The 288,358-nt window shown below is 38.2% G+C and overlaps 2 protein-coding genes and 1 pseudogene across 3 annotated transcripts; 2 read left to right on the top strand and 1 right to left on the bottom strand.

The window, feature by feature from the left end:
- Positions 1–49,696: 49,696 nt before the first annotated feature.
- ITGA4 (integrin subunit alpha 4) lies at positions 49,697–146,323 on the top strand. Of its 2 annotated transcripts, XM_003405967.4 has the most exons (28): positions 49,698–50,673; positions 51,217–51,338; positions 69,080–69,186; positions 69,282–69,411; positions 71,170–71,237; positions 72,558–72,687; positions 74,555–74,640; positions 75,933–75,995; positions 76,086–76,223; positions 80,114–80,225; positions 86,704–86,798; positions 88,048–88,138; positions 88,750–88,795; positions 89,186–89,340; positions 95,270–95,424; positions 106,584–106,733; positions 108,834–108,910; positions 122,774–122,924; positions 124,463–124,558; positions 125,234–125,313; positions 125,722–125,811; positions 128,121–128,211; positions 133,107–133,214; positions 134,094–134,216; positions 134,915–135,034; positions 144,359–144,457; positions 144,926–145,045; positions 145,637–146,323. In XM_003405967.4, the coding sequence occupies exons 1-28, from the start codon at positions 50,477–50,479 to the stop codon at positions 145,733–145,735; spliced, it is 3,099 nt and encodes a 1,032-aa protein (XP_003406015.2). In that variant the 5' UTR covers positions 49,698–50,476; the 3' UTR covers positions 145,736–146,323. The 2 variants fall into 2 exon arrangements, with proteins under 2 accessions (XP_064143004.1, XP_003406015.2); XM_064286934.1 differs by lacking the exons at positions 133,107–133,214; positions 134,094–134,216; positions 134,915–135,034 and having other exon boundaries at positions 49,697–50,673.
- Positions 146,324–146,388: 65 nt separating this feature from the next.
- LOC100675164 (heterogeneous nuclear ribonucleoprotein H-like) lies at positions 146,389–150,491 on the top strand (annotated as a pseudogene).
- Positions 150,492–151,433: 942 nt separating this feature from the next.
- On the bottom strand, positions 151,434–274,947 carry CERKL (ceramide kinase like). The gene is made up of 12 exons (XM_064287442.1): positions 274,710–274,947; positions 218,223–218,462; positions 181,524–181,587; positions 176,142–176,320; positions 163,057–163,131; positions 161,605–161,782; positions 161,465–161,524; positions 160,497–160,522; positions 160,294–160,402; positions 156,823–156,919; positions 152,774–152,952; positions 151,434–151,842 (listed from the first exon to the last, which is right to left on the bottom strand). The coding sequence occupies exons 1-12, from the start codon at positions 274,945–274,947 to the stop codon at positions 151,761–151,763; spliced, it is 1,527 nt and encodes a 508-aa protein (XP_064143512.1). The 3' UTR covers positions 151,434–151,760.
- Positions 274,948–288,358: the final 13,411 nt, after the last annotated feature.

The raw sequence follows: 288,358 nt of genomic DNA, 5'->3' as shown, positions 1-288,358 counted from the left end.
ACTTCATTTTACTGTGCTTTGCAGATATTGCATTTTTTACAAATTAAAGGTCTGTGACAACTCTGCATCAAGCAAGTCTATCAAATGCTATTTTTCAAACAGCATGTGCTCACTTCATGTCTCTGTGCCACGTTTTGGTAATTCTCACAATATTTCAAAGTTTTTCATTATTATTATATCTGTTACGGTGATCAAGAGCTACAGATGCTAACGAAAAGGTCAGCAGTTCTAAGCCACCAGGCGCTTCTGGGAAACTCTGTGGGGCAGTTCTACTCTGTCCTGTAGGGTCGCTATGAGTCGGAATCAACTCGACGGCAACAGGGTTTTTTTTTGTTATGGTGATCTGTGATCAGTGATCGTTGATGTTACTATTGTAATTGTTTTGGGTTGCCATGAACTGTGCCCATATAAGATAGCAAACTTAACTGATAAATGTTGTGTGTGATCTGATGGTTCTGCCTATGGGCCATTCCCCCTTCTCTCTCCCTCTCCTTGGGCCTCCCTATTCCCTAAGACATGACAATATTGAAATGAGGCCAGTTAATGACCCTACAATGGCCTCTAAGTGTTCAAGCAAAAGGAAGAGATGCACATCTCTCATTTTAAATCAAAAGCTAGAAATGATTAAGCTTAGTGAGGAAGGTATGTTGAAAGCCGAGACAGGCTTGTTTTCATGCCTTCTAATACAACATGGAAACCCTGGTTTTTTAATACAACATTAATTACTGCACCACCAGGGCTCCTTAATAAGCTACCTAAAAAAAAATCCAAACCCGTTGCCATCCAGTAGGTTCCACCTCAAAGCAACCCTATTGGACAGAGCAGAACTGCCCCATAGGGTTTCTGAGGAGTGACTGGTGTATTCGAACCGCTGATATTTTGGTTAGCAGCTGAACTATTAACTACTGCACCACCAGGGCTCCTAAAGCTACCTGTTGTTTTTAGGCGCTGGCCAGTTAGTTCTTATTCATGGAGACCCTATAGGACAGAGTAGAACTGCAACATAAGGTTTCCAAGGAGCAGCTGGCAGATTTGAAGAGCTGACCTTTTGGTTAGCAGCTGAGCTCTTAACCACTATGCCACCAGGGCTCCAATAAGCTACCCAGACAAGTGTTATTATCTGGCCAGCCTAGAAATGCAGCTGTATCAGAATGCTCTGGTTATTATCTTCATAGAGGTTGTCACTGTCAGAAAAGAGCCTTGTTTGAGGGCAGGAACTTTGGGTTGTTCAGTGCTCTGTTCTTGACATTTTAACATGGTCTGGTCCATTGTAGAAATTACTGACACACAGGTGTAGGGGAAATTTCTAGTTAACAATTACCTGTCGATAAGATAAACCTAGGCCTGGTGGCGGTGCGAATGTAATTTTTAGGGTTTAGCTATTGTTAAAGATGGAATTTGATTTTGAAAGGTTGATGTGAAGTAACTTTCACCTTCTTCTAGCAACAAAAGGAAGTAGTTGGAATTTGAAAAAAAAAAAAAAAAAAACTCATGTTTTCATTATTGTCTGCTAACAGAAAAATTGGAGGTTCCAGCCTCCCAAAGGTGCCTTGGAAAAAAGACTTGGAGATCTACTTCGGAAATATCAGCTATTGACAGCCCTGTGAAGCACAATTCTACTCCGAAACACATGGGGTCACCATGAGTCAGAGTCAATTTAACAGCAGCTGATCATATATGTGTGTGTGTGTCCATAAGTTCAAAAGACATGAATCAATATTATTTCTATAATACATGATTATGATTTCAAGGGGGAAAAGTTAGGACATACTATCGTAACCTGATACACGTTATCAGATTTTGACCGTGTATTCCAAACAGATCCTGCTGAGGAGCTAAGTATATTTTTAAAAAAAATAAAAAATAAGAGGTTTAAAAAAAATTATGTTAAAGCTCTTTACACAACCAGTTTTATTCCACTTTCTGTCACAGCTTCTGTGTTTCCAAGGGAGTACAGTAATATGTGCATTTTCTATTTTTAAATTATCCATTGTTCTAGCTAAATATTATGAGTGTATGCCAATTCTTAAAAGAATCATGCAGAGATAGTAGGTGCAATTGTGTTGTACTCAAAATAAATTCATGGTTAAAGCAAATATTTAACAACTGTCAAATACTGGATTGCATGTAGAAGAACTAATCCTGTGTAGCTCTGGTAAATTAAACCTTCAAACCAAACCTTCCTTCTGTGCTTTATAATTAGAAAACCAAATGAGGAACTTTTCTGGGCAGCCTGGCTAGTTTAAGAAACCCACCTGTTTTCTCTCTTTCAACTATATTTTGTTAAGTTAATACATTTAAGTAAGAAATTAAAATGACTCAAAGAACTGCAATTGAATTGTAGCTAAAGCATAACCCTCTCACATTTAGATATTACTACGTGTACTTGTTGAATCACTGCAATTTGATAGCCGGCTTATGAGGCATTAATTATAGATAATATGGACTGAAAAAGAATTGGACTCAGGCTATGAAAAAAAGACATCAGGTCTAATAAGCTTTGCAATTTTTCCACATCTGTCACCCACCGTCATGGCTTCCTCCTAGACCTTGTCAGTGTTCAGAATTGCTATACTGAGATATTAAGTTCGGGCATTCCACTCTCTAATCACCAGTTCCCACTCTACTGTTCCTGCTGCACCTGTCTTCTGCCTTTCTTCTCTCCCCATAGCTACCTTCCCTATCCAAAAACAATGCCATGCGCCATCACTTCAAATACTCTTTTCCTAATTCTGCATCCCTCTTACCCTATTGTCCTTCAGTCTGTCTACTTGGAAAAATCTAGCTTTGGCTAGCTTTTTTCTTCACCGTTTCACAAATAATACCCAAGGTTCTCAGTGCCTCTCATCACCAAGCTTTCAGATTGATATTAGCTTAAATGCATGATTTTCGAAACTCAACTAAATTCTTAAAGAGTTCTGGCAATCTTACTTTTTTCAAAATATTTTGAAATGTCTCTATTCTTCTTAAGTCTGCAACCCCATCTCTCACTCTCACTTTCGTTAGGTGACCTTGCTTTCAGCTTCACAAGGAAAAGAGAAGCCATCGAGATGGAATACCCTCAATTTTCCATTACAGATTTTCCTGCATGCCAATCAGATTTTCTTCTTCCCTCTTGTGACTACAGAACAGGGGTCTCTTCTGTCTAAGACTACCATTGACCCATTGCTGTCAATAAGACTAGCTCCTCTATTATATGGATCCCATTTCCCCTCACCTTCTTTAGGGAACAGACTTCAGTTTCTCAGCCCCTTTTCAACTGTATCCTCCATCTACTGACTTTAAATAGTGAAATAATCAAGTCTTCTTAAATTAAAAATAATATATATATATATAAAATCTCTCTGAACATTTCTCTGGGGACCCTACCCCTGCCTTCTGCACCACTTGATAATTAACATTTTTGAAGGAATGCTCTGCTTGCCATCTCCTTTTCCTCAACTCCCATTTACCTTTTAACCCATTTGTCATCTGGCTGCTGCCCCTATCACACGATTAAAAGATAACCACTCTGCTTGTAGAAATTCTAGTAGGAAAGAGATGGGACACTCAATTTGAAATAACCTGAAAAGAATTTAGTAGACTATTTATAAAGACCATTGTTATAGTATAGGGAACCCTCAAGGTTTTGTGTGGTACTCCAGGCCTAGTAACAGCAGGAAGTTATCTCTAACACTAGCTCAAAAGTGGTAAGCAGAGAGAGCTGCCTAGCAGAAACTGTGACTAAGTCAAGGAATGCAGTCTGGCTGTAAATCTACAGAGAAGGAGCTGGAAGAATAAATATCCCCATTCATTCTCCCCCAACCCTCCCTCTCATCTCCTGCCCCTGCTAGCCATTGGATTACTCAAACAGAAGATATAATGCAATAGAGTTCATTAAGGTCTTACATTCTGTTAGACCTCCTGGGTCATGAAACAAGATGAAGATGGATGGAGAGCAAATCTGGAGGGGCAAAGAGAAGACAGCACAATTTTTTTTTTTTAACTAACTTTTATTAAGCTTCAAGTGAACGTTTACAAATCCAATCAGTCTGTCACATATAAGTTTACATACATCTTACTCCCTACTCCCACTTGCTCTCCCCCTATTGAGTCAGCCCTTTCAGTCTCTCCTTTCGTGACAATTTTGCCAGCTTCCCTCTCTCTCTATCCTCCCACCCCCCCTCCAGACAAGAGTTGTCAACACACTCTCAAGTGTCCACCTGATTTAATTAGCTCACTCTTCATCAGCATCTCTCTCCCACCCGCTGACCAGTCCCTTTCATGTCTGATGAGTTGTCTTCGGGGATGGTTCCTGTCCTGTGCAAACAGAAGGTCTGGGGAGCATTGCCGCCGGGATTCCTCTAGTCTCAGTCAGACCATCAAGGATGGTCTTTTTATGACAATTTGGGGTCTGCATCCCACTGATCTCCTGCTCCCTCAGGAGTTCTCTGTTGCGCTCCCTGTCAGGGCAGTCATCAATTGTGGCCAGGCACCAACTAGTTCTTCTGGTCTCAGGATAATGTAGGTCTCTGGTTCATGTGGCTCTTTCTGTCTCTTGGGCTCTTAGTTGTCATGTGACCTTGGTGTTCTTCATTTTCCTTTGCTCCAGGTGGGTTGAGACCAATTGATGCATCTTAGATGGCTGCATGTTAGCATTTAAGACCCCAGATGCCACATTTCAAAGTGGGATGCAGAATGTTTTCATAATAGAATTATTTTGCCAATTGACTTAGAAGTCCCCTCAAACCATGTTCCCCAGACCCCCGCCCCTGCTCCGCTGACCTTTGAAGCATTCATTTTATCCCGGAAACTTCTTTGCTTTTGGTCCAGTCCAATTGAGCTGACCTTCCATGTGTTGAGTGTTGTCTTTCCCTTCACCCAAAGCAGTTCTTATCTACTGATTAATCAATAAAAAACCCTCTCCCTCCCTCCCTCCCTCCCCCCTTCGTAACCACAAAAGTATGTGTTCTTCTCAGTTTTTACTATTTCTCAAGATCTTATAATAGTGGTCTTATACAATATTTGTCCTTTTGCCTCTGACTAATTTTGCTCAGCATAATGCCTTCCAGGTTCCTCCATGTTATGAAATGTTTCACAGATTCGTCACTGTTCTTTATCGATGCGTAGTATTCCATTGTGTGAATATACCACAATTTATTTACCCATTCATCCGTTGATGGACACCTTGGTTGCTTCCAGCTTTTTGCTATTGTAAACAGAGCTGCAATAAACATGGGCGTGCATATATCTGTTTGTGTGAAGGCTCTTGTATCTCTAGGGTATATTCCGAGGAGTGGGATTTCTGGGTTGTATGGTAGTTCTGTTTCTAACTGTTTAAGATAATGCCAGATAGATTTCCAAAGTGGTTGTACCATTTTACATTCCCACCAGCAGTGTATAAGAGTTCCAATCTCTCTGCAGCCTCTCTAACATTTATTATTTTGTGTTTTTTGGATTAATGCCAGCCTTGTTGGTGTGAGATGGAATCTCATCGTAGTTTTAATTTGCATTTCTCTAATGGCTAATGATCGAGAGCATTTTCTCATGTATCTGTTGGCTGCCTGAATATCTTCTTTAGTGAAATGTGTGTTCATATCCTTTGCCCACTTCTTGACTGGGTTGTTTGTCTTTTTGTGGTTGAGTTTTGACAAAATCATGTAGATTTTAGAGATCAGGCGCTGGTCTGAGATGTCATAGCTGAAAATTCTTTCCCAGTCTGTAGGTGGTCTTTTTACTTTTTTGGTGAACTCTTTAGATGAGAATAGGTGTTTGATTTTTAGGAGCTCCCAGTGATCGGGTTTCTCTTCATCATTTTTGGTAATGTTTTGTATTCTGTTTATGCCTTGTATTAGGGCTCCTAGGGTTGTCCCTATTTTTTCTTCCATGATCTTTATCGTTTTAGTCTTTATGTTTAGGTCTTTGATCCACTTGGAGTTAGTTTTTGTGCATGGTGTGAGGTATGGGTCCTGTTTCATTCCTTTGCAAATGGATATCCAGTTATGCCAGCACCATTTGTTAAAAAGACTATCTTTTCCCCAATTAACTGACACTGGTCCTTTGTCAAATATCAGCTGCTCATACGTGGATGGATTTATATCTGGGTTCTCAATTCTGTTCCATTGGTCTGTGTGTCTGTTGTTGTACCAGTACCAGGCTGTTTTGACTACTGTGGCTGTATAATAGGTTCTGAAATCAGGTAGAGTGAGGCCTCCCACTTTCTTCTTCTTTTTCAGTAATGCTTTGCTTATCCGGGGCTTCTTTCCCTTCCATATGAAATTGGTGATTTGTTTCTCTATCCCCTTAAAATATGTCATTGGAATTTGGATCGGAAGTGCGTTATATGTATAGATGGCTTTTGGTAGAATAGACATTTTTACTATGTTAAGTCTTCCTATCCATGAGCAGGGTATGTTTTTCCACTTAAGTATGTCCTTTTGAATTTCTTGTAGTAGAGCTTTGTAGTTTTCTTTGTATAGGTCTTTTACATCCTTGGTAAGATTTATTCCTAAGTATTTTATCTTCTTGGGGCTACTGTGAATGGTATTGATTTGGTGATTTCCTCTTCGGTGTTCTTTTTGTTGATGTAGAGGAATCCAAGTGATTTTTGTATGTTTATTTTATAACCTGAGACTCTGCCAAACTCTTCTATTAGTTTCAGTAGTTTTCTGGAGGATTCCTTAGGGTTTTCTGTGTATAAGATCATAGCACAATTTTATTGCTAACTCTATTGCACACATTTGGGTCTTCATATTACTTGAGCTCTTGGTAGCAACCGGCAATTGGTCGCTTCATGAAACTCTCCTTGTTGTGACCCTTCTATGACGTTGCAATCTACTTAATTTCTACCTTAGCCTCCTTTGCAGTATCTACATCCTATTTCTTTATCTTAGGTGTGGGTGTTCTTCAGGGATGTAGCTTTTCTAGGGCTGCTTTTCTTCTCATTACGACTCAGTGGTCTCACATAATCCTGTAGCTTAATAATTCAGAAGACTCTATTTTGAGCCCAGATCTTTGAGATTGAGGCCCACTTCTTCAACTGTCTACGGTACACCTTCACTTAGATGTCATGTCAACAAAAATCAAACCCATTGCTGTTGAGTCAATTCCAATTCACAGCAACCCCACAGGGTAGAGTAGAACTGCTCCCTAGGGTACCCAAGGTGGTAAATCTTTACAGAAGCAGGCTGCTGCACCTTTCTCCCATGAAGTAGCCGGTGAGTTTGAACCACTGAACTTTTTATTAGCCAAGTGGTTAACCACCATGCAACCAGAGCTTCTTAGAATTCTCATAGACACCTCAAAATGAACATGTTGAAAATGGAAACCATCATGTGTAACTTCAAATTTATTCTGTTTGTGTTTCCTGTTTTAGTAAGTGAAGCCACCATTCTTGGCAATTGCCCAAATCAGAAATTTAGGATTCATCTATGACTTAGCACATATACAATTAATTAGAATACTCATCATTTTAATCTCACGTATCTCTCAATTTCACTGATTTACATACATCTTCACCGCCACTACTCTAGTCTAGGACACCATAGCCTCACATCTGGGTTCCAGAGTCAACCTCCAACCTGCTTCCTTCTCTCTCCTTGGTCCATTCTGCACTTGGCAGCCTGAGCACACTTTCTAAGACATATCTGCTCATATTATTTTTCTTCTTTAAAAACTTTCAGTAGCTCCACATTTTCCTTAGAATGAAGTCCAAATGTCTTATGGCAGCTTGCAGGATATATCCTTTCCTTTCACAGGCATTACTAGTGTACATTCCAACACAGCAACACTTTGGTTACTTAAATGAGCAACGCTCGGTCTCACCTCCAGAGTTTCACATGTTCCTTTCCTTCCACTTGGTCCAATTCTTGTCCATTCTTCACCTGGATAATTCCTGCTTTGCCTTCAGGCCTCAGGGTAAATATAATTTCCTTTCAGGAGTCTTCTCTGAGTATTACGTGCTTGAATCTAACCCTGAATATTAGGTGCCTTCCTGCCCCACAGTGTTCTATATACCTCACAACATGAAATTTTTTTGACTTATCCGTGTCCCCCTCTAGACTCTAAGTGATGTGTGATTGAGGAATGTGTCTTCCATTTTCGCTGTGGTATCTCCAGCATATAAAAAAAATATATCATAACCTTATAGATAGCACCCATTTTTTAAAATGAATGAATGAAATTATCTTTGAGGATATGAAGACATTTTATAGAGTTGGAGTAAAAGGTATAACCAGAAAAATTCAGAGTGGCTGGATTTTGTGTGGTATTATAATTCCACCTGAAATTTTATGTTTATTCTGAGGGCAGAGGTAAGCCACAGCATGCTCTTAAACAACATAGTGATAGGGCAGAAGCTGTGTTTTAGGCAAAGTAATTCAGGGGATGTGTGGAATAAAGCAAAAGAGGGAAGAAACTGGAGGTAGGAAAAGTAATTTTGAAGACTGAACAAAATGACGCAACAAGTGATAGTTTATTAGACTTTAAAAGGAAGATACAGCAACAAGAGCTGTTTGGAAAATATGAAGAGCAGGGCTTGGGCATTAAGAACGAAGTAGAAGGAGAAGTAAAAAATGACTATGGTTTTGATCCTTAGTAACTGTGGAAAATAGTGTTGTCATTTACCAGAATAGAGAAGTTGGAAAGGGGAATTTGTTTGAGGCAGAAATATAAAAAGAATTAGAGACAGAGATGAGGTGGTAACACCTAAGTGGAAATGGTCTACTAAGAAATGGAGATCTAGGACTGCACCGAAATGTCATCATAGGTACCAGCAGAAGCAGCCCAGGATCAGAGTTCTCCATGAGCTACTGCCTAAATTTTGAGTTCTAGAAAAGACTATCAATGATGGTGGATGGAAGTCAGAGAGTTATACACTGGGTCATGCTCGTGCGGGCCCTCTCTGATGACAGGCATAGCTGAAGAATAGCCAAGAAAAATTCTAAATCCTTGTTTTTTCTCTGGAAAATCACCACCTAACAGTTTCCAATTACAGCAGTTCTCCACACACTGCTTTTACCTTATGCATATTAGCTTAGGAAATGATTAAAATATTCAGAGAAATGCACTTTAAATGTTGGGAGTATGTGTGCATGTGTATAACACACATGACAAAGCACTTTGGTAGATGACCTCCACGGCCTCTTCGTATAATAAGAATTCAATGATCACCTGACAAAAGAACGGCCCACTACAGATATGGGTATTTAGGGCATTTTTTAAATTGAGGTATAATTCACTTGAAAAAATAGAAAACAACTTTATTCTTTACCCGCATAGTCATTCACCGCTGCTCTGTGGGGTTAGTTCTTTACCTCTCCTTGGATGAAGTCTAAGCAAGTCCATGACCTCTCACTTTGGGAGTTTATTAGGTATTTAAAGTGACTGTTTCTCTTGTATTTTCTTGGCCTCTTCAGAGATCCCTCATTGCTAGGGATGTCTCAGCTGCAGTTCTCAACTTCTCCAGCTGGTCACCTGTAACTTTGCCCTCAGTCCCTGATTATCTGGCAGGTTATTTCCAGACTTTTTTTGCTGCGGCCTCCTTGACCCTCCAGCAGGCTTCTCAGGCAGAACCCTTGAAAGCCCTGGACGACTTTCTTATGCCAATCCCATCTGGGCTTCTGTTTGTAGGACATGCAGTTACTTCCCAAGCATAGCTCTCTCCTCTGTTGCCATGGGTCACTTCAGGCAGCTGCCTGTTCTCATGAGACCCTCAGGCATGACTGTACAGTCCATCATGCCTCTAAAGGTCCCAGGAGATGCATAGGAAGCTCTCTACATGGCCTCCTGGAGCCCCTCACACTTGTCTTGAGGTAACAAGGAAACAATCTCAACCTCTCCCCACCAGAAATAATCACAATTATGCTTTGACACTTCTCTTTAAAGAAACATCCCTGTAAATGCTTTTACCTCTCTCGAGCTTTCCAAACTTCTCTATAAGCTGGAGTTGGTAGTTAGCTAAGGGTAACAAAAGCCCCTTCCTTTACAAGTCCACCTCACTTTGGAGATACTGTTTAGCACTTCACTTTGGAGATGGGAGGATACTTGTCACTTCTAGTTTGGGCCTCAGCTATAACCCAAACAGGAGGAGCCCTATTTAACATACTGTTACCATAGAGATATAGACACATCTTGTAAAAAATCACAAAATCAATATTGGAATGTAAGACAAATTTAAGTATATAAAGCCTAGAAAAGAAAAACTATAGGAAAACTGTGACTAGTAAGACAAAAGACAAAAGCGCATGGGACATTTAAAATTTATTTAATCTGATCTATGTTTTTTTTTTTTTTTATGGGGGTTGTTTCTATAAAAACTATACTTTCAGATACATATTGAATTTCAAAGGGGGGAATAACTTCTCTCTATACCTGTGGAAAAAAAATTTTTTTTTTTTTAATACCTGTGAAGCATAATTACAAGGAGAAAGAAATAGGAGTCATATGATTTCATTTCAGAACATTTGCATTATGTTTTACCTGAAAAACTAGAGAAATGAAGGATGTTTATTCCCAATAAACACTATGTTCCATGAAGATATTAAAAGAGTGGAAAAAGATTGCAGATTACTCTTTTAGCTCTTCTTTTAGTTTCTTTATGTGAAGAAGTGTCTGCATGATCTGAGAAGAGACCAGGCCTCTTGAACTTCAACTCAGTCTGGATTGCTGACCTTGGAGAGACTCAGTGCACTTCAAAAAGATCGCAAGCTTTACAACAGAGGCATGTGCGTGGAATTAATTATTCCGGCAAAGCCACATGAAAGAAATCTTCAGTTACAAATGCAGAAACTGTTAGGTAATTTTCCACTAAGTAATTGCCTGGTCCAAGAAGGTTGTTTGGATTAATGGCCTCTTTCTCGAGGAAGGATGTTTCCAACTTTGGTGATGGTGCATAGACTCTGTTGCTAACAGTTGCTTCAGGTCAGCAACTGGTCTTGCCCTTTCTGACTCAAGTATTGATCTAAATAGATTCCGAGCCCCATAACTCTTTAGTAGTCATAAAAGGAAATAAGGAAATAATATTGTTGCTCTAAGTGATTAAAGACAGCCTTGTGAAATTATTTGTATAAATGTGAATTTTAAAATATTTACTTTTTCCAACTGCAGGCATAATATTCCTCAGCTTGAGTAAATTCTAATGAAACATTTAAAGGTACTTGAATTAAAATTTCTAATGTCTCCATGATTTAGCAATGCACTTATAGTTATCACATTTTATTCAACAAATTTGTTAACACAGTGATAACCAAGAATTCTGGGTATTATTCTGACTCCAAAAATCTATAAGCTAAATAAATGGTAGTTCACATTAGAACATATTTTTACATTGGATTCTTAAATAGTCATCACTTGTTCATGGTGGTTGTTGTTTCACAAATTCCAAAGTCAAGAATTCTTTCATTTTGGGTTATAAAAGTGTTTTAAAATTAGATTGTAGTGATGGTACAGCTCTGTAAGTTTGATAAGAATCATTGAATTGCATACTTAAAATAGGCAAATCTTATGGTATGCAGATTATATCTCAATAAAGCTGCTTATAAGATGGTATTCTACGCTCCTGAGAGGAAATATCCGGTCTGTGGAATTTCTTGCATATGGCTGGGGTTTGGTAAGTCATAATTGTTGACGGTGTTTCCATCGCTCTGGTAATAGTCCAAGCCAAACAAATATGCCTTGGATATGTTGCAATTTTGTCTCGCCCAGAGATATATGTGGATAAATCAGGGCCCTGCTGGATCAAAGAAATTCCAGAGACAATGACCCTTCAGAGTATAAACAAGTATTTCTCCCACTGCAGATCTAGGGCTTGGGATTAATCTTTTGAAGACCTTTCAAGGTATTATCTTTACAAGAATTTGTAAAGCGAAAATATCCCTAAGAAGGTTGTTTATGTCAAATATATCAACCTGTATGACAGTCAATTGCATTTCAGTTACAAATGTCACTAAGAGAATACAAGCAGAACTTCACGTAAATGACAGTATAATTTTCTACTACGCAATGGAAATATGAAAGTGAATATAGCCCGAATGCAAGCACAAGTTTTTACTATTCGACATGGAAATAGTATGTTTATCCTTTTTTAATTATTTCACCAAAATCTATTAATTAGTAAGCAGAAGCAGAAATCATCTGTAAGGAGTCAGCACAAAAGAGCAGTTTCTTTGTTACTAAATCGACTTTTGAATGTCTCTTCCTACTTTCACAAGGCACATCAGCTTCTGCTTTTAAAACTGGGGCTGGAATGTTGACTTACCTCAATGAGGTTTCTGAAGCTCTGATTTTTAAAAAATTCAGAAGTTCAGCACTATGGGAAGTACTGTGTACGTGACAGACATAATTCAGATTTTATTTCATACCATTTAGTTTCAATTTACTAGTTAAGCACAGAGATTTCATTTTGTTAATCTTTATTGATTTTCCTAGCACTTGGTATTTTCAGAAACTATTTTTTACAATAATATTCTAATTTACTTTTTTTTGTGTAAAACTAAAGCCATCCTTTAGCAACTTATCTATGTTAACCCAATGTTGTCTTTTATAAAACAAATTATCTGAATTATATATAACAAACCTTTTCAGACAGGCATATTCTTTTTTTTTTTTTTGCTTCTAGCAACTAATAACACTTGCAACTTGAAATACTATTGCATCATGTTTTGTCTTCTATTTTTGTAAGTGAATATTTAAAAAATTAATTTCCTGCAGAAAAAAATATCACTAGTGATTGGATTGTGATTATTCTTTAACCATTGATGGGCAATAACTATGGCCTTAATAAACAAGGAAAAATAATTTTCAGCCACTTTCTTAGAAAGTAATTTTAAATACTGTTAAATTAATTATCATTAAATATGCTTGACTCATTAGAAATACATAGGAACTTCCATAAGCCAAAAATCAGAGACCTGCATGTCAAAAAGATAATATCACAATAGAAAGCAACTAACATATATTGTCTGTCCATCTCGTGGCAATAGAACTAACACTGTCTCTATAATTGGAAAGACTGAGTCAAATCTGATTCCATGGCTAGCTAGTTATGTGAGTTTTGGGGTACCACTAAACTCTACAAGACTTAGCATCCTCATCTGTGAAACTAGAGTAATTAAAGCCTAGCCGATTCACCCGACAAGGTTGTTATGTGTATCAAAAATTTGTATGCAAATAACAGAGTACTGCAAGAGCCATTATCAAGGGTGATGTTACTCTACTAATACGTGAATTCATTTCTTCAGTAATTAAGAATGATGGTGAACTGGCAAATCCAGGGTATCAATCCCCTTGCATTTCTCCCAACTCCACACACACACACACACACACTGGTCGCATGACAAGTGTTTAGTCAAGCAAATGATACAGTCTATGGCTTTGGAACCAGTGAAGCATTATAAGTCGACAAAGAGTTCACACCTATGACTCTGACAGCTAATCAATTGGCTTAGTCCATGACAAATCCATTCAGCAATGTTATGGTACACTGACCTAGCGAGTAGGGAGAAGGGTGGAGTGTAGAGGCTGGTTTTCCAGAAATTTTAGACATCACATATATTTAGGGTCTCTGTGAGTTGGAATCGACTTGACAGCAATGGGTTTTTACATATTCAGAGTGGAGGTGCCCTGCGTTCTTCCTTGAAACAAAGTTGGACTGGTCAGCAAACCACAAAGAAATTCACAAATGTTCTCTCAGGAATATTGACACTGCTTTCCAAACACTGAAACTTGGTGATTTATTTTTTACAAACAGCTTTCAAGCTCAAACTTTAGAAACTCTGAGTGTATTGCATAGACTTGCTCCTCTGGACCCATTCTATGTATCTCCATACTGCTCTGTGACCTGGGAGGCTGCATTAACTACTTCCCTTGTCCTGTGGATTCTGGTTGGTTTTAGAAAATGACAGATCCTGACAGGAAATTGCAGCGTAGCAGGGGAAAGAAGTTGGGAAATTTTATTCCATGGCAGACCATGGGCTATCAGTAGCCGGGTCCCTCAACTGTCATAGCTCTTGTTGTGTAGCTGTCCCTTGTCTATATATAGAGTTCTTTATGGATTCCAGTAACTGCTTCCTCAGCCTGAGCCTTCAAGACTAGTGGTGACACTGGCGCCTACTCTTGCATAGTTGTTAGCCCTAGGTGTTTCACTAATTCTTTTTAGCTTCCCTTAACCCTGACCTCACATTTTTAAACGGTCCTTTCACTAAATTCTCTTCAATTACCCTTTTTGAATGTATTATCCCTCTCCTGACAGAACCTTTGCTAACACACTGAGGAGACTCTTTTTCTATAAAATGTGTTTGCCAAGTTGCTCCTTAGGCTGGTCATTGGTTTTTCTTAATTCCTTTTTATACTTAGGACCCAGTCCAGTGTCAAATCAGTGAAGATAATATTTTCAAGGGAGTAAAATGACTTTATGTGTATCTATTTAAGAGACCACAAGATATTTTCCACACTGTATTACATACAACTAAGCTTACAGTCCATGGATATAGCGCTTCCGTAATTCATATCTTGCAAATAACAAGGAAATGCTAATCTAAAAATTATCTTTCAAAGTTCAAAGGCAGACTTAAGGGATTTTTTTTTTTTTAAAGGCAAAAAAATTTCTAAATTTTTGGACATCCTTCCAACCACTCACAGGGTTTGATGAGCTGCCAGGCTGGGAGGACAATATACTGAGCCACTTTGGTGCATTGCAGGGGTGGCCCAAGACAAAGCACTAAAAGCACCTGTGATTTAAGTGTATCGGAGGGAAAGTGTTGTCTGAAAAAGTAAGTGTATTTACTCATCAACCAGCAGGACCCAAGCTTTGCTCTCCAGAGGTCCAGCTTTTTCAAAAGAAGTGATTTGTAGTTTCCATATCAAAACGTGAGCTGAACTGAGCAAGATGGCCTTTGTTTGTGTGGCATTTACAGTGTTCTCTCTTTTTTTTTTTTTCTTACTTCTCAGGTGCTTGAAAACAGGTCCTCCTCCTGCTCTAAGAAGGGCACTATTCATTTGCTGGAGCCCTGGTGATGCAGTGGTTAAGAGCTACAGCTGCTAACCAGAAGGTCGACAATTTGAATCCATCAGCCACTCCTTGGAAACTCTATGGGACAGTTCTACTCTGTCCTATAGGGTCACTATGAGTTGGAATTGATCCAAAGGCAATGGGTTATTTGTTTGCTTAACAAGCTGCTCTGCCTTTCTCTTCTTTTACCTCCCCTCAAAAGTTAATGCAACCCTGCATCCTAGGCTCAATTTGAATATCAAAAATTTTATATTAAAGAAGCCTGAAAAATACAATTTATTTTCTTGACCTTTTTTATATTTTCAAATACTTTTCTGCTCACAGATACCAAGTATCTGAGCACAAAACACTTTTATGGTGAAGTTCTAGTGACTCCGTAAAGCCGATAGCTTATTTGAAAGTCCTTTTTTTTTTAATACTGCATAGGGAAAGGGTAAAGCAGTTTCATAAAGCTTTCAAAAACACAACAATGGGCTCTTGATTCAAGTATTAAGCACATAGTCTTAGAAAAACTAAAACTATTATAACAAACTGTTCCTAAGACATGAGTTTTTATTACTTGTTTTTTTATTTTTAAAGTTGGCGCTTTTAAGCAAATTAATGAGATTACAGATTATTCTCAGAGGACGAGTCTCTGAAAAATAGAATATTTTAGGGTAAAAAAAATTAACCATTGTCAGAATCTAAATTTCATCTTCTCATTGTTTACCCTTGATTTACTCAGATTTCCTTTTGTCTTCATTGTAGAATAGACAATGGTGTAGTTTATTAGTTAAGCTACAGGATACGATCATTCATAAGACGAACTAGTGTGTCACTATTGCCAACTCAGGCTATCAGTCAGCACTTCCTCCTTTCCTTTGATTTATGTTTCTGAGTGTGTTGATGAATGTTTTCCACATTTTAATATGTACAGGAATTAAATAAATACATCTAGCTATAGGATATCATCTGAAATAGAAACAATGCTACATATAAAAATCAAAAATCTAAATATAGTAAGCAAATTACACTAAAATATTTGAGTTCTACCAAGTACAATCTATTTTTTACATTTGGAATATTAGAATAAAAATTCTTCCCTAACCTCCTCCCCCTAAAAGATCATCTATAGCAGAATCTACAAATGGATTTGCTCATGAAGCAGAACAAATTTCTTCTGTTGCAATAAATAATCCATCATTTAAGCTCTGAAATTGTACATTAACGCTTTCTTGGAAAGGAAACATATAGTACTTTGGGAATCTTAAATTTAGGGGGCCATATGTTTAATTCAGCTAGTGACCATTTTAATTCAGCTAGTGACCATGTTGTTGTTGTTAGGTGTCATCGAGTCAGTCCCAATTCATAACAACCCCATGTACAACAGAACGAAACACTGCCTGATCCTGAGCCATCCTTAAAATCATTGTCATGCTTGAGCTCATTGCTGCAGCCACTGTGTCAATCCATCTAATTGAGGGTCTTCCTCTTTTCCACCGACCCTGTACTCTACCAAGCATGATGTCCTTCTCCAGGAACTGATCCCTCCTGACAACATGTCCAGAGGATGTAAAACGCAGTCTCACCATCCTTGCTTCTAAGGAGCATTCCGGCTGTACTTCTTCCAAGGCAGATTTGTTCATTCTTTTGGCAGCCCATGGTATATTCAATATTCTTCGCCAACACCACAATTCAAAAGGGTCAGTTATTCTTCAGTCTTCCTTTTTCGTTGTCCATGTTTTGTATGCATATGATGCTATTGAAAATACCATGGCTTGGGTCGGGCACACCTTAGTCTTCAAGATGACATCTTTGCTTTTCACACTTTAAAGAGGTCTTTTGCAGCAGATTTGCCCAATGCAATGCACCTTTTAATTTCTTGACTGCTGTTTCCATGGGTTTGATTGTAAATCCAAGTATAATTAAATTCTTGACAACTTCAATCTTTTCTATGTTTGTCATGTTTGGCTTAATGGTCCAGTTGTGAGGATTTTTATTTTCTTCATGTTAAGGTGTAATCCGTACTGAAGGCTATGGTCTTTTATCTTTATCAGCAAGTGCTTCAAGTCCTCTTCAAGTTCAACAAGCAAGGCTGTGTCATCTGCATAACACAGGTTGTTAATAAGTCTTCCTCCAACCCTGATGCCCTGTTCTTCTTCATATAGTCCAGCTTCTCAGATCATTTGTTCAGCATACAGATTGAATAGGTATGGTGAAAGGACACAACCCTGACTAACACCTTTCCTGACTTTAAACCACTCCGTATCCCATCGTTCCATTCAAACAACTGACTCTTAATGTATATATAGGTTCCTCATGAGCACAATTAAGAGTTCTGAAATTTCCATTCTTTGCAATGTTATTCATAATTTCTTATGATCCACACAGTCGAATGCCTTTGCATAGTATAAATACTTTGCATAGTATAAATAAAACACAGGTAAACATCATTCTGGTAGTCTCTGCTTTCAGCCAGGATCGTCTGACATCAGAAATGATAACCCTGGTTCCACCACCGCTTCTGAATCCAGCCTGAATTTCTGGCAGTTCCCTGTTGATATACTGCTTCAGCGCTTTTGAATGATCTTCAGCAAAATTTTGCTTGCTTGTGATATTAATGATATTGTTTGATAATTTCTGCATTTGGTTGGATCAACTTTCTTGAGAATAGGCACAAATACGGATCTCTTCCAGTTGGTTGGCCGGATGACGGTCTTCCAAATTTCTTGGCATAGACAAGTGAGCACTTCCAGCGCTGCATCATTTGTTGAAACATCTCAGTTGATATTCTGTCCATTTCTGGGAACTTGTTTTTCACCAATGCCTTCAGTGCATCTTGGAGTTTTTCAATATCATCTGTTCCTGATCCTATGCTGCCTCTTGAGATGGTTGAACATCGACTAATTCTTTTTGGTATAACGACTATGTGTATTCCTTCCACCTTCTTTTGATGCTTCCTACATCATTTAATATTGTCCCCATAGAATCCTTCACTATTGCAACTTGAGGCTTGAATTTTTTCTTCAGTTCTTTCAGCTTGAGAAATACCAAGAGTGTTCTTCTCTTTTGGTTTTCTACCTCCAGCACTTTGCACATGTTGTTATAGTATTTTACTTTGTTTTCTCAAGCTGCCCTTTGAAATCTTCTGTTCAGCTCTTTTACTTCATCATTTTTTCATTTTCTTTAGCTGCTTGTTTGAGAACAAGTTTCAGAGTTTCCTCTGACATCTATCTTGGTCTTTTCTTTCTTTCCTGTCTTTTCAATGACCTCTTGCTTTCTTCATGTATGATGTCCTTGATATCATTCCACAACTCGTTTGGTCTTTGGTCATTAGTGTTCAATATGTCAAATCTATTCTTCAGATGGTCTCTAAATTCAGGTGGGATATACTCAAGGCCATATTTTGGCTCTTGTAGACTTGCTCTGATTTTCTTCAGTTTCAGCTTGAACTTGCAGATGAGCAATTGATGGTCTGTTCCACAGTCAGCCCCTGGACTTGTTCTGACTGATGATATTGAGTTTTTCCATCGTCTCTTTCCACAGATGCAGTCAATTTGATTTCTGTGTGTTCCATCTGGCGAGGTCCATGTGTATAAAAGTGTATAGTCGCCGTTTATGTTGGTGAAAGATGGTATTTGCAATGAAGAAGTCGTTGGTCTTGCAAAATTCTATCATTCGATCTCCAGCATTGTTTCTATCACCAAGGCCGTATTTTACAACTACTGATCCTTCTTCTTTGTTTCCAACTTTTGCATTCCAATCGCCAGTAATTATCAATGCATCTTGATTTCATGTTCAATTTCAGACTGCAGCAGCTGGTAAAAATCTTCACTTTCTTTATCTTTGGCCCTAGTGGTTGGTGTGTAAATTTGAATAATAGTCATATGAACTGGTTTTCCTTGTAGGCATATGGGTATTATTCTATCACTGACAGCTTTGTACTTCAGGATAGATCTTGAAACGTTCTTTTTGATAATGAATACAATACCTTTCCTCTTCAAGTTGTCATTCCTGGCATAATACACTCTATGATTGTCTGATTCAAAATGCCAAATACCAGTCCATATGAGCTCACTAATGCCTAAGATATCGATGTTTATGCATTCCATTTCATTTTTGACTATTTCCGATTTTCCTAGATCTATACTTCTTACATTTCAGGTTCCAATTATTTAATGGATGCTTGGAGCTGTTTCTTCTCTTTGTGAGTTGTGCCACATCACCAAATGAAGGTCCCGAACACTTTGCTCCATCCACATCATTAAGGTATGCTCTACTTTGAGGAGGAAGCTCTTCCTCAGTCGTCTTTTGAGCACCTTCCAACCTGAGGGGCTCATATACGGCACTATGTCAGACAATGTTCTGCTGCTATTCATAAGGTTTTCATTGCCTAATTCTTTTCAGAAGTAGACTGCCAGGTCCATCTTCCTAGGCTGTCTTAGTCTGGAAGTTCAGCTGAAACCTGTCTTCCATGGGTGACTGTCTTAGGCTGGGTTCTCTAGAGAAGCAAAACCAGTAATGTGTATAAATATATAGAAAGAGATTTACGTCAAGGAAACAGCTCAAGCAATTGTAGGGGCTGGAACGTCCCAAGTCCTTGGATCAGGATGGAGTCCTTTTCCATTTCACAGAGCAGCAGAAGCTGGTGAACCCAAGATGAACAGGTCAGAGAGCAGGCCTCCTGCTCACAGGCTGTGATGGTTGAGGAATCCCCAAAGTTGGCAGGCAAGACTGCAAGGATTCTCCTGAGTCACTTAGGTGCATAGGCTGGCAAACCCATGACAGGCAGATCGGGGAGCAGTACTCTTCTTTGCAGGCTGTGAAGATCAGCAAATCCCAAGATGGACCAGTAAGCTGCTAGCTCAAGTCCCAAGAACCAGAGGTCACACAAGAGACAGCTGCTGAACCCAGAGTAAGCCAACAACATTTGCAAGGTGAGCAGAAAGGAAGTAGGCTGTGGAAGGCGGAGAGATGAAGGCTAAGGGAGTGGTAAGCCGTCACAGGTCCCACCTCCACCAGTACCACTCAGCAGATTCCATCATGGAGGTGAACACATATCAGATTTTGACAGGGAAGTGATCACAACATTATACAACTACCAAAACACTGGGAATCATGGCCCAGCTAAGTTGACACACAATCTTAACCATTACAGTGACACTGCTGGTTTCTGAATACTGGTGGCATAGTTTCCAGCAACACACAAGCTCCACAGTATGACAAACTGACAGATACATGGGGGTAGTGACCATACGTAAATGTATATTGTAGAAGCACTTTTTTTTTCTTTTCAAGGTCCTATTCTTATGTTAGCTGGAACAGTGCTGGGATTTGGGGAATGATTTTACAGAATCAGAGTGAGTTCAATAATTTTGCTAGAGGATGGCCCTGGACGCAACTCCCTGGTACATAAAAATATCATTTGTGATTTCATGGCAATGAAGTACTTTAAAGGTTAAGCGACTGCTCAGTCACACTAGAGCAATGACCAGGCACCAATGAAGAGGAGCAAAATGGTTCCCAAAATGACGGGATAAACCAAGGCTTTTAAAGCTTTGTTTTCAGTAATAAGAAATAGATTTTACACCAAAACTCAGTACATACTCACAGACACACACACACACCCTCAAATTTATATACAATGGAAACTAAAATTCTACAAAGCCTTACCAGAATTATGGTCAAAGCACTGTTATATTATTCCATTCTATTCTGTTCATTTATTTTTTTATATGGGGCCATGACACACTAAATTATTTCATGACCCAGTAAAATGTAGCAACCAGAAAAGCACTGTAACATCTGTTATAAAAAATAACATGTACAACGAGCATCTGCTGTCCTCTGACTTCTAAGTGGAGGTGGCCAGGTGAACACAAACTTTCTTGGATCAGTGCCATCTACTTTTTTTTTTTTTACTTTTAGCCTCAATAAGACTGATCAAGTTAGAAAATCTAAGTCAGTACTCAGAAACTTTGGATTTCTAATACAATGAAACAAGTAAATGGAAACCTCTGAAACCTAAATTAAGTCACTGTATTATTAGTTAAATTTACTTACAGATAGTGTACAGTAATTAATATTTATTTAGTTTATGACTGCTTGGCATTAAACCTACATTTTTTAGACTAAAAACTAGTCTAATCTCTTACTTCTAGTGCCCTAGAGAAACAGCTATAAAGAGATGAGGTGAAGTATCCAGCTTCCTTTTTTTCTCTGTTTCCTTCTTGGAAGGGAAAACTAAGTTCTGCTACAGCCAATGAAGCTGAAAGGAAAAAGATTCTTTCCTTTTCATAACACAAGGGAAACTCTAACATATAATACAATTGGTCAGACTCTGCAATCATCTGTGGGCTTCCACATGCCTGAACCTCTGCCAATAAAAATTCATTCATTTGGATTAAGTCACAACCCCCAGGGAAAATGAATATCTTTAGGAGAGGCAACAGTCCATGAGCTTCTAAAAAATTGACTGAGTTTATCAGAGTCCTTTGAAAGTGCCAGATAGCTAAAAATAAATACACAAGACTCGGGACTTACAGACCAAACAAGCCAAGAGCCTGAAGAAAGTCCAGAAGGGAGAGCTCATACTCAGGTAGCTTCTTGAGACTCCTGGTGAATGAGGAGGCGCCAAGAAGATAGAGCAGAACGTGAAAGGAGAGTGGGAGGGCATCAAAGGTCTCTTTAACCCCCGAATTATTCAGAGAAAAGGCTAAGCTGCTGTACTGCTTTTACAGTGAATCTCAATAACAAAAAAAAGAAAACAATAACAACAACAAAAATCCACTGTCATCGGAGTTGATTCTGTAGGACAGAATAGAACCGCCCCACATGGTTCCCAACAGAAGCAGACTGCCACATCTTTCTCTCTCTTTTGAATTGCCAACCTTTTGGTTAGCAGCTGAGCACTTTAACCACTGTGCCACCAGAGCTCAATAATAAAGGGGCTTTAAAAACAACTTTTATTTCTTCTTTGCATATCAATCCAGACCAAAAAGTCACTCCACGAAGCCACTCAGGAATTCAGGCTCCTTTCATCTTCTTTTTCCACTGTCATCTGGGGTTTCATCCTCTTCTTCACTAAGGATGTTTTCTAAGGAAAGTTTCCTTAAATAGAATTTTTTCCAGTTGGGGGAGGGAGAAAGGGCATGAAGAAACATATGCCCAATGTTTTAAAGGCCAGGACTGGAAGAGGCACTCACCACTGCCATTTATTTTCCCCTGGTAAGAATGAAGTCACATAGCCATGCTTGGCTGCAAGGATTGTGGGAAAATGGCAGTGCTAGGAAATGCAGTCCCTCACAGGGTGATCAAATCCCCAGTCCAACAGTATTACTAGAGAATAAGGGGAGAATGGACTTTGGTGAAAAACCAACAGTTGCTGTGATAGCTGCTTCTTAATCAGTCCCTGCTTATAGAACACATTTGTGTCTATTGTCCAAAGGGAGACTGTAATGTCTCCAGGACACAGTGACTATGTATAAAGCACTCTTAATGGTTCAAATTATCCTTGAAACTTTATCATCAAGTTGTTGACATGACCACAAAGGCTTTTGAAAAATAATCTCTCCTATTAATTTTAATCCAATTTTTCTATTAGATTGGAATGCTTTACATGCTAGTATAAAACTTCTAGGACTAAAGCCATAAGCTAAAAGCGAATGCCTTTAATCAGTTCCAGATTTTCAATCTGACTTCTAATATGAATCCTGCCACTTGAACTTAATATATAAAATAAGAGACAGGTACAATAGACAAGCAATAAGCTGTAAAAATACTGATTTGAACAGAAGTCAGGCTTATTGTTAAGGTCCTACAATATCATCTGTGTTCTTTAAAATGTTCTTCTATATTGAAAAAAAATTGATTTGGGATATGTAAATCCATGTATAACCTGGACAAAATTGTCTGGTATATTTATGAATAATTTAAACTTAAATTTTAATGTCTTAGAAGATATTTTCTAAGAAAGGTTCCTTTAAATAAAATTCGAATGTAAGGCAAAGATTGGTTTTTGGATAAGTGGAAGCTGGAATTCAAAATCCAATAGTTGAAAGGTACCTTAGATTCTAAGTCGTGGTGTTTATTGATCTATTTCAATCTGTGGCACTCTCTAAAAATCAGTCTACAGTTTCTCAATCTTCTTACGTAGGTGTCTCTTATGCTGATGAAAAAAAAAGTCTCCAGTTCCAACATCTAACGTGGCAGTGTTCAAAACACAAGAGAAGGGTCAAATGGGACTCACATGGAATTGAAGGTATAGGACCTCTAATCAAGCTTCACAAATGCATTTTTAGTCTTGCTAAAAAAAAAAAAAAAAAATAGCATCCAATAATTTCTGTTTCATCCCTGGATTTTAATGAGATCAAAGATGTCAACAAGGTCTCTGCTATTCAGACTTTTCATTATGAAGGTCTCCAAATGATTTCTACTCTGTAATTTTCTTTGCAAACAACCCATCACTTTTAACTGCCTGTGATAGTTTTCTGTTTTAAATTATAGATCTCGTTCAGCCATTCATTTCACAAGCCTAGCATGTGAAGACTCATTTCTAAATGCTGGGCATACGGAGATGAGCAAGATGGACTCATGTTTTAATATTCTAGTGAAGGCGGCAAAAAATAGAAAAGTATGCCTGGTGAAATAGTCAGCAAAAAAGAGGAAGACGCTCAGTGAGATGGATTGAAACAGTTGCTGCAACAATGCGCTCAAACATAACTACTATTGTGAGGATGGTGCGGGATCCAGCAACATCCTGTTCTGTTTAGAACACACTTGATGGCACCTAACAACAACAACAACATAAAATTACGTAACAAAAAAGTATAGAAGAAAAATAAAGCAAACGTTTTAGAAAGCCTGATCAGGGAAATTTTCCCCGAAGAGGTGAAATATGAGATTAGAATAAGGGAGCAGTTTATTTGAAAATCTGAAGAAAGAAACTTTTAGGCAGAAGACAGAAAATGCCAAGAGAAAAGACGTAAAAAAAAAAAAAGCCTGGCATTTTGAAGGAACAGCAAAAAGGCCAGGACGAGAATGAACTGAACAAAATAGGAGTGACAGGAGATGAAGTTGCATTTTTAGCCACGGCCTGCAGGCTGCAGTTTATGCTAAATAAAATAAATGGAAAGGCACTGGAAGGTTCTGAGCAGGGAAGTTAAGTAGCATGGCCTGATTTATGCTTTTAAATTATTGTCCTGGCAGCTGTGTGGAGCATTGGTATGAAGGGGACAAGATTCAAAGCACCAGGAAAAAGGCTTTTACAGAAATAAAAGAATTAGTATAAAACGGGTGGAGGTGGTAAGAACCTTTTCTTGAAATCTCCTAAAGGCCCTGTTAGTACCTTCGTAGAAGCTATTCCCAATTTCTTTCCTTACCGACAGAGTTCTGGTATTATCTGGCTCACCAGTCGCAAGTGAAGAATTCGGAAACCTTGGTGGCATAGTTGTTAAGAGCTACATCTGCTAACCAAAAGGTAGGCAATTTGAATCCACCAGGTGCTCCTTGGAAACCCTATGGAACAGTTCTACTCTGTCCTATACTGAAGAATTACGTTGCTCTAATCGTATCTTGGCAATCTCATCCCTCTTAGTCAGACATTCACTTGCCCAGTGTCCCACACAGCTAAGAACGTCCACGTTACTCAAGAAAACTTAAGAAAAGTCACCTGTGTGTGCTTCCTGAAGGCTTTATCCTTGATGTTGTTATTGTTAGGTGCTGTTAAGTCAATTTCAACTCGTAACGACCCCATGTGACAGAGTAGAGCTTCCTTATAGGGTTTTCTAGACTGCAATATTTATGGGAACAGATCACCCCTCTGATCCTTACTGATGATATAAGTCTTTCTGTACCATTCATCCCTATACCAAAAATTTGATCAGTATGAAAAAAGAAAACTGGAAAATGGAAACATTTCCCAGTGTGCTTTGTTGCAAATAAATTTAAGAAGGACTGTGATAACAATGTGTAACAGATTTGTTCTCAGAAATGTTTAAACAATAGCATGATTTATGGATCTCCAGAAAGGAACTATGATATATAGGCTTTTCTAAATTTATGTTACCATAAAATTCACATTTGGGGAATAGTAATCTTATTCACAGAACTAGTCTTCTTCAGAACACCATTATGATGATAGTGGACAAATAATATTCTTCAAAACCGTGGGACATCAGAGAGTCTGAAGCCAACAGCAGGTTCTTACCCAGCAGGCTAGCAAATAGAAGTCAGCCAGACATGGGGTTGGAAGAACACAAAGGTTTGTTGACAGTTTGCAAACTGGGAGGCAGATAGGGTCTCATGACCTAAGGCTGCCAGCTCCCTGAACTAAGACAGACTTGCCCCTTATGTAGGGAGTAACATACATATTCATGAACAGTGAGGGGAGGATCTTTAATCCTGCAATGTGAACGTAGTCCACATAATTTTTGTGAATGAGTTTTGGTAAAGGCTCTAAAAATACTGCACACAGCCCTAAAAAAATGGCTATGGCTCCCTACTGCCACCCCAGGGAGGTCGTATAGTAGGTAAATTTGGAGTTGGTGCACCTGGCGCCTAGGCCTCATGCCAGGAGAAGAGATGAAACTGGGGAATCAACCAATCATGGTGAGGTGTTGTAAAAGTTGTAACAAAAATGCAACCAGAGTAGACTTTTTCTGAAAAACAACTATTATGGGATGGTCAATTACTTTCTCCCCACTTCAAGCCCATGATAGGTTGCAAACAGCTAAGATTTAAGCGTTAACGTCTTTTGAGATAAAAATAGATCACCTACTTCAGAGAATCTACCAAAATAGACCTTTGATACTAAGATTTGGATTCTCAGAAATCTTATTCATTCTCAAGAACGAGAAATCAGCAAGCCAGTTGTCATCAAGTTGACTCTGACTCATGGCGACCCCATGCATGTCAGAGTGGAACTGTGCTCCATAGGGTTTTTGATGGCTGATTTTTCAGAAGTAGATTGCCAGGCCTTTCTCCCAAGGTGCCTCTGGGTGTATTTGTACCACCAAATTTCACCTCAGCAGCCAAGCACATTAACCATTTGTATCACCCAGGAAATCCCAAGAATGAGAAAACTCATTCAAATCAAAGTTTCAGTAAAGATACAGCTAGAAAATTTATTCTTGATTTTTTTTCTACTTTTCTTATAAATTAAGCTCATTATGAACTTGAGTTATTATAAAAGCTGCTACTCCCCTCCCAAAAAGAAAGAGGAGGGGAGGGAAAGAGGAAAAGAGGGAAGGAAGGAAGGAAGGAAGAAGGGAGGGAGGAAGGAAGGAAGGAATGGCAATCAGGTAAAAGTTTTCTTTACAAATAGTTCAGTTTTGTGGTATTAAAACACACTTAATTAAGTAAAGAATCTGAAACGACACTAGGGATTTTACCACTGACAATATACAGTTACAGGGAATGGCAGGATTTCTAACTACAATTCATTGAATCTGGTAGTAAAATATAGCATGCTGCAAATTTTTTTCATCAAAAAAAGGATTAATAAGGCTTATAACTAAATGTCAAAATAGATTTTCATTATGAAGTCTAATTTAATTTCTCACCTGCAAGACATTGGCAGAAAAGAGTGATTTACACTTAACTGCTCAGTTCAGGTTTTCTTCACTGGCATCTCTGACACTAGATTTTACTTTACTGGTATAGCTGTGTAATGAAACTCAACCAAGACAATTCTCTTAAAATCTCACTACTCTAACTGTGGTCCATAGACTAGCAGCTTTGACATCATCTGGGAGCTTGTTAGAAATGCGGAATCTCAGACTTCGGCTCAGACCTACTGAATCAAAACTTGCATTTTAACAAGATCTCCAAATGGTGCGGGCAAAACTGGAAGTCCATCTGCAAAAAAATGAAACGGGACCCATATCTCACACCATATACAAAAACTAACTCAAAATGGATCAAAGACCTAAATATAAAGTCAAAAACTATGATGTTCACAGAAGAAAAAATAGGATCAGTGCTAGAGGTCCTAACACACAGCATTAACAGGACAAAAACCACAACCAACAACACGCACGCTCCAGAGGATAAGCTAGATAAATAGGATCTTCAAAATATTTAACTCTTATGCTCATCAAAAGACTTCACCAAAAGAGTAAAAAGAGAACCTCCAGACTGGGAAAAAAAATTTTTTAGCTATGGTAAATCAGACAAAGCTCTAATCTCTAAAATCTACAAGAAAATCCAACACCTCTACAACAAAAAGCAGATAATCCAATTAAAAAATGGGCAAAGGAAATGAAGAGACACTTCACGAAAGAAGACATTCAAGCATTCAACAAACACATGAGAAAATGTTCATGATTACTAGCCATTAGAGAAATGCAAATTAAAACCGCAAAGAGATACCATCTCACCCTGACATTACTGGCATGAAACAAAAAAAAAAGAGGAAATAACAAATATTGGTGAGGCTGCAGGGAGATCAGAACTCTCATGCACAGCTATTGGGAATGTAAAATGATACAACCATTTTGGAAAACAATATGGTTCTTCCTTAGAAAGCTAGAAATAGAAATACCATATGATCCAGCAATCCCACTCCTAGGAATATATCCTAGAGAAATAGGAGTTGTCACACGAATAGACATGCACACCCATGTTCATTGCAGCATTGTTCATAATAGCAAAAAGATGGAAACAACCTAGATGCCCATCGACAGATGAATAGATAATCAAACTGTGGTACATACACACGATGGGATATTATGCAATGATAAAGAACTACAATGAATCTGTGAAGCATCCCATAACATGGATAAATCTTTAGGGCATTATGCTGAATGAAATAAGTCAATCACAAGAGGACAAATATTGTATGAGATCACTATTGTAAAAACTCATTAAAAAGGTTTAAATACAAAAAGAAAACAATCTTTGATGGTTACAAGGGAGGGGAGCGGTGGGGATGGAAAAATAGTAGATAAGTGGTAACTCTGGTGAAGGGTAAGACAGTACACAACACTGGGGAAGCCAGCACAACCTGTACAAGGCAAGGTCCTGGTATCTCCATAGACACATCCAAACTCCCTGAGGGACCGAATTGCTGGGCTGAGGGCTGAGGGGACCATGGTCTCCGAACATCTGGCTCAATTGGCATATGTAGTTTATAAAGAAAATGTTCTACATTCTACTTTGGTGAGTAGCTCCTGAGGTCTTAAAAGCCTGTGAGTGGCCATCTAGGATACTCCACTTGTCTCACCCCTTTGGGAGCAAGGAAGAATGAAGAAAATTAAACATACAAGGGAAAGATTTGTCCAAAGAACTAATGGATCATAACTACCATGGCCTCCACCAGACTGAGTCCAGTACAACTAAATGGTGCCTGGCTACCACCACTGACTGCTCTGACAGGGATCACAATAGACAGTCCCGGACAGAGCTGGAGAAAAATGTAAAACAAAATTCTAACTCAAAAAGAAAGACCAGACTTACTGGCCTGAAAGTGACTGGAGAAAACCTGGGAGTATGGCCCCCGGACACGCTTTCAGCTCAGTAAGAGGTCACTCCTGAGGTTTACTCATCAGCCAGAGATTGAACAGACCCATGGAACAAAACAAGACTAAAGGAGTGCATCAGCCCTGGGGCAGGGACTGAAAGGCAGGAGGGAACAGGAAAGCTGGTAATAGAGAACCCAGGGTTTAGAAGGCAAAGTGTAGACATGTCATGGGGTTGTTAACCAATGTCATAGAACAATGTGTGTACTAACTGTCCGATGAGAAACTAGTTTGTTCTGTAAACCTTCATCTAAAGTACAATAAAAAAAAAAAAATATGATCTACGATAGACTGAAAAGACTGCTTGGAGTGAAAACTATAGTTTACCATACTTTGTGTAGGTATGGTACAAACGTAGCATTATGATAATTAATTCCACATGATGTCTAGTCTAATCTAGTCTCACTTTAGGAGGGCACAAGTTTACAAAGCATATCGTGTGTGTGTGTGTGTGTGTGTGTGTATGCAAGTGTGTGCGTGTGTTTAACTCTTTACATGTCGAGTCCGTATCAGAGCTGCCTGGTCTTCAAGTTCACTGATTAGCAAAAATACAAACAGCCAAGGCTTTGGCTACTGAGTTCCCTGGAACAAGACCCCCAATTTACCAGAAATATTTGGCCCATTTGAGGGGCTTCCGCCTTAGGCTCTGCACCAAATTTCTGAACCAAGTTTCTCCAAAATCCCCAAGTTTATTCAAAACCCAGCCTACTCTCAAAAGCATCACCTGAACATCTGGGTGGCATGGAGCTTACTTAAAATTTCAAGATCTTCTGATTTTCTCATAGCCTTACAACCTTTATCTGCTTGCCTAAAATGCAACAACACTCTTATATGCTGATTGCTCAGTCCAATCCCATGTCATAGCGCAATGCTACTGGGAAGATCTGGCATCCAAGAATAAGATCTGGTGTCATGCTGAAGTACACCCATGTCCTCGGATGCCCCCATTCTTCTTTGGCTGAGCCCACAACTTGGGCCTCCCTGCATGTACCATCTTGCTTCTGTTGCCAGCACCTCTATGCCTTTAATCAAATAAGGCTCTTGCCTCTCACTGGTCAACAATGAACAGGTAAGGCATGGAGAATTTTCCACACAAGTAAAACTTTATTAAAAGAGGTTTGCAAGCAGAAACAAGGAGGGTGTGGGCAACATTTACCCCCGTCTCACAGAACAAAGGATTTGCATGGGTTCTTAAAGGTTTTTGGGTGGGAAAAGATTTGTTTATTCATAGGTATAGGCAGGATTTTCCAGGAAGTGGTCTGTCTGGGTGGAGATACGTTAACTACAGTGCACGCTCAGGAGCTTTCTAAGATGGCTTTAAGATGGGTCCTGTCCCGGAGGCCTCTGGGATTCATAGCAAGACCTATTATGGCGTGTCGCACCTGCAAAGTCTCTGGCTCCCCAAGTTCGATTCCCCAACTGTGGCTGCAGCCCCTCACTGCGCCTGGTGGAAGGTCACACAGCAGTCACAGGTGGATGTTCTATGCATGTCCTTGGGCTGGTTTTATCCAGCTGCTTCTGAAAGACAACTTTAAGGAAGTTTCTGGGCTGTTTTCTGACACCCTGCCCCATTGTTCTGGGGAATGGCTTTGTTTCTGTGCCCTGGCCCATTTCCTGTTACTTTGTTACTTTAATTTGTTTATGTAAATTGCAGATTTGGGGGCCCCTCTGTTCCCTGCCTTACTTGCACTCATTTCCTAATACTACTTATTTTAGCTACGTCCTCCAAGTGAGGTTTGTAAGCACGAAGATTCTCATGACTATCACCTCCTTTGAAGACTTCCTAAATACAAAGAGTCTGATGTAGCTGAAATTTGGGGCAATGAAGCTGTGACTGGGCAGGGTTAGAAGACTGGTAAAAACATAGTTGCCTTCCACAGACAAGAGAGGGAAGGAACTAAAAGTTAGAACCAAGGGTAGTAGTGTTTGAGAGACAGCTTGGTCTCTGGCAGCATAGGGACCTGGGGAGGCAGGGGTTGGAACAGAAGATGAGGCAGTCACTGGCAGGAAAGGGAGGATAAGGAAATGAGGAAACCAGCTATACGAAAAGAAACAAAATTTAGGGGAAGCAGACATCTTTTCCCAGGACTGATTTTTGTCCTTAAATTGGTCCCTAGAATAATCATATTAGAGAGCTCTCACTCAGGTCTCCGTGAGGGGAAGCAGACAAGTAGCCCAGGGCCAGGCCCAAGACCCATCTTTCTCACCCATCTCCCCACCTCCCTCCGTACTTTAAGTGTACTAAGGCAGTCTTACAAATCCTATGTGCCCAAAGAGCCTCTAATTGCTAAATCACCGTCGTTCTTGGCCTCTCATGAAAACCCTGGTGGTGAAGTGGTTAAGTGCTACGGCTGCTAACCAAGAGGTCAGCAGTTCGAATCTGCCAGGCGCTCCTTGGAAACTCTATGGGGCAGTTCTACTCTGTCCGATAGGGTTGCTATGAGTCGTAATCCACTCGACGGCAGTGGGTTTTTTTTTTTTTTGGTTCTTGGCCTCTCGGTCACATTTTATGTTGTCGGTCACTTTCTTCTTGATGCTTTCTACTCTTGATCTTCTGAGATATAACATTCCCTGGTTCCCTCACCTTTCTGACTCTTTCTTATTAGAATTAATTGTGGGTTGCTTTTTCTCCACCTGACTCAAAACATTAGTATCCTCCAGGATTCTCCCCACAGCTCTCTTCTATTATACTTCCACATACTCTCCATCATCTACCTATATGTTGATGATGCTATCAAAATAATATCTTTGGTATAGTTGTCTCTCCTGAGTTCCAAAATCGTATATCTAATTGTCTTCATAACACATCCACCTGGATGTCTCTTAGAAAATTTAAACTCAGCACAACCAACCCTGCCCTAATTATCTTCCCACTCAGATCTGCTTCCTTCCTTTCCACCTTATCACACTGTATGACTGTACCCAATCACCCAAGAACTGTGGATGCCATACTCAATCCTTCCCTTGCCTTCACCCCATCCCTTTATCTTTAGCCTCTCCACAAAAAAAAAAAAAAGAAATCATTGCTGTTCACCTGATTCCTACTCACAGTAAAACTATAGGACAGAGTAGAACTGCCCCATTGTGTTTCCAAGACTGTAAATCTTTACAGAAATAGATTGTTACATCTTTCTTCCACGGAACAGCTGATGGATTGGGTTGGTTCAGACCACTGACCTTTTGGTTAGCAGCCAAGTGCTTTAACCACTGTGCACCAGGGCTCCTCTATGATCCGTTAATTCAGGCTCTTGGCATCTCTCTCCTGAATTCATACATCAGTAATTTAACTAGTCTATTTGCCTCTAATTCCCTATCACTCCAATCTGTCTAAGTATGTTATTCTACTGCATAAAGTATTTTTCCTGAGAGCGATAAATCTGCCTACATCTTCTGCATCTATCCCTGCCTCTCCCTGCTCTGTGCCAAGTGTCCAAAGTTTCCTGTTGCTGTTGTGTGCCATTGAGTCAATTCCAACTCATAGCAACCTTATATGACAGAGTAAAACTGCCCTATAGAGTTTCCTAGGCTGTAATCTTTATGGGAGCAGATGGTCTTTTCTCCCATGGAGCCACTGGTGGGTTTGAACTGATGACCTTTAGGCTAGCAGCCAAGCACTTAACCATTGCAGCATCAGGGCTACTAATATTTCCTAAATGCCCTGTTTCAAGGTAGCATAGCCTTCCCCTGAGTCTACCTGGGAAGCACCTACTCATATTGCAAGATTCAACTTAGATGTCTTCACTTGGGTAAGCTTTTTCTGGCTCCTAGACAGAAATGACCACTTTATTTTTCTACAAGAAATACTCTACTTAAAAAAAAAAATCTAATACTTTGTTTCATGTGAGTCTTGTGTGTGTATATGTGGTAATTCCCTTAAGTGTTGAATCCTGTCTTATTAATGTTTGTATCTGTGGCATCAAACACAGTGCCTGGTAAAGAACCAATATATGAACACAAAATAAACCCAAGGAACTTGTCTGTAGTTTACTTGCTTATGCTTGATTTTTTTTTTTTTCTTAATCAGGACAAAGTCAGGTTTAAAATGAAATGCCCCTGGTAGGCGGGACAGCATTTACAGGACAGGCTAAAGGAATGAAATCAGAGTGATTCTTGCTGTGATAGAGGAACCTGCAAGGAAGCAAGTCATAGAGCCCCAGGGATATGGCCACTGACAAGCGATTAGGGATGCCACAGGCAAAGGGGAGGCAGATTTTATCTGTTAACAGGCATCTGAGTTGCAAGCCAGAGGGGCATAAAAGAACAAGCAGGCTTATGCGCAGGCCAACATTCCCCTCTTCAAGTCAATTCCCGTACAGGAGACCTTTTGATGTTGTTTACTATCAGACTACCATCTCTCTTCAAACAGTATTCTTAGCACTGTGTATACCTCCCGTCTCTTATACCAGACAGAGTCCTCTCTCATGAAAAATAAGGAATTCCCAACGATGGAGTCAAAAAGCCATTTGGAAGTCCTGTCTGTCAAAGATTGTCAAATGAGGTTATGGAATCTTGGAGAATTCTCTTTAGACAGTTCTTCTGGATTAAAAGACAGTCTTGTGCTACTCAGAGCCTGGTTGAAAAAGAGAGTTGGTTATGGGGGCAGTGGAAAATGTTTAATCCTGTCATTACCACCCATTAAGCTCTATGATTTTTATTTTATAAGCCATCCAAAGGACTCAACATTGCTGAAATGCTGTCTGGTAGTAACTACTATCCATACAGACATTGACCCCATAAGATGGATTCATCTTAGTCAAGCCACTAAGCTTCTATTTGATTCAATGAAAATTTCTGAGATATTTTCAATGGAACTATGAAAGCCTCTTTGCCCATTCCCTGAACTATTACTAGTTGGAAACTGAATTGGATTTCATAAAGATTTATGAACCCAAAATTACTTAACAGCCAAAAGCCATATAGTAGCTTTTTCCCTGTCTGAATAAAATGTGAGCTTGTGGAAGTGACAGTTCTAAAAGAGCAGTGAGATTAGAATTGGATCATTTCCATCCAGACTTTGCTCTGTGTCCCTCAGGGACCATGGCACTGTCCTAGTCCATGTCAGCTGTTCCTAAAGAACTAACATTGCTGAGGCCCTGGCCATGCAGCCTTTATAGAATTAACTTTTTGGAGTTCAATTAAATTTTAGTATAATCTCCCATAATTATTGGCAGAAATGTAGAAGGGATAATTATGTCTCAAAAGTGAATAACCTGAAAATTATGCTGAATAAAGCTTGAAATAAGATTTATTTTTATACACATACCTGCATATAGATTGGTCAGCTGGTACAGAAATCATTTTTGATAAAAATCCTATTAATAAGACCCGACATAGGTTAGATCTAGAAAGTTATTCTGTTTAATTTCATTCTTTCAGCTTCCTTTTCGAAGACTTAACTCTTACACACATGAAAAGGATTAAGCTAGGTAGAATGGCTTCTCAAAATGACCTTCAGAGAGAACGTAGTAAAGAGTTTGAAATCTCAAATCTCCCTTAATTTGCAAGTAAAATAAGAAAAATATATATATAAATCAGAAATCAACTAAGCTAGAAATTAAACAAGTAGGTGTTATCAGCTAGCTCACAATACGTCTGAAGGCAAGATTTCTTGGCATAAGCGTAGGGTGATTTTTTTGATGACTGTCTCTTCAAGGCACAAAATCCACTCAAGACAAACCAGAGATGGTTCTGCTCCGTTCACAGAAATTGCCCAGGAACACTTGGATCTGCTCCTGTTTTGTCAGTTACCATCTGTTTCCTGAACCTTTTTTTCTCCCACTTCTGCCCATTAAATGAATGGATTGATCTTGGCTTCTCCTACTCAAACTTATTTTTTGCCTTATTTCTATCCACAGGATCCCAAGACCTAGCACCATTCCTCAGATGGCTGTCCCTCCAGATAGTCCAATCTCGACCCCTTATAAGGCAACATGAGAGAGTCAGGAATTAGTCAGTGGCCTTGGGCAAGCCACTTGACATTTTGGAAGCCATTGTTTCATCTCTAAAAAAAAAATAAGAAGAACTCATTCTATATAACTCAACATTTTTTTCTAAGGATCAATGAAGTCAGTATACATTAACCTGTAGTCCAAAGTTTACCTAGCTAAGACTAAAACAGTATTACCTGCTACTTACCTGGTAAGTGCTCTGGGTAGCAGACTACCAACCACGATTTTTAGCTGAGATTGTCCTAGGCCAGAACTCAACATATAATTAAAGCTAGTATATTAGTAGTTCATTTTAGTAACAAAAGCATAAACTAGGGTTGGCTAAACTCACAGAAGTACATGAACTACATATAATTTATAATAGTATTAACTTTAAAAAATTATTAGGTAGGCTGAAGACTTCTGATATTGAATTTAAACCTCTCCTCCCTGAACAATCAGTGATAACCTTTACTCAGTTGTGGCCAAGAAAAAACATTGCTAGTCTGGTCAACGCTGTATCTTATCCATTTTCTTGATCTGGTTCCTGGATATCCTCTACCTCCATGCCCCATTTTGTATCTGTCTTACACTAATGGGACCTGGGGTGGCAATTCTTTTTACTAAGTTAGTAATAAATACAGAGGCCTCTCAATCTATTCACTAACAATTACTCAAAGCTCACTTTCATTAACAGAAGTTTCACTTTTATCCAACTGCACTACAGTATAATCTCTATTCGGGTCCAAGTCACTCCACGAATGTTCTCTTTCTAAAGAGCTCTTCCCCTCCCTGAGATCCATCTGTGACCTGTGTGGGTGTCTCTAACATCTCTGCCTGAGCTGAGCTTTGCAGTACTTATCTTACTTGCTCACTTATTGATCAAAAGAATGACTTCCAGATTAAGCATAAGCAGAATATCATGTGTTCGTGGTGAAAATGAAAATGTAGTCTTGGTTTCCATGGTGCATTTGTGCCATTTTCTTTTTGCACCAGACAATGTCCCTTGGATCTCAAAGCTTTACTGTTAATTTTATCACATCCACTTTGGTGCAGTTGGAAAATGTACTTTGTAAATTGTAAAGATCTGCACAAAAACAATTTATTGTCTGATCACGTACCAGGAAGTCACATGTGTAAGGGTACCAAGGGAAATGTGACTTGGGGAACGCAATTTTTTTTTTTTTTTGAGCTTTTCATTTTGAAGGTCAAAAGTTTAATTTTCAAGATATTTAATTAATTTTATGAAAAGCAAAGTCATCGCTTTGATGACTAAGGTGCATCTGGCCCAAGCCATTGTCTTTTTTTTTTTTATTAACTTTTATTAAGCTTCAAGTGAACGTTTACAAATCCAATCAGTCTGTCACATATAAGTTTACATACATCTTTCTCCGTACTCCCACTTGCTCTTCCCCTATTGAGTCAGCCCTTTCAGTCTCTCCTTTCGTGACAATTTTGCCAGCTTCCCTCTCTCTCTATCCTCCCATCCCCCCTCCAGACAAGAGTTGCCAACACACTCTCAAGTGTCCACCTGATATAATTAGCTCACTCTTCATCAGCATCTCTCTCCCACCCGCTGACCAGTCCCTTTCATGTCTGATGAGTTGTCTTCGGGGATGGTTCCTGTCCTGTGCCGACAGAAGGTCTGGGGAACATGGCCGCCGGGATTCCTCTAGTCTCAGTCAGACCATCAAGTATGGTCTTTTTATGACAATTTGGGGTCTGCATTCCACTGATCTCCTGCTCCCTCAGGAGTTCTCTGTTGCGCTCCCTGTCAGGGCAGTCATCAATTGTGGCCAGGCACCAACTAGTTCTTCTGGTCTCAGGATGATGTAGGTCTCTGGTTCATGTGGCCCTTTCTGTCTCTTGGGCTCTTGGTTGTCGTGTGATCTTGGTGTTCTTCATTTTCCTTTGCTCCAGGTGGGTTGAGACCAATTGATGCATCTTTGATGGCCGCTTGTTAGCATTTAAGACCCCAGATGCCACATTTCAAAGTGGGATGCAGAATGTTTTCATAATAGAATTATTTTGCCAATTGACTTAGAAGTCCCCTCAAACCATGTTCCCCAGACCCCCGCCCCTGCTCCGCTGACCTTTGAAGCATTCATTTTATCCTGGAAACTTCTTTGCTTTTGGTCCAGTCCAATTGAGCTGACCTTCCATGTGTTGAGTGTTGTCTTTCCCTTCACCCAAAGCAGTTCTTATCTACTGATTAATCAATAAAAAACCCTCTCCCTCCCTCCCTCCCTCCCCCCTTTGTAACCACAAAAGTATGTGTTCTTCTCAGTTTTTACTATTTCTCAAGATCTTATAATAGTGGTCTTATACAATATTTGTCCTTTTGCCTCTGACTAATTTTGCTCAGCATAATGCCTTCCAGGTTCCTCCATGTTATGAAATGTTTCACAGATTCGTCACTGTTCTTTATCGATGCGTAGTATTCCATTGTGTGAATATACCACAATTTATTTACCCATTCATCCGTTGACGGACACCTTGGTTGCTTCCAGCTTTTTGCTATTGTAAACAGAGCTGCAATAAACATGGGTGTGCATATATCTGTTTGTGTGAAGGCTCTTGTATCTCTAGGGTATATTCCGAGGAGTGGTATTTCTGGGTTGTATGGTAGTTCTATTTCTAACTGTTTAAGATAATGCCAGATAGATTTCCAAAGTGGTTGTACCATTTTACATTCCCACCAGCAGTGTATAACAGTTCCAATCTCTCCGCAGCCTCTCCAACATTTATTATTTTGTGTTTTTTGGATTAATGCCAGCCTTGTTGGTGTGAGATGGAATCTCATCGTAGTTTTAATTTGCATTTCTCTAATGGCTAATGATCGAGAGCATTTTCTCATGTATCTGTTGGCTGCCTGAATATCTTCTTTAGTGAAATGTGTGTTCATATCCTTTGCCCACTTCTTGACTGGGTTGTTTGTCTTTTTGTGGTTGAGTTTTGACAAAATTATGTAGATTTTAGAGATCAGGCGCTGGTCGGAGATGTCATAGCTGAAAATTCTTTCCCAGTCTGTAGGTGGTCTTTTTACTCTTTTGGTGAAGTCTTTAGATGAGCATAGGTGTTTGATGTTTAGGAGCTCCCAGTTATCGGGTTTCTCTTCATCATTTTTGGTAATGTTTTGTATTCTGTTTATGCCTTGTATTAGGGCTCCTAGGGTTGTCCCTATTTTTTCTTCCATGATCTTTATCGTTTTAGTCTTTATGTTTAGGTCTTTGATCCACTTGGAGTTAGTTTTTGTGCATGGTGTGAGGTATGGGTCCTGTTTCATTCTTTTGCAAATGGATATCCAGTTATGCCAGCACCATTTGTTAAAAAGACTATCTTTTCCCCAATTAACTGACACTGGTCCTTTGTCAAATATCAGCTGCTCATACGTGGATGGATCTATGTCTGGGTTCTCAATTCTGTTCCGTTGGTCTATGTGTCTGTTGTTGTACCAGTACCAGGCTGTTTTGACTACTGTGGCTGTATAATAGCTTTCAAAATCAGGTAGAGTGAGGCCTCCCACTTTCTTCTTCTTTTTCAGTAATGCTTTGCTTATCCGGGGCTTCTTTCCCTTCCATATGAAATTGGTGATTTGTTTCTCTATCCCCTTAACATATGTCATTGGAATTTGGATCGGAAGTGCATTATATGTATAGATGGCTTTTGGTAGAATAGACATTTTTACTATGTTAAGTCTTCCTATCCATGAGCAAGGTATGTTTTTCCACTTAAGTATGTCCTTTTGAATTTCTTGTAGTAGAGCTTTGTAGTTTTCTTTATATAAGTCTTCTACATCCTTGGTAAGATTTATTCCTAAGTATTCTATCTTCTTGGGGGCTACTGTGAATGGTATTGATTTGGTGATTTCCTCTTCGGTGTTCTTTTTGTTGATGTAGAGGAATCCAAGTGATTTCTGTATGTTTATTTTATAACCTGAGACTCTGCCAAACTCTTCTATTAGTTTCAGTAGTTTTCTGGAGGATTCCTTAGGGTTTTCTGTGTATAAGATCATGTCATCTGCAAATAGTGATAACTTTACTTCCTCCTTGCCAATCCGGACACCCTTTATTTCTTTGTCTAGCCTAATTGCCCTGGCTAGGACTTCAAGTACGATGTTGAATAAGAGCGGTGATAAAGGGCATCCTTGTCTGGTTCCCGTTCTCAAGGGAAATGCTTTCAGGTTCTCTCCATTTAGAGTGATATTGGCTGTTGGCTTTGCATAGATGCCCTTTATTATGTTGAGGAATTTTCCTTCAATTCCTATTTTGGTAAGAGTTTTTATCATGAATGGGTGTTGGACTTTGTCAAATGCCTTTTCTGCATCAATTGATAAGATCATGTGGTTTTTATCTTTTGTTTTATTTATCTGATGGATTACATTAATGGTTTTTCTGACATTAAACCAGCCTTGCATACCTGGTATAAATCCCACTTGATCATGGTGAATTATTTTTTTGATGTGTTGTTGGATTCTATTGGCTAGAATTTTGTTGAGGATTTTTGCATCTATGTTCGTGAGGGATATAGGTCTATAATTTTCTTTTTTTGTAATGTCTTTACCTGGTTTTGGTATCAGGGAGATGGTGGCTTCATAGAATGAGTTGGGTAGTATTCCGTCATTTTCTATGCTTTGAAATACCTTCAGTAGTAGTGGTGTTAAGTCTTCTCTGAAAGTTTGGTAGAACTCTGCAGTGAAGCCGTCCGGGCCAGGGCTTTTTTTTGTTGGGAATTTTTTGATTACCGTTTCAATCTCTTTTTTTGTTATGGGTCTATTTAGTTGTTCTACTTCTGAATGTGTTAGTTTAGGTAGGTAGTGTTTTTCCAGGAATTCATCCATTTCTTCTAGGTTTTCAAATTTGTTAGAGTACAATTTTTCGTAATAATCTGAAATGATTCTTTTAATTTCATTTGGTTCTGTTGTGATGTGGTCCTTCTCGTTTCTTATTCGGGTTATTTGTTTCCTTTCCTGTTTTTCTTTAGTCAGTCTAGCCAATGGTTTATCAATTTTGTTAATTTTTTCAAAGAACCGACTTTTGGCTTTGTTAATTCTTTCAATTGTTTTTCTGTTCTCTAATTCATTTAGTTCAGCTCTAATTTTTATTATTTGTTTTCTTCTGGTGCCTGATGGGTTCTTTAGTTGCTCACTTTCTATTTGTTCAAGTTGTAGGGACAGTTCTCTGTTTTTGGCTCTTTCTTCTTTTTGTATGTGTGCATTTATCGATATAAATTGGCCTCTGAGCACTGCTTTTGCTGTGCCCCAGAGGTTTTGATAGGAAGTATTTTCATTCTCGTTGCATTCTATGAATTTCCTTATTCCCTCCTTGATGTCTTCTATAACCCAGTCTTTTTTCAGGAGGGTATTGTTCATTTTCCAAGTATTTGATTTCTTTTCCCTAGTTTTTCTATTATTGATTTCTAGTTTTATTGCCTTGTGGTCTGAGAAGATGCTTTGTAATATTTCGATGTTTTGGACTCTGCAAAGATTTGTTTTATGACCTAATATGTGGTCTATTCTAGAGAATGTTTCATGTGCGCTAGAAAAAAAAGTATATTTTACAGCAGTTGGGTGGAGAGTTCTGTATAAGTCAATGAGGTCCAGTTGGTTGATTGTCGTAATTAGATCTTCCGTGTCTCTATTGAGCTTCTTACTGGATGTCCTGTCCTTCTCCAAAAGTGGTGTGTTGAAGTCTCCTACTATAATTGTGGAGGTGTCTATCTCACTTTTCAATTCTGTTAAAATTTGATTTATGTATCTTGCAGCCCTGTCATTGGGTGCATAAATATTTAATATGGTTATGTCTTCCTGATCAATTGTCCCTTTTATCATTATATAGTGTCCTTCTTTATCTTTTGTGGTGGATTTAAGTCTAAAGTCTATTTTGTCAGAAATTAATATTGCTACTCCTCTTCTTTTTTGCTTATTGTTTGCTTGATATATTTTTTCCATCCTTTGAGTTTTAGTTTGTTTGTGTCTCTAAGTCTAAGGTGTGTCTCTTGTAGGCAGCATATAGATGGATTGTGTTTCTTTATCCAGTCCGTGACTCTCTGTCTCTTTATTGGTGCATTTAGTCCATTTACATTCAGCGTAATTATAGATAAATAAGTTTTTAGTGCTGTCATTTTGATGCCTTTTCATGTGTGTTGTTGGCAATTTCATTTTTCCACATACTTTTTTGTGCTGAGACGTTTTTCTTGGTAAATTGTGAGATCCTCATTTTCATAGGTTTGACTTTATGTTAGTTGAGTCGTTACGTTTTTCTTGGCTTTTATCTTGAGTTATGGAGTTGTTATACCTTTTTGTGGTTACCTTATTATTTACCCCTATTTTTCTAAGTAAAAACCTAACTTGTATCGTTCTATATCGCCTTGTATCACTCTCCATATGGCAGTTCAATGCCTCCTGTATTTAGTCCCTCTTTTTGATTATTGTGATCTTTTACCTATTGACTTCCATGATTCCGTGTTATGTGTATTATTTTATTTATTTATTTATTTAAATTAATCTTAATTTGTTTGTTTTTGTGATTTCCCTGAGTTGATATCAGGATGTTCTGTTTTGTGACCTTGTATTGTGCTGGTATCTGATATTATCGGTTTTCTGAGCAAACAATATCCTTTAGTATTTCTTGTAGCTTTGGTTTGGTTTTTGCAAATTCTCTAAACTTGTGTTTATCTGTAAGTATCTTAATTTCTCCTTCATATTTCAGAGAGAGTTTTGCTGGATATATGATCCTTGGCTGGCAGTTTTTCTCCTTCAGTGCTCTGTATATTTCGTCCCATTCCCTTCTTGCCTGCATGGTTTCTGCTGAGTAGTCTGAACTTATTCTTACTGATTCTCCCTTGAAGGAAATCTTTCTTTTCTCCCTGGCTGCTTTTAAAATTTTCTGTTTATCTTTGGTTTTGGCAAGTTTGATGATAATATGTCTTGGTGTTTTTCTTTTTGGATCAATCTTAAATGGGGTTCGATGAGCATCTTGGATAGATATCCTTTCGTCTTTCATGATGTCAGGGAAGTTTTTTGTCAGGAGTTCTTCAACTATTTTCTCTGTGTTTTCTGTCCCCCCTCCCTGTTCTGGGACTCCAATCACCCGCAAGTTATCCTTCTTGATAGAGTTCCACATGATTGTTAGGGTTTCTTCATTTTTTTTAATTCTTTTATCTGATTTTTTTTCAGCTATGTTGGTGTTGATTCCCTGGTCCTCCAGATGTCCCAGTCTGCATTCTAATTGCTCAAGTCTGCTCCTCTGACTTCCTATTGCGTTGTCTAATTCTGTAATTTTATTGTTAATCTTTTGGATTTCTACATGCTGTCTCTCTATGGATTCTTGCAACTTATTAATTTTTCCACTATGTTCTTGAATAATCTTTTTGAGTTCTTCAACAGTTTTATCGGTGTGTTCCTTGGCTTTTTCTGCAGTTTGCCTTATTTCGTTTGTGATGTCTTGAAGCATTCTGTAAATGAGTTTTTTATATTCTGTATCTGATAATTCCAGGATTATATCTTCATTTGGGAAAGATTTTGATTCTTTTGTTTGGGGGGTTGGAGAAGCTGTCATGGTCTGCTTCTTTATGTGGTTTGATATGGACTGCTGGCTCTGAGCCATCACTGGGAAACTAGTTTTTCCAGAAAATCCGCTGACTGGTATGCTGGCTCCAGTCCAGGCTCTGAAAACAATCTCTGCCTCCCAGTATTTGTTAGTTCTCCATCTCTAAATCTGTGTTTGTTGTTCAGGGTTCGTAGATTGTTATGTGTGTGATCGAGTCACTTGTTTTTCCGAGTCTTTGTTGCAAGAGGGATCCGCGGTAGCATCCACCTAGTCCGCCATCTTGCCGCTGCCTCTGCCATTCAGGAACGCAGTTTTGAAACACCAAAATGGAGTGTTTTCCAACAGCTATGGAAAGAAACGTTAAACTTTTCCATTCTGGGTATATTTAACTAAGTCATATATGATAGATAAATAGATAGAGAAAGAAAGAGATAGACAGCTATTACAGATGCAGATTTATAGATACTGACATTTGTTCAATGTTGAAACTTTTCTCCTTGCAGTTGCATCATCTCACCTTCTTGAGTGCCCTCCATCTGCCTGTATGCCCATCCGAAGTTTCCTGATTCCTATTACAGGCTCTGAAAGAAGATTCTCCCGCTGTGTATGTTAACTTAAAACAATAACATAAAAAAAAAAAAAATTTTTTTTTTTAAATGTTATTGTTTTAAGTTAACATACACAGCAGGAGAACCTTCTTCTTTCAGAGCCTGCAATAACATTTAGGAGATGGAAATAACCTTAGCGACCATCTAATTGAGCTCTTTTACTGACAAGGAAACTGTAAATACAAGTGCAGTTCCATGGTCGGACTTCAGGTGTCCCAAATCCTTGTTTAATTTCTAAAACAGGTTTTAAACAAGTCTGCAGATTTTTTATTTCAAGCAAGAAGGGAGTGAGAAATATCTACACTCTACAAAGAGAATTTTACATGATTATTTTGTTGAATTAATATTACCATCCTTTTGGACAGTAGAAAAAAGATGGGTTCAAAATTGATTTTTGTTTCATTTTTCTCCACAATTCTAATGAATTTCTGTGAACAATAAAAAACAAAACAAAACAAAAAAGCCAAAACCATTGCCATTAAGTCAATTCTGACTCATAGAAACCCTATAGGACAGAGTAGAACTGCCCCACAGACTTTCCAAGGTGTAGGTGGTGGATTCAAACTGTCGACATTTTGGTTAGCAGCTGAGCTCTTGACCACCACACCACCAGGGCTACTTGTGAACAACACCCAGTTTTAAAATCAAAATAGCTTTTCTAGTTTCTGTAAACAGAGGAAATTTGTGGAAGACCAACAGACAGTTTCAATATACTATTTTGGGTGCATGTTGAAAATTAGCTTTGTTTATATAGCAGTTGGATAGTTTATTAACTCAGTAAAGTAAATTTCTTCTGTTTACAGAAGCTAGAAAAGCTATTAAAATTGTGTATTGTTCACAAGCAGCCCTGGTGGTACAATGGTTAAGAACTGGGCTGCTAAACAAAAGGTCAGCAGTTCGAACTTGGAAGCCCTATGAGGGCAGCTCTACTCTGTCCTGTAGGGTCACTGTGATTTGGAATTGACTTGATGGCCATGGATTTTGTTTTCAGCTGGTCTTCCAATGTACTGGTGTGAAATAGAGCTGATACTATTTTTGTATTTGCTGTACTATCCACTATGTTTTCCTAATCCAAATTATAATTATTTTCCCAAAGTTTCTGCCGGATTTTAAACATACAGAAAGCTCCAGTGCGTTAAATTATTTCTCTTATTTCTCAGTATTGCCCTGACAAAGTGGTGTTGCTTCATTCTACTGTTTACATTCTTTCTATTTACTGATGATATTTTAGTCTCTGATCTCTTATCTCTTTTATCTGGTCTTCATATACTAGTCTCTGTTCCTTCAGTTTGGTCTTTTTTTTTTTTTTTAGGAAAGAGAAAACTTAGGTAGATGTAAGATAAAATTAATTTAATTAAAAAAAACATTTTGTTAGTCTGAAACCACCATTATTACATTATATAATTTGCACTATATTCACAACATATCTTATAAGTTGCTTTGAAGTTGTTTTCTAGTTTCAAGTTTATATGTGTTGTCTCTCTAATTAGATTGCCAGCTATTCAAGAATAAGAATGTAACTTCTTTCATGTCTTCAAAGTGCTTGGAACATCTGTACATAAATGCTTGTAGTGTGATATCACTTTATCCACAAATAATTAATCAAATTGTACACTGTTTTTTCATCATATGCCTTTCCAAGATGGCCAGGAACTCTGTTTTTTCAAGATGAGGTCATGCATATGATAGGTTGAGATAAGACATAGTTTTTTGGCACTTTTACATGGGCTTTAACTGGTAGTATTAGAAGAAAGTGATGTTGTAAACTATCTGTGTGTCTTGTCAAACTTTAAGATCATCCACGGGCCAGTTGTTAAATCATTACAGTGCAAAAATCAGGTCTTCCAGGTCAGATTACTTATGAGATAGAATACTGTCACATAAAAACTATGTGCTCTGAGGGGTGAATGGTTTTATACTAGGTCTTTTATATACTGTAACGAGAGGAGAAATTGTTTCTTCTTCTGAACTGAGGCATGAAGTAGGCTTGGTTTATGAAATTATAAACAATCAGCAGGTTCAGGAGTTTTGAAAAGTCTAGTAAGAGTGAAATTTATAAAAATTGTCCTCCTACTCCAGAAAAATTCCCCAGAACCCCCCAGCCAGAAGAAATCTCTCCTTCTGTTGAACTTCTCTATTATGCACATTCTCATATGCAATTTGTACCTACTAGCTTAGATAGAAGGTCCATGGGTGGTGCAAACAGCGTGTTCTTGTCTACTAACCTAAAGTTTAGCAATTCAAACCAGCAGTGTCATGGAAGAAAGGCCTGGAGATCAAGAATAACCTCTCATTATTTCTCTCCGCTCATGACATTAATGATGTGAAAAGTCCAAATCATGTAAGTGCCATTCAAAAACCTACTCATTCAGGAAACACAACAGAGAATTCCCGAAGGAGTAGGAGAGCAGTGGAATGCAGACCTCAAATTCTCATAAAGAGACCAGACTTAATAGTCTGACTGAGACTAGAAGGATCCTGGAGATCATGGTCCCCAGACCTTCCGTTAGCCCAAGACAGGAGCCATTCCCAAAGCCAACTCTTCAGACAGGGATTGGACTAGACTATAAAATAGAAAATGATACTGGTGAGGAGGGAGCTTCTTGGGTTAAGTAGACACATGAGACTATGTGGGCAGCTCCTGTCTGGAAGGGACATGAGAAGGCCAAGGGGGACAGAAGCTGGCTAAGTGGCTGCGGAAATACAGGCTGGAGAGAAGGAGTGTGCTGTCTCATTAGATGGAGGGCAACTAGGAGTATATAGCAAGGTGTATATAAGGTTTTGTATGAAAAACTGACTTGATTCGTAAACTTCCACTTAAAGCACAATAAAAATTTTGAAAAAAAAGCTACTCATTGAGCACCTACTGTTCCCAAGGCATCGTACCAGGTGCTGGAGATACAGTGATGAACAACAACAACACCAGCAAAAATCATGTTTCCTGCTCTCCTAGTCTCGTGAGAAAGACAAAGCAAATACATATACCATTATACATTATGTAAGGCGCTGTGGAGGGAATGAAGAGGATTTTCTGTGAGAGAATACTACGGTGGTCTACTTTCAATTGGATGGTCAGGAAAATCCTCTGTCAGCGGGAAAACTTCAAGTTGAGGCTAAAGGAAGAGAAAGAGGAAACACGTGGACAGTCAGAGGTTGTGTGTCTGGTCAGTGGGGAAAGTATGGGCAAAGATCCTGAGGGTGAAAAGCCTTGGCGCCTTTAAGGAAATTAGAAAAGCAGATGCGGCTAAAGCAAAGTGATCTAGAGGGGAAATGGCCAATGGGGAGTGAGGCTGGTGAAGTGGCCAAAGGCCAGATCACACAAGGTCTTCTAGGCCATGTCAAGTGTGGTTTGCACTAAAAAAAAGCAACAGGAACCTGTTTAAAGGATTTAAGTAAGGGAGTGGCATGCATGATTTGGTTTAGAATTTTAAAAATTCACTTTAGCTTTCTATGCAAAAAATGGATGGAGGTGGGAGAGGGTCAAATAGGGAGACCAGGTTGCAGATGATTGAATAGTCAGATGGGATTACTATGGGCTTGGAGTAGGTAGTAGCAATGCAGAAGAAAAATAGACGAGTTTGATATATCTTGTCAAGGTTGAATTGGCAGGACTTAGTAATGGATCTGGTAGCCCTCGTGGCGTAGTGGTTAAGAGCTATGGCTGCTAACCAAAAGGTCAGCAGTTTGGATCTACCAGGCACTCCTTGGAAACCCTATGGGGCAGTTCTACTCTGTCCTATAGGGTCACTGTGAGTCGGAATCACTTGACAGCAACGGATTTAGTAATGAATTTGATGTAGAGGACAGGGAGAGGGTGAAATAAAGGATCACTTTTCAAATTTCTGGTCTGAACAATTGGGCAGATTGAATGCTATTTTCTAAAAAGGAAGAAATTGGGCCCCTAGTCCTCCTTGAGGTCAAGGAGCAAGGGGATCAGAACTGAGTTTTAGACATGTTACATGCACATGCCCACTACACTCCCAAGTAGAGAATCAGGTAGGCAGTAAACCTATGAGCCAGGAGCTCAGAAGAGAGGTCCAGGCTTGGGACTCACAGTACAGTACAGTACATAGATGGGGTATATAGCCCTGGTGGTGCAGTGGTTAAGAGCTCGCCTGCTAACCAAAAGGTTGGCATTAGAATCTGCCAGCAGCTTCTTGGCAATCCTATGGGCAGTTCTACTCAGTCCTACAAAGTAGCTGTGAGTCAGAATCCACTCACAACAGGTTTGGTTTTTGTTTTTTATGTTGATGGTATTTAAAGTCATAGGAAAGGAATGAGATCTCCTAAAAAGATAGGGTGGAAAGAGAGGAAAAGAGGACCTACGATGAAGCTCTGGGGTTTTCTAACACTTATGGTGAAGGAAAAGCCAGCAAAGGAGACTCAGAATGGCCAGATACCTAAATAAATAAATAAATAAACCCACATCTATCAACTTGATTCCAACTCATAGTGACCCTATAGGACAGAGCAGATCTGCCCCAAAGGGTTTCTAAGGCTATAAATCTTTACAGAAGCAGATTGCCATATCTTTTTCTCCCACTGAGTGGCTGGTGGGTTTGAACCCTTGAATCCTCTCGGAGGACTTCTTCAACAAGGAGAAAGACCACCTATGTTACTCTTATTTGAGTCCTTAATGCAACTCCCGGCACACAGTGCATACTTGATATATAATAACTGAATATTTAAGTCCAGTTGCTGGTGGCGGATAAATAAGATGTTTTAAAAAGTTCTCCCCAAGACTTTGTCAGATGTTGCCTTGTCAAGGCAGCACTAAACACCCTTTATTTCTGCTGACATTAGGAAACGCCAGCAGATCTCTAAGCCTTGGGGTAGGCAGACTCAGAGTTAACACAGTGTGTGTGGTTTCACAGGGCAGCTGTTTCTGGAGAAGCGGTGAAATCATAATCACAATAATAGAACTAACATCCGACCCATCAAACTCTCTCTACTGGCCATTGCTCATCTTAACTATGCTATGAGAAGAATTGCGCAAAATGGATTTTACTGTGAAAGGAGGGGAGGGGTTCAGATCAGTAGCTCTGACACTGTGGAGTACGGAGGGATTGCTTATTTCATCATGATGACCATGTGAGCTAGTTGTAGACCTGGACTGACATCAGCATGAAGATCTACTCAGGAAGGAAACCCATTCTGAGTAAAGAAACAGAGCAGGAGCATTCATCATGGGTTATGATAGCTACCTCCTGAAAGCTTTTTTACAGCACATTTATCGTACATCATTACTAGCTTTTACTTTGTTGGGAATAATATGAGAAGGTTAATACTCTTTTTGTTTTGTCTGTTAACAAGAGAGTAAAAATAATTGGCTTGCGTTTTGCTGGGATGTTCTAATATTCCATAAATATCACAAACTCCACACATCTGAAACTTAACTCATCAGTGCCCCCATCTGCACACATGTGCACACAAATCAAAATAAACAAACCAACCAATTGCCACCAAGTAGATTCTGACTCACGGTGACTTCAGCTGTTACGGAGTAGAATTGCTCCATAGGGTTTTCTTGGCTATAATCTTTATGGGAGCAGATCACCAGGACTCTCTTTCATAGAGCCGCTGGGCGGGTTCAAACTGCCAATCTTTAGGCTAGTGGTCGAGACCAAACCACTTGTGCTATCCAGGGATCTAAACTCATTCCTTCATCCTGACTCCTTCATCTCAGCCCCATATTCATATCTACAACCAAGTTCTGTTGGGTCTTATTGTCCAGATATAGCTTTAACCTTTTTTTTTTTTTTCCCCTCTCTTTATCCCTCTTACTACTTCCTAGTTCAGGCTGTTGTCATCTCCCTATTCATTACCGCAGGAGTCTTCAAAAGAAGTTTTCTATATTCAGTCTTGTCTCTAAACTGAAGACAAAGTGTGCCTTCTAATATTCACAGCTGCCCAAGACAAATCCTTCAACAGCTTCCTATCAGCCCCAGCACAGAGTTAAAACCTCCTAACCTGGCTTACAACCTCTTCATGATGAGTCCCTGTTTCCCTATTCAGCCTCAGATCTTACCAACTTGTCGGCAGCTAAATGCTTCAGTCCAAGGGAAACTCATCCAGTTCTACCACCTGGCTCTGCTGAAGCCCTCCCCTCTTTCCTCCTATCAAATTGCTCAGTCCAACTTGATCCTCCTTGTCTTTCAAATAATGGCTTCGATTCCCTCTCTAAGTTCTCTGGAGGAGTTCCTAGGTAGCACAAAGGTTTAAGCACTAGGCTACTGGTGGAAAGGTTGGCTGTGGGAACACACCAATGAGATGCCTATTAAGAAAGGCCCAGTGATCTACTTCCTAAAAGTCACAGCCATGAAAACTCTATGGAGAACAGGTCTATTTTGAAACACACGAGGGCTCCATAAGTTGGAATCCACACCAGAACTTCCTCTAGTTGGTAAAAATTTATCCTCCTACCTGTCAATTGGCTGGAAATTTTCTCGAGGGCGTGTATCATTTCTGCCTTATTCACTGTAGTATCTTGCGGGCCTAGCAGAGCACCTGCTCAATGAGTATGCTGAATTAATGAACACCTATTTTAATTATGTGTCTGCCATTATCCCTTAAGATGTGCTATTTTAGTGTGGCTTTAATGCGCACAGACACACCCTTTGATGAAGCCTTTTTCTTTCTCATGTAGCAGCAATACATAGCTGGAAATGCATATCCTGGAAAATATCAGCTTCATCATCTATGGCTATTTCTCTGGTTGCTCAAAAAAGAAACCCGAGGCACGTCTGGATTGCTTTAGGATCAGAATCATCACTCAGTTCCGATGTATTTTCCTGTGGGTCTCCATCACAGGCTCAATAATGGTGTCTCTTGTCCTAAAACTGGGTCTACTACACCCCCGAGGGTAGGTATGTCCGTGTGGCAACTGGGTGGGTGCGTGGAAAGAGGGAGCATCAAGAATCCAATGGAGGTGTCCGTTGAGGTGAGGTAAGTCACAACGTAAGGAAAGCCAGTTTAGCTGTTGGGGTCAGCAACAGCCTAAACCGTGTGCCTTTCAGCCTGAGCCCTTGCTCCTCTGTCTCCTCAGGCATAGCAGCCTGGTCTTAAGAGGAAGTGTGGGGAGGAAGGAAGTGGGCATAAAAGGGTGCACGGCTGTGAGTTTTGTAGTGAAGAGCCATAACGCCTTTGTCACAAAGATGTTCCCCCGGCGCCTTTAAGGAGTTCGTTTATGTTTTTTCCTCCTCAAATTTTTAGCCTTGTGGTGAATTTCTCTAGTGGTTGCTTACACCCGAAAAATCAGATATAGCGCTTAACTCGAAGGTCGCCGCCAGTTCCCTGCCGCAGTCCCCACTCCTAGCTTTGGGCTGGGCTGTGGGCCACGCAGAGCAAGCCGCGGAGGCTCTACGCGCACTGCGAGACGAGTTTGGGCCACGCGGCTCCGCACCCAGGTCCGAATGACGGTTAAAAGGGAAGTCCTGACCCCTTTCCAGGTCCACTCTGGCAAAGCCCCGGGAGCCGTCACCGGTCCCGCGCTCTGCCGCCTGGGAGGCCCGGGCCAGGACAAGGCGCCCTGAGAAGCGGAGATCCCCCAGCGCCCCCTACAGCCGCACTTTGGGGGAGACAGAGCCCGGCTCTGTGCCTCCGCACCACGCCTGGGACCCCACCCAGCGACAAGCGCCCTGGGATCGCGCGAGCACCGCACCTCTGGGTCGCAGAAACCGGGCGTGGGGCTTGCGGGCGCACTGCTTCCCAGGCCACCCTCGACTGCTCCGCCCGTGGCGGGCCGACTTCCCCTCCCTCCATCTGTCCCTCCCTTCTCTCCTCCCTCCCGCCGGCGCCGGACACGCAGCGCCTCTTCTCTTGGGGCGCTCTTCCCTTCGGCCGAGCGTCGCATCCCGCGCAACTTTGGGGCAGTGGCCACTTGGTGTTGAATGTTCCCCTCCAAGAACGCATGGCTGACGAAGCAAGGCGCGGTGTCGGCCCCCGAGCGGCCGCCATCCGGGAGGTGGTGATGCTGCTGCTGTTTCTGGGGATCCCAATGGGACGCCCCTACAACGTGGACACGGAGAGTGCGCTGCTCTACAGGGGCTCCCCTGGCACCCTGTTCGGCTACTCGGTGGTGCTGCACAGGCACGGGACCAACCGATGGTGAGTGGAGTAAGACTCTGGCGCACGTGGCAACTGCGCGCAGCGTGTCAGCCGCGCCTCTAGGGATTCCCGGCCCTGCTTAAAACTTTCTTCCCTCCTAAGCAGGCGGGTGGAAACTCTGGTCGCGTAGTGGTTAAGAGTTACAGCTGCTAACCAAGAGGTCGGCAGTTTGAATCCACCGGGCGCTTCTTGGAAACTCTATGCGGGGCAGTTCTACTCTGTCCGTACTATAGAGTCAATATGAGTCGGAATCGACTCGACGGCGCTGGGTTTGGTTTTTGGCTTAAGGAGGTTGGTAGGGAACGCAGCGCGCCGTTGACGGCATCAGCCACGGGGAGCTCGCTGGAGATTTGCCCAGGAACCTAACTTATCTTGGTGTGGCAGTGCCCCGGGTGCGTTCTGGCGCAAGGTGGTGGCCCGTTGGGTGGTGGACGGGGGAGGAGGAGGAGGAAAAGGAGGTGGGGAGTGCTCCTCTGTCGAGACCGGGAGATCAGCGGGCAGCACAGCTCACGTCTGTGCACACGTGCACATCTCTTGCTTTAGGCTCGTAGTGGGGGCGCCCACTGACAACTGGCTCTCGAACGCCTCAGTGATCAATCCCGGGGCGATTTACAGATGCAGAATCGGAAAGAACCCAAACCGGACGTGTGAACAGCTCCAGCTGGGTGAGTTGGGTCAGGGACCAGGAGTGAACGACACACCCTTTCCCCTTGTGGACCCCACGATAACGCAAGTTCTGGAAAAACTCATGCCCTCCGTTACTTCTCCTTTAAAGCGCTTGATTTTCACTCTGAACTCCACACCATCTTCCCTTTTAATGTGAAAGCGATCTCCTTTCTATCAATATTTTTCACTTTTGTTTATGGCCATGATTTCAGTACTTTGACGAAACAAAACTATGTAGTTTCCTATGATACCTTCTCTTCAACCCTCCCTCCCTTTCCACATGTGTAAAACACGTTTTAAAGTTTCTCAGGATGTTCAGGACAGGTTCCAGCTAAGCCAAGACTTAAGAATTTTATTTTCATCTTTGACCTATCAACCTCGTTCAAGAATGGGCTAAAGGGTAGATCAGAAATAGCAGTTGGCATTGATCCCATATTCTGTCGTTTAGCCCAGGGGTTTCTAAAACAGAAAATGATATAGTTTTACTTAGAATGTGAAAGATAAAAGATCTCAAGAAAAAACTGGCATCTCCATTGTTAGTATAATTAAAATGAGGCTTAATATATAGTTATTTTCTTCTCCAAAAACTGTCATGTTAAACAGATCCCTCCATTTGCAGTCATTTCTTTCATGTCTCTTCTCAGATTGAGGACAACTCAGAAAATATGTTCTGATGGGGGAGAGGAGAAAGTTCATGTTTCAAAGCCAAAAGCACATTCATTTCACACACGCACATTGGGGATGAAGGGGGAACTGATATTAATTCATACCTATTTTTTTCCAAACCCTGCTATAAATATTGCTTTATTATTTTCTCTCCTAGTAACCCTTGGTCATAGTTGGCATTGTTCCTACTTTACTCATCAGGACTCTATAGCTCCGAGGGTTGCAAGTACCTTTTCTAAGGTTACTCAGCTAGCAGAAGTAGGTAGTAGGTGGGACCTAAGTTAAAGTCAGGACTGTTTGAGTCCAAAGTGCCAACTATTTCCTTTCAAATATGTGTTTTCATGCAATGAAATTAAATGAAGTGTCCAGTATGTTGTCTATTGAGCTGAATGGATCATCTGTAAATGGTGAATAAAAGGTCAGAATTGATTTTTTTTCGTAATTATTTTTGCTATAGACTTTTGAGATTAACTAGTTATTGCATCTTTAACCCTTTGTCTGCCCTTTGCTTTTTCACAAACAAGGAAACTGGTTCCTTTCACCAGAATGAATTCAAATTAGCAGGCATATAATGGAGTTTTTATCTTTAACTCAAAGACCACCTATAAAGGTTTAGAGATACCTGTAGCATGTAGATTAAGCCCCAGTCTCTCATTAAAAATCTTCCACCCCAAAAGTGAGACTAGGGATACATAGCATATTTACAGACCTGTGCATTTGAAATAATTTTTTAAAGCATAATTTAAAGCATTGTGGGATAAAGAATTAGTGAGTAGACTCCCTTGATCTGCCAGAGGACCTTGACAAGATCTCAGGAGGGAAAATTTTTCATTTCTGTTGTCCTGTCATTGTTTCTTGACCCATGACATTGTAACTACTGGTATCTAGCATCTACTTCCTTTCTGGAAGGGCACTAAATCTATTTCTAGATGCCTGTGTTTAACTGGAGAAGATCATGCCAAAATATTATACAAACTCTTAGATAACCATGACTGTTCCTTGTACGAAAACCTCAGTTCTTCCAACAAGTGGAATACAGGGGTTGACTGCAGAGATATTTTCAAAGAAATGTGCACCTGGTAGATGTGCAACGCGCATGGATTAAGTGAAGATTTTTTTGGATGGATGGATGGATGAATAAAAAAAAAGTAAAATGAGAGTTTGTCATCAACCTGATTGGTACAATGACTATTTTAAATGAGAAAACTAATTAGAAATTATAAGCCAAAGTGATATTATTAACTTTGAAGTTTTTAGTAATAAAAACATAATAACTGAAATGAAAGGCAAAAAGGAAGACAAAATTTCTAGCCAACCAACTGGTGAACTGTTGGAACAGTAAACTGTTGGAATATTTGCAAGAGAGTTGACTGATGTTATTTCTCATGCAATATTTTAAGCAATATAACTTCTCTTCCTTATGTAAAAATATGCCTGTATTCAGGACAAATTCAGAAGTAGTAACTTAAAACTGTAAAATAAGAGATTGTGGCTAAAATCTAGAAAGGGAACACTGAAAACAGTAAAATCTTAAACCAAAGACATTTAATGATTCTCCGCAGGATGTTCCGAGAGAAAAAATATGAACACACACACGCACACACACACACCCCACATACAATCTTCTATATAAGATGGCTTTAGTAGTCCCATCTAAAATGTGATTGACTATAGTGTAAGGAAAATGCTTAGCCCGGTACCTGACACATAATAGATATTCAAAAATACTAGTTTTATTTCTCCTTATCTCTATTTTCTACTTGTCTATATCTGTATGTTATCTGTAACGTGCAGCTTGAGATTAATAAATAGGGACAATTGGTAAACCAAAAGTTAAATGTATGAATTAAAATGTATCAGCTGAAATTGAAGCACAGTTTTCTTATTGGCCCAGCAGATTATGTGTGATAACTAAAGACTGAGGTATGATTGCCATGTCAGTAAGGGGTTTCCTTGCATTTGGAATAGGTTAACTTGCTATAAAGGAACTGAAGATGCAGGGCCTCTCAAAACATTGCCCCCATCTCCTATGCAATTCAAAATACCATGCACTTGGACTAGCCTTTAAGTCTCAGTGTAGAATTTCAGATCAAAAGCTTGATTCAGACAGACTCCTCCCCTCTAAAGAGGAGGTCAATACCCTTCCTCCCTCTGTGGATAAAGGTTGCTGCGTACCGTAGTATATTTACAGTATACCGTGCGCACATCAGAAGTAAACAGCAAAAGTCAGTTTATCTGGAACGCTCAGGACGTGGACGTTGGGAGTAAGACACCCCTTTTAGTGCAGTGAATTGGCTGCAGAGGTGGCATCGAGAGGTGCCTGGATGATACCACAAGGTGCTTTTCTTCCTGCTTGCAAACAGGCTTCCTCCACCTCCCCGCTTGCTGGGAGGTGTCCCTTCTCTCACTTCCTTGTCTAGCTTTACTTTCACATGGTATTTCCCTCTGTGCACCAAAGGAAGGCAGTCTTCCCAACAGGAGAGTCTGGAAGCAGACTTGCTCATGGACCTCAGACTGTGTCTTAGGAGGCTATGGTCATTTCCATATGTCCAGTTACTTTTCCCCTCAGGCGCTCTGCACCCTGACTGAGGCTTATTCAAAGGAAGCTTTGTTCGCAGATGGCTCCTACATCCAGGCATCACAAATACTGTCTCTATTAATCTAGCTGCTCAGAGTCCATCCATGGAATACCCATAGTTAAGGAATCAAAAAAAAAAAAAAAAGAACATGATAAAATGCATACATGATTGTAACACTGTACTAAAAAGATTATTTTTTATGTGACAATTCAAAAGACACTCCAGATCTCTCAGTAATTGGAGTTACCATTAATAACATCATGGATACACACACACTTACACTTACCTGGTTAATAGAGTCTGGAGTTTGATAGTCCAGTGCAGTAGTTTCTTGCCACAAGTGGCTCTAAGCATTGAAATGTAATTAATTTGCAGTGAGCTGTAATGTAAATATATACTCAATTTCAAAGACTTTGTACAAACCAAACCATGTAAAATATCACATTAATTTTATGAATATTGATTACATGTTGAAATTATAACATTTAGAATATGTTTGGGTTAAATAAACTGTATGATTAAAGTTAATTTCACCTGTTCCTTTTTGCTTTTTTAATATGGCTACAAGAAAATGTAAAAATTCATATGCGGCTGGCATCACATAACTATTGAACAGCAGCCCTAGAGAAACAGAAGTTTCCTGTGTAAAAGAACACAAACTTTTTAGCAGGTGCTTTCCTATTATCTATGCAGAAATGAGTAGGACTTTCATTTTTCTTTTCCAGACCAACTATCCTGTAGTTCCTGGACTTTTCTAGCCCCTGCTCATGGCTCCCTTTTTCTTAGTGGAAAGTAGAGTGGCCCATCACAAGTTAGTCATCATTCTCCCTCTTCAAATTTCTTTCTGAAAATTATATTACCTTAGCCAGCCTCCTGGTTTATATTACATAACCTATTTGGGAGAGGTTAAGTTAATTAGCCCTGCATCATTAAACTAATGACTTCATTACCCTCACTTCATCCTGATTTGCAGGAATTATTAGCTTACTATTAAAAGGCACACGTCTCACCGTTGAAACTTCAGATATGTTCTACTTGTTTGCTTTCCTTTTCTTTTTCATTTGCAATGAACTCTAACTTATAGCTCGTAAAGTTGAGATTGATGCAGATTGTTCATTTTGACAAAAATTATCCTTGAACACAGGCTGTTGTGCTAGTTAAGCAGAAAACCAAGACAGAGCTTCATTAACAAAGCGTCATGTTAACAGAATAAAGTCCCCTGGTTTCTACCTAATCTGAGAGAGAAGGTTTACTAAATGCATTTTATTTTTTTTTTAAGTTTACTTGATCACTGAGTGATATTCCTAATGACTAAGAAACACCTCCCTTTGGCAACCCTTCTGGGCCAGATATATAATCCGTTGTACACGTGGGTCATATATTCATTCGATGTTTTGAGGGATGCCTAAGGCCTGGAACCTGGACCTACAAAAGAGATAAGACCCTTGGCTCCAAGAGGCTTGCAGTCTATAGATAAGGTTGTTATGGAAAAGTATGGTGAGAAGAATTAATCTAATCAGGAAAAAAAAGTTCTATCTTCCTAAGGCATTGATGTACAAGTGGGGAGCTAAATAATAATTAGGAGTTAGCCAGAGGAAGAGGGCATGGGGAAGTGTATCACCAGAGAAAACAGTGTGCATGAAAATGCTGAAGTCTTTGAGAATATGACACCTTTAAAGAACTGAAAGAAAAGTCTATACCGTTGGACTGTGGAGTGTGAAGAGAAAAGTGATCGGAGAGGTAGGCAGGGATAATTTTTGGTACAGGTATGTAAATTCTCTTTAGGAGTGTGAATTTATTCTGCGGTGTTTAAAGCTGGGGCACAATGTGATCAGTTTCGTGTTTTAGACAGATTCTTCTGGGTGCAGGATAGTGAATGCATTGGAGTGTGTGGGACAAGACTGAATGCAGTGAGACAGTTGTAGGAAGATTTTGCTGTAATTTGGGCTAGAGATGGCGTATGCCTGTGTTAAAATAGCAATAGGAGTGGCCAAAAACAGATGTTTAGAAGACGGAGTCTACAGGACTTAGTAATTATTGAATAAGACAGATAAGTGAGAAGAAGGCTTTTGTGACGTTACCCAAGGTTCTGACATGGGCTGCTGGGTGACATGCACTGAGAAAAAGAGGAGAAGCAGGTTTTCTGTAAAAAGAATGAGTTTTTTTGGCTTGCAGTTTCTGTGAGACAAAGGAGTAAAAATCTAGTTATCAGTTGGATGTATTGGGTCTAGTGGACAAGAGAGAGGTCTGTACCGGCAATTCAGAGTTAAGAGTAATATAGATATGGTAATAGAAGCCATGAAGGAGCCCTGGTGGTGCAGAGGTTAAAGTGCTTGACTGCTAACCAAAAGGTCAGCAGTTCAAACCCACCAGATGTTTCACAGGAGAAAGACGTACCAGCCTGCTTCCATAAAGATTTACAGCCTTGGAAACCCTATGGGGCAGTTCTACTCTATCAGAATCAACTCAACAGCAGTGTGTAGCAGAAGCCATAAGAACCCTGGTTGCATAATGGTTGAGTACTCAGCTGCTAACTGAAGGGTTGGCAGTTCAAACTCACCCAGAGGTTCTGTGGGAAAAAGATCTGGTGAGCTGCTTCCATAAAGATTATAGCCAAGAAAACCCTATGTGGCAGTTCTACTTTGTCACATGGTGTTGCTTTGAGTTGGAATTGACTCGCTGGCACCCCAAAATTGAAGCTATTGAGGTGAATGAGTTTATTTGGGGACTTTCTTAAGTGAGTAGATCGGAACGTGAAGGATAGATCCCTCGTGAGTCCTACAATTTGAGAAATGGCTATAACTGTGCCGTTCAACCCTGGATGCAAGTCAGATTTCCGTGCAGAGCTTTAAGAACACCAGTGTTGGTGGTGCCGTTAAAAACTAATGAAATCTCTAGGGATGGGTCTAGATAGGGCATCAGGATTTTCCAAAGATCCCTAGATCATTCCAGTATTCATAATGGTTGAGAACCATCAGTGAAGATAAAGAGGAGCTTGAAAGAAAGACTGAGAAGGAGAAGCCAGAGAGGTAGGAAGAAAATCCAGCCAAAGTGGCATATGGAAGTCAAAGGATGAGAGTGTTTTGAGGAAAGGTGAAAGGATAGTAGTATGAGGAGTTGCCAAGACATCAAGCAAGTTAAGAAGGAAGGGTTCATTAGATTTACAGAGAAGCAGTTCATGCAAATCGACCTTGGTAAAACCAGTTTTTATGGTGAAATCAGATTGCAGAGATTGGGAAGAAATGAGGGTTGAAGAAATGTTGAAGTGTTAACAACTCTCTTAATTGGTTTCTTCTTTTATTTATTCAATTAATTTTATCAATTACTTAAACTAGGCAATGGGAATAAAAAGTTGAATAAGACATGGTTGAAGCCCTCAGAGAACTCAGTCTAGAAGACAGGAAAGACAAACAGATAATTAATTATGAGACAGTGCAATACGTGTGACAATAGGGGCACACACATTGTAGAGAAGAAATTCTGTCTAGATGATGAGAGAAGGCTTCCTGAAGGAGCTGACTACCTGAGTAGTTGAGCCAGTGTTTACTGGTTTTGATGAGCACATAGTAAAAAGCTCAGTAAATATGGGATGAATCGGTACATTTCTCAGATTTGAGTGAGCGTCCTTTGGGATTTGCTGTGCATTTCAGCATCTTTCCAAAGGGGTCCAGACCAGCCTGGGTTTCCAAAGACTCCACCTATTCATACCAGGCAATCCAAACAATAACACCCACTTCTGAGATGGGGAGCTTGAAACTAACCATCTGTCATGGATTGAATTGCATCCCCAAAAATATGTGTCAACTTGGTTAGGCCATGTTTCCCAGTATTGTGTGATTTTCCTCCATTTTGTGATTGATATAATTTTCCTATGTGTTGTAAATCCTAATCTCTGCCTATGGCTAATGAGGCAAGATTAGATTATGTTAAAGAGGATTAGAGTGGGATGTAATACCCTTGCTGACGCCATATCTCTGATCCAATGTAAAGGGGGTTTGTATGGAGTGTGGTCTGCACCACCTTTTATCTTATAAAAGATAAAAAGAAAGAGAAGCAAGCAGAGAGTGAAGGACCTCATACCACCAAGAAAGCAATACTAGGAGCAGAGCGCATCCTTTGGACCTGAGGTTCCTGCTCCAAGAAGTCCCTAGACCAAGAGGAAGAGTGATGACAAGGACTTTCCTCCAGAGCCAACAGAGAGAGAAAGCCTTTCCCTGAAGGTGATGCCCTGAATTTGGACTTGTAGCGTACTAGACTGTGAGGGAATAAATTTCTCTTTATTAAAGCCATCCACTTGTGGTATTTCTGTTATAGCAACACTAGATAACTAAGACTCCATCTCTAAACACGGGTATTTTTTCTTATAAGAGTAGCTGGAAGTGGACATATAAGTGACAGGGCTGGCCTCAGGAATCCAGCATTTTCTTCTGACACCCTCAGTTTACTCTCAAGAATTAAAAAAATATGGAGAATCTTTATCAAATAAATTATATGAAACACTATCATTCACAATGAATTGGTTCAGAAATAGGAGATTGTAGCTTTGGGATTGTATTCATTTTATAAGAATCCTTGTGAGAGATGAATTAGACATGTCGTTTTAAAACTCTACCCTCTGTAGAAAACCTGTAACCTGTTGCCTTCAAATTCATTCCAACTCATAGTGACCCTGGTGGCATAGCAGTTAAGAGCTACGGCTGCTAACAAAAGGTTGGCAGTTCACATCCACCAGGCGATCCTTGGAGACTCCATGGGGCAGTTCTACTCTGTCCTATAGGGTCATTATGAGTCCCTCTGTAGAAGACCCTTGTAAATGTGACCTTGTGTTTGTGAAGACCTTTCTAGGTCGACCTTACGCCTAGGAACATTCTTTGTCTTCTTGTGAAAGATTTCGAGTGTTCATTAGAATGTCACCATTTTGTCTGCACAACATGCTCTCTGCAACACCTTCTCCTCCCCTTTAAACTTTGGGCAGAGAAATATCCACTGATATCATAGGTTCTCATTTCATCTGACTCTGTTGTACAGGATAATGCCATGAACTCCCAGGCTGATGTTGAGGACTGATTTTTATTTATTTCACATATTTTTAAACCTTGTTATCTTTCTGACCACCTCAAGTTTTTTTTTTTTTTTGCATCTACCTTGTTAATTCCATAACTAAGCACAGAACTTCAATAGCTACTACCTAGCGTTAAGTGTGAGCAGCTTTCCCTGAATTTTTTTTTCTGTTTACATTTTTGCATTGTTCTTGTTTCAAAGATACTCAAAACGGTATCATATATTAGTGATGGTTTTTTAAATGCATCTTTAAATCAAGGAAACTAATTGAAAACTCTGGAAGTAGAGAATTTGCTTTCTTTATTTTCTAATATTGGAAGTTAATTTTAAAATATTAAGTTGTTGTTGCTGTGTTTTGTTGAGTCAATTCTGGCTCGTAGTGACCCTATAGGACAGAGTAGAACTTCCCTTAAAGGGTTTCCAGGGTTGTAATTCATTACGGAAGCAGATTGCCACGTTTTCTTCTCTTGGAGTGGCTGGTGGGTTCGAACTGCCCACCTTTCAGTTAGCAGCCGAGTGCTTAACTACTTCACCACCAGGGCCCTTTACAATATTATAGTAGTCAGGCTATAACAGAAATGGAGTTAGTATAGTATAGGACTATTAATAATATTAAGGTTTGGATTTTTCCCCTTCCTAATAGGGAAAAATATTAACAGCAAATCATCGTAAGGTAGCATGGGGGTAACAGTGTGGGTTTGAGACCTTCTTTATCCCACTTATTAGCTGTGTGACCTTGAACAAGACACTTACTCTCCCTTTGTTTCTGTTTCCGCATCTGTAAAATGGGGATGATAATGATAATAATGATAATGCCTATCTCATAGGGATTTTATGAAAATTAAGTGAGTTAGTAGATGTATTTACATGCATTAAAACTGTGCCTGGTACATAGTAAAAAATACAGTAAATATTAGTTATTATTATTATAAGACCAAAGTCCCTGAGTGGCACAAATAATTTGCCCTTGGCTGGCAAACAAAAGGTTTGTAGTTCAAACTCACCTAGTGGCACTGGGCAAGAAAGGCTTGGCAATCTGTTTCTGTAAAGATTACAGCCAAGAAAACTCTATGGAGCAGTTCTACTCTGTAATACATGGAGTTGCCATGAGTGGGAATTGACTCAATGGCACAAAACAACATTATAAGATAACTTTCACTTTTTGAATTATGCACACTGTGTATGCTTTTCTGCTTGTAGTTATTAAAAAGATATGTGTAGCTTTTGTACAGGAATTTAAAGAAATTGGACCTAAGGTTTCTGGAGGAGATCCTGAACCTAGAATCAAGCGATTGGGGGCATAGGGTTTTCACTATTTTTCTGAAACTTGAAATCATTTAAAGAGTTTTCAAAGATCAGAGGCCAGGCTGAGCCACCCCGGTCAAATGTCTATTCTGATGTGGAAGCCACAGCACAGCGAGGCAGGCAGGGGAACCAAATGTGTAGTAACATCCAAAGTCCCAGTTTCCCCACCCACAGAAGTGTTTCATATGAGCTGTCAACAGACTATAGGATGAACTTTGAGCTTGACCTTTTCCCTTGGTTCTTGGAAATGCTGAAATAATGAAATACTGAGAAATGATCTAAATGGCAGAAAAGGGCAAGACAAGATGGGGATCAAGCACATAAACGGTATTTTTTCTTGAATAATAGAAAGTTGACTATGTGGTCTTTGGGAAGATGTGTGATATTTTACACACTTTCAGATAAAAAAAAAGATTTAGAAAGTGAAATTGATTTCAGTTAGTTCATACATCTGAAATATGTGTACAGTTCTATTTTATATGCTCTAGCACGGTGGAAAGTAGAGATTGAAGCCATTGTTTTTTATTGTCACCTGTTCCATTTACGAGCCCCATGGATTTGTGCACATTACGTGACTTCTTTAAGACTCAACTTTCTCATCTGTAAAACAGAATTGATGTTGCCGTTCTTCGCTACCACTGTGAGAATTCAATAAGTTAATGTATGAGATAAAGCTGCACTGACAGTGATGTGCCACGTATATTTTGGGGAGGAGGATATATGCCATGAAACATATGCAGTTTAATAATATGTTCAGCTTGGTAGCAATAATAATAATTATGCCAGCATTAATTAAATTTTGCAAGCTTTTTTTGCCAGTCTCTGGTCCAAGCACTTCATGCATATCTTGTTTGCTCCCCCAAATCTTTGCAGAAACCTCTGAGATACGTGCCTTCTGTGGGCCCCAGCTGATTCTTAACCTTAAACCTGTTCAGCTACTAACTGAAAGGTTGATGGTTTGAACCCACTCAGAGGCACCTCCAGAGAAAGGCCTGGCGATCTGCTTCTGAAAGGTCACCAGCTATGAAAGCCCTATGGAGCAGTTCTACTCCACACACATGGGGTCACCATGAGTTGGAATCAATTTGATGGCAACTGGTTTGAGTTTTTGTTACTCACACATCACACTTTGTAACCTTCAAACCTGCAAATGTTGTTTCCCTTCATCTGGTAAAGGATTTTTATGGTGGTATAATGTAGTTCAAAATTCCTTCCCTCAGCAAATATGTCTTGAGTCCCTGCCTACCGCGTGTAAGGCGCTCCCCTGTGCTGAGGGAACGCCACTGTCAATGCGACTGCCTCTCTGCCCTCATGGAGGCCATGTTCAAAATCAAATATCTACTCTTCCTTAGTCTCCGTTACATTTTTGGCACTTGGATCAATGACACTATAACTGGTGAGGTGAATAGTAAAACAAAAAGAGTAAAAATGTTCCTATCTAATGGCTTTGCAATAGTATGCTTTATATTCATCTATCAAAATCACTGTTTACTTGCATTTTACATACACAATTATATGTACTGATACAAATTAGTAAATGGAAATAAAAACTAATGTGGTAAGCAAATTAAAAAAAGAGAGAGAGAAGGAAAATGGGCTTAATTCTTAGAAGGGGATGGTTTTGATGTGGCTTTTTTTTTTTTTTTTAATGTCTACTGAGGAAGTGCACTCAACTCTGCTAAGAATTAGCCATTCTAGTTGTATGAAAGCATGGAAAATTATTACATGTTAATTTCTGCTGACCTCTTTTACATTAAACCATGTAAAGTACTCTTTCAATTATGAAGCTAATCTGATTTACTAAGAGTTTAGAATAGTAATGTATGAGCTTAATTGAAAACCAGATTATAAATCATTTCAGCATGACATTTGGATAAAACATGAAGATAACCTGAGTTTACTTATGATCTGTCAGGGAAACCCATAAGAAGTAGCTTTTCCCTGGTTGTTCTAATAACCATCACTTCTGACCAAGTTAGAAGTTCTGTATGAAGACAATTTGCTTAATATTTGATTTTCCATTTCATTATCTAGTTGAAACCAAGGGGGACAAAAATTACAACTGTTACTTTGAAAACGGTCTAATTTCTTTTCAAATTTGACATAATCAAGGAAGAGGCATCACCACTGTGTCATTATGTTGAAAAGCAGTTTCTCACAAGCCCAGCTGCACAGTACAATTATGTGAGGAGCTTTAAAAACAAAATGCTGATGCCTGGGTCCAAATCCAAATGAATCCAATCTACACCTCTGAGAGTGGTGCCCAGGGAGGGGTATTTTTTAAAGCTCTCCCAGGCGATCCTAATGTCCGGTCAAGGCTGAGAACCACGTGGTAAAGGAGTGCTGTCAGGAGCAGGAAAGGGTAAGAGAACACGCAGAGAAGGCCCTGAGCATAAGCAGATGACTGGAAGATATAGCCTCTCTTGCCAAGATTCTGCAAGCAATACAAAAAAAACAAAACCCCACTGCCGTCGAGTCGATTCTGACTCATAGCGACCCTATAGAATAGAGTAGAACTGCCCCATAGAGTTTCCAAGGAACACCTGGCAGATTTGAACTGCTGACCTCTTGGTTAGCAGCTATAGCACTTAACCACTATGCCACCAGGGTTTCCAGCAATACAAAAGGAAGGGTAAAAAGTTTCCAGAAATTCAGAAAAGGCCCAGGACAGCAGTGGTGGCTTAAAGATTGTTCTTTGAACGAATTCTGTCTGGTAACCAGTGCTGAAGGGGCCTCCCTATTTTCGCTGCTCCTGTGAGCTGCCTCGATGGTACAAGCAGTGTTAGGAAGTGGAAACGAGAAACCTCTCTAAATGCATGTATGTGTGTTTGTTCACTTATTTAAATTAGTTTTTATTTCTTATGTGAAGAATGTTCCATGACTTTCTTGTTTTAGTGAATTTTCCTTTTGTCTCTGGACTCATCTTTTGTAAACATATTTCAAATTAAGATGCACAACACAAATAGGAGCGGCTGCTCACCGAAAGGTCAGCAGTTTGAATCCACCAGCCACTCCTTGGAAACCCTATGGGGCAGTACTACCCTGTCCTATAGGGCTGCTATGAGTTGGAGCTGACTCTATGGCAATGGGTTTGGTTTTTCAGTTTTAGTCGAATCATAAGGAGCCCTGGTGGTGCTGTCGTTAAGCTTTTGGCTGCTAACTGAAATGTCATAGATTCAAACTCTCCAGCCATTCCTCAGGAGAAAGATGTGGCAATCTCCTTCCGTAATGATTTCAGCCTTGGAAAGCCTATAGGGAAGTTCTACCCAATCCTATAGGGTTGCAATGTTTTTTTTGTTTTTAGTCAAATTATATTTGAAGCTTTGAATTGTTTTTCATTTGTTGACCCCCCACATTTTCAGCACACGTTTCTGGACTCTGTGTTGGAATTTCAGTAACGGTAAAAAGATGCAGTCCCAGCCGAGGTGTTCTTTTTTTTTTTTTTGTCTTTTTTTCCATTCTTCTTTATTCTGTAGGGTGGTATAGTGGTTAAGTGCTAAGCTGCCAACTGAAAGGTCAGCAGCTAGAACCCACTAGCCTCTCTGTGGGAGAAAGATGTGACAGCCTGCTTCCATAAAGATTACATCCTTGGAAACTAAATGGGGCAGTTCTACTTTGTGCTGTAGGGTCTCTATGAGTTGACTAAAAGGTAACAGGTTTTTGGTTTTCTTATTCCGTAAGCACCTAGCTATAAGTTGCATGAATCAAAAATAAAGGCAGGAAATGATATAGGGAAGATTTTTGTGATATGGGTGGGTGGGGGGAAGGGGAAGAAAGATTGGGAAGGAGACCATTCCTCTCCCTCCATCATCCTGGATGAGAGCTGTGGCCCTGCTGTGAAGGCTCTGAGGAAGTGGTGCGCAAAGGCCCAGAATAGCTGAAGGATGAAGGAGGCCCCTAGACTCAAAGCTCACCCCAGAAGCCCCTTCCTTCACTGCACGGCGTGAGCAGAATTGGGGAAGTAAGCGTGTAATGGAGCAGCAAAATGAAAAATCAGATTAGCAGATACAAAAGAAGGAGAGTCGTCATGGTAAGGGAATTAAAGACGGAAAGTGTAGGTAAAGGGGGCAGTGAAAAACTCTCCCTTGGAAGTAGACAGGGTATTTATGAATGAATAAATGTAGTTAACCCTAGCAAAAATGAAAATCCTTCTTCCTATATTACATTGGAGCCCTGGTGGTACATTGGTTAAGAGATAGGCTACTAACCAAAAGGTCAGCAGTTCGAATCCACCAGCTGCTTCTTGGGAATCCTATGGGGCAGTTCTACTCTGTCTAATAGGGTCGCTATGAGTCGGAATCAACTTGATGGCAATGGGTTTGGTTTGGGGGGCTTTATATTGTAGTAATTAATTTCACCACTATTTTCTCTGGGTGCTGACATCCATCTTGTGTGTCTAGGAGCCCTTGACCGCCTCTGCTTAGAGTCACCTCTCAATTATCCATAGTGAATTCATTAGCAATATATAGTATTATTGATATAAAAACAATATATGTAGTACTATTGAAAATTAATTACCATGAATCAGAAATCTTATCTATATATTAGAAGGCTTCTATTGTTTGGAACCATGTAGCCCAGTAACCCAGAGGTGCCGCATTATGTCTAGTGACATTTAACCTTACTACTTACCCATCCACATATACACCTGCCATGTGCTTTTTCTATTTGAAATATCTTCAGCTCGAGGATAAATCAGCCACACCGTTGGATTCCTGGGAAAGCTTTCACTACCTTTACTCTTAGGTAAAAATCTCTTTCTTCTGGCTTCTGGACACTTTGTCCTCCTGTTCCTAAAACTCATTATTTTTAATCTAGAATAAGGAGAAAAGGAAGCAGGGGGAGTAAGCCACTCTGGGGTGAGGTCCCAGAACTTCAGTGGGACTCCACAGTACTTAGACCAGTGGCTCTCATCCTAAAGTAACTGAATTATACAGAAGCTCTTGTCCCAGAGATCTGAGAGCTGCTCAGGCATGAGGAGAAAAATATTGGAGGGAGCTGACATTAATAATGTGGGAAGTTTGAATTGCAAACCGAGTAGCTTGGCTGTGATGTGTGTGCACCTCAGTGTAAGACTCCAATCAGTGATGAGATTGTGATGTCACCTGATAGAGCTAAAGCTAAAACGGGGAGACTGCTATCAGCTGTGCCCCAGAATATGGTTTGTCTAATACAACAAGAATTTCTCTAGTCTTCATTTTATGGAAAGAGAGCTCAGCTAAGAAACAAAACAATAACAGTACACTATTTTGGCACATAAGAACTTTTTGGCCATTTTCATCAAGCAGAGTGTATAGTATTTTGTGGTTCTAAACTCTTGTATGTTTGTTATTTTTCAGCTTTTGGGTGGCATCTGCAGAAGAGTAGATTTGTTTCTAAATATTGAGTGTGATCTTAACAAAACCAAAAAACCAAACCCCATGAGCCTCAGAGTAGAACTGCACTCCATAGGGTTTCCAATGGTTGTAATCTTACTGAAGTAGACCACCAGGCCGTTCTTCTGCAGCATCGCTGGGTTGATTCAAACTGCCAACCTTACAGGTGGTAGTGGAGTGCAAACCATTTGCAACACACAGGGGCCTAATGTTAACAAAGTGTCCATTAAATGAACCACTTTTTACAGAGATAATGTGTTATTTTGCAACCTCTGTCAGCTCCTTAATTTTTCTCCTGCTCAATTCCCTTAGTTAACTGACTGTAATTTAAGAAAGACTGATATTTTCAGAGAAAGTATTTCATTAAAGTGTCTATTGTGGTAAATAACATGAACTTTGGCATAGACTAAATCTATTCATCATCTATTTTTGACATTAGTAAAAAATAACTGAAATTTTCGTTAAATGTTAAACTGAAAATTACATCGTATTGAAAATTAAAATTTCTTGTTTTCCATTCTCTTTCATTTTCCTTGAATTATGTTGCCATCATGGAGACCCAATAATAATTCCCTATGATCCACCATAACCCCCCAACACATACAGTCCCATTCTTCATGTCTCTCTTTCTCTTGCTTTCCTCTCTCTCTGCCTGTCCCTTCCTTTCTTTATTCATTTTCAACACAGAGACTTTATATTTCCACCACGTAGACTTTTGTTTATCAGGGTTTGGGCAAGACTCCCTTTCCATTCCAATAGCAGACATTACTAATCGACACCAGCACTCTTTTTCCAGACCTATTCTTAGTCTTCCTCCTTTCAGCCCTGCCTTCTAGGCAGCCAGTACCAATTGGTGGAAGTTACCATTCTACATTAAACGTGGACAGATAAACATTTTCCACATTCCATTCTAATAGGCTCCCTGATCTTAAGAATCACCTGGGCAGCTAGGGCCTCACCTGGCCACACTGAAGCAGACTCTCAAGAGGAAGGGCAATACAGATGTATTTTTGGCATGTGCCCAGGCGATTCTCACCATTAGTAGAGTATGGGCAACACTGGCCATGTTATTTTAAGTGAATTGTTTAAGACTCATAAAATAGGAATTCAAATAAAGTGAGCTGAAAAACAAGTGAAGCAACAAGTTGTTAATAAAGATTTTCATTTGTAAATAAAGTTCCAGGGCTATTCACCTATGTTAGATATGCAGCTAAAGCTTTGCGATGCATGCTGTTGTTTCTTGTGGTTGGATCATTAGTCCTCTGCCTTTTTCTTTGCTGTTTTTCCTGAATAACATTTTGGAAACAAATGTATCCACAGACATCTTCCCACATTCCTTAAACAAAATCTTTACTCCTCAAGAGAGTCAGTTCAAGTAATTTCACTTTCAACATATAAGCCTTGTTTATGTAGGCATTCTGAGTGTATTCAGGAAGCTTAATCTAGGGGTCAAGCTCATAGGTGGAGACACAGTGACTAAAGATTCAGAGAACAGTTGCTTTAAATGTATCAGGACTTGGTACCCAGTGACCAGTGTTCAAAACTAAGTAGACAAACTCAAATTTCACATCCTTGCCTAACAAAATTGATCCTAAACTAATCCTCCTACCTGCCTTTGGGAAACCAAAAAAAACAAACCTGTTGCCGTTGAGTCAATTCCAACTAATAATGACCCTACAGCACAGAGTAGAACTGCCCCACAGGGTTTCCAAGGAGCATCTGGTGGATTTGAACTGCTGACCTTTTTGGTTAACATCCATAGCTCTTAACCACTATGCCATCAGGGTTTCCCTTGGAAGTAAGGCAGAGGTGAAGCAGAATTGTTCAGTGGCAATTGAAGATGGGGGCGAGGGGGAGACAGCAAAAGGAATGTCATCATAGTTGTATCTGTTCTCTCTAAAAATCATTTATTTCAAATCACTTTAATATAGGATGCCTGCTATAAAACAGTCACTCTAACAAAAGAAAAAAAAGTTCAAACGATTAAGGTCACTTCTTATTGTACAGCTTAGAAGTACTATTCTGTGCATGGGTAATACTTTGCTTAATGATTGGCTTTCTGGATATTCATGTATTTGCCCAATGCCTGGTGAAGTTTGTTTTTAATTTATTACTGTAATAATCTGGTGTTGCAAGTCTTTTTTTGTTTGTTGAAAACATAAGTCACAATCCATTAAATGTAAAATACAGGGCCGTTTGTACACTTTCTGCATGTTCAGTTGTCACCTTCCAGCTCCAGTAAACTGCGCCTTCATTGCTGAAGACCATAGAGTAGCCTTTCTGTTCTTAATGTTCCAATGCAAGAATCTTTTGAAAAGATACTCTGGCAATATTGCTTACTTTGCTAGATAAACGGTCAAAACAAAGGTGCACATTTTTTTCCAAGCATTAGACACCGCAGTTGCATTTGGACCACTTATCTGGTTTTAACTTGTCTTCCCTCTTCCTAGTCATACTGGTTATCTCTCTGTGTCACTGAGGCCATTTCTTCATGTAGTTACCAATCAGAAATCATTTCTACAACCAAAAATCACCTTAAAGGAGAGAACAGTTATGTTGGCACGCAATAACTCACAATTGCCCCAACTTTTTTGTGCACTGAATTTAAGATGATGGAGAAGCGGGGGCAAGGGCATTACGCACATGTCTAAAGCAAAAACCTTGGGGGCGAGCACTAGGTTTATTTCCTCTGCTCTTATAAAAGAGCATTGTTTTGAAGATAACTGATGGTAAAATTATTTTCAAATGCTGTAGGCAGCCCTCATGGAGAGCCTTGTGGAAAGACTTGCTTGGAAGAGAGAGACAATCAGTGGTTGGGGGTCACACTTTCCAGACAGCCCGGAGAAAATGGATCGATTGTGGTAGGTATTGGCATCGGTCCCCTGTTAACATCGTGAAATCAGGCATTCTGGGTGTGGCTTTCACATCATTTAGTCTACTTTTGTGTTTTATTCAGGCTTGTGGTCATAGATGGAAAAATATATTCTACATGAAACATGAAAATAAGCTCCCCACTGGTGTTTGCTATGGAATGCCGTCTGATTTACGAACAGAACTGAGTAAAAGGATAGCTCCGTGTTATCAAGGTAAGACGTGATTTTGATGTTAACTGGATCAACAGATACAAGTTAATCCCTTTAATTTTTTGTTTGTTTTTTTTTTCAGTTCTGGATGTTCAGAGAGAGAAAAGGAGATCTTTGAAATAGCTGTGTTCTTTTTAACTACTCAAAGCTTTCCCCCCACCCCCCCTTTTTTAATCCAATTGTAGTAGCATTCATTTTCATAAGTGAAATGTGTGCTATTAGGAGGAGAAATTCTGTGGTTCAGTTTGAATAATTCTGGGATCTAGTTGATAATTACCCACTTTTGTATTAAATTTACTTTCAGTTCAGTGTAAGTGAAACTGATGCCCAACGAACACAAAATACTTAAAATCATGAAATTACATTCAAAAGTGTGATTAGAAAGAAGAAAACTTTGGGTTTCTTGCTTTACCTTAACCTTCCAGAAATATGCAGAAAATTCAAAGTATAAGTGCAAGCAAATCTTTCCTACTTGCTATCATTTTTTTCAAATTCATGTTTTCCTTGAAACAGCAAGGGATTGGTGTCTCAAGTCTGCAAGGTCTCTTCCATAAAAATTGTAGGCTTTAGATAGCATCAGAGAGAACAGAACTGGGACATAAATAAATGAATGATTTGAGCAAAGTTGGGGGTCAATGTCAACAGAACAGTAAAAATTGTATCTGTCACTGAACTAAAATTCTAAAAATGTGTCCTTGGAAAACTAAGAATTAAATGTATGTAGACTCCTGTTTTCAATTTTTCTAAGATTATTACCCTGGAGGCCAAAGAAAATTTCTACTAGCTGGAAGAACTTGGCCAAATGTGTCAATTCAATTACTGATATTAATATTAAGATCTTTTACCCTGGAATTTGGGGTGATAAAGAAGTTTATATCATATATATATATTTGTTTTGCCTTTGAATGCCAAGAAGGTAAAATATGAATTTTTAATCCTCAGTTGCAATAAAACTCAGTCTAGATTTCTGTATTTTTATCATACCCTTTTTCCTAGTGGTTTACAATTTAGAATTTAAAACAGTTTCACAGCAGATTTTTTATTTTTGCTCAGATATACCTAGCCACATTCTGCTAAAAAAAAAAAATCAAGATGGTATAAACCAAAGATGCCTACAATATGGTAAAATTTATGAAAATGAAAAAAACAGCATCAGGGAAGAGATGAAAAGGAGTGAAAAACATAACGGAATAATTCATGTAAATGACTTAACAATTTATTTAAGTTTTGAATTTAAGTATTCTGATTGGCAAAATCAAAAATGTGGTCAATGATATTTTCTTAGAGGCTTATATAGGTCAGTTCGTCAGGGGAAGCAAAGCTGTGTCCTTTTATTAAGTTCTAAAAGCTTTCATTCATTAGGACTCTGTAATTGGAGAGCCTACATCTCCATGTAGACCCTTGATTCAGTCTGAGAAAAGTCCAGAAAGCCTATTTTAAATGGATACCTGGACTGGAAGTTAGAAATCCTGTCTCTGTCTTGGGTACTTGCTTGACAAAATTTTTTGAGTGTATACTGAATGTTTTTCCTGTGAAAAATAGGCAAGGATAGGTATTTTTGTTGCTATTTCATAGGGATATTTTGAAGATTAATATGGAAGAGATTCATAAGCTTAAAATTTTTTATCAAAGTTATTATTAAAAATCGAGGTAGTACAAAACAGATCTTAAAATGTGTATTTTCAAGAATTTGCAAGAAAAAAACAAAGTTATGGAGATTATTTTTAAATGAAGTCCTGAATTTTTTATATTTCATTTTAGATTATGTGAAAAAATTTGGGGAAAACTTTGCATCGTGTCAAGCTGGAATATCTAGTTTTTATACAAAGGTAATAGTCTTAAAAATAGCTGTTATGAATGTTGATATATAGAAGTTTATATCTTCAGAAGGTTTGGAAGACTGATGCTTTAAGCTAAAAATTGTGTAATATCTAGCATAATATGCCCTCAAATTTGAGAGTATTACAACTTAATTTTCACCAGTCAATATTCTGCATATATTTTGAGAAAATATTAATATTTGAGTGATTGCACCATATAAGACCAACTGAAAGTCTATTATTGAAGAATATTTATTTTCATCAAGAATTTAATGGAAATCAAAAGTAACTACAATTAGGCTTTGAAAATTCCTATCTAAATACGTTATTTGTAATTACAAGTTGAAAAGGAAAGGAAACGTGTCTATATTTTTCATTAAAGTTCTGAAAATTTAAGAATCTTGAGATTTAAGAAATTAATAGCTGTATCTTAGATCATATAAAGCTCCAAACTCTATTATTCTCTCTCTAATGCTCTGGGATGTACTGTGAAAGGTTAGGGTTGTACTCAAATCCCAAGTGTCTCAGTTTCTCTTAAGAATCCATTATGAATTCATTAATCTTTTCTGAATCCATGAAGTCAGGCTGTATCAAGTCTTGGGTTAACAATTTCCATAAATATTACCTACTATGTAAAAAAATATTTAAAATAATGCTTTCTTTAGTTTATATTTAAACTGACTTTTTAAAAAGAAAGTTCAGAAATACTATTTGATCCTATTTAGCATATTTAGAAATGTGCTAAGTAGGATTGATTGCCGAAAGTTTTCATGCTGCACCAGACTAGTACCTGCCCATTCCAACCTTGCCTTTGTTTTCTTTTCCTAAATTCCTGTTTATGATCAAATATGCCCCAAATTCCATTTTTTTTTAAGCTAACATTGTTAAGGAAGCTAGTCAGTGGCTTTTTGCCAATTGAAATAAATTAAGTTCACTTTCTATGCTTTGGCAGCGCAAGATTATCCCCTTAATGAGCACTAATGAATTACCCAGATTTGATTTACTTTAATAGAAACCACAGTGGTTTTCTCCCAAAAACTTACTCTAGTGTTCAATGATTCTATCTTCTATTTTATAAATCCCCTAGTAAGTTTGAAAATGAGCATTTCAGAGTTTCTTCTCTGAAATTCTACTTTTAGGTGGAAGTCTATTAGCCATCTTGTCTTATGTTTTAAATTTATAATATGCTCAGTTTTCAGAAATTTAATATAAGAAGTGTATTTCCTTCACTATTCACTTAAAATGTTGTGTTTCTGGAAGAGGATTTGAGTGGTGAGATTAACTTTTAAAAGATGATTAATTTTCATTAATTTTTTTTTTTTCTTACAGGACTTAATTGTTATGGGAGCCCCAGGATCATCTTACTGGACTGGCTCTGTCTTTGTCTACAATATAACTACAAATATATACAAGGCTTTTTTAGACAAACATAATCAAGTAAAATTTGGAAGTTATTTAGGTACTATAAAAATTGACAAACTCAAATTATCTCTACCTTAAAAAAAATTTTTTTTATTGATACTAAAAAAAAAAAAAAAAAGATATTAGTAATTATAAATAAGGGAAATTGTATTTGCAAAAGAGCAAAATGGCCAGAAGTGATTTTGAGAGTTCAACAACTATCTCTTTAAGGATAGAAGCTATGAAACTTGAGTTAATTTAATATTTTACACACACATATACAAACTCGAGGCCAAGATCTTGATATTTGGGTGGCCTTATTACCAGAAGGATGTAGCCAAAATGGTCATGAACTTGTCCAATTATCACCACCAGCGCTGGGCACAAAGTTCAGAGAAGGGCCCTGCCCTGGAGGCTGGCACCCAGCAGACTCCAGACACTGTCCTGGAAGCTGACACCCAGCAGGCTCCAGAGGCAGCCCTAGAGGCCAACATTCAACAGGCCTTGGATGCTGCACAGGTCTGGGTCACTAAGCTTTGATGATAGTTTGTGTCCCAGAGCTGGAGCCATGCAGAGGTTATAGTAGAAGTTCTTTCTTGAACCCTGTTCTTATAGGTATAGGTTGCTTCTACCCCCTGGGTTAAGAATGATGGGTTTTTTTTTTTTTCTTTGTTAAATGTTTGCAAACATGAATCTAAAAGACTTCTAATAAAGAATCAAATTTCAAAGAATAAATATGGCCACATATATGCAGTCAGATGTTGCCCAAACGAACATTGTGTGGTACGTGACTGTATAGATTTGTTTAAATCATATGTGCTTCAAATATGCTTTGAAATAACTATAATAAGAAAAGTCAGTATTGTTTTTTTTTTGTTTTCTCCATTCAGACAGAAGGTATTAATTTTCAAAGAGAACAAATTAATTTACACTTTAACATTTTCTTGATTATGGTTGAAAGATATCTTGAAGTATTGTTGTTAGGTGCCATCGAGCGGATTCTGATACCCATAGCAAGTTTCCATGACTCTGTGACAGAGTAGAAATGCCTCACAGGGTTTGCTTGGCTATAATCTTTTTACAGAGGCAGACTGCCAGGTCTTTCTCCCATGGACCTACTGAGTTTGAACTGCCAGCATTTCCATTAGCAGCCAAGTGCTTAACCGTTTGCAACCCCGGGGCTCCTTCTGAAGTATTATAAGAAATATAATTTGGTATTGTGCCTTTGGAAGGAGCATGTGTGGTGCCTGCATTTTTCGATTAGTTGCTAACCTAAAAGTTGGTGGTTCAAATCCACCCAGCAGCTCCGTGGAAGAAAGGCTTGATGAACTGCTTCTGTAAAGATTACAGCCAAGAAAACCCTATGGAGCAGTTCTACTCTGTATCCCATGGGATGAACATGAGTCGGAACTGACTGGGCAACAACGGATGGTTGTGCCCTTTATCACATAATAAAATAATTTTACCATTTGGGTCATCATAAGGTTATCATAATAGAAAGATTTTCATGACAAAAATTTTGCTGTTTAAAAATATTTATTTTAGGTTTAAAATATTTTATATACTGTAAAATATTTCCATTGTAATTCTAGAAGCTAGCATGTCCTAATCCTACATAAAAAAAACCCAGTGCCATCGAGTCGATTCTGACTCATAGTGACCACCCTATAGGACCAACATACCAAATGTAAAGGAGCTATATTCAATTTCTAGGCTTTGGAAATATGAACACTTGGCTTCAGTTTTATAATAGCCATATCAATAATTGCTTAAAACATATAATAAGTGCTCAGTTTGAGTATTGCTATGCTAAATGTTCTTAGAACTCTGTTTGAATTCAGCCTCAATTCTAAGATTGGACTTATGATCGTGTATTTCACCTCTTGTAAATGATGATTCCTATACTTTTTTTCTCTTTCCTGAAGGATACTCAGTTGGAGCTGGTCATTTTCAGAGTCAGCACACTACAGAAGTAGTTGGAGGAGCTCCACAACATGAACAGATTGGTAAAGTAAGACTTAACATTTTTACGTTTATTTCTTCACGAAGGCTTGAGTAAATGGCTGAGAGAATAAGAAAATATTAAAAAGAAGAACTGCAAATATTCTAAGGAATATTATTATGTTGTTAGGTACCATCCAGTTGGTTCCAACTCACTCTTCTTTGTACAACAGAACAAAACACTGCCCAGTCCTGCTCCGTCCTCACAATCATCACTGTGTTTGAGTCCCTTGTTGCAGCCACTGTGCCTGTCAATCCATCTCATCGAGGGTCTTGCTTTTTTTCGCTGACCCTCTACTTCACCAAGCGTAATGCCCTTCTCCAGGGACTGATCCCACCTGATAACATGCCTAGAAGTATGTGAGACGAAGTCTCAACATCCTCGCTTGTAAGAAGCATTCTGGATGCACTTCTTCCAAGACAAATTTATTTGTTCTTCTGGCACCCCATGGCATATCTAATATTCTTCGCCAACACCGTAATTCAAAGGCATCAATTCTTCTTTGGTCTTCCTTACTCATTGTCCAACTTTTGCATGCATATAAGGCAAATGAAAATACCATGGCTTGGGTCAAGCACACCTTAGTCCTCAAGGTGACATCTTTGCTTTTTAACACTTCAAAGAGGTCTGTTGGAGCAGATTTGCCCAATGCAACATATCGTTTTGATCTCTTGACTGCTGCTTCAGTGGGTGTTGATTGTGGAGCCAAGTAAAAGAAATGATGAACAATATACTCCATTTAGTGGAACTGATGAAAGATGTATGCCTATTCGGAGACATGTAGCTCAAGAGCTTTAACTAAGGGAAATTATATGGGTCAAATGAGGCTTCTATTTCTTACATGTAAAATGTTTTTAGGATAGAATATCAAAAAACATTCCAGGAATATATTTATTGTTTAACTGCTTTATGTCTGAGAGGAAATTGAGACAGCTATGTGTTTTGTGGCAAGGCTAGAAGAGAGAGAGAATGTTCTTTCTAGTTCTTTTTGCTAATATGCTGTGTGACTGTTAGTTACTCAGTCTTTCTCAGGTTTACTTTGAAAGGAGGGGCAAACAACATTTTCTGAGCCCTTTCTATGGGATCAATAAGGTAGTTTCTAAGAAGGTAATTTTATAAGTGAGGCATTTTAATGTGAAAGTGGACCCCTAAACCTTTTATAACACACTTAAAATGGTTTTTTTATGTGAGCAGTTTATAAGTTATGAAAACAGATGTTTTGATCGAATGAAAATAAGCTTTTTTTTTTTTTTTTTAATGTGAAAGTAGCCTAACCTTTCTAATTCTTTTCCCTATTGCAGGCATACATATTCAGCATTGGTGCAAAAGGTCTAAATATTTTATATGAGATGAAAGGTAAAAAGGTAATATGTCTCTACCTTTGATATCCCTGGGGCTTTTGCAAGTAGCCCTACTTTTTTCTCAATGATTGGATCTGGTTTGCTTTGAGGCAGCTCGGATCATACTTTGGAGCTTCCGTTTGTGCCGTGGACCTCAACGCAGACGGCCTCTCGGACCTACTTGTGGGAGCTCCCATGCAGAGCACCATCAGGGAGGAGGGAAGAGTTTTTGCATACATCAACTCTGGCACGGTACGCCCGATCTGTCCACAAACTCGAAGCCATTTATTGAATGATGATCAAAATTGAAATCGTTTTTATTCCAACGTTATGATAGACTGTGGATTCTTCTGTTTATTTTACTGCTAAAAGAACAAATTCCAGTTTTGTAGTGATGCTCTAAAAATAGAATGGAACATGATGATGAATAGGCAGCTGTCCCATTCTGATATTCCAAAGTATGGGGTGAATTGTTCTGGAGTTTCTCTCCTCACAGTTAGAGTTTCTTCCAGTTTTATTATAACACCAGTCTGATTTTTTAAAAAAAGATTTCATACATTCTTCAAAATGTGGATTTCTTATTGGCTCTATAGTTAATGCCCTTGCATAATTTCATAAATTATATTTTAATAGATGTAGAAAATTAAAATTAAATGTTCAACTTGAAAACATGGAAACAAGATGTATTCTGATAAAATGTTAATTTGCACAGTTCATAGAGATTGTATTCCTGATTAGAATATAAAATTGTCATAGTTTATTCCAAAGTGGATATATTGGTTGAGGAAATAGATAATCACTGTTTAGGGTGGGGTTTTAAGTTATGAAGAGTATTTTGGAATAGAAACTGACTACTTAACAATTCAATTAAAAATGCTGCTAGCCTTATCTTGCCAGCCTAGCTCCTTGATATTAAATCAAAACAAAGGATTGGTAGAGCCTTAATGGGGTCTTCTTGGCCTGTTTCTTCGTTTTAAAGAACATGAGCTGAATTATGGGAAAATTGGTTCATGTTTTATGGCACAACATTTTTCAGTCAGTCAGGAGTAAACAAATTAAAATCTGTTCCGTAAGGTATTGGCAACCTTAGTCATTAGTTTCAGAGCATTTATTAAGTTCTTACACGAAGCATTAGTCTAAGCACTTTACAATTTAAAAGAGAAAACACTCAAGTTTGATAAAGCTGGGAGATTCTCAAAGTTCTAACCATAGAGCAGGAAGGTTGTTTCTGCACTGGCATTTCCCACACTATGTTTACGCCTAGATATAGTGGAAAGGCATACAATCTACAAAGTGACCGTTAGACTCTTATTAATTGTGCTGTCAGGCAATAATATTTCTTCCGTAGACATATCACATCTTCCCTGTCCATAAATGGTTTTCATTATCCTTACTACCTCTTCATTCTGCAAATTTCTTGTTTCCTTTCCCTTTAAAACTAAACTTTGTGAAAACAGTTTAAACAGCAGCTTGTATATCTAAAAAAAAGGTGATATAGAACCTTTTTTTCCGTCGAAATTGTAAGCAAGCCCAATATGTAAAACAGATATAAGTGGAGCTCCTTTGGTTAAAGGGCAAAGGAGGAACCCCATGAGTAGGCCGCTCTATTGTTCTCTCACTCCTACTGTGCGGCACCACTGTTGAATACTAGGGTTAATTTCATAATTCATTTCAGCTTTTAAAATCTATGGTATAGATTATTCTTCCATTATTCTTTTTCAACCTTCTTCTTAACTCCCTGAAATGGTGCTAACTGCTAGCTGGCATTGTAGTATATATTTGTCTGTTTGCTTTGCTATTGTCCATTCTCCTACTAGAGTATAAACTCCATATGGAGGAGAATTAGTTTGTCTTGTTTACTGCTGTTTCCTTGGGTCTTGGAAGAGTCTTGGACAGGTAGGTGCTCGGTAATTGTTTTTGGATGAATTCAAGAAAGAATGATAGTTGAAAACGGTCTATCTTCCACATACTTCTACTAAATAGCTCTCAGGGGTCCCAAGCAAACTCTTGGTCATCTTTTTCCCCGACTGAAGAATACTTGAAGAGTGATGATCACTCCTTCTTGAAACTCCCCTTCTGGAACTGCAGTGCCTTTGCATTGTGTTAGTTTGGCACATTGTCTGTGCTCCCTGCTGCCTTTTTTCCCTTCTCCTCTTTAAATTAGGCGTTTCCTAGAAGGGTCAGGCTCTTATTCTCTAGTCCCTTATTTCTTTGATAAAAATCACTCACTCTTTTGGTGTCGGTGATGACATCTATAGTGATGATTCCCAAACTAAAAACAAACATTTATAGAGTATCTGAAATGTAACAGGGACTGAGAAAAGATCTCAGGATAAATGTAATCCTCTCCTGCAGGAGCTCAGGATCTAGTAAGGGGCAAACATGTAAGTAAACAATTGAATACAACATGATAAATGGCACATTTTAAGTATATGCAAAGTGGAAGAAGCAACTCACTGTAGGTCAAGAAGATTTAACAGGAGGATACATTTGAGCAAGACATGAATAGAAATTTTTCAGCGGGAAAATAAAAAGGGAAGGGTACTTCACAAAGGGAAAAGCACGTGTGTGCTTAGGGAATGATGGATAGATTTGTGTGCAAGAGGACAGGATCTATGACGTGTAGTGCATCGGAATATTTTTTAATATGTAAAATAGACGTAAGTGGTTAAAGGGCAAAGGAGGAACCCTTTGAGTAGGCCCCCCTCTTGTCCTTCTCTCACTCCTACTGTGAGGCACCACCACTGAATACCAGAAAAACACATTGCCATCGAACTGATTCTGACTCATAGCGACCCTATAAGACAGAGTAGAACTGCCCCGTAGAGTTTTCAAGGAGTGCCTGGTGGATTAGAACTACCAACCTTTTGGTTAGCAGCCGTAGCTCTTAACCACTATGCCACCAGGGTTTCCCACCTTTGGATACAACAGTTAACTTCATAATTCCTTTCAGCTTTTTAAAATTTATGATATAGATTATTCTTTCTCAACCTTCTACTTCTTAACCCCAAGAAATGACACTAACTACTACCTGGCGCTGTATTACATACTTGTCTCTTTGGTTTGTTATTGTATCTTCTCCTACTAGAGCATAAACTCCATATGGAAGAGAATCAGTCCGTCTTGTTTACTGCTTTTTTTTGGGGGGGGGAGAGTGCTGGGCAGGTAGGTGCTCAGTAATTGTTTTTGCATTAATTCAAGAAAGAATGATATAAGGAAGTGACACAGTCTGAGTTTGGAAGTACACCTAGTAGCCGTTATTGCAGTATCATTATAGGTCTTACTGCGTTAACTCATCTTCCAGCTTCTGAGGTATCAGCTGACCAACCCATGCTCCATTGCCATTGAATTGAGGTTGTAAAGGCCAGCTCCATTTCTTTTCACTTTTCAACTCAGAAAGCTTCAGTGGGTCCCTATAGTCCCCTATACTGAGCGTAAATTTCCCTTGGCATTCAAAACCGCACACCGTAAGACCAATCTGACTTTTTTGGTCTCATCCATTATACGTACCCTTCATTGTAGCCACATTCTTTGGGATTTGTGTTTTGCTGATATAGTTTTCCCTGCATATCAAAATAATGCCATCTTTTGACAACCACTTTGAATGCCATCTCTGTTATGAAATCTCTTTTGGTTCTTGCAGTAAGATGTGCTTTCTTTGCTTCTTGATATTCCAAAGACATTTCTACTTCTCCTAAGTTATTCACATGTTTGTGCTAAGCCTCCCTGTACCTGTGGACTTGTTGAGGAAAGGGAATGTGTCTTCTACATGCATTGCCGTGTCTGCTTTCACCCATTCACTCTTTGCCCAGTGTGCTGCCTTTAGTAGGAACTTCTGGAGGAGCTCAATAAATATTTGCTAAATTTAATTATCAAAATGATTTATTGAATTTTCAAAGCTAGGGATCATGAGTTTGACATTTTTTTATGTCCTGTGAGCTCTCATCATACTATCACATGTGTTGACATACTCAATAAATATTTATTGAATTGAACTAAGATGTGTGTACTAAAGCTCGGTCTGTAGTTTGTCCAATTTGTTTGACGCATTAGGGAAAAATCCGTATCCAATTACAACAGTAAAGCAGGTATAAAGTTGTCAGGGAGTTACTGTAACACCTTTTCTCCCTTTTTCAATCTAGGGAGCAGTAATGAATGAAATGGAAACAGAGCTCATTGGAAGTGACAAATATGCTGCAAGATTTGGGGAATCTATAGTTAATCTTGGCGACATTGACAATGATGGCTTTGAAGGTAATTCAAAGTATCTAATTTGCTACTTGATTGCAGCATTTAAAATAGTGCATGGAAGAGAATATGATTGGAGTTTTGTGTTTCTAGTCCATATATAGAAAATGGAGCCAGGATGGAATGCTAAGTTTGTTTTTTCTTTATACTGTTACATCTGACTTCTAGATTGTCAATGATAGATTATTAAAGTTGTTAATAAAGGATGATATTCAAAATATCTTATTTCATTGCTTCTAAGACACCACTGATTATAACCAAAAAAAAAAACAAACAAACCCCTTGCTATTGAGTCGATTCTGACTAGCAATCCTGTAGGACAAAGTAAAACTGCCCTATAGGGTTTCCAAGCCTCTAATCTTTACAGGAGCGTACTGTCACATCTCTCTCCCAGGAAGCAGCTGGTAAGTTTGAACCACCAACCTTTCAGTTAGTAGCCGATCACTTAACCACTGTGCCACCAGGGCTCCTTCCATTGACTATAAGTTGCATTATTTTATGTGCCCCTAAAAAAAAAAAAAAAAAGGCATCACTTATTAAAACGTGGCACACCACCTATTTTAAGAAGGATCCTGATTTCAGAAGTGTTATTAAATATGAAAAAAGGTGTAGTTTAAACTCGTTGGAATATGATTTTTAATTAGCAACACAGTAAAAACGCTGACCAAACCCAACAGATGGAAGCTCCCTGCTGTGCCAGGCATTCCCTGTTCAGCTGCTATATTGTGGGGGGAGGACTTATAGACAGTGGTTAGTTACCAATTGATAGAAGGTGCTGTCATAACTGTGCATATTATCTGGATATCAGCCCTGCTCTTAATTTCCTGTCTCTACCAGCATCCCCTCCTAAAATGTGCTTTTTAAAATCTAGTTCTGAGTGGTAACCAAATCTGTGAAAGTTGTGCATAAAATGGTGGATGAGTTTTACCAGAGAGTGTATGGGTTGCTGTAAGTTGGAATCGACTTGACGGTAGTGGGTTTGGTTTTTGGTATGAAATCCTAGAGTTCAATAAATAAGTATTTGATATTTGTTTTCATGGCTCAGAATGTGTCTTTCTTCTTGATATGATCATTGACAATTGGTATATGCTAATCGATAATAATGTAAAACACATATCAGGCTAAAACTACTTGGATACTGGAAATAAGTGAGGGGTGCTATAAACGCTCATCTTCCTAAATTCTGCTTGTGCCTAAATGCCTCAATCTAAATATATAAAATCCATTATTCCAGAAGACAGTCAGTTACCGAATAATTGTTTGAATACCTGCTTCCAATAAACCCTATTAAATGTAAAATAGTATAATTTGATATAGAAGTATGATCATGTCTAGATTTTTTTAAACTATTTTAAAACTGAAAGGAGGGACCATGTATATGTATGTACATTTATGGTTATTCTGATTGCACATAACAGTTTATATTAAAACATTTAACACCTATATAATTTTATTATGATGACTATTTCCTAAATAGTCAGCAATTCTGTGATATTTATTGAGCATTTATAGTGTGTCATATGTACTACACCAGGTATAGATTATGTGTTATTAAAAATGTAAATGAAGAAATAGCGACACTCTTTTACAATCAAATGAAATTATATGATTAAAACTTGGGGAAAAAAAAACCTAATTTAGTGGTGGGTTTAAGCACATAGAGACACCCTACTTAGTAAATATCTATAATATAAAACCATGTTTATGCAACTTGATATTTCATCTATGTTATATAAAATAATATAATTCCTTATTTTAAAAACACTTAATTCTCATTTACTAAAACACTTACTTTGCTTACTTATGTTTCTTTCAACATCTTGTTTTAATTGACATTTCAACAAAGAGCATTCATTACTTCGAATGTGCTAACATATATAAGGGTGTGTGTGTGCACGTGAGAAGTGACTTTTATGGCATCAAAATGTCAGTGACAAACCTGAATCATTTCTATAATCAGAGACAGTTGTAAGAATGTCATGACAAATAGGCAGGTCTCCTCAACAAAGGCACTCTAGTACCTGGCAAAGTTCCAGGCAGTTTTCCAGGGGTGTGAAGGACACACAGAAAGTTTTTTGTCCCTGACACTTAGGAAGAGGGACTTAAAGTGGACCTTCAGGGTAGACTGCAGTTTTTTGAAGTCCATATGGAAATCTGCAACTACAGCACTCAACTCCTGAAAGTGGTATGTATATTTGGAAGATTACTATTCAAATTATTACTTTTAACATATATTTCAACATTTTTTGTTATAATTTATTGTATTTTTGGTGGAAGCATACATGCCAAAATTGGTTCCCATTCAACAATTTCTACACATAATGTTCAATGACATTGGTTTACATTCTTCAGTTTGTGTCAGCACTCTCATTATTTTTGCTTAGTTATTCCACTTCCATTAATTTAGTCTCACTGCCCCCAAACTTCTCAACTACACTTTAGAGGAACGGTTGTCCAGTTGGTCTCGTATGGATAATTTTTTAAAGAGCGTGGTTCTCAAGGGTGAAATTCTTTACATTTAGAGCTAATCTGCTATTGATATATGGTAATTGATAATCATGTAAAACACATATCTGGCTAAAACTTACTTGGATACTGGAAATAAGTGACGGGTGCTATAAGATCTCATCTTAAATTCTGCTTGTGCTTAAATGCCTCAGCCTACTTTACATGTACACTAAGGGAATAATTTCTGTTCAAAGTTTAAAGATTATCTCAGGGCATTAGACCCGGGAAGTCCTTCAGCCTCAATAAGTCCAGTAAGTCTGGATTCTTTGAGAATTCAAGATTCTATTTCACATTTTCTTTCCCTTTCTATCAGACTCCATCTATTTTGACCCTGATCAGAATGTTGGGTAGTGGTAGTCAGGCACCACCTACTTCTTCTGGTCTCAAGGTAGAGGAGGCCAGATTTCAACATATTTTTGTGCCACTTATAATTCTATATGTGATTCCATTTATAAATCACAACGTGTTTACATTTAGTAGCTACATTAATGTTGGTTCATCACAGTGAATGTTTTATAATAACGTGTATCTCCTACTTGGTCTGTTTTTTATTTTATTTTATGTTTTACATTTTGGATATTAGCAACCAATTTGGAAGTAGCATCAGCGTGTTCTAGTTCTTCACCAAGATCTTTAATTCCATTCCACCATGTCTGCTGAGATGAGACTCCAGGGTATCTACATCTTACGTTTCTTGATCTGGTTTTCCATTCCGTTTCCCCATCTTCTACCTTACTTTATTTTTCTGGAGCAAATGGATATAGATATTTTGTGTTCATGGAAGGCAGAGTGGGATTGTATAGACAAGGAATGAAAACCATAACTGTTTTTGGATAGGTAAGTAAAACAAAACAAAACCCAGTGCCGTCGAGTCGATTCTGACTCATAGCGGAATACTCATAGTATTTTGGATTTCAGATGTAAAATAGATTTGGCCAACCGGCTTTTTTTTTTTCACATTGAACTATATTTTATCTGACTTTAGACTATATTTTCTATATTATTAGAACAGAATATAATGCAGTTTAACAGTTGCAAATTCTAAGCTGTATTATTTTTATGTGCTCCTGAAATAGATATACATGTATTATCAATACATTAATTGAGCACTTCTTTGGCACAGAACAGCAATGAATGTTAGGAGAGGAAACGATTGGGTCTAACCTCTGTTCTTGACTTAATAGAGCACAGAGAGAAAAGCACAGGGTCTGGAGCCTGACTGCCAGGTTTAAACCCCAGTTCCACCACCTTCCCAATTTGTGCCCTTGAGCAAGTTACACTCTTGTCTCAGTTTCTCCGTCTGTAAAGTGAGGGCCAAGAAGTTTTTATTTCATATGGTTGTTGTGAGTTACATCAGTTAATTTATGTAAAGCCCCTAGCATGGTGTCTGTATCTTAAGCATTATGTGTTAGCTGATGTCAATTTGTGTCCCAAATTCATATATTTGGGTTGTGTAGGCACAGAAACCCTGGTTGTGTAGTGGTTAAGTGCTATGGCTGCTAACCAAGGGGTCGGCAGTTCGAATCCACCAGGTCCTCCTTGGAAACTCTATGGGGCAGTTCTACTCTGTCCTATAGGATCGCTATGGGTCAGAATCAACTTGATGGCTCTGGGTTTTTTTTTTTTAGGCACAGAAAAGCATTTTATTGTTCATTATATGTACTTCAAAAGTATTTTTCCTATTTTCTGTAATGATAGCTAGAACTTTTTAGTATAGATCCAAGTGTTATTCTGGGAATTAAGAGTTGGATCTATATATAAAATAGCCAAAGACTGAAAATACCCAAATGTCTTCTTCATGGATGAAAAATTGACCAAGTTCTTTCTTATATTTCAGTTGAAAAGGTTCATCTATATTGTCTCAAGATATTTGCCTTAATTTAAATCACTGTGCTAATAACATACTGTAAAGAATTTCTGTGTATCAACAATTTTATAACCCAGACTTGTTATTTGTCATGTATTATCAAGAATGAAGGTATAGAATTCTAATTAGCAGGGATTTAGCCAGAGTGGTAGAAGTAATTAACCCATCCCTGATTAATGAAATAACTAACTGGTTTTGTCTTCAATGGTATAAAATACTTACTTCTCCCCACTTCCTTTCACCTCCTCTTCTTCTCTTCCTCCTCCATTCTTCTTCCTTTCCTCTCCTCTTCCTTATGTTCTTAGATGTATTTATTCTGCACATTTCTGGCTTCAGGTATACTAACCAGTTGCTATTCTTCAAGGGTACCTCCCTGTCCCTTGGTCCTCTGGCCTTGCACAGGCTGCTTCCTCAGTCTCTACTGCTTTTTCCCTCTTCTTCACCTCACTGTGACCTATCAATACTTTAATCTCAGCTTGGGCATCATCTTATGCTAGGTTTCCTTAATTTCTGCCATATCTCCCATGCTGTTATTATTCTGTTTTTACTTGCTTATCTTTCCTACTAAAATATGAGTTCTTTTTTGTGGTACTATCCTGTATCACCAGCTCCTGGCAAATGCCTGGAAAAGGTTAGGTGGTTAGTAGTTGTCCACAAGTGGGTGTATTTGTTTGTGAAAATTTAAAATAATCTGTACAAGTCAAAAAAATACTATGTCTAAACATAAGATACATGAAGGTGTCTGCCTTTTATTTTTAAATGAAACTAGAAAAGCTTTTGCATTTTTTAAATTATACAGCATTTGACATAGATTTTATATATCAAAGGTGTTTTTAGTCCCATAGAAATAACAGTAAAAAATTACCACCATAGATGTTAAAAAGTTTTTAGACTTGATAGACAGTGATAAGTAATAAATATTATGAGAGCAAATTTCCTGTACTTTAGGTTTCTACTGAGATAATAAAAATATTGCATATAAACAAGTATATGAATATGCCCATATATATATGTGACTACATATATATAAAAATACACATGTATATATACACACACAAATAGAAATACTTTATAAAAAATAATAAAATGCTCTTGCAACTGTAATTATTTTTCTTCTATGTGCTATGTATTTATAGCACTGAAGCAACCACGTGATTTATAGTTCATTTTTTTCTTGGTTTCTTGTATCAGTTGATCAAATCCTTTTTTTTTTTTTTAATTTCCCTTGGTGTCATACCCATTGCCCTTGAGTAGATTCCTACTCATAGAGTAGAACTGCCCCATCGGGCTTCCAGGGAGTGGCTGGTGAATTCGAACTGCCGACCTTTTGGTTAGCAGCCGAGTTCCTAACCACTTTACCATCAGGGCTCCTCTGGTGTCATAATTTGATGTAAATCTCCGTAAGGTTATAAAGGTGATGCAGTCATTACTTTCGCAAAGCAAATCCATTTTCTAAAATCCAGTGTGGGTGTCAGTGTGTGTGTTTGTGTATGTGTAGACAGATATCCTTAACAAATACTACCTTAATTACTGTCATTGGAATAAGGAATTAATTTAGATGTCGTTTTGCAAGTAAATTACAGCCCCGATCTCCTACTAAGTGGCAAACACCGCTCTAAGCCATTTACACCCATTATATTCATTTATGCTGAGGGTGGATTCTATTATGATCCTATGCTGTAGGTGAGGGCACGGAGACACAGAGATTAAGAAATGGACCCTGTGTCGCACAGTTGGACATGAGGGCAGAGCTGGGGTCAAGCCCGCAGTCTGACTGCAGAGCCCGTACCCTTAACCATTCTGCTACACTGCCTGTCATATCCCATCCACTCTGCTTTCTTCAGGGCATACATTCAGTCTTGCATGCACTGCCAATTCTGCACAGCCCTGTATGTTGTCATGATGTTAATATTCTGATACTTTTTTTTCTGTCAAGTGAGAAAAACGCTAGCTATTTTTATAAGAGGGAATTTTATATTATGCAATACGAATCAAACGTCATGAATGTTAGATTTCAAAGAATGTTAGATATCAAAGTTGCATTCGCCCTGACCAGAGAGTTTGTGTCAAAAACTTGTTTGTTTTTCCACCGTTTAAATCCATGAATAGATGTCGCTATCGGGGCTCCACAAGAAGATGACTTGCGAGGCGCTATTTATATTTACAATGGCCGAGTAGATGGAATCTCGCCAACCTTCTCGCAGGTATGATACTGTTCTGTTTTTAGAGAAAAGCACTGGTATAAAAGCTTCCTTAAAATGCCCAGCAATAATGTGGACTTATTTTTCTTCATTTGCTCTTTCAAATATTTAATATTTTATTTACCATTTTTTATAATAATGGTAAATGATCTCCTTTTTAAGGTCATCAACCACTCTTTGAAACCATTTTTTTTTCCATAAGCAAGAGTTCAAGTTCACTGCCATCCTAGTTTGTCTGAAGCCTGTTTGTTAAAGATTTCTTTCTGTATTTCATGAAATTGATGTTCCAAAGCAATATCCACACTATTCCAAATAAGCCCATTTGGATTTGATTAACTGTGTTGTGTCTTGTGGCTAAAGCCTCACATTTATTGGAGATTGCATGGGGATAGCAAACACTCATGACACTGTGTGTTTCTTTCAATGTAGAGTAGTAAGATGATAGCGCTTTAATAAAATTCTATAATCTAACTCTGACTTCATTTTTACATTTTGAAAAATCAGGCATTTCAGTGCGTACTCAAAAAAAAAAAGTCTACATTCATACTCAAAGAAGAAAAGTTGATCAAAAGATACTTTCATGGAAACATTAGCTAATACTGTTATTTTTGATTAAGTAAAAATAGGCAAATGGATCTCTAAATTTAACATGAAAGATATATACTTGTCCAATTAAAAACAAAACAAAAAAAAAAACTCATTCTCTTAGTGTAGCTAGCAGCCTGACATTTATAAATCAGTCTCTGGACATCAAATTAGACATATGGAATGAGAAGCACATATCTGACTTGGAATGTCCTTGTTAACTGCTAGGAAGCAATCTGGCTAAATAGGGTGACTTTCATCTTAAGCCTGAGTAGCAGGCTGCACTAAATTATTATAGATGTCTTCTTTTCCAGTTTACTTGTTAAGTTATTCATCTGGGTCAGGTGAATAAAAACAGCCTGAAGGAAGACTGGGGGAAGTGGAGGGGGAGAGGAAGTCAGGACCGTTTTAAAGGATCTGTACATCATTTTCCCTTAGCTCATAAAGTAAAGAAGGTAATTTATTTTAGTCATGAAATAGATGTCAGCTGCTTACTCCCAGCTGGAAACTTGTTTTCTCGTAGGCAGAAATATTTGACTTAACTAAAATGCATTTTGTTAATAAATGTGCCAGGACATGGGAAGGCCCATTATTTAACTAAACGATTGCTTCTCTGGGACACTAGGTGTTTAAAAACTGCTTCTCATTCGCCTTACCTATTTTTCAGAGAATTGAAGGACTTCAGATTAGTGAATCATTAAGTATGTTTGGACAGTCTATATCTGGGCAAATTGATGCAGATGATAATGGGTACTTAGGTGAGTATAAAATTAGCACATTTTATTAGTCGGGACAAGCTCTATTGTAGATTCTGCTTTATTGTGAAATACATAAAGCTGGTATGGAAGACTTCTAATTTACTGACTTTTTTTTCCTTCATTTCTAAAACTTCATTGAACTCCAGGATTTAGAAATGATCAAGTAATTTCTAAGCTTTGCACTGCTTGTTACTTAATGCTATTATTTCTTCTTGAAAAAATAAAGAAAACACCCATGAAAATAAATCATATGATGATGAAAAGAAAGAAAAGAATACTTGTTCGTTTTTTAAATTGGAAAGTAGATTCCTGGTTAAATGGTTCTAGTCTGAATAGTAATACAGATTTTATTTTAGTAAGCCTATCTTTACATTGTAAAGTTTATATTTATATCATATCATATATAAAGGAATGAAGGTTGTTGAAAATGAATGGATTCAAACAAATGTGACATGAATCTTAAGATGTTAGCGTATCTTTCCTAATTAATTTTCTGTAAATACTATTTTGATACAGTTGAAAGGTGAGATGTAGTTAAGTATTTATGGCTGAAAAGTCATTCTCTTTGACTAATGATGATCATTAATCTGTGTTGTTGTTTCTTATCCCAGATGTGGCAGTTGGTGCTTTTCAGTCTGATTCTGCTGTGTTGCTAAGGTAAGGTTGATACATTTCACTGCTTAATGACAATTGTGCTTAATTGTAAATGATGGGAGGCAGGTTTTTTAAATCAGCAGTGGTAGTGATCTCATAATGCTCTGTTTGGTACTCTGAAGTTTAATTGTTGTACTTTAGGATACTTTTCCTAACTTACATAAATACAATTACGTAAATCATCAGGCAAAGTCAATAATTTTAGACATTTAAATGAAAAGTCCTCTTTATTGGTGCACGGAAATGCAATTGTGTATGCAGGCACATACTATTAATAAAGCAGACTCAGGAAATTACTTGGATAATGTAAACTGACAAAATAAACACAACTGTTAGTCTTCATAAGCAAAAATAATTCTACAATTAATATTACTGATTCTATTTCCTTCTTAGGACAAGACCTGTAGTGATTGTCGAAGCTTCTTTAAACCACCCTGAGTCGGTGAATAGAACAAAATTTGACTGTATGGAAAATGGATTGCCTTCTGTGTGCATGAATCTAAAACTCTGCTTTTCATATAAGGGCAAAAAGGTTCCAGGTCATATCGGTAAGTGTGCTTTTGTATAATTAATGCCCAATGGAGCATGCATGTCTGCCGTTATTCTCATGATCATCTTTTGAGCCCTCATTGTTTTTCACCATGAAGATCTTTTTAGAACAGGAAAGAGCAGCCACCTGACTCATAGTTTTCTTCTTCATCTTCCAGATTCTCACATTGTTATAGTCAGTGAGTGAGGTATATAGGAGGTTGTAGTCATTTAGAGGTTGTGGCAAGAGGCGAAGCAGGAGTATCACTTGCTATATTAGTTTAAGGTCAACCCACTGAGGTTAATCTGTAAAATCCCTTTAAAGTTGAAAGAGCGCTTCCTCTACCTTACTGGGCTCTGTAAAGCCTAGAACTGGCTTAAGCTGGGAGATCTGGGAGGAAGAAGATTTTTTTTCTTCATATTCTATCCTGCTTGAATAATTGAAGAAGCTTTTATGGAGTCTAGGATGTAATTCTAATTTCTATTGATAATACACATCTCTTAATGAGTTACAGTGACTTTCAGCTCCTGAGAGAGTCACCTCCATTTCCCTATAAATAAGTCACTCTCAGTTGTCATCTCTGGGCAAAGTAGCACTGATACGGATCTTTCAGAATTGTGGTTAGTCCCAAATCACATATATGTGACTTTGTAAATATTACATTTTTGCTAGTAGGTTAATGTTTCTACTTAGGCTACATTTAAGCTAATATTAGAATAGCTAGTGAAACTAGCCCGAGGTAGGAGAGATGTATACCTGGGTTTATCATTAAGACATTAATAATTCACAAAGTCTAGGAGCTATCAGGAATCAGGCCCTCTCAAGACCTATCAAGAGTTGATTGTGCTCATGACCCTTCCGGCTGCTGTCATCTAAACATCATGAAAGGCATCAAATACTTACTGAACCCAGATCTCAGCCTGAATTAACTTGTGATGACATGGAAGGAATGAACGTGGTAGCTCTACTATGAATCAGACTCATTTTTCAATTGTGGGAACTGCACTGATAGGAGGCTGGGCCAGGCATCATCTGGTTATTGATGGGAGAAGTGGCAGTTTGAGAGTGTGATCCCAAAGTGAATTACACAGTAACACAGATGAGCTAATGGATTATCTGAAAGAGACAGATTGAATAAATATGATTATTTCCCTTTGGGTAAGATCCATGCTTCCTATTTCCTACATTCCGAACGCCATTATGACCAGATATTTATAAAAATGGTTGAAAACAGAAGTATTAAGCTCATAAATAATCACAACATTGTTATGAAATCGTGCTTCGTAATTGTCATAAAATGACTCCTTGTGAGAAACAGTTCACACAGTAAGCATGTTTAATAAGACGAGGACATTTTGCCTCTTACTGTGAATGGATTTGTACTCACCCTTTTTTCATATACTTTTTGTCTCAGCTCAGTTATGGTGATGAATTTGTAGACGGATATTTCAGTTGAAGCTTGCTCTCTGAGGTATTGAATCTCAGCTATTGTAATTTGGAAGTCAGTTGATATGGACTTCATTTTTTAGTTCCTAAATAAAGAGAAGGCTGAGATATTTATTTGATGTTTGTGGCAGTAATATAGATTTTGCACACATGTTTCCTTGAAATAAGTAGGAGAAATCCTCTAGAAGAGTAAGTTACTCCTAAAATACAAATTAACCCTTCAGGAATTACATGAACTCTTTAAAATATCACTTAGGAATTATTGCTCTTGTGTAATAAGTTACATCATAGGAGCCTGGTAGATTTAGCATACTTTGCAAAGAACCCATTTAGATTCAGGAAGTGTCTCTTATTTTCTTGGCAAGATCTGAATTGGTATTTTTCAGTTACTTTTTTTTTTCCTTATTTTATTTTTTGCTTATTAAAGATCTTTAACAAGCAGGTATTTACTATGTCAGATTTGAAACAAGTTCTTATCAAACTTCCGGAGTATTTACTGAGGAATGTATATATTTGTTTGTTTGTTTTGCAAAAACAAATAAAACGCTGCAGGTAAGACTGGAAACCAGTTAAAACAGAGGAAGCAGAAATAATCGGGAGAGAGGGCTAGAAAGGAGACACCTTTGAATAAACCTTTTAGATATGTTTGACTTTTGAATTATGTATTCATTTTACATAAAATGAAATTAAGGCAAAAAGTAAAATAGCAAATCCTCAAATTGGAAACAAACTGAAATAAATGAACCTAACCATATTTTCCCCAGTGGCTTTGAGCACAGTGCTTTGCCTGTATTTCCTTAGTTAGGTATTCTAAGGACAAGTAACAGTTTTGCTCTTGGTGTTTTGAAACTTCTGTATACAGGAGGACTAAGCAAATAACTAAAGGTGTTAATATTGTTAATAGTTGGAACCCAGAGAAAAGTTTATAAATCCTTTTTTAAAATTATTTCTAAAAATAATTTTTGAAGTTTGTGTTTTAAAATTCTTCCCTCTTTCATATTTCAGGTTATTGTATTATTTAAATTTTATTTATTTTGTCAGTGAGAATATACACAGCAAAACATACACCAGTTCAGTAGCTTCTATGTGTACATTCACTGTGATAATTGATGATGTTCTTCGAGTTGGGCAACTGTGCTCACCCTCCTTTTCTGAGTTATTCCTCCCGCGTTAACATAAACTCACTGCCCTCTAAGGTTCCTATGTGTTCTTCTGAGATGCTGTTAATCAATTTCATCCCATAGAGGTAGTTCTTAAGAGCTCATAATGCTCAAGGCACACATTTTTTACTAGTTAAGTCAAATTATTGTTCAGTTCTAAGATTTCAGGGAGTATTTTTTGTTTAAGATTTAAATATTGTCTCAGGAAAATAGTATCAAGGGTTCATGCAGCCTTCATGGCTCTAGAAAGTCTGGAGTCCATGAGAATTTGAAATTCTGTTCTGCATATTCCCCCTTTTGATCAGGATGCCTCTGCAGAATTTTTTCTTTGATCAAAATATTCAGTAATGGTAGCTGGGCACCATGCAGTTCTTCTAGTCCATGGAAAAGGTGGCAGTTATTCCTGGAGGCAATTAGCCGCACATTCTGTATCCTCCTTCTATCCCTGACTCTCCTTCCTCTGATGGTCCAGGTGAATAAAACCCATTGTTGTGTCTTGGATGGCCACTTTCAAGCTTTTAAGACTCCAAGCACTACGTAACAAACTAGGAAGTAGAACAGAAGCACTAAACACGTTATTAGGCCGGTTCACTGAGATGTCCCATGAAACCATGACTCTAAACCTCCAAACCAAGGAACGAAATTCCATGAGGTATTTGGTTGTACATAATCAGTCTCATCAAATATTTTTTTGTTTTGTTTTGGCATTGTTTGCCAGTTCAGTTTTTTACAGGTGTACAACCTCTTGACAGCAATTATAATAATCGGTTGTGCAACCCTACCCTTGTTGTTTGGTGCTGTCACATTGGTTCCCACTCATAGTGACCCTGTGTACAACAGAACAAAACACTGCCTGGTCCTGTGCCAGCCTCACAGTCGTTGCTATATTTGAGTCCATTGTTGCAGCCACGTTGTCAGTCCATCTCGTACAGGGTCTTCCTCTTTTTCACTGACCCTGTACCTTACCAAGCATGATGTCATTCTCCTGGGACTGGTCCCTTCTAATAACATATCCAAAGTACATGAGACAAAGTCTCGCCATCCTAGCTTCTAAGGAACATTCTGGATGTACTTCTTCATTCTGCAGACAGTCCATGGTATACGTAATACTCTTCACCAACACCATAATTCAAAGGCATCAGTTCTTCTTTGGTCATCCTTATTCATCCCTACCTTTAATCAGTGCAATTTTCCATCGTTGTTACTCCCTTTTCCCCCGCCCTCCCAATCCTGGTAACCACTAATAAACTTTGGTCTCTATACATTTGCCTGTTCTTGTGTTTTTATGTAAGTGAGGTCATACAATATATGTCCTTTTGCAGCTAGAAATAGAAATACCATATGATGCAGTGATCCCACGCCTAGGAATATATCCTAGAGAAAGAAGTCATCACACGAATAGACATATGCACACCCATGTTCATTGCAGCATTGTTCACTATAGCAAAAATATGGAAACAATCTAGATGCCCATCAACAGATGAATGGATAAACAAACTGTGGTACATACACACAAAGGAGTATTACGCAACACTAAAGAACAACGATGAATCTGTGAAGCATCTCATAACATGGATGAAGCTGGAAGGCATTATGCTGAGTGAAATAAGTCAATCACAAAAGGACAAATGTTGTATGAGATCACTACTGTAAATACTCATGAAAAGGTTTACATACAAAAAGAAACAATCCTTGATGGTTACGAGGGAGGAGAGGGGTGGAGATGGAAAAACAGTAGATAAGTGGCAACTTTGGTGAAAGGTAAGACAGTGCACGATACTGGGGAAGCCAGCACAACCTGTACAAGGCAAGGTCCTGGTAGCTCCATAGACACATCCAAACTCCCCGAGGGACCAAATTGCTGGGCTGGGCTGATCTCAGGAAATATCTAGCTCAATTGGCGTAACATAGTTTATAAAGAATATATTCTACATTCCACTTTGGTGAGTAGCGTCTGGGGTCTTAACAGCCTGTGAGTGGCCATCTAGGATACTCCACTGGTTTTACCCCTTTGGGAGCAAGGAAAAATTAAGAACACTAAAGATACAAGGGAAAGATTAGTCGAAAGGACTAATAATGGACCACATCTACCATGACTTCCACCAGACTGAGTCCAGTACAACTAGATGGTGCCCAGCTACCACCACTGACTACTCTGACAGAGATCACAATAGAAGGTCCCGGACAGAGCTGGAGAAAAATGTAGAACAAAATTCTAACTCAAAAAGAAAAACCAGACTTGCTGGCCTGACAGAGACTGGAGAAACCCTAAGAGTACGGCTCCTGGACACTCTTTTAGCTCAGTAATGAGGTCACTCCTGAGGTTCACCCTTCAGCCAAAGATTGAACAGGCCCATGGAACAAAACAAGACTAAAGGGGTGCACCAGCCCTGGGGCAGGGACTGGAAGGCAGGAGGGAACAGGAAAGCTGGTAATAGGGCACACAGGCTTGAGAAGGGAGAATGTTGACGTGTCATGGGGTTGTTAACCAGTGTCAGAGAACAATGTGTGTACTGTTTGATGAGAAACTAGTTTGTTCTGTAAACCTTCATCTAAAATACAATTTAAAAAAAAAATTTTCCTTTTGTGGTTGACTTATTTCACTCAGCTTAATGTCTTCAAGCTCCATCCATATTGTAGCATGTATCAGGACTTCATTTCTGCTACTGGCTGAATAGTATTCCATTGTATGTATGTACTACATTTTGTTTATCTGTTCGTCAGTTGATGGGCATTTAGATTCTTTCCACCTTTTGGCCATTGTGAATAGTACTGAAGTGAACATTGGTGTAGAAGTTTCTGTTTGAGTCTCTAGCTTCAAGTCTTTTTGGTATATACCTAGAAGTGGAATTGTATTTTTAGTTTTTCGAGGAACCACAGCACTGTTTTCCACAACGGCTGTACCATTTTACATTCCCACCAGCAATGAATAAGGGTTCCAATTTCCCCGTATCCTCACCAGCATTTGTGATTTTGTGTGTGGGTATGTGTGTGTTTGTTTATCTTAGGCATCCTAGTGGATATGAAGTAGTATCTCACTGCGGTTTTGATTTGTATCTTTCTGATGGCTAATGATGCTGACTGTGTTTTCATGTGTTTTATGGCCATTTGAATGTCCTTTTTGGTAAAATGTCTATTTAATTTCTTTGCCCACTTTATGACAAAGTTATTTGTCCTTTTTGTTGTTATGTTGCCAACGTTTTAGGTGATTTTTTAAAAGCTATTTAATGAATAAATTTTAAGATATTTACAGTATTCTGTGTAACAGCTATCATTTCAAAAATAATAAAATACATGTTTTAAGGTAATTATATTCATTAAATTCTGTTTCTATTTTTGTAGTTTTGGTTTATAACATGAGTCTGGATGTGAACAGAAAGGCCGAATCTCCATCGAGATTTTACTTTTCTTCTAATGGAACTTCTGATGTGATTACGGGAAGCATACAAGTATCAAGCAGAGCAGCTAACTGTAGAACACATCAGGCCTTCATGCGGGTAATGTGAACTGTTATTAATGAATATGTAAACTTAAAATATTCACAAAACAGTAAGAACCCTATTGTGTAGATCTCTTTCTGTAAAATACAATTAATAGCAAGTGTTATTCCCTCCTGAACTTGACGGCCTATTGTTCCAGACGCAGAATGTTAGTACCAACCTGGATAATTTAAAGTTCACATTTCAACATCTTCTTTATTTTGTGTTCGTCATAATCTACAATGTCACTGTTTTTGAAGATTTGCCTTTTTTTTCCCTACAATTGCTGTTTTTTTGTTTTTTTTTAATTTCTGTCTATATGTGAGGTGCCGTTGAGTCAGTCCCAACTCATAGTGCAACAGAACAAAACACTGCCCGGTCCTGCACCATCCTCACAATCATTGCTATGTTTGAACCCATTGTTGCAGCCACTGTATCAGTCTATGTCCTTGAGGGTCTTCCTCTTTTTCGCTGACCTTTCACTTTACCAAGCATGTTGTCATTCATCAGGACCTGATCACTCCTGATAATATGTCACTGTCCTCACTTCTAAGCCATTCTGGCTGTACTTCCTCCAGGACAGATTTGTTCATTCTTCTGGCAGTCCACAGTATATTCAGTATTCTTCGCCAGCACCATACCTCAAGTGCATCAATCCTTCTTCAGTCTTACTTATTCATTGTCCAGCTTTAAAAACACAATTGAAGACACCATGGCTTGAGTCAGGAGCACCTTAGTGCTCAAGGTGACTTCTTTGTTTTTTAACACTTTAAAGAGGTCTTTTGCAGCAGATTTGCCCAATGCAGTACACTGTTTGATTTCTTAACACCTGCTTCCTTGACATTGACTATGGATCTGAGTAAAATGAAATCCTTGACAACTTCAATATTTTCCCCATTTATCATGATATTGCTTATTAGTCCAGTTGTGAGAATTTTTGTTTTATGTTGAAGTGCAATACATACTGAAGGCTGTAGAGTCTTTGATCTTCATCAGTAAGTGCTTCAAGTCCTCTTTGCTTTTAGCAAGCGAGGTTATGTCATCTGCCTATGGCAGGTTGTTAGTAATTCTTCTTGCAATCCTGATGCCATGTTCTTCATATAGTCCAGCTTCTTGGATTATTTGCTCAGCATAGAGATCAAATAAAAAAGGTGAAAGGATACAACCCTGACACACATCTTTCCTGATTTTAAACTATGCGATATCCTCTTGTCCTGTCTATGTATCTGTCTAGGAATGTCCATGTTGAGTAGCTCTGATGGAGCCTCAGATCTATTCCATAGTAGTTTTTTGGGGGCTGGAGAGTAGTTTTTTTTTTTTTTTATGTGACTCTAGAGAAGCAGAGTCCAACATAACCGTTTTGGATTATGTCTTTGTCTCTGTGCCAGCATTGTCAGTGATGTCGGTGAGAACTTGAACAGTTGTAGCCTTGTGGGTATCATCTGTGGGGCTCACGTGATGGTTATGGGTATTTCTTGCCAAGGCACAGCCGATCCCATGTTTCTTTTATTAGACCACTCATTTCCAAACTGATAATCACACTGCTCACATTGATCAAATTTTATCATATGAAGCGGTGCCAGGTCTTTTTCATCAGGGAATGGTGTACTTCATCAGAAAACCTATTGCCACAGAAAAGCCAAACTATTCCCAGGAGCCTTTTTCTGGGATCTCAAATAGTAGCATCGCTTAGAACTTAATTTTCCCTTAGATACTTATTCCAAGCAAATGCACGCAGGCATCAAGACTCTAATACACCACTAAATGCTAAGAGCAATAATCCCCATGCTATTTCCTCATTCCCCTTAACAGGTTTTATTGTCGTACTAGAATAAAGCTATTAGATGGTTGAGAGCCAAAAGCAGAGAATGATATTAATGTAGCCATCATTTATGTAGTAGAGTTTAAAGAGATTCCTTTTTTGCGTCCTCCTTAGATATGGTTTTACTTAGGTCAGTCAGTTTTATAGACACACGTTGTGACCATATTAAAGGCAATAAAAGAGTCAATATTAGATGTTCACAAAGAAACACACTGTGTTGAATTTGTAAAAAGGGCAGCAAATCTATCTGGTTTATTTAGTCCTATGTTTCTTGGCGTTGTTCTTACGAATAAGGGTTCATGAAAATTGTACATTTACTTCAGAATGAATTTGTAGTGGAAATTACGATATAGCCAAGGTTTCTGTGTTTCATTGCATATATACTTGTAGTGTTACCGTGGTGTTGACAGCAGCAGGATAGCCGCGGGCTTTAGGTCATTTAACCAGCAAGTGTATTGTGGAGTTTAAATGAAAGAATTTAGTGCTCGGGTTGGTACATAATGGGGGTTTTAAAAAAAGTAATAATTTCCTCCCTTCCTAATTTCCCTTCCTTTTGTTTGGGACATGTTTCACTCTCATATATAGAAAGGCAAAAGGCTACTCTAACCCTCTCACTTGCAAACAAACCCAGGAAAGATATAAGGACCATAGAAACAGCTGCCTCAACAGTTATGTCAAGGAACCCTAACTGCTACTCGGAAGCATGTGGAGATGTAATGAGCGCACTATCCACCCTCAACAGGGTGGTGTCCTAAGGCTTTTGGAAACATTAACACTAACTGTGAGGCTATATGGAAACCTCGGTGGCGTAGTGGTTAGGTGCTATGGCTGCTAACCAAAAGGTAGGCAGTTCAAATCCACCAGATGCTCCTTGGAAACTTTATAAGATAGTCCTACTCTGTCCTATAGGGTCGCTATGAGTCGGAATCGACTCAATGGCAATGGTGTGTATGTATGAGGCTATATAGCATTGCCATGAGTTGGAATTAACAGAAATGGGTTTACTTTTGTTTTTTATGAGGCTTCTACCAAACCAAAACCAAACCCAGCATCGTCTAGTTGATTCTGACTCATATCGACCCTATAGGAGAGGGTAGAACTATCCCATAGAGTTTCCGAGGAGCGCCTGGCGGATTCAAACTGCCGATCCTTTGGTTAGCAGCCGTAGCACTTAACCACTATGCCACCAAGGTTTCCAAGGCTTCTACAGTCTGAAAGAATAAGACAGCAACCTGAATTCTCCTATCTTTCAAGTAATAGCAGAAAAGAAGGTAGACAGTAGTCAAGATGCCTAGAATGTTTCTGTGTTCTGTAAAACATGTTCAGTGACAGGAGTGTTAATATTCATATGCATTCGACCTCAACACCCCTAACAATGAAATGTAGTGACACTTGTTAATCATGTAGTTAGGCTCCCAACCCCCAACTGTCAGAGAATTCCCTGCCTGCTAATTGGGAATGTTTTACTTGTATAGTTGTTCTCATTAACCATATCAATTAAGCTCCATTTTTCCATTCACTTAGTTAATTCAATAGATATTTACTAAGTGCCTATATTGTGTTGGACATCCCTGGTGGTACAAATGGTTTACATGCTAACTGGTACTGATGTATTGTTCCCGGTTTTGTTTGAGGTGCTTGTGTATATCAGTGAATGAAACAGAAAAAGATTTCTACCTTCATAGAGCCTGTACTCTTGAGGGGGAGATAAACAATAAAGTGAAAATTTTATAGTATTTTAGAAGAAGATGGAGATGATGGAAAAAAGATAAAAGAGGGTAGAGTAACGGAAATCATGGAGTGCTGGTGGAAGAGTGAAGGGGCAATTTAAATAGTGGTCAGAGTAGGCCTCTTCAGAAGCTGGTATTTAAACAAAAACTTGAAGGAGAGAAAGTTACCTACGTAGCTATTTAGAGGAGTAGTTCTCAGTCTGAGTGTGCATCAGAATCCCCTGGAGGCTTGTTAACACACAGACTGTTGGGCCCCACCCAAAGTTTTAAATTTAGTATGTTTAGGATGAGGCATGATAATTTTCATTTCTATGAAGTTTCCGGAGCCCTGGTGGCATAGTGGTTAAAAGTTCATCTGCTAACCAAAAGGTCAACAGTTCAAATCCACCAGCTGCTCCTTGGAAAGCCTATGGGGCAGTTCTAGTCTGTCCTATAGTGTCATTGTCAGTCGGAACTGACTCAATGGCACCTGACAACACCAATGACATGAAGTTTCCAGGTGATGCTGATGCTGCTGGCCTGTGAGCCATACTTTGAGAACCACTGATCTAGGAGAAGAACATTACAGAAGAAAGAGCTAGGAAAAAAGGCCTAAGGAACACTGGAGAGGGAAGAAAGTTTAGAAAGTGAGCAAGAGGGGACGTGTAGCAAAAAGAATCAGATCATTTTGGTTCTTTGAATTTTTTTCTGAGTGAAATGGAGACCTATTGTAGAGTTTTGAGAAGAGGAATGACCTGATCTGATTTAGGAATAAAAAGGATCATTCAAGCTGCTATGTTGAGAATGGACTGTAGAGTATCAAGGGTTAACACAGGGCAAAGATGATACCTCAGTAGCTCAGGTAAGCAATAATGGTTGCTCCAACCAAGGTTTAGCAGTCAGTACGGTGAGAGGTAGTTGAAAGCATATCCTACACCATTTATTGAAAATTAGATGTTAGTGTTTGAGAGGCTCCAAGATGACTCCAAGATCTTTAGCCCAAGAAACTAGAATTAGTTTTCATCCATTGAGATAGGGACTATTGCAAGAGATGCAGTTTGGGGGCAGGAGTTCAAATGTGGACCTGTTAAGCTGGAGAGACTTGTTTTATCTTCAAGAGTATGTATCAATTACTCGTATACTCACCTGGAGTTCAAGTGAGATATAGGCCTGGAAATATAACTTAATGAAATCTTTGGTTTTTAAAGTGCATGGTTTTTAAAGCCATTGTAAAGCATATGAGATGGTTGAGGTCACCACAGAAGGAGAAGAGGAATCCAGTCTGCACCTTGGGGCACTATACCTTGAGGAGGTACAGAGGAGAGGGGGTACAGATGACAGGAACAGTCAGTGAGGAAGGAAGACAAGCCAGAAAGTGTGGCATCCTGGAAGTGAAGCAAATAAAGTGGAGCAAGGAGCAGGGTGTGACAGTGTTTTCAGTGCTACCCCTGGTCAGATAAGATGAGGACTGAGACTGACCAGTGGATTTCCTAGTGTGCAAGTACTTGGTGATCTTGACCAAAGCAATTTCAGAGGAGTGTTTTGAGCGGAGGAGAGAAGGAGAGGGATTGGAAACAGACAATACAGGCTTTTCATTCGTGGAGTTTTACTCCAAAAGGGATCAAAGACATGGTGGGAGTGTGGGGGTTGGGGGAGGATGTCAGTTGTGGACAAGGGAAATGGATAGTATTTTGTATCTTTCTTTTAAGGTAGAAGAAATATCAGCATGCTTTTATGCTGACGGGTGTGTTTCAATAGAGTGAAAAAATGATGATATAGGTGAAGGGAGAATAGCTGGAGCAATGTTCTTGAGAAGGCAAGCAGGGTGGGATCAATAGCACAAGTGAAGAGCTTGGTTCTCCATAGAAAAAAAAGAAGCATGGATAAATTCATCTGTGTATGTTCATGCAGATGCCAGGCAAATGTGGCGGTGGGGACTGTGTAAGCTCTCTTATGATTGCTTTAATATTCTCACTGAAGTAAGAAGCAAAGCCATCAGCTGAAGTGAGGGTAGCAGAAGCAATATTTGAGGTTTGAGAAGAAGATGTGAAACAGTTTTCTGTGAGAGTGAAAGAGTAAAGAAGTATAATGTGGTTGCCAGGTGGCATTATCTGCCCATGTGCATTCAAGATCATAAAACGAGATTAGTCAGCATGGTGTAATTTTTTTCCAGTCATATTCAACCTTACAAGTGGCAGTAAATGAAGAGTTAACAATTAAGCAGGGTTTTGGGTTTGCCAAGAAAGAAAGTAAAGCAAGACAAGGTCAAGAGAGTCAAGGAAGTATGCAGAGGAGTGGCTATATTGTCGGCCATGAACTTTAAGCAGGGTAAGGAGGGGGGTGTCAAGAATTGAATTATGTCCCCCAAAAATGTATATATCAGTTTGGCTGGGCCATGATTCCTGGTATTGTGTGATTTTCCTATTGTAAATCCTGCCTGTATGATGTTAATGAGGGAGGATTGGCTGCAGTTGTGTTAGTGAGGCAGGACTCAATCTAAGAGATTAGACCGTGTCTTGAGGCAATCTCTTGAGATACGAAAGAGAGAAGTGGGCAGAGAGACAGGACGACCTCATACCATGAAGAAAGGAGCACCAGAGCAGAGCGAGTCCTTTGGGCCCAGGGCTCCTGTGCAGAGAAGCTCCTAGGCCAGGGGAAGATTGATGAGAAGGGCCTTCCTCCAGGGCCGGCAGAGAGAGAAAGGCATCCCCCTGAAGCTGACACCCTGAATTTGGACTTCTACCCTACAAGACTGTGAAAAAATAAATTTCTCTTTGTTAAAGCCATCCACTTGTGATATTTCTGTTATAGCAGCACTAGATGACTAAGACAGGGGAGAGCCATCAAGAGGGTGACTAACAGGGAGAAAGCTTAACTGGAGGTCCCAATGGGATCAACAAATTATTGGAATTGGGTATTAAAGGGGAGAAACTGGAAAGATCTCATCAATATGACAACATGTAAAAGCCACTGGGGACCTGAGGTGAGGAAAAGATTGAATTTTGTTTTTATTGTTTATAATTCTGTGATTATTTCATGCAAAAAAAAGTCTGTAAATCGACTTATATCTCCAAAACCCACCAAATCCCTTCACTGTAGAGAATTTGTCTATAGAAGAAACCCAGATCTCATTATAAATTTGAGCTTTTATTAAATCCTGTTTTAATCACACATTCTCCATCTTCATACATTGGATCTTATTGGGATACAGGTGATGTTTTTAGGAATCAGTATATTCATCTCAGTGACATCACTGGGAAATAGTTTTTGTAGAAACAGAAAATGAAGTTTAAGTAATGTTAAAGTTATGAGCCCTAGCCATAAAGAAAAAAAAAATAAGATGTTTTTAACTCCTGAAATTTTCAGATGTGTATCCTCAGGCGTGTTATTTTTCTGAGACTATGTGGTTCTTTATCTGCCTTGTAAGAGCATCATTTTTCTCAAGAATTCTATAAAGAAAAATCTGAGAGTGTTCCATTTGTATAATGGTTAGGACATCTGTCCTGGGGGTGTTCTCTCTTCTCAGGAATTTGAAGTTTCAAATGTTTGAATGTTTACCACCTGAATCGAGCTTACTAGATAACATGACTATATTACATGTGGTCCTAGTTCAGTTTTCAATCTCTGCCTCCAGTCTTACCTTCTCCCCTCCAAACCATTACCGCCATTGGCCCCAGAGGAAAATTTTAAAAACGCCCATCTCTTCACATCACTCCTTGCCAAATATCCTTCTATGTAAGAACCTTTCTGATTCCCTTTCAAATCTACATTAGGTGGCCCTCCTTCCTCTGTTTTTATGCATGCATGTAACAGAACACTTACCTCATACTATATGTGTAGATTTATGGGTTATAGACAGAGACAAAGGTACTGCTTATCAAGTTTGTATCTCCAGAGTCTTACTTCTACACAGTCAGCCCATGAGTAGATATCTTCAATGTGTTTATACCTCAACCTTATTTTTTATAAATATTCTTTGGCCTCACTCTTAAATTCCTTCAATATATAAAAACAATAGGAGGATGTCAACCTACAGTTAAGCTCTAAAGCCAGACATAGGTAAACCCGTTGCTGTCGATTCCAACTCATAGTGACTGTATAGGACAGAGTAGAACTGCCGCATAGAGTTTTCTAGGTCATAATATTCACAGGAGCAGAATGCCACATCTTTCTCTTGCAGAGCAGCTGGTGGGTTGGAACCACTGACCTTTCGGTTAACTGCCGAGCACTTAACCACTGTGCCACCAGGGTTCCTTTGGCCATAAATAGTTGACCATGAATACAAATTTCCATGAAAGTCAAACAAGAAGGCAGACTTTGTGTAATTTCAGGCACATGCTAATTTACAAGCTTGTGAGTGTCTTATTTTATATAATTGTCCTTAGAAACATGGCATGGAATCTTCATTATTTTTAATATAAACAGCACGTGCCCATTCAAATTAAATTTTAAGCAAATCTACTTTCTCCTCCTAAACACTTAGTCACTTTAAGGCACTTTTGATATTATCGTTTTTGTCCTTAGGAGGAGCTGTAAAAGTTAGGTAAGTGCAGATGTCTGTCAAATACAGTTTTTGCAAGAGTATACATACATTTTACATATTTCGAGAAAAGCATAATTAGTAGCTAACTAGGGTAATGAAAGTAATATACACCAGATGTAGGGAAGACCTTGTGGAAAATTAGTATGAATTAGGTAACGTGATTTGGTCAAAGCAAGCTTGTTGAGAATTAAAACAGTGGACATGTGGAGGGACAATCAGTGGCTGTCTAGCTCCTACACCTAGGGAATAATTTAATCAATTTTGCTATTGTAATACTCAAGGCTTCAAGCTGTTCCATTTTCACAAGTTGATAACTTGGGATTTGGGTCTTGATTTGCAGCATTCCTATATGGTCAAGGTTTCATGTTGAGATGATCACTTATTAAGTAATTTAATAAAGGCATCTCTAATGAGTAGGAGTGGCAGAGTAATCAGAGATCTTGAGTGCTCTGATTCATGCCCTAAATCTTCTCAATGCCATTTAATTAATAGAAGTCTAATATTACATAACTCATTTTCTGTTTAACGTTCATTGGTTGGAAATAGTCTAATTCACCTTTCTTTCTTCTTCCTTCCAAATGTTCGCCAGAATTTTGTATCTTGAGAAACTGCAGTTCAGTAATTCTTTGATTGGCTTATATAGCTACATTTGGAAGCAACGTGCACGTAATTATAATGTTTAACATCTTTTGAAACCTTAGTATGTGCCAGGCATCACGTTAAGTGTTTTGCCTACAGTACGTCACTTAATCGTCACAGCAATGAGGTGCAGTTGTCATCAACATTATAGTCACCATTATTGCTATTTTTAGATGACGTAACTGAGCACAGACAGATTCAGTAACTTCTCCAAAGTTACATAGATAGTCAGTGAGGGACCTGAGAGTTGAACCCAGGGATTCCACCTCCAGACCACCTGCTCTTAACCACTATCTACACCTGTTGATAATGTTGTAAAAGATGAGAAGTAAAAAATTACATTTTTTAGTATAATTACATGAAGACATAGAAATAGATGTAGTCTTTTATGTGGTGTGTGTCATCTTTACTAATTTACTTCATTGATTTTTATCACAAGTTACTATCGATGTATATTGTGCCGCAATAATCTGTTCGATAGGTATTTTTCCCTACCTGTCAGGAATTATTAATTGATGAGTTTTAAAAATGACCTCTTCTTTATTTGCTTTTAGGCAGTCATGTTTAAGCCATACTCCAATCTTGAAATGTGTATAGATAAATAGAACCCTGGCCCACTGACATTACCCACTAGAAGGTCTGTCAATTACAATGTCTTGGATCTACTCTGAGGAACTCACCAAACATAAATGGAAACCTCAGTTGTGGTTTAAGGTAGTATGTCTAGCATAGGTGAAAACACTTGAGTCTCTTTTTAAAAATTAGAATAACCTCTAGAGTGAAATGGGCATATGAAAACTGGAGTCAAACTGAGCAAAGCCTGTGACCATTTTCAGATATCTTCCCAGAATAGTAATAATTCAAACCAAGAAGAATAAAAATGTCATGGATTTTTAAACTAGTTTCTGTGTGGGGAGACTGTATCTGCTAGTTATGAACTGCTCTTCCGAATCATGTGATCATTTATTTTCTTTTTTGTTATGCTTGAGATACTTGGTTTATAGACTTGCCATCAACATGTCTTGTTTAATGTAACTTAATTATCAACTGAATTCTGTTATAAATCTTCATGAATTACTCTATTAGAAAACCTTATCAGCCCACCCTTTTAGATAAGGAGAAAAAGAAAGGATTCTGTTTTAGTTAACACACTTGGAAAATCTCATTGCTCTCTAGGGATGGCTCAGGCAAGTGCTTTTTAAGACTCAACAGCAGTGGGTTTGGTTTGGTTTTTTGGTATCTTAGCTGACTTCCATGTACTTTTTTCATAAACGTGAGTTCCTGAATACCTTCACTATCCAGTGAAGTCTTCTTTAATTGAATGTCAAATACTTTCAAAGTTACTTTCTTCTTGGTCATTTTATTGTTTGTTCCAGTGTATGCTAGCAAATAATATTGATAGTAATGTGGTAGGTACTCTTTTAAGGAGAAGGCTAGTGAATAATTAAGTGAAAAGTAATAAAATTTTTGCCGGAAAATATCAAAAAAGAAAAAAGAAAACAAAAATAATGCCTGCGTGTAGAAATGTATGAACTGACAATCAGTGTAATAAACTCAAGAACTATTTCTCTGGAGGCAGAGGACTAAACTAAAAAAATTCCAATTATTTAAAAAGACTTCTTTTTGACCATAGAAAAATAAGATTAAGAATGAGAAATGCTGTGCAGAAATTACTAATAAATTAAAAAGAATGCAATACAGAGTAGAATGGATTCCTAATGGGTTACAATTCCTGTGTTATTGATAAATAAATGCAAGAACTCTTTCTTTGTGAAATATAAAAGCAAAATAAGCCTAGAAAACTAAGACAATAAGAAAATTCAGTAAAACAACTAGGATATAACATTAAATAAATAAGACAAATAACTTCCATATGTAACATTCATAACCTGTTAGAAAATATGATGGAAAAGGTCCATTAAGAATAGCAAAAAATAAATAAATAAAAAAGAATAATTTTATAATAAATATATTGAATCCAAAAGTTACTTAGAGATATGGAAGCATAAATACATTGAGAGATATATTTCTACAAGTCTAATGCAGGTTTTATTCTGTTTTACTAAATAGAATAAAATGTTGATTAACACTTTGAAATAATTTACAAAGAGTTAATAATATAATGGAAAATGCTTATGTTATAATGTCAAGTAATAAAATATATGTATAGAAAATAGCAAGGAAGGAAATATGCTCAAATGTGGATCTTTGTAGCTATTATTGGATGGCTATAATTTTTCACTTTTTATGCTTTTGTGTGTGTGTGTTTTCCTAAGAAATATAAATGCTTTTGTAATGAGGAAAATATGCAAATTTAATTTTTCAACAATTTAGCTAAAAAACATAAGGACTTGTATTGGCTTCTATGTATTGTGTTTGGCCTTATGGACAGAAGGAGGAGTTTTATATTTTTGTTTACATGCTAATTTTTATTAGTAATCCATATTGTTTTTAATTTCCTTAGAAAGATGTGCGGGACATCCTTACTCCAATTCAAATAGAAGCTGCCTACCACCTCGGGCGTCACATCATCAGTAAACGAAGTACAGAGGAATTCCCCCCCCTTCAGCCAATTCTTCAGCAGAAGAAAGAAAAAGACATGATTAAAAAAACGGTTGGAATATTTTCCTTTATTCAAAACATTGTTTTACATACACCTAAAGAGTGTTTTTTTTTGAAATAGGGCATAAATCTGGGGAATTTCTCTGAATTCTTTAATTTTTCAATGAATGGTTTTCTTATAAAAATAGATTTATGGTATGTCTTATTTTCTATTTTTCTTTACTTTTTTATTTCCTTTATGATAGTGAAGTGAATGTTTTTAAATATATATCTAATCATAGAAGTAGTTCCCTGTATATATAAATGTTAATTTTCTTTCCTCGATGCCTTCCCAGTGAAGATAATTTCTTACTAGAGAGAAATCATAATGGAAGTAAGTTGCACTGATGAGTTAGTTATACAGTATCTTCATGTGTGGTCTATTTATCTTTGTCTCTCATTTTATCATGCGTGGTCTCTTTGACTTCCTCATTTTCTGTCTCCTCTCATTTTCTCTCTCCCTCTCACTCAACTTATCCACAGATTTGCTCATGTCTTGTTAGTCAGATTCCCTTACTGGGTTTCACTCATTTATAAACATATGTATTTATGTTACCCAATGATTTCTGTTTGTTTGTTTTTAATTTCATTATATGCTTTGCCGCTACACCTCACCTCAGCATCAATTGTGTTTTAAAATGGATCCTGCTTTCTAAACAGTGAGCTGCTTTTTCTGAATTATCCCAAAATATTTCCGTTTCACTGACAGTTGTATTTATTCCCAGGAGTCTTGTTGTTCAAATGTTTACTGTCCAGCAACACAAAGTCAGTCAACAGGATGTGTTGGGGCATGGTAAAGAGCACTCATTATAACATTTGCTAATGGCATAATGTAAAAGATGAAAGGAACATTTAAAGGTCTAGTTCATGTCCTGCCCAGAGAAAATTGCACCAAAGTCACTTCAAGATATTTGAGCGTACAATCACTACTGTCTAATCTAGAATACTAAATCGAAAGAGGATAATAACTTAAGAGCAAATTTTCTTTATACCCTTTTAAAAAAGTTTTTGTGAGTAAGTTTTTTCACTTTTCTGTTGAGTTTTAGCTTTCAATATCAACAGTTTTTTTTTAATGTCTTTAATAATGAAAATCTCAATGTTACAAGTACAGATACCTTAGTAATTTTAGTTAAATTAGAGTCGACTACATTTTGATTCTTCGAACAACGTGCTTCACAAATTAAAAAGTGCCAGAAAAAAATAATATTGACTTTGTCCTTTAGAGGAAGATTAATGCTTTCCTTCTGTTCCCCCAGGGATAACCAGTTTGTGGGCTGACATACTATTGACAGTACTGTAGCCTCTTTCCACTTTGTGTGACTGGTTCCTTCTCTGACTTTCTAGATCTCTCTGCCCTGCTTCTCTCCATCTTTCATCTATTCCTCTTATCTTCCTTTCCTTTTATCTCTCCCCATTTTTCTTTCTGTCAGAGTTACATCTCAGACCTTTCCACATACCTTGTGATATCTCTGGGCTCTATAAAATGTTCAGAGCTAAATTAATTCCAGAACCTTTGCAATAGATTATCATTTAATTTCGTCCAGCATTTTCTCAAAGCAACATTTCTATATTTCAATATTTTATCATTTTCAATGAATATTAAATCACTCCCTTGCCATTTGCCAGAATTAAGGAAGTCCATGTTTGGGTGTAATAAGTGAGCTCAAACTGCAGCAACAGAAAATTGAGATGAGCTAGACAAAGAGCATCTTGGCAGCACTGGTTTTTAAACACTTACATAGGTTACTTACCTAAGTGTGATTACACTGTTATAAAAGATAAAAATCATTTTCAGTTGGAATGAAAAATTGAGACCACGCTAGTATTCAATTATCTGTATGGTGCCTTTAATTTAATCTTATTTTTCTAACCTTAGTTTATTTAACAATTTTAGACTCTAAATTTATCTATTGGAGGAACTTTAAGTTCCATTTGCCCTGAAATTGTTTCTTATTTGAACCTACTGAGTAATTCATAAAATGAGCTACTCAAAATGGTGTTATTGATGTCATGCCTTAATTTCATTTCCTTGTGTATTGCAGATATTTTTAAAAAGTAGACATAAACCGACTTAGTGAACTAAAATAAAATTACTGTCATATTTTATTTTCAGATAAACTTTGCGAGGTTTTGTGCCCATGAAAATTGCTCTGCTGATTTACAGGTGTCTGCAAAAATTGGATTTTCAAAGTAAGTGTAATATCTCTGTTATTCGTACTGTTCGAAGAAATTGGTGCTTCTGGGTGGGTTCCAAAGAGAGAGAAGAACTAAGGACAAAACCTTAGGGGTTAACAGCATTTAAAGAACTGGAAAAAAAATCCTTCTACTGAGAGAGATTAAATGATCTATACATCATTCATAATATGTATTTATTAAAGGATTACCACTTTTTCAAAGAATGAAAATACGTGAGCACAAGGCAACATGGAGTATGTTTTAATCTTTTACTGATAGCTCAGAAGATACTTCAGGATTTATTTGTGCCTTGAGTTATCATTCGCATAATTGCAGTTATGTTTTAGACATTGGTAATTGTCTATTAATATGAAAATGAAGTAACTTTCACTACACGATGCTTAGTTTTTTATCACCCAGAAAACTGGTTACATAATTCAGACTGCTGTACAAAACAACAGAATCCCTAAAAATGTATAACAAATTTGAAAAGGGAGTAAACCATGTTGCTCTTCTAAATTCATAGAAAGGAAAATGGAGCAAAAAGACAATAAAAGTAATGTACTTAGAATAGTGCCTAGCACATAGATACATGTTGGTTGCTGTTATTATTTTACACTGAGAAATAAACCCATTGTGATTTTTGTATCATGCCTAAATACTCCGTAATCAAATTGTTTTGCATAATCAAGAAGGCAAATGAAAAAAAAAAAAATTAAGACCAGAAAGATAGAATCTGCATCTCAGGTCGAGGGCTGATTGTATATGGAAAGTGAAAGAAGAGAAGGAGGCATCAATAATAGGCAGGAAAATAGCTTTGGAACGTAGGGATATAAAGGAAATACATTCAATTTGGGGAATGTTGAATTTGGTGGGACTTTCCTAAAAAAAAAAAAAAAAATTTTTTAGTTTTTTTTTTTTTCTGTATGTAGCTCTCTGCTTGAAAATCTAGTTCCAGATTAGATTTGCAGGTCTTCCTACACATGATTAGTAGTCCCCTGGGTACCACAAATAGTTAAGCACTTGGCTGGTAACTAAAAGTTTGGCAGTTAGAACTCACCCAGAGTGCCTCAGAAGAAAGGCCTGGCAATCTGCTTCTAAAATGTCACAACCATGAAAACTTTATGGAGCACAGTTCTGCTCTGCATATATGAGGTTGCCATGAGTCGGAATCAACTCTATAACAACCAGTTTCTACACATTAATGACTGAAGAGAATGCCTTGGGGAGAGGGATTGGAAATGTGAGTTCCAGAGACAAAAACTAAGGACCAAATCTTGTGGGATAACTGTATTTAAAGAGCTTAAAAAGAATAAGAAGTCACTGTGGGAGACTGAAAAGAGATGCTTAGAGAACTAAGAGGAGAACCAAGTCTACAGTGAAATAGCCAGTGAGAACATAAAAAGACAGACTTTTGTAAAATTTTGCAGAGATCAAAAAGCGTAATGACTGAGGATAGGTCATGGGAGTTGGCATTGAAAATGTGACTGACAGGAAAAAAGGGTAACACTGCCAAATGTTAAGACAGAAATTTCAGTGCAGTAGTAGCCAAATGGAAACCCTGGTGGCATAGTGGTTAAGTGCCATGGCTACTAACCAAAATGTCGACAGTTAGAATCCACCAGGTGCTCCTTCGACACTCTATGGGGCAGTCCTACCCTGCCCTGTGGGGTCGCTATGAGTCGGAATTAACTCAACGGCAACGAGTTTGGTTTTTTGATAGTAGCCAATTGACAAGGGTTTGAAGAGTGGGGATGAAGAAGCAACAGTAAATGATTATGGTTTTGATTAAGGCAAGGTGAGTGTATTGGGGACAAGTAGATTCAATGAAGAATTTTTATGTATTTATCAAATGTTATTTGATGAATCATGGGGAGACATAAGCAAGTGGGAATACACCCTTGTATTTCCAATGCAGAACACTGTATGGAATGCTGTAGGTGGGTAATAGACGTTTTCTGAGAATGGGAGAAGATCCTGAAGGAGACAGCATATGAGGGGGTAAGACTCACGGGTGGAGGAGTTAGACTTATAAAGAATTTAAGAGTCGAAATTGACTCGACGGCAATGGGTTTTATCTTGAGATAGCCCCTGGGTGGTGCAAAAGGCTAAGAACTTGGCTGCTAAAGAAAGGTCTGGAAAGCTACTTCCAAACATCAGCCATTGAAAGCCTGATGAAGCGTAGTTCTGCTCTGACACACATGGGATCACCGTGAATCAGAATCAACTTGATGGTAACTTTTCGTTGTTGTTGTTTACCTTGAGATGAGAAGCTATGAACGATGCTTGGCATTATTAAGACATTTCTGTGTAGAAGAAGGAAAATGTAAAGAGTTCATGGATGGCCATATGTAGTTCATATGTAGAAAGTGAGGCCTTTGAGGATGGGTTGGAAGGAATAGGAAGAGATTCAAAATGGTTGTTATCATAAATGTGACAGGGAGTAAGTAGGAATGAGTAAAAATGTTGGCAAACAATATTAAGTGCCTCGCTGAGATGGGATCAGAATGGCAGAGAATTACTTCATTCTCTTCACTTAGTCAAGGCCAGTATACCCTTGAACATCCACAGCAGGGACCAACAAGCCCTAGTGTGTTTGACTGACAATTGGACGTTATACTGTCATTATCCAGATTCACTGCTTAAACCCACTGCCATCGATCGACTGCTTAGATAGTCCAAAAACAGTGACCACAAACTACTTTGTATCCCAGCAGTGTGGTGGTGCCTTTGTTGATATATTACTTGAATAATTTCCCATTTATGTATTTATTTTCTTCATAGGATATTTAATTTTCTTGGTGTTTTGGCCTTCATGGGCCTTTGATAAGAAGAATTATGTGTAGGAAAGCCCTTCTAAGCTACAAATAAGCAGTACTTTCAGCTTTCTTAATTAAACACTCCTGCTGTCACCTTTATTGTCTTTAGTTGAGACCTCTTGGCCTATGAGAAAATGGGAAATTGAAATTCATGAGAAAATGTTACTAAGAATGCTGCTTTCCTCAAGAGTGAAAATATAGCTAATAGAATTAATATATTGACTTATTAAACTGCGACTTATAAGTTTTTCTTAGTTGCATATTTTTTCACAAAAAATTATATTATCCACTTTGTGGTTTTAATTCGAAGTGGTAGTGTTTCTTATAGTCTAAATGTCAAGCCCATTATGTCTTGAAATGGCAGTCAACTGAGTGTAAGGCAGTGTTTTTCAGAGTGTGGTATTTGAGTCACCGGGATGTTTGATAGAAGTTCAGGACCCTTGACCCAGCCCATCCAAATCAGAATCTGTGCAGGCCAGGCCAAAAGTCTTCACTAGGGCTCCAGGTGGTTCTTATCACACTAAAACCTGAGAACCAGTGTTGTGGTGGCTTGGAGCTTCAGATTTGAAGTCAGACTGACCTGGGTTCAAATCCTGCATCTACCGTTTACTAGCCAAATGACATTTTTAAAGAAGCCTTTTAATTTCTCTAAACCTTTCTACTCATTGATAAGTAACCAAAACTATAGCACCTTCTGTGTAAGGTTGTTTTAAAAATAAAATGGCATGATGCAGGTCATGTTCGTAGCGCAGAACCTGTTACATGTCAAGATTCAATAAAAGTTACCATTTTTGATACATAATGGTTGGACTAGAAGGAGCCCTGTTAAGTGCTCAGCTACTAGCTGAAAGTTGGTGGTACGAATTCACTAGCCGCTCCGGGGGAAAAAGATGTGGCAGTCTGCTTCTGTAAAGATTACAGCCTGGGAACCTATGGGTAGTTCTACTCTGTCCTGTAGGGTCACTATGAATTGACTCAATGCCAATGGTTTTTTTTTTTTGAATGGTTGGAATATTTTTAGATCATGATAATATTATTTTTAGTTTGACCATGAAATGAAATATTGCCAATGCATTTTGTAAATTGCTTTACAGAAGTACTGATCGTTTGTCCAGAGCCTATTGTTTCATTGTGTCCTGAGAGTGCTGATGACAGGGTCAATAGTTTTCCATTTTATAAGGTTTGAAGTGGCGTAAATGTCAGCTTGAAGTAGTAAGCACCACACCTTTTGCACCAATTAGGAAGGTTACAGACCATTACTATTAAGTAAATAATAACTTATTTGAGGAGATTTCAACTGAAAGCTCTTCTAATTGGTTTTTAGACTCGCAGTGAATGGTTCTGACAAACTGCTTGGAGTTTTTAGTAAATTATGCTCTTATCACATAAAAATATGCCTCTCCCACCTAGGTGTCCTTTCTCCCTTCTCGGTAATAGTAGGCAAATTGTGACCATATGTTCTACACTTTCTCCCGGCTAAGGCTCCACTGGCACTAATGGAATTTATGTGTCCCAGAGCTATAAACCTGTTTTAGGTAAATGTATTTACTCAGTAAAGAACATGCGTTTCTGAAGACCGAAATAATAGACTGCCAACAGCCCGCTAAACAGTGCTTGTGTACTCTGCCTCATGTTTTCATTAAGTTGAGGCTTTCTCCTTTATGTTTAAATTGCCACTACAGTAAACCACATTCAAATGGATTTCCACTGCAAAATAAAGATGAACAAACATGATTATTGTCTTAGTCATCTAGTGCAGCTATAACAGAAATACCGCAAGTGGATGGCTTTAACGAAGAGAAGTTTATTTCCTCATAGTAAAGTAGGCTAAAAGTCCAAACTCAGAGTGTCAGCTCCAGGGGAAGGCTTTCTCTCCCTGTTGGACTTCTCATCAATCTTCCCCAGGACTAGGAGCTTCTCTGTGCAGGGACCCCAGGTCTAAAGGATGCGCTCTGCTCCCGGCACTGCTTTCTTGGTGGTATGAGATCCCCAACTCTCTGCCTGCTTCCCTTTTATCTAATGTAAGATCAAAGGTGGTGCGGGCCACACCCCAGGGAAACTCCCTTTACATTGGATCAGGGATGTGGCCTTAGTAAGGGTGTTATAATTCCATCGTAATCCTCTTTTCCATAAAATTACAATCACAAAATGGAGGACAACCACACAATACTGGGAATCATAGCCTAGCCAAATTGATACACACATTTTGGGGATGACATAATTCAACCCATTATAATTATCAAGATTATAAATATAATAGCAGATATTACCCATCACATAGGCAATTCAAAATAAAATCTTTCATATAGGCTACTGATGTAAATGACACTACTCTTCTGTACCTCAGTTATCCTTCCAGGGTAAGTGATTTAGACTTTCCCCAAGCAATTGCTTTCATATCATCTTGGGATGCTTTTAGCTGCAAGTAATAGAATACCTGACTATATACTTGAGTATATCCCACCTGAATTTGGAGACCATCTCAAGAATAGATTTGATGTATCAAACACTAATGGACAAAGACCAGATGAGTTGTGGGAAGACATCAAGGACATTACACATGAAGAATGCAAAAGGTCATTAAAAAGATAAAAAAGAAAGAAAAGGCCAAAATTGATGTCAGAAGATACGCAAACTTGCTCTTGAATGTCAAGTAGTTGAAGCAAATGGAAGAAATGATGAAGTGGAAGAACAGAAGATTTCAAAGGGTAGTTTGAGAAGACAAAGTAAAATATTATAATGATATGTGCAAAGACCTGGAGTTAGAAAACCAGAAGAGAAGAACACACTTAGCATTTCTCAAGCTGAAAGAACTGAAGAAAAAATTCAAGCCTTGAGTTGTAATTTTGAAGAATTCTATGGGCAAAATATTGAATGACACAGGAAGTATCAAAAGCAGATGGAAGGAAAACATAGACTCACTGTACCAAAAAGAATTGGTTGACATTCATCCACTTCAGGAGGCAGCATATGATCAAGAACTGATACTACTAAAGGAAGAAGTCCAAGCTGCACTGAAGGTACTGGTGAAAAACAAGGCTCCAGCAATTGAGAGGATACCAACTGAGATGTTCCAGCAAATGGATGCAGTGCTGGAAATGCTCACTTGTCTATGCCAAGAAATTTGGAAGACAGCAGGAAGGAAGAGATCAATAAAGTGGAAGAGATCCATATTTGTGCCCATTCCAAAGAAAGATGATCCAACAGAATGCAGAAATTATTGAATAATATCATTAATATCACACACAAGTAAAATTTTGCTGAAGATCATTCAAAAGCGGCTGCAGTAGTGCATCCACAGGGACCTGCCAGAAATTCAAGCCAGATTCAGAAGAGGATGTGGAATGAAGGGTATCATTGCTGATGTCAGATGGATCTTGGCTGAAAGCAGAGCATACCAGAAAGATGTTTACCTGTGTTTTATTGACTACGCGGTCATTTGACTGTGTGAATCATAACAAATTATGGATAACATTGTGAAGAATGGGAATTCCAGAACACTTAATTGCACTCATGTGGAACCTGTGCATAGACCAAAAGGCAGCCGTTCAAACAGAGCAAGGAGATACTGCATGGTTTAAAATCAAACAAGGTATGCATCAGATTGCATCCTTTCATACTTACTCAATCTGTATGCTGAGCAAATAATCCAAAAAGCTGGACTCTATGAAGAAGAACGTGGGATCAAGATTGATGGAAGTTTCATTAACAACCTGCAATATACAGATGACACAACCTTGCTTGCTGTCTAAGTGAAGAGGACTTAAAGCACTTACTGATGAAGATCAAAGACTACAGCCTTCAGTATGGATTACACTTCAACATAAAGAAACCAAAAATCCTCACAATTCGACCAATAAGCAACATCATGATAAATGGAAAAAACATCGAAGTTGTCAAGAATTTCATTTTACTTGGATCCACAATCAACACACTGGGAAGCAGCAGCCGGGAAATCAAATGACATATTACATTGGGCAAATCTGCTGCAAAAGAACTCTTTAAAGTGTTAAAAAGCAAAGATACCACTTTGAGGACTAAAGTGCGCCTGACCTAAGCCGTGATATTTGCAGTCGCTTCGTATGCATACAAGAGCTGGACAATGAATAAGGAAGACTGAAAAAGAATTGATGCCTTTGAACTATGGTGTTGGCAAAGCCTATTGTATATACCATGGACTGCAAGAAGAACGAACAAGCCTGTCTTGGATGAAATACAGCCAGAGTGATCCTTGGAAGTGAGAATGGTGAGACTTCCTCTCACATACTTTGGACAGATTATCAGGAGGGACCAGTCTCTGAAGAAGGATACCATGCGCAGTGAAGTAGAAGGTTATCAGAAAAGAGAGGGACCCTCAACAAGATGGATTGACACAGTGGCTGCAACGTGGACTGAAACATAGCAATGATTGTGAGGATGGCACAGGACCAGGCAGTGTTTTGTTCTGTTGTACATAGGGTAGCTATGAGTTAGAACCAACTCAATACCACCTAACAACAACAACAACATACTACCTGAGATGAGTGGCTTAAACAATAAAGGCATTTTATTATTTTTGCATAATAAGCCGTTTCTGCAGGTTTAGTGCAGTAGCTCACCAATGTCTAGGCATTAATGGTTGTCTCTACAGTTGTCTCAGCCTTTCCCTCATGATGACAAGACGGCTGCAGCAGCACCAAGTTTCCAACAAGAAAAAAAGAGGCAAATGCAAAATATTTTGACCATTCAAGGCTGTCTTTTCCGGAAGGCAGGTGCCTTATCAGGCCTCTTTTTATCTCATTAACCAGAGTTGTGTTACATGCTCACCCCTAAATCTATCATGGTTGAAGGGAAATGGGGCCGTTATGATCATGTTAGATTGATCATAATTCATTCTCTGAAGCAAAACTAGGGGACTGTCTTCTGCAATGTGAAGGGACTACTGCCTACTAACTGAATAATCCAGGGTTTGGTTAGAGGCTAAGAAGGGAAATCACAGCTGGGTAGACAATGAGCAATAAGCAACATCTGCCATTATGTCTGTAACCACCCCTCATCCTCCAAAGAACTAGCCTAATGGAATTATCCATTTTAAAAATGGCAATGGTACATTTTAAAAATGGTGATGGTAGGAATGTTTGCCTCCCTGACCTCATAAAGTTTGGGGAGGATGAAATATATGCTTTGTATACTAAAGCATGCTAATTACTAGTTAAATCTTCGAATCCATGCTCTTCTACCATTCTTCTTTTAACCTCAGTGAGATTGTCTTTATTCAATAAAATGTTCTTAGTAATGTCCGGTGTCTGCTTTATTCCAGTAGGCAAGAATTTTTCATTATTTCCTTTTCTTTTTAAGTCAGTAGTAAAGATAAACAGGGGATAAAATTTTACTTGGAGCTGTAGGTCACTTACTACAGGCTATATTTTTGTCAAATAAATGAGTCATGTACCTTGACATAGTGAAGTATGATATCAACTTACATTATATTTTGTTCTAGCATCTTGATTAAAAAAATGAGTTAGCTATGTTGCACCAATTCATTTTATAGAGGCAAGGTGCATTCACTATGCAAAGATTTGGGGAACGTTTCTTGTAAAATAACGCTATATCACTTAGGAAAGACGTAGAGCCTGGTGCTGAGATATATCATTCTTTTATTTTCCCTCTTTTGCTTATTAAGTTATGATTCTGTATGTACACAGTACCTTGATTTGTTGAAATTACGTGGATTCCAGGCTGCTTTGTAAATTCCAAGTCTGTGTTATGCATGTTTTAATGAAGAATGAACTATGATTTCTGGGGAAAGCTTTGGTTCAGCCTTGTCGCGTTTCCAGATGTGCACCTGGTCCTTTATTATGTCTCACGTAGAAAGCTGCTGGGCTTCTTTCCTACGGCACCTAGTAAATGAATCAAGATGCAGTAAGATCTATCATCTATCTATCTATCTATCATCTATCTATCTATATATGAAGAGTAGACTCATACCTATGATAACGTGGCAAAATATCTTAAAAATGGAAACTAAACCAGGAGTCTAGCTGTTAAAATGTGAACATTGTGTTTCTCTTTAATTTGCTCTTGTCTTGGAACCTAGCTGTTTACGCAGTGCTCTCACCTTCTGTTGCTTGTCTAAGTGCCAACTTCTTTCCCGAAGGTGTTCAGTGACTAATGCTTTGGTTACAAGCCAGGATATTTTATGAATGTCTATTTCTAGGCAGCTCTGCCACAAGTCTTAATTAAACTTTAATGCCAAGCAGAAGTTTACTTTTAGAACCTCTTAGGTTCCTTTAGTTGTAACATGATTACAAAACAGTAGAGGGGACGTCGGTCAGTCGTGTTCCTGAGCATTTCTTCTCTCCCACATAAGACATGGCCACCAGCAGATGCATACTTATGTAACACAAGGTTCACAGTACAGGAAAGACTAATCACAGCCATCTCCTCAAATATTAGAAAAATAGCGTATTATCGCATAGTCAAGTTTCTCCACCCTGAGATGAGAGCCGTGCTTTACAATCACTGCTTTTTTAGTTATTACAAATTCTCAAACCCAAGAATCAGAAGCTAGAGATGCTATATATGAAAGTGTTCCCCTTTCCTTTTTTCTTTGCTTCTCTAGTACCACTAAGGAGTCAGGAGAACTGACGGTTTCTGAGGGTGAATGACTGCATTCTATCCTGCCTGAAATAATGAAACTTCTGTTAGAATCAAGGAGTCCCTGGGTAGCGCAGACAGTTAAGCATTCAGCTACTGACTGAAAGACTGGTGGTTCTAATCCACCCAGAGGCACTTTGGAAGAAAGTCCTGGCCATCTACTTCCAAAAGGTCAGAGCCATTGAAAACTCTATGGAACACGGTTATATGCTGACACACATGGGGTCACCATGAGGTGGAACAGAGTCGACAGCAACTGGAAAAAGAAGTTATAGTCAGAATAATGCACAATTGATTTCAATTAAACAGAGTGTTCTATGAAGAAACAGACAGTAAATATTTTAGGCTTTGCAAACCAGAGAGTCTCTGTCTTAACTACTCAACTCTGCCACTGTAGTGCGGAAAGCAGCCATAATAGATAATGCATAAATGAATGCGGGTGGCTTGTTTCAGTAAAACTTTATTTACAAAAACAGGAAGCAGTTGAATTTGGCCTGCAGGCAGTAGTTCCACAACACCTGCATTATAGTATGCTTGCCTTTTTTTGCATTCTGTGATGCATTTTTTTTTTGTTATATATAGTTCATTGTGGTATATTATGTTATTGAAATATAATTTGTTAGTATAAGTTAAGCCAATTTCCAAAATAAGCCAAGATTCAGAGGTTTTATAAAATTAATCCTAGGTTAAAAGATCATGAACACCTGTGTGAGTATTGAGTGTATAACAGAAATACATATGTATGTTCACCAAAGGATTTTTTATACAGTGAAACCTGTGAGAGCCGGAACTCGATTGGACTACTTTGTTTATACAGGTATCTCAGGTCTTCCACCTTTGATAGGGTGCAATCTTACCAATTTCCTATCACTCCCTGTTAGTGGAAAAATATTTTAGTTTTTCTTCTTTGACAGGTTCTTGCCTACACAGGTCTGGCTTTCACAGGTTTTACTGTAATAGCTACAAACTGGAAACTGCGAATTCCCATTGGTAGTTGAATAAATAAATAAAATGTGGCATATTTACAAAATGGAATATATTCATCAATGGCTTGGAGGAAACGACTCTAGACAGAGAAATCGATTAGGGGTATAACTCAAGTTAACTCGAAGTCAATCATGAAGTTTTCAGACCTTCTTTATTAAAAATAAGTCTTTGTTGGAGCAACTCAACCAAAAAAAGAATAGTAGAAAAGCAAAGAGCAACATGCCTTACCAACTCATAGACAAAATTTTTCCTATCCCTAGACTCCCAGAGCCTTTCCTTCATAACTCTTTCTCATGTATTTATATTTGTTTCCAATCCTATCCTTTGCTATGTAAGTGCTACAAAGATGGAAAGCATGTTTTAACGAATTTGTATCAGAAGCAATAAACATAGTACCTGCTTTATGGTTCAGGAGATTTCAATGCTGGTCAATCAATCAATCATGCATTTTCAAGTAATGCTTACAAGCAGAAACTTAAAACTTACTCTTAACACACTCTGCCCTTATGTATCCTTTGTTTTTAATCAATTCATGAATAACTATTAAATGCCTACTGTTTGTGAAGTCCAAGCTGCACTGAAGCCATTGGCAAAAGACAAGGCTCCAGGAATTGATAGAATACCTATTGAGATGTGTTCAACAAACAGATGCTGCACTGGAGGTGCTCACTCGTCTATGCCAAGAAATTTGGAAGATAGCTACTTGGCCAACTGACTGGAAGAGGTCCATATTGTACCCATTCCAAAAAAAGGTGACCCAACAAATGCAGAGATTATCAAACTGTATCGTTAATATTACACACAAGTAAAATTTTGCTGAAGATAATTAAAAAATGGTTGCAGCAGTACATCGACATGGAACTGCCAGAAATTCAAGCCAGGCTCAGGAGAGGACGTGGAACAAGGGATATCATTGCTGATGTCAGATGGATCTTGGCTGAAAGCAGAGAATACCAGAAAGATGTTTACCTGTGTTTTATTGACTAAGCAAAGTCATTTGACTATGTGGATCATAAAAATTATAGATAACGTTGGGAAGAATGAGAATTCCAGAACAGGTAATTGTGCTCATGAGGAACCTGTACTTAGACCAAGAGACAGTCATTCAAAGAGAACAAGGGGATACTGCATGGTTTAAAATCAGGAAAGATTTGCATCAGGGTTGTATATTTTCACCATACTAATTCAATCTGTATGTTGAGCAAATAATCTGAGAAGCTAGACTGTATGAAGAAGAACATGGCATCAGAGTTGGCCGAAGACTCATTAACAATCCAGATGACACAACCTTGCTTGCTAATAGTGAAGAGGACTTGAAGCACTTACTGATGAAGATCAAAGACTACAGGCTTCTGTAGGGATTACATTTCAACATAAAACAAAAATCCTCACAATTGGACCAATAAGCAACATCATGATAAATAGAGAAAATATTGAAGTTTCAAGAATTTCGTTTTACTTGGCTCTACAATCAACACCCATGGAAGTAGCAGTCAAAAAATCATACTACATATTGCATTGGGAAAATCTGCTGCAAAAGACTTTTTCATCGTGTTGGAAAGCAAAGATGTCACTTTGAGGACTAAGGGTATACCTGACCCAAGCCATGGTATTTTCAATCACCCCATATACATGAGAAAGCTGGACAATAAATAAGGAAGGCTGAGAAAGGATTGATGTCTTTGAATTATGGTGTTGGTGAAGAATATTGAATATACCATGGACCGTCAGAAGAAAGAACTAGTCTGTCTTGGAAGGAGTACAGCCAGAGTGCCTTTTGGCAGCCAGGATGGTGAGACTTCTTATGTACTTTGGACATGTTATCAGGAGGGACCAGTCCCCGGAGAAGGACATCATGCTTGGTAAAATACAAGGTTGTCAAAAAAGGGGAAAACCCTCGACAAGATGGATTGACATAGTGGCTACAACAATGAGCTCAAATATAGCAATGATTGTGAAGATGGCACAGGACTGGGTGGTGTTTTTTTAGGATCACTATGAATTGGAACTGACTCCAAGGCACCTAACAACAACGTGTTTAACATTTCCATGAATATTTTATTCTAACGCTAATTTTCAACACAGACATTTATTAGAATGACACAAATATTACAGAAGAAGCTTTCTAAACTATGAAGCGTTAGGTGAATGTTTACCTTTATTATTGCAATTATGAAAAAATTATGACTATCCTTACCTAAATATTTTCCTTTGGCTCACGTCTTTCTCTGGCTTTAACTAATTTTCCTAAGTTTTAAATTTTGAATATCTAAGAGCTCTGTCTTTGGGGAAAGTTTATAAAATCATAACATGATGTAACTGAAGAATGTTCTTTAGTGTTCAGCTATTCTAACCCTCTCGTTGGTAAAAGGCGTGGGCTAAGTAGGCAAAGAAGGAGCCCTGGTTGCACAATCGTTAAGCGCACAGCTTCTAACGGAAAGGTTCGTGGTTCGAACCTATCTAGCTGCTCCACAGAAGAAAAGACCTGGCAGATCTGCTCCAATAAAGGTTACAGCCTAGAAAACCCCATGTAGCCATTCTACTACGTCGTATTGGGTCAGAATAGGCTTGACAGCACACACGAACAATGTAAGTGAAGGGATCTGCATTTGCTTTATGCCTTCAGTGGATTCTGACTTGAATTTTGCATTAAGTGTCTTAAACTTCTGGTTCCTCATGTTTAACATGTACTGTTTCGAGAATTTCATGGAATGTGCTTGACATAGTCTTCACTGAAGAGTAGCTATTATTATTACAAATGGGTGACTGAGGCTTAAAAAAATGCTAAATTACCCCACCTCTCATCCAGGAGAACTAAGGGCAGATCCAGGACTTGAACTCACTCATATGTCTGGGTTTGCGGCAATCTGCTCTTTCTAATTCCCAAGATGGTGAAGCATTTCTGCAATTCTGGTTTTAAATTGGCCTACGTATTGGTAGAGGTGACCAGCCTGCTTCAGAAATTAATTCTAGTCCAACAGATTTCAGGCATAGCAGTCTTTCCCCATGCCTTGCTCACTTCCACCCAAACATTCCCTCTGTTCTCCTTTTCTCCCAGTTTCCTTCACATACCCTCTTTGGTTTGGGCAGCAGCCAGTTCAATGTCTAGCCACGAACTGAAAGAAAGAAAAATATTGCAAAATAATAAGGAAATTATGAAGAAAATATTATTTCAAGAAATGAAACACAAAAAGAAGTAAAGCAGAATAGCCAATGAAAAAAACAAACTTTTCTTGGGTAATAGCTAACTGAATTTATCTGAAATCTGGGAAATTCATAGTTCTTTTAAATATGGATTTGTAACTGCTTGCGTGGGATCATTCCCATGGTGGCTTTTCCAGAATAATATTTTATGTCTGGGATAAATGCTAGACATATGAAGAGATAGGACTTTGATTTTCCAGACAAGTGCTAAATAATATTGCTTAACTTTTAGGCCACATGAAAATAAAACCTATCTTGCTGTTGGAAGTATGAAGACGTTGATGCTGAACGTGTCTTTGTTTAATGCTGGAGACGATGCCTATGATACCACTCTGCATATCAAACTCCCCACAGGTCTTTACTTCATTAAGATTTTAGACCTGGTAAGTATTGACAGGAGCCCTGGTGGCACAGTGATTAAATTGCTCAGCTGCTAAGTGAAAGGTTGGCAGTTCAAACCCCCCACCCCCAGCTACTCCGCCGGGCTTCTGTAAAAATTTACAGCCTTGGAAACCCTATGGGCAGTTCTACTCTGTCTTATAGGGTCACTGTGAGTTGAAATAGATTTGACAGCAGTGGGTTTGGATTTTTTGGTTTTGAAGTGTTGAAAATCATGATATAATAGCATGCTACTACTTAATGTTTTATTTTTTTTTTAAATATAAGTGGTATATTTGTGGTATAAGAGTTAATATTCAGACTTATCACTTAGGCTCCCAGTAATTTTGAGACCTCTTCCATGGCCCTACTCAGTAGGCAAGTTTTTTGGAACCTGACTGAGTCCAAGAGTCAGCTTCCTGCTCCCCAGTGTCAGTAGGAGAGAGAAACAATCAGCCAGCCAGCCAGGCAGGCAGTTTGGTGTCACTGCTTTTCTCACTGCCACAGCCTCATCTGGGGCTGTGATGACGCCCTGTTGGTTGGGATCCTTGGACAAGCAGTACTGCTCCTCCATTCTAGGGCTCCCAGAGTCTCTGCTCTTCATTTTAAGTTTACGTACTGACCCTAGTTCCCAAAGTACCTCCAACAAGCCAGAACCAGCAATCCTCCACAAATTTCAAACTCTTGGTGTCAAGCCAGGTTCCATACCGGTTTCTCTTTTCCTGCAAGAGTTTCAAGCGCTTGGAGCCTTTTCTTACCACCGTACTTCAATCATGAACACTTAAATCCATCAGTGAGGTAATAAGGTTGAATTCCAAAAGAAAAGGCTCAATGGCTTTTAGATCCTTTGATGCTTCTCTATCCCTTAGCAGATTTCCCCATGTCCTATCCAGGGACCACCTCTTCACACCAAAGGCAATTAAGAAGGCCTTTCACCACTCAAAATATCTATCATCCCCTTTCTCTAGAGCTTTGGGAACTTATTTGCAAAAATAAGAGGAGAAACTCAAGTATTCTAAACAATTCTCAAGATAAATAAATAATAAATCTGCTCACCTGTGACTTGCTGACCCGTCTAGCAAACACTTGCCAATATTTTTTAAACAAAAGGGTTTTTCTTTACCCATTACACCAACTGTGATTATAATCATTGTGATTAAGTATCTTAAGCACATTCTCATATCCCAGACAGAGAGACCCAATGAGATATGGATCTTATGAGAGTCCTTGCCTCATGACTTTTCCAGAAATCAGACCTTGGATTAAATAGGGAACACACAAACAGGGATGAAAGCTTTAAGTCCAGGAATTATTTTGTGGTGAATTTATATGAATATTAGGAAATATATAACTTATATCTCTATTCCTATCATTTATTTATATCTCTGTTTATTTATCCCAGATGTAAATAGAGATACTTTTCTAACAAAATAAACACTTCTGGGATGATTTTCTTTTATTTTCAAAAAACCATCCTTAAATATATGTTACAACCTTCTTGCTACGTTCCTACCTAAACCAGTTGTTTCATTTTTACTTTTAGGAAGAGAAACAAATAAACTGCGACATAACAGACAACTCAGGCATAATCAAACTGGACTGCAGTGTTGGCTATATATATGTAGATCGCCTGTCAAGGGTAAGCATTTAGCATTTGTAGTTTTTCTTTACTAACACAAATATAAAATGCTTTCTATTTATCCCTTTTGTTATGCTGCATACAATGTATATGTATATACAAAATAAATAAAAAAAAATGCATAGACATACATAAAACCAAAACCAAAACAACTGGGCTCGAATTGAGATTCTGTTTATATTCTTGGCAACGTTCACTGCAGAAAAAAATGGCGGCGGGGGGCACATGTGTATGGTGAGATGGGCATGTGAACCTGTCGCCCAGAATACTGCTCCCCCTACTCACCCTTACCCAACACTTCCCACCCCACCCCAGGTGGTCCTATCTGCCAGGCATGTTACCTCTGCTATACAAAAAGGTGTTTTTTGGCAAGAGTCCTCATTCAAGTTGTGAAAGCATTTCTAATTTTGTCAGTCTGGACCCGCCTGCCTTTATAGTCAGAGGAGGCATTGTTTCTCAATTTTACTTGAGAAATGCTTGTACTTTAAAATTGCCACAAATTCAACAGCTTCTCTGCACCGTATTGTTAAGTGAGAGGTTGCTTAGGCCCCTAGAACACAGTTCTACATTTCAACAGAGCATGAAGTATCAAGAAAAGTTAAAATTAAGCTTATATTATTAAAAAACTTATTTTAGATGATGAAAAAAAGTGGGTTTTACTTCTTTGTTTTATAGCTAGATGTTAGCTTCCTCCTGGACGCAAGCTCTCTCAGCCAAGCAGAAGAAGATCTCAGCATCACAGTGCATACCGCCTGGTATGTTTTGTTGTGGAAAAAAGAAAAAATTAGTTGTACTGTAACAAATGTACCCCCCATCATTTTTGAGGGGGTGTGCTCGGGGAAAACCATGTAGCTGTATTGCATTGTCTACTGGAGAAAACTTCTATTGCATTTTCTGTAAACACACACACACACAAAACTCTCTGATCAGCAGAGAAGAAGCAAATGATAACAGTTCAAATAATGAGAGCAGACTTCTGCCAACCCTGTGGTAAAAATGATTTCTTCCTACCACATCTACTTTTATCCCCTCTCCCTGCAAAAATGTTATGCAAACAAGCCGCTGAGTGTGTTGGGTATATACGGTATGTAATTAGCTTTCTCTGAAGATGGTTTGTTATGCTGGATGGAATCTAACAGAGTGTTTTCTGTTTGCTTCTGTAGTGAAAATGAAGAGGGAGTGGACACTCTAGAGAATAACAAAGTGACTTTAGCAATACCTCTAAAGTATGAGGTTATGCTCAGTGTTCATGGGTAAGTAGAGTATGAGGCCTATTGTAAAGTTTAGAGCTGATTTTAAGTTCCATTGCTTTTTATATTACGGGTCAAAACATTTTTTTTTTTTTTTAATTTAAAGGATGTTATACTGTTCTCTCTCTTAACAATTATCCCAGTGTTGCCACCCTTTGCTTCTTGTGGTGTGCTGTAGAGTCCATTTCGACTCACAGCAACACTGTGTGACAGAGTATAACTGCCCCATAGGGTTTCCTAGACTGTAATCTTTACGGGAGCAGATAGCCAGGTCTTTTCTTCCACAGAGCCGCTGGGTGGATTCCAACCACTGACCTTTCAGTTAGCAGTCAGGCACTAACTTAACCATTGTACCACCAGGCTTCCTTATCCCTTGCTTAGCTGATCATTATTTTAATCCATTCTCAAACTAGTGCCCAGCTGAAGGGGTTCCTTCCTGGAAGAGGCCCAGTGAGCCTCAAGCATGCCACGTTCAGCCTTTCAGTTATACATTGCACAGTTCCAGAGGCATCCGGAGTTGGGCAGTGCACAGTTTGCATAATCATACTCAGGGGTGGTGGCAAGTGTGAAGAGCTAAGTACTGTGAGCTTGGCCAAGTCACCGTTCTCCAGAGCCCATGTCTACTTATGTGCAAACATACTGAGATATAAGACAGCCAACTTTGTATCTATGCTCCCACTTGTGGCGGTTGGTGGGCCTTACAGAAAGCAGAAATGGGGGACATGGAGTTTAGAAGTTTATCTCTAATACAATTTTGTTTCCAACAATTTCTACATGCATAATTCAGTGATATTAATTACATTTCTCAAGTAGTACTGCCATTCTCACTACCCTTTTTCCTAATTATTTCACCATCACTAGCATAAACTCAATGCTCCCTAAGCAAAAATGCCTCCTTTCCCCCTACCTCACACCCCTGGTAACCACTAATAATTTCTGGTTTCCATATATTTGCTTATTTTACATAAGTGAGAACCAAGGCCCAGGAGCCAGCATTCATTGATTCCTCACAATTTTAGTAACTGTGTAAGTGGATCTTCTGGTTCAAGAAGTAGATGTGTAGAGAGAGAACAGAAGAAAGACATAAGAAAATCTTCAGTGATTTCACTAGAAATTATTCAGGCTGTTAGTCTCTGCTGAAAACCAAAAACAATGGAAGATATTAGATAGAGAATGAATAGACAGATGAGCATTCCTTGTTGTTCTGATATAAACCATCCTCAGTCATTTTTAACCACTCAGAAAGATTGCATATAATTATATAGGAATAAAATACCCATATCTGAAACCGATGAAATTGAATATCAAGTTTGTGACATAAAACAAGCAAGGAATAGAGGAGACCATTTAAGGGAAAGATGGAGCAAGGACCTCGAGAGTCAGAAGATGAGCAAAAAAAAAAAAAAAATTGATGGCATGTTTCCTGGTTTTGAGTGCTTGTTTCTCTACCGCTTAATGATTTTATTTCATTATTCATGTCTCATATTCCATATTATCTTGGACAAGGGATTCTCTGCCAATTGTTCGACTGCCTAAGTCTACAATATTTGAATATTTCCAATTTCTGTGCTGTTTAATGGGTTTCTAATTTGGAGCCCTGGTGGCAAAGCGGTTCAAATCCACCAGCCTCTTCTTCGAAACCCTAGAGGGCAGTTCTACCCTGTCCTATAGGGTCATTATGAGTCAAAATCAACTTGATGGCAATGAGTTTGGTTTAGGTTTGGTTATTGGGTATTGGAGTCACTGGGTGGTGCAGATGGTTAAGCCCTGAGTTATTGAACTGACAGGTTGATGGTTTGAACCCTCCCAAATGCACCTCAAAAAAAAAAAAGTCCTGTCAATCTGCTTCCAAAAGGTCACAACATTTTGAAAGCTCTATTTATTGATCATAGTTCTACTCTGTATACATGGGTCACCACGAGTCAGAACCTACTTGACATCAACTGGTGTGGTTTCTGATAATGGGTTTCTAATCTGGTATTAAGAAGCCCTGGTGGTGCACTGGTTGAGCACTTGGCTGCTAACTGAAAGCTTAGCGGTTCGAACCCACCCAGTGTCTCCACAGGAGAAAGAACTATCAATCTGCTTCTGTAAAGATTACAGCCAAGAAAACCCACTGGTGAGTTCGAACCACCAATTTTTTGGTTAGCAGTCAAGTGCTTAACCAGTGCTCCACCAGGGCTCCTCAAAAGTATTAAAAAAAAAAAATTAGTGACTCTTAAATATGCTGTAATCCAGATGATAGAGAAAAACGGTTTATAACACCTCGTCAAATAAAATAGTTAAATTAAATTTGAATTTCTTTCTATCAGGTTTGTTAACCCAACGTCGTTTGTTTATGGATCACATGAGGAAAATGAACCTCAAACGTGCATGGCGGAGAAAATTAACTTCACTTTCCGTGTAAGAAAATTGATTGTGTTGAGATTTGTAACAGACTGAAAGAAGGTTACGATGCATTACTCCAGGGGAGCTCAGCAAGTCCCCTCAGCCTTGGTGCCAGCACTGCGGAGGGTGGGAAGGGAGCTGCAACACATGGTACTCATGCCCTTTCCTCTACTGCTCTCATTTCTCTCCTCCCATTGTCTTATCCTTGGTCCTCAAGCCCACATCTCCTTAAAGAACAGGTGGCAAAAAATAAGCAGGAACAAGTGATAATGCTTGTAAAGGCAAAGTGATGGGATGAGTTGAATCAACCAGAGACACATACAGAAGACGGGGTCAGCCAGGGGAAGGCATCTTTGGATGCAAATCAGTGAAATCTCTTCCTGGTTCCAGCTCTTTAAAAGCTATCACATTACCAAGTAAAGGAAGCTCTCACCTCCCCGCTCTCCATTTAATGTCTTCTTGGCCTGTCTTTAAGGCCACAGGAATATGACCTGTGATAAGTGATTCATTATTTACTAAATAATATTTTAAAAAGTTAAATGGGACTATCATTAAACAGATAACAACAAATGATGACAAGGATATGGGGAGATTGGATCCCTTATCCATTGCTTGTGGAAATGTAAAACGGTACAACCACTACGGAAAACAGTATGGCACTTTCTCAGAAAACTAGAAATAAAAGTCTCTCTTCTTTATCATCTAGCAATCTCACTCCTAGGTATATACCTAGAGACCTAAAAGGAGTGACAGGAAAAGACATATGAACACTTATGTTCATTGCAGCGTTATTCAGAATAGCAAAAAAAAAAAAAAAAAGGAAACAACTGAAGTGCCTGCCCATCAATGGATGAATGAACAGCCAAAATCTGATACATATATATAATGGAGTACTATGCAGCCATTACGAACAATGATGAATCTGCTAAACATATTACAACATGGATGGACCTGGTGTGCATAATGCTAAGTGAAATAAGTCAAGCATGTAAGGACAAATATTATATGATCCCTCTTTTATAAGAAAACGAGAATAGCTATATATAAGGAGACCAACATTCATTGGTGGTTAACGGGGGAAAAGTGGCACTGAATGTGGGCGTAGTGAGCACAACATGACAAAAGTAAATGTCACTGAGAAAGACTCAAGAGAAAAGGATGCCGGTACTAAAGAATTTGACATAAATAAGATGGCAACAACTCCAAAAAAGACCAAAAAACCAGTGTATGATCACATATGGATGGCTATAGGCATATAGGTACATGAGTAGGTACAAATGTGTGCATATGTGAGAACAGATAGAAGTATCTATATGTACATATAAATATAGATACATGTGTTCAGGCACATATATTCATTGAAGACACAACTACAGATACTCCTCTGAACTCATTCCTGTTAAGTTGATTCCGAGTCGTAGCAACCCTATAGAACTGAGTAGAACTGCCCCACAGGGTTTCCAAGGAGCAGCTGGTAGATTTGGACTGTCAGCCTTTTGGTTGGCAGCTGAGCTCTTAACCACTACACTACCAGGGTTCCTCAGATATAACCAAACACATTTTAAGATTGGTTTTCTAAGTTTAAGACCACAGTTTTGTGGGACAATTCAGTCAACTGGCATAATATAGTTCACAAAATTCATGTTCTGCATCCTAGAGAAGCGAGTAGCGTCTGGGGTCTTAAAACCTTGCAAGTGGCCATCTAAGATAGAACTATTAGTCTCTACTCTTCAGGATCAAAACAGTAAGAAGGTAACCAAAATCTTAGAGAAGAAACAAGTCTACAAGGCTGATAGCCTATATGGGCCACAACCTCATCTACACTGAGACCAGAACTAGATGATGCCTGGCAACCACCACTGACTATTCTGACTGGGGTCACAATAGATGGTCCCAGATAGAATGGGAGAAAAATGTGGAATGAAACTCAAATTCTTAAAAGTGGCCAGACTAACTGGACTAGTTGAGACCAGGGGACTTCTGGAGACTATCACCCTGAGATACTCTTAAACCTTGAACCAAAACTATCCGTTAAGACCACTTTTTGGTGAAATATCAAAGTGGCACACGAAATAAAGGATATTACCTGTAAGAGTGGTGCTCTACTAAAAAACCATCTGTATGAGACCAAAAAGCCAACATTTACTCTGAAGCAAAGATGAGAAGGTAAGGGGGCAGGGAAGCAAGAGTACCAGAAATGTAACAACCAGAATACAAAGAGAATGTTCACATATTGTGAAAAATGTAACTAATGTCTCTGAACAATTTGTGTGGAAATTGTCAAATGAGAACTTATCTTGTTTTCACCAAAAATACAATAAAATATTATTAAAAAAATAAAACTATCATTAACCAATATATTAATGTACTAACATAAAACTTAAAAAATCTTTTTTAAAGTTTTTGCTATCAGACTGAGATTTTTGGGTGCCTCACAGATGTTGATGACCACTAAGTAATGATAATATACATTTTAGAGTTATAGAACAGTCTATTGAATGTGAACAAATCTGGATTAGGCACAGTTTGTGAGGCAGTGCTTTTCAAAATGTATATGAGAATCACTTGGGATGCTTATCCAAAATGCCAATTCCTGGGCCCTGCCCCAGATAAATAGAAGAATGATCTTGGAATGCTATCGATTCTATGTATACTCAAATTTTTGTTACAGTAGTATCCACTAGTGCTTTAAAAACAAACAAACAAACAAACAAAACCGGCCCCCTGGTGGTGTGGAAACCCTGGTCGCATAGTGGTTAAGAGCTACGGCTGCTAACCAAAAGGTCAGCCATTAGAATCTACCAGGCGCTCCTTGGAAACTGTATGGGGCAGTTCTACTCTGTCTCATAGGGTCGCTATGAGTCAGAATTGACTCGATGGCAACGGGTTTGGTTTTTCTACTTTGAAGACCCAAGAAGTGCTCTTTTCAGAGTACAGTGGGGCTTTGTGCTCTGATAAAGTAAACGAGACACTGGGCTGAACTCCAGAAGCCTGTCTGTTAATTTACAATTAATAATTAAGTATTTTATACTTAGGAGCCCTGGTGGCACAGTGGTTAAGAACTCAGCTGCTAACTAAAATGTTGCCAGTTCAACTCCACTACCTGCTCCTTGGAAACCATATGGGACAGTTCTACTCTGCCTATAGCGTTGCTATGAGTCAAAATTGACTCAACAGCAATGGGTTTTTTTTTTTTTTTTAATAGTTATTTTTCATTGGAGTGACTAGACTGGGGATACTTGCAGTTCATAGGCTTGATGAGTCTATCCAGCTATGAAGATGTTCATGGAGACCTACATGTTATTACATAAACAGGGTTGGAGGCATATTGTAGGCTAGATCGAGTATACTGGCATCAGGGAAGACTTTGTCCATGAGACTGGGCACTGCTGGGTACATACTGCTGGCATTTTCTTTTGTAACTGGCCTGTGGTTCCATGGCTTAGCACCTACCCCCAAACCAGGGGCATTCTCTGTCTTCGCCTATGTCATACGCATTCAAAAGATTCATGTAGGTCTGTGAGTTATCCTATTTCATTCAGGTATTGTAACACATCTCTTTTCTGACTCATTGCATTGGTTTTATAGTTGATCTCTGAGAAGGCAATATTTTGGCTCAATTTCCTTTTTAATGGGGTAGATGAAACCTCTTTACAATTCCAAATAGATCAAAAATAATGAAATGTCATCCTAATTTGCAATTTTTGAGCATTATTACAACACCCATGGAAGCAGCAGTCAGAAAATCAAATGATGTATTGCGCTGGGCAAATCTGCTGCAAAAGACCTCTTTAAAGTGTTAAAAAGCAAAGATGTCACTTTGAGGACTAAGGTGTGCCTGACCCAAGCCATGATACTTTCAGCCGCCTCATATGCATGCAAAAGCTGGACAATGAATAAGGAAAACCAAAGAAAAATTGATGCCTTTGAATTATGGTATTCATGAAGACTATTGAATATACCATTGTCTGCTAGAAAAATGAACAAGTCTGTCTTGGAAGAAATACAGTCAGTCAGAGTGCTCCTTGAAACCAAAGATGGTGTACTTTGGACATGTTACCAGGAGGGACTAGTTCCTGAAGAATATCGTGCTTGGTGAAGTAGAGGTCATCGAAAAAGAGGAAGACCCTCAAGGAGATGGACTGACACAGTGGCTGCAGCAATGGGTTTGAACATAACAAGAATTGAGAGGATGGCACAGGACTGGACAGTGTTTGATTCTGTTGTACATAGGGTCACTATGAGTCAGAACCGACTCGATGGCACCTAGCAACATTATTAAAATCCTGTTCTGTTTTCCCTAAAACTAATAATCTGCCTCTTTCTGACTTTCTGAGTGAATTAGCATTATAATTCCGAGTAGAAATATGTTTTTATTCACTTACTGTGGTTGACTGTCCTCTCGACAGTGACTTTGTGAAAAGATCATAGGATTTAGAATTAGAAAACATAGGTTTTAGTCCTGATCATTGTACTTCTTAATTTTCATCTTTTATCTTAGATACAGCATAACACCTCTCACATTTTCCTTAGCTGGAGAGTGAAATGCTGACCCACCTCAGGGGAGAGTTATGAAGACCAATTGATCATGGTTTTTAAAAAACATACCATGCCATACAAAGGTGTATTATTGGAGCATCTCCCTTAGTTAGCCATCAGCCTGGACATTATGGTTGAATCAATACAAAAAAAGAGAGGGCTAGGAATAATGACTAGGGGTTGAAATTATTAATGAACTCTTCAAATTCTATGGGTGTCCTCTCTTCTTTTGCTGTGAAGCTGCCAACTGCAAATCTCCACCACTATGTGTTGCATGGAACATTTGGGTTTACCTAAAACATCATTGGTATCTGTACTTATACTTACGGAAAATATTTTAAAATTGTTTTAAAATTTTTCCTTTTTATCAGGTTATCAATGCTGGCAATAGCATGGCTCCAAATGTTAGCATGGAAATAATGGTCCCGAATTCTTTTACCCCCCACACCGATAAACTGTTCAACATTTTGGATGTGCAGGTATAAATGTACTTTTTTTTCCACCCTGGTCTTTATTATGTGTGTCGTAAATACTAAAATAAATGTAGACCAATCCTTCATTCTAAATAATATTGCTAAAAGAGAGCTTTCTGTTAACTTGTCTCAGTCAGCTTTACTCTATGCATTTGATGTGACTTCATCGTATATTTGTGTATTTTTCATCGTGTAGTGTACTTTGAATGTTATACGTTGTGTTAGAACTGTAGAATTACATTGGGACCTCTACACTTGACTTAAACAACAACAGAACTATGTTCTGCCATCTCTGTTGATTAATTCTTTTAGGATATATTTTCTTTGTGGTATGGAACTCTGAAAGTAATTTAATTGGTAAAATTATGGAGTGTTTTTTAAGGAAGCAATATTCAATCACTAAAGAACCAATATTCTTGTGTTGATGTCACTACCAGAATTGTCTTACCTTCCCAGTTTCAAGACAAGCAATCAAAAATTAAATCTGCTAAGTTGATATGAAATTTGGTTTTTTTTTTAATTTTCTTGAATTTCAGATTTAGATGTTGCGACATGCTGTTATGTTATTGATTTGCTTTGTGCCTAAAGCCCAAGAAATGTTTGATTTCATCTTAATATTCAAATTCCATCCTTCACATAGCCTCAATTTCTGTAAGGTGAAGGCCATTTTAATAACTTAAATCACTTATCCAGCCCTCTATAATTTTTCTGGTTTTGTTTGTTTATGTTTCTGCCACAGAGATTTAATCTCTCTGAAATAAATCTGTCATATTTCAGAAATATTTGATATATCTTAGAAAAGGTAAGCAATGGGATTTTTAAAACCATGTAGTTTTGTTGTTCTTTTCGATATTGAAAACCTTTTTTTGCTTTCTATCTTCATAGACTACTAGTGGTGAGTGCCATTTTAAAAATTATCAAAGAGAGTGTTTACAGCAGCAAAAGAGTGCATTGGAGACCATGAAAGACATATTCAGATTCTTGTCAAAGTCTGATAAGAGGCTATTGGTAAGCTTCAGTTTTTCAGGATTTAGCTTTGCTTTCTAACATACAGGAGTGAAACACTTAGAACAAAGAGTCAGTGGGTTTGAGCTTAGTCAGTTGAGTGGCAGAGAGCGCACAAGTTTGGGTAATATGCTTGCGTGTGAGGAACAGACATGATTGGAGGGTTGGGATAGACCCAGGGTAAATACATACTATACAGTTTCATTTTTTATCTAAATAATGTCCATTTCACACCAGACAGACATTGTTGCAGACCCCTCAGGACACCAAGATGATGCCTTCAGCTGACCAGCCTTTCATTCTTTTCATCTTAATGAATTTATGAAAAGAAACTGGGGAAGCAATATTATCTTTTAAATGATTCAAGTTTTACAATGAACATAAAATATGTAATTTAGCAAGACTCTGACTAGGAGTCTTTCTTTTAATTAAGGTTAAATTCATATGAATAATGAGAACACATGCTCCAGTTCAAATAATTTGTTTGTTTCTGTTATAATTTACAAAACAAACATTTGTGTTTTGTTTATAGCAAGATTATTTAAATGCCATATATGAGTTGGAATGGACTTGACGGCAATGGTTTTAAGGAAAGCAGATTTTTAATTCCAAGCAAAATATTTTAGCTATTTTTTTTAACGCTGAAAATTTTTTATGAATTTAGTACTTATATTAATGTAGTACTTTGTATTTCTTTCAAGTACTGCATAATAGATGATCCATACTGTTTAAATTTCATGTGCAATTTTGGGAAAATGGAAAGTAGAAAAGAAGCCAGTGTTCACATTCAATTGGAAGGCCGGCCATCTGTTTTAGAAATGGTAAGTCTAAAATATAGTGATAAGTTCATAATATATATGGATAAGGTCATACAGAATGTAGAAATCCAACCATTTTATGTAGGTAGGATAGTATGGAGGCACTCAATAAATTAGGATGGTATGAATAAAAGTAAAATTTGGAGTAAAACTCTAAAATTATGTTTCCATTTATCAGTTCAGCAGTCTAAATTGACTAAATTCCATGGTTTTAGTAATTAAACCAATAAATCAGACTATAAAACAGACTCTGGAATAATTATGAGGTTTCTTTAGTTAACATCTCTCTTGAGAAAGTATGCTGATTTCCTATGAACCTTGATTAAATCAAAGAAATTGTCCACTTTTACGTTTCATAAATGTTCTTCTCAAACTCCTTTATATTATCCTTAAAAATCTAATATTTTATTTAATAAAGTTAGGAGTAAAATTAAGATTCATAAAATCAAACTAAAACATCAGAATTCATAAGCAATAACGAAACACAATAACAAAAATACAGTTTAAAACTATGAACTTTGAAAAGTTGAATAAAAACGAATTAAATACATCTTGCACTTATTTCCAGAAAGGAACACGTATATTTATGAGGAGTACTTTGAGGTAAAACTGGTCTTGAACTCCAGCTCCGGAGTTCTGTTTTACACTGAATATCGATAATATTTGTATCTCAGGGGGTTGCAGATAGGATTGCTGGATCATATTGTATTTCTATTTTTGGCTTTTTAAGGAAGCACAATACCGTTTTCCATAGTGGTTGTACCATTTTACATTCCCAGCGTATCCCAATCTCCCCACAACCTCACCAGCATTTGTTGTTTTCTGTTTTTCTGATCAGTGCCATCATTGCCAGGGAGAGACGATATCTCATTGTAGTTCTGGTTTGCAGTTCTCTAATGGCTTATGAGTCGGAATCAACTCAACGGCGCTGCGTTTGGTTTAATGGCTAATGGAAACTCTGGTGGCGTTGTGGTTAAGAGCTATTGCTGCTAACCAAAAGGTCTGCAGTTCAAATCCACCAGGTGCTCCTTGGAAACCATATAGGGCAGTTCTACTTGTCCTATAGGGTCACTATGAGTCAGAATCGACTCGACGGCAACAGGTTTTTTGGTAACGGCTAATGATCCAGAGCATCTCTTCATGTGTTTGTTAGCTGACTGAACGTCTTCTTTGGTGAAGTGTCTGTTCATGTCCTTTGTCCATTTTTTACTTGGATTGTTTGTCTTTTTGTTGCTGAGGTATTAAAGTTTTCTACAAATTTTAGAGATTACACCCTTAGCAGATATGTCACAGCTAAAGATTTTTTTCCCAGTCTGTAGGTTCTCTTTTTACTCTTTTGGTGAAGTCTTTTTTTTTTTTTTTAATGAGCATAAGTGTTTAATTTTTAGGAGATCCCAGTTATCTAGTTTATCTTCTGGTGCTTGTGCATCTTTAATTATGTTTGGTATTCTATTTATGCCATATATTAGGGCCCCTAGCTTTGCTCCTATTTTTTCTTCCATGATCTTTTTAGTTTTAGGTTTAACATTTAGGTGTTTGATCCATTTTGAATTAGTTTTCGTTTATGGTCTGAAGCATGGATCTTGTTTCATTTTTCTGCAAATGGGTATCCAGTTTTGCCAGCACCATTTGTTAAAGAGACTATCTCTTCTCCATTTAATGAGCTTTGACACTTTGTTGAAGATCAGCTGTTTATAGGTGGGTGGATTTACTTCTGGGTTCTCGATTCTGTTCCATTGGTTTATATGTCTGTTGTACTAGTACCTGGCTGTTTTGAGCACTGTGGCTGTATAGTAGGCTCTAAGATTGGAGAGTGTGAGACTTCCTACTTTGTTCTTCAATAATGCTTTGCTTATCCAGGACCTCTTCCCTTTCTTTGTAAAGTAGGTGATTAGTTTTTCCGTCTCATTAAAGAATGCTGTTGGTATTTGGAATGAGATTGTGTTACATCTATGGATCACTTTGGGTAGAATTGACATTTTAACAGTGTTGAGTCTTCTTATCCATGAGCATGGTATGTTTTTCCGTTTTTGTAGGTCTCTTGGTTTCTTGCTACAGTGTTTCTGTAGCTTTGTTTGTCTAGGTCTTTTATGTCCCTGGTTAGATTTATTCCTAAGTATTTTATCTTTTAGGGGCTATTGTAAGTGGCATTGTTTTCCAGATTTCCTTTTTGAAGTTCTCTTTGATGGTGTATAGGAATCCAGCTGATTTTTGCACGTTGATCTTATATCCTGCTACTCTGCTGAATCTATTTGTTTCAGTAGTTTTCTTATGGAATCCTTGAGGTATTTTATGTATAACATCATATCATCTCCAAATAGGGATAGTTTTACTTCTTTCTGTCCAAATTGGATGCCTTTTATTTCTTTTTATTGCCCTATTGCTCTCGCTAGAACTTCCAGCACTGTGCTAAATAGGAGTGGTGATAAAGGGCATCCTTGTCTTGTTTCTGTTCTCAAGAGGAATGCTTTTAGACTCTCTCCACTGAGAATGACGTTGGCTGTTGGCTTCGTGTAAAACCAAACCAAACCCACTGCAGTCGAGTCGATTGCAACTCATACTGACCCCGTATGACAGAGCAGAACTGCCCCATAGAGTTTCCAAGGAGTACCTGGTGGACTCAAACTGCTGACCTTTTGGTTAGCAGCCATAGCACTTAAACACTGCACCACCAGGTTTTGTATAGATGCCCTTTATTATGTTGAAGAATGGAAATTCCAGAACACTTAATTATGTTCATTAGGAATCTGTACACAGACTAAGAGGCAGTTGTTCTAATAGAACAGGGAGATACTGCATGGTTTAAAATCAGAAAAGATGTCCATCAAGGTTGTATCCTTTAATCATACTTCCTCACTCTGTATGTTGAGCAAATAATCTGAGAAGGCAGGCTCTATAAAGAAGACGTAGCAACAGGATTGGTGGAAGACTCATTAACAACCTGTGATATATGCAGATGACACAACTTTGCTTGTTGAAAGTGAGGAGGACTTGAAGCACTTACTGATGAAGATCAAAGACTACAGCCCACAGTATGGGTCACACCTCAACATAAAGAAAACAAAACTCCTCACAACTTGGACCAATAAGCCACATCATGGTAAATGGAGAAAAGATTGAAGTTGTCAAGGATCTCATTTTATTTGAATCCACAGTCCATGTCCATGGAAGCAACCGTCAAGAAATTAAACGATGTATTGCATTGGACAAATCTGCTGCAAAAGATCTCTTTAAAATGTTGAAAAACAAAGATGTCACTTTGAGGACTAAGGTACACCTGACCCAAGCCATGATATTTTCAACTTCCTCACGTGCATGCAAAATCTGGACAATGAATAAGGAGGACCAAAGAAGAATTAATGCCTTTGAATTATGGTACGGGCAAAGAATATTGACTATGCCATAGACAGCCAGAAGAATGTACAAGTCTTTCTTGGAAGAAATACAGCCAGAGTGCTCCTTGGAAGCTCATACTTTAGACATGTCATCAGGAGGGATCAGTCCCTAGAGAACATCGTGCTCGGTAAGGTAGAGGGTCATGGAAAAGGAAGAAGACCTTCAATGAGATGGATTGACACAGTGCTGCAACAATGGGCTCAAACACAGCAATAATTGTGAGGATAGCGGAGGACCAGGCAGAGTTTTATTCCATTGTACATAAGGTCACTATGAGTCGGAACTGACTGGGTGACACTTAACAAACTCAAAAAACAATTATCTTAAGGAATTTTCCTTCTGTTCCAATTTTATTGAGAGTTTTTGTCAGGAATGAGTGTTGGCCTTTATCAAATGGCTTTTCTGCACCTATTGAGATGATCTTGTGATTCTTGTTCTTTGTTTTATTTATTCTGTGGATTATGTTGGTTGCTGTTCTATCTTGGCATACCTGGTATGAATACCACTTGGTCATAATGTATTATTTTTCTGATATGCTATTTTACTCTTTGGCTAGAATTTTGATGAGAATTTTTCCATCTATATTCATGAGGGATAAAAAAACCCCATGAGAGATATTGGTCTTTAATTTGTTTTTATTAGTGGTGTGTATAGGGTCAGTATGAGTTGGAATTGACTTGACGACAATGAGTTTTTGGTTTGCCTGGCTTTGGCATCATGGTTATACTGGCTTAGTAGAATGAATTCGGGAGTATTCCTCCCTTTTCCATGGTATGGAATAGTTTTAGTATTATTAGTGTTAACTCTTCTCTGAATGTTTGTTAGAATTCTCTAGTGAAGTTGTCTGGTCCAGGGCTTTTTGTTGTTGTTGTTGTTGTTGTTGGAGTTTTTTTTTTTTTTAAATGACCTCTTCAATTTCTTCTTTTGTTACGGGCCTGCTCAGATTTTCTACCTCAGTTTGTGTTAGTTTGTGTAGGTAGTGTGTTTCTAGAAATTTCTCTATTTCTTCTAAGTTCTCAAATTTGTTGGAGTGTAATTTTTCATAATATTCTGTTATGATCTTTTTTGTATCAGTTGGTTCTGTTGTAATTCCACCCGTCTCATTTCTTATTTGGGTTATTTGCATCTTCTCCTTTTCTTATGTCAATTTGGCCAGTGGTTTATGGATTTTCTTAATCTTTTCTGAGAACCAACTTCTAGTCTTGTAAATTCTATTGATTTTCTGTTTTCTAATTCATTTGTTTCTACTCTAATCGTTATTATTTCCTTTCTTTTTGTGGTTGTGGGCTTCCTTTGCTGTTCTTTTTCTATTTGTTTGAATCCTAGGCTTAAGGTATTGATTGTGGCCTTTCTTTTTTGATGTGTGTGTTTATTGCTACAAATTGACCTCTGAGTATTGCTTTTGCTGTGTCCCAAAGGTTTTGGTATGTTGTGTTTTCATTCTAAGAATTTTTTTTATTTCTTTTTTAATTTCATCTATTACCCAGTGGTTTTTAAGCACAGTGTTAGTCGTTTTCCATGCATATGGGATTTTATCCCCCCTGTTCTTTCTGTTATTGATTTCTATTATATAGTGTTGTGATCCGAGAAGATGCTTTATATTATTTGTATATTTTTGAATTTTTTGAGGCTTGTTTTGTGGCCTAGAACATATGGTCTCTTCTGGAGAATGATCCATGTGCATTGGAGAAGAACATACACTGTGCTACTGTTGGGTAGAGTGTTCTTTATATGTCTCTGAGGTCAAGTTGCTTGATTGTTATGTTTAGGCCTTCTGTATCTTTTTTGAGTTTCTTTTTAGTTTTTCTGTCTGTCCTCAAAAGTAGTGTGTTAAGTTCTCCTACTATTTTTGTGGAATTGTCTATTTCTCTTTTTACTTTTGTTACAGTTTGTTTTATGTATTTTGGAAAAAAAAATTTTATTTTTTTTTATTTTGGAGCTCTGTCATTGGGTGTGTAAATATTTATTATGGTTATGTCCTCTTGGTGGATTGACCCTTTAATCATTATATAGTGCTTTTCCTTGTCTCTTATGTTGGGTTTTGCTTTAAAGTCTATTTTATCAGAAATTAACATTGCCACTCCTGCTCTTTTTTGTTACCGTTTGCACAATATGTATTTTTCCATCCTTTGATTTTTAGCTTATTTTTATCTTTGGGTCTAAGATGTGTCTCTTGTAGGCAACATATTGATGGGTCATGTTTTTTATCCATTCTGTTATTCTGTGTCTCTTGACTGGTGCATTTAACCCATTAAGATTCAGTGTGATTATTGATAGTTATGAATTTTGCTGTGCTTTTTTTTTTGTGTGTGTGGCATCGATGGTTTCTTTGTTCCATTTACTTTTCTGTACTGCGTTCTTTTTGTTAATGGATTTTCTTTCATTTCTTTCATTGTTGATATTGTGTTTGATGAATCTTCATGGTTTTCTTCTTTTTTATTTTGGTGAGTAGGTTTATTCATTTTTCTTATGGTTACCCTGAAATTTACCTTTATCTTCCTAAATTTAAAACAGTCTCATATCTTGATATCACCTTGACCTCTTCTCTGTATGGAAGTTCTGTAGCTACACCAGTTATTCTCCCTTTTTATTTTGAATTTGGCATCATTTACAGATTGATGTCTCTGGTTCCCTGTTTTCAGTGTTGTAACTTTATTTTAAGAATTCTTTGTCTTGGTTGGTATCTGGGTGATGTTCTCATGTATCTTAATTGCAGGTTCTTGTCAGATGTTGTTGGTTCTCTGTCCAAAGGACTCCCTTTAGTATTTCTTGCAAAGTTGGTCCGGTTTTTAAAAATTTCCTTAATTTTCTGTTTATCTGGAAATGTCCTAGTTTTGCCTTCGTATTTGAGAGACAGTTTTTTCCAGATATATAATTCTTGGTTGGCAGTGTTTTTTTGTTTTTCTGTGTTTTATATAGTCTTTCCATTGCCTGCTTGCCAACATGGTTCCTGCCAAGAAATCAGATCTTAGTCTTATTGGTTTCCCTTTGTAGGTGACAATTCATTTTTCTCAAGCTGCTCTCAGTATTCTTTCTTTATCTTCAGTATTAGAAATTTTGATTATGATATGTCTTGGTGACTTTCTTTTGGGGTCTATCCTGTATGGGGTTCACTGAGCTACTTGGGTGGATATCTTCTCATCTTTCCTGATATTAGGGAAGTTTTCTGCCAGCAAATCTTCAAAAGTTTTCTGTGGCTTTTTTTTTTTTTTTTTTTGGTATCTTCCTGTTAAGGAATTCCTGTCACACATAAATTGTTCCTCTTGATAGTGTCTCATATAACTCTTAGGCTTTCTTCGTTATTTTTTCTGCATGTCCTCCAAACAAATTAGTATCAAGAGGTTTGTCCCCTATTTTGCCTATTCTGCCTTCCATTGATTAAGTTCTACTCCTATGTCTTTCCATTGAGTTATCTATTTCTGAGATAATCTTCTGAATTTCTAGTTGCTGTTTTTGTATGGTTTCTAAATGTCTATTTATTTGCCATTTTGTACTTGTATAATTTTCCTGAATTCTTCTAGAGTTTTGTCTGTGTTTTATTGATCTCTCAGAGCACCATATATATGTCTTTTGAATTCCTTATCAAGTAGTTTCATTACCATTTCTTTCTCAGAAAGGTTTTCTGGCCCTTTATTTTGGTCACTTGGTTGAGCTATCAATTCCTGCTTCTTTATGTAATTTGATTGTCTGTTGTCTCCAAGGCACTAAGGTGTTATTGTATTTATTTACTTATTGTATGTTTGTTTAATCCTGATTTCTTGTTTTGTTTTTTGATGTTTCTGGGTGGGTGGGGCAAGCGTGCTACTCTGGTCACTAGTCTGGCAGCACTGGGGTGCTCACCACCTGTTCTAGATGGGGCAGCAGAGAGTGTGAGTCCAGGTCACTATTTACTAGTCATTCAGAGCAGCTGAGGGCAGTCTGGTTTGGTGTTGGCCATCGTCTGTCACTGATCCCATAGCACAGGAGCAGGCACTTGTACTCACCAAGTGGATGGTGGAGCAGGTGTGGTGGGTGTGGATGCAGTTGTCCCTGCTTGCTGGGTGGGGGGAGTATGTGGCCGGCATGTGTGCACGTACTTGCACATTCACGCAGTCACCGCTGCTCGTCAAGGTGGGGGAGTGAGTGGTGGGCACACACCTGCAGGCACTAAGTAGCCACCACTTGATGAGTCTGGGGTGGATAGGTGGCAGGTGGCTACACTTATGGTTGCCCAATCACCACCACTCATAGACTGGGGGAGGGAGGAGTTATAGGCAAGTCAGTGTTAGTGGTCGCATGGTCATCATCACTTGCCAGCTCAGGGGGAGAGTAGGTGGCAGGTGGGCACATGTGCAGTCAGCACCACTCTCCAAGTCAGGGGGATGTGGGAAGTGAGTGGGTGAGTGCACAAGAGTGAACTTATTACTGCTCTTCAGGTGGGGGGGTGGCAGATGGAGCTGGGTTGGGCTGGGGGGAGGACGGGCTTGTATTTTGGTCTCTGGTCATACAGGGTGGCCAGGGTATGGAACTCTCCAACATTTCTAATCCAGAGGGTGGGAGGAGGGGGAGTGTGGCCCGTCAGCTAGTAGACATGGGTGCCAGGGCACTTCATGCCCACAGCAGCCAGCAGCTGGGGTCTGCTCTTGGCCAAGCGCAAGGGGGGCATCCTAGGGTCTGGTAGGGTGAGGGACTTCCCACCAATACTCTACTATTCCACTACCTCGTGTGCATCACCCACCCTAGAGATCAGGGACAACTGGATCCTGGATCTCTCTCAGCTCTGGATGGCAGAATCCCTGGAATTCTCCCCCTTCTTTCTGTGTTTTCCTTCCTTAGATTCAGATCATGATCTGCTCAGTTTTCTTCTTTCTGCAGGTGTTTATATAGTTTCTCTGTCTCTTATGGACGTGCCATGAAGTTGTGTTCCTTGCCCAGGGTCACTGTTCCTCACCCAGGGTTGCTGCTGGCTTTGTGTCAAGATGGCCACATCGAGCCAGGATGACTGGCAGAGCCCCTCGGGTCCATTTCACTCCTCTTTCACTGCATTTGTTCAATTTTTTTCATCCAGTCAGTGTTCAATTCTTTATCCTTTCTTTTTGATGTTCAGGGTTCCAGGATTGCTATCTGCATCTGTTTCACTCGGTTTCTTGGGTCTTTGCTGTAGAGGGATGGTATAGTGCTTCTGACTCGTCCACCATCCTCTATTCTGGATCTAGGTCCAGTTTTATTAACAGTGATATTACGGACATTTTGGGCTAGATAAATCTTTGTTGGGGGAGGGAGAGCTGTTCTGTGCATTGTGGGTATTTGGCAGCATCCCTGGTTTCTACTCATTGTTTAGAAAGAAAGAAAAAGAGTCTCAAACAAAAAGGATTTGAGGAAATGTTTATAAGATGAAGTAAGTCTCATTTGGGGATAAAAATTCAATATCCAGAAAATAAATGCAATGGTATACTAGCAACCTTCATCTTCACCTATGAAATAATATTTAAATTAAAAGTTTTCTGCAGAGCAGGTATGTTTAACACAAGAGTTTCAACAAAATGATGCCATATATATTAATTCCAAGAACATATCTTTGGAACCAAAGGAAGCATTGCATTGCAGTTAATTACAAGTGGTGAAATAAATTGGGGAAAGTAGGTTGTGAAAACCTCTAAGGATCATGCTTGATAAGGTAGAGGGTCAGCAAAAAAGAGGAAGACCCCCAATGAGATGGATTGACACAGTGGCTGCAACAATGGCCTTAAGCATAACAATTGTGAGGATGGCACAAGACCAGGCAGCATTTCATTCTGTTGTACATAGGGTCACTGTGAGTTGGGACTGACTCAATGGCACCTAACAACAACAACAGCTAGAGAGTAGGCAAAAAATTTATATCTATTAGTGTATATCTTCATGAAATAAAATTATGGGACAGGATAAGGTGACCTTCCTTTTATTAAACAGGATGAAACATCAACACTCAAGTTTGAAATAAGAGCGACAACTTTTCCAGAGCCAAATCCAAAAGTTATTGAATTAAACAAGGATGAGAATGTTGCACACGTAAGATTTATTACCTTTTTAACTGGTATAGTAAGTGAGGGCACTGGGTTTCACCGGTTATAGTAAGATTTCAGGGAAACGGCATTACTAGTGTGTTTATACTCACTTCCCGTTGGGTACCTGAGTCACAAAAGTAGATTGTGGCCAGATCATGGAGGGCCTTGAATACTTCACTGGCATTTTCCACAACTTGCAGGAGAAAGACAACAGTCAGCTCTTCAGGGAGGTGAATTTAGTAGAAGTGAGAATAGAATAGATTGAATGAACAACCATGGGAAAAACCCTATTGTGTTACTGTTTCTGCTAAACAGCTACCGATGTTTTCTATGGTTTTCTTAGAATCAGCAAGAGAATAGGGTGGGTTGTTCTAAATATTACTGGGGATTGTGGACAGGCTTCAAAGGAAGTGATCAAGTTTCTAAATTGGTGTTTTTTTTTAATTTTTATTATTTTGTTTAATTCCTATAGGTTCTACTAGAAGGTCTACATCATCAAAGACCCAAACGATATTTCACTATAGTGATTATTTCAAGTAGTTTGCTACTTGGACTTATTTTACTTTTACTGATTTCGTATGTAATGTGGCAGGTAAGTCTTTACTAGTTGCTGACATTAAACCACTTAAAATGACATTCTTTATTATTTCTCAAAGCCAATTTGTAGCTCCAAGTTATTCTATTTAAATATGTTAGTATTTTTAATGTTAACTTTTTAAATTCCAAAGTGAAAATATACAGTTCTGATTTCCTGTTTCTCTTAACTTCAGTATCAAAGTCTTTCTAGAAAAATATGTCTTCTTATTGGCAGATAATTTATTTTCAACAAATGCCCAAACATTAACACTACCTTTGAAAGATGTTCCTTTAAAAAAGCATTTTGAAAACATTGCACATTATATTTAATGTCCATTTCTAGTGGAAAGATGCAGGACTGCGGGGGAGAGAGAGAGACAGAAAATGGAAATATCACTGGCAAGTCTGGCAGTAACAGCAACAACAACAAAATGATTCTTAACCCAATATTTCCCTAATTTTTACTGATTACAACTGTTAATAGCGTTCATATTTAGTTTTACATGGGACACAGTTTAAGAAATATTGGTGTTGACCATTTAGATATTTGATATGAGTGTAATATGTTTATAACTGTACACTATTAACTATGCAATGCTATTTTCAGGCTGGCTTCTTTAAAAGACAATACAAAGCTATCCTCAAAGAAGAAAATAAAAGAGACAGTTGGAGTTATGTGAACAGTAAAGGCGATAATGATGAATAAAGACTGCTTTCAAATTGAGAGAACTGATATCAGACTCAGGTTATACTAAAGAAATTTAAGACACTGTTTACAAGAAAACGTGAATTTTGCTCAGACTTCTTCCACGTACTTCCAGGACATATTATACCTTAATGCAAGTGAAAAATCCAAGCCATGATTGCTCTTTGAGAGAAAATAACTGTAAAAGTAGTATTTCACATATCCAAAGGTAATCTTTTAGATCTTAAATGAATAGAAAAACACTAAAGCATTCGATTTATTCACGATAAGTAATCGCAGAAGATATCTTGAAATTCGAGACTATCTGAATTGAATTTCTTCCCAGCCAAAGTAGTCTGCACACTCTTATTTTGATGCCAGGACCCCTAAGAGACGACAATGTTGGGCACTGAAGGCAGAAAGGGATTCATGGTGAAGGTCCTGGGCTTGCCCTGTCTTGCTCGGCCTATGAAGTGCAGTAGATTTTTTTTACTGCAAAATTCAAGATGTGGCTCAAGGTATTCGTTTCACCTACACCAGAGAAGGCAGACCCAGTGATGAAGCTTTTGTTGAACTTGAATCAGAAGATGAAGTCAAATTGGCCCTGAAGGAAGACAGAGAAACTGTGGCATACAGATGTGTTGATGTATTCAAGTCAAGCAACATTGAAATGGATTGAGTGTTGAAGCATACTGGTTCAGATAGTCCTGATATGACCAGTGGTGACTTTGTGCAGCTTAGAGGACTCCTCTTTGGATGTGGCAAGGAAGAAATTGTTTAGTTCTTCTCAGGGTTGGAAACCATGCCAAAGGGAATAAACTGCTGGTATACCAGTGGCATCAGTAGAACTGGTGTCACCAAGTGCAGTAACTCATAGCCCAGGGTGGGTGGGGGTGGCCAGAGAATCCCTCCCAGTGTGTGGTGCAGCCTGACCCCACCCAGTCCCAGCACAGGGCCAAGTGCCGCAACACAAGGCTGGCCCCTCCTGTCCTTTTCCCCTGTGGCTCCCCACAGCCCCTCCCTTTTCCAGTTGGCCAAGGTGGAGATCCTCTTCTCTGTCCAATGACGAGTGCTGCAGCTTGGCTGCCTGCACCCTGACTGGTGGGTGATGGAGGGGGTTGAGGGAGGGGTGACGAGTTACTGCAGTAGGTGACACCAACTCTAGTGACTGGCAGGTGTTGGGGGGGTGACGAGTTGCCACACTTGGTGATGAATGACACCAACCCTAGTGATGCTACAGCCTTGGTGGCCTCTGCTGTGGCTGACCCTGGGGTCATTTTTGTGTCAGTCGTCTGACAGTGCCAGGGGTGCAGTCCAAATGTCCCATGGCTCCCTAGTGACTCCACTGTGGGGGGAGAAGAATGGGGGAGGCCTTCATGCAGTTCGCTTTGCAGGAAATAACTGAAAAGGCTCTAAAGAAACAAGGAAAGAACAGGACATAGGTATATCTAAATATTTAAGAGCAATCAAGCTGAAGTTTGAACTCACTATGATCCACCTCGAAAACTTATGGCCATGCAGTGGCCAGATGCCTATTGCAGACCTGGGGCTGGCAGTGTGTATAACAGGATTGGCAGGGGAGCAGACTTTGAAAGGATGAGGTATGGTGCTTATGGTGGAGGCTATGATGACTACAATGGCAACTATGGATTTGGGCCAGATAGATTTGGCAGAGACCTCAATTATTGTTTTTCAGAAATGTCTGATCACAGGTACGGGGATGGTGGTTCTATTTTCCAGAGCATAACAGGACGCTGTGTGCACATGCTAGGATTACGTTACAGAGCTACCGAGAATGACATTTATAATTTTTTTTTTTTTTTAACCGCTCAACCCTGCAAGAGTACACATTGAAATGGGTCCTGATGGCAGAGTACCTGGTGAAGCAGATGTTGAGTTTGCTACTCATGAAGATGCTCTGGCTGCTATGTCAAAAGACAAAGTAAATATGCAACACAGATATGTAGAACTGTTCTTGAATTCTACAGCAGGAGCAAGCAGTTGTCCATGTGGTAGCCAAATGATAGGAGCTATAGGCTTGTCAAATCAGTCCAGTTATGATGGCCCAGCTAGCCAGCAGCTGAATGGTGGGTATGAAAGTGGCTATGGTGGTCAGAGCAGCATAAGTGGATATGACCAAGTTTTATGGGAAAACGCCAGTGATTTTCAGTCAAACATGGCGTAAGTAGCCAAGGAGCAATTCACAGTAGTGGAAGTCATGCATCTATGGGAGTGAACGGAATGGGAGGGATGGGTGGTGGATGGGGAATGTAATCCTGATCTCTGACTCTTAGTCAACATTTTTTTTTTTAAGAAAAAGAAAAACCAACTTGTTTGTTTCACAATACAAGCTTGTGATTTGTTCTTACTCTAAGTGGAAATCAGGATTATTTTTAAAAGATTTCAGGCTCAGTGTTTTTGAACACAAAACATTCATTTAGGTCGAACAGCGAAGTTTGAGCAAACCGTTAAACAATTTTCAGCTTTTCTGAAGTTAGTTGTAGGGTGTACTTAAGCAGTAAGTGTATTTAGGTTAAAGCAATTCAGTTATGTTAAATGTTGCTCTTATACCACATTACACTGAACACTGAATGCATGTTGAAAGACATGCCTTTTTTACAAAACTCAAATACAGGATGTGTCTACAATTAAAAGCGAAATATTTGGCATGTTTGCTACTTCTAGTTTCATTTAATAACCTGTGGCTAAGGCACGTAAGTTTAAGCTTTTTTGAAGTTAATGGGGGAAATGAGATTCAATACCAGTACTTTTAGGATTTTGGTCTTGGTGTTTGTATGAAATTCTGAGGCCTTGGTTTAAATCTTTCATTGTATTGTGATTTTGTTTTAGGTGTATTGCGCTAAGTGAAATTTGTCAAATAAATCTTTTTAAAAACTGCCAAAAAAAAAAAAAAGTGTATCTGAATTGAATAATATTAAGAGTAAACAATTTGATTAGAGAAATTGGACTTGAAACATCTTTCCTTTCAAAGAAATATTAGTTACCATACATGCTTGTCTTGGTAAAATAAACTCCCCGGAAAGAGCAATGGTTGCTTTCAATTACATCTTTGAGACTTGTTTGAAATAAGTTCTTTAAAAATACTTCACAGAATATTTCAAAGGGCTCTTCAGAAATTTTCTAATGAACAAAGAAGGACCATTATTAATTTAAAGCAGAATTTATCTTTAAATACGTTGATATGTAATACAGTTCCCATGGGCTTTCATTCAACAACCATTTATTCACCAGTCTACAAATGTTATGGACCTGATGAGCAAACTTCAGAGTACACTTTTTGAGCTTAACAGGATTGCTTCTGGATAAGCATTGTTTATACAGCTATGGATTTTTTTCTCTGTGTATGTACATATGTTTTTAAAAGAATATACGTGTTTATGTAGGTAGAAATTCATTAGTCCTCCTACAACACAACTTTATCAAGGGGTGTTATTGTTGTTAGGAGCCATTGAGTCATTTTTGACTCACAGCAACCCCATGTGAAAGAGTAGAACTGCCCCACAGGGTTTTCTTGGCTGTAACCTTTATGGAAGCAGGTTGCCACGTCTTTCTCTAGTGTACCCAGGAGTAAATTAAAAAAAAAAAAAAAAAATCTTAGTTGAAGTTTCTATTTGTTTACAAAAACAATAGTGCTTAAGTATTCTCATTTATATTCTGAAACAGCAGATTGTGAATGTTGCACTTTAGCTAACATTTGGAGTAGAAATACACTGATATATGTAATGAAATATGAAAACTGTACCTCACTAATGATTTTTGTAAAAACCAAAAAGCTGTGCAAAGACAATGATTAGGAACCAATGTTTCATAAAAATTGTGTACTGTATAAAATCTTGACTGTCCTCAAAAATCAAGAAAATCACAAATATTTGTTTGAATGTTACTCTTTCCTCTTCAAATATAAGCATTAAATACATGTTCATCAGGTCTGTAAAAATATTCTCTTTTGCATGGAAACAGGAAAATGAAATTCATAAATTTAACTGTAAACTAAAAAATATTGATTTAGCTTGCATGCAGTGAATATAAATGTGACATCAAAATTTTCATGAAATATATTTAAGTGAGAAGTATTTTTTTAAAGTGTTTTGTTAATATTGTTATATAAGATTCTATTTTATAATGAACTTATTTTTTTTCTGGAGTTTAAATAATTTATCTTTAAGTGCCTTTTTATTTGCAAATACAGTCATTCTTGTAATATTTCATACGTATGAACTTGATGCCATTAATGTTAGGATATAATTTCATCTGGATTGTCCTGTATCTGTGTAATATGTGTAATAAAGTTGTGAACACATCTTAAAAATCTGTTATTGAAGGTGAGGGAGATCAAATGGATAAATTAGAGGGCAACCTTAACTGCTACGGAAAAGATTTGAGCAAATGAAGTTCATGCTACCAGCTGTCCCTCTTCTTCAGATTTCCTAATTCACGTGAGTTATCTGCTTACAAGCCTTGGATCTGTGATTGGTGGCTGGAGAATGAGGAATGCACAGAGATTCGTGGAGGCATTTGAGCAGTGAAATCCAATGACAATGAATATGAAGTTTCTTGAACTCACAGTGTGCACCCATAGGAATAAACTTAATTAAATTTATATAATATTTTTAAAGAACACCTTTTTGAGCAAACAATGTATTTTATGCTCCTATCATTATAAAAAGGAGCCCTGGTGGTACAGGGGTTAAAGCACGCAGCTGCTAACCAAAAGGTCGGATGCAGTCTGCTTCCGCAAAGATTTCGGCCTTGAAAACCCTAGGGGACAGTTCCACTCTGCCTTCTAGGGTCGCTGTGAGTCGGATTGGACTCAACGGCAATGGCATCATTATAAAAAGCCAATTAGTTCTTTCAGGAGGATGTCTGGAAACACTGATGAAAAATCGAGTCCAAATTTAGAACTTCCTTCCCTTCCTATGTGCTACACAGCTGCTAACGAAAGGTCGGCAGTTTAAATTCACCAGGCGCTCCTTGAAAACTCTATGGGGCAGTTCTTACTCTGTCCTATAGATAGGGTCACTATGAGTCGGAATCGACTCGACGGTAGTGGGTTTGGTTTGGTTTTTTTGGTTCCCTTCCTATGAGTCCTGAGGACGTTTAAATTTGGTTCTTTCCTGCTCAGAAAAGGCAGCGGTTCAGGTATTGTTGAGTACACTGGAAACATGCTACGACTGCCCCACACAGACTTCTCCGGTGCAGAAGGAACACAGCTACTAATTAGTCCAGATTCTGCCTAGCTAGAAAGGTATTTCCTGGATGATTTGAAGTAAAATTTCTTACAGGTTTTAAGAATTTTTTTTAAATTTTACAAAATCACCTGATTTTTTAATTTTCAGAAAATATTTAAAAAATGGATACCAGAGTTACTAAAAAAATGGATTATTCTTTTTTGGCAAATAGTCTAGGTATTGGATGTATTTGGAAAATTGTTCTATTTCTGGTTATCTCACTAACTAGCTGTGTGACTCTGAAATTTCACCTCTCTGGATTAGTGACTACATCGGTAAAACCAGGACATTCTTACATGATCTCTGTAGTTTCTTCTTACCAGTCTATAAGGAATTTAACAACAGAACTGATGGATTCAATTCTGAAAAAAAACAAAGAATTTAAATTGTTCACTTTGGAATTATCTAGGTTAAATATGGACATACCATGATGATTCTTTTTAGGTTATGCTAATTTTATTGTGCTTTAGGTAAGAGTTTGCGGTGCAAATTAATTTCTTATTCAAAAATTTATACACAAATTGTTTTGTGACATTGGTTGCACTCCCTGCAATGTGTCATGATGATTCTTAAATTCGTATTTTAATTCTAATAAACACTTTCCCAAAACAGAATTTAATTGTTTTGATACATTTCTTATTTTTATCTTGATTTTTTTAAAGCCCTCAAAGTTTATTTTTAGTAACACCAAAATAGCAATTGTAATTCCTTTTAAAAAAATAATATGTTTCTATTAGAATATCTGTTTAAAGCATAACTATATTCTTTCACACTAAAATTCTAGTTTACACATTCTTTTATAAACAACTACACGTCACTTTGGAGTCATTCATTGCTTCCGCGCCTCCTCCATAAAGACTAATAAGTCTTGGATGCAATCTGTAAAGAAAACAGCAATATGTATAATTTATTTCATCAACATATCGTTCTCTTTTTCACACATACATGTATACACAGATACGACTAATAATGAGTATGGCACATAATACCATGTATAAATGTAATAATTAAAAAAAAAAGCATTCTAGAGCTGCAATCTAGAAAAACAGAAAAGAAAAGCAGAGGGGCCTGATAAATCTACACTAGTAATTACAGTGCAGCATCCTCTACCAACTTGCTAACTGATGCTCTCATTGCCTTTGCAAAACACAATCACCGTGTCTACCGAACAACACATCTAGTGGGTTACACCTGGTGCCCCTGCGCTCTTCTTTTTCCCATTGAGTCATAGTAATTATCAAAAATAAGTTTGCCAGTTCCTAAACCTGTTTATGCCAGTTGTTCTTGTTACTTAATTACATTACATGCAAAATTTTTCTCATGTAAACTAAGTTGAATGCTTTGGAAAGACTTGAGAAAAGCAAGTGATGGAACACAAAGTGTTATAGTATGGGTGACATGAAACTGTAAAAGACTAGGGGTGGGGGCTAATTGTAACCTTCTAGAAAGATTCAGCACTCAGATAGCTTCACAAGGTTTAAGATCTTCATCTATTTTTAAAAATCCAAAGTTGAGATTGTAGATACGTGTTACCTGTACCGTGTTTGAAGAAAGATAATTAAGAATGCCAGAGATTCATAATGAAAAAAAAAGTCTTGGCTCCACATATCAATTGGTGAATAAATGTTAAGTTAAGCTTTTTTATTTATTCAAAGTTATGCATATATCTTTTTATGCTTCCCAGATTCACTGACTTTTAAGAAGAATCATTATCCAACTGCCTTGATAGTGTGAGAGAAAAAGTCTTCCGTTTTACTTTAGATTTGTGTCTGCTGATGGACATGTAAGTTGATGAAATAAGTAGACTTACCTAACATGGACCTCTGATGTTACTTCCATTAAATCACCGTCTACATTCCAAGGGAAACTGTTCTCTAGAACAAATTCATGAGGTTCATTTTTCTCTTCTGGATTGTGTCCACTCATATTATTCTTTCGTTGAACTTTCACTTCTTCAACAGTGTAAGTCTCAACAAATGGAAAATTGAACTAAAGAAAACAAATGCAAAGAACCATGGTACTTGATTTGTCCCTAACTGCTAATACAAATCAAGAGAGTTGACTCTGTCCTCTCTTGCAAGTAAATATGAACATGCATACTGACATATTCTTACAGCTTTGAAACTCTAATTATGACCAGGGATCCCAGCTTTTGGAAGAAGGAGCCTCTTTTCTACAGCCTTCCTGGCTCAGTTAGAGCTAGCAGCTGACGATCTTGTCTTAGGACAAATAGTATATGTTTATGAAAAACTGCATAATCATTGTAGATCTTTCAATGAGAGACTGAATCTTTAATGTTCATCTGTTGATACAGAAGATTTATATAATCCACTGACTAAATTATTAGTCAGTTTAGCTGAAGAAAAGCAGAACTCAAACATAAGTGCCACACTTGGAATTTAATTGGGAAGAACCTAGGTCTAAACTTATGAACGTAAAATGGAAAGTGTATCTTTCTTAAAATAAAAGAGAAAGTCAGCCAAATGTGATTTTCATAGGGGTTTGCATTCTTCATCCTCACTTTGAGGATGGATACAAGTTAAAAGACAATTGTGTTTGTTTACTGATGACTCTAGAATGGTACAACCTTCAAATTTCATTTTTTATTTTTCTTTGCCTAAGAAAACTATAGTGAAAAATACTATCTTTTCTGAAATTAAGAAGGAAAAGCCAAATAACTTTTTAGTGGAAGTGTAAAATACTCATTTATTTTCATTTTCAGATCAATGGCATGAGCTTTATTCCTAATTAAATACATTATCTATGTGTTTGTTTGTTTTTTTTTTTTCCTTCTTCCATATATAAATCTCAAACCCAAAAAAACCCACTGCCGTCGAGTCGATTCCGACTCATAGTGACCCTATAGGAGAGAGTAGAACTGCCCCACAGAGTTTCCAAGGAGTGCCTAGCGGATATAAATCTCAGTGAAGTACAAAATTTCAAAAGCTGACAGAAAATGAATAGTTTTCCCAACGCCCTTACTTTGCATGTGTAAAAACCGAGGTCCAGTGCTTCTGTAGTTTATACTGTGTAATAAACTGGGTTACACATGGGTTAGACTGAGATTATACAGTGGCACAGCAAAGACCCAGAACTCTCCTCCCCGACTTCATCGCAGGGCTTTTACATTAGAATGGAAGTACACAAACTCTCGCAGGGCTTTTACATTAGAATGGAAGTACACAAACTCTAGCTGCAGGAGCTGTTGTTCAGATAACACCTTAGGCGAATTCCCATTACCTTGAACACGTAAAAGTGAGGCTTTTCTGACTGAGGTACAGAGTTAGAGGCCCCCAAGCAGCTCTCTGGGGAGCCAGTCTGTGTCTCTGGGAAATGGCTTGAGCAGTCGCTGCAGTGGACTTCCCCCTCAAGTACAAAGCCCTGGGTACATTCCTCACACTGTGTGCTTGTAAAACTTTCTACATAATCGTTCATCTTAAGGACGGTGTGTTTTAAAGGAGCCATTGATAACCAGTCCCCTTTCTTTTTCTTTTGGGGGGTGGGGAGGTGGGTAGGGGCTTGGATCTTAATTATTAGCATCTAATCACATTTCTAATTTGATTGTAGATCTTGCTCAGAGAAGTATTACATTATATATAAAATTACATAGGAATTTCAGAGTACATTTACAATTTGAGAGTAAATTTTTTTATTCATTTGACATACTACTTTCAAGAGGCATGTGATTCGTGTATGAATTTTAAAAAGTGATGAGGCTGGGCAGTTTCTATTCTATGTTGCCAAACTCCTACTCTTTTGCCGCTTTGTTGAGTTCAACATGTTTTGTTTTTTAAGCAAAATTAGAACTGGCAATGTTATGAAAGTAATACATGTTTGAGGCTATATCTTTTCCTCGGACTTCTTAAGCATCTGGTAGAAAAACCACCAAGAACTGAAGAGTCTGAATAACTGCAGTCTTTATTCAAAGTACCAAAACCTTAGATGGGGAGGAAAAAAAAAAAAAAAACTTTTGGTTTCCCCACAGCAGCAACTGAAGATTGTCTCTCTCTCTCTCTCTGTGTGCATATATATATACACACATATTCTGCACCAACTATTTGGAACTATCTTATACCATTTAACAGCATCCTGTGAGCACATGTTTACTCAGGATACTATAAGACTCTATACTATAATCTGTTTTTTACTTATTCTTGAGATATTTTTGTAAGTATATTATCTTAAATCACCAGTTGTCATGTACGTACTTTACAAAATGAAGGTCCATTGGTCCATGCACATTTGCTAACTCTGAAGCCACAGACTTTGCTAGATGGAACTCTAGAAAGTCAACAGCTTAGTATTATGTGTGAGTGTATGTCTGGGGCATGAGGAAGAGAAGTAAATGGTTACAACTGTGATACATAGAAGTGCCATGACGGTGCAGGCACATGGCACAATGAGAGAAAGGAGAAGAGGCAAACAGGCTCAGGGTGTTGGGAGAGCTTCCCTTTGAGCCGAGCCTTCCAGAACACATAAGAGTTAGCCTGGAGGAGAAGGAAAGGAATTCTGGCGAGAGGCAACAACATGTGCCACAGTACAGGGGTAAGAAAGAATAAGTCTTGGTCAAGAAACTGCAAGAAATTCCTCATGACTAAAACAGGGAATGTGATGGCAGATGGCGAGAGATGAGGCTGAGACATAGGCAGGGGCAAAACTATGAGAGCCATGTAGTCCTTGCTGAGGAATTTAGAATTTATCTGAAGATAGTGGGAATGTCACTGAAGTATTAAGCAGGAGAGAAAGAAATCAGATGTCTGTTTTAGAAAAATCCTTTCGAAAGAAGTGTAAAAAACAAGACCAGAGAAATGGAAAGCCCAGAGAGGACTTTTGTCTACTTTATCTCCTTAGGGATTTACATTTAAGGATAGCAAAGACTATATCTAATTTTCATCATTTAAGTTTTTAAATACTCCAGTTGGTTGCTCATTACATATTGATCAAATTATGTGTAGGCAGAACAGAGCACAAAGATCATCAGGACTGCCTAAGAAAATCTGAAATTATAGAGAGGAAATATGGGAGCCTTGTAATGACCAACATGTATAAGTAAGATACAGAGACTAGTCACTGGCAAGGTTTATTCTCCCCCTTCTCCACTTGTTCTCTCCAAGTTGTGCCCAAACACAATTTTATAGCTTTCAGAATGTGTGAGACCATAAGGACTTATGGCCATACCTATGTACTTCAAGACTCACAATTTCAAAACTTCACATTTCTCAAGAATCGGTTTCCTAGTAACTAGGTTAAAATGCCTGTCAAAAAATATGATATGTACTAGTTACTATTTCTTTTTAAAGAAAATCACTTAAATGGAAATATATACCCACAAACACCACCACACATTCTATTTTTGAATAAAATAATGTCTGTATAAAAGTGATGTTGTTTTTAAATATACGGTGGCACAGTTATTTCAATCCATGAACATTGGCAGATTGGCAAACAAATATCAGGAAAATCTAAAGGTCATAACTCTAGAGAAAGCCTGCTACTATAAAATCAAGAAGGCTTCATCACTTTTCATTCTGAAGAACAGCCTGAGTATATAATTGTATCTTTAATTTACTGAACATTTTAATGTAACATTGTATTTTTCATTTTCTTTTTGTGCACACAAAAAAAATGTATAAAACCACCAAACCATAGCTCAAAAAAGGTCTATCTACATTATTACTGGCGAATATTTTTCAAAATTTGGGTAAAACTGAGATCAGGAGAAAAAAAAAAAAAGAAGACTAATACATTCAGAAGAAAATAAAGTTTTCTTAAGAGGAAGGATTGGATGTCAACTTTTCCAGCCTATCTGTTTCCATGATGAATAGCTTGGCATATTGTACCAAAAAGAATATACTATACCTGATTTCTTACACTGGCATATCTTTTCAGGTGTTTTATAAATTCTGGTCGAGAAGTGTTTCGTACAATTATAAGGGCCATACTTCCATTATTTAATCTGAAATTAAATATTTGTATGTGACATTAGAAGTTTATTAATAGACTGCATAAGATAAAACTGTATCATTGTTTTAAAAAATGCAATGTTTACTAGAAGTTTTGGGCAAGGTAGATAAATCATCATGCATTAAATTTACCTAAAATTCGTAAACCCTATCTTTCCGTCTTATTTTATAAATGATGCAGCTTTTAAATCAGTTTTATTAAACAATGAGCTTCCTTGTCAACAAGCTCTTACATTAAGGGGCTGTTTCAAAAGTGAACCATCTTGCAACCTACTCACATATCAACACAAAATTTTAAAATTCATTGTAATTACTTGGAAGGCTAAATGTATGTTTTAAAGTATGTATTATAAAATAGTTATTATACACAAATGGTATAAAGGATAATACAACACTTTCTAAAATCTAAAATGGGATTTAAATATTATTTATGGGCACAAGGTCTAAGTGACATCAGAAACTAAATAAATCAAAGTGGCCTTTGGATGCATGACATTAAGTGAACAAATGCTGTCATAACACGTTCGGTTAAATGACAGAGCATTTTAATATTGTGCAACTGTTCTGTCAAATATAAGAGACTATGAAGTCAGAGGTGTAATTTAGCACCAAAGAAGCAACTGAAAAATGCATCTAGCTTTAGAAGGCAGTTTTCAGAAATACATGCAAATGACATCTAGATCTATTTCAGTGCAAATATAAAGCTATTCCAAGAAAAACAACAATGACATTATAAAAGAGCTCTTTAACTCTTACAAAAGCTCAGGTTAGAGCTGTAAGGGACCTTAGAAACTATCTTGTCATATACTCATTTTATGTAGAAGGAAAGGACAACCCAGAGTTTAAGTGATGTGTTCAAGGGCACACAGAGAAAAACAATGATCACTGGAACCAGGGCTCTTAATTCTCAGGGATCAGTGCTCCAATTATGCATCATATCACTTCTTCCCAACCTAAAATAAACTGCATTCAGAGTAGCATTATCACATGTTCTTTATATTTTTAAATGGTTTAATTTTAATTCATAAACATGAAAAATAATTCACGTTTATCTCTTAATACTAATAACAGAAATATACCCAATGTGCCTGGCACACTAAATGCTTTATATATATTATTAACTAATTTAATCTTAGAATACTTAGAATATAAGAATAAAGATATTCGCTCCTATTATCAATTTGCACTGAGGTATTTATTATTTATTTATTTTAAAATAAATTGTACTTTATTATGAAATTTATTATGAAAGTTGAATCTTCTGTGCAATTATCCTGAATCATTCAGAAGCTACATCTCTGAAAGTCTCTGGTAAATGGAGGCCAAGCCTAAAGCCCTTTGCAAAATCTGGTCATGTTGGGTTATAACCCATGGAAGAAATTCATAACTAGTCATCATTCAAGGAGCCCGGGTGGTGCCATGGTTAAGCGCTTGGCTGCTAACTGAGAGGTCAGCGTTTGAACCAGGGTTTTGAACTAGTTCTGCCCAATTCGGTCATGGATGATGAAGTGAAACTCAAATAGACTCAAATTTTTTAAGGGCGAGTGAACCAGAACGTTAGCCAGAACTGGAAAAATTACAAGCCTAAGCCCTGCTAGAAACTTAATCTCTTCTTAGAAAACAAGGGCAGCATGCATACTGCATAAGAACCAAATCTCTTGAGCAGCAGAGTAGGAAACAGCAGTGCCCCACTCAAAGATGGCGGCTGACCATGCCATTTTGAAAGTGTGTCACTCTCCACAGTCCTGGCAATAATCCAATCTCCTGCATCAGGCTTCTGAAAGGGTTCACTAGACCTCTTCTGAGTCTCCCATTCTAGGGCTTCAACCATAATTTTTCCCATTCTGGTTATCATTCCGCTTCACCCAAATTTTAAAAATTCAGGTCTGTTCCAATTTCACTTCATTGGCCGTGACTAACCATTTCAAACTAGCTCAAATCCCTGGTTGGAACCCACCAGCCACTCCATGAGACAAAGATGTGGCAGTCTGCTTCCATAAAAATTACAGCCTTGGAAACCCTATGGGGCAGTTCTACTGTGTCCTGTGTGGTTGCTATGCATTGGAATTGACTTAACTGCAATGGATTTGGTTCAATGGGTTTAGTCATCATTCTCTGAAAAATTCATCAATACTCATTAAACCTGGAGCATCAGCAGCTGAATTTCAGCCAAGATGAAAACTTACGGAATAGCATTGAAAGAGGTGCGAATCAGCTGCTCCTGTAAGTGCAGGACTCCCTTCCATGAAGCACCAGGGCCCAGATGGAGCAGGGTTAGATAAACACTGCCTCAAGTTATATAGGCCATAGCTCCTTCAGGCAGCTAGCCAGGTTTTTGAGGGGTTTCTTTTTCAGGGGTGAGAACTACATTAGGAAAGCACATCTCTGCCTAGGATTTTTGAGGATGTGGGAAGAAACGATCAAGCTCAATTTCTATGTCACGCAAGCTTCAAGACACTCATTTCAAATTTCAGCACTAGAGGTAATTAATGAAGACCTTGGCATCAAATTTTTCCTATCAAAGTCTGTAATTTCTCTTTTTCTTCCTTAACTATGCTATTTCCATGTTTATTACCTCCATATCAATTACCAAAAAAGTAATCCCTTTTGCTAGCTGTTAATCATTCTGGTTAATAATTTAACATATTCTCGTCATCATAACATTTAACATACTCTGCTTAAATATTTTGCAGGGAAGTTGAAACTAATTGTTAAAGTGAGATTATAAATTGCCAAAGTACATAAGTCATTCTTATATTTTACTTGCAAGGAAGGTCTAAAGTTGACTGTATTATACAATATTGATGCTCCTTTATTCTAGGCTTTGTAAGATTGGATTTTACAGACAGGCCAATAATGGACAGTTGTTTAAAAAGAATGTGTAAAAGGGATAATGTCTATGTCCTATTTGTAAAATAATATATAAAATATCTATGATTCATTCCATTGCAAATGTGGACAGTAGATTTGTATGTATCACTGTTAACACTAAATATAACCGAAATGTGTCCTGTGACTAAAGGCATCAAATATACACACACACATGGTTTTTATGCTAAGGACATTTATGTTTGCACTGAAACTAGAAAACAGACATTCATAAGCGACACCGAATTCAATACAATGTCCCAATAACTGGTAAATTAATTAATTAATTACAAATAAATAAAACAAGCAAGCCAAATAGGCATAAATAACATTATGTCAATAAAATCCAAGGTATGTTATTTTAATCTCAGTGATAGTAGTAAATAACTAAGATCAATTTTCCAGGTTAACGTTTGTTCTCAACCTACTCTGATGACAAAGCCCTTAGAATCTCTAATATTATGTAAGTATCAACAATTCAATAAAAATACTTACTAACCTGGTATTAGGTGCCAAGCCTCTCGGTGCCACTGAACACAGGCACGGAATTGCCATAATGCTGACATTCAAGAACTGACCCTGGATCATTTGCCATTGTTCACTATAGTCTAAAGGTAATGGAAGTGATTTGTTACTTTGCCTCACCAAAGCAAATATCAGTAGAGCCTGGCTCAGTTCTCAAGGAGATAATTCTGAACTCACCAGATTCAGGAGATCTCTGTGCCCTCCTAAAAACAAAGAAACAGAAACACATCACACACATACAAAAAATAGCATCCACTGAATTTTAATTAAAGAGCCCAAAATTACATGTATTAAATATTTTCTTAGATTAATCAAATTAGACAGTAAGTGAAAACATGTGAACAATTCCATTATTGCCAATAATGTAACGTGTTGATTCACTGAAAGTGAGAATAGTATTATAAAGGGCAATGCTTTTCAATTTCTTTAAAGACTAGAACCCTTCCTTCAGTGAAATGTTATTAACATCTACTGTTCCTTCAGATTCCAGCTTGTCAATTCCTCTGGGAAGCCTTCCCACAACTCTGATGAGGACAACCCCCCCAGAAAGGGTTTCTCAGTAGGACATGCCTCTTCGTATTCCATCACAATTATAATTTTGTGTGGTTTTGACTAATATTTGTATCCACAATAGATAAATTCCCATGAAGGCAAAAATTGTAGGTATTGTTTATTTGTTTCCTCATTTGCTTTTTGGCTTATCTTTGTATCCAAAGATCCTGGCACATAGTACCAAAACCCGTTGCCATCGAGTCGATTCTGACTACAGCGACCCTATAGGACAGAGTAGAACTGCCCCACACAGTTTCCAAGGAGCGCCTGGTGGATTTGAACTGCCAACCTTTTGGTTATCTGCCGTAGCTCTTAACCACTATGCTACCAGGGTTTCCTTGGCACGTAGTAGACACTCAATAAACAGCGGTTGAATAAATGAATGAGTAAATGGTTATTTACAAAGACAGAAGCCAAACTAAATGACCTACCAGAATTTGTGGGACTCCACAATTCTATATTCTTCACTAGCGTGTTAGAAAATAACCAAAGATCCTAAAGCACAGGTCTGATAAATTATTTATGTCAAAATGTTTTATGCCTTAAAGAAAGATACTTAGGGATGCCTACATTATTTTGAGTTTTTCACTTACCTTTCTTGTAAATCCTGAGTGCTTTTAAATGGTAAAAATGATATTTCACAGTCCTCCGGCCTAAAATTCATGACATATGTTATTAACAGTCACTGACGCTGGGATATGAAATATTTGAGATTTAAAAAATATGTACTTACTTCAGTTTTGCCAGTGCTTTAATTATAGCAAAATCTCTCCGTTGGTTAGGGGACATCCACCGACATTTTTCCGCCAGAGCCAAAGTTCTTCCACCAAAGCCAAACATGGCTGAGAATCCAAAACGAAGGAGCTTGCCCATAGTGCTGAAGGTACAGACATCAACTGGCTGTATGTGCCCTTGAATATTACCAGCCAGTCAATCAATGAGTGCAGTAGAACCATTTGTCAAAACAGCAAACACAGGCAAGCATGTTTATTGAGTTGTATAAGAAGATCTCAAGCCACTGTGTACCATGATGAATATCCTCACTTTCACATCATCTCTCATTACCTACAACTACTGTAATTGCCATTTATAACTTTCTTCAGGTATTAAGTGAAGAAATACAAAGAAGTAAATTTTGCAGCTTATTGCTATTTCATGTAAAACATGGTTAAGGAAGCGAAGTTGAAATAGATTTGCAAAGTTAACAGTAGTTTGCATTGCCTTTATCTGAGTTTATATGTTTTCCATCAGTTGGGATAATAAATAGTCTAGTGGACTTGTACAAGCTAAAAATTTTTTCATTGCGCTTTTTTTCTGTTTTTAAACAACATAATCCCAGTCCTAGAGTAAGGGTACGGTCAAACAATAATATCTGGTATATTTAAACTATATACATGGATTTTCTTGATCTGCTCATAAATTTGTGACTTTTGAGCATTGTTAAAATATTTTTTTTCTATAAGACTACAGTAAAACTTCATTTACTGCTTGTCTTAGGCATCTAATGCTGCTATAACAGAAATGCCACAAGCAGATGGCTTTAACAAAGAAAAGTTTATTTCCTCACAGTAAAGTCGGCTAAAAGTCCAAATTCAGGCTGTCAGCCCCAGGGGAAGGCTTTCTCTCTCTGTTGGTCTTCTCATCAGTTTTCCCCGGGACTAGGAGCTTCTGCGCACAGTGACCCCGGGTTCAAAGGACTCACTCTGCTTCTGGCACTGCTGTCTTGGTGGTATGAAGTTCCCCTGTTTCTCTGCTCACTTCTGTCTTTTATATCTCAAGAGATTGCCCCAAAACACAATCCAATCTTATAGACTGAGTCCTGCCTCACTATCACAACTGCTGCCCATCCTCCCTCATTAACATCATACAGGCAGGATTTACGACATCTAGGAAAATCACACAATACCTGGAGTAATGGCCCAGCCAAATTAATACACACATTTTTGGGCGGACATAATTCAATCCATGACACTGCTCTTTATAGAAGCTTTTATTCTGAAAATATAGGCCATCCAAACAGTGAAGCTTTGCCTAATCAACTTTTGTCTTTTAGCAAAATGTTTCTCTGCTTTGAGAGACAAAGAGCCTGTTTTTCCTTAGACAAGGCTCACAGATATAAACTGTCTTTTCTTACATAAATAAAAACATCCTAATAAAGCATTAACTTATTTGGAAGAAGCCTTACCCATGATAATGTGCAAAGTTGCCGTTACCACGTGAGGGACTCCATGAAGAGAATGTGCCAATACATTAGTAGAGCCTGCAAATCAGTGTTAAGACACGCACGGTCAGTGTACTGTCAGTGCCTTACTTTATACAGACGCCACTAGGCGATGTTTGGGTGAAAAAGTAATGGACGCTTTTTCAAGGGAGGGGCAGGGCCAGGGTTTGCTGCTTTCATTACAAACCCTGTAGTATTGGACTTTTAAAACCTTATACATGTATCTAGTCCATACATTTAGTAAAAATTAAACTGAGAAACACACGGAGGTTGTTTCTCAGAAACCCTGAAGAACCCAGAGCACAGAAAGCTACACCAGTAGCAACTGCTAAGGAACTGTAAGAAAGTTGTAACTTATTATAAATTAACCTGCTACAGTTATTCAGAATCAAAAAAGCCCTTGTATCATCTGGGCTGGTTATTATAAACGAAGATTTCAGGGCCCTACCCCATTCTCAGAATCCTTGGGTGATACAAAAGGTTAACTTGGCTAACCAAAAGGTTGAAGGTTTGAGTCCAGAGGTACTTTGGAAGAAAGGCCTGGCCATCTACTTCCCAAAAAATCAGTCATTGAAAACCCTGTGGAGCACAGTTCTACCCTGACACACATGGGATCACCATGAGTCGGAGTTGGCTTGTAGGCAACTAGTTAGTACCCCATACCTAATGAGTCAGAAGTGCTATGAATAGGAATCCACATGGTTCTCCAAGTGACTAAGCTCATAAAATTTTAAACTTCTAACCTAAATAAATCATATACATCAAAACTTAGGAAAAAAAGATGGAAAAATAGGCCTTTTCTGTTACTTCAATGGTGAAAAATATGTATGCATCTGTATTTTTCCCCACAATCATTTCCAAAGACTTATCCAATGCAACTAGGTTACATGGTAGAGGAATGGAAATACATTACTGTAGGTGAGAAAATGATACCATATAGTTCCCTTCTTTTCATTCTCTAAGGAATGAAATTTGAGCATGGGTCAAAAATTTCTATTGATCATCTAACATATATTCATCACTGAGATACAACAAAAAACTATATATAAGTAGGATCTATGTCCTTCATAAACTTTTCTGTTTGTTTATTATGACAATCTTCAAATATGCAGAAAAAGTAAGGAGAATGTTAGCATCAACTCCCACAATAAAAAAGTTGTCATTTTTTTTGTCATTCTTGTTTTTCTCCCCACCAACATTTTGCTGAAGCATTTTCAAATACTTCACATCATATCACTTTACTTCTAAATATTTCAGTGTATATCTCTAACAGATAAGGACTTTTAAAAAAAGTATCAAACCAGTATTATCACACCCTAAAAAATTAACAATTGATTAATAATACCAAAATAAGGACCTAATATCAAGCCATGTTCAGTTTTCCCTGATTGTCTCAAAAAGTCATTTCCAGTTGGTTTGTTTGGATTAGGATCTAAATAAAGTCACATATATTTGGTTTAACATCTATCTTAAATCTTTTTTAAATCTATTATAGTTCCCCCCCTTTTTTTAAAATGTTATTTATACATTGAAGAAATCGGATCAATTGTCCTGTGAAATTTCTCACATGCTAGATTTGACTAATTCTAGGTTTAACACAATTTTTTCTCCTTATTTTCTGTAAATTGGCAGTTGGATCTGAGTCTTAAGTAGGCTCAGGTTTAATTTTGGGGCAAGAATATTACATACTTCCTGTTGACTTTCTATTGCATTACATCAGGAGATATGGCATCTGGTTTCCCTACTTTTAGTGCTATTAATGACTAATCATTGTTTTCAGATGGTGTCATATTATTATAAAGTTTCTGATAATTGCTGTTTCAAAGAACATACCTCAATTGTAGAAAGTCACACATCAACTAAGCAAACTTTTGTTCATGAATTTAATTGGGAGCCTATAATTCAGTCATCTGTATTGGAATTCTGAGCATTTTTCAAATTCACTTTTTACTATACTTGCCTGTGTATATGCAGGGGCGAATTACCCAATAAGCAAGGAAAGCACTGGCTTACTTGTGCATACTTATTAATCTGTAGTGAACAGTTTACATGTCAGGGACTGTAAATTTGAAAACAGGCTTTGATTCTGTAAGACGGTGCTATGGGGATGGAAGAGAAAGATGCCAGCCATACTTACAAGAAGAATCTTTGATGTGGTGGAAAAATGTGAAACTGTTCACTGCAGATGACCTGGTAAGCACTTGCTTACCTTGCCTATTGGATAATCTACCCCGTATGTATGTGTATCATGTGGTGGATGTCTGCACGCATGTATTTGTATGTGTCTAGAATATGGATATACGGATATGTGTATGTATATTATGCATATATATATAGGTGTGTATATATGCAGAGGAGCCATGGTGGTGCAGTGGTTAAGTGCTTGGCTGCTAACCTAAAGGTTGGTGGTTTGAACCCACCAGCAGCTCCACAGGAGCAAGATGTGGCAGTCTGCTTCCGTAAAGATTAACAGCCTTGGAAACCTTATTGGGACAGTTGTACTCTGTCCTGTAGGGTTGCTATGAGTCAGAACTGATTCAACAGTAATGGGTTTGGTTCATATGTGTATGTATATATTTTTTCCATTGGTGTCTTAGTCATCTAGTGCTGCTGCTATAACACAAATACCACAAGTAGATGGCTTTAACAAACAGAAGTTCAATTTCTCATAGTTCAGGAGGCTAGAAGTTCAAATTCAGGGCACCAGCTCCAGGAGAAGGCTTTCTCTCTGTCAGCTCTGGGGGAAGGCCCTTATCATAAACCTTCTTCTGGTGTAGGAGCTTCTCAGCACAGGGATCCTTGGTCCAAATGATATGCTCTGCTCCTGGCTCTTCTTGATTGGTGGTAATAAGGTCCCTTTCCTTTCTGCTCAATTCTCTCTTTTATATCTCAAAAGAGGTTGACATAAGATACAACCTAATCCTATAGATTTTGTCCTGCCTTATTAACATAACTGCCTCTAATTCTGCCTAATTAATGTCATACAAAAAAATCCATTGCTCTCAAGTTAATTCCAACTCATAGTGACCCTAAAGGACAGGATAGAACTGCCCCATAGGGTTTCCCATTAATATCACAGACGTTAGGATTTACAACACAGGATCATCTGACAACAAAATGCAGGACAACCACACAATACTGGGAATCACGGCATAGCCAAGTTGATACACATTTTTGGGGTACACAATTTAATCCATAACAAGTGGTAAAAAACCTTCCTTAATAAAGAAGACTTCATTTCATGGCAATTTAGAAACTTTAGATACTGTGGATTGAAAAATATTAAAAAATTTTAAAAGGTAAGTGTCTAACAAACTCATAGAAGAATAAACCAGGAGGAGAGATATAAATTTCAAATACGGGCAGTAATGAATATACTATATCATGAGAATAAAAGTTTTTAACGTCATTTCTTTGTTGCTTTTCTTGACTCCCTCAGGACATAACTAATTGCTTCTTCTCAGGTGTATCCATAGCATATATGACATTGTACTATTACTTTGGATTTGATTTGGAGGTTGATCCCCCTTCACTTTGAATTTCTTGAGTGTAGAGAATGTCATTTTTATTCATGGCTTATATGCACATTGAACGTTTGCTGAATTATTCATTGAATCTTCAAATAACTTAAGTATTAGGAAATTGTTTATAGTAGCAGCTTTCTCATAGCCTTTCCATCATGAAATGTCTGTATTTTCTACCTAAAAAATGCTAGTTATATCAAAGCCTACTTCATTCAACATTAATGACTGGGCTTTTAACATCTGTACCAAAATGAGCACCAAAAACATAAGAATGGCTTGGGAGAGTAGAACAAATACATAATAAGTAAGTGTTGTTGTTGTCAGGTGCCGTCAAGTCAGCTCCGACTCACAGTGACCCTCTGTACCGCAGAACGAAACACTGCCCAGTTCGGTGTCATACTTACAATCCTTGTTATGCTTGAGCCCATTATTATAGCCACTGTGTCAATGCACCTCGTTGACGGTCTTCCTCTTTCCACTGACCTGTACTTTAACAAGCATGTTGTCATTCTCCAGGGACTGATCCCTCCTGACAATATGTCCAAAGTATGTAAGACACAGTCTCGCCATCCTTACTTCTAAGGAGCATTCTGGTACGTCTTTCAAAACAGATTGCTTGTTCTTTTGGCAGTCCATGGTATATTTAATATTTTTCGCCAACACCACAATTAAAGACGTCAATTCTTTTTTGGTCTTCCTTATTCATTGGCCAGCTTTCATGTGCATATGGTGTGACTGAAAATACCATCGCTTGGGTCAGGAGCACCTTAGTGTTCAAGGTGACATGTTTGCTTTTCAACACTCTAAAGAGGTCCTTTGCAGCAGATTTGCCCAGTGCAATGCGTCTTTTGATTTCTTGACTGCTGCTTCCATGGGGGTTGATTGTGGATCCAGGTAAAATGAAATCCTTGACAACTTCGATCTTTTCTCCATTTATCATGTTGCGGCTTATTGGTCCAGTTGTGAGGGTTTTCATTTTATGTTGAGGTGTAATCCATACTGAAGGCTGTGGTCTTTGATCTTTATCAGTAAGTGCTTCAAGTCCTCTTCATTTTCAGCAAGCAAGGCTGTGTTATCTGCATAACGCAGGTCATTAATGAGTCTTCCTCCAATCCTGATGCTGCATTCTTCTTCATGTAGTCCTGCTTCTTGAATTATTTGCTCATCATGGAGACTAAGTAAGTATGGTGAAATGATACAACCTTGATGCACACCTTTCCTGACTTTAAACCACTCAATATCCCCTTGTTCTGTCTGAAAAAGTGCCTCTTGATCTATGTACAGGTTCCTCATAAGCACAATTAAGTGTTCTGAAATTCCCATTCTTCTCAATGTTATCCATAATTTGTTATGATTCACAGAGTTGAATACTCTTGCATAGTCAATAAAACACAAGTAAACACCCTTCTGGTATTCTCTGCTTTCAGCCAGGATCCATCTGACATCAGCAATGATATCCTTAGTTCTACATCCTCTTCTGAATCCAGCCTGAATTTCTGGCAGTTCCCTGTCCGATATACTGCTGCAGCCACTTTTGAATGATCTTCAGCAAAATTTTTGTTTGCATGTGATATTAATGATATTGTTCTATAATTTCCACATTCATTCAGTTGGATCACGTTTCTTGGGAATAGGCATAAATATGGATCTCTTCCAGTCGGTTAGCCAGATAGCTGTCTTCCAAATTTCTTGGCGTAGACGAGTTAGCACTTCCAACACTGCATCCATTTGTTGAAACATTTCAATTGATATTCCATCAATTCCTGCAGCCTTGTTTTTTGCCAATGCCTTCAGGGCAGCTTGGACTTCTTCCTTCAGTACCATCGGTTCCTGATCTATTATGCTACCTCTTGAAATGGTTGAACGTTGACCAATTCTTTCTGGTATTAACGACTCTTTGTATTCCTTCCACCTTCTTATGATGCTTCCTGCATTGTTTAATATTTTCCCCACTATTGCAACTCAAGCCTTGAATTTTTTCTTCAGTTCTTTCAGCTTGAGAAACACCGAGTGTGTTCTTCCCTTTTAGTTTTCTATCTCCAGCTTTTTTGCACGTCATTATAATATTTTACTTTGTCTTCCTGATCCGTCCTTTGAAATCTTCTGTTCAGTTTTTTTACTTCATTTCTTCAGCTGCTCAATGTTCAAGAGCAAGTTTCAGCCTCCACTTACATCCATCTGGTCTTTTCTTTCTTTCCTGTCTTTTCATCGACCTCTTGCTTTCTTCAGGTATGATGTCCTTGATGTCATTCCACAGCTCATCTGGTCTTTGGTCATTAGTGTTCAATGCAACAAATCTATTATTGAGATGGTCTCTAAATTCAGGTGGGATGTACTCAAGGTCGTATTTTCGCTCGCGTGGACTTGCTCTGATTTTCTTCAGTTTCAGCTTGAGCTTGCATATGAACAATTGATGGTCTGTTCCACAATTGGCTGCTGGCCTTGTTCTGACTAATGATATTGGTTTTTCCATCATATCTTTCCACCGATGTAGTCGACTTAATTCCTGTGTATTCCATCTGGCAAAGTCCATGTGTACAGTCACCGTTTACATTGGTGAAGAAAGGTATTTGCAGTGAAGAAGTTGTTGGTCTTGCAAAATTCTATCATTTGATCTCCAGCAGTGTTTCTATTACCAAGGCCATATTTTCCAACTACCGATTCTTCTTTGTTTTCAACTTTCGCATTCCAATCACCAGGAATTATCAATGCATTCTGGTTCTATCAATTTCAGACTGCAGAAACTGATAAAAATCTTTAATTTCTTCATCTTTGGCCTTAGTGGTTGGTGTGTAAATCTGAATAATAGTTGTACTTACTGGTCTTCCTTGTAGGCATATGGATATTATCCTATCTCTGACAGCGTTGTACTTCAGGGCAGATCTTGTAATGTTTTTTTGACGATGAACGCAACACCATTCCTCTCCTCCAAGTTGTCATTCCCCGCATAGTAGACCATATGACTGTTCCATTCAAAATGGGCAATACCAATCCATTTCACCTCACCAATGCCTAGGATATCAATGTTTATGCATTCTATTTCATTTTTGACGATTTCCAATTTTCCTTGATTCATACTTCGTACCTTCTAGGTTCCGATTACTAATGGATGTCTGCAGCTGTTTCTTCTCATTTTGAGTCATGCCACATCAGCAAATGGAGGTCCCGAAAGCTTTACTCCAACCACGTCATTAAGGTCGACTCTACTTTGAGGAGGCAGCTCTTCTCGAGTCATTTTTTGAGTGCCTTCCAGCCTGGGGGGCTCAATTTCTGGCACTATATCAGACAATGTTCCACTGCTATTCATAAGGTTTTCACTGGATAATTCTTTTCAGAAGTAGACTGCCGGGTCCTTCTTCCTAGTCTGTCTTAGTCTGGAAGCTCAGCTGAAACTTGTCCTTCCTGGGTGACCCTTCTGGTATCTGAAAACTGTTGGCATAGCTTCCAGCATCACAGCAACACACCAACCCCCAGAGTACAGCAAATTGACAGACACATGGGGAAACCCTGGTGGCATAGTGGTTAAGTGCTACAGCTGCTAACCAAAAGGTTAGCAGTTGGAATCCACCAGCTGCTCTTTGGAAACCTATGGGGCATTTCTACTCTGTCCTATAGGGTCGCTATGAGTCAGAATGAACTCAACAGCAACAGGTTTAATAAGTAAGAGAAATTCAAACAGTAACTAAGAAAAAATTGAAATTGCTGTAACATACAAGAGGTATACTCCAAATACATTCTATGAATCTTAGAGATTCACTCTCCATCTAAATGAGAATCTCCTCTATTGTCTGAGAAATGGCCTCCCAGGTGAAGAAAATATTTAGTCCCATGGTATTTTCTAGTATGAAAATCTGTATTAAAGCATTATAGACTGATTTCTGGGTTTCATGATCACTGGGATAATTTAAGTTCCACATGGATTTTTCCCACCAGAATACAAGTCAAAAGAACTCTCCCGAGTCAAGTTCCTGCATGTGGTCTGAGATCTCAGTTTGCTTCAGAAGAGGAAAACACCAGTTAGCCCTTCTAGGTAATAGGAGTTTAAAATTTTTAAGAAAAGAGTGAACCAAAGTATAGTTTTTTGTTTTTTTAAAAAAAGAAGAAATACAGGAAACATAGAAGTCCAATAAAAGCCAAGAGCTGTGGAAGCACAGATGTGATATGCATTACAGTTATCCGGGTAAAAGGTTAATCCCTGACTAGTCAATCAGGAGCATTCCTGGGTGGTTCAAGAAGCCAGTGCGTAGATGGAAAAAAAATCAAATCAGCTGCTGTCGAGTCACCCCTGACTCACAGCAAACCCATGTGTGTCAGAGTTTTCAATGGCTGATCTCTTGGAAGTAGATTGACAGGTCTTTCCTCCAAGGCATCTTAGGGTGGACTTGAACCTCCAACCTTTCGATTAGCAGCCAAGGGGATCAACTGTTTGTACCATCCAAGCACTCCCCAATGTACATAGTGGCAGAATAACTTGTAACTGATTCAATTTGCATCATTTTGAACTGATATATGCTTGCGTTACTCAGTTGGAGAAGCTGTAGCACCTCAGCCACTATCAACCAAGACTTTCATTAAAATCATCATCATTGGACAGCTATCTAAGCATTAATGGTTGTCAGAACTGTAGTAACACCAATGCAAAGAAAAGTAGAGTCTACCTTACTCCATTGGTAAACATTTACGGTTGGATTCAGTAAAATGCAATTATGGAATTTATGCTCTGACCTTTGTTACTCAGAGCATGGTCTAAGATCCAGCAGCATGAATGCGACCTGGAGCTTGTTAAAATGCTGAATTTCAGGCCCCACTCCAGACTACTGAATCGAACTCTGCATTTCAAGGATCCCCAGGTGGTTTGTTTACACAATAAATTTTGAGGTACTCCTCTAGAATAAAGATATTCAAAGTTGGCTCCACGGATCAGCAGTATCGATACTACCTGGGAGCTAGTTAAAAATACAATTTCATGAGTCACGCCTCCAACCTACAGAATCAGAATGTCTGGAAGTGAGGCTGACTATCTGTGTTTTAGTAAGCGCTTAAGATGACTCTTAATATGCCCTAACATTTGAGAATATGTACTGTAGAAACTTGTTACTCAGGCATCAATTAACCAAGCCCTTTCTTTGGCCCTCTACAGTCTGCCCTTTGGCTATCTAATTGCTAATTAATCTGGAATGGGTAGGAAAAAGAGAGGAAACAAATCAACCTATCTTTGCTTCCCAAACAGATTTATGGTAAAGGTTTTGGAGGTGGTCACATAATTAGAGTGAGATATTTAGGATTATCGATAGATTGCAGTACTCCATGAAATATACTTCCCCCATTATCATGGTTAATTAGGAGTAGACTATAAAAGCATTCCTCTAGAAAGGCTATTAAAAAACATAATGTAATGTTGTCATGTACAGTAAAGAATGACACACATCATAATTCAAGAAAATAAAGATCATATTAATTCCCTGTGGGAGCCCTAGTGGTGCAGTGGTTAAGAGCTTGGCTGTTAACCAAAAGGTTGGCAGTTCAAATTCACCAGCCGCTCCTTGGAAGCCCTATGAGGGCAGCTCTACTCTGTCCTGTAGGGTTGCTATGAGTCAGAATTGACTCAACAGCAATGGTTTTTGTTTGTTTGTTTTAATTCTCTGTGAGTTTTAAGTATGATGAGTACAACCAAGCCCAAATCCTTCTTAGAATGCTAGAGAACCCCTTGCAACTTTTCCTTAATTCTGTAGAGCTCAGCAGTAAAAAGAGGGAGGGCCACAATACAGAAAAATTATTTTAGTCATATTCTACTCTGATTAATCTACACCTTAATCTGTAAACACAGTTTCTTTTATACTGTGAAGAAAAAAAGAAAAGATCAGAAGGAACAACTATTTAAAATTGTGAAACTATGTTGCTGTTGTTGTTAGGGGACTTTGAGTCAATTCTGACTCACTGGGACCAAATGTGTGTAAGAGTAAACTGCACTCCACAGGGTTTTCAAGGCTGTGACCTTCTGGAAGCAGATCCACAAGCCTTTCTTCCCAGGTGCCTCTGAGTGTGTTTGAACAGCCAGCCTTTAGTAGGTGAGCACTTAACTGTATGTGTCAATCAGGGGCTCCTGTAAAACTATACATTGTCCTGTATTTTTGTTCGGATCATCCAAAAGATGGATCACATTTTGTTTCAGGAAATTGTACTCTATTTGAAAAGAAGTCTACATGCCAAAAGAACATGCTGCTCACACAAATAGCAACGATGTAATTTTAACATTCTCACAAAAGCTATAAATGTTCCACCTCAAGGTAAACATTTTAATTAGCCTGCAAAGTTATTTTTCTTAACACTACCAACTCCTTTGCCCACCACCCCCTCCTAAGATCTGCTAAAATGTGCCTCATACAAAGAGTGAGAACAGAAGTAGCAGTTCATGTAAAGCATGACAGATGAAGGTACCAGGCAGAAACTACAGAGGCAAAAAAGGAAAAAAAAAAATTGTCCTTGGAAGTGCGAGCACTTCTGCAGAACAATTAACTTAATTAACCAGACATCATGAATATTCATAAGGCTGTTAATGTCTCCCACAACCAAATAGATAAATGTGATGTAATGACTTCCTAGTCAAGCATATCTAAAATTCTCATGAAAACTGCACCTACACTTTGGTTCTTTGCCTGAAATATCATAGAAATTAACAGTCCCTTGGCAATATTTTATTCTCATCAAATTAATTGGAAAGCATGCATTTATTTATGTGAACTATAAAAAAAATTCAATTTCTTTTTTTTTTTTTTATAGGAATATCGGTTCACAACCATCACTATGTGGATTGAGCCTTGTTTTACAACAACTGGGTTGCTTTTTTATTTTTATGTCCTCTCAGGCTTTTTTCTCCCTCCCCATCCCCCCTTAATCGGAATCTCTCTATATAGTTCCTTAGCACCAGTTCCCATAGCAACCAACACCATTGCTAATGGCCAGCAGTTCAAATACAGTCTTCCTCACATCTGATCCATTTGAGTCGGGCCATAATTCAGCGGCTTAGTCTGTTGGCTCAATGGAGTAATTTACTAAACACTCTCCCTCTGGGTGTCTCTCTTCAGGAGGTAAATGGCTTCAAAGACAGGCCGTCTCCTTGTTCAGAAGCTCAGAAACTTACTGCCTACCTCTTGTTCCCATTCTATCAAAGCCCTGTCTAGGCATAGAGTCCTCATATTAGATACTTCTGTACATGATTTCCTTCTCTTAGTGGATGGAACCAGTAAACTGGAACTCCTACACAACTATTAGAGTTTTGGCACTCTGCTATATATTCTAAACAAAAAGCCTTAAGATGGCATTTCTACAAATATCCACTATGTATATAGAACGCTACCAAAATCAGAAACATGCTTAAAAATAACCACCCATCTTTGCAGCCAAGTTAAGGGCACCCATCTTTTCACTTTAAATGCATAACAATTAATGAATAATCTAATCAAGAGAAATAGTAATCTAAGCACATTTAATCTGCATGAAGGGAAACGCTGGAAAGGTTCCACCCTCACAGTCAGAGCTACTAAAATGACACGAAAAGGTCAAAATACTGGCCCCAAATGCATCCTTCTCTCGCTTTTTTTTTTTATTTGAAGTGACTTCATTGTCTTCAACTAGAGGTTACTCTAGGTTTTTCCATATGTTTTAAAATTATGAAGATGCATCCTACTTTTTCTCCTCTCACATTCATGCTTTTCTGAAAGTCTTTATACTCTCAATGCTCCTTTGAATATCTTTATGCTCTAAAAACACATTCGTTCTTTGTCAGCTTAATAACAATACTAAATACACTGATGTCCATACTAGATAAATGTGGTCATCAAATGGATTCAATGCTCATTTTTTTTAACCACATGCATTATTTTCTGTTTTCATAGGAAACATTTTCTGCTTTTCTTTTAGAGATAATGTGTGTGATGTTTTAAAAATGGAGAAAATACCAATTTCCGTCACTGTTTTTTATTCAAATAATAATTTCAAATGAGTGGGTTGTATAACATAATAAACTTGAGAAAAACATGTTCTTCATTTCTAGACCCCGATGTTGCTCTATCTGTTCTCCCCACTCTGATCTCTAGTTTCTCCTGCCTGCTTTCCCTAACCATCATGCACCTTTTGGCCAAAGGGAGCCTCCTAGAACAAGCTTCTGTCAAGTTGTTCCTTGTTCTAAAACCTCCCCTTGTTCCTTTATCAAAATTTGCTTAGCAAATACAATTCAGACCCCTAACTGCGGCATCTAGGAGCCTCCAAGGTTTGGGACTATTTTGACACTATTATCTCCCATTAAGAGCTATAGCCAGCTATGCCTGCTAACCCAAAGGCTGGCAGTTCAAATCCACCAGCCACTCCTTGGAAACTCTGTGGGGGCAGTTCTACTCTGTCCTATAGGGTCGCTATGAGTCGGAGTCAACTCAACAGCAATGGGTTTGGTTTTTTTTTGGTTTATCTCCCCTGGAATGGCTAGTTTTCTATCCCCAAGCACTGGTGAGTTTTCTTGCCTTTGCGCTGGTTATTTTTGCAGCCAAGAAAGTAACTCATTTTCATGCCAACTCCCCCCCCCAAAAAAAAAAAAACCAAAACTATTGCTTTCGAGTCAATTTTGACTCATAGCAAACTTGAGCCCTGGGAGTTGAGAGTCTGGCTGCTAACCAAAAGGTTGGCAGCTGGTATCCACCAGTGGCTCCTTGGAAACCCTAGAGGGCAGTTCTACTCTGTCCTAAAGAGTTGTAATAAGTTTTTCAGACCAAAAAACAACAAATAAACAAACAAAGTCACTATGAGTCGGAATCAACTGGACGGCAACAGGTTTGTTCTTTTGTTGTTGTTTTGGTCTGAAAAACTCATAGCAACCTTCTAGGACAGAGTAGAGCTGCCCCATAGGGTTTTCAACAAGAGGCTGGTGAATTCGAACTGCAGACCTTTTGGTTAGCAGCCCAGCTCTTAACCACTGTGCCACCAGGGCTCCCTTTTCAGACCAGATCCTACTTATTTTAAGGCCTAATTCAAGCGTTACTTATTCTATAAAGGCTTCTTTATATTAATTAACTTAGTAAACTGTATTGAGCATTCATCATATGTTGTGTTCTAGGTGCTAGAGATACAGCAGTGAATAAAAAGAAGAAAATGTTTGCCCCTAGGAATCTCATCCTCTAGCAGTCTGATACCCCTTCCAGTCGAATTAATAGTTCTTGTAAAATAATAACAATCGCATTTATTAATTGTTTAATTATGCGTTAAACCCTTCACACACACCATCTAATTTAATAGTATAACAACCTTGTAATGAAGTAAATATTATCCCTATTTTGCAGATTGGAAAAATGAGGTTCAAAGAGATTAAATAATTTGTCCAAAGCCTCATACTTGTTAGTGGAGAAGCCAGAAGTTAAATGTGGATCTTTCAGAGTCTGTTCTTTTAACTACATGTTACACTGCCTAGGTTAAGAAGTAAGAAAGGGAAAGATGGGAGGGAGGTTCAGTTTAACAAATCTATGGCCACTGCCTTGCCTGCTGGTATTACACCGAGAGGAAGCTGTGCTCTGACAAGGGTCAGGAGGTAGTCTGTTTCCACCCCAGCATTCTTCTGGGCTCTCAGGAGCAAAGCATGAGCTACTTCATTGGCAAATCCATCTCCTCCAACACAGACAACCCTAGAAGAAAAGAAATTAAGCAAAAGGATAGAAAATCTCAAAAATAATTGGTAGTAACTCATGAAATCTATGCTTCAAAATTTTTGTATTAATTTTATATATTAATGACTACTCACATTCTCAAATATTTTAGTATGTGTCAGTGAATACGAAGACACTAGTATGACCCTACCACACACGACAAACACACACAGCACTACATGGAGAAATTTTACTTCACAAATGGAATGCCTAGACAACCCATATATACAAAATATTTTAAAATGGATTAGTTTGTTGTTGTTAGGTGCCAGGCCAGTTCAAATTATTTAGTCCCATTAATCCAAAAATGGATTAATAATTTGAATACATTCACTCAGATCTGACCAGCATAATTGCTCTATTAATGTCCAAAAACCCATGATTCTCATTTTGATTATGTTAATATCCTGTTATCTGCAATTCATTTGACTAACACAACCAAAGTCATAAAATCCTGCTAATTCTCAAGTTAAAAGACATCATAAAAATTTATGTAAAATATGGAGCTTTAATTTAAGGTACTGCTAATTATCAGTAATATATGAACCTAGTAATTGTACACCTGAACTGGTTTTCAGCTCCTTGACAGTATGCTATGTGACACTTTTAAAATTAGTGTTACCACCCTTTTACCCTAGTTAGTGCTGGTAATGTTTTTTTAAGACCTCATAGCAAGTAGACATATAGAGAGAAAGAAAAAAAAAAAAATCCATGAAAGCGGTACGTAAGATATCAGTAATTTGTTTCACAAGCATTTGCATTTAAAAGATGCAAATTAACCTTAAGTACAAAATATCACCAATATACCCCAAAGGAGGGAGATTTTGCGTTACTGAAAGCAGGTGTCTCAAACTGAAGGCCTACAAAGGTCCAGCAGAATGGAAGTGTATGCACAGTCTAAAGCTGGGGTAGTTCCTCAGCTCGGTTCATCACATCATGGCAGAGGCATGCTAGCGGAAATATATCTCCTGGATACCACAAGAAAAGGTGTTTTTTGTTTTGTTTTGTTTTTAATCTTTTATAATGAGCAAATTTAACTGCACTTGGCTTTTTTTAAGGGTTACTCTAAAGCATAAATAATATTACAGTAATCCTTTATGTGAGTATTTCTTGTTTTTTTGTTTGTTTGCTTTTCAGATTAAGTAAACTCCTTCTTGCCATGGCCTGAAGCAGAATAAATCTGTCTAGAAAAGTATAACTTGAGGTTTTAATACCTTACATCTTTTTCAAAGAACAATGAGAAAGATATATTTCTAAACTGGGTGTTTATATATATGCCCATCAACCGATGTTGTTGTTAATTGCCACTGAGTCATTCTGACTCAAAGTGACCCCCTGCATGAAGAGTAGAACCGTGTTCCATAGGGTTTTCAAGGCTGTGGGCTTTCAGAAGCAGATTGCCAGTCCTGTCTTCCAAAGCAATTCTGGGTGGATTCTAACTGCCAACCTTTCAGCTGGTAGTTGAGCACTTAACCACTTGAGCCAACCACAGACATCTTTGAAAGGTTGAATATCTTATTTGATTTTTTATTTGGACTTTTTCTTTATTAATTACTGAAAAGAAATAAATTTTTTCTATCTCAGCAGTAAAGATATCATGGTAAATTCATAAAATGTCAGCATTAGCCAACTATGTCTAGTTTAGTATGGGTCTAGCTAATGGTACGAGCCCTGGTGGCACAGTGGTTAAGAGCTCAGCTGCTAACCAAAAGGTAGGCAGTTCTAATCTACTAGCCACTCCTTGGAAACGCTATGGGGCAGTTCTACTCTGTCCGACAGGGTCACTATGAGTCGGAATCAACTTGAGGGCAACAGGATTGGTTTAGTTAATGGTGAGGAGCCCTGGTGGAGGAATGGTTAAGAACTGTGATGAGCTATGGCTGCTAAACAAAAGGTTGGCAGTTTGAATTCACCAGCTGCTCCTTGGAAACCCTATGGGGCAGTTCTACTCTGTACTATAGGGTCACTATGAGTCAGAATTGACTCGAAAGCAATGAGTTTTGTTTTTTTTTTAGTTAATTGTGAAATGAATAAAACAAGAAAAAACGGTATAATGTATCATCCCATTGAAACAAAGTATTAGAACATTTATAACTGCAGAAAAGCCACAGATTAAGCTTAAGTACATTCAAATGTGTAAAATCAATAGTTACTGCTTTAAGTATATGGATCGCATATTACTCTTTTTTTGCATACAAAGAAAACATCCTATTCATGTCCAGTATAAGTAGGTGGCAATACACAATCTGAAGCTCCTACAAGTTTACCAGTGGATCTATGAGTGTTTGCTAGAACACCCTAGAGTGGCACACCAGCTGTCATGAGTACCGATACACTGTTCCTCTCGGCTTTAGAAATATGTCACAATGCATCTTCATAGAAACATATATAACTCATTTAAAATGCTCCCAAATCTTACCAAGCAGCACTTCTTAAACATTATTTACCCAATCATTCTGTTTCACTGAATTACATACAGATTCTTTCTTTGATCTTAAGCCCTCCGTCTGGTCTATGTCTGGGAACCTTTAGATGATTTCCTAGGACTCCCTATCAAAAGCTGTCTACAGTCAGGCAGAGATGCTTCAGGCTAAAGTTCTCACAGGAATGTGAGCTTCTTTTTTGCCAGAGTACTCTAGACCTTTGGGGGTTACCTTACCCCATCCTTGGATCCTTTCTATAAATTTTTCAAAATGTGTTCCTGTAGCTTCTCTTTGAACAGGTTCAGGGGCAGGGACCTCACCAATGTAGAATGTTCCATTTTTGACAATTCTACTTGTTAGAGAATGGTTTTTTTGAAAAGTCTTAAGAAACTATCTTTCCATTGTTCTCCTCATATACTTCTCTATGTAATTCTAGATACTGTTGTGCAAAATGACCACTTCAATACAGTAATTATCCTAACTGCCATATCAGCTCCCACTGGAAAACTGAGCCCACAAAAGTAAGTGAGTTGTTTAAATGATATTAGAATATAGATAACTTGCATTAGAAATTTAAAGTGTCATAAGTCCTAAATACATCAGCACACACTCTAGGGTAAGAAACAGTTAAATCAAGGAAACTCAACTCAAGTAATGGTTAGGCCAAACTATTTGGTTATAAAAAAAGTGGGTAATAACTAACAAATCTACACATATCTTAGCATTACACTGCAAAATAACAACACCTCCAGGTTAAGTAGAACTCTTCTTAATATTATACTTATAAAGAGTTAAATATGTTCAGGTGAAGAGAAAAATATTACTACACTGCACTTGAGCAATATCCTGTCTTCAGTCTGCAAAGTGCTTAATCCTTGTCATACTTCTATTAGTATAATCACCAACAGAACATATTTATAGAAACCTCATTCAGCAAAATACTTCAGAATGCTGGTGGACAACACCTGGTCAAATACCTGCAGCATTCATTAATACCATCATTTATATCATCGTGTTTTGAGGCAAGGACTCCTTTGCAATGCAGCCACCCTCATACACTCACCAGCTGGCTGGGGCTAGGCAGCGTACTAAGGTCAGTAGCTAGTAGCATGCTTCACCTAATTATTTTTCTTAAATGTTATAGTGTGAGATAATGTCCTAAAAGTAACCTATTATTCCTTTTGTCTACCTGTAAGTATAAGGCTCTAAGGTAATTTCCTACCTCATACTCCTCATCCTTAATATTTATCTAATATTGCCATCTAAATCTATTCCTTCCAATTAAATTCCTTTTTGAAAAATCATGTTTTAATTACCAACCTTTCTTTTTCATCAACTCCTATTTTTCTCATAAAAAAAATTTAAGCATTTCTGGAAAACAACCTTGATAATGCTCCGTTTTACTTGCATCACTTCCCTCCCTAAAACATTCTACCAGCTTGTTTAGAAGATTAAAGCATTTCACTGTAGTTGAAAGGCTCAAATGCCCTTCCTAACGTTTGGGCCTTTTGTTGCCCCATCCCCATCACCATGGGACACAAATAATTCCCATACTGTCACCTTTTAAAATCCTCAAATATCTACTGTTGCCAAATTCTTCCTTAAAAAAATATAACTTTTAGTATTTTACATCACCTAATTTTAAAAAAAAGATTCACCTAATTTTAAAAAATGGCTATTAAAGTAAATGTCACTTGTCTTGTTTCTAATATTTGCACACGAGTGAACAATCTCTAAGGAGCTCTGGTGGCACAGTGGTTAAAGCACTCAGTTGCTAGCTAACCAAAAGGTCGGTGTTTCAAACCTAGGAGCTGATACCAGGAGCCGTTCTACAGGAGAAAAATGTGGCAGTCTGCTTCCGTAAAGATTTACAGCCTTGGAAATCCTACAGGGATGTTCTACTCTGTCCTACAGGGTCACTATCACTTGGAATCAACTAAGGGCAACTGGTTTGGTTTTGGTTTTAGAGCAATCTCTGTTCACTCCCACAATGCGTTGCAAAAAATGGTTTTCAACGCCTCCTATGAATAACTCACTGACTTAAACCAAAACCAAACCCAGTGCTGTGGAGTCAATTCCGACTAATAGCTATCCTGTAGAAACCCTGGTGGTGTAATGGTTAAGTGCTACGGCTGCTTACCAAAGGGTCAGCAGTTCGAATCCGCCAGGCGCTCCTTGGAAACTCTATGGGGCAGTTCTACTCTGCCCTATAGGGTCGCTATGAGATGAGACTCACTGACTTAAAAAAAAAATAAATCATAAGAGATCATTAAAATCAGCCTCTTTTATCCATTCTGTAAATAATTGTTTTTATAAAGCATCTACCCTCAGATCAATCACAGTCAAGTTAGCCTACGGATGGCTATTAAAATTATCAATAAATTTGCAAATGAGGATCATAGTATAGTTATGTCATATGACCAAGATAATATCTTCCATCGATACTTTTCCAGGTACTAACTTGGTTAAAGCCAAGAATTAAGGATTATAGAGGCAAATGTATGCACATTAGGTAAGTATAGGATGGTACACTGATTTCCCACCATTTATAATTAGATCTCTCCTTGTGCTTTCCTTCCAATGCCACATCCTGACAGGTGGATGGCCATGGCATATTATCATCATTATTGTTATAGTAATTATTACTACATATAAAACCAAATTATGAATGAAATAAAGCCTAATTACTAACATCACAAACTTCTAAAATTCTAGGTCCCAATAGGTAGCTGCTAAAAACTAACAAAACACTCAATAATATAAACTATGTGACACTTATAGATAATATAACCTACCCATCAAATCCTTGGAGCTCACATTCTTTAAGCAGCGACAGAGCATGGCCTTCATATTCTGTTACTATTTTTTTTAAAAAAAAAGCACAGAAAGTGAAAGTTTTAAACAACGATCTACACTTTTTAACTTGGTTTGGCAAAATAATATGATAAACATATGGTAAGTCATCCAACAACATTTATTCTAGAATATTTATATTTTAATCATGAAAAGAGGATTACGTGTTAGCTGCTTGATGTGTTTTATAGCTTTATGTAAAAGAGGGTTATATATCTGTTCCAACTACATCAGTCATTTGGGGATATCCACCACGTAGAAGTTAGATAATTTATCTTGGTGCCTGTTTGTTGTCTGTTCCCTATTAAGACACATTTCCTTTAAATTAGAAGCCTAGGAGCCAGAGTATTTTGAAAATAAGGCATATTAGTTGGCATCAAACAGTCACGTTGGCAATCTTAAATGAATAAATTAGTTGAAAGGTTAGTGTAAGATTTATGTACCAGAAAAATGTGTATCTGGAACTGCTAGACTCAAAAGAGGAGGAGTTGGATGTGAAAATATGAAGTGAAGCCAGCACCAATGACAACGGAACCAAGCCCGAGGAGGAGGGTGGCACACAGGCCACCAGAGCCCAGACCCTTGGAGGAAATGAATCTGTCACTCTGTATCGCTGTCTCCAGAATCGCTGATGCCCTGTGCAGTATTGTAAATGCCAGTGAAGACAGGATAAACTGGCTCACTGCAGATGGCACCAAGCATCGAAACCACATTTAGCATTTTCTAGGGCGTCTCTGCCAGAAGAGACAGCCCAGCTGTATCCACCCATCAAGGATTTCTGATGACTGACATGACATTGCAGATGGATTTTTTGTGTAAGAATGTGCATCATTATATGCAAGATTACATTAATCTTTCATGCCTGTCTGTTCCTGGTGCCAGCATGGTTCAAGCTTTTCCTACAATGTTTTTAGAAATTGTTAAAAATTATTAGTCTTGGTGTCTAAAAGAATCATCCTGTATCCAGCAGTGTTACATTGTAATTCTCCCACAGCTTATTCAAACGCTGCAAACATGCATATGAATAAAACCTCTGTATGTTAAACTCTAATCAGAAGAAAGCTATAATAAAATGAAATATAAAATATTAATATTAACAAAGCAGGACGGCTAAGTTAACATAAAAGATTGTGGGTTGATCGTTCACTTACCACCACAGCAAGTAGCTGCAACCTTGAAATACAAATAATAAATATCTTACTACACACATTAAAAGTAAGACATTATGAAAAATATTCATGCTGAGACTCAGTTAATCAAGTCTTGCTTGTATAGCAAAGCAAACTTTGGTACGGCTTTTCAAATTCAAAACAAAGTTAACTTAAAAACGATGTTATAACTGAATGCTATTTACATTTAGGAAAAATCTGCAGTAATGGTCTATTGTTTCCTTTGATCTTTTAGATGGAATTTGAATATACACTAATGCAAACTGTCCAAGAACAGTAAATTTTTAGTAACATTGTAAAACTTAAATAAAATCATTGATCTCAAAGAGACAGAAAAGATGCAAGAATCCTGACCATCTACCTCTATAAAAATGTACTAGGATAATGAACAAAATGAATAAAGCCCTTGGCTTCAGGGAGTTTATACTGTACAGAGAGATAGACAATATACACTAATCAAGAAATGAATATGTAACACAAGGTAAAAGCAAGTGATTATAAAGAGAAATAATGTAGAACAAAAGGATAGTGATTTGGGCTATATTTAGATACAGTAGAAGGAATCAAAGCATGTCTTTAAACAGATAATATGGACTCTAGATTCAGAAAAAATCAGATCCAATTATCCCACTCCAAATAAACACACAGTAAACAGTGGGAAGTTAGGCAAATGCAGTTTCAAAAGAAGTAACCTAGCCTCTTCTTTCATCCACTTTCCTTTCCCAATGAGATTGTCCCCATAGCCTCTTCTCTATAGGAAATTTGGAGTGGCCATTGTTCATGGGTCTTTGCACATACAGTTTCACCGCTGGAACCCCACCTCTCACACTGCCAGAATTTTCAATTTCATATTACTTCCTCAGGGATAACAGATTAGAGGAGAGTAATGTCTCAAAGTTGATATTGAATACTGATGAGGAAATAGACTGAAATAAAATTGGACATGATTCAGTTTGAACATATAGACATTGATTGATTTCTGATAAAATTCTATAACGGGGTAGGATACTCAGATGTTGTCATTTCCTTCCTGTCCTATAGGTACTTCAAATTTTGTAAGCTTAGAACTGGATCCATCACGTGCACCTTCAAATATGTTGTTTTTCTTGAAATAACTCATAGCAATCCCATGTGTTATAGAGTATCTGCTCCATATACTTTTCTAGGTTTTAATCTTTATGGGAGCAGATCACCAGTTCTTTCTCCTGAGGAGCCACTCGGTGGGTTACAAATGCCAATCTTTTGGTTAGCAGCTGAAAGATTGCATCACCAGGGTTCCTACCTTCAAATATACCCCCCCCCCCACCAAAACAAAGCAAAACAAAAACCCATTGCCATCGAGTCCGTTCCAATTCATAGCAACCCTATAGGACAGGGTAGAACTGCCCCACAGGGTCTTCAAGACTCTATTCTTTATGGAAGCAGACTACCACACCTTTCTCTTAAGGAGTGGCTGGTGGGTTCTAACTGCCATCCTTTCAGTTCATATTCCCTCTCAAGCATGTTGTTGTTGTTTTTCCTATTATCCACTCTGCTATTGAAGTTGTCAAGGATTTCATTTTACTTGGATCCACAATCAACAGCCATGGAAGCAGCAGTTGAGAAATCAAAAGATGCATTGCATGGGGCAAATCTGCTACAAAGGACCTCTTCAAAGTATTGAAAAGCAAAGATGTCGCCCTGAAGACTAAGGTGGGCCTGACCCAACCCATGGTATTTTCAATCACATCATATGCATGTGAAAGCTGGACAATGAATAAGGAAGACTGAAGAAGAGTTGATGCCTTGAATTGTGGTGTTGGTGAAGAATATTGAACGTACCACGGACTGCCAAAAGAACGAGCAAATCTGTCTTGGAAGAAGCACGGCCAGAATGCTCCTTAGAAGCAAGGATGGCGAGACTGCGACTTAGATACTTTGGACATGTTGTCAGGAGGGATCAGTCCCTGCAGATGGACATCATGCTTGGCAGAGTACAGAGTCAGCGGAAAAGAGGGAGACCTTCAACAAGGTGGATTGACACAGTGGCTGCAACAATGAGCTCAAGCATGACAACGATTGTAAGGATGGCACAGGACCGGGCAGTGTTTCGTTCTGTTGTGCATAGGGTCGCTATGAGTCAGCACCGACTCGATGGCACCTAACAACAACAACATCCCTTCTTTAATCACAGCCAGTGCCCTAGATCTGGTCACCACCATCTTTAGTGTGTATACTAACACAGCCATTTCACCAGCCTCCCTCCAACCTCTCTCCATACTCTGGCCACAATGACTTTTCTCAAACACAAATTTAATCATATCACTACCCAGCATACAACTCTTTAATGACTCTCCATTGACCTCAGAGGGCCAGTTCTAACTCCTTAACTCGTGTCTCAGTGTCAGAGACAGGACCGGCCTTATACATCCACAATTATTTCAGGGGTAATGATAAGAACCTTTTACCCAGAATTATCTCTACCTCTAGCTGGATATGATGCATGAAAATTTACTATTCAAAATTTTGCCAAAATGCAGGTAAAATTGGAAGAAGCAATGCCTCAGGCTACTACCATCTTTTTTGACTTATTTTTATCAAATTGCCTAATTTTCTGCTGGGTGGGAACAGGAATGACAAGAAGCGTTTCTAAAGAAGGCTAAGCTTTAAGTGGAGTCAAAGAGCCAAAGGAAAACAGTACAAAGAAGCTTGGTAAAATTGCCAGAAGTTAGAAACATGATTTTAGAAGAAGTAAAAAGAAGAAACTGACAACAAACCACACTTGACAATTCTGCCTAGGGCTACCCAGGAGGTAGGAATCATCTGGTTACTAAGAACTCCCCTGGACCTTGAACTCTAGGCTGAATTCAAGCATCCTTGACCATGACGGTAAAGTCTAGCAGCTTTGTTACTACAGGAGTAACTGAAGAAGATGGGTGTGCCTGTAATGAACAGGAGAGGACCAAGGGGAGACAAATATCTGGTTTCAAATACCTTAATGACTCTTTATTATTATTATTATTTTAGTAAATATATAATTTCTACAATCTTCACATTTATGTTCATCATGTTGTTCAACCATCATCATCAGCCATTCCCAAATTTTTCCATTCCCCTTAACAGAAGCTCGGTGTCCCCTAAGCATTGTGTTTCTTATATGCAAGATCAACCACATTTGTTCTGAATTGCTACAGAAGATATCATTAACTCTGTTGTTGTTATTGTTAGGTGCCATGGAGTCAGTTCCAACTCATAGTGACCCTATGTACAACAGAACGAAACACTGCCCAGTCCTGCACCATCCTCACAATCATTGCTATGTTTAAGCCCATTGTAGTAGCCGCTGTGTCAATCCATCTTGTAAAAGGTCTTCTTTTTCACTAACCCTCTTCTTTACCAAGCATGATGTCCTTCTCCAGGGACTGGTCCCTCCTGCTAACATGTCTGAAGTATGCAAGATAAAGTCTTGGCTTCCTCGCTGCCAAAGAGCACTCTGGTTGTACTTCTTCCAAGACAGATTTGTTCTTTCTTCTGGCAGTCCATGAATATTCAATATTCTTCTCCAACACCATAACTGAAAGGCATCAATTCTTTTTCGGTCTTCCTTATTCATTGCCCAGCTTTTGTATGCATGTGAGGCAATGGAAAATATCATGGCTTGGGTCAGGCATATCTTAGTCCTCAAAGTGATATCTATGCTTTTTAACACTTTAACAAGTTCTTTTGCAGCTGATTTGCCCAATGCAACAAGTCATTTGATTCTATGACTATTGCTTCCATGGGTATTGATGGTGAATTCAAGTAAAATGAAATCCTTGACAGCCTCAATATTAACTCTCATAGATTAAAAATTACAAGGAGACAAATATTAGCTCACAGGGCTCTGCAGATGGTTGTGCAGTTTGTTCCTAGAACAAAAGTACTTGGCCAAAGAAGCAGGTGGGTGTGCAGTCCAGCCAGCTCAACATGCCAGGTGACCTTGAGCTGGCTCAGCCCAGAGGAAGTAGCCCTTTGTCCTAAGTCATCACAGAGAAGGTAGAATTTTCTAATCTGCACAAAGGCACAGTAACCCTGAGCTCAAAATAAGAATGGCTAACAGTAATGTCCAGTAACAACACACACTGTTTCTAAGATAGGTGCCAAGCTGGCTGGGTTGGCACCCACAAGGACTGCCACTCACCTGTGCCTTACCATGGGGGAAGTTGAACTAGATGGGTTCTTTGTAGTCTGATTTCTCTGTTGCCTTGGCTTTTTCACTTTATTGTTCTACAAATAATCCTACGAACCTCTGACCTCTCAAAATTCCTCTCACACATTTAATGGTGCAGTTCTTAAAGTCTGCTTTATTTTAGGAGCAAGATAATCAAATGGTATCATGTGCCAGCATAGGTTTGCCACTCCTGCTCTTCTTTGCTTTGTCTACCAATAGGTTATTTGGAAAAATAGCTCAGCTTTTTCTAGGTTATTCCAGAAGTTCTTTTCATACCACTATTAGATGAAATACTGCATTGGGGGTAGATAACGGAGGGGGAATTCAACCTGAGCTCAAACATTTCAAAAGATACTGATCTACATTAGGAAGTAGTTAGGGTTTCAGCACAACTAAAATGAAAGGAACAACTATATTTTTATTAACGTGGTGAGATCCATTTAAAAAAAGTCATAAGGTATACATCTTATAGTTTTTCATGTCATATTTTATAGTATATAGCACCATTTCCTAGAAAATTCATCACTGTATAGAATTTATTATATAATTCATATTCCATTTGATCCACCAGTGTATGCAAGGGTATGTTAAAACAACGGTCACCGGATATTCAGAAGATAAGTACTTTTTCTGCTTTTCTCTTTCATTAAGATACTCTTTTCTTTCAAATAAAATATGGAGTGAACCTTACAATGACGTAATTTTATGAAACTGAAACTAAAGGCATGAAGACCGTATGTCTACCAAACCAACCCAAACCCAGTGCCGTCGAGTCGATTCCGACTCACAGAGACCTTATAGGACAGAGTAGAACTGCCCCATAGACTGTCCAAGGAGCACCTGGTGGATTCGAACTGCCAACGCTTTGGTTAGCAGCCTTAGCACTTAATCACTACACCACCAGGGTTTCCTCATATGTCTACAGTACTCTATAATATACAATATGCTTTCAAATATATTATCTTCTTTGAGCCACAAAACCACACTGACAGGAAAAATAATGCATTTCAAGTATTTACATATTTAATCAGTCTTTCAAACAAAATAGATACTAATTTTTATAAATATTTAGTCAATACAGACTAAAATAGTTTTAAAAGGAAAGGATGCAATTTTATAATTTTGCCTATAGGAGGAGTGTTAGGCAGCTAATTAGCCATTCTGTACAAATATACAGTAAATCCTAAATGTACTTTATGTAATATTTTAATTTTATTTTATGCTAAACTAAATGTAGTATTCACTAATATTTATGAACTTAGAAAAAAAGAACAAATACATAATATTTTTCTCCACAACACAATTATTTTAAGAAAAACACATTCCTATCATTTCTTCTGCCTTAGTTCAATTCTCATGTACCAGTTTCATTTCCTCCATTCTCTCCCTTCCTTTCTAATCTTCATTCATTTGGCAGAGTCACCTTTGCAAAACCAGATTATAACAGTATGATAAAAATTTTACACCAGCTCTGGGTTAATGCGTGATGAATAAACTCCTGAGTGTAGTAGAAAGAGCAATCCATAATCAGAACACAGATTTCCACTTTGTCCTTTCTTCTCCCTAACAGAACCTAGATTCAGTTCAGGTATCTGTAGCCTTCAGGAAAAGGGCCTCCCACCCTCAGCCACTGGGAATGGTCTTTTTGTTGGTTAAGGAAGTGATTGCTGCAGGCTGGTCACAGGTGGTGATATTGGCACAGTCAAACTAAGAGCAAGGCCTTTTAGTCCATGTTCAACATTAAAATATGTTGGTCTCTATGGTCGCACAACTCAAAGAATGTAATCAATGTCACTGAACTGTACATATAGAAATGGTTGAATTGGTGTATGTTTTGCTGTGCATATTCTCAACAGCAACAAAATAAAATAAAATAAAAAAGTGTTGGTCTCTCTCATACATACATCTTTCTCCATTCAACTAATATGAATAAGGAAGCATCCAATCCATTGGCAGCCATTTTATGATGATGAAAAGAAACAAAAGAAGGCAGAGCAAATTTATGGAAAGAACTCCATTATTATTGATATTATTGGTGCAACACACACACACACACACACACACTCCCCACTTGTGTGTGCCTACCGACCTGTCTTCCTTCCCTCACTTTCCTTCCTCTGTGTAGGAACAGAAAATTTTGTTTGTTTGTTTGTTTTTCTCTGATTTTTAAAGACTGACCCAACCTTCAGTATCGAGCTCATATGCTTTTCTCTGAGCCTGCTGATGAAAATTATTATCACCTTCTGAAATACCATAGCTCTTTTATGTATGCCCCAGTTGTAATGTTTAGTTTTAAATATCTATTTGAATCCCTAGAAAACTGAAAGTCACTCAAGAGCAGGAAACATATCTTATTCACCTTGTATCCTACAGTGTTCAGGACAGAGCATTCAACAAGGGTTTCTTAACCTGAATGATATATAGTAATATCCACACCAAACTGTTCTGTAGTGTTTACATATTAAATCAATGAAACAAAATTAACGTTATTGAGCTTGCCAGTAAGTATATTCAACTTTTAACTGTTTATGTTACCGAAGTTGAACTATTCAACAACATACTATGTTGTTGTTAGTTGCTGTTGAGTCAGCTTCAACTCATGGCGACCCCATGTGTACAGAGTGGAACTGCTCCACAGGGTTTTCAAGTCTGTGACCTTTCAGAAGCAAATCGCCAAGCCTGTCTTCCGAGGTGCCTTGGGGTGGGTTCGAACCAACAACCTTTCAGCTAGTAGTCGAGCACTCAGCCATTTGCACCACCCAGGGACTCCTCTCAACTACTCTAGCACATACATATAAAAACTCGAAGTCACATCCTAACATGAATTTCAAACTTTTCCTTTAGTCAATCTTTGAAAATCTTCAGTAGAAAGGAATGCTGTATCTGAATTTTCCCTCTCCTTGCAAATCACGTCTAAGTCAGTCAGAAGTGACATATATGAAAGGTTAACTTCTTTACTACAACTTCGTTTTGACTCAAAAACTCTTTTCATGACAGTTTCTCTGGAACCTGTATTGCAGTTGTTTTGGGGAGCAGGCATCCTTCCCACAAAGGCTGCCTTTTTTGAGGAACTTCCCACTACCCCGCTTCGTGAGGTGTGGGCTTTAATGGCTTTATTTACATTTCGAGATCCATCACCTTTAGTCACAGCTGAGCAAAGCCAGGTCACCCCAAATCCCTTCCCCAGGAATTTAGAATTGGGACTGGGAGATTCCGGTGGGACTCGGAGCTTGTCTCCTGAGTAGGCTTATTATGCAATACTCTTCACAGTTACAATTTACTGCAAATTTACCTCTGTGTTAGGGAACTCATGGAGAAATAAAGCCAGAAAAGGTGAAGGTGAGAATAACATCAATTCCTCCCACTCCATGAGAAAAATAAAAGTCTCAAGGAAACAAAGGACCGTTTGCTCATTTTTTTTTAAACAGTCAAAAAGTATTAATCTTCTTTATATTAATTTTAGCTTTAATAAGTTTCAATTTTCCTTGGCACAAACCTAAGCATTTTTCTTATTTTAGACAGTGAATGGAAGCTTCCGGCTCCTTTAAATTTATCTAAAACCAGCAGTTAAGTGCTTGGTTTTGACCTAACCAGCAGGGGTCAGAGTCAGAGCAAAAACAACCTAATGGAGGATTCCATGGAAAGATGTCAAACACCTAAGTGAGCAAAATCCAATGCCCACCAAGCTGCAGAGATGTGTAAATAACTAACTAAATGAAGGTATCAAAAAGCGTACAGCTCCCTTTAAAATGATTCCTAAAAATTTTTCAAATCTAAAAAGAAAATGTTCATAAGAGAAAACATTGATATTCTAATAAAAATAACATAATAAAAGAGAAAACAACGTAATTAAATTATAATTCTAGAGCCAGCTGCAGTAGGTTATGGGATCACTTAAAAAGCTTTATATATTCCAGGCAACTTCCTAAGGTTGGGTGAGGAACACTGTTAAATCACTGTGTTTTTAAAATGGTAAAATTATATTCTGAAAATGACTTACTTGTTACATCAGTTTTTATCCCTGCAAGCTTCAACAGAGGTTCGACCTTCTCATGATAGATCTGGGTAGCTTCTTTTTTGTGGCTTTGGGGGTTAAGGAATATTTTTAATGACTTTGGTCTGTTTGAAAAACCTAAGAGAAAGCACAAAGGTAAAAGTATAAGTCTCTATAAGCATTGTTTTCTTTCCTTTAAAAACCACACATTTAAGTCCAATTAGAATGTTATATACGTATTTTTAAATAGTATTTGCTATTTTTATTTGAAATCTCTTGAATGACTATTCTTGAATATGATATTATTTTAAAACATTTATGTTTTCCTAACAGTGAAATGGTCATGTTCCTCTTAAAATAAGTCATAAGTTATAACAAAGCATTTATGAAGATGTAAATGAAAGCAATTTTGTGCTTATTAGGCAGTATTTATGTGTATTTACCAAATCAGAGCTAATAAATCAAATGTTCCTTTAGCGTTTGTTTCTGGAAAAAGTGATGGACTGTAACAAATAGAAAGGTCCACTTCCTCTCCTTTAATAAGTACACTTATTATTGGAATCAGGCACTCAGTGACCCCAGGGCTCTGACGTCTGACCTACTGGCGAGCACAGGGTTGTGTAGAGTTAGGGAGGATGAGTCAGTGACAACACCCAGAGCAATGCATGCTGGTAGCTAAAAAGGAAGGTTTAGGTCAGAGTTCAAGCCTGAAAGGGGGCCAAGGGAGAAAGAACAATTCTTCTGGGAGTTGGGAAAGGACTGCCTCTCAGCAGGGATTCGATGATAGCGCTGCTTCACAGTTGGGGCTGAGATTTGATACTACAATTTTCTGGGCTTGCAAGATGCTTATCACTTAGAACCCAGTTGGAGCAGGTGCAAAGCAAATTTTCTGTTGTTAGGAAGGGGCAGGAGGGGACAGAGGAGCCAGAAGAAAGCTGACAACCGTTTCTTTTACGTAAGCTGCTCCAAGAGGCCATGTTTCGAGGTTTAAAAAAAAAAGTTACTAACGTCCATTTTTTTAAATAAAACTATTACTAAAGACAAATGAAAAATGTTCAGTTCAACAAAGTCAGTTTTTGTGCAGCTTAAATAGAGACAATATTTCATTTCTCATCATATCGGATGCAATAAAATCTTTCAAAAGCACATACTGTTTTGAATTTAGGGAAAGATTCAGCTGAATAGAGGGCCACCCTGACCTCCTTATATGCTGTCTGTAAAACTGTCAGGTTGTCTACCTTAGGAGGCTTCTGTCACCCTCCCAGTCTTCCAGGCTTGGAACTTCAATTCTATACTCCATTCTTTCCTTTTATTCAATTCCTACATTTAAATGAGTAAATTCATATTTCCATGCCTTCTGCCCTGGCTCTGGTTCAACATTGTCTGAGCAGTAGTCCAGCGCAAATGGTTAACGCACTCAACTGTTCACCAAAATATGAGAAATTTGAGTCCACCCAGAGGCAACTTGGAAGAAAGGCCTGGCAATCTGCTTCCAAAAAATCAGCCATCAGCTACACCTTGGAAGAAAGACCTGGCAATCTACTTCAAAAAAATCAGCATTGAAAACCCTATGTAACACAGCTCTACTCTGAAACACTTGTGGTTGCCATGAGCGCGAGTAGACTCAATGGCAATCTGTTTTTATAGTGGAATAACAACTAATATAGAAGAAATTATACAGTTAGAAAATTACCATTTTCAACCTTCAGAGTAATAATTGATTCAGCCAAGAATCAATACTATACATTAAAACCATTGGGTGAAAATGGGTTGGGGGCAAAATGGTTACATATTCTTAAATGCTGTCCCTACTCATTGTTCTAATTACAGAGGGTAAAAAGGTACCTTTACAGTGGGGAAACCTGGAAGACACCATCTTAACCAAGTCATCAAAGTTAATAGTACCCTTAATGGCATAAAATGACACATATGCCTCACGATACTATACACTGAGAAAGACACAACACCAAAAATGCATAATGTAGGCCTAACATGATGAAACACTCAGACACCCAAGTTGAAGGGTATTATTTAAAAAGAAAAAATGCTTTATAATCTTAAAAAACATCAAGACCATGAAAGGCAAAGAAAGGCTAAGGAACTGTTCCAGAGTAAAGGAGGCTAAAGAGATATGACCACTAAATGCAATGTGCCATTCTGGTCAGGTGAAAAACTGCCATAAAGGATAGAATTATTATTCCTCAGCTAGGAAGGACGAAGCAGATAAATCCAGGCTTACTTTTATTAAAATGCCACAGGGACAATAAACTAGCTGCAAATCCCAGAGCCCGAGCATCAAATTAAATATCCAGATTATGTTTACCTTACCTGGGCATAACTTTATTGGAATGCCCTGCTTCATCTCTCAAGCAGGGGCAGTCCAGTAGGATGGTGTCTAGGCAACAAACCGTGGACCCCAAATGTTGTTATAAAAACCAACTTTTATTATCCCTCTTCTTACATCGTGGTAGTAAGAGACTAGTAGAATTTTGTAGAAATGAGAAACAGTCATTTGAGACTTGTGGGGATAAACATATTGTTGTTTAAGGCTTGTGGACTTATATATACATATATATGCATAAAAGTGCATGCTATTCGTCCCATCTAGTCTTTGGGACATAATCTTGGTTAAAGAAGAAAGGGGGCTAAAATTATTTTTAAACGATTTTCAAAAAAATATTTAAACAAAAGAACTTTGTCATTAAGCATCAGTTAATAACACTAACAGTGAAAACTAAATAAATTAACCAGAACATCCTGTTGCTCCTGGACATTTCAGTAAACTGAGGTCTTCCTAAACACAAATCAACAAAGTAATCTTTTCACTGAATATGTATGTATTTTCTGGTTTCTCTTATTTTCTTTAAGGTGTACTTAATGTGGTGGTTATGAAGCTAGACCTTCAGTATATACTCATTAGGTAGTAATTTATCCAATTTTTTTTTATCTCCATATAGGCTTTTAAAATGAGCTATATATTTATCACGATATTCTGATTTTGTTGAGAGTTGCTTGACATTCAAAAGTAAGCCTGATCTATAGTTTTCCTTTTGGACTTCTAATTGCCATATCTTAGTGTCAATATTATGCAAGCTCTATAAATAAAATCTGGAAATTTTTCTTCTTTTTTTATGCCCTGGAATAGTTTAGTCGTAAATTTTCTTGTTCCTTAAAGATATGACAGCTAACCCTGAGAAAATACTAGGGTCTGGTGTTTTTTTTTGGAGTAGCAAAAGTTGTTTCTCTATTTCTTTGGTGGTAATTAGTCAGTTTAGATTTTCTATGTCTTCTGGGGTCAGTTTGGCTATTTTTATTTTTCTAGATAATGTACTAATTCATTTCAACCTGCTCGTAGGAGTCAGCCCAGGTCGTCTCCCAGGTTCCAAACCTACTCCTCCTCCTGAGTGGTTGTGGCAACACTATTTCCTCCTGCTCAACAGGCTCAATCACCTTAGCCGCCATGATAACCAACTCCGTTGACTCAGCTATATGGTTCTGTAACGTGACCAGGTAATTATCAACGTCCAATTCAATTGAACAGTTGTTATGTTCCAATGTGGAAGAATTCTTCCCTCATACCAAAATCTTCAGATCAACAGAGTTCAAAGTTGCAGAGGCAGGAAGCAAAAATATTGTGGGTAGGTCATTGGATATGAGGGTCAGAGGTGACACTTCTACTTCCACTCCTTGATTCATGCTGTTGTTGTGTGCCGTGGAGTTGATTACAACTTATAGTGACCTTATAGGACCGAGCAGAACTTCTCTCCTAGGGTTTCCTAGGCTATAAATCTTTACGGGAGCAGATCACCAGGTCTTTGCTCCTGTAGAGCTGCTGGTGGGTTTGAACAGCTGACATTTTAGTTAGCAGCCAAGCACTTAACCACTGTACTACCAGGGTTCCTTTCCTGATTCATAGACCCGTGTATTCTGTTTATGGAACTAAAAACTAGTATCACAAGGGTGTTGTTTGTTTTGCAGCTAGAATACAATCTAGTACAATAGGAAACAACACGGAAAGACTAGTGAATCTCATAGGTGTCAGCCAATTTCCTGACTTCTTCTCCTTGGTCAAAAACAATATTGCATGGTAGGTAAATTCATTGAACAAGAAAGGCATTTAGTAAGGCCACAGATGGTAATCTTGGCAGAAACATGGTGGACAGAGAATGAAAATCCGTATCTAGAGTAAGTGTTCATAGCAGTGACCTTCTATGATGGAGGGAATCCAATGTAATCAACTTGCCACCAGGTGGTTGGCCAGTTTCTCTGGAATATGACACCATATCCCAGGCTCAAGGTTGATCTGCTTACAGATAGAACACTCAGCAATGGCTATAGGCAAATCATTTTTCATGAGAAGAAGCATTTATCGTTAAACCCATAAATTTCACCCATCCTCTTAAGAAGACCACTTGGTTTAAGCATCCACTGTGTAAGCCTTGGGGTTGCTCTGAAAAGATGCTGACTGATAGCTATAAAAACGGGCATAATGCCTATTTGATGATCTTCTCCTCTGGGATGAATTCTGGTAAGCATTTACAAAAAACACAAATATTCTCATATTCTGTTCTCATGCTATAAAATTCGTTTATATACCTCCTTCCCCTATACCCTTGTCACCAACTGTTTTAGTTTCCTGGGTCTGCCATAACATTACCATAAACTGGGTGGCTTTAAACAAGAAAAATTTATTTCTCACAGCTCTGGAGGCTAGAAGTCCAAAATCAAGGTGTTGGCAGGGCCATGATTCCTCTGAAGGGTTTAAGGAAGAATTCTTCTTTGCCTCTTCTTTGCTTCTGGTGGTTGCCAGTAATCCTTGGAATTCCTGGGCTTGCAGCTACATTACTTCAATCTCTGCCTCTGCCTTCACATGGCTGTCTTCCTTCCGTGTCTGTGTCTCTGTTTCTGAATTTCTTTTTCCTTGTATGGACACCAGTTGTTGGATTTGGGGCACATCCTAATCTAGTATGACCTCATTTTAACTTGATTACATATGCAAAGACCCTATTTCCAAATCCAGTCACATTCATAGATACCAGGGCTAGCACTTAAACATATTTTTCTGTGGGACACAACTCAATCCATAACACCAACTTCCCAACTTTTTTATCTAAGTTCCTGGCTATCTGGTCAAGCTTTTAATCATTGTTCATGAATTGACACACATCATTCTCTCTGGTCTTCTCTCCTTGATAATTAGAACCAACTGTTTGAAGTTCTGCCCACCAGGAGGTTTTCCCTGTCCTTCTCTCTTTTAGCAATACTCTTGAGTTGAGCTGTGATGCTGCAGCAGTCCCTTTTGTTATAGCATACAGAACCATCTCTAAACCAGGCCCCCTCCCCTTTTTCCCCCAGCCAACTATCACAGAAAATGTCTCATGAGGTCACATATGTGGAGTGAATAGAAAAAAAAGCAATGCAGTAACAGTTGTAGACCACCAAACTGTTCAATGCACTTGACTCTGCTCCTCTAGCCCTTTAATATTACCTGTATAAAACATCCTTTTATCTAAAATAACAAGAGCAGTTTGTGTTCTATACAACTGAATCCTGACCAATTCAAATGTCTAATGCTGTTCCTACGTGCCATCGACTCAATTTCAACTCATAGCAACCCCACGTGACAGACTAGAACGGCCCCATCGGGTTTTCTAGGCTGTAATCCTTACAGGAGAAGGTTGCCAGGTCTTTCTCCTGCAGTTCCACTGGATGAGTTTGAACTGCCAGCCTTTCGATTAGCAGCAGAGTGCTAAATAATTGTGCCACTAGGTCTCCTTAGTTGTCTAATGTTGTTAGGTGCCAACCACTTGATTCTGAATCATAGCAGCCCTATGTACAACAGAACAAAACACTGCCAGGTCCCGTGTCTTCCTCACACTCTTTGCTATGTTTGAGCTCATTGTTGCAGCCAGTGTGTTAATCCATCTCATTGAGGGTCTTCTTCTTTTTTGCTGACCCTCTGCTTTACCAAGTGTGATGTCCTTCTCCAGGGGCTGGTTCCTCCTGATAACATATCCAAATTACGTGAGACAAAAGAGCATTCTGGCTGTACTTTTTCCAAGATAGATTTGTTCGTTCTTCTGGCAGTCCATGGTATATTGAATATTCTTCACCAACACTATAATTCAAAGACATGAATTCTTCTTCAGTCTTCCTTATTCATTGTCCAGCTTTCACGTGTATATGGGGTGATTGAAAACACCATGACTTGGTTCAGGTGCACCTTAGTCCTCAAAGTGACATATTTGCTTTTTAACACTTTAAAGAGGTCTTTTGCAGCAGACTTGCCCAATGCAATACGTTGCTTGATTTCTTGACTGCTGCTTCCATGGGTATTGACTGTGGATCCAAGTAAAATTAAATCCTTGACAACATCAATATTTTCGCCATTTATTATGATGTCGCTTATTGGTCCAGTTGTGAAGATTTTTATTTTCTTCACGTTGAAGTGTAATCCATACTGAAGGCCGTAGTCTTTGATCTTCAACAGTAAGTGCTTCAAGTCCTCTTCCCTTTCAGCAAGCAAGGTTGTGTCATCTGCATATCACAGGTTGTTCATGAGTCTTCTTCCAATACTGATGCTCCGTTCTTCTTCATACCATCCAGCTTCTTAGAGTATTTGCTCAGCATACAGATTTAAAAAACTGTGATGAACGCATACAATTCTGATGCACAGCTTTCCTAATGTCTAGTAAAAATACAAACCCATTGCCATCGAGTTGATTCCAACTCATAGTAACCCTATAGGACAGAGTAGAACTGCACCATAGGGTTTTCAAGGAGCAGCTGGTGGATTTGAACTGCCGAACTTTTGGTTAGCAGTCGAACTCTTAACCACTACGCCACCAGGGCTCCCAATGTCTAATAGACACCCCAAATTTCACATATTCTCCCCAACAAACCTGGTCTACCCACACTCTTCTCCGTCTCACTAAATGGCAACTTCATCTTCCCATTTGCTTCAGTCAAATACTTTGGTACCTTACTGTGAAAACTGGTAACTAAAACAAATAAGTAAGCATTTATCCTGCCTTTTTTTTTTAATAAGACCTATATTTCCAGGTAACCAAATAGCTACCATTACAGAAGAAACATTATTATTATTATCATTACAAGAACACCACTAATTTAGAAGGAACGATTGAAATAGACAATGTCCATGCTCCTACCCCCAATCAAATAATTAGTTCAGGCAAGAATAATTGATGCATGTCAAAACCATTGGGTAAAAGGCTTATGCAGAACTATATATCACCCTGGTACCTAAAGACTACCCAAAAAGTTACCCAGTAGTTTCAAATGAAAACATTACAATAGAGAGATCAGGTTGTCACATCCTTGACTCAGGGATCAATCTTAGCCTCATTAATAGTAGGATAGTCAGATATTATGTGCCACCTAGAATAATAAAATATGAAGTACATGGCTTATGAAGTATTCTTCCCCAAAATGGCCAACCTGAATCTAATTAAACCTTTAGATTCAAAGTCCAGTTTTTAGGAAATACAAGGACTAGAAGAATAAGTTAAATGATACAATGCAGAAGCAACCAGAGAGTGGTTCGGCAGTATTGCTCAAAGCGTGATCTTCAAATGGCAGCACCAGCTTCACCTGACAGCTTATTATAAACGCATATTGTAAGGTCCCATCCAGACCCACTGAATCAGGATTTCTGGAGTAAGAACCAGTAATCTATGTTTAAACAAGTGTTCCAAGTGACTCTTACACACATTAACACATCTACAGAACAAATAATCTGGTCTTTTCCATAAACCAATGTCCAGGAGAATAAAAAAGATGGGGCACTATTGTAATTTTAAAATATTTAACTCAATCATTGATCCTTTCACCACCACTGAAAACCCTACAGAGTGCAGTTCTATTCTGAAACCCATGGGGTTGCCGTGAGTTGGAGTTTACGCAATAGCAACTGATTTGGGCTTTTTATTAGGAAATAATCAGCAGTTATTGTTCACTCATTTGCTAGGATGATAATATTTGGTCATTTTTTTAATGTCTGCTTTTGGAGATACTTACTGAGGTGTTTCTGTAAAAAAATGTCATGATGCCTGTAATTTACTTTAAAACACACTGACAGAATAAAATATTTAAAGTAAATACAGAAAAAATACTGACAACTACAGAATTTTAGGTGATGGGAATAGGGTGTTCATTATAATATTCTTTATATTTTCTATATGTTTAAAATTTTTCACAAGGGAGTAAATAATGTCTGGGTATCAAGCCTTGACTTTTTTTCTCTTAATCTACTACGTCAGAAAATTCATTTGGCTCTTCCTTAAGAATCAAATGCAAAGACCATCTACTTCTCACCACCTCCCCTCTTTCTACCCTAGTCCAAGCCACCTTTTCTCACCTGGATTATTCTGATTTCCACTTAACTGGTCTTCCGTTTCCAAATCATAGTGACCCTATAGGACAGAGTAGAACTGACCCATACGGTTTCCAAGGAGTGCCTGGTGGATTTGAACTGCTGACCTTTCGGTAAGCAGCCTTGGCTTTTAAACACTACACCATGCTATGAGTCGGAATCGACTCGACAGCAAAGGGTTTGGCTTTGGTTTTGGTCTTCTGTTTCAGTCCTTTCGGCCTCTCACATAGTCTACTGTCCACTCAGTAGCCACAATAATTCATCTCAAAAGTCAGTTATATTATGTTACTCCTCTGCTTAAATTAAAAATCTTCAAATTCCTCCCCATTCTCAGAATCAAAGTAAAAAAACCATACAAAGCTTGCAAGACTCTTCATGACCTACCACCAGCCCCTTCTGTGACCCCATCTCTCACTACTCTGCCCCCTCCTGACGCCTCTTGCACATGACCTTCTTCTTCAACCCTGGCCACCTGCTGTTCCCTCTGCTTGGAACACTTTCCCCTCAGATACTCATATGGCTTCATTTTTCCATTTCTTTCAGGTCTCTTCGAAAACATCACAGCTAATGAAGCCTTCATTGATCACTCTATATACAGTAGCAAATACCACAATCTCATTGCTCAGTAGTACTTGTCACAACTTGACATACTGTAAATATATTTAATTTTTCAATCTCTCCTCTGTCACTAGAATATAAGCACCATAACAGCAGGGACTTTGTGTCCTGCTCTCTGCTATATTACTAGTGCCTAGAATAGTATTGGGCGCATAGTACATGCCCCAAAATATATATATAATGAATTAATAGTCTTTTTGAAAACCCAAAAATTTAAAAAAGAAATTATAAAACTGAAATATCAATTGCATTAAAAGAAACAAATATCAACACTGCAAAATGATTATGTAAGCGAAAGTCTTTTCTTTTTAAATTACTGTGTTTAAATGTAACCACTTTGATTTATTCCTAAAATAAAACAAAAAGACAAAAGCAAATACCATATTTTTATGCAAATAACGTACCCCTTCTATGTTTGTTTGCCAACTGCCCCCCGCCCAGAGGTAAGCATGCTATGCTAATATTTTACAAGAACATGTAAAAAAAAAAAATTGGCATAGCAGTGCTTACTTACGAAAACACCTTGTAGGCGGAGGGCACAGTTGGCAAACAGATGTAGAAGGCTCACATTATTTGTGTAAAAATATGGTACTTAATAAAGAACCAAAGATTTATCAAAAGTAAGTTTTTTGATAGACATCTAAATTCTTTGGAAGAAACATCTAGCATGGAAAATGTAACAACCTCTTGTGGCTGCCAGGCTAAGCTTTTAAAAAATAAAAAACTAACTCGATCCCTATCTGATACCTACTCTCTGTATCGCCACTTAAAACCAGAAGAATCATATTTAAGTGCTAGTGAAATCTTTTCTTAAGTTTTACAGCAGCAATAAAACTAAACATTGAGACTTTGCTCAGAAAACATAATTCGTCTTCCAGAAACAAATCATCAGTTACAATAAAAATCAGACAGAGGACCTGAAAGACACAGCCTTTAGTCTCCATCACACTAGTTTGTTTTAAAAGCAACCTCAATTGCCTTATCCTGGGCCTGGACTCAGGGTGCTGCCCCCAAACCCCACCAGGACACTTGTGCTTCATTTCACAAGAGAAAGGAAAATGCAAAACAAAAAACAAAAAAAAAGGCAGGTTGCTGAGGGGATGGCACCTGTAAATGAAGTTGGAGCCAAGACCAAATTCACAAGTGGCAACTGCCAAATAAACCTGTCTTCTGAGAATGGTACTATAACAACAAGAAAAGCATTTGGAGACTCTGCAAACTGTACTAGGAAGGCAAACGAAGTCATTTAAGTTTTGAGAAAACAAACAAATCAACCAACCAACCAACCCATAAATAAATAAGGGTTAGTTGAACTTTATTAGTGAGAAAACAGACACACGCATCCTAGCCCTCTTGACAACAAATCATTTCCATTTAACAGAAAAATATATATTGCACAGTAAGGATTTAAGTAAAATCACTAGCTACAAAGAAAACTGCATAAAATCATTTTACAGCACAAAGCACTGGGCAGACATGACCTTGCTGTTCTGAGTCAATGACAAACTCCTTAATAGAAAAGCTATATTGAGACACATAAATCTCCTGAACTCCTTGAAAAAAATAAATCACAAAGTAGTAAGCATCATTTATTCATAATTTCAGAATAGCGTAAGGATTCCCCCAAATAAATAATATTAAAATATAGGGATGATTCAATATTAATACACAAGAGACTTGGGTCTCAGTTCTTGGGTAACTTCTCAATTCATACTCTAGAGTATAGACCTTTTTAGCACACCAGTTTGAAATGAGGCAGCAGTGTAAAACAGAAAGCCAACTGTTCCTCTGTTAGTAACAAATGTGCTAATTTGTACTAGTTTAAACTTGATCTATCAGTGAGTCAATGAACCATGAAGGGTGGGGGTTAATCAGGGTGTTCTCCAAACAAAAGCTCGTGAGAGCAGCAGGGACGCCACTCCCAGACTCACATCTGTGCTGTTTTGAGTGCAACATGATGAAAATGGCATGGTGTTTATCAAAGTTAAGAGCCCAGAACCTTGTCATATTCTTGCCTATATCCACAACTATCTCAACACAGAAACACAACCAAATTGTTGCAAATATAAAATCCAGAAACAGGAAATAAAAAACTCAGTTAACCACAATTCCCAAGCACTCTTAACATTAAACCATACCCAGTTAATGTGTAATAAACTGGGTATGGTTGGTGGTGAAAACATTTCATACATAAGACCTGACAACTTAGCCTGAGATCTCACAGAGTTGGACATAATTTGCACTTGGCCATTTCTACCAAAATGCATGACTGTCACTTTATTACGAGTGAAAACTGATTGATGTGCCGCTTTACACATACAGGTGAAAATCATTTTAATGCTATAATCTCCTTAAAATAACAAACAAGCCCAATAACTTCTAACTTCACATGCAACCCGTCAATGTAAACAGAGCTCGAACAACTGAAACTGACTGGACAGCAGTTAGTAGAAAGAATCACCTGCTGCAGGGAATAATCAACTCAATACTTTAGTATTTAAATAATAAAGGAGCCAAAGCTATTTAGATCCAGAGAGCAAGAGTTAACAAGCACACAGGAAAGCAGAGAAAGAAAATTCAGTCAAAACATATCATTCATTCAGCTTTACTAGATTATCCTAAAAATATTGACAAAATTTGTATTTATTCATTTTGGAAAATGCCATAGAGTAGACCTATTTCACTGCATTACTTTTCTCAGCTGAAAATCCAGACTGAAAAAAAGCATGTTATTAGCTTTGAGGTTTTTTTTTCTCTGCTCTACTTAGAAAAAAAAAAAAAAATTTTTTTTTTCTACTTAGCAGTCAACCACAGAATTAGTTAAAATAATTAGCATCTAAAACATGATTAAACTTATAAAAATCCAGTTTCATAAAGTTATCGTACATTTAATCCTACACCAACTACAAAATTATGAAAATGTTACAGAATAATTTCATGAGCATGTTTTAATTTAATGATTTTATCAGTGAGAAGGCTTTTTCAAAATATCCTCTTTGGATCATATGTAAGTAATTAGGTATAAATTTTAAGAGAGAAAGTTTTAATTATCACTTGGTCCTCAAAAAAAAAAAAAAAATCACACTGCTTGTAGTATTCAGAGAACATATGTTCCACTGTAGAAATGTAGATTCTTGAAAAGATTTATATACCATAATATATGTTAAAGACCAATTGCAGGGAATTTTAAATTGGTTTTTCAATTAAAGGGTTGTATATTTTCACATGGAGCCCTGTTGGCACAGTGGTTAAGAGCTCAGCTGCTAACCAAAACGTTGGCAGTTCAAATCCACCAGCCATTCCTTGGAAACCCTATGAGGCAGTTCTATTCTGCCCTACAGGGGCTCTATGAGTCAGAATAGACTGGACAACAACAGGTTTTGGTTTATATTTTCACATGACAAGTTACCCTTGAATAAAAATTAATCTATTATATCAATGTATGTTCGCCTTTACTGTGATGAAAATTACATCAACAACAAAAAATCCTAAATCCACATAAGTATATTTATAATCCACTATTTATTCATCTCTGGTGGCTTGAATGCTGCTGTGATGCTAGAAACTACATGACCAGTATTTCAAATACCAGCAGGGTCATCCATGGGGGACAGATTTCAGCAGAGCTACCAGAGTAAGACAGACTAGGAAGAAGGACCTGGCAGTATGTTTCTAAAAAAACTGGCCAGTGAAAACTTTACAAATAGCAGCTGAACATTGTCTGATACAGTGCCAGAGATGAGCCCCTCAGGTTGGAAGGCACTCAAAATGCGGCTGGAAATGAGCTGCCTCCTCAAAGTAGAGTTGACCTTAATGATATGGATGGAGTCAAGCTTTCAGGACCTTCATTTGCTGATGTGGCATGACTCCAAATGAGAAGAAACAGCTGCAAACATCCATTAATAATCAGAACCTGCAATGTACGAAGTATGTAAAAAAGAAAAAAAACTCAGAGCAGTCGAGTGGATTGGAAGTGGTCAAAAATGAAATGAAACTCATAAAGATCAATATCCTAAGCACTAGTGAGCTGAAATGGACTGGTATTGGCCATTTTGAATCAGACAATCATATGGCCTATTGTGCCGGGAATGACAAAGAGGAATGTCATCACATTCATCCTCAAAAAGAATATTTCAAAATGGACCTTGAAGTACAATGTTGTCAGTGATAATATCCACACACCTACAAGGAAGACCAGTTAATACAACCAGTATTTAAATTTACACACCAACCACTAATACCAAAGATGGAGAAATTGAAGATTTTTACCAACTTCTGCAATCTGAAATTGGTCAAACATGCAATCAAGATGCACTGATAATTACTGGTGATTGGAATTTGAACAGTGGAAACAAAGAAGAATCAGTAGTTAGAAAATATGACCTTGGTGATAGAAATGACGCTGTAGATCACATGATAGAATTTTGTTGGATCAATAACTTCATTGCAGATACCTTTTTTCAACAACAAAAACAGTGACTATACATGTGGGCCTCGAAGGCTGAAATACACAGGAATCAAGTCAACTACATCTGTGGAAAGAGGCAATGGAGAAGCCCAATGTCATCAGTCAAAACAAGGCCCAGGGCCGACTTTAGAACAGACCACCAATTGTACAAATGCAAGTTCAAGTTGAAGCTGAAGAAAATTAAAACAAGCTCACAAGAGCAAAAAGACAACCCTGAGATTATCCTACCTGAATTTAGAGACCATTTCAAGAACAGATTTGATAAATGGAAGATCAGATGAATTGTGGCATGACATCAAGGACATCATACCTGAACAAAGCAAAAGGTCATTAAAAAGATAAAGAAAGAAAAGACCAAAATGGGTGTCAGAAGAGACTCTGAAACTTGCTCTTAAACATAGCATAGCTAAAGTGAATGGAAGAAATGAAGTAAAAGAGCTGAACAGAAGATTTCAAACAGCAGCTGGAGAAGACAAAGTGTTATAATGAAATGTGCAAAGACCTGGAGTTAGAAAACCAAAAGCAAAGAACATACTCAGCATTTCTCAAGATGAATCAACTGAAGAAACAATACAAGCCTCCAGTTGCAATATTGAAGAATTTTATGGACAAGATATTGAATGAGGCAGGAAGCATCAAAAGAAGATACAAGGAATACACAGAGTCGCTATACCAAAAAGAACTGGTTAGCATTCAACCATTTCAGGAGGTAGCATATGATCAAGAACTGATGGTACTGAGGGAAGAAGTCCAAGCTGCCAGAAGAACAAACAAGTCTGTCTTGGAGGAAGTACCGCCAGAATGCTCATTATAAGCAAGGATGGTGAGACTTCATCTCACATACTTTGGACAAATTATCAGAAGGGACCAGTCCCTGGAGAAGGACATCATACTTGGTAGAGTAATCAAAAAAGAGAAAGACCTTCAATGAGATGGACTGACACAGTGGCTGCAACAATGGGCTCAAAAATAGCAACAATTGTGAGAAGGGTGCAGGACTGGGCAGTGCTTTGTTCCATCGTACATAGGCTCGCTATGAGGTAGAACCAACTCAATGGCACCTAACAATAATATATGTGCAATATTCTGCCATTATTAATATATTTCTAAAAAATACTTATGTTGTTAGTTATATCATTTTTATGCTGTATCATAATTTTTTCAATTCATATAAGAGAATATGAATTAATAGATCACACTGCCACGCTTTTAAAGTAAGGCTCTAGCAAATAAGAATAGTTGTTTTATATATTTTGACATTTTACTTATATTCTAAATCATATATGTAAAAAAAATCACACATTTATATGTAAAACTACTGTAATGGTAAAGATTACGTGTCAACTTGGCTAGGCCATGATTCTTAGTGGTTTGGTGGATATTATGTAAACATCCTCCTTTTTGTGATCTGATGTGAGTAGCCAATCAGTTGAAAGGGGTGTATCTTTAGGGGTATGGCCTGCATCCAGTATATATGGATGTTCTGGCAAAGCTTGCACTCTCAATCCTACAGCTGACCTGTCATCCTCTGACCTCCAGTCCTTGAGACACGAGCCAGCAGCCTGCCATGTGACCTGCTGATTTTGGGTTAATCAGCCCCTGCAACCACATAAATCAGGAGAAGCCTCCAGCCTGACACTTGACCCACAGATTTGGGACTTGCCGGCTTCCACAACTGCATGACCCATTTTCTTGTAATAAATCTCTCTCTCTATATATATATTTATACATATATATATGCTTCACTGGTTGTGCTCCTCTAGAGAGCCCAGCCTAACACAACTACTATTGTGCAAACAAGTTTGTAGAAAACAAAGAATCACTTATTTCCTAAATAATACAAATAGCTATGTTTACTGAATGCTTACTGTCTGCCCACCACATTTTTATGTGTATTACCTTGTTTAATTGTCATGATACCCTTTTAAGTTAGGTACAATTATTCTCCCATTTTACAAATGAGAAAAATGGGACACACAAATGTTAAGTCATTTGTCCAAGTTCACGCTAACTGATTGAGCCAGCACTGGAACCCAGCCAGGTACTCTGTGTTAGAACCCGTGATTTCAAACATTATGGGATAAAACAAAACAAAACAAACCGACCAGGGCTCCCATTAGACACTCAAAAACCAAATCCACTGCCATTGAGTCGATTCTGACTCATAGTGACCCCACAGGGTTCATAGGAAGTAGGCTGCCACATATTTCTTCCATAGAACTGCTGGTGGTTTTGAACCGCCAACCTTTTGGTTAGGATTCAATCACTTTAACCACTGAGCCACCGGGGCTCCCTACAGGATAGACAAGGTTGATATTCTACTTCTAGTAAAGACAGTCTCAGAGTGGTTAGCTGACTGGCACAAACTTGCATAGCATTAATTACTAAAGGGCAGAACCAGGGCTAGAATTTCCAGTTCTAATCCCAAAGCCACAACATAGGCCCACATTGCATCATGGCACAAATTGCTATGGGATCTAATAAACCAATGTTTAAATAAGATTAGCCCTGCATTATACATGCATCATGATAATGATAATACGTGTTTATAAAACCTAACATTTCAGTATAAGACAACTGAGAAAAAAAATTCTGATGAAGACTCTGCATCAAAATGATACTGCTGAGTGATTTCCATTTTGGAAGCCTATGGCAACTGTCTGAATCCAAATCTCTCTGCACATCCTCTTAAAGCATACAACCAATCAGAAACACAAATAAAATCCCACTTGACCCACACCATTAGCATACATGGAAACAGAGAATATCACAGCTTCAAATTACTTTTAAGGAAGTAAATAAACACCAAACTGAAACAGAGCTACCCCTAGAACCCTACTCATGGTTGCAAGTCTGTGGGTTCAGAGGAAGAGGAAAAGCATCTTAAAAGACTCTGAAGTAAAGAAGAGAGGAGACTAGATGACTGAGGTAAAACACAGGCAAAACCAACTCCAGAAAAAGAAAGTTCAACACTAAGTGCTGTAATGCTAAGCACAGACCTGAGATTTGGTAGTTTACAGCCCTGGCCGTAGAGAAGGGGCTTGAAAGTGAGTGGGACCAAAGGTGACAGCCTTGGAAAACCATTGTTTCTTGGAGAGAAGAAAATAAATACAGAATACGTGGTCTTCTTGGAGATGTTGCTGTGAAGGAAAAGAAGACTAAGATGGGAAAATTAAGGATCCTGCAGAGATGAATGATAAAAAGTCATACAAAATCCTCCCCCTCATCACCACAACTATTATCATTAAAACTAGGAACTCTGTCCACAGAATGTATACAAAGCTACTTTATGTAACAGAAACTAGAAAATATAGTTCAAAACATTTCGGTTGTTGAAAGTCTGAAATCTAGATGAAAACCGTTTCTCAGGACAATAGACTAAATACAAATATACAAATTGACTAAATAGCTTAAACAGATCAATATTTATAAAAGACATAGAAAAAAGATGGTAAGATTGACCCTACATGAAAGCACCAGACAGAGATGATTTCACAGGAGAGTCTATCAAATCTTTAGAAAACAAATTAACCCAGTGCTACGTAAATTGTTTCCAGGAGCACTTCCGAATTCTTTCAATGAAGCAGGTATAACGTCCAACCTAAACCTGATGAAAAGCACAAAGCTCAGCATTCAACAAATTATCCCAAGATAACAGAAATAAATGAATTCTTCAATTAGTTTCTCATCTTCCAGATATTCTCCAACCAGCATGACCCGTAGATAGTGCCTTTTCCAGTACCACCACAGACTTTTTAAACATACTTAAAATGATATGTTTAGTGCCAAATACACAGCACAGTTTGTTATACCTTGCCTTTCAAGAAACCAATGCTACTTTAAAAACAAAGATTAAGTTTTTATATGTTTCTGTTAGGAGGCAATGTGGTGTAGTGAGTGAAAAGCTGGGGGATTTTAGAGTTAGAAAACCCTGTGTTTGAATCTTGTTCTATCTCTCTGTAATTATGTGAGCCAGGACAAATCAACTCATCTTTCAGAGTTCCATTTCCTAAGCCATCAATAAGGGATTACAGGAAAAAAAACAAAATCTTGGCAACAACCAAAGGGTTGTGATCAAGTGATCAAGATTAAATGTGTTGGTATATGTTAAAAGAGGCTAGGACAATACCTAACACGCAATATACAAGCAATATATTCAGTTCACTTCAGTGTTTATGAAGTCATCAGTATTTACTGAGGTAGGCACTGTGCTGAGAGTTAGAAACAATAATAACTAACACTCATTGAGCACTTATTACATGTGAAACACTATATTCAAAGTGCTTAACAATCTGTGCTCAAAATAGCTTATATTCTAATAAGACATAACCTATATAAACCAACAATTACCGTATTTTTACACAAATAATGGACACCTTCTACGTTTGCCAACCGCTCCCTCTTCCGCAAGGTATTTTCATAATTGCCATTATGCTAATCTTTTTATATGTTGCTGTAAAAAAATTAGCATAGCACACTTAAAAAATACCTCATGGGAGGAGAGAGCAGCTGACAAACAAACGTAGGAGGCACACATTATTTACATAAAAATATACTAGAATATAAGTGATAATGTGGTCTATCAGAGGTATGGAAAGTGCTATGAAAACTTAAAAGAGGAAGTGCCTGATTTTGTTTTGTGGTTCAGACAGCTTTGCTGGGGATTTGCTGGCCTGAACTGCCAACTCAACTTCACCGGACAAACGAGGCAAGGGATACTTTTAGACAGCAGGAAAAGCGTGTTCCTGTTCTGAAGGTGCTGAAGTACCTACCAGAGAACACGGCCTGGCATTAGATGCTGGAGAGGGAAGCAGGAGCCCAACCACACAAATATTCCTCACCTTTGCCGTTCTCCTATGTATTCACTGGAAAAAGAACTAAGGTGTGTAGCTACTGGAAACAGGAAATGTACTTTTTCAAAATACATAATTTTCCACTTAAGGTATTTTTTTCAAAAATTAAAACAAAAAAAAACATGTTTTCTCTTTGATGAGAAAGCAAGGAGAAAAAAATTTGACAAATGTTTATTGCAATGCTACAACATTCAGTCATTACTAATATCCAACTACCTACCTCAAATAGCAACAAATATGCTCATACAAGATTATAATAAAATTTCTGGAGTTACTTATAATATCTACATAAATGCCATACAATTTCATTACCATTAGTGCTAGTTTAATGAATACCAGGGGGCTTAATAATAATTTGTCACTTAATATGAAATATTATGCATTTCCTACTAATTCACACTGTGAGAGTGCTGCTTTATTACTTCTTACCTCATTTCTTTCCAGTGAAAAAGTTTTTAAATGACAATCCATTATACTCTCATCTAAGGATTGATTCAACTTCTAATCTTCTCCCATAGCTTACAGCATTTGTATTTTGCTTGTTGTTGTTGTTGTGAGATGCCATTGAATCGGCTCCAAGCCATAGCGACCCCAAGTACAATAGAATGAAAACCTGCCCAGTCCTGTACCATCCTCACAAGTGTTGCTATGTTTGAGCCCATTGTTGCAGCCACTGTGTCAGTCCATCTCCTTGAAGGTCTTCCTCTTTTTCGCTAACCCTCTGCTTTGCCAAGCATGATGTCCTTCTCCAGGGACTGCTCAGGAATCTTTATATAAACACAAAGGCTAGTAACCAGTCTCAAACCATTGTATATACACGTGTTTTAAAATTCATTTAGGCTAACAAAAAGAAATGTCTGCTACCTTTTTCTTATTTCATGCCCAATTCATCCCAAGACACTTAAGGAATCTCAATGGTGGCAGTTATGATGAGGAATTTTTTAAGCAGTGCAAATGTATTAAAATATTACTACTCATCCTAAATATTGTCTGCTCCAAGAGTCTAGACTACTGAACCATAATGTTGGGAAAAGAACACTACAGGGGAATAATCTTCAAACAAGATGATGTAGCTACTTCCTACTAAGACAGAGTGATTGAAGTCCTTTCGTCAGGGTAGAGTCTAAAATATACAGTCAATATAATATACCACGTATGAGCTGTTTAGCCTCAGAATAACAATTTCTTAAAAACTATTTTAGGCCTTAGTTTTTTTTATGTATAAACTATGGGATGATGATGATGATGAAAACTAATAATAATAATTTAAAATATGTAATTAATTCTGCTACGTGCTAAGTCATGCATTATTATAATTCCTCAAACCTCACAAAATTTACAAAATAAGGACTATTATCCCCCTTACTACGTGAAAACACACAGTATCAACAAAAAATTCAAACGAGAAAATAATTGAGTCTTGAAAGGGTTAGGCAAATCTGTTGCAAAAGACCTCTTTAAAGTGTTAAAAAGCAAAGATGTCATTCTAAGGGCTAAAGTGTGCCTGACCTAAGCCATGGTATTTTCAATCGCACCATATGCATATGAAAGCTGGAAAATTAATAAGGAAAACCGAAAAAGAATTGATGCCTTTGAATTAGTGTTGAAGAATATTGACTATACCATGGACTGCCAGAAGAAGGAACAAATCTGTCTTGGAAGAAGTACAGTCAGTATGCTCCTTAGAAGCGAGTATGGCAAGACTACGTCTCATGTATTTTGAACATGTTATCAGGAGACACCAGTCCCTGGACTGTCATATTTATCATGCCTGGTAAAATAAAGGGTAAGGGAAAAGAGGAAGACCCTCAATGACATGGATTGACAGGGTGGCTGCAACAATGGGTTCAAACATAGCAACGATTGTGAAGAGGGTGCAGGACCCGGCAACTTTCGTTCTGTTGCACATAGGGTGGTTATGAGTGGGAAGCGAATGGACCACACCAAGCAACAACAACTTTGTTACTGGGATTTAAAATTTTAAAATGATTTCTCAGTACATCAATAGGGATGTTAACTCATTTAATAGCATGAAAACGTAATTCAACTTTTTACTGGAAATAACAAAGAGAAATTCTCCTTTAGCATTTTGAATATAATCTCATAAAATCTGACAAAGCATACCCAAATTATTTTTTCCAGAGAAGAAATTTAGTTACACAACATAGTCAAAAGGGCTTCTTCACTCCAATAGGAGTTGAAATATATCAGAAATAACGTGAGAATGAGCACTACTCTTAACCCCTATTCTCAAGACACTCTGTCAATGACTGAAGCAGGAATATAATTTTCTACTGTAAGATACCAATTAATTGTTTTTAAATATAATTATAATCAATTACATGCAAAAAAATATTCCTCCCTTAGGATAAAAACTGCTACAGAGGCCAGAGAAAAGCCCTTGGGAAGACTGCCTCATGTCACTCATTCAAGTATGAACAGTGTTAATAATGTCTACAGAGCAATTCTGGCTTGCCTGCAGCTGAAAGGGTAATGGCTATGATTTCAAGCTGACGTCAGCAAGAGAAGAAATGTGAGGGGACACGTCAGCCTTGGCCTCTGTCAGCCTTGACCAGGGTCTTCTGAACCAGTCTCACAGTAACCCTCTTGGATAATAACAACCTCAGTAATGGGTATTAGTTAACCTTTAAGAATATTTAACATAACAACCAGAATATAGAATGTTTGACCACCTATAATTAATCCCTGCAAAGGCACCATTGGTTAAGTGTCAAGTGTCAGGTTCTACATAAAAAAAAAAAAAAATTAGCTCATTAAATTAAACTTGTGTTGTCCAAATCTTTGTCACTGTGGTTTTTGGCCTGGAAACCCATTAGAAGCCCTAAAGAAGCTTCTAAAGGACACCCATGCCTGGGTCCTACCCATGCCTATCAAATCAGAACTTCTGAATTCTCAGACTCAAGAACTGCAAGTCCTAATATAAAATTTTAATAAATGAAATTCACATATACATACTTCATAGCAAAACCACTATTCTTTGTGATAGTATCCTCTTCTTTCATGCTTTCAATTTCTCCTCGTGTTTGATCATTTTAAATGCACTTATTTCATATTCTCTGTTCATGCTATTATTCAAAGCCCTTAGGTCTAATGCTATAGTTTGTTGTATCTGAAGGTTCTTATTCATGCTGAATTTTTCACACTGCTAATTGCTAGAATGGAAATGGCTTAAAATGTCAAACTGGTACCCTCTAGTCTCAAGATATATAGGAATTTTTCTTATTCCTTTATAAAGCAAATTTCACATGGTAACTATGTTTCTTACATTTATATTTTCAGATATAAATTTGATAAAATTGGAAATGTGGTTTAAAAGGTCTTCTTTAATAATATTGATATTCTTTGAAAAGTTTAACAGGGTTAACTAGTTCTTCAGAATTTAAAGTTGGTTAATTTCACAATTTTCCTCTGAATGTCCTGCTCAGAAAGCAATGGAGTGCTCAAGAGATAGAGAAAAAAGACTTAACTTTGAAACAAACTTGTTTTTTAGCTCAATTTTGATTCTTGGTTTGATAAAATGTATTTTTCTTATTTGTAAATCTATTGTAAGAAGTATCTTATAAAACAAATAGAAATGAAATAATTATACATTCAATAAGTAACTTTTATTGAAAAGCATAAAATGTCATGAACAGTCTCTGGTAGTTCAGAATGTACAGTTGCCACAGATGGCAAGTGTCTATCTGGGTGGCTAATAGATACTATGAGACCTCTGAGTGCCCGGAGGTGAGAAACAAGGTGTGACAGATTATAATATGCTAATAGGTTATCATCCTTAGGAATGATGAAATCAGGAGGGATTTTCGAATGTTTTAATTTTGGAAACTTTATTTTAACAAAGTCTTATTCAGAATCGCTAAATACAAACATATAAAGAAGGAGCTATACTAGCTCAAGAGTGACTGGCAGGTAGAGAGCCCACCCAGTGAAGCAGGACCTGGGGGATGGGTGGTGACACCCCCACAGAGTCCAGTTTGAAACCACTACAGAAGACTGACATCACAGGATCTTTGCTGGACACAGTACTCCACATGTAATTGGACTTTAATATTAACATGTCCATGAGGTAATTAATGCATGTTCATTTTCCATATGATCTTACTATATTTTATAGCTAAAAATATTCCAAAGTGACATGAATAATTTTTATCTCCAACTCCACTGGTCATAAAAGTCTTAAATCACCTTATCAGTGCTTCGTCAGAGAAACTACCCATGCTTCAGGCATAACTTCCTTGCAGAAAATAATTTGCCCCAAGGAGACAAGTTTTGCCAACTGAAATACTGCACTATCAAACATCTGAAGCTTTCATCCTTTTGACGTGTAACAACTAATCATTTAAAAAATAATCATGATGATATTGATTTCCAGTTTATTTTTCCTTATAAGTACATTATTTGGCAGCATAGCCAATGAAAGCTTCATTTCATTCTGTTCTTCTGCTAAGAAAAATTCTGCCTGGTTCATGTTAAAACAATCGATGATATAGCTTGAACAAAACAAAAACAAAAAAGATGTATTTTAGTATGATTTTTTTTAAAAAACAAGATGACACAAGTGCTAAACAAATTGAATGGTTTAGGAAGCCCTAGTTTTTACTACCAAGGAGGACATTTTGTGCAGACCAATCCTATTATCCCATGGGACACAGATTTGATATCTAGTGGCAAACTAGGGAAAATTAACTCTCCTTAAGAAAAAAAGCAGGTATTTAAGTAATTTTTTCCATTTTCTTTATTTTTCATAGTTGAAACTGACTGAGGCAGTTGAAATAGAAGATAAAAACATGCTGCATTATAAGGATAAAATGTATTAAATAAATCTGGCTTATTTATAGTTGTCTACCTTTTTTTTACTTTATCAAATTAGCGTTTAGAAATGAAACAAAAATATGACATCAGAAGTAACCAAGTATGTGCAAAAAATACCTTTGTTAATTGTCTCTGGGTAACTACGAAACATCACAAATAACTTAGCAAAGTTTAAATATAACAATAAAATTTAATAGTTCTATACGATAAGGGTTCTTTTCACCATGTCTTCTATTTTCTTTCTTTGGTTCTGTCTTCTTGTCCTATTTAAATATATGCACTATATCCCAAGATTCTGTATTTAGTTCTATATTTTTGAAATTTCATACTACTTCCAAATTTTCATCTCCTTCCCTCATACCAAGAAGCCCTGGTGACACAGAGTTTAAAGTGCTCGGCTGCTAACCAAGAGGTCAGCAGTTCAAACCCACCAGCTACTCTGTGGGATAAAATGTGCCAGTCTGCTTCCATAAAGATTACAGCCTTGGAAATTCAAAGGTAAATTCCACCCTGTCCTAAAAGGTCACTAGGAGTCAGATTCCACAACCATGGGTTTTTTTCCATCATATCAACTCTCCTTCTCCTCTTTATGTATTTCTCTCAAAAGTGCCAGAGCGCTAAACATCTCCAACTGGGCTGTATAATATATCGAAACATGTCTAGAACAGAACATCTCTCCTTCACATAAACCAGTGTCTTGATTTCACTATATCCGTTTATAACATTACTATTCTCCAAGTTACTTAGGCATAAGGCATTAGAGTTTTCTTTATTTATTTTTTGCTTCCACAGCCTTCTGCCAAGTCCTCCACTGGAGGTCAACTACCTAAACTTGTGTCACACATCCTTCAGTTCCAAGTGGCCTTGACTATCACCTGAGGGGTACTTTGCTTGCTCCTCCTGCCTGGGGTGCCTGTCAGAAAGCCTATGCTTTAGAGCACAGTTTAGAGTTTCTAGAGAAAAAATTAGTTTGGCATCCAGAGGAGCTTGAAATTCACCTTTTCTGAGAAACCCAAATATGCAGAAACTGGATCACACCCTAGTTAAATAAAAACATCACTTTAACATAGCTAGCATACACACACGCTATATTTAAAGGCTGTGGAGATTTTTCTTTGTATCACCAGTATAAAAAGGTAAAAAGACCATGTTAAATTCTTTTACCACAATGACTACATATTTACATTTTTTAAAGATTTCAATTTCTAAATCAATGATTTGTACTCCCTATCGGTTGGTTCATATCTTCATTGTTGCCTCTCACACATTTGTAATAAAATGAGTTTTCTTGTCTGTCTCTCACAGCAAGAGTGTTTTGAGTAGGAATTACACGACATTCATTGTTGTATCTCCAGCACTGAGCACAGTGTCTGATACAACATGTCTGTTGGATGAATTAACCTATATTGCCTGAAAGTTGATGGAGTATTTTGTGACATTTCCATTCCTAAGAATTTGGGGGAGGGGAGGAAAAAAACTGCTCAACTGTGCTAAGAAAATTGGAATGTGGAAGGACTTAACTCATTTTCAAATAAAAATAGCTCTAAGTTTTTTTTTTATACCTACAAACCGACTTTTATGAATTCACCCCTTTGGCAATTAGTCTTAAAATCTCAAATATTTGAGAAATACCTTCTTCCCATTGTAGCAATGCTAATCTGCTCTTTTCTTAAGAATTAGTCACAACTTACTCATTTGTCTGGTTCAAAATAAAAACGTGCATATTTGAAAGTAGCCCTTGGTATCCAAACAATATCAAAATTATAACTGCTAGACTAATTAGACTAAAAGACTAATCGCCTGAGACTTTTAATATTTTCTTCATGCTTTTCTTAACAAGAAAAAAAGAGGGGGAGATGTATATGCTTGGCAGGAAAAATCCCATATTCTGCATAAAGGCGAAATTGAAAATAAATCACAGCAAAAATTTTTTTTACTGCTTTTGCCAGCAAACCCAGTTAAAACCAGTATCATTGAAGTTAGAACAGGGATTCTAATATTCAATTATAAGTCATTTGTATTTTTCAGGGCTTCAAGCCAGTTTAAACTGGTTCAATCATGGTCAGCAAAATAAAACCGGAACAGACCCAACTGTCTAAATTTTTTAAAATTCGGTGATCTGGAACCATAACCGGAATGGGAAAAATTACAGGTCAAAGTCCTGGAATGGGAGACTTGGAAGAAGCATAGTGAGCCCTTTCAGGAGCCTGATGCATGAGAATGAATTATTGCCAGAACCGAGGAGGGCAACATTCAAAGCTACAAGGTCAGCTGCCATCTTCGAGCGGGGCACTGTTTCAGACTCTGCACAAAATCCTGAGGACAAAAGATTTGGTTGCTATGCAACTCATATGCTGCCCCTGTTTCTAAGAGAGATTAAGTTTCTAGCAGGGCTTCAACCCATAATTTTTCCCATTCTGGTTATGGTTCTGTTCACCCAAATCGTAAATATTCGGCGCTGTTCTGGTGTCACTTCCTTAGCCATAAACAAACTGGAAAGAACTGTTAAAACCCTGGTATTTTTAGGACAAACTTGAATGCATCACTCCTTAAACTTTAGACAAGTCGGCTTCATACACAAATTCTTTGAGTGAGGAATGTTTTTCAATTCTGGAAACCAGTAAATAATCACCAAAAAAAAAAAAAAAAATATTCCCAGAGGATGATAGCATAAAATATGTAGTTTATTCACCTCTGTAATTTGCTCAGCTTTTAGTCCTAGGTCAAACCAGAACATCATTCATTGTGCTGAATAAATACTTGAACCTATTTTTTTTTTTTTTGACAAGTTCCTCTGAGTAGTCCCTCTGCTCCTATAAAATTGCTTTTACTAAATTGAGCTATGTTTTCTGCTTACTTGCTATTGATTTTATGGGAGACATATTATTGAGGAAGTTGTATCTTCCATCACTCAGTAAGCCCTTTACAAGTCCCATGGGAAAAGATTTCCTCAGACCTTCAACGCAATGAAGAGTTTTACTGTGCCTAATCAAATGACACATTCTTATTTTATACAATGTGTAAGTCTCACGTGTACCCAGTCATGCTAAGAAAAGAATTCAACTAAAATCATTAATTCTTAATTTTTTTCCTCTCTTTTGAAATGAATTTAACATAATGACATGATAAAAGTCCCACCGTTAAATGGGAATGTTTTTAGTTAAATAAAAATATTCTCCATGTTTTCAGGAAGAAGAGCTAAGCTATGGTCTCTGTGAGTTCCTGCCCTCCTGAAAGACTCGACTCTCCTTGAAAGTCTTAAAGAGGCTAACAAGGAAGCATGGGGCCAGTTCATTAGAAAGCCTCTCAGTTTTAATGCGGTGTAACATCTGCTCATCTTCTATGGGCACACCCTGGTCACCTTGCTGTTTTTTAGTAGTCTGGGTCCTCATGGTCTTCTTGATCAATGGTGCTGAACCTGAACTTTCTAATATCACCATATGCCTGCTTTTTGTCTGATGCCCATCTTACCCTAAGCTATACCAGCTACCTCTACCCTGATCTGACAAACATGAAGAAATGAGCAAAAAGAAAAGCAAGATGATTGACAAACCTATGAGACTGAAATCAATCCTAAAACTCAGTTTAACTTTATTGTAACTTGATAAATATTGGGAATCTAAAACACGTTGTATTTATATCTAGGCACTTTATTTAGTATGTAAAATGTAAATACCATCTAGAAATTTCAGATGCATTGAATTCATTAGGAGATATATTCTAGTAAATGTGTTTGTTCTCTTTTCTTCGGATGTTAACCTTTAGAAAAATCTAACCTGAGTTAGACAACTCTCAATTGGCAGAGTATAAATCATGGTCTCTTAAAGACTATCTTCAGAAAATGGTTAATTCTCAGACTGATCAGTTCATATACACACTCATCATCAATGTGTGTGTGGAAGAAAAATAAATTCTAATATAAGCTCAAGAGAGAAATTAATAGAAAATTAAGTAGGCTTCAAAAAACAACTCTTAAGTGAATGCAATTACTTAAGATTTGTGTTATTTCAAATTGTGTAAGCTCCTTCATGAAAGTAGTCATTCAAGGGTTGCTTGTACTAGTAAATAGGACACCATGTTTAGAGTAATAACCTACATGAAGTCCTACATCAATGTAATACTTACCTGCCAAAATGTTTTTGAACTGTCTAAACCATAAGTCACAGTGGTCTTCGCTTAAATTAATAAGATCAATTGTAGAATCCTTCAATTTATTTTGTTCCTTTTTCAAACATATGAAGAGGGTGATTCCTAATAAAGTACCACTTTGGTGTTTAGAAGAACAACGCCGTTTCAGTTTCACAGAGAATATGTCTTTTAGCTCAATAAATTCTTCTTTATGTAGCAAATCAAGCTTGGGATCACCTAAAAAGAAATTAAATTTTACAATCAAAACCATTGTATCATATCTTAAATGTATAAATACTAGTGAAACCTCTCCCCAAAAAATTTTTTTTCTAATTATGGTACTTTAGATGAAGGTTTACAGAACAAATTAGCTTCTCTTTAAACAGCTAGTACACTTACTGTTTTGTGACATTGCTTAACAACCCCACGACATGTTAACACTCTCTCTTTTCGACCTTGGGTTTCCTATTACCAGCTTTTCTGTCCTTTCCTGCCTTCTAGTCCTTGCCTCTGGGCTGGTGTGCCCCTTTAGTCTCGTTTTGTTTTATGGGCCTGTCTAATCTTTGACTGAAGGGTGAACCTCAGCAGTGACTTCATTACCGAGCTAAAAGGGTGTTCAGGAGCCATGATCTCAAAGTTTCTCCAGTCTCTGTCAGGCCAGTAAGTGTGGTCTTTTTTTGTGAGTTAGAATTTTGTTCTACATTTTCCTCCAGCTCTGTCTGGGACCCTCAATTATGATCCCTGTCAGAACAGTCAGTGGTAGCCAGGCACCATCTAGTTGTACTGGACTCAGTCTGGTGGAGGCTGTGGTAGTTGTGGTCCATTAGTCCTTTGGACTAATCTTTCCCATGTGTCTTTAGTTTTCTTCATTATTCCTTGCTCCTGAAAGGGTGAGACCAGTGGAGTAACCTAGATGGCCACCCACATGCTTTTAAGTCCCCAGATGCTACTCACCAAAGCAGAATGTAGAACATATTCTTTATAAACTATGTTATGCCAATTGAGCTAGATATTCCCCCAAAATCATGGTCTCCACAGCCCTCAGCCCAGCAATTTGGTCCCCTAGGCAGTTTGGATGTATCTATGGAGCGACCATGACCTTGCCTTGTACAAGTTGTGTTAGCTTCCCCAGTATTGTGTACTGTCTTGCCCTTCATCAAAGTTATCACTTATCTATAGTGTATTTGGAAACCCTGGTGGCGTAGTGGTTAATGCTATGGCTGCTAACCAAAAGGTCAGCAGTTCTAATCTGTCAGGCGCTCCTTGGAAACTCTATGGAGCAGTTCTATTCTGTCTTATAGGGTCGCTATGAGAAAGAATCGACTCAACGGCACTGGGTTTGGTTTTTTTTAATTGTCCATTCAGTGTTTTTCCATCCCCACCCCTCCCTTCCCTCGTAACCATCAAGGATTGTTTCTTTTTCTATGTAAACCTTTTCATGAGTATTTACAGTAGTGGTCTCATAGAATATTTGTCCTTTTGTGATTGATGTATTTCACTCAGCATAATGCCCTCCAGATTCATCCATGTTATGAGATACTTCACAGATTCATCGCTGTTCTTTGGCATTGCGTAATACTCTACTGTGTGTATATACCACAATTTATCTATTCATCTGTTGATCGGCATCTAGGTTGTTTCCATCTTTTTCCTACTCTGAATAATGCTGCAATGAACACCAGTGTGCATATGTGTATTCGTGTAATGGCTCTTATTTCTTTAAGATATATTCCTAGGAATGGGATCGCTGGATTATATTGTATTTCTATTTCTAGCTTTCAAAGCATGCACCATATCGTTTTCCAAAATGGTTGTACCATTTTGCATTCCCACCAGCAGAGCATATGAGTTCCAATCTCCCCCACAGCCTCTCCAACACTTGTTATTTTCTGTTTTTTTAATTCGTGCTAGTAATGCCAGGGTGAGATGGTATTTAATTGTCGTTTCTATTTCCACTTCTCTAATTTTTAATGGCTAGTGATCGTGAGCATTTCTTCATGTGTCTGTTAGTCGTTTGAAGGTCTTCTTTGGTGAAGTGTCTGTTCATTTCCTTTGCCCTTTTTTAAAAAAAAAATATGTTTATTGTGCTCTAAGTGAAAGTTTCAGTGAAAGTTTACAAATCAAATCTGTCTCTCACATATAAACTTATATACACCTTACTACATACTTCCATTTACTCTCCCCCTAATGAGTCAGCCCGCTCCCTCCTTCAAGTCTCTCCTTTCATGACCATTTTGCCAGTTTCTAACCCCCTCTACCCTCCCATCTCCCCTCCAGCTGGGAGATGCCAATAGAGTCTCAAGTGTCCACCTGGTGCAAGTAGCTCACTCCTCATCAGCATCTCTCTTCAACTCATTGTCCAGTCCGATCCATGTCCGATGAGCTGGCTTTGGGAATGGTTCCTGTCCTGGGCCAACAGAAGGTTTGAGGACCCTGACCGCTGGAGTCCTTCTAGTCTCAGTCAGACCATTAAGTCTGGTCTTTTTATGAGAATTTGGGGTCTGCATTCCACTGTTCTCCTGCTCCCTCAGGGGTTCTCTGTTGTGTACCTTGTCAGGGCAGTCATCGGTTGTGGCCAGGCACCATCTAGTTCTTCTGGTCTCAGGATGATGTAGTCTCTAGTTCATGTAGTCCTTTCTGTCTCTGGGGCTCATAATTACCTTGTGAGCTTGGTGTTCTTCATTCTCCTTTGATCCAGGTGAGTTGAGACTCATTGATGCATCTTAGATGGCTGCTTGCCAGCATTTAAGACCCCAGACGCCACAGTTCAAAGTGGGATGCAGAACGTTTTCTTAATAGATCTTATTATGCCAATTGGCTTAGATGCCCCCAACGCCATAGTCCCCAAACCCCTGCCCTTGCTTTGCTGACCTTCGAAGCATTCATTTTATTCGGGGAAACTGCTTTTGGTTTAGTCCAGTTGTGTTGACCTCCTCTGTATTGAGTGTTGTCCTTCCCTTCACCTAAAGTAGTTCTTATCTACTATCTAATCAGTAAATAACCCTCTCCCACCCTCCCCCCCCCCCTCGTAACCACAAAAGAATGTGTTCTTCTCAGTTTAAACTATTTCTCAAGATCTTATAATAGTGGTCTTATACACTATTTGCCCTTTTGCAACTGACGAATTTCACTCAGCATAATGCCTTCCAGGTTCCTCCATGTTATAAAATGTTTCACAGATTCGTCACTGTTCTTTATCGATCCTTTGCCCATTTTTTAATTGGATTATTTGACTTTTTGTTGTAGAAGTGTTGGATTTTCCTGCAGATTTTAGAGATTAGACCTTTGTTGGATTTGTCATAGCCAAAGTTCTTTTTCCCAGTCTGTAGGTTCTCTTTTTACTCTTTTGGTGAAGTCTTTTGATGAGCATAAGTATTAACTTTTAGAAGATACCAGTTTTCTAGTTTATCTTCTGGAGTTTGTGTTGTTAGTTATGATTGTATCCTCTTAATGCCATGTATTAGGCCCTCTAGCACTGAGCCTATCTTTTCTTCTATGACCTTTATAGTTTTGGGGTTTATATTTAGGTCTTTGATCCACTTTGAATTAGTTTTTGTGTATAGTGTGAGGTATGGGTCCTGTTTCATTTTTTTTTTTTTTGCAGATGGACATCCAGTTTTGCCAATACCATTTGTTAAAAAGACTGTCTTTTCCCCATAAAAGATAAAAAAGGGCATTATATAAATATTAAAGATCAGGTGACTGTAGGTGGATGGATTTACATCTGTGTTCTTAATTCTGTTCCATTGGTCAATGTATCTGTTGTTGTACCAGTACCATGCTGTTTTGACTACCTTAGCTGTATAGTAGGTTCCAAGGTCGGGTAGTGTGAGTCCTACTATATTCTTCTTCTTCAATAGTGCTTTACTTATCCCAGGCCTCTTCCCTTTCCGTATAAAGTTAATGATTAGTTTTTCCATCTCTTCAAAGAATGCCGTTGGTGTTTGGATTGGGAGTACACTGTATTTGTAGACTGCTTCAGGCAGAATTGACATTTTCACAATGTTGAGTCTTCCTATCCATGAACATGGAATGTTTTTCCATTTACGTAGATCTATTTTGGTTTCTTGCAGTAGTGTAGTTTTCTTTGTATATGTCCTTTACATCCCTGGTTAGATTTATCCCCAAGTATTTTATTTTTTTAGGGGATATTATAAATGGTATTGTTTTCCTGATTTCATCATTCTCTTTATTGGTGTATAGGAATTCAACTGATTTTTGTATGTTTATCTTGTATCATGCTACTCTGCTGAATCTTTCTATTAGTCACAGTAGTTTTCTCAAGGAGTCTTTTGAGTTCTCTATGTATAGTATCTTGGAATAGTATCATATCATCTGCAAATAGGGACACTTTAACTTCTTCATTACCAATTTGGATGCCCTTTATTTCTTTTTCTTGCCTTATTGCTCTAGCTAGGACTTACAGCACAGTGTTAAATAGGAGTGGTGATAAAGGGTATCCTTGTCTTGTTCCTGTTCTCAGGGGGAATGCTTTCAGTCTTTCTCTATTAAGAATTATGTTGGCTCACACAATACAGGAGAGGTCAGCACAACTGGACTAAACCACAAGTAAAGAAGTTTCCTGAATAAACTGAATGCTTCAAAGGCCAGCGTAGCAGGGGCAGAGGTTTGGGGAGCATAGTTTCAGGGGACATCTAAGTTAATTAGCATAATAAAATCTATTAAGAAAACATTCTGCATCCCACTTTGGAGAGTGGGATCTGGGGTCTTAAACGCTAGCAAGTGGCCATCTAAGATGCATCGATTGGTCTCAACCTACCTGAATCAAAGGAGAATGAAGAACACCAAGCTCACAAGGTAATTATGAGCCCAAGAGACAGAAAGGGCCACATAAATCAGAGACTATATCAGCCTGAGACCAGAAGAACTAGATGGTGCCTGGCTACAACCGATGACTACCTTGACAGGGAACACAACATAGAACTCCTGAGGGAGCAGGAGAGCAGTGGGATGCTGACCCCAAATTCTCATAAAAAGACCATACGTAATGGTCTGAGACTAGAAGGACCCCAGTGGTCATGGTCCCCAGACCTTCTGTCAGCCCAAGACAGGAACCATCCCCAAAGCCAACTCTCCAGGAAGGGGTTGGACTGGACAATGGGATAGAAAACGATACTGGTGAAGAATGAGCTTCTGGGATCAAGTAGACGCATGGGACTATGTTGGCATCTCCTGTCTGGAGGGGACATAAGAGGGCAGAAGGGATCAGAAACTGGCCAAATGGACATGAATAGAGAGAGTGGAGGGAAGGAATGTATTGTCTCATTAGGGGGAGAGCAATTAAGATACACAGTATATAGCAAACCCAAACCCAGTGCCATCGAGTCGATTCTGACTCATAGCAACCCTACAGGACAGAGTAGAACAGCCCCATAGAGTTTCCAAGCCTGGCAAGGCGTATATAAATTTTCATATGAGAGACTGACTTGATTTGTAAACTTTCACTTAAAGCACAATAAATTTTTTTTTTTTTTAAATTACATTGGCTTTTGGTTTTGTATATATGCCCTTTATTATGGCGAGGAGTTTCCCTTCTATGCTTATTTTATTGAGAGTTTTTATCAGCAATGGGTGTTGGACTCTGTCAAATGCCTTTTCTGTGTCTATTGAGATGATCATATGATTCTTTTCTTTATTTATGTTGATTGATTTTCTAATGTTGAACCATCCTTGCATACCTGGTATGAATCCCATTGGTCGTGGTTACTCTTTTTGATACGATGCTGAATTCTATTTGCTAGAAGTTTATTGAGAATTTTTATATCTATATTCATGAGAGGTATTGGCCTGTGATTTTCTTTTTTGTGGTGTCTTTGCCTGGTTTGGTATCAGGGTTGTACTGACTTTATAGAATGAATTCAGAAGTATCCCTTCCTTTTCTATGTTCTAAAACAGTTTGAATAATATTGATGTAAGTTCTTCTCTGGATGTTTGGTAGAATTTTCCAGTGAAGCCATCTGGGCACAGGCTTTTTTTTTTTGGGGGGGGGGGACTTTTAAAATTACCTTTCTATCTCTTGTTACAGGTTTGTTCAGATTTTCAACATCATTTTGTGTTAGTTTGGGTAGGTAGTGTGTTTCTAGAAATTTGTCCATTTCCTCTAGGTTTGCCAGGCTATAGTTTTTCATAATACTCTGTTATGGTTCTTTTTATTTCATTTGGGTCTGTTATAATGTCCCCCATTTCATTTATTATTTGGGTTATTTGCATCCTCTTGTGTTTTTCTTTTGTCAGTTTGGACGATGGTTTGTCGATTTTGTTGATCTTTTCAGAGAACCAACTTTTGGTTTTGTTGATTCTTTCTATTGTTTTTGTATTCTCTATTTCATTTACTTCTGCTCTGATCTCTATTATTTCCTATCTTCTGGTGGCTATGGGCTACTTTTGCTGTTCTCTTTCTATTTGTTTGAGTTGTGTAGCTAATGTTTTGGTTTTGTCCCCCCCCCCCTTCTTTTTTGATGTGTACGTCTATTTCTATAAATTTACTTCTGAGCACTGCCTTTGTTGTGCCCAAACGTTTTGGCATGATGTTTTCATCCTTGTTTGATTCTAGTAATTTTTTGATTCTATCTTTGATTGCTTCTATTACCCTGTGGTTTCTAAGCAGGTTGTTACTAGTTTCTCTGTAATTCATTTTTTTCCTTGCTCTTCCTGTTAATTTCTACTTTGATGGCACAGTGATCAGAGAAGATGCTTTGTATTATTTCAGTGTTTTGGATTTTGTTAACTTTGCTTTGTGGCCTAAGATGTGGTCTGTTCTGGAGAATGCTCCATGTGCATTGTTAAAGAATGTTTACTTTGCAGCTGTTGGGTAAAGTGTTATATATATGTCTATGAGGTCAAGTGGCTGACTGTAGCCATTAGATCTTTTGTATCTTTGTTGAGTTTCTTTCTAGATATTCTGTCCTTTACCAAGAGTGGTGTGTTGAAGTCTCCTACTATTATTGTGGAACTGTCAGTTTTCTTTTTTTAGTGTTGTTAGAGTTTGTTTTATGTATCTTGGAGCCCTGTCATTGGGTGCATAGATATTTCTTAGGGTTATATCTTCATGATGGATTGTCCCTTTAATCATTATATAATGCCCTTTTTTGTCTTTTATGGTAGATTTTCTTTTAAAGTATATTTTATCTGAGATTAATATTGCCACTCCTGCTCTTTCCAAAAAAAATCTTATATCATTTGTAACTTTACCAGTTGTCCTTTATGTCAGTCCCTGTATGAGATGGAGAAGGAAGAAAATAAAAATTGGATCTATTTTCCCAAGAACTAGGAAAAAATAGAATAAATGGAAGCAAGCTCCTGCTACACATGGCTGAGAACATTCAGAATCTGAAGATATTCAATGTATGAAAAATTCCAAGAACAAAAACAAAGCAGCATCTCCGTAAAAATAAATTAGGATCATGTAAGAGGCTACATTGGCACTAATGGTGACAGTATAGAGAAATGAAGTAATTATAGAGTTCACTAACAGAAGTGAGTTTATGATAAGTTGTTGAAGAGAACATGTAAAGAAAAGGAAATGTGCATTCCAAGTAAAGTAATACACGTACAAAAAGAAACAGAAATGAGATTTCTGTGATCAGGAAATATGAATTTCTGCCTTCCTAGAAAGAAGGATCTACCTGAATCCTACCACAATAGACCTTTTCTTTTTAATATTATTGAAATTTTATTGCTTATCTTTAACCACAGGTCAAAAAATAATTCCTGTGGTAAAGAACCATTTCAACTGACCCTGAAAGAAATATTTTATACTTTAAAAAAAGGAGTTCAAACCTTCTGCTCCAGCCAGCATGGGTTAACAGAGATCTTATTTACCTTCCATCTGAAACTAAAAAAAAAAAAAAGATGAAACATCAGTTTTCAGACATTGACCATCACTTAGCACAGGACTCATGACAACTGCATAGGTACAGAGTAGAACTGCTCCACACATTTTCAAGGCTATGCTATTTTGGAAGCAGATTGCCAGGCACCTCTGAGTTGGTTCGAATCGCCAACCTTTCTGTTCATAGTTGAGTGCTTAACCTACGGCACATAGTAACAACAAGAAGCACAGGGAGAGTGATCCCTTTGGGAAAACACAAAAGATAGGCCTTATGAATGCCCCAGTCAACTGCCTGGAGAAGGTTTCCAGGCCACAGTACAGATAGGCGAGCTTGGCTGAGCCTGGTAGTCTCCCTGAGTTGAGGAGGAGCTGGGAGTCAAGGAAGGCCAAGATGCTTAGCATTCATAGGGCAAATTAGTGGAGAGGAGAGAGAACTGCACAGAGAGAAGACTGGAGACTGCAAGGGATTACCTGGAAAAGAACCACCTAAAAGAACTAGGGGAGAAAAATACTCAGAGATTACACAGGCCCAAAAACGGCTTGTGTTCCCATCATTTAGAGTAGAAAAACACTGAAATCCATGGAACATTAGAGAGTACTCAGAAGGGCATCATTTCAGTAGCCAACTAAATAAATGCTGCTCTGATTCCACTCATTATTGTTGTTAGGTGCCATCAAGATCGGTTCCGACTCATAGCATAGACCCTATGTACAACAGAAGAAAACAGCGCCCAGTCTTGCACCATCCTCATAATCATTACTATGTTTGAGCCCATTGTTGCTGTCACTGTGTCAGTCTGTTTCATTGACAGTCTTCCTGTTTTTCATTGACCCTCTACTTTACCAAGCATGGTGCTATAAGTCAGAATCAACTCAATGGCAGCGGGTTTGGTTTCTTGGGTTTAGTGTCCTGCTCCAGGGACTAGTCCCTGCTGATAAAAAAGAAAAAAATTTTTTTTTTTACATGGCCAAAGTACATAAGACCGAGTCTCGCCATTCTCACTTCTAAGGAGGATTCTGGCTGTACTTCTTCCAAGACAGATTTGTTCATTCTTCTTGTAGCCCATGGAATATTTAATATTCTTTGTCAACACCATAATTCAAATGCATCAATTATTCTTCATTCTTCCTTATTCATTGTCCAGCTTTTGCTTGCATATGAGGGGATTGAAAACTCCATGGCTTGAGTCAGGCATATCTTAGTCCTCAAAGTGACATCCTTGCTTGTTATCACTTTTAAGAGTTCTTTCGCAGCAGATTTGCCCAAAGCAGTACATCATTTGATTTCTTGACTGCTGCTCCCATAGGCATTGATCAATGGATCCAAATAAAAAATGTTTGACAGCTTCAATATTTTCTCCATTTATCATGATGTTTCTTATTGATCCAGTTGTGAGAATTTTGTTTTGTTTATGTTGAAGTATAATCTATATTGAAGGCTGTAGTCTTTGATTTTCATCAATAAGTACTTCAAGACCTCTTCACTTTCAGCGAGTAAGGCTGTGTCATGTGCATATTGCAGGCTATTAATGAGCCTTCCTCCAATTCTGACACTGTGCTCTTCTTCATATAGTCCAGGTTCTCAGATTATTTGTTCAGCATACAGATTGAATAAGTATGGTGAAAGGATACAACCCTGATGCATACCTTTCCTGATTTTAAACCATGTAGTATTCCCTTGTTCTATTCAAATGGATGCCTCTTGGTTTATGTACAGGTTCCTCATGAGCACAATTAAGTGTTCTGGAATTCCCATTCTTCGCAATGGTGTCCATAATTTGTTATGATTCACACAATCGAATGTCTTTGCGTAGTCAATAAAACATAGGAAAACATCTTTTGGCATTCTCTGCTTTCAGCCAAGATTGATCTGACATCTGTAATGATGTCCTTCATTCTGCATTTTCCTCTGAATCTCGCTTGAATTTCTGATTTCACCTCTAAAGCTCAAAAGCAAGTCTCCAAAGAATAAAACTGTTTTCAAGTAACTTAACTGAATCCCAGAACAAAGCTCAAGAATAATTATAGCAATACAAAAAAAAATCCAGTAAAGTAACATGCTAAAAATCCACAATGTTTCTCAGCCAATCAAAATTCATCAGGCAAGCAAAGCAGAAAAATGTGACACAGCAAAAAAATATTTGTCCATAGAAACAGATACAGAAATGACACCTAGAATATAATTATACAACAGTTAAAAAAGCTGAGGCCCTCTCTCAGCTTCCTCAGCCTTTAAACATGGACAGTGATAGCTTCAGCCTGGAGTGAAGACTTTCAAATCCTTTAGGAGCTCTTTCTGTGCAATCTCAGGAAGTCTATGGCTTCTCCCAATCATTCTGCAAACTATAACCTCTGTAGCCTGATTGCTCACAAAGTGCATATACTTAAAAAAAAGTTCTTTTCTTAATGTTTTTGGTGCAGTGATAAGGTGAACCTAAACTCATTTTTTCAGTGTAATAACTTCCTAGAAGGCTCAGGATTCTAGGAATCTGTAATCTAAGAATGAACACCCTCAGGGTATCAATTCAACAAGCTTTTCTTTTTTTGTGTATTGAAAACATTTCTTACGTCTTAAAAAAAAAAGTTATCACTATTAATATAGCCACCACTTAAACTAATCAATAGAATGAAAGTATTATAACATTAACAGGCCAAAATAGTCCACATTCTTTATTGAACTCAATGATTCATTCCACTCCTCTTCTGTAAATACAAATCAGTTAACATACACCTAAGATTGACTTTGCTCAAACTTTTGGTCTCAGAACCCCTCTACACTTAAAAATTGAGAGCCCTAAATAACTCTTGTTTATGTAGGTTACATATGCTGATATTTGCTGTATTAGAAATTAAAACCTTTTTAAGACACGAGTACAAAGTATGCACTTCCAGTAGCTATATGGGCAGTGATGTCAAGACATCACTGGAAAATTCCACTGTATTCTTGAGAGAGAATGAGAATGAAAACAGCAAATAACATCTTAGTAATATTATGAAAGCAGTTTTGGCTTCATTGACCCCCTGAAAATGTCCTTGAACCCCATTTTAAAAATGCTGTTTAGCATATTTTAGTTTATTCCCTTTGACAATATCCTGAAGTTATGTCCCTTTACACATTCAACATCCCAATTAAGTATAATTTTTATTTCCATTTTAATACTCAAAATTGTCACAGACTAACCACTGAGAGTTCCTCCAGTCTGGCCCCTTTGTTACAACCTCCAGATATCTTTGAAAATCATCTTTTTTTCTTATAACAGCATACAGTTTCAAGGTCATGTGGGTTCCGCAAGAAGCTCTGGTTCCTAGGGAAGATTGTATTGGAAACTAAAAGCTGAATGGTATCATGTGATATAAAAGGGAAACCAAACTCTTTCACAGCAAATCTTCAGGAATATACTTGCACCTGGCGAGCTGATTACCAGTGATTTCTACCTGTTGAGCAGGTAGGCCTATGCCAAAGCCTCTAGAACACTTGGGAGCGGCCAGGGAGACCTTACACCTTTCCCCTACCCTCAAGAATAGAAGAATACCCTCAAGAATAGAAGAATACTGGTAGAATAATTCGGAAAAGGATAGCAATGATGGTTGCCAACATGAAGAATGTAATTAATGTCACTGAATTATACATTGGCAAATGTTTTGTCATCTATGTTTTTACCAAAATAAAAATTACAAAAAAAAAAAAAAAACGAAGGAAACAGGCTCCTCAAAAGTCCTGACAAATTGTCGCTCTATGGTATGTAATGAACTGTATGGTAAATTGTGCTCTGTGAGGTTTAAGGAAGTTTGCCTCCCACACAGGGGTACTGCTGGGACTCTGCTTCATATAGCTGAACATGTACAGGTAAGTTGTATCATTTACCTACCCTAAAGGATGTGGTAGCCTTGGTCATATTTGTAGGAATTTTCCCCCAAAGTCAGTCAGACAATTAGTAAAATTGAACATTTTTTTCATCTATTTAATTTTCATTTATATTTCTTCTAAAATTTGCCTCTAAACATGGTTTTCCCTCATTCTGTTTTGTGGCTTGTCTATTTCTTACTAATTTGGAGGAGTCCTTCAAATATTTTTGAAATTAGTCCTTTATTTGATATAGTGTAAATAATTTCTTCTTAGCTACTTTATTAATATTGGTTATGACCGTATGTCACATATAAATTTTATTTTTTTATGTAGCCAAACAACTAATAGGAGCTCTAAAAGAGAGAGAATATGAATGAGTGGACACCTATAAGGGAGAGAAAGAAATGCAAGGGGTGAAATAAACTTCACTTTTCATCTGAACTTCTGTAATATAGTGTTATTTTATTTATTTATTTTTTTTACTGTGTATGCTTTACTTTGGTTGTAAATAATCCAATAACTATTCCAATTTTAAACCTCTCAGAAAATTGGGAATTTAATGATACCAAACCAGCAGTGCCAGCATCAAACTTATAGTGAAAATCAGAAGAATTTCCAGATACAGAGCACAAATACCTAGTATCATCTTTACTATTCCCAATAACATATGTAACATATGTAAGGAAAATGAAATAAAAGACAAGAATTGGTGGCAGGAGGGGGAGAGAGAGAACCAAAACTATTATCATTTATAGATGACATATATTTGCAAAATCCATCTTAAAATCTTTAAACTATTAAGAGTACCTCCCTGGGTGTCTCAAATGGTTAAGTGATAGGCTGCCAACCAAAATGTCGGTGGTTCGAGTCCATTCAGAGGTGATCTACTTCTGAAAAATCCACCATTGAAAACCCTGTGGAACACAGTTCTACTCTGCCACACATGGGGTCACCATGAGTCAGGGCCGACTCGATGGCAGATAACAACAAGGAAGTTAGTCACAAGTATGTCGATACCCAGGAAGAAAGCACAGTGGAGATAAAGAAGATCCCATACCAGTTAGCAACAATAAAATATTGTACATAGGAATAAACATAGCAAAATGAGGCTGGACTTGTAGTGAGGTAAGGCACCAGTTAAAATTTACTGAGAGACAAAGAACTTAATAAACAAAGAAATACAAAGTTTCAAAAATTACATGGTTTCTACACCAGTATTCTCATTAGTAATAACTATTTATATAATGCAACTTCAGTCAAACTTCAATTTTTCTTTGATGTAAGGGGCAAGAAACCTGATCAAATGATTTTCAAATTTCCTTGGAATAATAAATATACTACATTAACCAAAAAAGAGTATACTATGAAGGAGAGTACATGTCCTTCAGATGTAATAATATTTTGTAAAGCTATAATAGTTAAAACATCTAGGAATAGATAAATGAATGGACCAGAAAAAACTCCTACGTATATTAAAAAATTCACTAATATGATAATGGCAACACCTAAACTCACTGGGAAATAATCAGTAAATGGTGATCTAAAACTGGTTAATGTTTAAAAAGGAAGAAAAAAAAAATATATACACCAGGAAATATTTCTCGATAAAAGAAATGTATATAACCGTAAATCAGAAAAGCCTTCTCTGAGCATGACAGTAAAGGCAGACAAACAGAGATTACAATACTTAACATGAAAATTATGTGATGCCTTTAAAGTCCTAAAGACCCATAAATAGAAGTCACAAGAAAAGGCCAAATGGACAGAAATATTTACAACATATGACAGTTTAAGAATCTATTTAATTAAGAAAAGCAGCACTCTAAAGGAAAAGAACATAAAAGACACAAGCAGGCATTTCACAAAAGAAGGAATGCAAATTGACCAATGAACATATGAAAAAGTTCAACCTAATTAGTAATCAAAGCAATGCAAATTAAAACAACAAGATACACTTTTTTGCCTTTTAGATTGGCACAAGATCAAATGCCCAATGTTGGTGAGGGTAAGGGAAGCAGTTCCAGTGCTGGTGGGAATGCAAAAAGTGTAACTGCTGGAGAGCTGGAGTTGGAAATATATATCAAAAGATTTCTAAATGTTAATTGCAGCAATATTTACAATAGCAAAAACATTTGAAGCAATATTTATGTTCTTCAATGGGAGAATGGTTGAATAAATTATAATCTTTTTTGAAGCTCTCAAATGAGCAAGTTAGATCTTTATCTCTGATTTGGAAAGACTTCAAAATGCTAAGAGGTAAGAATAAGGTGAATAAAAACTAGTTGCACAGTAATCTGAGGGATCTGATTCCACTCTCATTAAAAGCAGTAGGAAAAACTCACGTGGAAAACACACACCAAAACTTAACACTGGTTACCTATTAAACATGAGGTATGAGGTAGACAGAATGAGATTAATTTTTTCTTGTAAACTTCCATACTTTCCCTTTCTATAACCAGCAGTTCAGAGCTTGGCTGCTAACCAAAAGGTCAAGAGTCCGAACCCATCAGCCACTCCTTGGAAACCCTTTGGGGCAGTTCTACTCTGTCCTATAGGATCGCTATGGGTCGGAATCGACTTGATGGCAACGGATTTATAATCAGCATTACATTCTGCAACTTCTAAAATGTAGAAAAGAGGGAAAAGCTTTAAAATGTGCATATTTTTGATCCAGCAGTTTATTTCCAGGAATTCATTGGTTCTGTAAAATATAGTGCATTTATAGAATGGAAAGTTATTCAGCTATTAAAATGTAGAAATCTGATGGTAAAAGTGTCCAATATAAAGCCAAAAACCAAACCCACTGCTGTCGAGTTGATTCCCACTCACAGCGACCCTATACAACAGAGTAGAACTGTCCCCAAAGTTTCCAAGGAGCGCCTGGCAGATTCAAAATGCTGACCTCTTGGTTAGGAGCCATAGCACTAAACCACTATGCCACCAGGGCTTCCATATGTTTACTGTTCTCCTACATAATTCCTACATAATGCCCTACATAGAAATTCTGATCTATTACTCATTTAGACAATATTAACCATTTTCATTTCATTACATGGGTAAATCTGTCCAGTTTTCTCTAACCACAGCATTCACTTGATTTTGAATTTAACTGTTTACTAACAGGTGTGAAGGTCTTTAAGCCATTTGTTTTAAGGAAAATGGTTATCTCATTCTGACTACGGTCTTCAGGAGTAAAATTTAGTTGAATGTGAGTTCAAAATGTTTTTATTTAAATACTTGAAACCATCTAAGTATTGTTTAATCAGTCATCAGATTAGGTTTTGCTTTGCTATGTCTGTTTTTGTGTCTGAAGTTCTTAAGCTGTGAGTAGTGGACCAGCTGGCTCTGTGGGGCAGCAAGACATTTGCTTCCTAGACAGGAAAGTGAGCTAAGGGGGAAGGTTCCTCAGGTTGCTCTACAGAAAGCCCTCAGGCTAAGCCCCCCGCCCCCACCCCATGAAGGTTGGAGGCTCTCCAGATTATCTGACAGGATAAACTGAGAATCGAAGAAGATCATTGTTCCTCCTCAACTCCCACTCCCAAACACTTAATCTTTGGACACTTAGAGTACACAAATACTTATGCGAAACATGATTTAAAAGGAAAAAGAGAGAACAAATCTCACTGAGAGAGAAGGCTATTGTTTTTGGCCCATAAAAGTTGACCACTTATCTACATCCTTTGTATTGCCTTAAAAATGACTCAAACTCACTTTATTCTTTGTGTGAATCAGAAAATACGGCCTCTTATTTATAAACTATTTTATTTATAAATACATAAAGTTTGAAAAAATGTAAGGTCTTACTATCTCTGCTTAAATTTTTACCCACAAGGTTGTTAACCAATGTCATAAAACAATATGTGTACTAACTGTTTAATGAGAAGCTAGTTTGTTCTGTAAACCTTTATCTAAAGTACAATAAAAAAAAAAAAAGAAAGAAAAAAATGATACATGTAACAGCCTCGATGAATCTGGCAGTTGAAATGCATTAAGCAGCTTACTGGATCCTGTAAATAACCACTGTTAAACACTTCGGTTGTTGTTCTTCTGGTGTTTACCATTACAGTTTTAAATAATGTACTCATACCTTCAATAACATATCATAACGTCTTGACTTACTGAAAAAAAAGGTTTTTTACGCACAAGATAGCTGCTCTGATTCCCACATGCTACACACCTCTGTTATAGTTCAACCAGTTTCTGCCACAACTAAAAATTCATGTTTTCATAATTGCATGCAAAAGTCACATTTTCAACTTAACACATATAGGCAATATATTTACAAAAGGAGTTAAAAACACACACACACATACTTTGGGCATATATATCGGTTTAATTTTACCTTAACGTAAAAACACACCTATATTGATGAAAGCTATTCAGTAAAACTTTATTCATAAATTAAAAATATGTTTTAACGCGCACTTGATAGACAAGTACATAAAATATGGAAAGGTTTAAACGCCTTTTTGCAGGTTATAAGAATTAAATCCTTAAAAGATGATATCTAATTTATGTCACTTTATACATGTGGATTATTTGAAATCTATTGGTTCATTAGTATCATATTGGTTATAGCTAGTTGTTTCAGAATATTAACTGTCCTCTCACATTACTTACAGAGATGCTGGGACCATCTGTTCTTGCAAGGGATTTAAGTATATGTCTATTGGATATCACGCTATTTATTTAATTCAGCACCCACTTCCTATTATTGTATTTTCTTGGGGAAAAAGTCAATTTAATTACAGGGAATAAAGATAACTTCTCCTGGCAGGTTACCCTGTCACCATGAGAGCAAAGCAGGACTGCTTAATGTAGGCTACAGTGGGTATTATGGATTGGATTATGTCCCCCCAAAATTTGTGTTATGAATCCTAACCCCTACACCTTGGTTATAAAAGAGATTAAACAAGCGAGCAGAGGAGAGAAGGGGTAAGATAGATGCCAAGACACATGGAGTTCTCCAAGGAACCAGGAAGCAGAAGCTGAAGAGACAAGGACCTTCCTCCAGAGTCGACAGAGAAAGGCTTCCCCTAGAGCCGGCGGCACTCTGAATTTGGGCTTCTAACCGTCTAAACTGTGAGGAAATAAATTTCTGTTTGTTAAAGCAATCTGTTTGTGGTATTTCTGTTATAGCAGCACTAGATAACTAAGACAAATGGTTGGCAAAAAGGGTAAAACCAACACTTAAGAATATTTAGCAAAGGTTTAATAAAAATAGAACAGTGAATGGCACTTTTGAAAATATTACTATAAGCCTAAGGCTTGTCTAAATCAATCTTGGCACATCTGTCTGATGCAGACCGTAAACAGGATTAGAGCTGGATTTATCTGCTTGTCGCTAATTGTGCTCACAGTTTCTGCACATGTCCACTTTTTAAAATACTGCCTAAAAAACAAGCCTGCCTGATAGATGGCTCTCAAAACATAGTGTGTACACACACTTATGGTATATTAGATGGTTAAGCAATGTGATGTCTAACAAGTTTTTTTGGCTCTTCAGAATTACTTATCTAATCCCCTAATTAAAAATACAAAATTCTGTTTGAATACACCACATACTGAGATAAACCTGTGAAGCAAGGGACCAGTAAATTTCAATACACTTTAATTGTAAGAAGAAAACACAATTTAATTGTTAATAATCAGGTTAAACCAGGGTTTAAACAAATAGGGGTGCTCCTATAGTTGACTGAAAAATCACCACAATGCATTATTATCCTCAAGAATTATGGCGCAGCATTTGTTCGTAGAAAAGCTTAAGTTTCTCAACACATACACGTATCACCAGTGACAATGAAGAAGTAGCATTCTTTACTAGTAAAAGAATACATGAACTTTTTAACTTACCATTTTCAGAGAGAAACAAAGAGACAGAGAAATTGCAAACTCAATACTCAAAAGTCACATTTTTTATTAGACAAAAGAAGAAAATTAATATTGAATTTCCATCTGAATTTTTTTTCCGTTTAGTTGTTTCTATCATGTGTAGACAGCCTAGATAAGCCTTTTAGGAATTTAAACCCTTGAAGATATGCAAGTATTTCTGCATGAAGTTCAAAATGAACTAATCAGTCAATATAATTTAAATATTATTCTTTAGTTTGGGGGTTTGAAATAGAGACAATAAACATGCTAATTCTTTATTCAAAGTTATATTTAGTGCTTATAAAGTAATGTGTAAAAAGTAATATTACTTTTTAAATTGCATAGTCTATAAAAAAAAGAAAAAAAAATTTTTTACAAAGTCTGTAATCATAAATATCACATAGAATTGATATCTTTAAAAAGAACAGTATAAAAGAAAATTCAGGCAGTTTGACTTCTAATCATAGACAATCATCTGTTCTAAAGCTTTTTCTTGGTATATGATTTATTCGTGTTCCAAATATCTTGGCTAGCTCTTACAAATCAGGTTTTTTCTTTTCTCTAAATCTCTACCACTAATAAAAAGCATGCCTATAACTACATTGTTGTTTCACACAGACAAATATTCAGGGGCAAAATGGTAAATTAAGTTAATCACGTAATGCTTAAGATCAGCCCAAACACAGGGTCAAATGGATTTTTATAATAATATTTACAACGTTATTTGTTTGTTTTACCAGGCTGACATGTGCCCTAGTGGTCCAAAAGCAATAGTGGATAAACCCTGGCATCGTAGCGTGAATCCTGGCAGCAGCATTAAGTTTTACTTGTAGTCATTGTATTCTTCACCACCTCATACTTGCAGTTAAAAGAAAGAAAAAAAAAAAGCACCAGTTTCCCTTAAGTATGTCCTTGATGAAGCAGCAATGCTTCTTCAAGGAAAAAAAAAAACTCAACGTTTGAGAATATTTCTTTTCAATATTATGTGTGATGTAATGGGAAGCATACATGAAGCATTGCTGCTATAAATGGAAGTTAATGGTTCTCTCCAGGAAAAGCACTTGTACGGCTGAGTTGTACCTGGACTAGCTATTTTTCGTGAAACACCATTTTTACTCGAAAGGTTGGCTGACAGCCAAACTATGGTTTTGGACATGAGTATTTGGCAAACATTTTCTTGAAAATGAGCGAAGTAAGCTAGTCACTTCAAGAAAAACAACTATTTTTCTATAAAAAAAAATTCAGGGTTTCAAGCAAAAACTAGAATTTTGTAAAACTTGTATCTACCACTATAAGCTTGACAGTTTCCTGGTATTTAAAAAATTTTGTGATGAAATTGGTGGTGATATTAATCAATCTTGCTTTTAAAAAATTTTGCCTAATAAAATGTGTCAACATTTGGAAGCTCTATGTAACTAACTGTGTAGTTATCTCTGTATAACCAAATTTTCCAACCATCTAATGCAGGATGTTACAGAGTCAGGCATAGGTAAGAAATCAATTCAACCTGCAAGACAAATTTTCAGATACAGACTACAAAGTTCGCTGATTCCTTATTGTAACTAACCTTTAAGAAATTACCTCTTGTCAAGTTTTGGTGTAATATCAAAGAGAAATATCCATAATTTTCTGAAAACGTATTGTGATGGTTAAGATTGTATATCAACTTAGCTGGGCCATTATTCTCAGTGTTTTGGCAGTTGTATAATGTTGTGATCACTTCCCTGTTGAAATGTGATATGTGACCACCACCATGATGGAACCTGCTGAGCGGTACTGGTGGGGGCAGGGCCTGTAACGGCTCACTGCCCCCTCAGCCTTCATCTGTCCACCCTCCTCTGTCTACTTTCTTCCTGCTTGCAGGGCTTTTGCTTCTTCTAGATCCTGCAGCTGGTCTTGTTTGCCTGACCTCCAGTTCTTGGGACTTGAGCTAATAATAGCTTGCCTGCCTGAGAATCTCTATATCCCAGCACCTAGCTTTGAACACAGGCTAGGGTTCCAATAAAAGTTTGTTACTGACTGTATTTACTTTCAATCAGATATCTTAATCATACTATACGCATTTCCATCTCTAAACCTTTGCTCCTTCATTTCCCAGCAAATGGAATTACTTCTGGATGCCAGTCTTTTCAAACATTAACCATCTGATAAAGCACATTCAGTCCCTCCTCCAAGAACCATCCTTCCTTCCCAGCCCCTCTGAATTGCTACAACCTGGTATTACTAAGACAAATTTAGTCCCGTATCAGAAGTGCTCAACTTACCAAACAGTGAGGGCACAAAGATCTTTGAAAACCTTTTAAAAACTAAAATTACATTTTTCCCCATACTAATTAAATGGTGGTTGAAAACAGTTATGGAGGTGGCAGGATGGTTAGAGAAAGAATGAGACTGCAACAGTTTTCAATAAGCCCAAAAGTGCACTTCTTTCATTTTGAACATCTACTACATTACAGGCACTTTTCCTGTGTATATTAAAAAATTAGAATGCTCATATTCAGGTAACTTAGAGTCCCTAGTTGGTGCAAACAGCTAATGCACTCAGCAGCTAACTGCAATGTTGGAGGTTTGAGTCCACCCAGAGGTGTCTCAGTAAAAAAGCCTAGTGATCTACTCCTGACAATCAGCCATTGAAAACCCAGTGATGCACAGCTCTGCTCTGACATACATGGGGTCACCATGAGTCAGAGCCGACTTGACAGCAACTGATAACCTCTGTGAACTACTGTTTCTATGAAAGCAAAAGTTAAGTTCTTAATTTTTGTGACCTGGATCTTGCTAGACTGTGAGAGCAGGACTAGATCTAAGCAACCATGATGGCTTCTATTGCACGGGCTAAGGAAAATTTCTAAGCACTAGGTTTCTTGGTAAAGGCCCCTATATTGTACAGTACAACCTAGCTCACTGACACTTTTTATTTTTCCCTCAAGGATAGTCACACCTACTTTGTTTTTCCCTCTGCCACTGCCAACCAATGAACTACCTGTTCAGGTTAAATCCCCCATCACTTCATAGTAATCACAGGGAAAATAGACACAGTTCTCCAGATTACCCAAAGGGTTATGCTACTCAGGAACACATAAAAGGCTTTATATTACTCTCGTTTAAGATTTTCCCTCAAGATCTTGTTATTATTTGTTCCTAAAAATATAAGAAAATATTCAGAGTAACCATTCAGAGTCGACGGTATTTGAATTCAGTGCAGGCAGATCTGTGTTGTGAGAAAGGAGCAGAACTACTACTTGAAAGGTTGTTGTTAGTTGCCTTCAAGTCGATTTTAGACTCACAGCATCCCTATGTGGCGGAGTAGAACTGCTCCACTGGGTTTTCTAGGCTGTAATCTTTAGGAAAGCAGGTCACCAGGTCTTTTTCCTATGGAGCTGCTCGGTGGACTTAAACTGCCAAACTTTTGGTTAGCAGCTGAGCACTTAACCACTGTACCACCAGGGCTCCTTCCTGAGAGACTAAAGGAGTGATAATTTTTGCTTAGTGAAAACTGATCCTAGGACCAAATAGGGGAAGTTCATCTGAGGACCAAGATAGCTAGGAACAGAATGCCACAATTCCGCCCATCTGGAAATGGACTGGAAGAGACTCACATAATCATCCTCCAGGGCACCTGAACTCATCATCAGTCCACCTTCCTGAAGCCAGAGATTACACACCTGTGGTCAAGGGATCATTGCAGGGCATCTGGGGGTGAGAGGTGATAAAGAGAAATCGCTAGAAGCTACATATGCTGAAAATCTAAAGCAAACTTAAAACAAGTACACATAATTTGAGATCTTCTAAAACTATCTGCAAACTTCTTTTTCATATGTAAGTATTTACAGGCCTGATTTAGTGGAGATTAAAAAAGGTAATAAATTATTTTAATATAGCTTATCATGGTTTTATTAAAAAACCCAACTTAATAACATTCAAGACAAAGTCCATGTTTATTTTTAATATGCTAGGCATATGGGGAAATGTGCCTGTATTTCATTTCATTAAAAGCATATACTTGACAAACATGTTTGGGTTTTGTTTTGTTTTTGGCATTCAAAAACTTCAGCTAAGTAAGTCCACTGAGAATTGACTCACTATGAACAAAAAATTGCAAGAAAATTTTCTATAAAATGTAATCAAATTTCCTATAAAATGTAATCAAATTTCCTAACTGCCTAAATTATTTCTGGTAAGACTAAGGCAAGAATAAAAGGGAAAAATTTAATTCTTATTAAACACACACACACTTCACAAACTATGCTAGTCAGTGGATAAAATTTAGGCTGCTATTCACACAAAATATGATCCTCTACCTACATATTTGAAGTAAAGATTTTAAAAGATATTTTGGAGTAGAAATTGGATAAAGTTAATTTTTTTTTTTTCTGAAAAAATCTTAACTTGATTCAGAAGGTCTGATGTGAAAACAAGCTCAATGTTTTGACCTCGGCATTCTGCATATACTGAATTTATACAAATGCGTTCCCCATTAAAAAAGGTTTTAAAATAATAGTTTCTTCTCCATGCCTTTCATCATAACATAATGTCTTCTACATAGTTGGTACTATTAAAAAAAGAACAAAATTAAAGGTAAAGGTAAGAAAGTGTTACCTGATAATATGAAAATTTTAGTGAGAACTTAAACATTCTAGATCCCGTATTTTATATATTTAGCTACACTAGACAGTACGTACTCAAAGCAAAATAGCTTATAGGATTACAGAGAGCCATTTTCTCCTCTCTGCTGTAATACTACTGTCAGTTTTTTTACTAAGATAAATTTGATATCAATACGATGTGACACAACTGCATCAAACCTTAATTTCACTCACAGTAAGAAGTCACAGGATTAAATAACACTGTGCAGTCTTTTAGAAAAGTTTATTGCTTCCAGATGGATTCAAGTTTCCTTTCAGCCCTGATTACATCTAATATGCACAGGGTGCCAACATTATAAAGGACAGAGTCAAAAATATCATTTATATAGATAGCAAGGGATGGGGAGGAGGAACTTTGGCTTCTAAATAGGTTGTGTTTGTTGGGTTTTGACTGGCTTTAAGAAATTATAATAGTAAACATTTAATAAGAAGCAACCACCATACTATGAAAATGTCTTGAATAGCCGCTATAGCACAGAAAAACACAAATCGACAGCAAAGTATCCATAAAATAACTCCTAGCTGAGGCTGCATGCTCTTTGCCCCCATGTTGGGTTGTGCCATGTGTCACACTGCATGGGGCTTGCAACCAAGATGTCCACCTGTGCCTCTGCGGCAGAAGAGACATCCATGTTCATTTTGTTTCATAGGAACACTGCTGAATATAAGCCATTGCCATTAGACAAAAATAAAGACCTTCAAAAATACTAAGCACATAAAGGCACGTTTGCTAACTTTAAGGCCGAAAGCAAATCACCATTTTTATTTAGAATAGCATTTTCCTACACAACTGAAGAATCACTATCACAGTAAATAAAATCCTTTTCAGAAAACCCGAAACACAAAGAAATTCCTCCCCATAAAATATGAATTAAAAAAAAAAAAAAATCACACCTGCTCTGTCTAGTCCATGAGAGAAAAGCAATAAAAAGTCATGACTGAGGAAGGATTTCAGTCAGCAGACCCAGGGCCAACTTTTTAAAATACAGGAAAACTAGAGTAAAACTTCCATTTTCTCATTTTCTTAAATTTAATTTTTCTCATGTTCTCCTGAAAAAAATTATACAAATTACAAGCTTGATTGAATATAAACCTTAAACAATTTATTATGTATCTTTCAAAACAGAGTAGCAATTTAAATACAATTACAGTCCTGAAACTGCTAAAGAAGAGTAAAATGATTAATTTCTGAAGTATATAAAGTCTTTCTTGCTCGAGAACCGAGGGGAAGGTGTTGCCACAATAATTACTTACTCAGGGTTGACTTCTTCCTGTGAATACGCGACGAAGCTAAGGCAAAAGTCATTTGGCACTTTATTACTTACATTATCTTTAAAGAGAAATAAATTCATTTATGTAAGGGATGTAAATGAACGTTATAAAATTTCGGGTTATTTTTATAAAACTATTTCACTCTCTTTTATTTTCCATTAATTTTATAAGTGATACTTGTGTGAGAGTTGCAGAATTGAGGGGCCCAACTTGCATCAGAATAATCAGCCAGGTCTGAGCCCCAACTCCATCTTAGCTTTTGCTTATTTCCCCTGCAACCATCAAACCCTTAGTCAGACTTAAGTACGTAACAAAGGATTTCACCTGCAAACGTCAAACACTTAGAGGGACTTAACTAATGAACAAAGAAATGTTTCTATCCTATTATCACCCTTTCAAACCCCCTTAGTCATGCATTTAAACTAACCAATCCAAATAGCCCATATTCATGTTTCCAACCAATCACTATAAAGAGCCCACATTCCTGTTTCCAACCAATCACTGTAAAGACCCCGCCTTAGGGTTGTCCCACCTTCTGCTTACCTACTAATCTTGCAAATTCCAATCAGAATGTTGCATTTTATCTCATACAAATGCCTCTGTAACTCTGCCGTGTTGGAGCGTTTGGTTTCACTTCGTGAGATCAAACACATCCCCCGTTCTGTCAGTAAATCACTTGGTTTTTATTTTTAACAAGAGTATGCATTCTTATTCTTAGAAATATTTAAATGGATATGAGTATTAAAAATTTTAGTTGTAAGTGGATGAAAATAGCGGGAATAGCCTTGATCAACTGTTTGAAAATGCTTGAAGACACAGGGTGATCAGAACAAGATCAAATTACACTAAAATGCAACTTAAAGTTACAAGACAAATCAATAACAAATCAAGGAAGTAGTGCAACCAGTTAGCCTACAAGGCACTAAAGTAGGTAAGGGGTTTTGCGTCAGCACATGATTCACCTGTTAAGTATTTCTGATATTCCAAACACTAAGTGTTTGAGTTTACTATCACAAATCAAACATTATAGCAAACAAAGTACTATTTAATTGTTAAACTGGTCATACCATCTTCTCAATGACACATACTTGAGTGAAAAATAACAAGGACATGATTTGAGCTTCATTTCTTCTTTCAAAAATTTTTTACTGGACACTGTTATAGATTGAATTGTGTCACCCCTAAAAAATATGCTCAAGTCTTAATCCTCAGTACCTATGAATGTGATCTTCTTTAGAAATAGGGTCTCTGAAGATGTTATCAGTTAACATGAGGTCATTCCTGAGTAAGGTGGGTCCTAATCCAACGATATTGATGCCCTTATAAAAGAAGTGAAGAGACACAGAGAGACCCATAGCAGGAAGATGGCCATGTGAAGACAGAGTTATATTGCATCTGCAAGCCCAGGAATGACTAGAGCTACCAAAAGCTGGGACAGATAAGCAAGGATCTTTCCCTAGAGCCTTCAGAGAGAATATGGCCCTGCCAACATCCTGAATTCAGGCTACTTGCCTCCAGAACTGTGAGACAATAAATTTCTGTTCTTATAAGCCACCCCTTTTGTAGCATTTTGTTATAGCAGCCCTAGGAAACAAATACAGGCAATTACCGCATGCCAGGCTGTTCAAAAAAAGGGAAACATTTTAGATGAAGATCTTGCCTGACTACCCAATAAAGTAATTACTGAACAAAGATCTGAAAAAAACAACGCAGCAAATCAGGATACAGGTCTAGAGTTCCTCATCTGTCATTCCAAAACCTCAGTTCTGAAAACTGTAATCGAAAAAAAAAAAAACTCATTTAGCAGCAAAACCTGAGCTGACTTCACTTTGCAACAAAACTAGAACTGAACTGATAATGAGATTTTAAGTTTTTATGGATATTCTTAATATTTCATTCAGAAATACTAATGTTCGATTATGGGATACTACCATATGCTAGTAGTATGTGTTACAAAATATATGAAATATGCTCCCTATTAGCTTCCTAAAATCAGTAATTGTCTGAATTTTACGACACAGCTGGTTCCAAGGTTTTCTAGGAAGAGGGCACAGCAAGTGTAAAGGCCCTGTGGCAAGAGAATACTTAGTGTATTTAAGAAACAATAAAGATGTAACTGGAGCTAGTGGGAAAAGGGGAAAGGGTAGGATATGAGAAAAGTTGGGAGTAGGTCAACCTTGCAGCAGTTTGCAGACTACTGTAAGGACTGGATTTTACCTGAATGAGACATAAAGTCATTAGAGGTTTATGAGGAGAAGAATGATGTGATCTGACACACCTGTTAAAGATAATATTCTAGCTGCCATGTGGAGAAAAGACTGATGGGTCATGGTCACAGGTAGAGAGACTAGCAGGAGTCTAATACAATACTCCCAGTGGGAAATGCTGATGTCTAGTACCAAGATGGTGACAGCGATGTTGCTCAATTTTGGATGTATTTCAAAGAAGAAGCAACAGCATTTACTGGTGGATTGGATGTAGACTGAGAGAAAAAGAATAAAACCTGGCAGGTCTCCAAGCATTTCTGACCTAAGGAACTAGGAGGATGAAGTATCTTTTTACTGAAATAAAACAATCCACAGGAGGTACCCATTTGGAGTTTGCAGGAGGGAATCTGGAGTTTGATTTAAAATACGAGAAGTCCATTGACCTTAGCACATTCCAGCATAAAGCATTATTCACAATAGCTATACCACTGGAATTTAAAATACCAGCAGAGTCATTCATGGTGGACAGGTTTCAGCAGAACTTCCAGACTAAGACAGACTAAGAAGAAAGGTCTGGTGATCTACTTCCAAAACTTGGTCAATAAAAGCCCTATGGATCACAACAGAGTATTATCTGAGACACATGAGTAAATGCTCACGATTGCTAGCCATTAAAGAAATGCAAATCAAAACTACAATGAGATACCACCTCACCCCAACATTACTGGCACAGATCAAAAAACAAACAAACAAAAATAACAAATGTTGGAGAAGCTGTGGGGAGACTAGAATCCTTATGCACTGCTGGTGGGAATGCAAAATTGTACAACCATTTTGGAAAGTGATATGGCGCTTCCTTAAAAAGCTAGAAATAGAAATATCATACAATCCAGCTATCCCACTCCTGGGAATATATCCTAGAGAAATAAGAGCCGTCACATGAATAGATATATGCACACGCATGTTCACTGACACATTATTCACAATAGCAAATGATGGACACAACCTAAATGCCCATCAACAGATGAATGGATAGACAAACTATGGTACATACACACAATGGAATACTACACAACGATAAAGAACAATGATGAATCTGCGAAGCATCTCACAGCGTGGATGAATCTGGAGGGCATTATGCTGACTGAAATAAGTCAATCACAAAAGCACAAATACTATATGAGACCACTATTATAAAAACTCATGAAAATATTTACTCACAGAAAGAAACAATCTTTAATGGTTACAAGAAAAGGGAAGGGTGGGGAGGGAAAAACACTAACTAGACAGTAGATAAGTGGTAACTTTGGTGAACGGTAAGACAGTACACAATACTGGGGAAGTAAGCACAACTCGACCAAAGGAAAGTCATGAAAGCTTCACAGACACATCCAAACTCCGTAAAGGACGGAATTACTGAGCTGAAGGCTAGAGACCATGGCCTCGGGGAACATCTAGCTCAACTGGTATAACAGAGTTTATAAAAAAAAATACTGTATATCCTACTTTGGTTAGTAGCATCTGGGATCTTAAAAGTTTGTAAGCGACTAAGATACACTGGTCCCACTCCATCTGGAGCAAGGGAGAATGAAGAAAACCAAAGACACAAGGGAAAGATTGGTCCAAAGGACTAACTGACCCTAAACTGATATTTGGAGCTCTGATGGAGCAGTGGTTAAGAGCTTGGCTGCTAACCAAAAGGTTGTCAGTTCCAATCCACCAGCCGCTCCTTGGAAACCCTGTGGGGCAGTTCTACTCTTCCCTATAGGGTTGCTAAACTGATATTTAAGTAGGCAGCTAGATGTATAAATCTAGAATTCAGAAGAGAGGTCTGGATTAGAGATATAAATTTAACATTATGTGCATTTAGATAGTATTTGAAGCCAGAAAATGGAGGAGGTTCAACCGGAGAGGAATTGAAAACAGAGACAAGAAGTCAGAGGATGAAGATGTGAAAATGAGGATGAGCCAAGAAAGGATATTGAGAAGGAGCAGTCCAGTGGGGTAGGAGGAGCACAACAAGAGTGATACCCTTGAAACTAACTGAAGAAAGCTGTATTAAGGAACAGAACATGATTAACTATGCCATACTCTGTTTACTGGTCAAGTCAGGCGAGGTGATGTTGACAAGTGAGCTGTGGAGTGATGGGAGATAAAAGCCTGATCACTGAGGATTCAAAAAAGAATGAGAAAAGAACTGGAGACTGTGAATGTATGTAAAGTCTAACTAGAAAGGTAGGGAGAGGGAGAGACAAAGAAACGGGACTTGGATTATCTCAGTTAATCTTCATAATAGCTCCATAAAGCAGAAAGTGTCTCATTTTACAGATCAGGCTGTAGAAATTCAGATAGTAATGGGCCAACAATTTTAACGGTGAGAATGCTAGAATTTGATTCCAAGCATATCTGATTATCAAATCACGTTCTCTTTATACAACCACACAACTTTCTATGAGTTTACCACATATGATAAATACTGAAAAAAAAAAAGCATAGTGTTCCAAGAAAGGACCCTGACGTGAGAGTTAGGAGGCTTTAGTTTTAACTCCTGCTCTGCCACCAACCTTTAGGAAAATGCCTTAACAATTGAGCTTAATAGCTCATTCTTAAAACAAGGGGATTGGAATAGTTTCGTTCATTTTTTCAACAAATACATTTGTTGAACTCCTCTTTGCCAGACAGTGTTCTAGGGGCTAGAGAAACAATGGTGAACAAAACAGGAACTTACGGTCTAGTAAAGAAGATGACAAAAACTCAATGTAATCTAAAGTGTCTTTCAGCTCTAATAAACCATAACAGAAGTTTAATAAATATTAATAATAGATGAAAATGTTCAAGGGTAGTACAAAATGTTTAGATTTATGATATGATTGGATCCTCACAACACAGTAAACTGGCTACTATTATTATATCCCAATTCATAGATAGAGGGGTGTATGAGTTTCCTAGGGCTGCTGTAACAAAGTACCATAAATTGGGTGGCTTGAAACAACAGAAACGTATTCTCTCACAGTTTGGAGGCTAGATATTAGAAATCAGGGTGTCGACGGTGTTATTCCTTCTGAGGACTCTGAGGAAGAATCTATTCCCTGCCTCTCTCCTAGCTTCTAGTGTTGTTGGCAATCCTGGGAAATCTTGGGCTTGCAGATGTATCACTCCAACCTCTTCCTCCATCTTCAATGGCTGTCTTCCCTGTGTGTCTCTCTGTCTGTGTCTCTTGCCTCTTTTTATAAGTATACCAGTCAAATTGGACTAGGGTCCACCCTACTCCAGTATGATCTCCTATTAACTAATTACAGAACAGAGACCAAGATGAAGTGCCTGCCAAGTGCACAAAGACTTTATTTCCCAATAAGGTCACATTTCACAAATGTCAGGGGTTGAGGCCCATCAAGGACTGAATGGTGTCCCCCCAAAATATGTGTCAACTTGTTTAGGCCATGCTTCCCAGTGTTGTGTGATTGCCCGCCATTTTGTCATCTGATGTAATTTTTCTAGGTGTTGTAAATCCTACAATCCTACATCTATGATATTAATGAGGTGGGATTAGAGGCAGTTATGTTAATGAAGCAGGTCTCAGTCTACAAGATTAGATTGTGTCTTAAGTAAATTTCTTTTGAGATATAAAAGACAGAAGAGAGCAGAGACATGTGGGGATCTCATATCACCAAGAAAGCAACCCCGGAAGCATAGCGTGTCCTTTGGACCTGAGGTTCCTGCACTGAGAAGCTACTCAACTGGCGAAGATTGAGGACAAGGACCTTCCCCCAGATCCATCAGAGACAGAAAGCCTTCCCCTACAGCTAGCACCCTGAATTTGGACTTCTAAGCCTCCTAGCTTGTGAGAGAATACACTTCTCTTTGTTAAAGCCATCCATCTGTGGTATTTCTGTTATAGCAGCACTAGATGACTAAGGGCTGTAACATACCTTTTTGGAGAATGCAATTCAACCCATAACAGGGAAGTAGTAGCTAGCGTTTAAATAGCTTGCTCCACAGTCACACTGGAAGTGGCAAAGCCCAAATTCTAACATAGACGGTTTGACTCCAGAAACCAATCTTTCAATGAGTCTTCAATAGTATAGTAATATTCTATTATAATACCTAATTTTACTGGTCTTTAACTTTCCAATAGTAACCATTATTTTACTTTTCTTGATGGGCTCTGAATCCTCAAAGTGGGAAACAATGAGTAAGAAAGAAAGAAAGAAGGAAAAGAAAAATAGTGAAGGATGAACTGCAGAAGTAGAATGAATAGACATATAAAGAAAAGGATAAAGGAAAACAAAAGTAGTGGAGTGACATGGACCAGCAGAGGTCTGAGAAGGTACACGAGGGAGGAGAACAGCACTTGAGATGGATCAGTATAGGACAATCTACAGTCCTTGTCAACTGTGGCTCTCCCAGGGCGGCTCTAACAGATGAGACTGGCTTCTCCCATTCTCTCCCAAGTTGCCCAAACATGTCATCCACTGATCAACCCTAATGAGATTCAAAACTTCTAATGAACCTAAAAAAGTAAATATACTGCCTAAATATTTTTGAAATGAGTTCTATGTACTTTCTCATGCTTTTTGATACAGCCATATCAAAAAAGGAAGCAGTGCTTGAAAGTGGGTACTGAGGAAAAAGCTGAAATCCTTACAGAAATCAGAGAAGGGGAAAGGATGCAGAGATGAGTTCCCTGGTCTTCCTACCATGAGTCACGCTCTGACCAGAATGAAGCAGCTGCCAAGCACAAGGCACTGAATCAGACACTTCAGCTCATTTAACTGTAAATCATCTTCAGGCTATGGTGAGAATTAAAGGAGAGAAAAAAATTCTCTTGCTCCATTTTACAGAAGACAAAACAGATCCTCAGGGAGGTTAAGGGGCTTATCAGTTATAGACGTAAATACCAAAACCCGGTGTTGTCAAATTCGATTCCGACTCACAACGACCCTATAGGACAGAGCAGAACTGCCCCATAAGGTTTCCAAGGAGTGACTGCTGGATTTGAACTGCTAACCTTTTGGTTAGTATGTGAGCTCTTAATCACTGCTTCAATTGCAACCCAAGACTTCGTTGCTGTTAGTTGCCATTGAGTCAGTTCTGACTCCTGACAATCTGATGTGTGTAGAGTAGAACTGCTCCATAGGGTTTCAAGGCTGTGACCCTTTGGAAGCAGATTGCCAGGACTGTTTTCCCAGGTGTCTCTGGGTGAATTTGAACCACCAACCTTTCAGCTAGTAGTTGTACGCTTAACTGTTTTCATCAACTAGGGACTCCAACCTGAATTTAAAACCCATATTTTTCCCTGTCTTATAGGCTAGAGAGACTTACAAAGAACACCCTGTAAATACAATTGTATTATTACATGCTTTAAAATTAGGCTGTGGGAGGATATAGTTCATTCCATAGAATGGACTCACATTTCAGCATATCTTTTTTCTGTCTTTCTGAAAGTCCAAGCTAAAAGCAGCACTTCACATCCTATTAAAAAAAAGACACCAAAGAAAGGAAGAAAAGATTACCAATTAAAAGCATGGCCTCTTATGGTCTGAGACTAGAATGACCCCAAAGGTCATGGTCCCCAGACCTTCTGTTAGCCCAAGACAGGACTCATTCCTAAAGCTAACTCTTCAGACAGGGATTGGACTAGGCTATGGGATAGACGATAATACTGGTGAAGAATGAGCTTCTTGGATCAAGTAGACACATGAGACTATGTTGGCATCTCCTGTCTGGAAGGGAGATGAAAGGGTAGAGAGGGTCAGAAGCTGGCCGAGTGGACTCAAAATAGAGGAGGGAAAGATGCTGTCTCATTAGGGAGAGCAATTAGGAGTATACAGCAGGACATTTACAAATTTTTGTATGAACACCCAACTTGATGTGTAAACTTTCACTTAAAGCAAAATAAAAATTTAAAAAATAATAATAATAAAAAAAAAACCATGGCCTCTTGTGGAAGGTTTTCGGGATTGGAATCCAGGCTCTGCCTCTTACCAGCTGTGTAAACTTGGAGAACTTGAAGTCTTTCTCTTTTCACTTTCTCATCTATAAAACAGGGATGATAATAATAGCCCCTTCCTCCAAGGATTGTTATGAAGATTAAATAAATCAATATGTAAGATGCTTACAGCAGTGCCTGGCATATTGTAGTGCTATAGAAATGTTTGCCATTATTATTATTACCTGAATTAATTCCAGCCAACCATTTGCAGTCACTACACCAGTACTTGAATTAGACAAGCCAGGAAAGTAGCATGTTTTACAGAATGGTAATAAGCAGGAGTGATTTGAGTAGACCACCACCTTACACATAGAATATAGAAATGCTCGGCCTTGTTTCAAATTTATAAACGTAGTCCCCACTAATAGGGGCATCTTGACTGTCCCCCTCTAAAGCAGAGTAGGAAACCCCTTTGGTGTAAAGACTCTACTAAGAAAATTATGAAATAGGCTAGAAGGAGAAAAGTAGAAATTGCCAGAGTATAGAAGATAATGGGAAGATAAACCAGAAATAAGAGCAAGAGAAAAAAAAAAAAATGACCATAAGTTGACTCATGAGCCACTGCTACACTCATTGATCCTAGTTAGGCACAGATCTTTTCCTAATCATATTGGGAAATGTATCAAAATTAGTTTATATTTATCCTTAAGGGGTTTGTGTGGCTCCCTTCCATCACCTCCCAATGCAAAGTTCTTTGTGAATTTTACCCCAGGATTGGACAACTATTTGTTTGACAATAATGGTCATGTAGTACGGAGAAGGACATCATGCTTGGTAAAGTAGAGGGTCGGCGAAAAAGAGGAAGGCCCTCAGTGAGGTGGATTAACACAGTGGTTGCAACAACGGGCTCAAACACAGCAACAGTTGTGAGGATGGTACAAGACCCCACAATGTTTTGTTCTGTTTGTTGTACACAGGGTCACTATGAGTTGGAACCAACTTGAAGGTACCTAACAACAGTGTGGGATAGAAATTTTATCACAATCACCTGGCTTCATTACCTTGTGGTTTTTCTTTGGAACCTGGGTTTTGTTATAAAAATACAGACTGTGCTGAGGTGAAAAGCATGCCCACACTTTGTGACTGGAAGGAAACACTGCATACATCACTACTCTGAGTATAGAAACACTAGATGTTGTGATAACGTGTCCGTCTTGAAATGTGCCATTCTTCTCATTCACCATTGCAGCTTCTCAGCACACATGGAACTATGCCATAGCAACAGTTTACAGACGAAGGAGGTGCTAAGAATTTGGAACTAGGCTAGGGTACATCTATGAGATCATTGTCAACAACAACAAAATACATTCTAATCATCTAAGACCCACAAAATAAGACCCATAGCAAAATTATTTCAGAATATTCTCAAAATATAAATAATGTCTTATCCCCAACAAGTCTACATTCATACAATCATGGCTATTTAGACCATGACCACTGACAAACGCTTATTCAAGCTTCAGACTCCAAAAAAATGCCATCGGTCCCAGAAATTTTTTGTTAAGGATCTCCACAACTTTGTAGCTACCTGTTTAAGAAATGGCTTACGTAGTGATTCTCAAACTAACCTCAGGATAATTCTAGACTTTCCAAGGCTCGGGCCTAAGCAACATGGCTTTGCTTTATCTGTTGGGGGCTGTCTTAAGATGCTCTTGACTGAAAAGATCAAAAAGAGAGCAGAAAAAAAAAAAACCACTGCTTTAGGACAGACATTGGTACAAATAATGATGGACGTCACAGTGCCAATTTGTTTCTGAGGATTGCTTGGATATTTGAAGATCAGAGATCAGTTCATTTATTTAAAATGCCATTTTTTGATGGGCATAAGAACAATAATAATAAGGCAGTAACCTATAGAAAACATAGTCAAAAGCCCCAGGTATCAATATATTAGAATTTGGAATCCAAACAACCTCTTCCAAAAAGCTGTTGAAGAAACACTAAAAAAAATAATTTTTTTCTGCTCTGTAAGGGGCTAAATGAGCTAAAGTTTACACAAGCTCATTTTTCTTTTAATGTATTTCAGAATTCTATTATTTTCCAATACATACATGCAGTTACCATCTACACAAGATTATTTTTTTTTTATCCCAAGTAATTACTGCTGAGATCAGCAATTTAATGCCTTTGTTTGCTAAATTTTTGTTTTCCCAAGAACCAATCCCACTCTATAAAGATGTGTTTCCAGGATACATATAATTATGCTGGGTATAACATCTGTTGCTTTGCATTTTCAGAGCTTTACTAAACCAAGATAAGGGCACTTCTCTATGTCTACTTTAGGGGAATGGCTGAAGTACTAAAACCTTACACAATCAGAAGATTAAAAAAAAAAAACACATACCGTAGTCATAAACAGTAGAAGCTAAGTCTAATTTAAATATTCCCAAATGGAATTAACTTAGTTTTTATTTAGATCAATTTTAACATGATCATGGTATCATTTTTCAATATCACGACACAATAATCCTGAAAAACTATCTTTAATATAATTTCATATAGAAATCTTAGTGAATTTTCTACTTGAGTTACATTTCAGAAGCAGACCATCTAACAAAAAAAAGGCAACCACCAGTTATCATGAAAGACAACAGAGAAAATAATATTGGTGACCTCTTTTCTGTATTTTATCCTTCAATAGCACAGTGGATTTAGATAACAGATAGGAGAGTGTTGTACTTTTAAATGTAGGTCAGTATTCTAACTGCTCAGCAAAAGTGAATTACTCGGACTTGAATAAAACAGAAATCTTGTTTCAAGTCACTTCTTTGCCTAGCCTTTTTTGCTTGCCCCAACAACACGGTAGTCCCAAGAATGTGCCGTTATACAAGTTAATTATTTATTGGCAAGATTTACCAGGAAGGCATGGAGATAACTAGACACTGATTTCAATACCAAAACCTGAAATAAGCCCTTAATAGAGAGGGGAGTGGAGAGAATCAGACAAGGTAATATCTCCCCGAATATTAGTAACATAGACAAAAAGTTGAAGTTATAAATTCATCACGCTTTCCAAAAACTTCAGGAAGGGTACAATGAAAGTCATGACAGTGTTAGTGATATTCAATGTTTTTCACTACATTTGAGAGGTGCTATTGCTGCTATTTCTCAAGCCCTTGTGTAATTTTCAAAAGTACCATAATTAAACCCATTGTCATCAAGTCAATTCCGACTCATGGCAACTCCATGTGTTACAGAGTAGAACTGCTCCATAGGGTTTTCTTGACTGGAATTTTTGTGGAAACAAACTGACAGGGCTTTTTTTCCATGGTGCCACCGGGTGGGTTCAAACCAACAGCCTTTAGGTTAGTCCAAACCAAAACCAAACCTACTGCCATCGAGTCGATTCCGACTCATAGCGATCCTATAGGACAGAGTAGAACTGCCTGAGTGTAAATCATTTGTGTTATCCAGGGACCTTTACAATTAAAAGACTGTTGTTTGGACAGCATTTATCTGATTAGATTGCCCAAGTTTACAGTTGAGGAAACTTACTCAAAAATGTAAAAAAAAAAACTGTCCAAACCCATTTGAGTATGTTTTAGACCACTTGACTCTCCTAACAATCCTGTAATGGGAAAGTAAGTAATCATATATTACTCATTAAATTAGAAAAGCAAAAAGAAACAAAAGAGCCTCCCCTGTTTCCACTTTCAGGATTGCAAAAGCTTTAGCACCCTCAAGGAGTACTGTAGCAAATCCATCCCTTCCTCCACTTGCCTTAAGGTCTCATTTCTTCTTCGGCATCTCTGATTTTCCTTCACTGGGTGACCTAACGGCTTGTCACCATATCAAACAAAACATGCGAGAGAGATAAACTGATCATTTCTTCTATCTTCCAATATTTCCAACTGTGAACGTTGATGATCATTTAATGCTAAATGGAGAGAACACTTTAAAAATAATTGCTCAGTTTATTATTGTTTAGAATCCTAGGGTAATATTAGGTAGCCACAAAATTATTTTAGGTAGGGATTAATGGAGATAGCAAGGGATGTAATATTGCCAGGGGTGAACAGATGAAAGTCACTGAGAAACCTGTGTAAGATTTGAAAGTATCATTTACAAAATGCCCCACATTGCCTGTCAGCAAGGTCAAGTAGGAAATCTCTCAGAAGTAACTTGATACTTTTGTTCCCAGATTTCTACTAGTTCTCAAAAGTCTTCTACTGGAATTAGGATCAGTGTCTCTTTGAGCTTCCAAACCCAGGAGAACCTCGTACAGCTATGCCAGAAAAGTAAAGGGTCAAGACCAGTCTGGGACTAAGTAGAGAAATAGGTCAGTTTGAAAAGGTTCTTATCATTAGTTGCTGTGGAGTAGGCCCCCAACTCATGGTGAGCCCATGTAAAACCAAATGAAATGATCCCGTGTCCTGTGCCATCTCAATGGTCAGTTGCAGACTGGACCATTTTGATCCACAGGGTTTTCACTGGCTGAATTGCAGAAATAGATCACCAGGCCTTTCTTCCCAGTCCATCTTAGTCTGGAAGCTCCAGTGAAACCCGTTCAGCACAATAGCAACACGCAAACCTTCACTGACCAACGGGTGGAAACTGCCTATGAGGTGCATCAGCTAAGATCCAACCCAGACCTCCTGCCTGGAGAGTGAGGTTTTTACCACTGAGCCACCACTGCCCTCTGAAAGGGCTCTAAAAACCACTGGCTATCAAGCGAATTCCAACTCATGGTGGCCTCATGTGTATCGAGTAGAAATGTGCTCCACAGGGTTTTCAATGGCTGATCTTTCAGAAGTAGATCATCAAGCCTTTCTTCCAAGGCTTCCCTCAGTGAACGCCAACCTCCAACCTTTTGATTAGCAGCCAAGCTCGTTAACTTTACAACCAAGGGATCCAAGCCCAGAAGTGATGAACTAGAAGAACGGCCCTTCACCTGCCCCCACACCTCAGCTCCCCTCTTCCTCCATACCCTTTTTGTTCATGTATTCTTTTTTTTAATTTTTTTTTATTGTACTTTAGATGAAGGTTTACAGAGCAAACAAGTTTCTCATTAAACAATACACATATTGTTTTGTGACTCTGGTTGCCAACCCCATCACGTGTCAACACTCTCTCCTTCTCAACCTTGGGTTTCCCATTACAAGCTTTCCTGTCCCCTCCTGCTTTCGTGTGCTTGGCCCTGAGCTGATGTGCCCATTTAGTCTCATTTTGTTTTTTATGTGCCTGTCTAATCTTTGGCTGAAGGGTGAACCTCAGGAGTGACTTCATTATTGAGCTATAAGGGTGTACGGGGGGCCATACTCTCAGCATTTCTCCGGTCTCTGTCAGATCAGTAAGTCTGGTCTTTGTGTGTGTGTATGAGTTAGATTTTTGTTCTATATTTTTCTCCAGCTCTGTCTGGAACCCTCTATTGTGATCCCTGTCAGATCATTCAGTGGTGGTAGCTGGACACCATCTAGTTGTCCTGGATTCAGTCTGGTGGAGGCCGTGGTTGATGTGGTCCATTAGTCCTTTGGACTAATCTTTCCTTTGTGTCTTTGGTTTCTTTCTTTCTCCCTTGCTTCTGAAGGGGTGAGACCAGTGGAGTATCTAACATGGCCACTCACAAGCTTTTAAAACCCCAGACGCTACTCACCAAAGTAGAATATAGAACATTTTCTTTATAAACTGTGTAATGCCAATTGAGCTAGATGTTCCCCAAGACCATGGTCCCCAGAGCCCTCAGCCCAGTAATCTGGTCTCTCAGGGAGTTTGGACGTGTCTACCTCCATATCCTTTTCATTGCTAATGCTGCTCCTGACACAGCCTCTAAAATCAGAGCATGGGGGTCATGCTCTAATTTAAGGGGCTGAAGAAGGGGTTTTAAGAAAGTCCCATATGGGAGAAGACTCTGCTTCAAGCAAAGCACTCCCTTTTCTTACCACCCACCCTGATGTTTGAGCTCACCTTGCGTCACTCTCTCCTGGACCCACACACTGTGATTTAAGGGTCTTAGAAAAGAAGTCTGGAATGTAGAGAGAAAATAAGAGCCGGGAGGGAAAGGGGAACAGAGCTTAGTAAGGGAGTTTTTCTAAAAGTAACTGGACATTTACATTTGCTTTTCCCCTATATTATTTTAGCCCTAACCCTTTTTAAGCTAAATCATCTTCAGACATTCAGGAAAGGATTGGCTGGAAATAAGAAATATATAGTATTAAATTTAGTAGTTTGAAGATCAGAGCTAAAGGAAATTATGCAAATAATGAACTTGTTTATATTTCTGAATAATTTATTCTGAAGATAAATACATCATCTTTAAAAAAAAAGTTCCTACAGCTTCTGTTTGTAACCAATATCTATATCTTTGTCTTTCCCAAATCTAAAATGAATTCCTGACCTTATATTATTTTCTATATTATTATGCATAAACTTTGAGAGACATTATTGAAATTCAGTGGTTAATAGAATTTTCTAATCTGGAAATATTTATTATCCTAAAACACTATTAGATTTATTCTAATATCTAGGGATCAGGGAAACAAAAGAAAGAAATCCAATTATTTAAAACAGTAATCCCTTAACACTGAGATTTTGTTTTAATTATAAAGAGTGAGCCTTATCAAAACAAAACAAAGCCTTGTTCTTTAAGGGAGAAACCCAATGTTTCTCTGGTGAACATGCATGCGAGATTTCCTGAAGAATGTTTAAACAAATTAATTTTGCTATTCTTCAATTCCCTGTGATATAATTGACTGCTTAAAAAGAGCATCAAGTAAACAATTATGAGCCCACCTGTTCACAGTACCATACCAAGCACCATACAAAGTTAATGGGAATATTTTTCTTTCTATTCCTCCCCCCCACCCCACTACAATAGTACAGATAAAATTATGTATTAAAAACTAACAACGACAAAAAGTGTAGCCAGTAATAAGTAACAAATGAAAATTGCTAAATACTCTTTTATACTTCAAACATTAATTCAGATATACCCATTATTTAAAGGCCCTTTTCATAGACAACCTCCCTACCCCATCACTATGGTTTCTCCTGTGCTTTGGATGGGGGAAACAGGGGAGGGGAGAGCTATGTCCGAAAGCAAATGGTCTGCTCTACGTGGGCAAGAAGGAAACCCTGGTGGTGATGTGGTTAAATGCTATGGCTGCTAACCAAAGGGACGGCAGTTCAAATCCGCCAGGCACTCCTTGGAAACTCTATGGGAGCAGTTCTACTCTGTCCTATGGGGTCGCTATGAGTCGGAATCGACTTGATGGCACTCGGTTTTGGTTTTTTATGTGGGCAAGAAAAGCCATTGGGGGCTTCTCTTATTTGGTCCTACCCCCATTGTATACAGAGGGAAACTAAGCCACAATTTGAGGGAATTACAGTCTCCTTTGGGTCCAGGCAACCATCCCACCTTAATGATTGAGTGTTGGGCCCAGAGGGCTAAGGGAAATCCCTCTTCCTCAAGAGACTTGGAGGCCCCTGGATCTCCTATTCCAGGCCTAAGGAAAACTCCTGTTTTATCACTGAAACTAAAGCTTTCAGTAATCCTGCCCTCTTCTTCCAGAATCAAGTTTTAGAGTGGAAGGCACACAGACATCACAGAGGCCAAAGCTGAACCACAAGAGGCCCAGCACCTAAGGTAACTGGCAAAGGCCTCAGCTCAGTTTCAGCCAAATGACGGCAAGGAGGAGGACAGAAGGTTGTTGTAATGACATCAGTCACCCAAGGGACAGAGGGGGACTAAGTGCAGCAAGGGAGACTAACTGAGTGAGCAGGGTGATGTAAATGCTGAGATGCTCAGAGTCTGAGGGAGTCCAACAGCTGATGCATAGAAAGCAGAGGAGTAGAAAACAAAAGGAAACTTTGCAGTTATTACCTTGACCACATAGATATATACTGTGTTTAAGGACTAGACTTCATATGTATATTTACTTTGACTTCCGGTTTGGTATTGAACATGTAGCTAATACAAAATTGTATAAATGATGTCCTCTCCTAAAATAGATTGGAGAGAATCCATTTACACATTTTCTATCAGAAAAACATTGACAAATATTGCTACTCAAAGAAAGTTGTTTCTTTTTTTGTTTTGTTGATGTCCGAAGTTTTTTTGTTTGTTTAAGTATCAGACACATAATGTCATCTTACTTTCTTTGAACAAATATCTCTGCAATTAAAAAAAAGATTAGGGAAATAAAACAGCAAAGCAGAAGAGAAAAGAAAATGCTAGACACTGGAAATTCTTACTGTTGCTTCTCAGTTAGGGTCATGACAAAGAGAGTAAAAGAAAGGAGCCCAATTATAATATAATCCACTGCTTCTGTTCTCTAGAAGTTTCCCCAGGCTTCTACAGCAGAGATTTCACAACTTTTTAAAAATTACACTTCCTTGCCCCTTTGCTCCTCTTCCATTACCCATCCATAATCCTAAGAAAGGTGCTTAGTAAAGGATATGACCCTACCCTAATGCCCCGCAACTACTCCTTTCCTACTAAACCACATGCTTTTTGTCAAATTCAAAGAGAAATTTCACTAAATGTTTTTCACTAGATATTTCCACTAAAGAGCAATTTTGGAACTATAATTTTAGTCCTAAAGGGTCCATTAAAAAGGCACTTTTTCTATTTTAAAGTATCAGTGACAAAAAAATTAGAAGCTCAATCATGAAATATTTTCACTTTTTTTAATTTTAAAGGTAACAGCTTCCGTTTCTCTCTGAATTATGTCATAAAACTACTGACTCAAAATTTTCTTAGAGCCTACTCTAACAAAATACTGTAGATTCACATTAGAAAAGTAACCAACAGGTCAAATACTAAAAAAGAAACAGTAGATACCACCACAAAACTAGCAGATGTTTCTTCAGGTCATTCATACAAAAACAGAAGCATATGTTAAAGAAATCTGACACTACCATAGAATCAGTTGGTGTCTAAAATAATAGCAGCTCCTTATGGCAATATGGTAATATTCGGATCAAATGCACAGCACATTATGTTGCAACAGAACGTGCAGACAAAAGAGCATCAGTGGCAGCAATAATGACCAGTGCTTTCATTAAGGTGGAAAAATAAAATTAGAAGGTTATGTCCAGGGCATAGTACTGTTTAACAGCAAATTAAATATGATACACAGTATGTTGAATTTTCCAAGTATGCATTTAACTGATTTTGTTGAGGCTCCTATAAAGGCAGAACATTAACCAAATCAGAACACTGAAAATCTTACAGAGACCTCCAAAATGAGTTTTTTTATTTCCCCCGTCTACCAAGAATACTCAGGAAGATAGCTGTTACTCTCCAAGCTAACGTTAATACTTGATAACACTTGGTTCATTTCGGATTTGAACAAGAATTCTTCACTTCAAAACTAATGGCTTCAAGTCAATGTGCTGTACCCAGTAGTGAAGAAATAGGTAAGTGCTATTTTAATCATTATTTTAATATAAAGCAGCACATAACTTAGTACTGACATTATTAGCTTCAATTTCTGAAGTCTGAGTACTAGAATATTCCTTTGGAATTTGTCATATTCCCTAAAACTGTACAATGTACATAATGGATGTTCACTAAATATTACCAACTGAAAGTCTTTGAAATGTCCAAGAAATTTATACCTTTCCATATTGATTGTTGGTACTTGGTTACACTCTATAGGATCGCTGAAAGTCAGAATCGACTCAATGGCAATGGGTTAGTTATACTCTATGAAAATTAAATTTAAAAATAACACTTAGAACTTCAATGCACATATTTTCCATGCAGCAGAACTGAACGCAAGATGGGTCTGGCATACACCTAATAAGCTGATCAAGTGCCAAGAAGATTTCAGTAAAATGTGACTGACCCATAAGATGTTTTCCCTCGCACGAACCTCAATGACAGAGCAGGTTTGATCCTAATATAAAGCATTCAACTAACCTAGAAAATAATAGATTTGTCTTTACTTCAGAAGCTGGGGTGCCAAGACATACTGTTTTTCCCCATATATGAAAAAACGCTAACTTAAGAAATGAAAATATAACTTTTTATTTAGATAAAAATTTATTTCCACTTTTAAAATAAGAGCTTCTTGTAAGTCAAATCCCATAACTAAAATGTATTCATATTATTTAGTTTACTCTAAATATTTAAATGAAATATTATAAGTAGGCTCTGAATGGGACTTTAAAGATGCATTACATTCACCAAGATCTTAGCTTTAATAAGTTTTTATCTGTAAGATAAAAACCACAACAAAACATATACTATCTTCCCTTTACACTTTCAATACATGAAAACATACTTAAAATGTAAGGAAACCAATACGTGCTAATAACTGCTTCATTTTATTGATCTTATTCTTCCTGGATGGACATTTGACAGCACTTGAATCATGTGCCTATAACATTGAGTAAACTTAAAAGCTTCATTTGGGGTAAATATTAATTATCCATATTCGCTAAAAAAAAAAAAAAAAACGAGATTTTAAGAAGTAAATGAAGAACTTTTGCCAAGTTTCTACGTGTAAAAGCTGACTTGCCAAATTATTTCATGGACTCTTCACACTTCAATAACATATAAATATGTGTGTGCAAAAATCAGAACTTCATGTACCAACATTCAGTGGATAATATTTTCTGGAAATAAAAAGTTTTAAACTCTGTACATTTCCAAGCAGCCTGCACCTAATAAGAACCAGGATACAGAATAAGAATACCTGAGGCTCAGGGACAACACAGATCTTAGGCTTGACAGGGTTCAATTTACAGTCCTCCAGGAGCTATTTCTCCAGTTGATGGGTTTTTCAAGCTCTCTATTGCCCTTCTATTTGGGCATTATGCTAGTCACTAGCACATTTGATGTTAAGGATTGGGAGGATAAATTTCAAACAAGGTACTTACCATTTTGCCGATTTGAGAATTAATTTTAGCAGCGTCCACTATCCATTCCATCGCCCAAGCTAGAAAGCTTAGCATCACTCTTGCTTCTTCCCTTTCCCTACAAACTCTGTCTTTAACTATAGCTCTTAAATCTAGCCTCGCCCCTCTGTTCTCCTTGCCTCATACGCACTCCCTCTAGGTCTTCTGGTATACTGGCCATTGCAATAAACTACTCCATGTGGTGTCCATTGATAATCTAGCCTGCCACCATGGTTACCTTTCCAAAATACAAATTCACTGACTTAAAAAATAATAATAAAGCAAAACAAAACTTGGTATGTGCTGATGGACAGCCTTTGCCACCATTCACTCAACCCTCCAGTTGAGACCCCAACCTCCTGGCATTGTCTTCAAGGTTTTGTACAAACTATTGACTTATCACAAAGCACTGCCATCTCCCCCATAAACAGATATTCCCGCCACAGACTATGTTCTTACTTTCCAAGTAGGCCATAACATTCTCTCCTCTGAAGTTTTTCCTATATATTTTTTTTTTTGCCTAGGATGGCTTAACTCCTAATTGTGCCCACGAAGTTTACCCTCATGCTCCTCCATAGCTTTTCCTCCCCTCCCCTCCCCAGCACCAGGATGATGCTCCTTCAGCTACATTTCCACAGTCATTGATGACGCTCTGTGAGTAACACACCAACTGCACTTAAAAGACATCACTGAATATATCTTTTGCTGATAGGTCTTCCGACCGATTGTGAATACTTTAAAGCAGAAATTGTGTCAAATTGATTGTAGCATCCCTGGAACCTATCGGAAACTCTGGCACATAACAACATTCTTCCTCAGCGTTAGAAGGAATAAACTAAAACCACTAAAGATTTAATAAGAGTAGTGAAAATTAAAACTATACACAAGATACCATTTCTTACCTGTAAGACTGGTTAAGATTTTTTGACAATATATTCTTTTTGAAAAATTGCAAGGAAGCAATTACTGTCATATGACAACAGAACAGTAAAATTGCAAAGACCTTTGAAGGGGAATTTCATATTGAGAAAAATCATATAGGCATTTATTCTTTGATTCAGCAATCCCACTTTTAGGAATCTATTCCAAAGATATACTAGAAAAAAACCAAAAGAGAAAATGCATAAGGTTTTCTATTACATCGCTATTTACCACATCAAAAGTGACTAAAAAAAAAAATGAAACCCAGCGCCGTCGAGTGGATTCCGACTCATAGAGACCCTATAGGACAGAGTAGAACTGCCCCAGAGAGTTTCCAAGGAGTGCCTGGTGGATTCGAACTGCCAACACTTTGGTTAGCAGCCATAGCACTTAATCACTACGCCACTGGGGTTTCCCAAAAGTGACTAGAAACAACTCAAATATCCTTCCAGAGCCGGTTCAATAAACTGTAGCACACAGTATTGTGTTGATGTAAAAGGAAATGAGGAATCCTGACGTATACTGCCGTGCAGTTATCTTAAAAAAGAAATTACGGTGGAAAAAAGCATGTATGGTGGAGGAGTAGAGAAGATATATGCATATATTCTTACTTATATTAAAGAAATGAAAGTAAATTTAAAAAACAAATAAGACTACTTATAATAGGAAAAAAGAAAAAGGGTAGAAGGGACACAAATAAAAGCTACACTTCCCAGAACAGAGCTTCTTTGGCAGGTTTCACTTTGAAGCCACGTAAATATTTTACATAATTATAAAAAAAATTCTGGATTTTTTTTTTAAAGCAATGCCCAAAAAAACAAAAGCAAAATAAAACAAATAACCCTAATTGTATATCGAGTGTTGGGGGGTATAACCTCAATACAAGAATGATACCAAGCATGTTTATAACCCAGTAATTTCATTGCACGTCCCAAGGAACAATAACAACAAGAAAAAAATTGCAAAACAATCTTAAATGTCTTGCAGTAATTATGTTGTTAATGATTGCATTGGTGGTGTTATTCTATGCTCTGTACGTATTGGAGGATAAAGCAAATGAGTAATGATGTTTATACTGTTATTGTTAAGAATAGGATTTTAAGGAGAAAGGAGATAAAGTAAGAACTCTTTAGTTCTGAACTTAATTGGAAATATCAGTATAATCCCATGATGTATTTACTCTTTAGAAAAAAACACGTATTTCCAAGCTCTGCTCCCTAAAATATCCTAGGAAACAAAGAGCACATGGGAGAAGCATTAGCAATGAACATGCCTAGTACTCAAATTGTAGTCTCTAAATACCACTACCCAATAAAAGGAACAAAGCTTCCTTGATGATAGGGCTGGCTCAGTGTCTTGAAATATATAAGATGAGCCTGAGCTATCTTGCCACTCCAGAAAGCAAAAAAGCTATCAAAGACAACTGAGAGAATGTCAAAAGAACTCAGAAGTCAACTTGAAGTGACTTCCATTGGCCCAAAATTCAAAAATGACACAATTTGAGAATCAGTAAGAATAATCATCGCTGTGAATTTAAATATATTTAATATCCATGAATTCATCATGGTCATAATAATAAACCTCAGTGGTCACTGTGGCTGCTTGGATCCCCCTTTGAGAAATAATTTTCCTTTCAACTGCAAGGCGTGCAGTTAGCTGACAGCCTCCAGCTGTTGGTATCCTCAAGATCCAACAGTTTTGGCACTAAGGTCACACTCTTTCCAGGCAGCCCCCAGCCCATGACTGAGCACAGCTGAGGTTTGGTCATTTCTGCCCAAGGCGGGGCTTCTAATGAGCCATCTTTTCTCCAAAGCTCTCACCATAAGGTAAGCCAAGAATCTCATATCAGCTTCAAGGTCTGAGGCTCTAGCTGCCCCAGCCTGCTTCCTTCCCTTTTCAGGTAATAGATTGGCATCATAGGCTAAAGGCTTCCCCTAACCAATCTGCTTCCTGCCCCTTTTGTCTTTCAAGGCATTAGCCCCAAATAAACCCTTTGTTTTTTTTTTTTTTTTATTCCTGTGGGAAACTACAGGCCAATGAACCCAGTTTGTTCAAAAAATAAATCACAAGGAAAAAAAAAAAAGATGGAAAGGAATCTGTGGATTAGAAGATTTAAAAGACACAGCAATCAACTACAGTATAGAACTTTTTTCAATGTTGCACAATGGTTAAGAGCTATGACTGCTAAGCAAAATGTTGGCAGTTCAAACCCACCAGCTGCTCCTTGGAAACCCTATTGGGCAGTTCTACTCTGTCCTGTAGGGCCGCTATGAGTCAGAATCGACTTGATGGCAACTGGTTTACAAAATAAAGACAGGAACAGAGAAACAATCAGAGGAATCTGAACACTGACTGGATATTTAAGAATATAAAGAATTTTTGTTTAAGTTGGAATAATGGTATTGTGTATGTCCTAGAGACACACACTGAAGTATTTACAGAAGAAATTATATAATGTCTAGAAATTGCTTCAGATTATTACAGAAGAAGGGTAGGGCATAGATGAAACAAGACAGGTGAGGGTAAACTGGTTAAACTTGATAACGTGTTATCACATTACAGAGGGTTCATGAAGGTTTATAATATTATTACTTCTATATTTGAGTATGTTTAAAGTTTTTCACGATAAAATACTGGGTTTTTTAGAAATATGAAAAAATATAAAAGAATCCCATTTATTGCTCCTATTTTCCTCATTTACTCAGAAATTGGACCTGGTCAGAGAAATGGGGTAAACTCTCCATCGTGGAACTACTTCTCACAGGCCTGGAAGAAGTCAGGTGATACTGTCCTTTCAAAGATTTTTTTTTTATTTCAACCACGAGGCTTCACTGGCACTAACAACAGAGGGACTCCTGAAGGCATTAGGAGGAATTCTTTCGTGCTTGAATGAGGAAGTAGCGTAACCTAATAACAGCGGGCTCTGGAGTCAGACAGCCTGGCTTTGAATCCCAGCAGCTCCACTTTACTAGCATGACCTTGGCAAGTTATTTAACACCTCTGGGCCCTAGGGATAAAAAATCCTATCTATTTCATAGTCTTATTGGGAAGATTAAACAAGATAAGATACTTAGCACAGTACCTGCCAGAGTAAACACCAATAAATGCTTGCTATTTTCAGTCAAACACAGGGCACTGTTGTATAGCAGCAGTGGTAGTTTCCAGAACACTGTTTCTGATGAAAATCTTGGAATGTACATAGGAATTCCCTGATGCCAGCTGGTGCATGATTTTAGACTTATCTTTAGGCTTACCATAAGTCCATAGCACTATGCCAATGATGCAAAGTTTATCAACCATAAAAACAACACTCTCCCTCCGCCCCCCGCCCCAGCTCCAGCACACTTGCCTATTTGCTTCTGGATTCAATCATCAGTTACACTAAGGTCCTCAGTTTCTGGCTTGTATGCCAAAAGTTGGCATAAGGGTTAATTTCTTTCAACTCTATTCCTCTCCATCCTTCCTTCTTTACTTCCTCCAGCACACACTGACTTTGGAAATCACAAAAGCATATAAAAGCAGTGGCTCCTGAGTGTTTCCTCCCCTTGCTTAGTACACCCACACATACACACAAGACCAGAACTCACTTCCTCAGTGTATGCTACCTCCATCATGGGCACCGTATTTCTAAAACTTGCGCAAGAATAGAGTCATATAGGAAGGTCTTGGAGAGGCCTGTGTTTAAGACTTTGATGAGGCCTGTAGACGTCAGTGTCTGAAATGTAACCTAACAACCTAGTCAAGTAATAGGCTAGGTGGCATAACAAGTAGTAAGGTTCAGAATGAATATCCTGGTACAAGATCATATAACCACAATGAGTTACATCTACTATATTCCTGGCCCTTTAAATAGTGATTTTCCTGGAAACCAAACTCTCAGAGAAGAAACTAAACTGTAGGGCTAACAGTCAACATGAGCCACGGCCTCACAGCCTTATCTACCCTGAGACCAGAAAAAGCAGATGGTGCCCAGCTATCAGGGCCACACTAGATGGTCCCTGACAGAAGAGGAGAAAAACGTGGAACAGAACTCAAATTCTTAAAAAGTCCAGACTTACTGGACCAGTTGAGACCCGAGGACGCTCTGAGACTATCGCCCTGAGACACTCTTTAAACCTTGAACCAAAACTATTCTGAGATGACCTTTTTAGCAAAATAACAGAGTGGCACAAAAAATAAAGGATATTACTCATAAGTACATTGCTGTACTAAAAAACCATCTATGTGGCACCAAAAGGTCAACATTTACTCTAAAGCAAAGATGAGAAGATAAGGGGACAGGGAAACTAGGACTGGAAACAGAATAACCAGAACACAATTAAAGAGAATGTTGACACATTGTAAAAAATATAACTAATGTGACTTAACAATTTGTATAGAAATTGTCAAATGGGCACCTGATTTACTGTGTAGATTTTTACCAAAGGCACAATATTATTTTACATATACACACACACATAAAAATAGTGATATCCCACTTTCCCAAACTACAGAAGGCACAAAAATGCCCAGTCTAGGCAATAGTATACTCCTGCTTACCCAGTTGATCTGTTGTTTCCTACGCCAATTCCTGTGGCTCTTTGATTGTTTAGTTTCATTATGTTTAAACTTCTGCAACCCATTTCAGGGCCTCCTGCTTTGGACAATCCCATCTGGTTCAGCCTCAGGTTTCCTGACCTTGTTTCAGCACATCTGACTCTCAATTTGCATGTCCCTTGTCTTCAATATAAGTGCTGTTCTCTGCTCCCAGGAAGAGATTTCTCTGCCGGTTCCAATCCCAAAGGTCTCCACAAAATGCGAGTGGGGCAGAGGGAAGGAGTTTGTAACAAAGGCAGATCAGCTTTAAGAGGTACTTGCCTTCAGATGGGAGTCCTGGGTGGCACAAATGGTTAAGTGCTTGACTGCTAACACAAGGGTTGGTGGTTAGAACCCACCTAGAGTCTCCTTGGAAGAAAGGCCTGGCAATCTGCCTCTGGAAAATCACAGCCTTGAAAAACCTATGGAGCGCTGTTCTACTCTGAAACACCTGGGGTCATCAAGAGTTGGAGTGGACTCCATGACAACTGGTTTGGTTTTGGTTGGCCTTCAGTGGTGCCATAGGATTGTAGAATATTTAAGAATAGTATTAGTATGCAAACTTTCATGGCGTTAGAGGGTACACAAGAGTCCCTGGATGGCACAAACGGTTAAGAGCTCGACTACTACCTGAAAGGTTGGTGGTGTAACCCAGCCAGAGGTCCTGGAAGACAGGCCTGATGGTCTGCTTCTGGAAAAGTCACAGCCTTTTAAAACCTTATGGAGCAGCTCTACTCTGCATGGCTGTCGCCGTGAGTCCAAATCAACTGGATGGCAACTAACGACAACAGAGGCGACACAAACCAGGATAGCTGTCATTTCAAATATACTATTCCCATAGTAAAAAACAGACTAAGTTTGCCAAATTCTAGTTCAAATAGTAGACCATAATGACTGTGAGGAATAATACAATGACTTTTATAGAAAAAGACTTCGACTTTAGTATCGGCCAATTAATTCACAATAACAAATAAAAGCATTTTTGTATATACAAAATATGGCAAAGGACTTTGGTACACTGGCATCTCTGAACTCAGTTGTTTCGTCTTTAAATCAGCAGTTCAAATTGTATGATCACATATAGGTTCTATACTGGGGTTAATTTTCTTTTTAGCTGCACAGTCTAGGAATAAAGGGGATAAAGTTCTTCAACTCTTCACACATTAAAGCTGCACCATCCAACGTGGCCCCCACTAACCACATGTGACTATTCATATTTCAACAAAATAAAATAAAAAATTCAGTTCCTTGGCCACACTAGTTACACTTCAAGGGCTCAGTCCCCACATGTGGCTCATGGAGACCACATTGAAACAGCTAAGCTATGAAACACTCCCATCACCGAAGAAGGTTTAACTGGAGAGCCCTGCTCTACAGGACTCAGCCTACATTTGCTTTTCTGTGTGGTCCAATTTATTTTAATAAAAAGCCAAAAACCTCTGAGCCTATTTATATAGTAGGTTAATGGACCTCTCAAAGCATTTGAAAATTTCATAGATTAAATGTTTTAATTTTACAGATTTAAAAGCTTCATGCCACTAATACTTAAACTTGATTCATCACACTCATTTACTTAAAATTCCTTAAAATTTGACAGCTTAGGAGCCAACTAACAACAATTTTTTAAAGAGGCATGTTTTAAATATGCAGACTGAGGAATCAAAGCATCACATTTTATCAAGTAATTGGTTCTTCAATAATTCACATGAGTAATAGGTCATTTTGGGGTTTAAGCCCTGCTTCCATTATTTCTGACCACACGGTCACCGACAGATGTCTCACTTTGGATGTACACAACAGAAGACGGGTATCTGTTTCACCTACATCTGTTCCCAAACAGCTTAGGCAGATTAATACTTAGGATGTACCCTGCTCGGCTAAGTCCCACATAAACACTAACTCTTGTTGTTTTAAAATCGATTGTCTTTTCCTCATTTTCACACTTTTCTGCATTACCTTTCATGTGCTGAGCTTTCAGTAAATAAATATGTTTATAGAAGTTTAAAGCACAAGAAAATTGTCTTAACTCTCTTATAAAAGTAAGAAACACTTGAAACAGTTTCAAGATCCCATTTTGAAGCCTGGCTTTTTCAGATTTTCTGGTTACTGCTGTCATTCAGCTGAGCTCAGAGTTGTAGTAGGAATACTCCTTTGGGAAAAAACAACAACGACAACATAATATGAATTGTGTAATCTAAGGTAGTAAGTCTGTGAAAATTGAAAGCTTAAACAATAAGATTTGAAGCCCTTGCTTTATTTTTTTAATATTTAAAACATAATATTCTAATACTAATCAAACATATGATAAACCCTTGCTCATAAATTTGATTAGAGAATACAGAAAATGAAATAGAGTAAGAAAAAATGAGCTAGTTACTTTGTTCATCATAAAAAATCTGCCGATGACTAGCCTTGACCAATTTATTCCTTCCTTCCAAAAAAATGGCTTGTTCTTCACAACAGAGAACCCCTGAGGGAGCAGGAGAGCAGTGGGATGCAGACTCCAAATTCTCATAAGACCAGACTTAATGGCCTGACTGAGACTGCAAGGACCCCGGTGGTCATGGCCCCCAGACCTTCTGTTGGCCCAGGACAGGAAACATTCCCGAAGCCAACTCTTCAGACATGGATTGGACTGGACAATGGGTTGGAGAGGGATGCTGGTGAGGAGTGAGTTTCTTGGATCACATAGACACTTGAGACTAGGTTGGCATCTCCTGCCTGGAGGGGAGATGAGAGGGTGGAGGGGGTTAGAAGCTGGCAAAAAGGACATGAAAAGAGAGAGTGAAGGGAGAGAGCGGGCTGTCTCATTAGGGGAAGAGTAATTGGGAGTGTGTAGCAAGGTGTATATGGGCTTTTGTGTGAGAGACTGACTTGATTTGTAAACTTTCACTTAAAGCACAATAAAAATTATTTAAAAAAAAATGGCTTGTTCTTTTCTAAAAACAAGACCCATGCAGAAGAAACTGTCCACCTCTCATGAGGGGTCTTGACCTATATTTCCTTTGTGGTTCTTCCAGTTAGAAATTCATTGATGCTACAAAGCTCCTGGTGTAAAATACAACACCCCTCCACATACAACAGACAAGTCAATCCCATTGATCATCCAAACCTGACTCAGATTTATGTAATTTGACAAAATAGCCTAACATTTAAATTCTATCGGAATAGCTATTTCTTTAAAATGCAACATCACAGATGGTCAGAGTGTATGGTAGAGATAACATAATCCCTCATTTTACAGGTGAATAAATGGGGTTAAATGACTTGCCCAAAGTCAGTTACACACCTAGTTAGTTGTAGAGACAAGATCCCAGATCCCTTGGTTCCCACTCCTAAAATCTTCACTGCATCACAGATAGAAGCAGAGTGCAGACACCTTTCAGGCTGGAGTATGGAAGCTATAACAGTGCTTTTAATACTTCAGCTGCCCCCCACCCCATTAGTAAGCTATGAAGTTAATTTAGTAAATCATTGTCAGCATTTATTTATAATGAAAACAGAACACAGAGTGAGTCTCACATAGCAAGTATTATTTGGTGCAACGTTTGTTTTGGGAAATCACATACTAGTGCAGATATGTGTACACTATCTGTCAATCCCTACAGGAACCTTCATTTCAGAGGACTGCTGGATAGTTGAGTGGTTACATATTCCCAAGGTGACATAGCAGAGATAGAGACTTGTGGGCCTGAGCCATTCCTCTCACAGGGATCCCTGAATTGATTCTTCTTTAAATGCACTAAAATATTAGCTTATTATAGTCTAATTCTACCCACTGCTAACTCTCCCCATCAGTAGCCTTTCCTTTATGGAAAATAGATAAAAACATTATAAGTAAGAGGTGGCTAAATGGAGACAATGAGAGCAAATGAAATTTTCTAGGAGCCTATCATGGAAAGTGAGGAAAGAGGCAGGGCCTGCACTAGAGACAGAAGCTTCCAGGATCAAGGCAGGGGCCATTTAGGATGGGAGGGTGTTGAACTTAAGTGAGAGAGCTGACAGAGAGTGACTGACCATAAACCTAAGAAAGAGGGGATTACAGAGGAGGCAAATTCCTAGGTGTGGCTGAAGAGCTGGGATGCGTTGGCCCTGAGGGAGATAAACATCCATGGTGTAGCCATGGGTACAGGAAAATGAAGTGGAATGAGGACTAAAGCCACTAAAATGGAAGAAGCCCAGAAAGTCTCAAGCTTCGACAATGATTGTGCTAATCGCCATCACCGGTGGCAGCACTCAGGCTGAAGAAGGAGACTGAGAGTTAGGCAGCTTTTTAAAAAAATATAGGACAGAAGCTGGAAAAATCTTTCTACTAAGCAAAACACAAATTCCTTACCTTTGTCTTCTGGCCTCTCCTCATTCTGACCTCCAACTGCCTGTTAAATATTCTTCTCTCGTTACACTTTGACAGACTCTGTGTATACACCAGCTGTGGTTGAGTTGGTTTCAACTCATGGCAACCTCAGAGTAGCACTGTAGTCCACAGGATTATCAATGATTGATTTTTTGGAAATAGCTGACCAGGCCTTTCTTCCAAGGCACCCTGGGTAGACTCAAACCTCCAACTTTTCGGTTAGCGGCTGTAGGCATTAACCAATTGCACCAGCCACGGACTCCTTGACAGACTCTAGCATTCACTATTCCCAGGAAATGGTCTTTCATTTTCTGCCTTTATGTTATTTCTTCAACCTAGGATTTTCCACCCACCTCTATCACACCCTAACCATCCATAAACTTACTTAGTCTTTCTGATCCAAGTCTAATTCTTCTTGGAAACGGGTTCTTAAATAAGCAAATTGATATTCCATAAAGAAACTCCGGTCAAGAATACCCTTAAATCCTTAAGAACAGGACCCACACCTTACTGATCTTCATATTGCTACACAAAGCCCTAAGTAGGTACTTAATGTCTGGTGAATGTTTAGTAACACACTGTCTTATACACCTACACCTCACTTATTAACTATCTCGTTATTCCACATTTCACATTTACAACAGTAGAAAATCTATCATCCAATTATTTTGCACATTGATAACATACCTTTGGCAGTAACAAACGCCAAGGTGCAAGGTGAGAGTAACATTGGCTGCGATGGTTAAGGTTATGTGTCAACTTGGCTGGGCCATGATTCTCAGTGGTTTGGCAGATATGTATTGATGTAATTTGGCAATTACATAATGATATAATTTAGCAGTTACATAATGATGTAGTCATCCTTCATTTTGTGATCTCCTGTGGTCCTCCTTTGTTTTTGCATAATGCTGATTTTTGCATAACACCTGGTCTTTGGAGCCTAACCATGTCGATAGATGAGGAGTGGGTATGTTATAGTTTGGAGTCATATGTCTTTTCTGTAAGTTGAATCTTCCTCGAGGGCAGAGACCAGGTCATCATTTTGCATTTTCATAGCATCTAGCAAAACATCTTAGCACTAAGCACCAAAATATTTAAGTTAATTTGTTAAGGTAATAATTGCTAATCATGTTAATATGTTGTTTGACAAAATCTAATACACTAAATTGCAAACTTATTTCTCTCAAAAAAAGAAAATGCTGATGCATTTGTGCCTCCAGTCTTGACTTACAGGCTTTCCTTACTCCTGTGGGAGACAGAGCAACAACCACTATTCCAAGTTACCCTTGAACCCAATAAAGAGAACTACAGTCACTATGGTTATACTAATTTACCTTGTCAACAAGACCATCAATTAGTCACAATTTTGGCAGTGATAGCCCTCATAAAATACATTAGTGTCTTTGCTCATTACTTAAGACGGAAAATTAGAGAAAAGATCACATGTTGTTTTATTTCATCAGTGAAAATAACTAAGGCACTGTGAGGTTTGAAAGCTGGACAGTCTTGCAAAGTATCTCATGTGAATGATTCAATAATGCCCAGTGACTCCCCACATCCAGCCTGCCTGGAACAGCCCAGTCGCCTGTCAATTAGTGACAAACACGGTCTCCCTGGACATAGTTTCCTATACCACGTTCTCTCAAGTATGGTAACTTTGCTTTAATTTCTCCTCCATTGTCTGGCCCAAATTCAACTATGCGTCATCACTCGTATCTAAGTTAATTCCACATCAGGAAGCACATTTTTACATTTAAACATACTGTGTATGGTTGGGTGTCTTTGAGTCGATTCTGACTCATAGTGACTCCATGCAACAGAGTAAAACTACTCCCTAGAGTTTTCTTGGCTGTAATCTTTATAAAAACAGATCACCAGGTCTTTCTCCAAAGGAGCCGCTGGTGGGTTCGAACCACAAACCTTTCAATTGGCAGGCGAGCACTTTTACAATCTCTTAATATGTCCTTTTCCATCTCCTTTCCCACTCGTCATTTTATCTAAGTAAAAACACCTCTCGGTTTCTTCTTTAAATAGAAGCGCTTCCTACTGTGCTTGCTGCTGAGCGCAGTTGTTCAGCAGCCAGGGGCTCAGCTGCTAGCTGAAAGACCAGCGGTTCAAACCCACCAGCCATTTTGCAGAAGAAAGATTTGGCAGTCTGTTTCCATAAAAATTACAGCTTTGGAAACCCTATAGGGCACTTTTACTCTGTCCTACAAGGTCACAGTGGGTTTTAAAGTGGTCTGGATGCTAGTTGGAAAACCTGGTAGCATAATGGTTAAGTGCTACGGCTCCTAACCAAAAGGTCAGCAGTTTGAATCCACCAGGCGCTCCTTGGAAACTCTATGGGGCAGTTCTACTCTGTCCTATAGAGTCTCTATGAGTCGGAATTGACTCCATGGTGATGGTTTTGTTTGTTTGTTTGTTTGTTTGGATGCTAGACTTTAATTTCTAAGAAAAAAATGATGCACATATATCAAGGAAAAGAAAACCAAAGGTTTCATAACCAACAGAGTTACAAAACTGTCAAGATATCTTTTTAAATTCTGTGGCAATGAGTTTAAACCTACTTTTCCTCAGTTACCACCAATCAGTGTAAAACAGCATTTCCTTTTTCTTACATTGTTTGCTTTCTTCTGTACCAGCCTGGCAACACTGATTTGTTTGACCTCTCAGTGAACAATACTTCATTTTAATTCTATAGTATTTCAGCTTCATTGTAGGTTAAGTTGGCTGGTATGGGCTAATCTAAACTCTAATGACAAACTTCTACATTCTAAAATTCAAACTGATTTACAAACTAATAGAAGTAATTCATGGGCATATTCCAAGCTTTTGACTTCAAAGGTTCAAGACAATACTCCACCTTGGTTTTTGAAATACCTAAAAAAAAAAAAAAAAAAAACCAAACCCACTGCTGTGGAGTCCATTCTGACTCATAGCGACCCTACACGACAGAGTAGAACTGCCCGATAGAGTTTCCAAGGAGCGCCTGGTGGATTTGAACCGCCGACCTCTTGGTTAGCAGCTGTAGCACTTAAACACCTAACGCCATCCTAATTAAGGTTGGAGGAACTTTAATTAAGTGGCTGGTATTTGCAGCACAAGCTTAATTCACACTGCATAGCCCGTGCTGGGTCCATGACTGTTCGGTTTCATTTTGTCAGTAAGGTTTTTGCACAAGGAACTTTATAAGACAGTGACTTTTCTCTGTTCTACAAAATCAGTTGGACGTGTTTTATTTTCCAACAGGGGAAGGCGATGTTTGAATTTTTTTTATTAATTTCATAAGTTTTAATTTACTGAGAAGAGGCTGCATACTGCAGCTCAAGGTTTTTCCCTAAATCATCTCTAGACTAAGACTTGAAATATTTTTATTGTAAACGACAGCCTTGGAACATCTTCTAAATAACTCAAATTTTAAGCCAATAAAAGGCAAATGCAAGTAAAAAGCATGAATCGTATTTGCACAAAATGTAACCATTACAAAATTGGGATTCAATATTCTAGAGTCAACATTAAACATCACATTTCTAGACTGAGCCTGAAGAAGCCTTAATTCTAGCCAAGGGCAAGGAATGTCAAGATTGGGAAAGCCCAGAGGGACCCCACAGCACTGGGGTTAAACTCAGAAGTCAGCTAATTGAGAATTAGATTCAGAACCCATGTGTAGGCGTATTCTCTAAACGTCTCATACTTTCATCATAACGTCAAAAATTGATGAATTAAAACTTTCCAACTTGGAGGGGCGGAGTAGGTGACCATTCTGCCTTTGGAAAAACACCGCCCCTTTGGGGCTCAGTTCTTTCTTTTCAGACGCAGAGCAGAAGCTTTGTGTAACGTTTACCCAGAGAATGAATCCAGAGGCGGGAAACCAAGCGGGAGGAGACAGGTAGCGGGAGGAGCGCTAAGGGATGCCCTGTTTTCCCCGGTCCGGAGGGCGGAGGCGGTGGCTTCGGGACGCGGTAGTCCCGCCGGGCAGAGGAGGAGCCCAGGGAGCGGTAGGACGCGCGGAGGAGGGAGGGGAAGCTGCCGGGCCCGGGAGACGGCGGGGAGGGGAGAAGAGCGCGGGCGGGGAACTGGAAGGCGCGCGGACCCTGGCACTCACCCGCCAGGCGCTCGGGCACGATGGGCCGCCACCTCAGGGCCCGCTCGCTCAGCACTACGTCGCAGCTGCCCCTCCCGATCTCAAAAATGCCCCGAAGCAGGATCTGCTCGGCTGTCGCCTCTGGCTGCTGCAGGGACGGTAACAGCGCCGAGGGCACCTCGGCCACCGCCGGGGGCGCCTCTTCCTCCGGGCCGCCCTCCAGGGCTCTCACCCGGCTGCCGCGCCGTCCCCGGAGCATAGCAGAGGAGCAAGCTGGGCCCGTGCCAGGGGTCCCGGGGAGGCCCTCGCAGGAGGAGGTGGAGGCCGCGGCAGTCACCGTTCCGGCTGCGTCCGGCGCTGCCACAGCAACGGCGCGCCGGGCCGAGCCCAAGCAGGGAGGCGGGGCGCGCAGGCGGGGCCGCCCTGGCTAGTCTGGCTCCTCGGCCCGCCGCCCTCGCTGCTTTGCCGCTCGCTACTAAAAGACCCTTCCTGGAGGAGGAATAAGTCGCTCCCTCCGCCTACTGCTACTGTTCTTAGGGGATTTAACGCATTGCTTTAGTGGTAGTTGTATAAAGCAGAGCTTCTAAAACTTTACCTTGCACAAATATCAGACTCTTATTCAATAGATCTGGGATGGGGCCCAAAATACTACATTTCTAAACAGCTCTCAGGTGATGCCATTGCCTCTGGGCCTTAGAACACACTGTGCAAGGGGATAAGCCTCTGTTTTTCCACCTCCTTTCCAGCGTTCGCACATGGCAAGCAGAGTTCCTGCTTTACAACCTTGCATGCAAGCCCTCAAGAGCTGACCGTTAGGCAACTGGGATGAAGTGGGAATTCAATCACCAACAACCCAAGGGGAAGCCCCTGTTTTGTACAAACCCATTGCAGTCCTGTGGACTCACAGCGACACTATAGGACAGAGTAGAATTACCTCATAGGGTTTGCCAAAGCTATAAATCTGTATGGAAGCAGACTGCCACATATTTCTCCCAGAGAATGGCTGGTGGGTTCCAACCGTCAATCTTTCGGTTAGCAGCTCAGCGCTTAAGCAGTGTGCCACCAGGGCTCCCTCCTGGTTTGTATAAATAAAAACAAAACAACAACAAAAAACCCTTGCGGTCGACTTGATTCCGACTCATAGCGACCTTACAGGACAGAGAACTGCCCCATAGAGTTTCCAAGGAACGGCTGGTGAATTTGAACTGCAACCCTTTGGATCTGATAAACTTAATCTTAGAGGAGGTTGCCTCCACGTTGTAAGTATTTGGGCCCTACCTTCCCCCAGAATGTCCCTAGGTGATGCAAACAGTTAACAGGCTTGGCTGCTAATCAAAAGGCTGGAAGTTGGAGTACACCCAGAGGTGCCTTGGGAGAAAGGCCTGACATCTACTTTGGAAAAATCAGCCGCTGAAAACCCTATGGAGCACAGTTCTACTCTGACACACATGAGGTCACCACGAGTTGGAATCCACCCCATGGCAACTGGTTCTCCAAGTTATCCCCTCTGCAGTCTGGTCTTTACCCAGATCTAGCACTGGGTTTTGGTGGGTAGCACACCCTTGGGAGAGATTACAAGCAGCAGGGTTTGTTCTCCAGAAGATTACTGCTGTAATGCAGTGTTACCTGGAAATTGAGAGTGCCCTGGGGAGTTTACTGTTAGCTTACTTCAGGTAGCTGGGATTCAGAAAATTATCTATTTGTCCTTTTGGGAAGCACAGGGTCTCTAGCCATCAACAATGGCTACATATTAGCATTACCTGGGGGAGCTTTTAAAAACCCCAATGCCCAGGCCTTAACCCTTTGCTGGCCAGTGGATTCCGACCCTTAGTGACCCTATAGGACAGAGTTGAACATCTTTCTCCCAAAGAGTGGCTGGTGGATTTGAACCAATGACCTTTCTTTTAGCAGCCTACTGCTTAACACTGCACCACCAGGGCTCCTTCAGGCCACACTTAAAGACTGTTAAATCAGAGTCTCTCGGGGTGGGACCCAGACATGAGGGTTTTTTTTTAAAGCTCTCCAGGGAATTCCAATGTTTAGCCAAGACGGAGAATGGTTGCTGTAAGTAGTGTAAGGACACAGGAAGCTGATGATTTGTGGTGGGAAACAGACAGACAGGGACCAAGGGAGTCCCCTGGAAGAGGAGCGGAGTGGGAGGTAAAGCAGGAGGCTGCAGGGTCATTAGAATTGAACTGAGAAAAAGTTAGGGGTGGGAAAGCTAAAACTGCAATTAAATTTATACAGTTGTGAATCTAGTTAGTTGCAGTGTGCCGGCACCCAAACAAGCATGTCGGGTAGGTAGCCCCTTCACACTCTGTTCTCGTTCCTGTTCACACGGCAAAGTCAGGCAGAAGAACTAACAGTAGCAGGAGTTTCTCAAGAGACGTTCTACTCAGACTTGGATTTCAAAAACATCAGGGAGAGAGACCGTGTTTGTAGGCCTAGCCAAATCCCTCTCGAACATAAAGCACCCGTGTGCCTGGTAAGCTAATACTCTTACTATTTAATGCTCCAAAAACTAATACCCAAGCTCCCAGGCGAAGCGGGGAAGAGCCTCAGTTTGATCTGATTGCATAGAGCTGTTCCTTGGAGCAGAAGTGCAGCTGCTGCTAAGCCCCACGCAGGCAGGCTCTGGTGGCTCAGCTCAGCAGTCGTTAGGGGGGAGAGCTGGTGCCCTCCACAGAGTGAGCTGCGGTTCCGGAGTCAGCATCTTGTATTCACAGCTGTCAGGCAATCAACACAATTAGGGCTCACTGGCTCTTTAAAAGCTCACTGAGGGCTAGGGCAGATAGGCCAAGGCAGTGGCTACTTCCTAGGACCTTTTACAAGGGCGCCAGTTGTTTTTTTCAAGATTCAGTCAGGCCAGATAGTCAGACATGGGCTTTGCTTTGTTTCTGAAGTCTTGGTGATTGCTGGAGAGTGGAAGTAATAGGGGCTGAACTATGTTCTTTCCTTTTGTTGAGCTGTCTTTTTTTCAGGGTTCTAAAGGCTGCATGCCCCAAGGCTCTGTCCTTAGGATCTATCTACAGGAGCATCAGCCCCATAGCTTTAAATAATATCCAAAAAACCGATCCCATTTCTGTCGAGTCCGCTCCGATTCATGGCTACCCTATAGGACAGAATAGAACTGCCCCATAGGGTTTCCAAGGGTCTGCTGGTGGTTTCAAACTGCTGACCTTTTGGTTAGCAGCTGAGCACTTAACCACTGCACCACCAGGGCTCCCAAATTCTTGTCTTAAGCCCCAATGACTCCCGTGAACTTCAGATTTGTACACCCAACTGCCTACATGGCATCTCCACTTGGCTGTCCAATAAGCATCTCAAAAGTAACATGTCTAAGACCAAACTTGTGATTTTTCCATTACAAATCTGTTCGTCCAGAATGTTCCAAGTCTCAGCAAAGAATGTTAACAAAATCCTTGATGTCATCCTTGTCTCCTCACTTTGTCTCATACCTCACATTCAGGCTACCAGCAAATCCTGTAGTCAGGGATGTAGTCAGGGATTGAATTACATCCCCCCAAAACGTGTGTATTAGTTTGGCTGGGCCATGATAACCAGTATTGTGTGATTTTTCTATATGTTGTAAATCCTGCCTCTATAACGTTAATGAGGGAGGATGGGTGGCAGTCCTGTTAGTGAAGTAGTACTCAGTCTACAAGTTTGGAGTGTGTCTTGAGGCAGTCTCTTGAGATATAAAGGAAAGAAGTGAGCAGAGAGACAGGGGACCTCATACCACCAAGAAAGCAGTGCAGGGTGCAGAGCACGTTCTTTGGACCGGGGGTCCCTGCGTGGAGAAGCTCCCAGTTGTGGGGAAGATTGGTGAGAAGGCCAGCAGAAAGAGAAGGACTTCCTGGAGCTGACACTCTCAATTTGGACTTTTAGCCTACTTTACTGTGAGAAAATAAACTTTTTAAAACCATCCACTTGTGGTATTTCTGTTATAGCAGCACTAGATGACTAAACACCTCTCAATCCCACCTACAGAATATACTCTGAGTCCAACTTTGTCTTGCTTTCAGAGTGCTCTCATACTAGTCTGTGCCCCTGTACCTCTCACCTGGACTACTTTTATAGCCTCCCAACCCATCTCCTTGATTGAACTGTCGTTTTTCTTAACTGACTTCTGCAGCCCAGAGTCTATTCTCCACCTAGCATATTGTTCCTTTAAAAAGTAACAAGATCATAAAGATTCTATAGAAGAATCCTGATCAAAAGGGGGAAAATGTGGAACAGAATTTTAAATTTTCATGGAACCCAGCCTTTCTGGAGTCACTGAGGCTACATAAACCCTCAAAATTATTACTCCAAAATAATCTTTAAACCTTAAACCAAAAATTTCCCCAAAGTCTTCTTTAAACCAAATTGTAGTTTAGCTGAATTAGTAAAGAATGCCTGCCTGGAACACTGTGCTTTTTTAAAGAACTATTTATTTGGGACCAAACCAACAACAGCAACTTGCAAGATTAGATAGAAAGCTTAAGGGTCAATGAGTTTATGTTAAAGAGGGAGGAACAGTTCTGAAATGGAGGATAAAAATGGTTGCACAATTTGAAGAATGTAATCAATGTCACTGAATTGTACACATAAAAATTGTTGAATTGGAGACTAGGGGAACCTCTGAGACTTTTGCCCTGAGATAACCTTTAAACTTTGAACTGAAACCACTCCCAGAGGTCACCTTTCAGCTAAATAACAGATTGGCTCATAAAATAAACAATATCACCTATGAGTTCTGTGCTTCTTTAAAAAAAAAAAAAAAAAATCATCTGTATGAGGCCAAATGGTCAACATTTACCTCAAGGCAAAGATGAGAAATTTGGGGGGGGGGCAGCTGGATTAATGGAAATGGGACAGTCAGAATGAAAATAATGAGAATGTTGATACAATGTGAAAAATGTAACCAAAGTCATTGAACAATATGTATAGAAATGAGAACCTAATTTGCTATGTAAGCTTTCACCAAAAACAAAATATTTGAAGAAAAAAAAATTGTTGAATTGGTCAATGTTCTGCTGTGTATTTTTTCAAACAACAACAAAAATTAAAAAAAAAAAAACAAGACTATATCACTCCTTGCTCAAAACCTTCCAATGGCTTTCTATCACTCTTGAATAAAAGTCTTTAAGCAAGGTGGTTAAGTGCTTGGCTGCTAACCAAAAGGTTGGCAGTTCAAACTCACCAGCCGCTCTGTGGGAGAAAGATATGATGGTCTGTTTCTATAAAGATTACAGCCTTGGAAACTCTATGGGGCAGTTCTACTCTGTCCTATATGGGTTGCTATGAGTCAGAATTGGCTCCATGGCAACAGAATTTTTGGGTTTTAGCAAGGCGACAAGGCCTACATAATCTAGTCCTTGGCTACCTCTCCAAGGTCCAAACCAAACCAAACCCACTGCCGTCGAGTAGATTCCGACTCATAGCGGCCCTGTAAGACAGAGTAGAACTGCACCGTAGAGTTTCCAAGGAGTGCCTGGCGGATTCGAACTGCTGACCTTTTGGTTAGCAGACTTAGCACTTAACCTCTACACCACCTAGGTTTCCTCTCCAAGGTTGCTTACTAATAATTTTCCTTTTGCTCACTTATCCAAGTCTTCTTACTATTCCTCAAAAACCTGAGAAAAATCCCTTCTTAGAGCATTTACTCAAGCTGTTCCCTCTGGCTGGAATGCTTTTCTCTCCAGCCCACCACATGGCTTACTCCTTCACTTGATTCACACTTCTGCTTAAAGGTCATCTCCTCAAAGAGGCCATTCCCGAACATCCTCCATAATTTACACCCTGTAACCTAGCAAAACTCTATGAGGCAGTTCTCCTCTGTCCTATAGGATCACTATGAGTCAGAATTGACTTGATGGCAATGGGGTGGTTTAACCTAGCGAATAAGTTTCTTATTGCTGCTATAACAAATTAACACAAATACAGTGACTTAAAGCAGCACAAATTTATTATCTCAAGGTCAGAAATCTGAAATCAGTTTTATTGGATTAAAACAAATAAATAAGGAGAAATCTGTTTCCTCGCCTTTTCCAGCTTCTAGAGGCCACCTACATTTCTTGGCTCATGCATGGCCCCTTCCTCTATATTTAAAGCCAGTACTATCGTATCTTCTCTCCTCTCTGATCTCTGTTTGTAATCTTACACTTTCTCTTTTTCTCTTTCTGATTTTGACCTTCTTGCCTCCCTTTTATAAAGATTACATTGGACTCAAGTGGATAATCCTTAACTACATTTGCAAAGCCATTTTTGTTACATAAGGTTCTGGGAATTAGATGTGAACATCTTCTGGGGGCCATTAATCTGTCTACCATACCCTGCTTTATTTTTTACTGCTTCTTATTATATACCTATTGCTGTCGAATCAGTTCCAACTCATAGTGACCCTATAGGACAGAGTAGAACTGTCCCATAGGGTTTCCAAGAAGCTGCTGGTAGATTCAAACTGCCAATCTTTTGCTTAGCAGCTGAGCTCTTAACCGCTGTGCTACCAGGGCTCCTCTTATTATACATTAACTTAGTTTTTTATTGTCTGGGTTCTCCACTAGGATGAGTTAATTCATTTATTAGCAGTGCTGGAATATAAGAAACAGTCCATAAACGTTAACTAGTGTTGTTGCTGCTGCTGTTGTTGTCAGAATGTAAGCTCCTTGTTGGCAGGGAATTTATCTTGTTCTCTATTGAGTTCCTGGAGCCCTGGTGGTGCAAAGGGTTAAGTGCTTGTCTGCTAACTGAAAGGCTGTCGATTTGAACCCACCTGGCCACTCTGTGGGAGAAGGACCTGGCGATCTGCTTCTGTAAAGATTCCAGCTTAGAAAACCCAGTGGGGCAGTTCTGCTCTGTCACGTGGGGTTGCTATGTGTTGAAATCGACTTAATGGCATCTAACAACACACGGTGCCTAGTACATAGTAAGTGCTCAATAAATACTCTAATGAATAAATGAACTCCATTAACGCTTAACTGTAACAATGATACTAAATTCCCTCATTAGTTATTTTCCCCGACTTCCTGAAGACCAGTTGTCTCATAAGTGATCCATATAAAACCCTAATGCATGATAATTGCTTACAGAAAACTTTCAGGAAGCTTCCTGAACATTGCTTCTCCGCTTTGGCTAGAAGCTTGGTTATCTGTCTGTAGAGCATTCAACTATAAGTGACTTAGCTTAATAGGCACATGGACACTTTATGTTTGAAAGCGATTTGGCTAGGCCTGCAAACACAGGCTCCATCCCTAGTTTTTAGAAACCCAAGCCTGAGCAAAGAACCTTTAAAAAAAACTCTAAGCTACTGTTAACATTGATTTCAGGAGGCCATTAAGTATCTGGGCAAATTCCAGGGGTGAGGCCTGATGAGACAGCCACCTTCTCATCTGTGCAAACCTCTCAGTACCCCAGATGGATGCAGGTGAATCTACAGCAGATTCAGATGCACTACAATGGGGCAGGACACAAAAATATCTAATTCCAGTCATGGCCAACTCTGATGGATCTGAGCTTTGGCCATTGGATAACTTCGTGTCATTTCCTCTGATCTCCCAAAGCCTCTTGGCTTTTAAGCTTGGCGTTTGAATGACATGGTTGAGGGCCTATGTTATCAAATTATCATCAGCTTTGTTCTTTTTTAATCTCTAGTTTACTTCATGGAAACCCTGGTGGTGCAGTGGTTAAGTGCGATGGCTGCTAACCAAAGAGTAGGCGGTTCAAATCCACCACCCGCTTCTTGGCAACTCTCTGGGGCAGTTCTACTCTGTCCTGTAGGGTTGCTATGAGTCGGAATCGACTCGATGGCACTGGGCTTGATTTGGTTTTTGGTTAGTTTACAGATTTTATTTGTATTAAGAACTTCTCACTGCTGAACGGTAAAATCAAACTCTTACCATGACCAATAAGGCCACATGTAATCTGACCCTTGCCCACCTGCTCAAACCTGATCTCTGAATATTTTTCTTCCTCTCTTAATAGACTTGTGGCCAACCAAACCAAACCAAACAAAACAAAACAAAACTTCAAACTAGTTGCCATCAAGCAGACTCCAGATCATGGCACCCTCATGTGTCCGAGTACATTGACCAAATTTCTGTTCCTCAAATAAATCAAGTTGATTTGTCTCAGGGCCTCTGATGTTGTGTTTACTCCATCTGACACGCTCCTCACCCAGGTCACTGCATGACTTTGTGTGGCACCCAGATCAACTTCATGTCCCCCTCTCAGAGGGTCTTTCCTGTCCAGCCAACCAAAATTTGATCCCTACTCAATGTTATTTGCTGCACAGCACTTTTCCACCCTCTAAAAGTACGTGCTTGGTTATCTGCTTACTTATTTCCTGTCTGCTTCCTCTCTCCCATCAGATTGGTGCTCCCGTGAGAGCAACAACCGAATCTGCTTGTTGATGGCTCTTTCTCTTGTGATTAAAGCAGTAATTTTAGCATAGTAAATGCTCAATACATGTACCAAATGCATGAATGAATAAATTAAACTTTAAAAAATCAAGATTTGAAAAATCAGTATAGAACATATTATGTCTCATAGATGAGGAATCGACGCGATGGCCGCGGAGGGGGAGGTGAGAAAAATAATAAAGGTTTATGACAACAGGTCATATTTAACTTGCCATGTCAGCATATATTTTGAGCAAACTGAGTTTTGTTGCATCCAGCTCTCAGTCATTTCTGATGTGAAATGGGCATGTTGTCAATATGTCAAGAGAGCTGCTTCCCATCTCATGCTGAGTGGAGATTTTGCCAGAATGTTCCTGCTACTCTGGCTCCTGCTGCCTAAAAGGTAGAGGACCATATGTCCGTACAACAATTACAAAGAAAACAGAAAAAATTCTAGCATACCAGCAGGTCAGAAGATCAAATTTTCTGCACATACAAGTTTTCCCCACTCAGATTGCCACCCTGTTTACAATGAATGGCTCAACTGTGTTCTGGGCCACATCTCACCTAACATGAGCTCTGGTGTCTTGCTAAGCAGTAACATATACAGGAAAGAATAGGCTCCTCTTCCCTTTCCCTCGAGCCTTTTGAAGCCCCCTTTCAGCTAGGCTCGGATATTCATAAACTCAGACCAAAACTTTGAAATATATTCTTAAGAGATAGAGAGCTTGAACCATTCTCAGAGTAACTGTCAGTAATGCTGTAGTGTGGAACGGTAAATCCTGTATAACCAGGTACACAAATAAAACAGCCAGTTTAAATCAGAAATCTCTCCTCATTTTCGATAACTCAGCATTATTACAGGCAGCCCCAAGGTTATGAACATCTCACTTACATAAAAAACAAAAAACCCAGTGCCGTCGAGTCGATTCCGATCACTTACATACTACCTATAATTACTAACCAACCCCTGTAAGGCCTATTATATTAAAAATTTGAGGTACATGCAATGGTTCATGATAACAAATGGGAACAACTTTGTGAAGTGCATCAAAACATTATTATTATTATCACAGTACTATTATGTCAGAAATGTTTTAGTGTATCTGGAAATCTTTCCTTAATGCTTTTATGCATAGAAAGGTACACTACATATTATACACTAAGACAAACATTTGATTTACTGACACGTACAGACTGTACCTAACTATTCTGACTTACGTACAAATTACATACAAATTTGACTTAAAGACAGACTTGGGAACAAAATGAGTTCGTAATCCAGGGACTGCCTATATGACAAAAAAGATGTCATAAAGAGGAGGGCAACATCACTTCTCACTATTAAAAATAGCTCATAGGCATCAAAAAGTGTGGGAATGGCTTTTTATATCATTATCCGTTACCATTTTGGGGGACTTCAGTGTCTATATAGACGACATATATAATAGCCTAGCCCTGAACTTCCATGATACACTATGCCAAAAATCTTATGGCACCTTCCTTCTAGGCTCTCATTCTCAAAACATACTCTGGACCTTGTAGACTTGAAATTTTAGACTCTAAACACACATCCAAACACAACATTCTGCTCTTTTCAAACTTTGATGTGTTTAAGACTCATCAGTTTATTTTAAATGAAAATTCCCAGGCTGCACTCCCACTCCTGCCCGAGATTTTGACCCTGTCACTGAACTATTCCTAGGAATATGCATTGTAATCCATCACATCAGGTGATTCTGTGTGATGCCACCCAAAAACAGTGCCTTGCAATCAGTGAGTATGTGCTTTCCTCTTGCTCTTCCCTCTATCCATGCTTTTTTTTTTTTTTTTTTTTTTTACCTCAAAAGCATGTAGTTTCTCAATTCTTGTCTATCGCTTACAAGTAAAAACACCCAAATAAAAATGGTTTTAAAATAAGGTTTTTATTTTTCACGTAAAGAGAGATCCGGAGTCAGGCTGTCCCTGGGCAGTTTATTACAGGTAATACCATTAAGAAAGCAAGGACTTTTCTACTTTCCACTTCACTATTCCCAGGTATGGAAAGGACTCTCGGTAATTCCAAGATGGCTGAACACGCTCGACACATCATATCCTCTCCCCAAAATATCCAAAGGCAAGAATGGGAGAAGCAAGGGCAGATTTACCATGGGCATTTGTTTTTTGCCAGGGAAGAAAATACTTTCTAAATTCCCCTAGCTGATTTCCTCCAAGTCCCATTGACCAGAATATTCTCTATTCCTCTCTATTCTTGGATTTGGATATTACATAGTCACATACATGCAACCTACCACAGATTATAAACTCATAATTCCCTGTTACGACTAGGCAAGCATTATAATTGTTAGTGACATCAGTGGTAAGGCATTAATGGTTCTCTTGAGCACTAGAAAACTCTGGTGGTGTGGTGGTTAAGAGCTATGGCTGCTAATCAAAAGGTTGGCAGTTTGAATCCACCAGGTACTCCTTGGAAACCCTATGAGGCAGTTCTACTCAGTCCTTTAGGGTCACTGAGTAGGTTTAGTTTTGTTTTTTCTTGAGCATTGTGATACCCTTTATTGTCATCAGGGAAAGTGATAATGATCTCTTAACTTACATGCAAAAACAAAAAAAAAACTTACATTGTTGAGAGAAAATACTAAAGAAATATTGATATGCTAAGTTTATACTACAAACGTTTTAAAGTAGAAATTACAGGTTAGGGTAATTCTACAGCATTTATCTCAGCCAATAATACATTGTATATGTAAATGAGATTATTATAAATAATGTTAGTTTAGTTTTCAGTTTTTAGTAATTTTATATTCAATCACCTTCATGAATACTGAAAGTAGTTTTGCATTCCCTAATTTATATATATTATTGAAGGGAATGAATGGTGTTGTTGAGAATAATAATTCTATGTTATTTTGAAATTGTGTGTATTGATGAAGAGGATCATATTCCCCATAAACTTACCACTTTTCTATTCTAGTTGACACTTTGAAGGAAGTTGTATCCAACTAGAAACTAATTCGTTAAACACACGCATGTGATTCTAAAGTATTCTCTTTGATATTGTAGGTTCCCATTTCTGTGATATTGTCTGCCTATCAGTGGACTATTTTTACTTTTCAATTTGTTGAATGCTACTAAATCTCCTTCTAGAGTACACAGTGATTATCCATCAGATTCTGTTGGAATCTATCTCTGATCTGCTGTAATCCAAACATTCCAAGGCTGATAAGGAAGTTTGGGATTATTTTAGGTAACACGAAAAATAGAACAGATGTGGTATTGGTGAAAGATTAATAGAACAGATTAGTAGAAGAGAATAGAGAACCTGGAAATAGACCCACACAAATATAGTCAATTGATCTTTGGCAAAATATAGTCAATTGATCTTTGTTCTAATGTAACAAAGAAAGGATAGTCTTTTCAACAAATCATGCTGAAACAACTGGACTTCCACATGCAAAAACATTAATCTAGACACTGACCTTATACCTTTCACAAAAAACAGGTCATAGCCCAAAATAAATCAAAGGCCTAAATGTAAAATACAAAACCAATAAACATTCTGTCACGTAAGAGAAAATCTAGGTGACCTTGGGTTTGGCAATGAGTTTTTAGATACAACACCAAAAGCAGTATCTATGAAAAAAATTGATAAGTTGAGCTATATTAAAATTAAAAATTTCTGCTCTATGAAATATATTGTTAAGAGAATGAAAACACAAGCTACGGGTTTAGAGAAAATATTTGAAAAACACATATCTGATAAAGGACTTATATCCAAAACATACAAAGAACCCTTAAAACTCAGCAATAAGAAAACATACTACCTAATTACAAAATGGGCAAAAGATCTGAACAGACACTTCACCAAAGAAGATATACAGATGGTAAATAATCCAACGAAAAGATGTTCAACGTTATATGTGGCAAATTAAAACAATGAGACACCATCACATACCTATTAGAATGGCTAAAATCCAAAATACTGACAACACCAAATGCTGGCGAGGACAGAAAGCAATAGGATTTCTCGTTCATTGCTGGTGAGGGTGAAAAACGGTACAATTACTTTTGAAGAAAGTTTGGCAGTTTCTTACAAAGCTAAACATAGGCTTACCATATGATCCAGAAATTATGCTCCTCGGTATTACCCAAATTAGCTGAAAATGTACTTCTACATAAAAACCTGTACATGCATGTTTGTAGCAGCTTTACTCATAGTTGCCAAAAACTGAAAACAACCAAGATATCCTTCAGTAAGTGAATGGATAAATTGGCACATTTATACAAAGGGGTATTATTTAGCATAAATAAGAAATGAGCTATCAAGCTACAAAAAGACACTGAGGAACCTTAAATGCATATTACTAAGTGCAAAAAGCCAGTTGAAAAAGCTATAGAGTGTATAATTTCAACTATATGACATTTTAGAAAAGACAAAACTATACAGACGGTAGTAAAAAATCAGTGGTTACCAGGAGTTCAAGACGGAGAGAAGGAGGGATCAATATGTGGAGTACAGGGCATTTTTATAGAACTGAAACCATTCTGTATATTACTGTAAAGGTGGACACAGGACTTTATTCATTTGTCAAAACCCATAGAATGATACAAGACAAAGAGTGAACGCTGCATAAAGATTACAGTCAAGAAAACTCTACAGGGCAGTTCTACTCGGGGACGCTATGAGTTGAAATTGACTCGACAACACCTAACAACAATAGTGACTTGGTGGGGTGAAAGACAGTTGCTACTTTAGACGGTGGCCAGAAAATATTTCTTTGAGGAAGTGATATTTGAACTACAACCCAAATGAGGAAAGGAAGCCAGCAATGCAAGTAGCTAGGTACCCCACCTTCCAGTAGTTTCCTGACCTGCAAAATAAGGCAGAGGGCTGCTTCGATGATGAAATGTGCAAGTGAATGAAAAGCACTTACACTGACCTAATTTATTAAGTATGTAAGGTAGGCTTTCTGGCTGTCTGTTTTTAAAAAAAAAAAAAAAATTTTTTTTTTTTTTTTAAGGACAGGAAAATCTAAAGGGTTAGCTATCAGTCATGTTAACAGCAAAATATATTATCTAAAATTTAATTATCTCATACATGCTAGTTCAACTTATTCTAGCAATGTAATTTTACAGGTATGCATTGCTCCATACCTAGATGTCTGTAAAGATGGATATTGTCACTATCTATCTACCACTAAATCAACTAGACCAATAGTATGATAACGTTTAGATGGCCAAATCCACATTTAACGTAACTATATATTTTTTTTATAGATATAGCCCAGC

This window comes from Loxodonta africana, chromosome 6 (genome assembly GCF_030014295.1).
Source record: "Loxodonta africana isolate mLoxAfr1 chromosome 6, mLoxAfr1.hap2, whole genome shotgun sequence".
Classification (NCBI taxonomy): Eukaryota; Metazoa; Chordata; class Mammalia; order Proboscidea; family Elephantidae; genus Loxodonta; species Loxodonta africana.
The sequence above is the reverse complement of the archived record's forward strand: the minus strand, read 5'-3'. Positions and strand labels throughout refer to the sequence as shown.

Coding starts and splice junctions, on each gene's coding strand:
- ITGA4 (XM_003405967.4), top strand. CDS start 50,477: ATGGCTGACGAAGCAAGGCGCGGTGTCGGCCCCCGAGCGGCCGCCATC. Junction 86,799..88,047: donor TCTCGCCAACCTTCTCGCAG/GTATGATACTGT, acceptor CCTATTTTTCAG/AGAATTGAAGGACTTCAGAT. Junction 135,035..144,358: donor GGCCATCTGTTTTAGAAATG/GTAAGTCTAAAA, acceptor TTTATTAAACAG/GATGAAACATCAACACTCAA.
- CERKL (XM_064287442.1), bottom strand. CDS start 274,947: ATGCTCCGGGGACGGCGCGGCAGCCGGGTGAGAGCCCTGGAGGGCGGC. Junction 161,783..163,056: donor AACTTTGCACATTATCATGG/GTAAGGCTTCTT, acceptor GTAATATTCAAG/GGCACATACAGCCAGTTGAT. Junction 156,920..160,293: donor GGCTTGGCACCTAATACCAG/GTTAGTAAGTAT, acceptor ATTTAATTTCAG/ATTAAATAATGGAAGTATGG.